The 288,358-nt window shown below is 44.5% G+C and overlaps 3 protein-coding genes across 4 annotated transcripts; all 3 read left to right on the forward strand.

Annotated features, from left to right (window-relative positions):
• Positions 1–57,022: 57,022 nt before the first annotated feature.
• Positions 57,023–112,102, forward strand: DPY19L4 (dpy-19 like 4). The gene is made up of 20 exons (XM_066578346.1): positions 57,023–57,102; positions 59,345–59,531; positions 61,221–61,325; positions 63,848–63,972; positions 66,654–66,744; positions 69,267–69,388; positions 78,259–78,404; positions 82,322–82,445; positions 85,610–85,744; positions 87,443–87,574; positions 91,245–91,343; positions 92,102–92,175; positions 92,269–92,427; positions 93,636–93,755; positions 95,921–96,041; positions 98,544–98,600; positions 102,116–102,198; positions 103,555–103,687; positions 106,009–106,167; positions 109,848–112,102. Exons 2-20 carry the CDS (start codon positions 59,519–59,521, stop codon positions 110,010–110,012), a joined length of 2,163 nt encoding a protein of 720 aa, XP_066434443.1. The 5' UTR covers positions 57,023–57,102; positions 59,345–59,518; the 3' UTR covers positions 110,013–112,102.
• A 7,969-nt stretch (positions 112,103–120,071) lies between these two features.
• On the forward strand, positions 120,072–234,199 carry LOC136578689 (neural-cadherin-like). The gene is made up of 35 exons (XM_066578876.1): positions 120,072–120,141; positions 121,772–122,623; positions 144,335–144,529; positions 144,833–145,058; positions 147,541–147,745; positions 153,278–153,389; positions 153,609–153,858; positions 160,298–160,440; positions 160,539–160,711; positions 163,228–163,396; positions 167,039–167,209; positions 167,303–167,475; positions 167,766–167,933; positions 168,537–168,786; positions 170,588–170,715; positions 171,335–171,521; positions 179,507–179,650; positions 182,576–182,859; positions 182,970–184,587; positions 190,933–191,023; positions 192,479–192,663; positions 193,693–193,928; positions 194,071–194,348; positions 196,011–196,225; positions 210,140–210,267; positions 213,093–213,217; positions 215,314–215,437; positions 217,443–217,623; positions 217,707–217,873; positions 219,721–219,985; positions 222,861–223,041; positions 224,472–224,725; positions 228,723–228,868; positions 230,635–230,694; positions 233,753–234,199. The coding sequence occupies exons 1-35, from the start codon at positions 120,072–120,074 to the stop codon at positions 234,167–234,169; spliced, it is 8,571 nt and encodes a 2,856-aa protein (XP_066434973.1). The 3' UTR covers positions 234,170–234,199.
• A 24,157-nt stretch (positions 234,200–258,356) lies between these two features.
• Positions 258,357–286,215, forward strand: TP53INP1 (tumor protein p53 inducible nuclear protein 1). 2 transcript variants are annotated; one of them, XM_066578349.1, is made up of 4 exons: positions 258,357–258,567; positions 273,414–273,674; positions 277,109–277,454; positions 285,112–286,215. In XM_066578349.1, exons 2-4 carry the CDS (start codon positions 273,563–273,565, stop codon positions 285,362–285,364), a joined length of 711 nt encoding a protein of 236 aa, XP_066434446.1. In that variant the 5' UTR covers positions 258,357–258,567; positions 273,414–273,562; the 3' UTR covers positions 285,365–286,215. The 2 variants fall into 2 exon arrangements, with proteins under 2 accessions (XP_066434446.1, XP_066434445.1); XM_066578348.1 differs by having other exon boundaries at positions 258,357–258,520.
• Positions 286,216–288,358: the final 2,143 nt, after the last annotated feature.

Consider the following 288,358-nt stretch of genomic DNA (forward strand, 5'->3'; position numbering starts at 1 on the left):
AGAGTGATTTAGACAAGCTGCTTTTAAAAAGCCAAATGGAAAGAAGTCAATTTCATCAAAGCTAACAAAGAATTCTAAAGATTTCCCTGCAGCTCAAATCCAAACATTTATCGGTCTCCTGTGTCAGGGCCTTATGCTATAAAGGTTATTTCAGGCAGCATAACAAAATAGAAGCTGCGAGGGTGCAGCTGTAGCACCATCTTGGCAGACTGCGGTCAGGCATGTGAATTATGAGATACAGGTCGTGCCACTTATGTTGAAATTCAACCCAGCATAGCGAAGCCAGTACATAGAGCAACTCTCTCAGATAAAGTTGAGCGCAGACTAATCACCACATCACCATCTATTATGCTTACAAATATGAGTAATGTGCAAGTTAAGTTGAAGGGCTCTAAGGTTTTAACGTTTAGCTTATCATTATATATATATTTATATTGAACGTGACAGCTTGGGATCAGTAACACGGTACCAAGTGTTGACCACATCATGATCTGTTCTCAGATAATGTGCTTACCTCTCCTCTGCACAGGAGAGAGCAACATTTGGGAGCCATGGGTAAACTTGGTGCTTTGAATGACTTTGACTGCACGCAGATTGTTGATACACAGTTGCACTTGTTGGCTGTTCCCAAACCATGGTATCAAGGGTTTACCAAGACTTGTTGAACTATGGACAGACATCTGACAGAAGATCATACAGTAGCAGGCCACGTATGCTCGATCTTGGAGGTGAGCTTCAAGTAGTAAGTATGGCATCTCAGCAACGATGAGTCACAGTGGACCAACTAACCCAGCAGTACAATAGAGAGGAAATTAGATAAATTTCCACAATGATCATGCGGTGTACCTTGCGTTGACTGGGATTCAATAACTGAAGACCAACAAGGGTGCTCCTGATGACCCCATGTGTTATCGCCAACAACTCGCATGGGCCCAGGAAAGACATCAATGGACCTTTGACATATGGCAGAAGGTTGGATGGTGTGATGAGTCCCATTTCTGGCTGAACTATATGAATGGACAGGTCCATGTGTGGTGTAAACAGCAGGAAGCCATAGCTCATGGGTGCACTATTGGGGGTCAACAGGCTGGTATCTTGCTCAAGGGAGTGTTTTCCTAGCGTTGCCTAAGACCATTGGTCATCATACTACAATCCTTGAATAAGGAATGCTCAGGTACTTGTTAGCTGACCATCTGCATCCATATATTCAGGCAGTCTTCCTCAACCATGTGGTGCCATCTTTCAACAGGGCAACGCTCTATGTCTTCAAGCTTGGATCACTAGGAAGTGGTTGGAGGAACACAATAATGAATAATTCATTATTTTCCACACTACCTTGGCCTCCAAACTCACCAGACTTTAATCTTACTAAACATGTTTGGCATATGCTGGAAAGGGCTGTGAGATCTGCTCCCATTTATCTGTAAAATATGCATCAACTGACGGAGCTGCTTCAACAGGCATGGGGCGAGCTGAGTATGGAGAATGTTCCCCACCTTGTGGAACTTGTTTTCAGATGTCTGAAAGCCATGATCTACCGAAAAGATAGACCAACCTGTTATTGAGTAGATGTTCCTAGTGCACTAATCATTCAATGTATGTATGCTTCCTGAAACAGATTTAGAAAACTGGCTTTATGTGGGCATCATTTGTCACCTGAGACTTTTTATAGAAAATCAGCCAAGGTCCTAAAACTCTGGTCCAGATTAGGCAATCAAATCTGACCTTATTGGGACTGCCATGCCTATAATACCTTAAGGCAATGGTACCTGCTTGGCTTGTGTGTACAACAGCTAGGGTGTGCTATTCAAGGTTGCCAACTGTCCAGGAATCTGGAGATCATCTATAAAAATAGGTGACTTTTCTCAGTGTCCATGAAAAATCTTAGATACATCTGAATTTTTTGAAGTTGGTGTTAATTGACCAAGTTATTATGACTATAATTATCATCAATTTACAGCTCACAGTGAATGCTGGTAATGAGTTCATATTAGTATCTGACCTATAGACATGTATGACTTATCATATGTGCCATTCAGTCTGTTTTTCCGATATGTCCATAAAAAAGTTGGATGTCTGTAATCTTTGGATAAGTTATCTAAAAAAACTGAAAAATTCAGGTTGACAACCCTGGTGCTGGTGTCCATACCTCTGCAGCCTAGTCTTGCCTAGAGTTTAGACAACTTGACATATCCCTGTATACATTATTATGTGGGATATGGGGCAAATCTGTCTGGGGTCCTGAAACATAGTGCTATACTATGTGGTGCTTGAGTTCGGCTATCTCTAGCAGTCCCATTTGCAGTATAGGGCATAATTTTCAAACATGCCACAACCCCTTTAAACACTGAACTATAGGTTCTTTATCTCTTCCAAACATGGTTTTAGCAAGCATTTCCTTTAGACTGGTGTAGGTACAGGTATGACAGGAATACCTGCCAGTAATGAATATCTGGCAGGTACATATGTTGTGACTGCTAATACTCTAAACAGGAGTTGTTGGCAGAAAATCCTGTGCGACCACTTACTAACCTGATGATAAAATTTAAGTAACAAGAATAGCAATTCTTGAAACCTTGTGTACACATAAACATGTATAATTAGACAACAAATACCTCAATATGAGTAAGGGCTCATTTACATGCCCGTATGCGTAAAACGCTGCTAGGGTCACGCAGCATTTTACCAGTCTGTGTGAGCGAGCGGAGATCCAGCAATCGCCGTGTATAGCAGTGAGAGCACTGTGCATGACCATGTATCTCACACACGCAGTGAATGTGCGCAATGTAACATAGTATGTAGGGCTGAATGAAGACAATGTCCATCTAGTTCAGCCTGTTTATCCTCCTATATTGTTGATCCAGAGGAAGGCAAAAAACCCCAAGAGGCAGAAGCCAATTAGCCCATTTGGGGGAAAATTCCTTCCTGACTCCCTAATGTGACGTTTGCCTTTTTTTTTTAAATTTGCGTTCGGAGTTGCGTATGTATCATTGCCCATACAAAATATATGGCATATGGACAGTGTTGCATACGCTACCCAAAGAAAAGTATAGGGCTTTCGTTGCATGATACAATCTTTTTCACTGCGTATCACACGGCCGTGCATCGCATGCATAATACACAGTGAATGAGATCTTAGAGTCCTCTTACATGGCAAGGTTTGACCTTGAGTGTCGATCATGGAGATTGGTACTTGTCTTCTTGGCTTTCACACAGACCAACTCAGTCTTCTTTCACACGAGCGCATTCACGGCCGGCCAATATATGCTACAATGGGGGGCGAAAAACCTGATAAACGGGCGCACAAATCAAGCGGGAATTCCCCTTTCCTGTTCCTCAGATCCCCGGCGAAGGTGTAAAAGTACCGTTAGAAAGCCTGTAAGGAAAATTAAACCCTATTGTTTGTCATTCTTCTGTGAAAAATACCTAGAACTCATGCAAAAACAGGAAAAGTAAAAAATCACTTTGCTGAACCGTTGTGTGACCTGACCCGCCTTGTTATGTAAGAGCGTTAAGTTATAATATTGACCTGCAGTCACAGATCAGTATATGGAATACTTAGCAAGCTTCATGCTTCCTGGAAAGTCATTTCCATCTACTGAATAAACCTTCCATGAAAGTAAAGTCAGCAAACCCTTATCAGAAATTTCCATGTAAACAAGTAACGTTTGTGTCCCCGGCGTTACACCTCTCACGTGGAATCTACTGCTTATCACTCGCCGCACGATTCCTCTAGGACTTTACTCCATTCTGTAATAGTTGCATACAAAGCAAGCTGTTATGTAGAGGGACTAATCACAGGGAGGTTGTGTGTTTCGTCTCATTCAGATGGGCTCGTTTTCCCAGAAGACTGGGCACATGACTTCTCTGTTTGTCAGATACTAACATGTTTTTCTACTTTTCAGGTTTGATAAATCTTAGTTTTATACAACTTTTTTACATTACATAACTCGTAATAAATTCCTTGAGAGAAATTTGGGACAGCAACATTACGAATTTCAAAAATATGTTGTATTACTACATTCCTGACCGTGTCAGTGGCAGAAGGGTATGAGCTGCGGTGGCACTTCCTACGTATGCCTGGAGGGTGGTGTGTCAGCTCATCTAGAGCTTTGGGTTCACCATGATGACGGGATGCCACAACTCTTCTCAATTAATGATGCACACCTTCAACTCTTTGTGACATCATCTCCCAAGTCATTAAGAGGTCGTTATAGCGAGAATACACCAATTTTCTCTCTATGAGGACTTTCCAGGCAATTTCCCTATTTGCATTTTCTGTGATTACTGTGTTTGGCCTCGCTCATCAGCTTTTGCGTCATCTGACTGTTCATGTAATGACTCCTTGCCTAATCTTATGACCCTGCCTGTTGATATGGATGTTGGGTGTTATATGGACTGTTGCCAAACGAGAGCTGCTCTAACCCGTCTTTAGCCCAGTCCACCTTCAGATTTTTGACCATCTATTAGATTGATGGAGGATCCCACTGATCGGCTGATTAAGTACCTTTACCGCGGGTCAATGACTGCTTGAATAATCCTTTGTTGGAACATTTGTTACCAATCGTTGTCCAGTACAAATATGTCCAGCTATCGAACGACATATGATGAAACCCAAATGCCGGGCAGCTGAGCAGAAATTGAACAAACCCTATTATAGTCAATGGGTTCTGTTCGGTCCCGTCATAAGCCTGATCTATTTGGCCAGGGTATTCCTCTAACGGAACAGGAAAACGGAATATCCGCCGCAGATGTGAAGCCACCCTTAATGAGCTTTGATCAGCTTGCGCTGCAATTTTCCAGGATCACTGAACACTGCAATGCTAAATAAATAATGTATGCTCTCAATTTGTAATCCTATGTCCAAAAATGGAGTAACTTGTTGGTTCCTATAGCAGATATCCATCCCTTACAACATGATATCAGCGTCTGTCCCTTTCTGGATGATTGGTATTATGACTTTATTTTGTAAATTTATATTGGAGATTGTACTTGTCTATTGCACGGTGGTAATGAATAGCTATGAGGCTATATGCTAAAAGATAACATTTCTCACTTCCTAGTTACTGTAACGGAACCGATGTCCCTGTATTGGTAGTAGAGCAGGAAGAAGCAATGATATCTCACAGGAGATGATGTAACTCCAGGCCCCAGCTGTATGTTCCCCAGAGGAGCAGAGATAATGGCAGTGTTGTCTGCCCAGTCATTCATAAGTAAATACATGTAATCCATGGAGATCCTGAGCTGAACATGCACTACAATATGCAAATTCAGCTACATTGTAAGAGAAGCAGTATTCATGGTCAGTATGGAAACCAAGACTAAGGGCTCTTTCACACGAGCGCATAAATGTTGTCATTTTTACGCCCAGTCGATATATGCGACCATGTGAGCCATTGGTTTCCAATGCATCCGTTTGCATGGGCAAATATACAATGCATAAAAACGTCGAACCATGAAAAATGGAACATATGTGACCAAAATACGTGCCGACACATATACGCTGGGCAAAAAGATAGTTCTGGAACATCGGCGGCTCCCATAGACTCCTATGGGAGCTGGATACAGAAAGGGAGGAGGATGCATTTTAGCAGCGCCCAACACTGCGAAAAGCTTACAGGTGCCTCTTTATAGGCATTGGAAGGCATCCTGAGGATTTTTGCAGAGTGAGAGTTTTCCGGGGTTCAACATATTTTTTCAGCTAAAAACGACATTCACAATCGTGTGAATGGGCGAGAAAACACTGGCTTTGTTCATGGAAAATCGTCCACCCATGCCAATAAACAGCGTAGCCGTGAAAACGTAAAAACACCTAGACTTGTGTGAAAGAGCCCTAAAGTTGTGTTTAGACGGACAATCATCATTCAAAAAATTGTTCAAAGTAAAGAAAGTGAACGATATCGTTCAATTTAAACGCACCACAACGACCAAACAACAAACGCTAATCGTTTGCTTCTCGTTTGTTGTTCAGTTTCTGCAGGACTAAAAATCATTGTTTACTTGTCATTCCGTATGAATGTAAAACACTGAATGAGAAGTGAATGATTCTCAGCGATGAATCTGCCGGTGTAAACAGGCTGCACGAGCGTGAACGAGCTAGTGATGACGTCACCAGCTCATTTAGTCATGCAAATGAGAATCATGCAGTTCTCCTTCAGTGTAAGGCCTCTTCCACATGGGCGATGCCCCTTTATGTTGGCTGCATCACTGCTGAAAATCGCATAAACGGGAAAAAGCCGCGATTGAGCCGCAGCTTAAATTAACGTTTTCTCATTCATTAGGTAAAAAATAAAAATAATACTGGTATTAGCCAGTAGAGCAAAATGTGATTGTTCTCAGCAAGAGAAACAAAGTAATCTTGTAGATATGATAGCTTTTAAAGGCTTACAAAAATACACAATGTTATAGCGAGCTTTCCAACCTACTCGAGGATCTTCCTCAGGCATAGGAAAAACTGCTCTGGGGTCCCTCCTGATTGGTTAGCAGCATTCTGGCATATCAGTGGCTCAGCGGTAGCAGTATATGTCAGGGGTGAGAAGAGCTGGAGCAGCGTCCCTCCTTTTGTCGCAGTATTTATTAATGGGGTTTTGTCGCTCGTTAAGTATGGACAGATTGGTCGATGAGATGATAATTTCATTGTTTTTAATAGGCTTGGGTCTTCCAACTCACGGGTCCCCAACTCCAGTCCTCAGGGACCACTAACAGGTCATGTTTGCAGGATATCCTATAGTAAGAACACCTGTGGCAATGTCTGAGGCACTGAAAATAATTATATCACCTGTGTAATACTGAGGAAATCCTGAAAACATGACCTGTTGGCGGTCCCTGAGGACTGGAGTTGAGGAACACTGTTCTAACTGAACCGTCATATGATCAATTTTACAAGTATATATGTGGTGAATCTTAACAAATATCGCATAGTGTTGCGTCGCGTTTAGAGATAAGCGGGCGTACTCGCTAAGGCAAATTACTCGAGCGAGTATTGCCATTTTCGAGTACATGCCCACTCGTGCCAAAAGATTCGGAGGCGGGCGGGGGTGAGCAGTGAGTTGCGGGAGTGAGCATGGGGGAGCAGGGTGGGGGGAGACAGAGAGATCTCCCCCCCTCCCCGTTCCTCCCTGCTCTCCCCCGAGCGGGCATGTACTCGAAAATGGCAATACTCACTCGAGTAATTTGCCTTAGCGAGTACGCTCACTCATCTCTAGTCGCGTTGCGTGGCGGCTTTAACATTAGAAAGTCCCATTGACAATTGGGAAAAAAAATGCAGCGAATTCGCAGCTGAAAAAATCCACTAGTGGGTAGTCACCCTTATTCAGGAAATATTTCACTTATATAAAAACACCCTAAGGACGTCTTTACATGCACTGTATTCACTGTGGGGATTCTGCAATGCAAAACCCATAGCAATCACACTGGAAACCCTGGTGGCCAAATCCGCACCTAAATAGTGGGGATTTGGCCACAGTTTTTGAAACAGATCTGCTGCGGGATTTAATCCTTGAGTCGCAAGGCTTGAATTCCGCAGCATAAATAGACGTGCCGTGGATTTTAAATCCACAGTGTTTTTCAAAAACTTTTCGGATTCGTTATGGAAATTTTCCGCACCATGTGAAAGATTTTTTTAAATCCTCTCCACATGGCTTGTACTGTAAATCCTGCAATTCAGTAATTCTACCAGCGTACATTCAGCAGCATTTCCGCCACGTGTGAAGGTACGGTGGCTCCAGCGTCCTCCAGGTATCACTTCAACACAGCCTTTTTCAGGCTCCTCAGCATTGGCCTCTGGTCAAGGTTTCCAAAAACAGCTCTCAGTCACTGTGCTCTTTCGAGGGTCTCTCCACTCTACTTTCTAATCTGATCTCCAACATGGGGATACAGATGCACACACAACCCACACAGCACTCGGACTCTCACACAGTCACTTTCACTGCTTTTCTTGCAGAGGTCTCCACCACTTGCAATGCTTGCTGCTGCATCACTGGCTGCTGTCTCTGTGATGCTGCTCCAGCTGCATCATCACACAGCTCAGCTCATGATGCAGCTTCTAAACCCTTTATAGTGTGCTGGAGGCACTTTCGGAGGCAGGGTTTAGCTTCTTCTTTACTTCCCTGCATGGGGGACGGAGCCTTGTCTACATGGGGCTTCCAACGCCTCTCTTCTTGCAGTGCTATAAGCACTGTGCCACTCCCCAGGACCCAGGGGGAACAAGACGTCCATGTGCTGCTCACAGCGCCTCTGTCTTCAGCACTGTAAACACTCGTAACTCCTTCCCATCTCGGCCATGGCACTGGACAGTGGTGGGATCTCTTATGCAGCGCTAAAAGCGCTCCCAATTCTTCCCTCCCTCCTAGCGATATCTCAGATCAGAGTGGATGGGGTTTAGCGCAGCACTCAGGGCCGCTATAGTAAGAGGACTGCAAATGCCCTGCTTATCCCTCTTATAAGTCCAGTGCCGTGATGCAAGTAGAGCGGCATCAACCATACTAGTGAGCACTATAGTTGGCACCCCAGTATAGAAATATATAGTATTTCCCATTTTATAAGCAAGATGCATCATTCATACGTGGAAAACATTTGAATACGCCCCTAACCCCAATCTTCTAATAAAGCTTTGTCACGAGATAAAAGGTTTATTGCTACTGGTAGCGGGTTATATTTAGGAGGCTCTGTCTCTTTGTAATCCCTTTTAAATGAAATGCAATTACTGTAATGTAAATAAAGCTTTCATTAAAGCCATTAGTTTCTACAGAGTCACTAACAAGCCAATTTATTCATTACATTAAGAAACACATGCAAATGTCTCAGCATGAATGAAAAGGGAAGCTGACACAACCAGCAGGAACCGGGACAGCGGCATCCTGTGACGACTCAAGAACTAGTAAACAGCTCTCGGGTTTCCTCTTGGAGATTACTCACTATCACAACCGCCACCTGGGAGGAAGGTTTGTTTTTGTACAAATGTTGCTGCAGGTTTTCCATGCTGAGAATAACAACATCCCTCTTCGATCATTATGACATGATGTAATACACAGAGGGTGATATACAGTACAATGCGAAGCAAGGGCCAACCAACAAATCCACAAGTGGTGGGAAAAATGGAAGTAGAGATGTTGGAAAATCATCTACATGTCTTGGCTTGGAAACCCCTATCACTTGAATTTTCTGAGACGCAACATAAGATTATGTGGTGTATCATCTCTGGGAAATATCAATATTGGTGCGGGCTTCACATCTGCTTTGTGACATTCGGCCCAAGGTTCTGTCAGAGATTTGGCTAAAAATACCGAAGCACTTCATGCAGCATTTTATGTTCTGTCTAAAATCTCGGTACTTGAGCGGAAACTCCATTAGAGTCAATGGAGTCCATTCGACTCTGTTCTGTTCTGTTCTAAAACGGAGCCATTTAGACACAGGGATTCCCCTTTACTGCTCCTTGAACAGAGCACCGCAGATCCGCAAAATATAGCGCCCATAGCATGCTATGAGCAATCAGTTCTTCCTGCACACTTGCGTAAATCAGTTGAGGTTTCCGCAAGCATAGGAAAAATCATAGCATGCTCCATTTTTTCGCAGAAGTCAAAGGAAGCCGTCCGATCTGCGGCATTCCCACGGATTCAGCGTCATCGCTAGGCTATGACATAGGAAAAGCAGTAGTTTAAAAAAAAAAATCTGTACTGCGCATGTCGAACGACGAGCTGAGCGGACCATCCGCAGTACAGAAGAAAAATAAATGAACCAGGTACGCGCAGGTGCCGCTGCTGGCAAAGCCGGATTCCGCATACTCTTATATTTCCAGGAGGAATAGCACAATGCAGTATGTCATGGGAAATATAAGTATTTATGAAAACAAACATGTCAGGGGAGCTTACAGATCCTTTTTAAGGAGCTACTAGGTCCTTGATGAATTTCTTCTACAACACGCCAACAAACACTGCTGTCACTACATTCCATAGCTGGTGGGTTTCCAGGAGTTAACCCCCCACTGATCGCACATTAATAGGCCATCAAGCAAATTTCTGAAAAGCTCCTTCAAGATCTCTTTGAAGCCCTTTTGTTCTGAAAGTCAGCAGTGGTTCAAGATCACAGACCTTACTAATGGGATCTTCTCCTGTGTGTACAAGGTATTGTATCAGAAGATCATTTTCACTGGCTTTCCCCATTCATTTTACTTTCTCCTCTTTATCCGCAGCCGACATATTCTCCATCGCTCTTCACCGAGCTTGATTGTTTCTTGAACATGGTTCCTTCCCAGGTATTTCCTATAAATATGTTGAATAATTTTGCTTTTTATGACTAACAAATACCTTGCTGAATATTTGATCATATGCCAGTGCTTTGTGCAAACGCCATCCCTGTGTGCTTCCTTTTATTGTTCGTACCTTACGCTTCACATGGCACGGTTTCTTAGAAAGTGTTTGCATATCTCATTTCCATCACATATCCGCAAATTGAATGAACTAAGCTACGTCTAGACAGACAGATTTATCCAAAGATACATTATAATTTATTAGCACTCAAAGCCACCCTCTGATCCCAAGGTCAAAAATTGAGGGTATAATATTGTCTGTCATTCTTTGTTTGTGTGGGTGTACCCAGGGCCCCTCGGTCTTCCAAAATGGCTATGGTGCTGCTCTCACTGCTGATGCACACTGATATGCTTCACACTGCTTTTAGATTGGCCAGTGCTGCTCAATCAGAGCAGTATGTAGTGTCTCAAACTAGCATTGCCCTACCAATACCCGGTGTGCATCAGTTAATCAGAGAAGTGTGGCCATCTTGGAAGACCAAAGTAAGCCCCAGGAATCCACAGATGTGTGGCACAATGGCATAAACCGAAAACTGTAATGTAATATTAGTCCCCCTTTCGGTCTCATTGCAAATTTTGTCCTGCAAAAGGTGGATCACTTTAGCTTTCCATAAAATCCAATCACAGAAATTATTTCGTTAAACTCTAGATAATTATTAGAAAATGTCCCTAAAAATTAAATGCTGAATTTGGCTTTACTCTTCATCACGCTAAAGGTGGAAAGAGACCTAGACAGCAGAGGTCCTCTGTGTAGAACTGTATGCAGGCTCAATGACTTTCACCACACTTCTGGCTCACTTGCAAAACCCTCACCAATTTCAGAAGCCGAGGGCGCACAAGTAAGGGCCCATTTACACACAAAAATGATCACTCAGAAGATGGCTTTTGAGTGATCATTTTGCATAAACTACTAATTGGTACTAATGCCAATTAGTAGCTTATTAATGCATGTGAGCAGAGGAGTAACTTGAAGCTCCTGGGCCCCAATGCAAAACCTGTAACGGGGCCCCCAACTATAATGCTTTACTCATAGTACTGGGCTCCCTATATGGAGAAGAGAGGCCTTATGGGCCCCCTAAGGCTCCTGGGCCCGGTTGCAACCGCATCCCCTGTATCCTCTATAGTTACGACCCTGCATGTGAGCACTATACAGGAGCTATATTCAGAGAACAGCGGGTGGTCTGTTCTTTAAATACATTCCCTTTGTTCTGTCACTGGGCTGAGAGCTGAGACAATGTTATCAGCGCTCCCCGCGGAGAACACAGCCTTAAGTCCCTGCTATCAGCTCTTCTGACAAACAATGGATTTTATGCCGAACATAAACTCATCGTTTGGCAGAAAAGTGAAAGATGGGCACATTTACATGCAACGATTATCGCTCAATTATGAGCTAATTTTGAGCAAATCGTTGTGTGTAAAAGAGCCTTAGCCCCTTAGTGACCAGCCCATTGCCTTTTTACACCCTCGCCTGCTGGGTTTAATTCCCAGAGGACGTAAAAACATACATCCTCTGGGAATGACAGCTCTGCACGCTCTGGACGTGACAGCTCCATGCTGCCGGTTACCGGAGGTAGCCGACAGCATGGAGCTGTCATCCCGGGCCGCAGGACCCCACTCCGGGTAAAGTCAATGAAGAGTTTAAATTTACTAACTCCCTAGTATGAGTAGCCGAGAGCAGGGACCTGGCACCAGGAGCTGCTGTATGCAGTTCCCGGTTACATGATCGCTGCTATCCAATGGATAACAGCGATCTTGTAAAAGTTTTAAAAAGTTTAAAAAGTGTAAAAAAAAAAAAGAAAAAAGTTTGTTTCATCTCCCCTCATGAATCATATCCATGAGGGTAGATGAAACTAGGTACCTAAGGCCCCAGATTTATCCGCAGACTTTACCCTGGCTTCTGTGCACGCGTTTGTTGCCAAAATGGCAGACGCAGGCGCAAAAGCCACAGATTGGCGGGGTAATTTAAAATCTCCCTGCACCTGGTTACTAAATGTAGCCAAGAGCCTGGAGATTTCACGGATTGCCACGGTACGCAGTTCCCAGTCATGTGATCGCCGTTATCTAATGGATAGCGGCGATCACATAAAAGTTAAAAAAAAGCTAAAGTTTCACCTCCCGTCACGGATCTGATCTATGAGGGGAGGCGAAATTACTTAACCAAGGCCACCGGCAATGTTCCCTGATGGGATCCTTATCCATGGACCTTCCCCAGCTTTAGGGAAAGCTTTCCAATGGATAATGGCGATCACATAAAAGTTAAAAGACAGTTAAAGTTTGATGCTCCGTTCAGTTTGGGCCCTGTTGTGCATCCAGACAGAAGATTAGGGCTACAATAGGTATGTTTCTGAAAACGGGACAAACGGGGGGATTCGTTTGCGGTGAAAGTTTTCATTCATGTGTGTGCTGTACAAAAAAAACTATTTTTAAAATGAAACGATAACGATTGCCAAAAAAAACACAAAATCATAATTTTTTCCTTCTGCTTTGCTTCGATTCATTCAAAAACGGTGGGGTCAAAATACGCAGTATACTGCTAGATGTATTTGCTAAGGGGTCAAGTTTTTAAAATGAGGTCATTTGTGGGAGTTCCCTGTCGTTTTGGCTGCGCAAGGGCTCTACAAGTGGGCAATGGGGCCTAAATCACCTTCAAGCAAAATATCTGTTCTGAAAACCACCCGCTGCTCCTTTCGGTTTGAGCCCCTTTGTGCATACGGACAGAAGATTAGGGCCACAACGGGTATGTTTCTGAACACAGGACAAACAGGGGAATCCATTTTGGGATGAAATTCTTCATTCATATGTGTGCTGTACAAAAAAAAACTATTTTTAAAATGACATAATTGCTAAAAAAATAAAAATTGTAATTTTTTACTTCTGCTTTGCTTAGATTCGTTCAAAAACTGTGGGGTCCAAATACACCATACCCCTCTAGATCAATTCGTTAAGAGGTCTAGTTTCCAAAATGACGTCATTTGTGGGGTCCTCTGTCGTTTTGGCCGCTCAAGGGCTCTACAATTGGGCAATGGGGCCTAATACGCCTTCAAGCAAAATGTCTGTTCTGAAAGCCACTGGCTCCTCTTTTCGGTTTGGGCCCCGTTGTACATACGGACAGAAAATTAGGGCCACAATGGGCATATTTCTGAACACAGGACAAATAGGGGTTTCCATTTTGAAGTGCAAATCCTCATTTTCATGTGCACTATAGAAAAAAATCCTGTGTTTAAAATGATGTATTTGAAAAAATAGGACATTTTATTTTTTTCTTGTCTAAATTGCATTAATTCTTGAAAAGAAACTGTGGGGTCAAAATACTCCTGACCCCCCTCAGTGAATATATTAAGGGGTGTCATTTTTAAAATGGTGTCATTTGTGGGGGTATCTATTTATTCTGACACCCATGAGCCTTTGCAATCTTGGCTTGGTGCAGGAAAATAAAGTGTTCCTCAAAATATTAATAAGTAGAGATGAGCGAATGTACTCGGTAAGGGCGATTTCGCAATCGAGCACCGCGATTTTCGAGTACTTCACTACTCGGGTGAAAAGTACTCGGGTGCGCTGTGGGTGAGCGGGGGGTTGCAGCGGGGAGTGGGGGGGGGAGAGGGAGAGAGAGAGGGCTCCCCCCTGTTCCCCGCTGCTACCCCCCACTCCCCTCTGCAACCCCCCGCCCCACAGCGCACCCGAGTACTTTTCACCCGAGTAGTGAAGTACTTGAAAATCGCGGTGCTCGATTGCGAAATCGCCCTTACCGAGTACGTTCGCTCATCTCTATTAATAAGTAATGTTAAATTTGTACGTCTCCTAAATGGTTAAAAAAAACAAAACCTTTTTCCAATGTGCGCCGAGAATCAAGTAAACAGATGGAAATATATATGCTATCAAAATATTCTACACTATGTTTGCACATATTTGAGATATTGCAGTTGGAAATGTGAAAAAAATGACAATTTGTTTTCAAAATATTCCCAATTTTGGCTCTTTTAATAAATATACGCATTCTATTGCTCTATTTTTTCCACCTAAAAGAAGTACAACATGTGGCAAAAAAACAAGGTCAGAATCACTTGGATATGCAAAACCTTTACGGAGTTATTCTATGTAAAAGTGACAAATGTCAGATATCCAAAATTTGGCCTGATCAAACAGGCTTGGTCACTAAGGGGTTAAGTAAGTTTCAAATGAAAGACAGTATGCAGAAATCTTTAAAACCATAAAGAATCTATACAGAAGGTATGTTTCAAAATTGTAAAACGTTTCATTATACAATATATTTAACCATTATTTGCTGAAGGTAAAACACCCTATTAACACAATCCTATATTTTAGTTTCAAAAGTTTTTTTTATTAAGACAGCAAAATCTGGTACAACTTACTTTCAAGCAGATATTTTCCCCACGCAGGGGGCAAAATAATCATAGTAAAAATCAGATGTCAACATTGCTACCTTTACATTTTCCAACCTATTCTGCATTAGCAACCGATTTTGTCGAGAGTCATGGAACAGGTATCTTTTACTTTAAAATATAAGCTAAAACAGTAAAAACACAACAAAACACAACAAAACCAAAACAGGTACAATCCTAGTAATCCATAGTTACTGCCTGGTGTTCAGCATGTTGCCCAGAGTACAAATCCTCCTGGAACACCTTATATGTCATACAGCATTCTGTAAACTAGAGTAGTATTATGGATTTGCTACTTTGTATGTTTCTGAAATAAGGAAACAAGAAGTCCCAAGCAGTGATGTGGATGCACATATTGTGTGCGTGGTGCTTCACTTAGTAACATGAATAATGAATAATAACTAATAAACATTGAGAGAAGATTCTTATACATAATAGATGGAAAAACATCTGAATGATTCTGAAACAATGGTTAGAGAAGGGAAAATAAGCAGAGAACAATACTGTTTAAGCTGAGGCAGCAAACAATAGACATTACCATATCAAGGGCTTCTCATGCCACAGATAATCCCTCTTATATAAAAAGCCATGATAGCTACTAGCCTACCTATTAGAACCCCTGGCAAACAGTTAAAGGGGTTTTTCATTGAAATACTATTGATGACCTTTCATAAGGATTGGATCCATTTATTTGAATGGATGTACAGAGTACTACATTTACCTTCTAGTGGTTGCTGCTTGGGAAATAAGTAGCTGGCAAAAACTTCCATAGGCAAAATTAAAGAGGGTTTCCTGTGAAATACTATTGATAACTAGAGATGAGCGAACATACTCGTCCGAGCTTGATACTCGTTCGAGTATTAGCGTGTTCGAGATGCTCGTTACTCGAGACGAGTACCACGCGATGTTCGAGTTACTTTCACTTTCATCTCTGAGACATTAGCGCGCTTTTCTGGCCAATAGAAAGACAGGGAAGGCATTACAACTTCCTCCTGTGATGTTCCAGCCCTATACCACCCCCCTGCAGTGAGTGGCTGGGGAGATCAGGTGTCACCCGAGTATTTAAATCTGCCCTGCCCGCGGCTCGCCACAGATGCATTCTGACAGAGATCAGGGAAAGTGCTGCTGATGCTGCTGCTGCTATAGGGAGAGCGTTAGGAGTTATTTTAGGCTTGAAGAACCCCAACGTTCCTTCTTAGGGCCACATCTGACCGTGTGCCATACTGTTAAGGCTGCTGTGAGCAGTGTTGCACATTTTCTTTTTTTTTGTATATCGGGCGTGCAGAGCATTGCGTCCTCAGTCTGCAGTAATTTTACATAGTATAGGGCCAGTACTGGTGAGGCAGGGACAGTGGGAAAGGTGAAAGAGATATACTGACTATATAGGCAGTGGGCTTTTTAAAACAAATTTGGGAAAAATACTATCTTTCGGCTGCCTGTGACCGTCTTGAGTGTACTGCGTCTCTGCTGGGGGTAGTAGTCCTAATTAATACGCAGCTAAGTGTTACAGCAGGCTTGCGCAAAATTCTTTCCTGGCTCTGCGTTGCCCGTTACATCACCGCCGTCATCCCGTCCAGAGGGAAACAGTATACATATATACGCTGCCTACAGTATCTGTCTGCTGTCTCAGCTCAGCCTTTAAAAAAATAGAAGCAAAATACTTAAGGCCTACTAGTGGCCTTTGGACACTTGACTGCTTCTGCACTGTGAATTCCACTAGCTCAGTCATACACACCTACGTCTCACTACAGGCTTGCGCAAAATTCTTTCCTGGCTCTGCTGTGCGTTCCGTAAGCGAAGTCAGCCTCCAACCACAGGCCAATAAGCGGCACATTTAATTACAGCGTTCTGTTTCTGCACTACTAGTAATACACCATGCTGAGGGGTAGGGGTACGGCCTAGAGGACGTGGACGCGGACGAGGACGCGGAGACCTAAGTCAGGGTGTGGGCACAGGCCGAGCTCCTGATCCAGGTGTATCGCAGCCGACTGCTGTGGGATTAGGAGAGAGGCACGTTTCTGGCGTCCCCAGATTAATCTAACAATTAATGGGTCCACGAGGTAAACCTTTATTAGAAAATGAGCAGTGTGAGCAGGTACTGTCGTGGATGGCAGAAAGTGCATCCAGCAATCTATCGACCACCCAGAGTTCTACACCGTCCACTGCTGCAACTCTGAATCCTCTGGCTGCTGCTCCTCCTTTCTCCCAGCCTCCTCACTCCATTACAATGACACATTCTGAGGAGCAGGCAGACTCCCAGGAACTGTTCTCGGGTCCCTGCCCAGAATGGGCAGCAATGGTTCCTATCCCACCGGAGGAGTTTGTCGTGACCGATGCCCAACCATTGGAAAGTTCCCAGGGTCCGGGGGATGAGGCTGAGGACTTCCGGCAACTGTCTCAAGAGCTTTCAGTGGGTGAGGAGGACGACGACGATGAGACACAGTTGTCTATCACTCAGGTAGTAGTAATTGCAGTAAGTCCGAGGGAGGAGCGCACAGAGGATTCGGAGGAAGAGCAGCAGGACGATGAGGTGACTGACCCCACCTGCTTTGCTAAGCCTACTGAGGACAAGTCTTCAGAGGGGGAGGCAAGTGCAGCAGCAGGGCAGGTTGGAAGAGGCAGTGCGGTGGCCAGGGGTAGAGGCAGGGCCAGACCGAATAATCCACCAACTGTTTCCCAAAGCGCCCCCTCGCGCCATGCCACCCTACAGAGGCCGAGGTGCTCAAAGGTCTGGCAGTTTTTCACTGAGAGTGCAGACGACCGACGAACAGTGGTGTGCAACCATTGTCGCGCCAAGATCAGCCGGGGAGCCACCACCACCAGCCTCACCACCACCAGCATGCGCAGGCATATGATGGCCAAGCATCCCACAAGGTGGGACGAATGCCGTTCACCGCCTCCGGTTTGCACCACTGCCTCTCCCCCTGTGCCCCAACCTGCCACTGAGATCCAACCCCCCTCTCAGGACACAGACATGACCGTCTCCCGGCCTGCACCCCCACCCTCACCTCCGCTGTCCTCGGCCCCATCCACCAATGTCTCTCAGCTCACCGTCCAGCCGTCGCTAGCGCAAGTGTTTGAGCGCAAGCGCAAGTTCGCTGCTACGCACCCGCACGCTCAAGCGTTAAACGTGCACATAGCCAAATTGATCAGCCTGGAGATGCTGCCATATAGGCTTGTGGAAACGGAGGCTTTCAAAAACATGATGGCGGCGGCGGCCCCGCGCTATTTGGTTCCCAGTCGCCACTACTTTTCCCGATGTGCCGTCCCAGCCCTGCACGACCATGTCTCCCACAACATTGTACGCGCCCTCACCAACGCGGTTACTGCCAAGGTCCACTTAACGGACACGTGGACAAGCACAGGCGGGCAGGGCCACCATATCTCCCTGACGGCACATTGGGTGAATTTAGTGGAGGCTGGGACCGAGTCAGAGCCTGGGACCGCTCACGTCCTACCCACCCCCAGAATTGCGGGCCCCAGCTCGGTGGTGGTATCTGCGGCGGTGTATGCTTCCTCCACTAAACCACCCTCCTCCTCCTCCTCCTCCTCCTACGCAACCTCTGTCTCGCAATCAAGATGTGTCAGCAGCAGCACGTCGCCAGCAGTCGGTGTCGCGCGGCGTGGCAGCACAGCGTGGCCAAGCGTCAGCAGGCCGTGCTGAAACTACTCAGCTTAGGAGAGAAGAGGCACACGGCCCACGAACTGCTGCAGGGTCTGACAGAGCAGACCGACCGCTGGCTTGCGCCACTGAGCCTCCAACCGGGCATGGTCGTGTGTGACAACGGCCGTAACCTGGTGGCGGCTCTGCAGCTCGGCAGCCTCACGCACGTGCCATGCCTGGCCCACGTCTTTAATTTGGTGGTTTAGCGCTTTCTGAAAAGCTACCCACGCTTGTCAGACCTGCTCGGAAAGGTGCGCCGGCTCTGCGCACATTTCCGCAAGTCCAACATGGATGCTGCCACCCTGCGCACCCTGCAACATCGGTTTAATCTGCCAGTGCACGGACTGCTGTGTGACATACCCACATGGTGGAACTCTACGCTCCACATGTTGGCCAGGCTCTATGAGCAGCGTAGAGCTATAGTGGAATACCAACTCCAACATGGGCGGCGTAGTGGGAGCCAGCCTCCTCAATTCTTTACAGAAGAGTGGGCCTGGTTGGCAAACATCTGCCAGGTCCTTGGAAACTTTGAGGAGTCTACCCAGATGGTGAGCGGCGATGCTGCAATCATTAGCGTCACCATTCCTCTGCTATGCCTCTTGAGAAGTTCCCTGCAAAGCATAAAGGCAGACGCTTTGCGCTCGGAAACGGAGGCGGTGAAGACAGTATGTCGCTGGATAGTCAGAGCACCCTCCTGTCTATATCTCAGCGTGTTGAGGAGGAGGGGGAGGGGGAGGAGCATGAGGAGGAGGGGGAAGAGACAGCTTGGCCCACTGCTGAGGGTGTCCATGCTGCTTGCCTGTCATCCTTTCAGCGTGTATGGCCTGAGGAGGAGGAGGAGGAGGATCCTGAAAGTAATCTTCCTAGTGAGGACAGCCATGTGTTGCGTACAGGTACCCTGGCACACATGGCTGACTTCATGTTAGGATGCCTTTCTCGTGACCCTCGCGTTACACGCATTCTGGACACTACGGATTACTGGGTGTACACATTGCTCGACCCACGGTATAAGGAGAACCTTTCCACTCTCATACCCGAAGAGGAAAGGGGTTCGAGAGTGATGCTATACCACAGGACCCTGGCGGACAAACTGATGGTAAAATTCCCATCCGATAGCGCTAGTGGCAGAAGGCACAGTTCCGAGGGCCAGGTAGCAGGGGAGGCGCGGAGATCAGGCAGCATGTACAGCACAGGCAGGGGAACACTCTCCAAGGCCTTTGACAGCTTTATGGCTCCCCAGCAAAACTGTGTCACTGCTCCCCAGTCAAGGCTGAGTTGGCAGGAGCACTGTAAAAGGATGGTGAGGGAGTACGTAGCCGATCGCACAACCGTCCTCCGTGACGCCTCTGCCCCCTACAACTACTGGGTGTCGAAGCTGGACACGTGGCCTGAACTCGCACTGTATGCCCTGGAGGTGCTTGCTTGTCCTGCGGCTAGCGTCTTGTCAGAGAGGGTGTTTAGTGCGGCTGGGGGAATCATCACGGATAAGCGTACCCGCCTGTCAACCGACAGTGCCGACAGGCTTACACTCATCAAGATGAACAAAGCCTGGATTTCCCCAGACTTCTCTTCTCCACCAGCGGACAGCAGCGATGCCTAAGCAATACGTAGGCTGCACCCGCGGATGGAAGCATCGTTCTCTATCACCATCAAAAACGTGGACCTTTTAGCTTCATCAATCTGTGTATTATATTCATCCTCCTCCTCCTGCTCCTCCTCCTGAAACCTCACGTAATCAAGCCGAACAGGCAATTTTTCTTAGGCCCACAAGGCTCAGTCATATAACTTTTGTAAACAATGTTTATACGTTTCAATTCTCAATTCAATAAAGCGTGAAAACTTTCACCTGAACCAATTTTTATTTTAACTGGGCCGCCTACAGGCCTAGTTACAAATTAAGCCACATTAACCAAAGCGATTAATGGGTTTCACCTGCCCTCTTGGTTGGGCATGGGCAATTTTTCTGAAGTACATTAGTACTGTTGGTACACCAATTTTTTGGGGCCCTCGCCTACATTGTAATCCTAGTAATTTTTAGCCCACCTGCATTAAAGCTGACATTACCTCAGCTGTGATGGGCACTGCAATGGGATATATTTATGTACCGCCGGTGGGTTCCAGGGAGCTACCCATGCTGTCGGTCTACACGGAGTTGTAACTGCATGTGTCCACTTCTAAAGAACCCCAGTCTGACTGGGGCATGCAGTGTGGGCCGAAGCCCACCTGCATTAAACCTGACGTTAGCTCTGCTGTGATGGGCAATGCAATGGGATTTATTTATGTACAGCCGGTAGGTTCCAGGGAGCCACCCATGCTGTGGGTGCACACGGAATTCTCATTGCGGAGTTGTACCTGCCTGTGACTATTTATAAAAAACCCGGTCTGACTGGGGCATGCAGACACCTTGACAGAATGAATAGTGTGTGGCACATAGGTTCCCCATTGCTATGCCCACGTGTGCAGCTCCTGATGGAGGTGGCACAGGATTGGATTTCTCATTGCTTCTGTACAGCATTATGGGCTGTCGCCCCGCCCCTTTAAAGAGGGTCGCTGCCTGGCCATGCCAACCCTCTGCAGTGTGTGCCTGCGGTTCCTCCTCATGGCAGACGCGCTTATAAATAGACATGAGGGTGGTGTGGCATGAGGGCAGCTGAAGGCTGCGCAGGGACAGTTTGGTGTGTGCTGTGGACACTGGGTCGTGCGGGGGGGTTGGGCAGCATGTAACCCAGGAGAAGTGGCAGCGGAGTGTCATGCAGGCAGTGATTGTGCTTTGTTGGAGGTAGTGTGGTGCTTAGCTAAGGTATGCATTGCTAATGAGGGTTTTTCAGAAGTAAAAATTGTTGGGAGGGGGGCGTCCCACTCTTGCCTCTATTGTGGCTTAATAGTGGGACCTGGGAACTTGAGATGCAGCCCAACATGTCGCCCCTCGCCTGCCCTATCCGTTGCTGTATCGTTCCCATCACTTTCTTGAATTGCCCAGATTTTCACAAATGGAAACCTTAGCGAGCATCGGGGATATACAAAAATGCTCAAGTCGCCCATTGACTTCAATGGGGTTCGCTACTCGAAACGAACCCTCGAGCATCGCGAAAATTTCTTCTCGAGTAACGAGCACCCGAGCATTTTGGTGCTCACTCATCTCTATTGATAACCTATCGTCAAGATAATAGTAATCTTTATTTATATAGCGCCAACATATGCCACAGCGCTTACAAAGACAGGCGAATACAGCAAGACAAGAGTACAAACATACAAAAACTACAGTTACATGTAGTAATCAGTTGATGGAAACAGTAGGGGTGAGGGTCCTGCTCCAACGAGCTTACATACTACAGATAATGTGGTGATACAGAAGGTAAAGGGGTTGGAGATGTGCACGGTATGGCGGGGTGGAGGGTGTTGGATGGTATACACATAGACAATAATCAGAAATTAAGCCCTGTGATGGCTGAATCGGTGTGACTGCAGGGGGCAGTTGATAGCGGCTAGCAGGGATTGCAGTAGGTAGGACAGGGAGAATGTTATCAGGCGGAGTACAGAGGGTTTGGTTTAGGAGATGTGGTATGCCTCGCTGAAGAGGTGCATTTTTAGGGCACGCCTGAAGTTTTGTGTGTTGTGGATTGCCCAGATGTTTTGAGTAGCACATTCCAAAGGACTGGTGCTGCTCTGGAGAAGTCTTGGAGGCGGGAATGAGAGGTTTGAATTAAAGGGGCACTTAATGTGATTTTGTTAGCGGAGCAGAGGGCCCGAGCTGGGTGGCGGATTGAGATGAGGGAGGCAATGTAGGGTGGCGTGGTGCTGTGGTGGGCTTTATGGATGAAGGTGGTGAGTTTAAATTGAATTCGGTATTTAATGGGCAGCCAGTGCAGTGACTGGCCCAGGGCAGAGACGTCCATGTAGCGGCTGGACAGGAAGATGATAGGTCATCAATAGTTGATTGGCTGGGGTCTGTCTCTCGGGACCCTGACCGATCAGCTGCATTTACAGGCGCCAGCCACGACATAGGAGGTCAGTGCGGAGACTTCTTCTCCAAAAACACAGAGGTCAGAGCAGAAGCCTGTGCGCCGACCTCCTTATAGTGGCTGACACTTGTAACTGCAGGCTTGGCTCCAATTCATTTCAATGAGAGCCGTGCCTGCAGTTACAAGCACCGGCCACTACACAGAGGTCAGTGCAGAGACCTCCGCTTCGACCTCTGTGTTATTGTAGCACTGACAGCATGCGCCCACTCAGCTGATCTGTCAGGGTCCCAAGCGTCGGACCCCAGCCGATCAACTATTGATGACCTATCCTGATGATAGGTCATCAATAGTATTTCACTGGAAAGCCCCTTTAACTTTGCCTATGGAAGTTTCTGCCAGGTACTTATTTCTCAAGCATCGACTGCTACAAGTAGAAGTACTCTGTGCATCCATTCAAATAAATGGGTATCTGCCAGAGCTAGAGGACTCATACAGGGGGGTCTGAAGTGCAGGACACTTATGGACCTTTTACACGGGACAATTATCGCTACACCTCCATTCTGACAGAGCGGTGAACGATGCTGATGATACGCACTGCTGTGTAACAGCACAGAAGCAAGCATCACTGGGACAAGTGGCGAGCATTGTTTGCCCAACAGCTCATTCTGTCTAAAAGGATCACTATTATACTAATAACATAGAATGTGTGTCATCTTTACATGTCCATACAATATACTAAGGGTGTCATCTTAACTACCAAATAGTTTCTCTCTAGGGATCAACTATACCTGCAGATAAAAGGCACCACCATGGGGTCCAATGTGCCCCCTCATATGCAAATATCTATATAGCAGTTCTTATGGATGATTACATATATCCTAATGCCTTCTTTCAACATGTCCTTGTCTGAAATAGATATATTTACGATATTTTCTGCATATGGTGGCCCCTCTGTGACCCGGTAACAGTTTTATGAGCCTTTTAATGCCATTTACCCAGAATTTCAATTCACCATTCAGCAAGATATGCAGAAAAATACATTTCTTTAACACTCCGACCCTCAAAGATTCCAGAGGGAATTTTACTGTAGAACTGTGTTCTTAATTAACCAATATAAATAGCTTAATCTATTACAGCCATGACTAAAATCAAATAAATGTTACATGTCTTAATGATTTACATGCAACTACTTCTTATATAAGTACTCCAAAATACCAATGTGCATACATATGTATACAGCTGTGTATATAATCATATCAACCCCAAAAAGATAGTCTCAATATACAGATTAGGAATATCTAAAAAAAATATCTTTATTTACCAATCATATTAAAATATTTCTATTTAAAATGTACAAGTTTTACAAGAGAGTGCAGCCCTCACACAAAAACAGTACATCCTCCGTCAAATATGTATTAGTATAATGGTTGATATCCCATATGTGTGTTACAATGTATAACCAACATCATATCACAATACATTAATAGCAGTCACATGTTACAACACAGAATAAATGAACATACGTATACCATATATAGCACCGACCTAGATGCGCAGCCTAACACAGTGTTTCGCCCAAAAGATGGCTTCTTCAGGGGGATAGTTTCAGGTATGCCAGGTTGCTCTCTTAATGTGTGTTAAGAATGTAATTATCATTAGCAGGTATTGTTTTGTCCCAGTCGTGCATTTTCATAGTCTTTCATAGTTTTACTAGGTCTAACCTTGACCTCATATTCCCCTCAAAAGGAGAGAAAGAAGAACCGAAAAAGAGCAACAGACATACCTGTTAGATTTCCTGTAACAGGAACCCTGTGTGGAAGTTAATTGTTTAATTGATTTGCTTCGACTGTGAAATTTCTTTTTTGCACCCCCTGCAAGGGGATGTTTCTAGCTGATCTGCATGTAATAATTTGCTTATTTTTCTCAATAAAATCAGTGGAAAATAAAAACCATGTTCATCATACATTCAGGATAACCGGAGACACTACTCTCTGTACAGAAACTAACCTGAATCCTATCCCCTCTGGCTATGAGAGTACAATGTGTCTAAGGACCATAGGGAAAGAGTTGGGTTGTGTTCTATGTAGGTCGCATTGTCTGGCTATCCTGTGTGTTTGATGAACATGCTTTTTACTGCGGCTGGTTTGAATAGTGGAGCAGGCAATGGTGGTGGGGTGGGGTTGGCAATATTAGAAAGTGGAGCATGGGGCCACAAAAGCGAAACGTTAAAAAATGGGGCAACAGAGGGGACAGTCTAAGTAAGTGGGGCCACAAAGGGGACACTAGTACTATGAGAGGCACTGAGAGCTTTATTAGGCCTAGCAGCACCTAGTACATACGTGAGTTGTGGCTGGAAGAAGTCTTCATGGAGGTCTGGGCCATAGGAGAAGAAAAATAAAAAACGGATGTTACCAAACAGAGAAAATGTCATCCTTGATCACTGGATGTAACTGCACTGTAATGACTATCACTGTATAGAACTAGTATTTATTATGTTGTGACTGCATTATTTAGAGGTATACTAGAGTAGAACCAGTGTATCTGAGCCTGCCATGTTATAAAAGTTGTAGGACAGGATGGGGAGCTGGCCCCCAATTATCTTGAATGGAGCTGTGTTGCACGTTCTTGTTCAGTAAAGATAGGACCTTAGCTCCTTTGTTTTCAAAATCAGCAGGAATCCCAGAAGTCCCATCGATCAAAATCTGATACCATATCATAGTGATATACCATGACATTATTAGATGGGAATACTCCATTAACAAATGTTCCGACACAATTAAAAAATGTCATGTCATTGTACCACTTACATGCCTAAGTGAGCCAAGCCTCTTCATTCTTTAGGAGCTCTTAACTGTGTAAGAACCTGAGATGATTAAATAGAGCATTAATTTATTAAAGCAGGTGTGAAAATATTTTGCTTTATCATCTATTATTTGCAAGAGAGGACAATCATTCAGGAAGAGAAACGAATGTGAATCATATGGAATTAATGACATCAGCATGACCTCAGTAAAAAAAAAAAAACACGAAAATACTGCATAATAGTAATTATTACCCTGAACCTATATGAGAATACTGTTAATAACATTCAAAAAGTCTCTTTACTGATGAACAAAATGACAAGATGTAAAATACATTTTTGCTGAAAGAATACCTTCAGCTTAAAGAAATAAAGGCAATGGACACCTTTGTGCATGAAAAATCAATGCATACATATCTTACTAAGGCCGCCTGCAGACGGCCTGGTCGGATCCCGCTGCAAGAATTCTCGCAGTGGGATGCGCTCCCATACCACTGTAGAGGCAGTGCGGCTCATGTGCTCATGGTGTCTTCTCTCTGTGCTGTGTGCCGGCTGCCAGCCAGTCGGCGCATGCACAGAGAGGAGCCAGCCCGTCATCAGTGACATTTCTGTGCGAGCCTCAGCGAGACCCGCACAGAAATAGAACATGCCGCGATTTGTTTTCTGCGTGTGATTTCACACGGACAAATCGCGGCCGTCTGCCTAGGATTGCATTTTCTAATGCAATCCTATGGCAGCGGCCACGGGCGGAACTTCTGCGGGAAATCCTGAATTTTCACCCGTGTGCAGGGGGCCTAAGTCACTGCAGAAAAATTATACACTCTTCTGTTGTTCGCATTGAGTTTTTCTTCTTATGCATTTAGAAAACATTATACTTGGTTTACAGACATACATACACATATATATATCCCAGAATGTACAAAATTACAATTTAACTGATATTAACCTATTAACCCCTTAATGCCACAGGATGTACGTTTACGTCCTGGACGCATGGTACTTAACGCAACAGTACGTAAACTTACGTCCTGAAGATAGCACGGGCTCAAAACTGAGCTTGCACCATCCCATTGTTAATCCATTACATGCCACGATCAATGTAGATTGCAGCATGAAAAGGGCTCACAGAGCGAAAGCGCTACGTAACCACAGAGAGACAATGGGTTGCAATGGCAATCGAACACCAGACAATGGCATCCGGGCCTGCCATGGCCGGTGATCACTATTGTAAGCAATAATGCATGGCAGTATAATGCATTATCATGGCGATAGGGCCATAAAGAATGTAAAAAGAATTACAAGAAAACAAAGAAAAAATAATAACAGAAAACCCCTTTTTTTCGCGCTTTTATTTGTATAAAAAAATTAAAGAAAATGCACATATTTGGTATCATATCCATAATGACCTGTATAATACATTGAACACACAATTTATTTTGGACAGCAAAAGCTGTAAAAAAAGAATAAAAAATAAATAAAATACAGAGTAAAAATGCTTATCTGGTTCATTTCACCTCCTAAGGGTGCGTTCACACGAACGTATATCGGATCGGTTTTCACGCCGAGCCGATATACGTTGTCCTCATGTGCAGGGGGGGGGGGGGGAGGCTGGAAGAGCCCAGGAGCAGGAACTGAGGCTCCCGCCCCCTCTCTGCCTCCTCTCCACCCCTCTGCACTATTTGCAATGGGGAGAGGCGGAACGGGGGTGGGGCTAATTCCCGGAACTGAGCTCCCGCCCCCTCTCTGCCTCCTCTCCGCCCCTCTGCACTATTTGCAATGAGAGGAGGCTGAACGGGGGCGGGGCTAAGTTTCGGGAATTAGCCCCACCCCCGTTCCGCCTCTCCCCATTGCAAGTAGTGCAGAGGGGTGGAGAGGAGGCAGAGAGGGGGCGGGAGCTGAGTTTCTGCTCCTGGGCTCTTCCAGCCTTCCCCCCTGCACATGAGGACAACGTATATCGGCTCGGCGTGAAAACCGAGCCGATATACGTTCGTGTGAACGCACCCTAAAACAAAGACAATAAAAGTAAACAAAAAAACGTATGTACTCCAATATGGTACCAATAAAAATTACAGCTTGTCATGCAAAAAACAAGCCCTCACAGAGTTCCACTGATGGGAAATAAAAGTTATGGGACTGAATCATCTCCATGATTGACACCATATACAGGAAACTCACTTGTTGCCACTTGGAATCCTCGTTGACTTATTAGTAGAGATGAGCGAGTGTACTCGCTAAGGCAAATTACTCGAGCGAGTATTGCCATTTTCGAGTTCATGACTGCTTGTCCAGAAAGATGCGGGGAAGAGCGGGGAGGAACGGGAAGGGGGGGGGGGGGGGGGGGGAGAGATATCTCTCTCTCTCTCTTCCCCCCGCTCCCCCATGCTCACTCCCGCAGCTCCTCACTGCTCACCACCGCCGGCCCCCGAATCATTTGGGACGAGCGGGCATGTACTCGAAAATGGCGATACTCGCTCGAGTAATTTGCCTCAGCGAGTACGCTCGCTCATCTCTACTCACTAGTCCTCAGGACAGAGCTAAACATTTCTTGAGGAAGTTAATAGGCAGATAATCTGTTTTATGGGGACAACCAATTGTTAGTCTCTATACGGCTGTCATTGGTCAGCTGCCCATATTCCATTTTACATATGATCAGCAATAAATTAGTGTTTTCTCATTGGTCAGGTCATTGTTCATCCTTTTACATGGCCCAGTTGTTAGATGAATGAGCATTCCTAGGACAACTCAGCAGCAGTGGGGCTTCCCTTCATCTTTCTCTCTCCAGTGAAGGGAAGCCCCACAGAGATGAAGGGGGTTCCCTGGGGACTCCACCCCACCCCCCTCTTTCTCTCCAGCAGCACGATTTCTGCAATTTTCTTGTGCTGCTAGCTTCTGCATGCTCTTGGCACCCATGTTAATGAGCCATTAGGGCGGTTTCAGATGACCATAGACGCAACTATGCCTGCCGCTATGGAGCGTAGTTGCGCATGAACATGTATTTATTCTTTCTCCTTCTCGGGCCGTTCAAAACTCCCCACCAGAGCACAGGACTTTGAGAAAACTGCGGGAAGATATGTCCTGCCCTAACTTTCCTGCGCATAGTATTCACTAGGTGCGAGGAGAATAGGACAAGTCCTATCTTTTCTCGGCCATACTATTGACAGGCAAGAATCCTGACAGTTAAAACGGAAACACTGAAATGCTATTGAAATCAGTGGTTTCGTTTTGTCCCGTTATATGGCCGTGATTATCACGGCCGCATAGGGGGGGGCATGCTTGTTGATCTGAAGCTGCCACACTCACACAGGCATATTTGTGCGTGTATTTGGTCACACAAAATATGCATACGCAACACGCTAAGAATAGAACCCATTGATTTCAATGGGGTTGTTTACATGTGCATTTTGGTTGGGCAAAAAAAATACATGGCATGCTCTTTTTCCTGCGCAAATATGCATATGCTTGTGTGAAACTGGCCCTAAGCCTGTGTCAATGAGCTTATGCGTAATTTCGTGCACATTTACTCTGTGTTTTTGCGTATTGGACATTGCATACTTGCGTGCGCCACAGCGGTTTCTTACTTTTTGCAAGTGCGCAGGAAAATAGAGCAAGCTGCGTTTTTCTTTGTGCGTTGCAATTGCGCACGCAAAATCTCCCGCTTGTGAATGAACCCATTTCAATGGGTTCTATTTTTGGCGTATTGCGCGCGCCAAATGTTGTGTGACACAGGCTTTAGTAACAGTATTGTAATGCTACACTAACACAGGAAAGACAGGCAGATAGTACTGATGCAGTGAATCAACTCTCTTGGTAGCTATGAATACTGTATCGGTGCTATATAAATAAAGCGTAATATAATTACATGTAATGTGACTTACGTGTGCATGCACTGTGACTCACGTAACACTGGAAGACGACAATATCTGTAACAGGATGACACGGTGCACATGCCATTGTGACTAATATTAGTACTGACATTCATATAAAGGCCAGACATCCAACCAACGGTGGACGAGCGGCTGTGACCTAGATACTGTCTTCAGCTAGGAACAATATATCATGAGTCAGGTAATATCTGATCTCGGAAAGAACAGAAGCTACCGGTCAGGAACATTGGCAGCCAGGCAGTGCGCTCAACATGTTTGCAAACAGTAGGAATAAAGACAAGAGCAAGCATGTTAATCCAGGATTATGACACCACTAGCTATTTGGATTAACTCATACAGCTTCAGAACAGCACAATAATGTATACAGAACCAATCGTATGGTTTTCAGGAGTCAGTGCCGGGTCTCAGCAGACATAATTTTTTTCCCCGGTAGGCCGCCTTCACACGACCAAGAAGCTCACGTGAGATTTGTGCATTGCGAGATGAACAAATCTCACGCATATATGAACCCCATGCTTTTGAATGGAATCATATACATGCCACATGTCCTATCTTTTCATGTTCCTTGGAATGCATCTCCCATTGATTTCAATGGGACCTTTAATGCAACGCATGGCTGCGATGCAAGGTTTCCCATTGAAAACAATCACAGAAAATGGCCGTTACTTACTGAGCGAGGAGTACATATAGATGCATCCTCCTCTCACCATGCAGGTAGCAGACTACCAAATGGAGAACCAATAACACCTGTGCAAGACACTGATAAAACAGCCACTCACACTGCCTCTTGATAATGAGGGGGGTGGATGCTTGGCGTATACTCCCACACATAGTGGATACAGGGTGCCAGACCATTCTGATATATGTAGTTCACCATGCAGACCAGCAACCTATTAATGATGCCATGATAATTTGGCGGGTTGCCCTGCACTTCTATCAGTGAACCACATTGGTACTGCCACCCTGGGCTCCCCCTGGAGTCTTAATGCCACACTGCATGTGAATGATAGATAATAATGCAAGGCATTGGTTGGATGTTGGCCAAGATACATGAGCCCACTAACCACTTCACGGTTCCTTGCGTTGTAGTGGGTCCCTACACTAATATAAATGCTTCACAGAAGGGGAAATCAAGAATTAAAAACAATCACAGAAAATGGCCGTTACTTACTGAGTGAGGAGTGCATATAGATGCATCCTCCTCTCACCATGCAAGTAGCTGACTGCCAAATGGAGGAGCCAATAACACCTGTGCAAGACACCGATAGGACAACCACTCACACTGCCTCCTGATAATGAGGGGGGTGAATGCTTGGTGTACACTCCCACACATATCATGGCGTCATTAATAGGTTGCTAGTCTGCATGGTGAACTACATATATCAAAATGGTCTGGCACCCTGTATCCTCTATGTGTGGGAGTGTACACCAAGCAGCCACCCCCCTCATTATCAGGAGGCAGTGTGAGTGGGTGTTTTATCGGTGCCCTCACAGGTGTTATTGGCTCCTCCATTTGGTAGTCAGCTACCTGCATGGTGAGAGGAGGATGCATCTATATGCACTCCTCAGTCAGTAAGTAACGGCCATTTTCTGTGATTGTTTTTAATTCTTGATTTCCCCTTCTGTGATGTAAGGTTTCCCATTGAAATCAATGGGAAACACTTCCGATCCTCTATTATGCATGAAACTGATGTGAGAGGATCGGAATTTAACAGATGTGATGCAAGGAATTTTTTGCCTGGAAATCACCTCGCATTTGCGGGTAAATTGCACTTTCACAAGCACGATATTGGTTGGAGTTTCTTGGCCCAATGTCATGCTCGCCCGTGTGTAGGTAACTGTAGGGTGTAAAGGTGCCCTCAAAGAAAGACTCCATACACACTAGATTTGTCTGACATCTAAATAAATCTAGTGTGTATGGGGGTCATCTGTTTCTTCTGCAGCATCCTGTAGGGTAACTCCGGACACGGCCTACATTGAGGAGCTGGGAGGGTAGAGTGGGCACTGGTCACTTACCTCCCGGAGGAACACACACAGCCTCGGGCAGAGCAGTGCTGGGCCTCTTTCCGACACCCCTAGGAGAGGGATGGCCAATAAACATGGAAACAGGATTTAAGGTTGTCACGGGTGATGCCACCATTCCGTTACCCAACGGAATGACCCTCAACAGTAAATAAATAAAGGAGCCGCAAACAGTATTAAAGTACCTCAGGTCCCTGGGAATGGTCAGGGCCTGGCAAAACTTTACTTGTAGAAAACTAGGTACAAGGCACAAATTGCAAAAGACGGCTGTGCAGGCAAAACAGCAGATTTGAGGTCGGGGAAGAAACACAAGATGATACCGGTCCTGCAGTCTCAGTTATCTGATGGGAACCAATCCTGGCAGGGGAACTCTGCAGAGGAGAATAGGGGTAGGGTCAATCCACAGACACTTACGTAGGTCAGTACCTCTGCACAGTGATCTCGGCCTTTTCTGGGCACGCTCACTCTCAATCTCTCTCTCTCTTACTTCTCTTGCTCTCTCTCCTCCATGGTTCCTGGCATTGGAACCTTTAGGAACTGCTCCTCTTCTTCCATTCTTCACCACATGAGGGTTGAAGGTACCCCCATGTGGCTGGAACTCTCACTCAGGAACCCAGAAGATAATGGAGTCTGCAGATGACTCTGAGATGGAACTCTAACCCACTACCACACCCAAATCACTCATATTTATAGACAACATAGATAATGTGACTAGACAAATATCGATACATTTGCAATGAAAAAGTTAGCACAATTGAGGAGCTGATTGTGTATGGACATGAAGGAACAGGAAAAAAAATAGCTACTGGTTGAACAAGCATTCAGCAAAAGTGACAGGACAAAACTGTGTCCTAGGACCAAAGGGGGTATGTTACCTAGAGTTGTTCTTTTCTGCCATCCCCCCATTCCACCAGTTCTGGGTCCTGTTTTTGTCCATCCAAGATGACCGACATAATCTTCAAACAACCTAATCCCCACAGTACATTAGAAGTGTTACACTACTAATCTATAATACCTGCTCTCTGATTGGACAGAGCTGCTTATGTGATCAGCACTAGCCAATCAGAGAACTGCGCACAATGTCCATTACGTAATTAGATCATTGCTAATTTGGGATGGCCAAAAACAGGACCCGATATCATAGATCCAAGGAGTGGCAGAGAAGAATGACTGCAGGTAATTTACCCCTCTGCCCTTACTGTTCTGGGACAGAATTGTCCCCCAAAATCGGAGGGTTACTTACTTGTGGGTGGTACTGGTGTATCTTGTCTCCACCACAAGTATGGGTGGAGACCTAGTGCTGGGCTGTACCCACCTAGTGTACGCCCAGAAGTTAGTGATTGGCTGCCTGGGACAGAGGTTTGCCTTGTTTGGAGGGTTAGAGTTACTTTAAGTGTTAGGCTTATATTATTAGCTGTTGACACCTAATGATGTAAGCCTAACACTGAAACTAACCCTAACCCTCCATACAAGGCAAACCTCTGTCCCAGGCAGCCTACCATCATGTTGGGTGACAGCTGTTGTCCATGGCTGTGCGGCAGGGAGAAGAGTGTGGAGTATACTCACAGCAGTCCCCACTGCAGGGGGACCAGTACCGGAGAGGACAGTCCAGCGGCGAGAGGAGCAGGGACCCCAGTGACAGTGCTCGCGGCTGCAGCGTGAGCCAGGGGAATGGTAGCACACATTGGCAGTGCGGTGTGGAGAGGAGGCTGCAGAACATTATTAGCGGTCCCCGCCGGCAGCAGCCAACTGGGGGATGGGAGTGGGGGTGCCAGTCCACCAAGTAGAGCAGCCAGGAGCTCAGTCACAGTGGTCCCGGCTTCAGCAGCGGCAGTGGTGAGCTAAATGACAGCGGTCCCGGCTTCAACAGCAGCCGCAGGCTGCACGGAAACAGTGTCCTCCCTGCCACAGTACTACCCAATTGGAAGCTACTGTGTGACAGGGGCGTTCCCTCCTGCTAAGCGCTGTCACACCCCTAGCTTCTGGTGTCGACAAGATACAACAGTACCCTTGTGGGCTTTGCATAATGCTATAGAAAGGGAAAACCAATCTATTTTGGTACAGAACGTTGTGATTGACTATTAGGTCCTCTGTGCTTCAAGTGTTTATATATACATGCATTTGTTTTATTGACCCTCCATTGACCCCACCCCAACCTTGATCCTAACCTTTATCCTTTCCATCATTAAGGATGTTGCTGGGGCTACTAGAGCCAGGTTGGTTATCGGGATTGCCCTTTTTAGGACAGGTTCTCTATCTAGGTAGATCAATAATAGGGTCATTATTACCCTATAGATATATTATTTTTATCAATACAATATTTTGCTCTAAACTTTGACAAGGATCAAAAGACTGCTATCCCATCAGCCCACTTTTATATAGTCTAAGTCTTTTTGATAAGGGAGTCAAACCATCATTCAATAGAATGTTAGTTTTTATTTTCTCCAGAAACAGCACCACTCTTGACCATAGGCTATACCTTGAATTGCACTTTAGGTCCATTCAAGTGAAGAAGGCTTAGCTGCCACGAAAGACAACCCATGAAAAAGTTTGTACATTAAGGTAAACTCTTGCCCAGTTCTATTAACCCTTCCCAATCCAATTTCTCTGCCACCTGCACACTCCCAAGCTTTCATTTATTTTCTGTGGGAAAGCGCATTGTGGATTCCTTGGAATTACTCAACAGAAACACATAAAAACGATATCATGATAATTTTAACAATTTATTTTAAAATGACCCCTTTCCAATCCAGTGTCAGGCCTCTCCCAACATTAAGATTTTTCCTCCATAGTTCCGATGGCAGACAAGGGCCAACACATGTTTCTTATAGTATACAGGACAAGGACAGCGCTCCAATGTCGAAAACTGTTCTGCATACGTTTACAGTACACAGGACAGCTCTCTTATGTCAGAGGATGCTCTGTATTTGTATGTTACAATATGCAGGACAGCAGTCCAACATCGAAGCGCTGTCTTACAAACTGATAGAAACACGTGTCAGCCCTCATCCGACATCAGAGTTCTGCAGGGAAATCTTAATGTTGAAAGAAGACTGACACTGGATTGGAAAGGGTTAAAATGAATATTATTTTTACGCCCATTTCAGCAATGCTGGAACAATAAATACTACTGAATTGAGCTGTACTGTGCGCATAATACCTATCAGACAGACCCTAAAATGCGTTTGTGTTATTTAATTGTGTAATATAATCTAAACATAATTTCTTTTAGTTATTCGCATTGAAAGTATAGTGGCCTAAGTATAGGGGAACAAAGATTGTAGTTGCCCCATGACACCTTCTGCTGCCCCTGAGGTGAGTCGTGCTATAAGTAGCACATGGTCAGGAGGCGGTGGTGTTGGCAAAGTTTTCCATCAGGGGCTTTCAGCTACGTCTCTGTAGTGAAGGAAATGAAATATTTAGTGCAGTTCCCTCTCTTACCTAAGGTGAGGCATAAGGTTGCTTGCATTATCATTGAGGAATGGGGTTTGATTAGCAAACAAATGTAGAAATCTCTGGTCCAGGAAGGTCAACAGGAAACCTGACTTCCTTGTCTTTTTTACAGTCATGAATGAACTGCATTGTCATTGCCAAATAAAACTGTATATAAACAAAGCACACGAGATGAGAGGCGATTATTTCCCGTAGCCTTACGCAAGCTCTGGGTGTGTAAGGGCAGCTCAGGAAAATTTCGGTACATTTTTTGACATCATGAAAGATGAGATTGAGGTGAGGCAATATTTGTTTATACAGCAAAGCCTGGCAATTATGGAGTCATGGGAAACGCACACAAACCTGAATACTGTATATACACATACACTTCATGGCACACATCGTGGGGCCAAACAGCTCAAGAGCTGAATTCATCCCACTCCAGGTCCCTGGCAGCAGCTTAATATTTGTACGGATTACTTTAATGGAATTTTAGTGTATTTGCGCACGCAGTACTCCGAAAATAGAACCCATTGATTTCAATGAGTTTGTTCCCATGCACGTATTTGGCATGCGCAATTCAGCCGTGCAAAAAAATACGCCGCACACTCTATTTGCTTGCTCATTTTGAACTCATGACACTATTGGCAATTTTAATGGCTCACAGCATTGGTGGGTGCTTTTTTGCGCAGGCAATTGCACACAACTTGCGCGCGTAAAAAGTATGGCAAAATATGTTGGTGAACACACAAATACGCAATGCACATTAAAAAAACAGCGCAAATACGCTTACACTTCTGTGAATCCAGCCTCAGTGCTCCTTCACACAAGCGTAGGCGTAATCACTTCAATGGTAGCCATCTGTGCGGGACCAACAGGAAAATGGAGCATGCAGCAATTTTTCATCTACAAGCGGAAACCGGAATTTGTTTCCGCTCGTGTGCATGAAGAATCATTTTTTTATATAATGCTATGGAGGGTTATTGCTATGGAACCCGGAGGCAGACGCCAGCCCCAGATTCCAAAAATCTGCCCGTGTGCATGAAGCCTAATAGTGTTTGCCAGTCACAGTCACCTCATGAATGCCCAAGCCTCACATGCCTTCATAGATGCCTATTTCTCATTTGCCCTCCACAATGCCTAGCTGTCAGTTCTCTGCGGTGAGCCTATCTGACAGATAGGCTGACCACAGGGAATCGCAGCAAGTCGCGGCATGCCACGATATGAATCCTGCGAGCGGAGAATTACTATGATTCTCCGTTTGTGGATGTCGGAGCTGCGCTTTCCATAGCAACACTATTTAAAGCGTTCACTGCATTACCCGCGGGTGGATTATCGCCACCAGTAAAGCAATGATCTATTGCCCGTCGATAGGCAGCTTAAGGTTTTGCTCACACGGCGCGGAAATCCCGCAGAATACCCGCAGCAGGACTGCACAGAAATTCTGCAGCAGAAAGGCAGCTTCAAAACCCGGGTTTTGAAGCGGCTTGTCCGCCTGCATTCTGCTGCGGTCATCTCTCCCCATAGAGAGGTGAGAGCCCGCAGCGGAAGCGGCGATGAAATTGACTAGCCCCAGCTTTGAATTCCGCGCGCCATGTCAGTTTCATCGCGGCTTGGCTGCAACAGACTGTCCGCAGCGTGTGGGCAAGATTTTTGCAAATTCTGTCCATACTTTGCTGCTTAGGCTCGAGTTTAGGATTGCTGGTGGAATTTCCATGCTGAAAGTCCGCATGAAAATTCCGTGGCAATTCTGCCCCTGTGTGAACCCAGCCTTAGAAGTCAGTGCAGTTCTACCATTTGCACTATTGATCAATTGGCCCTTCTTCCAGTGAACAGTTCCTAATAGTGGGAGCAAGGAAAGCCAGGAGAGAACAGAAAAGGAAATATAAATGTCAAATACAAGTACGAACAAGCCATATTGTTGGACATTGGACCAGATGACCCTGGAGGTCCCTTGCAATTCGACCATTCTATGATATTGCCTATAGACCACGTTACGTTCTTCTCTCTCTGTTTGGGCTCCTCTTCTGCCAAGACCTCTAATGTACTTTTTGTAGACAAGGTTGAATTTTTCCAAATGCTACAGCTAATCTGTTGTTAAAGGTGTCCGATAGCCATTCATCCGAAACCTAGATATCAAATCGAATGTGTATTTTAATGCAGGGTGAAAAGTGTTTAATGATATAACATGTCTAGGCACTTGGTAATTTTTGGGACTGCTACAGTGATGTGGGGAAATTTGTCATTAGGGCAGACCATCAACACCTTACCAAACTGGGCCGATACCAGCTGCCCGTGGCAGGGCCTATAGTGATACGGATGAAAGTGTGCTATGTTTGTCAAGACAAGGATGGAGTTAGCGGAATTGTTGTCCAAGAGCTCAGATACACCTGTAGTAGGCCCTGGGGAGTATGGGTTCGGGTAAATGGAGTCCTACTCTGTGCATACCTACAATTCATATATATTCTTAGGACTTTCTTAGCAAAAGAAGCTAAATACAAATTCGATCCAAATGATCATACTTAAAGGGGTTGTCTGGTTACTAAATGGAATTTTAATGATAGGTACACATGGCTTAAAATAACAAATCCAGCAGTACGTACCCATCAATCAGAAGCCATAGCATCACCACCTGTTCTTCTGCCATCAGCACTCACATCCTGGGTGTCTTGATGCCAGGAGTATGGACCGGTGAGGCTTTGACCTCCAATTGGCTCCAGTGGTCACATGGTTTCTGTTTGATAACAAAAAAGAAGCGGGAGGACCACGGGGCTGCAGCTCTGGATCGCCGGGGCTCAATAGGGTAAGTACTGTTGGATTTGTTATTTTAACCCATTTGCACCTGTCATTCCATTTTCATACAGTTAGGTGACAATCCCATTAATATACACAGTGTTTATGGCTGCATTTAGCCCCCGGTGACTCCTGAATGTCAGTGTATAACGTAACATGTAACCTCTTCCCTCATCTGATGCAATGTCTACATATAATCACTGAGGATCGTCAATCCATATTTCTTGGCAACCTTCAGAAACGGAATGTGCTGACAGCTTGTAATCAAATATGGGGGATTTGGTCTTATCCCACATTGGCTAATATGTTTATACAACAATCAAGTTGCTGGATGGAGAGTTGGCTGCTTAGTAAATCTACACTAAATACGTGTCATTATACTTGTATCATTACAGGGGCCTTCCAGCAGAAGACATTGATTGTAAAGGATCGGGAAATCCAAAAACTCTTTAGGTGAAGCAAACAAGGAAATTTAGGTTGTTGACTCAGGATTTGGGCAACCATTCCTTTTTAATGCACGCATATTAGCTGCACCCTGAATACTATCAGGTCTTTGCTTGCAGCAACACACCCTGATTTTTATTAATTTGCATCACAGTATAGTGTGCAGGAACATTGAGTTACTAGGTCACCGTGAGCAATAGGACTGCAATTCATTCACATCGGGAATATTTTTGCTTTCATAGAGATAGTTTAACATTAATGTTTTTTTTCTCAAGTAACGTCCTCCTTAAGTGCAAAGCGATTGTCTGAAATCTAGCAATAGCGTTATGCAAGTATCATAACTCTCTAGTCTGTGGCAGGGTTTAAAGGGCTGCTCCCATCTTGCAAATTTTATGGCATTCAGCAGTGGGGTGTGACCCCTACCGATCCTGGGAACAAGGAAAGTTGGGTTGTTACACTGATCGTACCTGCTTTTTTCCCAGTTTACTATCACTAAAAGAGAGTGCATAGTGGTGATAGATATGAAAAGTACTTCTAACCATATAATGAAGGGGTGTTAAACTCATTTTCACTGTGCATTTGCACAGCATTTCAGTGAGCCTGCCTGCGTTCTTTTTTGTGTATGTAACTACACAGTGTATTTGTGCACATGAAAACATGTGGATGTGGCTGAAAAATATGGGTGTATGCGATTTTTGGTCGAGCATGAATGAACACTAATAGTGACCCCTATAGTGGCCCGAATAGTCATAATGACCCCCTTAGTAGCTGTAGTAGTAATAGCAACCCTTCATAGTGGTCCCAGATAGTAATAGTGCCCCCATAGTGGCCCTAGTAAGAATAGTACCCCCTATATTAGCTTCAATAGTTATAGTGACCCCTATAGTAGTCTCAGTAGAAATAGCGACCCCCTCCCCCCCCCCCCTATTCGCCTCTGGCCGGGCAGCATCCCTACAGGCTTTCACACAGTCCGGGTGTGGCGGCAGCTGCTGTCGAATCTGTAGCCACTGACTTCCCACCTCGGCGTCTGCACTGGTGCACACAGACACCGGGGAGGCGCGGACACAGACTCTACACTGTCGCTGGACTGGAGTTATAGACAGGGCGAGTAGAATTCATGTTAGACTTGATGCACATGCAGCGAGCCACATAAAATGAGTCAGCAGGCCGGATTCATACAGCAAACGTCATTAAGAAATATCTTTAGAGTAAAGAACAGGGGAAGTGATGATATGACCCCCACGGAGCTCTGATCTCGAGTCTGTCTGGGCTTACATGCACTTTTAGCCTCTGTCAGAGGTAGGGTCTAATAGGCTGGGTTACGTAGCTGACATTGAAGCCTTTACCAGGTTTCCGGCTGCCATGGGAACCCATTGGTACCTTGCAACCGTACTGCAGGGGGCCAATGGCTTACAGAAGGATCCTTCTCCCCTTGTTATCTTCCTTCATACTGCTGCTGCTACTGATTGTGGCATGCAAGTGGTTAAACTGCCAGGATTTGAGGTTTCTCCTCTACTGGCGGTTAGAGCAGGAGCCTGGCTGTCAGTAGTCAGCCAAGCCACCGCCTTAAAAAGATGTATATGCAGGTTTAAAGCAATCGTGCAAGCGATCATTTGTCCCCCATAGAGAATCATCCCTGGCAGCAGCACATCTCCTGTCCACAAGAGGGATGTGCTGCTGGTAACAAGCATGTTTTTGGTATGTAAGTCCGGCTTCACAAAGGCATATTTGCGCATGCAATACGCAGAGAATAGAACCAATTGATTTCAAAAGTTTGTTCACATTTACTAAAGGCCCCCATTGAAGTCAATAGGGATGCGCTAATGCACGCACAGTACGCAGAGAATAGAACCCATTTATTTCAATGGGCTTGTTTACATTTTCATGTTTTGAGTTTGCATTTCAGTCACACACAAAAAAAAAAAAAAAAATTTAGAACATGCCTTATTTTTCTGCTTATTTATGCACCAAGGGTCCACATAGAAGTCAATGGGGATGTGCAAATGCGTGTAATACGCAGAGAATAGAACCCATTGACTTCAATGGCTTTGTTCACATTTCTGTATTTTGTGCGCACATATCAGTTACGCAAAAAAACCCCAAACTTAGAACAGGCTCTATTTTTCTGCGAATTTGCACACCAAAGCTATCCATAGAAGTCAATGGCAGGTGCGCAAATGCAATACACTAGGAGATACGTGAAAAACTGCGTAATTCTGCAGGGAAAAAAGCACATCAGGAACTCATCTCAATTGGTGCGTCTTTGCTTTCCGCACCCAAATGAACATGTCTTGCGGGCACAAAAAGTCCAGTAACATACACCGATGCGGGCACAAAAAAAGCATAGCTCATTCTGCAAAAATGCAGCGTTCAGGGGCTCGCAAATGCACGTATGCCCGTGTGAAGCCAGCCTAAGGCCAGTCTTACACATGCCTTTTGGCAAAATGCCGTAATTTCGATCACAGGGTTTTTAGCGGCTTTTAGAGCACCTCATCATTGTGATGAGTGATGAGGTATGCTAAAATAGAGCACATGGTGCTCAAAAAATGTGGCGCCAGAAAGCTCCACATTAAACCACATGTCTGCGAGGTCCGTTTGAAATGAATAGGAGCATTATAACGCAATTACCACGGCGTTCAAAATGCTGCGTTTATTTCAGGGAAAAACGGATGTGTGTGAGTGGCCTTAGAGTGACATGTCAGAAGAATTGATGAGCGTCAGTCCGGGTGCTGAGACCTCTACTGACTGCTGAAATGTAGGAGCAGAAGCGCTCAGCTAGGTGCTGTACCCTATGGGCCGTCATCATTCCTTGTCATCTCTTATCGCCAGCTGAAGACTGACACATAGACTTCTATAGACTTCTACACATCTGCCCCACGATCACATGACTGCTGCTGCCCCTCCGTCCAGCACTGGGTCCTCACTGATCAGAACTTCTGACAAGTCCCTGAGATGCCAAAAGTTTTGTTATAAAGTGCAGCTACTCGCTGTACAAGCAGTTTACATGCTGGGAGCGGCTGGGTGAGATAACACCTGCAGGTATGTAGATTTATGAGGGCACAGCCATTGATTATATGGATTTCTCTGAAATGCTGGGACAGGATGGCGGTAATAAAACTGGCTCAGATATCAAAAACAAGAGTTGGAGAAACAATTCTGAAATGTTTTCTCCATACACAACATACAAGGCGTTCCAGGAGATAGTGCTAACTAGTACTATGTGTGTAGTAAATATTCTTATCAAGGATATGTGCTGTGTACAGTATGTGCTGAGCATGCTGCCCCTCCTTACACTACGGACAATTACTGGCACACATACTATATTTTATAGTATCAATAAAAAAGTTTTGTTTTACGGGAAATATGGTCTGTAGTGCCATAATCTTGAAAACTCTTCCAAAACAGAACAGGATTGTTCACAGCACACGTCCTGTGTGGCGGTGCATGTGCCGGACACTGAAGAAACAGAAGAAAGCCCCGCAGCCTCTAGCAGAGGAGCTGGTATATATGAGCAGCAGACCGGTGGTGATTGGCGGGCTGGAGAAATCCAGACCCAGCCAGCTCAATTATCCCACCTGTGGGGCTGCACTGCTGGAAATCCAGGAAGAACAACAGATCCCAGCAGTACGCCCTAACAGTACCTCCCCCTTAAAGAGGGGCCTCCGGAGACACAGGCACCCAACACACAGGGGTCTGGTGCAGAGACAAGGCAGATCAGCGTGACATGTCCAAACCGGACCCGCTAATACCGAACCAGAAATAAAGCGCACCCAAAACATCAAATGAAAGGACAAAGTCTCATATGCAGACATACACAACAGACTAACAAAATAATGTACAGGACTTATCCATATGGGCCTACCACAGATATACACATAGGAACATGACACTGTTCACACTGAGCACACTGAACCAACATAGGAAAGCCCAGCAGCCGCTAGCTGGTATATATGGTATATACGAGTAATTATTAGGCAATTATAGTACCAGTGTTTCTGGTGGCGCTATGCGCCACATAGCTTTGGTACATGCACGTCACACACACAGCTGTGGTACATGAGCGTGCGACAGACACACACAGCTCTGCTACATGGCATGCCTGTCACAGACACAGCTCTGCTACATGCCATGCGCCTGACAGACACAGCTCTGCTACATGCCATGCACCTGACAGACACAGCTCTGCTACATGCCATGTGCGGCACAGACACAGCTCTGCTACATGACATGCGCCTGACAGACATGACATGTGCATGGTACAATCACAGCTCTGCTACATTATATTCACGTGACAGAAACAGCTGTGCCACAGTACATGCATATGTTGCAAACTCAGCTCTGCTACATGACATGCGCCTCACAGACACAGCTGTGCCACATGACATACATCCATGTTGACTATACAAATTACACGTATAGCACATTAGACAAACAGCCACTTGCAGCTCTACTAAATTTATACTGACTGCACACATGACACACACAGCTCTTGAATACAGCGATGAGCCACTGGTCATGTGATCCCTGACTCCACTCACACAGGTGATCACATGACTGTGATATCATTACAGGTCCTAGTAGTTTCTGTTGACATATCCAGTATACAGTACTACCAAACTCCAGAATGGCTCCTCCCACAGCAGTGACATCACCACAGGTCCTTCAGCCCGCCAGATCTCTGGGGTGACGGTAGGTCGGTGTCTCCTGTCAGGACCGCTGAGTTGTGTCTGACATAATAATGGCTTAGCTGTATTCTCACTGTGTTAGGACCTGCCATAACGGCGTCAGGGGGCAGAGCTATGATGTTGCAAGGGGGCGGAGCTATGATTGTGCAAGGGGCGGATCTATGACATCACCAGGGCAGAGCAATGACGGCACCAGGGGCAAAGCATGAGAATCACTCATATACATACATACTAACGGACAAGTGGTCATTAGTAGTTTGATGAGTATCAGACCGGTGGTGATTGGCTCACTGAAGAAATCCATACTCAGCCTGCTCAATGGGGGGGGGCTGTGCTGCACTGGAACCTAACACATTGCTACTAGTAGGACCCCTTTGTGGCCTTGGAACTGTGTCTGCTGGTAGAGCCTTATAGGATCTCCATTACATACCATACACACAGTGGACCGACTTCCCACACTGCATGCTCTAGAAGGCAGCCGAGAGGAGGAGGAGCGAACAGCATCAGAAATCAGTCCCCTGTGAGTTTGTATGCAATGGAGATCCTGTGAGGCTCTACCAGCAGCCACGGTTGTAAAACCAGGGGCAAAGCAGCCCTAAACATCTGCTGAGGGCCCAGCCCAGGGGTGCCATACCTCCCTGCCCGGCCCAACACTAAACAACTGATTGCTCTTCAGTGCTTCCGACCTGTACTCAACCAGCCAAACACCTTCGCTAATGAAGTAAAAACAACTGATTACTGCTGAGAAAGGCGCTATGTGTCAGAGTCAGCGGCTACAAGAAGAGCTCTAAAGAGCAACCAGTTGTTCAGTGCGGCTATGTCTGTATGTGCAGTCGGTGCGCTCCTGCATTCCCTCCCAATTGCGCTTGGGGCAGATGCCCCACCTGCCACCCCTAACTACTCCCTTGAATACATGGCGCACTGGAAAGTGCAGATGCAGTGGAGGAGTCTGGTGGTGTTCCATACATTTTGTAGTGGAATGGTACTACAGCTTCTTCCATTCACTTAAAGGGGTTGTACCCACATTTACAAGTTATCCTCTATCATGTGGATATTACCACTGAGACCACCACAAATCTCGAGAACAGGACTCTCGTGTCACACTTTGCATGGCTACTCCCCCCATAGTGACGTTACCATGAATGGAGCGCTGGCTGAACATGCGCGGTCGGTGCACCTTTAATTTTAATGGGGCCGATGGAAATAGGCTACTGTAAATAAGGGATAACTTGTAATTGTGGCTAAGCCAGACACCAAGCACCCTACATGTGAGCACTCTACAGTTATGTCATTTAGATCACAGAGGTGCTGAGATTCTGCGCTGCAGTCTTCCAGGGAAGGTACTTATAGGTATAGTTGATATAGAAGGTTAAGTTGGTGCCAAGGCAGTCAGTCCGGCGCATGCCCTGCCTTGTATGCCACCCCTTTTGTGGCATCTGGTGGGACTCAGTTTTGTGACATAGCTGGAGTGAAGGGCTACAGGGGTCACACCGAGCAGCAGCGATGAAAGGCTTGAGCATGATTCTCTAGAGCAGTGTTTCCCAACTCCAGTCCTCAAGGCACCCCAACAGGTCATGTTTTTTGGATATCCTATAGTATGAACAAGATGGGAAGTGGCGGCATGCAGCAAGTGTGCATGTCATTGCGTACTTGCTGTGTGTCGGCGCGTAAGAGATTTGTGCACAGTATGCCGACATTCACAGTCATGTGAGCCCAGCCAAGAAGGATAGCCGCTCCTGCTAGCTGTATGTGTCAAGTGCTGAGCTGGACAGAGGAGATATTGAATTAAATAGGAGCTGTGCCTGCACTACCAAACCATGCCACTGCAATACAGATAGCACTACATACTGACAACGGTGCCAGGAATCAACTGCTTGGTGGAAATTCTGACTGGCAGTGCTCGCTGATGACTTATCCTGAGGAGAGGTCATCAACAGTAAAAGTCCTGAAGAACCACTTGAAGGTGCACCATGTGACCCAGGAGTGTGAGCACCTTGCTATGGATACTCTTGTCGACCAACCTAGGAGTAAGCTCTGTGCAGACTGCCTGGCAAGGTGCGTTGCAGTGCAGACCGGAGTGGATGCATATCCTTCTTCAGATGTAAAGTATCTTAAGTGGACTGAGGGTTGAAGCAGCATTAAAAAAGACTGGTGGGGTCCTTGTAGCAGCGCCCCCCACAGTCAGTTACTACTACAATGAAAACCTAAAATAAAAAGCCCCTTCCTGCTCATATACTGAGAGCTGCAAAGCTACTTGGGAAGTATGGCAAAACTAAAGTGATGCCTGCCTATGGATATCTAATTCAGAGCATGAGCAAGATTGTGCTTTAAAACAATGCTGCCACCTAGTGGACAACATCTGGTAACAGATTATATTCAAGCTCCAATATAATCTCAAACATTGTATAGTTCCCGGAATCCTATATGAGACGGAAATGTTTTCTGATTGTAGCCATCCGATCCTGAGGCAAAGACTGGAGCTACACAGTAACATGTCACATGTGATGTCCCTTCTAAGGTTCATCAATGGGGTTGTGTTGTGATCTGTGACCTTACGCAACTAGTTACAAAACAATCTAACTTGGTTGGATTTTGGTCGCAAGTCGCATGCCCCTGTTTTCACCATGGGCGTTAATGTAAGCTGCACAGGACTGCGACTTTCCTGTCATTTAGCTGTTTTTCTATCAGCCAAATCACAACTCTGGAACAGTTGCACAATTTGTACGCAACACGTGTCGCTGTGTAGTCCCGGCCTTAAATTGAACTTGCAACCTTCAGGTCATGAGCGAGAGCTTAAGGCCGCCTGCAGACGAGCAGCGCATTGCTCCCGCGGCCCCAGATCTTTCATGTGCTGGCTAGCAGGCGCATGCGCAGACCGGAGCCGGCGGCCGGGGCTGACATTTCTGTGCGGGGCTCTGCGAGACCCGCACAGAAATAGAGCTTGCCGCGACTTGTTTTCTGCGCGGGATTTTGCCAGAGTGAAGGTGCCCTAAGGCCACTTTCACACGGCTGAGAAAATCATGCGGGACTTGTGCATTGCGAGACGCACAAATCTCACATGAATGTGAACCCCATTTGTGTTATATCCTATCTTTGGGCATTCCCTGAGAACACCTCACCCATATGTTTTTCAATGGGGTCAAAAGCACATCGCAAGGCGTGCGCGGTGCAGCAAGTGTGACGCGCGGTTTCCCTTTGAAAACAACGGGAAACACTTGCCGATCCTTTCAGCCGCATCGGCATCCACAGTGACATCGCACGTGCACCAGCATGATATCGGGCTGAGTTTCACTCTCCCCTGTGTGAAATTAGTGTAAGGATGTGTTCACACGAGGCCAATTTGGGGACCTTTCCCACAGGGCGGAATATTCTGCAACAGTGCTGTAGAATACGCTGTCCTTGAACCCTGCACTAAAATCTGCACTGCTAACCTTGATCTGGAGTTGCCGGCAGGATTCTGCTATTTTCAATTTCCCACGAAAATCCGCATGTTAGCAGCGCCAATTTTAGTGATGAATGTTCCGCAGGAGGGCATATTCTACAATGCTGTTGCGGAACATTCCGTCCTGTGGGAAGAGTCCATTGCTGTGGATTTGTTGCATATCTCCAGATTCTCCACCAACACCCATACCAAAATCTACAGTAAATCAGCTGGGTGTGAACGCACCCCTAATGTGTCATTAACAAGAACACCACAGAAATGCCATCCAAGTGCCGCCTGGGCATGAGTCCCATTAACGCTAGTATATGGGCTTGGGACTTTGGTACATACAGTGTCCTCTCATATATTATGTATAAAATGTTCGCTTACAATATTTCCAGTTCTTGTAATAAATAAATAAAAGCACCTTCTTGTCTAACGACCTTGCACTCACCGTTCTGGCAGTTACAGCCTAGGGGCTAACGGTCTGGTCTGCAGAAATGTATCTGCAAGCTGAGACTGACTTTGGATTTACTGCCTTCAGTATCTGCTCCATGCTTTGTGTACATTAGTTGTATTCTGTATCTGGACGATTTTAGGCCTCTTCTGATTGGTCAATCTTGTTTAACTACATGAAAACAATGGGTGATGCGTTCCGAGGAACACAAAAAGATAGGACATCACTCATGCTTGTAACTCCATGCAAAAGAATGGGGTTCATATTTGAGCGAGATTTGTGGGTGTCACAACGCACAAATCTCATGCGATTTTCTTGGCCATGCGGAATCCGGCTCTGGCAGCGGCATTTGCGCATACCTGCTCTGTCGCCGTCTTTTTTTTTTTCTAATTTTTTCCCCCCGTGTCCGGAATCCACAACCTGTCTGTAATACTCATTGTGGGTGGGCCACGGGTCGGACGGCTTCCATTGACTTCAATGGAAGTTGTGCGTGCGGAGCCTGCATGAAAATGGCGCATGCTGAGATTTTTTTTCCACGAGTGGAAATTGCTTTTAATTTCCGCTCGTGTGTAGGAAGAAGCTGATCACCATAGAAAGTAACAGGGGGTAAGTGCTGCGGATCCGTGATGTGGACGCCGAATCCGTGGGGAATCCCGTATGGAATCCGGCCGTGACTGGTGACCCCTTGTACCTGCATTTTTCTTCATTCTCTGTACTGCAGGTGAGCCAGCCGTCGTGCCAGCGCACATGCGCAGTGCAGCTTTCCCCTTGTCGTTACTAGATGATGATGCGGGTTCTGTGAAGGTTTCCGGAATTGACATTCAATGGAAGCCACCCGCACGGAAAACTCACCAAAATAGAGCATGCTGTGAATTTCCCTCCGCGAGTGGAAATCGCAAGTGATTTCCGCTCGTGTGCATGGTTGAATCACTTTTACATTGCATGCTATGGACAGACATTGCTGCATTCAGCCTTACACACAACTCTTCGCTATGAAGGAACAGGTAATAAGCATAAACAGTGATAAATTATATATAAACATCCAAAAGAGTAGAGAGAACAAAACATTCTGGTAGTCAATGTAAGCGGAACTCCTAGTGTTAGAAATAAGTAAGTGCAGGTTAACGCTTACTCTGCTCTCAGGGGACATCTAGTGTTAAAATGTGTAACTACAGGCTGGAGCAATAAGTACATAAGATATAGAAAAATGTTGTGGCTCTTGGAGCAACACAAAAACAAATTATTTTACTTTAAGGCCGGGCGTATTACGCATGTAATACACTGTACTAATATCCCATAGACTGTCATTGCACCGCTCACACGCTGCGCGCAAAATACATGTGCAAAAACAAAATCGCCACATATCCTATCTTGGTGCGTATTACGCCTGCAGAAACGCCAACATAGTGTATAGGGATTGGCATCACGCAGCAAGTTCGCATGTCATTGTGTACTTGCTGCATGTTCACGAGTGAAAGATACGAGCGCAGCCCGCAGGTAAACACGCTCATGTGAGCCCGTCCTAAGGTGTTTTTATTCTGCATATGTTACAAAACAAAATAAATAAGTTTGGTATTGCTGCAATCGTACAGACCTGCAAAATAACATTATTATATGTTCTTTTTTATTTAAATCTGATTGGTGTTTAACCCCTTGCGGATACAGACATTTTATGTTTTTCTCTTCCCCACTTTCAAAAGTATATAAGGGCTTGATTTTTACAAAACTAGTTGAATTTTTCAATGTTGGTATTTAACCCCTTTAGGACTAAGCATGGTAAATATACAACACTTTATTCCCATCCGATAGCAAAAGTATGGCACAGGGTTAAAGCCTCTGCTCCTGCAATCAAGCAGGAGTAAGTTGGGTCCTCAGCTATCAGACACAGCCGAGGATCCAAAGGAGAAGAGAGATGTGGTTTTTAACAGTTTCTGCTTTTTCCTTTCTAAGCTACATAGCGCTCGATGAGCACTATGTAGTATAGTGGTGATGGCGAACCTTTTAGAGCTTTTTTTGAACGCTGCAATATCGCTGCTTTTTTTAACGCGATTGTCAATGGGACTTTCTAATGTTAATAAAAACGCATTGCAAGTTTGTGCTTTGCAATTTTTGTGTGATGCGATTTTAGCATTGGAAAATCCCATTGACAATCACATGAAAAAAACGCAGCGATATAGTGTCCCTCACAGCGGCCCCAGTAGTAATGGTGACCCGCACAGCAGCCCCAGTAGTAGTGGTGTCCCCCACAGCGGCCCCAGCAGTAGTAGTGTCCCCCACAGCGGCCCCAGCAGTAGTAGTGTCCCCCACAGCGGCCCCAGCAGTAGTAGTGTCCCCCACAGCGGCCCCAGCAGTAGTAGTGTCCCCCACAGCGGCCCCAGCAGTAGTAGTGTCCCCCACAGCGGCCCCAGCAGTAGTAGTGTCCCCCACAGCGGCCCCAGCAGTAGTAGTGTCCCCCACAGCGGCCCCAGCAGTAGTAGTGTCCCCCACAGCGGCCCCAGCAGTAGTAGTGTCCCCCACAGCGGCCCCAGCAGTAGTAGTGTCCCCCACAGCGGCCCCAGCAGTAGTAGTGTCCCCCACAGCGGCCCCAGCAGTAATAGTGTCCCCCACAGCGGCCCCAGCAGTAATAGTGTCCCCCACAGCGGCCCCAGCAGTAATAGTGTCCCCCACAGCGGCCCCAGCAGTAATAGTGTCCCCCACAGCGGCCCCAGCAGTAATAGTGTCCCCCACAGCGGCCCCAGCAGTAATAGTGTCCCCCACAGCGGCCCCAGCAGTAAAAGTGTCCCCCACAGCGGCCCCAGCAGTAATATTGTCCCCCACTATGTACCATAGCAGTGAGGGCGAACCTTTTAGAGCTCACACCCACTTGCGTTTTTTTTAACGCTGCGATATCGCTCCGTTTTTTTTAACGCAATTGTCAATAGGACATACTAATGTTAAACACGCATCGCAAGTTTGTGCTTTGCAATTTTTGTGTGATGCGTTTTTAACTTTAGAAAATCCCATTGACAATCGCATGGAAAAAAAAACACAGCAATATAGTGTTCCCCACAGTGGTCTCTGTAGTAATAGTGGCCCCCACAGTGGTCTCTGTAGTAATAGTGACCCCCCACAGTGGTCTCTGTAGTAATAGTGACCCCCCACAGTGGTCTCCGTAGTAATAGTGACCCCCCACAGTGGTCTCCGTAGTAATAGTGACCCACGTATTAGCCTCAGTAGTAATAGTGACCCCCACAGTAGCCCCAGCAGTAATAGTGACCCCCACAATAGCCCTAGTAGTAATGCTATTACTACTGGGGCAGATATAGGGGACACTATTACTAATAGTATCCCCTATATCAGCCCCAGTAGTAATAGTGCCCCCCTGAGACCAATATACTTACCTCCTTTTCCTCGTCGAAGTGACGCTGCTCCTCTGCTCAGGACTGCTGTGGAACCAAGGAGGAGACATTAGGGGAGGAGGATCCCGAGTGAACACTGGTGTCACAGTGTGTGACTGGGATTAGTGCCGCTAAATGAATACCGTGGTGAATAGCTGCCGGCATGCTTGCCAACAAAGAGGGCTCTGTATGCCATCTCTGGCACACGTGCCATAGGTTAATCACCACTGTACTAGAGAGTGAAAATGAAAGTATTACTTGTGCTATGCAACCTGGCGCTCATGTGACCGATGAGAGATCCCTATTACAGCAAAGCTGCAAGGTCCTTGCAGACCCTGATCAGCTCTGTTAGTGACTATATCACTACAGGGGGATGTTGTCCCCAGTAACTGGGGCTCCTATGGATGCGGCTCCTATGGCTGCCCCAGCTACAGTGGAAAAGTGTGAAATAAAAAAAAAAACAATGTGAATGGCCCCCAGAGGTCTTATATGCATAATAGGGGATATAGATAGTAAAAAAATAAGTAAAAAAAAAAATACAGAATAAAATAAAAATACTGTATTTTTCGCTTTATAAGACGCACCTAGGTTTTAGAGGAGGAAAATAGGAAAAAATATTTTGAACTCACCATGGACCCAGGTGACAGTGTAGGGGATAGTACAGGGCGATGGAGGACCCCTATAACTGCTTTCCTTTCTCTTCCACAGCAGAAGTAGCAGAGCTCTGGTACAGCGGGAGGAAGCTGATTAGAGGAGGCGGGGAGCAGCAGCAGTGGTGGTGGTGAGCGCCGCCAGGAGAGGAGAAAGAGAACTTCCTCCCCTGCTATGGAACAGGGTTGGCTACCTTGAATTTCTGCACGTTCGCTTTATAGGATACACTGACTCCCCCCCCACTGTGGGAAAAAAAATGTGCTTCTTATAAAGCAAAAAATACAGTATATACATTAAATAGAAAATAGACCCATTATATATCAAAACGTCCTAAACAAAATGAGGAACCAATTCCTATACTTTATTTTGATGTAAATATACTAATTTCAAAAATAATCAACTATAATAAAATAAAACTAAGGGATTATTCACACGAGTGTATATTGGCCGGCGTTTTCACGGCCCGCCAATATACGCTACCTTCTGATACACAGGCTTGGCGTGTATGCCGTTGAGCGAGGTAGCGTCAACCAGCTTAGCTCTGCTAAGCTGTCTCCCCCTTCCCTCCCCCTCATCAGCTTAACTCCTCTCCCCTCCCCTCCGGCTGTTTGCAATAAGAGGGGCGGGATGGGGCGGAGCTAAGCTCTCAACCCCTCACCTTGTCTGCAGCCAGTAATCAGAGGGGGTGGAGCTTAGCTTACTCCATCCCACCCCCTCCAATTGCAAACAGCCGATATACGCTCGCGTGAACAAACCCTAAAAAACAGGGCAGAGAAAAACAGTGAAAAAAGATAAATAAAAAAATTACCCCTCTATGTCACAGGGAAAAAAATGCTGCACCAAACATTTTGGTAGCTGAAGGAAAAAAAAAATAGGGCTGTAAAACCACCAGATGGGTAAAATCCCTAAAAAGTGTCTGGTCCTTAAGGAGTTAATATACCATAAACTGCACTGGAAAACCTTTAGGCTGCCTGTTCACGGGCGTTGCGGTATCCCACGGCGGATCAATCTAGCAGATAGGCTGACCACGGAGAATCGTGGTAAAAACACAGCATGCTGCGATCTGCCACCCGCGGGTGGAAAAATCGCAATGATTCTCCACTCTTGGACAGGGGGAAAGCGCTTTCCATAGCAATGCTATGGAAAGCTTTCACTGCGTTCCCCGCTGACTGATTATCGCCGCAGAGATGAAAATATGCCCGTGGACAGGCAGCCTTAGACATTTGTAAGCAGGGTAATATGGGAAAAATGGAATTGCAACATTTTTGGGTGTGGAGGGGGCTTCACGGGTACATTGTGCCGCAAAAATGACACTTGATCCTGTGGGACAGTATGATTATAGCAATGCATGCGCTCGATCGCTGCATTTTCCAACGCTGTGATTTTTAAGCGCTGTATGCTGTATTTTACTGCGTTTAGCGCAACTCATCACCCATCACAATGCTGGGGTGCGCTAAAACCCGCTGTCAGAGGCAGGAACCTGCGTCCAAAAACAAAAGTAAAATCGCGGACAGCATGTGTGAGAGTGGCCTTAGCTACAACGTGCGCTTCCTTATTTCCAGCACTAGGTGTCCTGCTTACCTCGAGGATGTTTTGCTCACTCTCCTGTTTTGGAACCCACTACCTTTAGGTCTCCGTGAATCAGAAACACCTGAGATCATTCGATTAGGTGATTGCAGCATATGATTACTATTTCCTTTGAGCTGGCGATCTTTAGGGCTTATTCACACGAGCGTGTATCGGCCGGCGTTTTATGTTTTATCAAATTGTTTCATTTGAAAAACCAGTTTATTTTATTACAACACTGTTAGGCTAGTTCCACACGGGCGATCACGATTTTGCCGCAATTTTCTTGCGATTTTCTCCCTCTTTAACATAATCTTGCTGCAGTCTGCAATAAAATCACACAATTTTTTATGGCGAAAGTCAATAGGACTTTCTAATGTTAAAATTGCATCACATTGCACCGCAAGTTTGCGCAATGCGATAAAACGGAGGCTCCATAGAGAAACATGGGAGATTAAAAAATCGCACATTACAGAAAGATAGAGCATGCTGCAATTTTTTTTGTTGTCAAGTGAAAAAATTGCTAATGGCAAGGAAACCATTGTAAATCAATTGTTTCATAAATCAGCATTTTCACTCTGTCTCGTATCGCGAAAAATTAGTGCAATTTTATCGCCTGTGTGAAACCACGCTTAGATGTTTTATGTCATTTATTAGCACTGTTTGTTACTTCCTGTGATACTTGTCAACTGTTTGGATGGTCATAGAGGGTTCATTGTGTGGCAGATCAATTGTTCCATCCATATCTATACGACGTGCGTATATCGGCCAGGTTTTCACGCCTGGCCAATATACGTTGTCCCTCTCTGCAGGGGGAGGAGGCAGGCCGGGCTGGGAGCAGTGCACTGAGCTCTCGCCCCCTCTCTGCCCCTGGCCACTGATTGCAAAGGGAGGGGCGGAACAGGGGAGGAACTAAGTGCAGCTATTAACCCTTTAAATTCTGATGAGATTGCAGGGTGCTGTTTGGTTGCCATGGCAGCCGGGAGCCTTCTGAAAAATTGTGGCATGATATTATGGTATTACATCATACTGCAAGAGCGATCAAACCATCGCAAGTTCTTGTCCCCTATGGAGACAAAAAAAAAAGTAAAAATCAGTTTTAAATGTTTTATTAATTATTAAAAAAACAAAAACATTTTCCCATATTTATAATCTAAAAAAAAAAGTATATAAAAAAATCTCAAAACATATTTAGTATTGCCCGATCTTTTATTTATCCTGCACGGCGAATCCTGTCTGAAAAAAAAAAATACATGCCAGAATTGCAGTTTTTTTCGGTCACTGTCTCCAAGAAAAAGTGTACTAATAAAGTGATATGTACAAAAAGTCATATGTACTCCAAACAGAAACCAATAAAAACTACAGGACGTCCCGCAAAAAATGGGCCCTCTGTTGATGGAAAAATAAAAAAGTTATGTCTGTCAGAAGATGGAGGTGGAAAATAATTTTATTTTTTTCCAAAGATATTACTTTTTTTAAAAGTAGTTCATTTGCTCCACTTAAGGCTGCATTCACACGACCGTATATCGGCTGGGATTTCACGCCCAGCCGATATACAGCGTCTCGCTCTGCAGGGGGGGAGGCTGGAAGAGCCGGGAGCAGTGCTCTGAGCTCCCGCCCCCCTCTCTGCCTCCTCTCCGCCCCTCTGCACTATTTGCAATGGGAAGAGGCGGGACAGGGGCAGGGCTAATTCGCGGAACTTAGCCCCGCCCCATCCCACCTCCTTTCATTGCAAATAGTGCAGAGGGGCGGAGAGGAGGCAGAGAGGGGGCAGGAGCTCAGTTCCTGCTCCTGGCTCTTCCATCCTCTCCCCCCTGTAGATGAGGACACCGTATATCGGCTCGGCATGAAAACCGAGCCGAAATACAGTCGTCTGAATCCACCCTAAAATTGTGTTTTTCAGTACTTTAGTATTTGGTACATTAAATAGTACCATTGAAAAAGACAAACCCTCAAACAGCGGCGGTGATGGATAAGTAAAAGAGTTGCGATATTTTAAAAGATGGGAGGAAAAACTACAAAAGAAAGGGCCACACCCTTAGGCCGCTTTCACATGGGCGATAAAACTGCGCAATTTTCTCGCGATGTCACATCGCTTCAAATCGCATGTATGTGCCGCCCATGCATTCCAATGGTTTCCTTCACATTAGCGATGTTTTGTAGGCTGCTACATTGCGAGGGAAAAAATCGTGGGTTGCTGAATATTGCTGTGGTTTGTGAAGTTTTGTAGCGCATGTTTCCCTGTGGAGCCTTCCTTTGTGTGGCATCACATCGCACGAAAACGTGCAATGCAACTTTTGCAGTAGGAAATCCTGTTTCCTCTAAAATAAGCCCTAGCTACATGAATAAAAAATAAAACTCAATACATCACCTAACCTAATGCAACCAGGGCTTATTTTTGGGGTACGGCTTACATTTCAAGCCCCCTCCCCGCGACTTTGTAGTGACACAAAATTATGATACTGCAGTGATATCGTACAAAACACAGATGCGATATCGCTGCGATTTTTCTCGCTGTGATATCGCTGTCGCCCGTGTGAAAGAGGCCTTAAGGGGTTAAACGATCATATAACTATTCTAGCTCTTACTATATCAGTCCTATCCCTACACTCACTGTTCTACCCTATCCCGATCTTTGAGGGTCCTGGTCATCCTATATCAGCACTCTGTACCCCATCTGATCCTGGCCTCATGACTAACCTCTCTGTCCCATCTGATCAGTCAGATCGGCAGTCCGTACTGCAGTAGTGAGTAGGGGGTCACTCACTATCCCCCCTCATCGTGCTCTCAAGGTCTTCTCTGACTACTTGATGCATACTACACATGGGTAATGAATCAGTAGTTTGAGGACTTTTTCACATGGGCTTGGTTTTAGCACAGTTTAGGGTATGAAAACATTGCGGCTAAACTGCACTAAGAATCGCATGAACGATTTTTCACGCAAACCTGAACTTCATGCGCATGAAAATCGTTTATTCACTGGAGCAGCGTGCTGCTTAAAAAAAGCACAGCTACTCCAGGAGGAGAGAGAGATCCCCATAGCCCCGTTCTCTCGCTCCCTGCTATGGGGAAATCCTGAAGCCCTGCGGGATCCCCGGGGAATATTCCCATAGCGCAGAGAGAGAGGGGGCGTGGCTAGAGGGCTTCTCCCAGGGATTCCCCCCATAGCAAGTTGAAAGGGGTGGGGCTAACAAGTGGATCCTCTAGCCCTGCCCTGCTGTCAGGGAAGCCATCTAACTCTGCCCACCTCTCTCTCCCTGCTATGGGAAAATCCCTTGGGGAACCCAATACTGAGATGAGAGGTGGAGGGAGTCCCCTACTGCCTCCCACTGCTGGGGAATTGCGCAGTAGCAGGGCTGGAGGAATTCCTCGCTGCTTACAGCGGGACATTTAAAACTTGGTGCCCAGGAGCACATTTTAAATGTTGCCCTGTAAACTCCTGTTAGTCCCTGCGGGGATTAAGGGAACCGCCGGGGAAATGAACTGAACTCTCAGGGCTTCCCCTCATCCCTGCGGGGACTAACAGGAGTTTACAGCGGGACATTTAAAATGTGCTTCTGGGTTTAGCGGCGCCGCTGCTGATTGGAATTCCCTCGGTCGGCAGAAATCCTCCTAATCACTTGTAATCTTCTTTTCGGAGCTCCAGACACAGATAAACACCAGCTCCCATAGAAATCTATGGAGACTCCTGCGCATCACACACCAAAGATAGGTCAGGTCCTATCTTTTCTCGCACCTCAGACCACCTTAGATGTGGGCATTGTAGCCACGCGTGTCCTATCTTTTTAAGGGGCGAGTTTTTTTCGCATTTAAAATTCCTTCATCTGAGCGTCCCCATAGGAAACCACTGGTTCTAATAGACGGGATTTTTTCACGTGCCTATTCTGCGCTAAAACCCCGCCCCCGCAAACGAGGCCTAAGTGATTATTCAAAGGGTATTTGTCCCATGTAAAGTCACTTTAACCCTTTAATGCTATATGATGCAAATTTACATCATGGCAGCGCGGTACTTAAAGGAGATGTCCCGAGGCAGCAAGTGGGGTTATACACTTCTGTATGGCCATAATAATGCACTTTGTAATGTACATTGTGCATTAATTATGAGCCATACAGAAGTTATAAAAAGTTTTATACTTACCTGCTCCGTTGCTGGCGTCCTCGTCTCCATGGTGCCGACTAATTTTCGCCCTCCGATGGCCAAATTAGCCGCGCTTGCGCAGTCCGGGTCTTCTCCTCTTCTCTATGGGGCTCCGTGTAGCTCCGTGTAGCTCCGCCCCGTCACGTGCCGATTCCAGCCAATCAGGAGGCTGGAATCGGCAATGGACCGCACAGAAGCCCTGCGGTCCATGAAGATAGAGGATCCCGGCGGCCATCTTCAGCAGGTGAGTATGAAGACGCCGGACCGCCGGGATTCAGGTAAGCGCTGTGCGGGTGGTTTTTTTAACCCCTGCATCGGGGTTGTCTCGCGCCGAACGGGGGGGGGGTTTAAAAAAAAAAAAACCCGTTTCGGCGCGGGACATCTCCTTTAATGCACCCTGGATGTAAACTTACATCATATGGATGGCGTGGCCTCCCGCTGCAACACCCAAGATCAATGAGAGGATTGATCGTCGCTTTTAACTCCCTACATGCTGTGATCTATGTAGATCATGGCATGTAAAGACTCCCTCTGTGACTTCATCGGACCCCCTCCATGTAATTGCGGAGGGATGATGGGTTGCCATGGCAACAGGAAGCCAGATACTGGTGTCCCGCTTGCCATTGCCTAACATGGTACCAATAAAAACTGCAGCTCATCACGCAAAAAACAAGGGGAAAATAAAAAACTTATAGGACTTTAAATGCAGCGATATAGAAAAAAATAATAATAATTTCAAAAAAAGGTTTTTATTGTGGAAAAACCTAATAAAAATTTTTGAAAAGTGGACTGAAAATCCCCCAAAATTGTTGTGTCCTCATGCCCAAAATAGGTCGTGTCCTTAAGGGGTTAATCTACTACACGCTGCTCAAGTAACTGTAGCTGCGACATACAGACACAACCTTCCATCTAGAAGGAGAAGCCGGGCAGCCCTACTAGCCGATCGCCGCGCTCCAGGCCGAGTCTCTTCAGAATGAACATCCTAATCCTTGGATAGGTGTGCGATTGAGGCTGCCTACTTCCTCCTTTCGCTGGCTGTGAATGAGGGCAGCAGCCCTGCAGAGTGCGGAGTGCAGCAGGAGGATCGGGACCTGCAGCTGGTAATGGGGGGACCTCAGACTGGGGGGACACTGCAGGACTGGAGGCTTAACCCCTTAGCTCCCAGTGCACTGACTTTCTCCTGCAGTTCCTGTGTTTGGGTGACATTGCAGCCTGTGTCTTGTCACCAGGGGTTGGGATCTCCCTTTTCTCTGTGAAGTTGCGTCTTCTGCGCTAATTCTGGAACATCTCGCCGTCGAGGAGCTTTAATTACTTTTCCACATTTTAGGTTTTCATACTTTGCACTTTTGTTTCCGCAATCACAAAGATCATCTTTGGAGTTTAACTTCAGTTTGGATACTTTTGAGTTGCAGCTATTTGGGGGATGGGGGAGTAATGAGGTCCGATTTCTGTTCAGGAGTCTCGGAAAGCTGGGTGTAAGACCTTTAGGGTATCCGCACGCGGATGATATTTCCATTTCGACTTTTGGTCAGAATACGCACTTTTAGGCCGGACTTACACGAGCATATGCATATTTGCGTGTACAATTGCGCCACATTTTCTGCTTTTTTTTTTGTGCGCGACTAAATTGTGCCAAATACCCGCATGTGAACGAATCACTTGAAATCAATGGGTTCTATTTTATTGCATTTCGTGCATGCAAATTTTTTGTGCGCAAATACGTCCGTGTGCATCCGATCTCAGGATGTGCCTGCAATGCGAGAACAGAATTGCGCAGCAATGTTCAGCATAAAGTAAGTAAATCTGTTTTTTTTAAAACAATCACAGCAGAAAACATCTGCAGCGGAAGAAAGTTACACTGACTCTCAAATCCGCAGCACGCGTTATTTGTGGCAGAAATGGCGTGGATTTCCAACGCAAATTTTTTTCATTGCAATGAGTCCATCTTTACATAGAAACCCGCTGGTGGATTTTCTTGCTGGTTTCCTCAGTGAAGTGTGATTATATCCGCAGGCTGTTTTCACACGGCCGTGAAAATCGTGTGAGATTTGCGCAATGCGAGACGCACAAACATAAACCCTATTCAATTGGGTCATATACATCGGCGGTTTTTCTCGCCCATGTTTCCCTATGGGGCCTCCAGAATATCGCATCCGTCCGTCACACGATACTTCCGCTGTAAGCACAACAAAAGTATTGCGTGATTACGCGTCACCGCCAACGCGTCATGCGCTTCACTGCACTGCACATGCGTGCCGGCTCGCTGGACAGGACTCGGGTGGCGGATCTGGAGAGGTGAGTATGGGGTCTTTGGGGGGCGCTGTGTCGGAACCCGCTGCGATATTCTGCTGGCGGAGTCCGACACGGCCGTGGGCAGGTGGCCATCAAGTTGAAAATCTGCAGCATTCGCTCAAACGCCCAGCGGAAAAATCCATTATATGCGAATTTATAACCCCATTGAGATACTTTGTAGTAAATGTTTGGAATCTGCAACCAAAATCAGCAACAATTCTGCCGGTCTGAACTTCAGTTTTAAAAATGCAAAACAAAAATTAGCGTTTGATGCTTTTTTTTGTATATTAGAAGATAAGATTTTCAGCAATTCCATAACGTACATCTTTAGCAAACGTTAACTTGACATTAACTACAATGTACTAGGGGGCTGTAATTTCAGTTATCATAATTTGGCAGTCAAGTTAAGGTGCTTTTAGACGGAATGATATCGTTCAAATGAATGAAAGTGAATGAAAATTGTTCAGTCTAAACACGAGCCAACGACTGAACAAGAATCGTGCGCTTCTCGTTCGTCACCCTGTATCTGCAGGACTAAGGCCGAATGCACACGGCCGCGTCGGATTCCGTCTGCGAGATCTCGCAGCAGAATCGGACCCTGTTTTCCCCCGGCGGTGACCCCTGCATACCTGTGTGATGCCTTCTTCTATGTGCCGGCAGGCGTGCCCAGTATAGAGAATGACTACTGGCAATGACGTAGGTCCGTGGCAATTTTGACATTGACATTTTAAAATCGCCACGGGACTGACAGCTTCTATTGACTGTAATGCGAGGCCCGCACTAGAATAGGGGATGTTGCAATTTTCCCCCTGCGAGTAGAAAATCGCAGTTGATTTTCGCTCATGGGCATGGAAAAGCGTTTTGCATAGCAGGTCTATGGGCAGTATTTGCTGCGGGATCCGGAGGCGAATGGCATTGAGAGATCAGCCACGGCAAATTTAATTTTCAATTGTTTGGCCTCCCACATGTAGTAGAAGCTGTTGGGGCATTGCTTGTATATGTGTTGTATATGCTTGTATGTAATATATGTATCATTTCCCATTATTTCAGGTCTGCAAGGGCTGATCGTGGCACATTTACTGTTGTACCTTCCAATCGGGGTCCCTATATGTTGTAAGCACATTGTTAGCTAATGCCGTGCTCCATAGGCAGAAGGTCTACCTAGCAAGATTTTCAGGGCACTCACTGTCTGGGCTGCTGAAGGACCTCTCAAAGTGTACTACAATGGAGGATGAAGGTGAGTGCAGGCAGGTATATAAATATTCATTAGCCTTTGCAGCCTAGGCCCTGCAGTATGACGGCAGACTTCCATATATTTGGTTGGATGACATCAGTTCCTTTTTCAATAGCAGCAGACTTGTGTTCACAGAGTCTGTCCGGCTGACAGCGGCATTTAAATGTCCCAACAGAGAAGAGGGAGCTTCCTCTTGTCTCCTGATCGACCCTCCCCGAAATCAGATAGTGGGGCACCTTGTGAATGCCCCCAGGGCTACTATGTATTTCTTCCTATTGAGCCATGCCTGTGGTATGTCTTCATAGAATATCTGTAGAAATACAATATACTGCAATACTGCAGTATATTGTATAAGCGATCACATGATCGCTAGTTCAAATCACCAATGGGGAGTACAAAAGAAAAGGTGTTCACGTTTTTTTTCTAAATTATGTTTAATAATTGAATCTATTTTTAATTATTTTAAAAATAAAAACTATTACATTTAAAAAACCCTTTTCCCATATTTCTAATTTAAAAAACAATCTAAATGAAAAGCATATCTGGTTTTGTCGGTTCTGTAAAAGTCAGATCTAATAAAATACCCTCACCTTATGTACCAGGAACAGTGAATGCCCTAAAAATGCACAGTGTCAAAATTACGCTTTTCTAGTCACCCTGTCTCCAAGATAGAATATAATAAAAAGCGGTCAGAAAGTCGCATGTACCCCAGAATGGTACCAATAGAAACTTACAGGTCGTCCAGCAAAACACGAGTCCTCACTAGAGATGAGCAGGCATACTCGCGAAGGCAAACTATTCGAGCGAGTAGTGCCCTATTCGAGTACCTGCCCGCTCATCTCTAAAGATTCGGCTTCCGGCAGGGGAGAGCGGGGAGGAACGGAGGGGAGATCTCTCTCCCCCCTCCCCCTCCCCCCTGCTAACCGCCACAACTCGCCTCTCACCCGCGCCGGCAGCCGAATCTTTAGTCACGAGCGGGCAGGTACACGAATAAGGCACTACTCGCTCGAGTGGTTTGCCTTAGCGAGTACACTCGCTCATCTCTAGTCCTCACACAACTGTATCGATACAAAAATGAAATAGTTAAGTGGTGAGAAAGTGATTTTTATTCATTTTTTTTTTTAAAGATAATTTATTTCTTAGAAGTAGTACAACACAAAAAACTATAAATTTGGTACGACCATAATTATACTGACCAACAGAATGAAGCTAATGTGTCAATTTTGCTGCATTTTCCGTAAAAACAAAACGCCCCAAAAAGACTTTTGTTTTTTGTTTTTTTTTTCATCTCACCCCACTTACATATTTTTAAAAGTTTTTCAGTGCATTATACGATTCCTCAAATGGTACCATTAAAAAATGCAATTTGTATTGCAAATAATGAGTCCTGGGATGGCTGTCAGCGGGAAAATAAAGATCTTATTTATTCTTTGAGAGTAAGGAGCATAAAACAAAAAGGAAAATATGAAAAACAGCCGTTTCTTTAAGGGGTTAAAGAAAGGCATCTATAATATGCTGAGAACGAAATATTCCGGTATGCGGTCTTCATTGTCCTAAGAGAACCCGCAGGTAACGTTTGCTTGGGAATGCCTTGTCAGTCACCCTCGTACTGGTAGAGTTACCTGTCGGTCAGATGCTGATCAATACATCCTTTGTCTAAATGATGAAAGTGCCGATTCTTTTGCTTTTCAGGCTCCCCAGAAGAGCTGCGGCAGAGAAGAAAGGCTTCTTCATCAGAGCCTCACAACGCCAAACACAGTGAAAAAGACATCAGAAATGTAGGGAAATCTGCAAGATGTAAGTTGATGTCTTTATATATAGTATTATATACACCGCTTCTGTAATACGATATATAGTCATGTTTTTATGCCAACTTCCGCTTTTTAAATAGCTCTACTACTTCTTGTAGCATATGTCATTTTAGAAGGTGAAGTGAGGGTCTCTCATGTTACGTGGACCTCCCTCCACAGATACAGATCACCTATTGTGTATATAATGCATTGAACCCGTCTGAGCAGTGGATATCTGACTTTTTGTGCTTCAACTGTTTCTATGAAGCTAGTGCTGTAAAGCGACTCAGTCATGGAGAAAGACCTCTTTATGTTCGGACATCTATTTAATGTCTTACAAAGCTAACCAGGAGTTTGGGGGCTTTTATACATGTGGGATACAATCAGTTTGAAACAAATTGAGTGAGGGTTATAAAGGAGGTAAAAGGGGGTGGGGAGGTGGGGGGCGGGGGGAAGAGGCACGAGGGAACACAAGCAGTACGAGAACTACATGTGGAAATCTGTTATTAGGAAGCAAACGGGGTGGGGGCGGTAAGGAGGTGCAGGGGTAGAGGTTGTATACAATAGGCAGGGTGGAAATGTGGGGAGCCATAGGGAGGGGCAGATTGACTAGGTCAGGAGATTTGGTATACCTCCTTGAAGAGGGGCGTCTTTAAGGAGCATCTTAAATTCTGTGATTAAGATTGTCCAGATGCCTTGGGGTAGAGTGTTCCAGAGGGTTGGTGCTGCTCTGGTTAAGTCCTGGAGGCGAGCATGGGAGGTTCGTATTAGAGGGGTGTTTAGTCCGAGTGTGTTAGTGGATCGGAATGTGCGGGCTGGGTGATGTACGGACAGGAGGGAGGTGATGTATGGTGGCGCGGCGCCACGGAGAGCTTTGTGGGTAAGGGTGATGAGTTTAAATTTTGTTCTGAAGTGGATGGGCAGCCAATGGAATGACTGGCATAGGGCAGAGGCATCTGAGTAACTGGTGGATAGAAAAATGAGCCTAGCTGCCCCGTTTTATGTAGATTAGAGGGGGAGAGTCTGATGCAGGGAAGGCCAATGAACAGCCAGTTGCAGTAGTCGAGTCGGGAGTGGATGAGATCAAATTTTCAAGCACCTAGCTCAAATCTGTGGCATGTGGTATAAAAGCGAGATCAAAAGCAAGTTTTTTTTCAGCCACATGAAACTTCAAAACTTGGATAAAGTCTTGTGATATGATTATACCATGCCTCCTGTTCGTTGACGTGTTATCTCCACTTGTTGCAAACTGAGAGGGATAGAATCCTTGAATGGAGAGAACTTGGTTTATTACTCTGGCAGATCGCTATGTACGTAGGCCAAGCTGTCAGCACTGCCCAACATTGCCTGTCTCAGTGGTTGAGAGAACAAAGACGAACTCGAATGACAGCAAGAGGTGCACAGAGGCGAACTTTTTGCCTGAAGCACAGTGTAATTAGAGTATTTCCAAAACCTTCATCGGTGGTTAATGTTCAGATCCCTCTTTCCCCATCCCCCACATCTTTCTTTGTATATGCTCACAATGAAACTATCCAGGGTAGTGCTGTTGTATAATATACCTGGCCCAACCGGTATTACTCAGTCCTAGAGGTCAGTTAGCGCAGACGAGGTGCTGCATTCCTTCTTCTAGTATCATCAGCTCTAGTGCAATAAGTTGGAAAGTACCAACTAGTTATGAGATAATGGCTAGGAGAAGTGACACTTTACATGTCATTGAGTTTGTGATTGCTGGAAACTAGCATTCAAATTGTAATTAAAGAAATGAACAGCACTCCATAGTACAGAGGGGCCTGTCAGCAATAAGGGGATTCTTCAATGAAAGGATAAGGAATACCTTGATTTGTTGTGCTGATGGCATAACAAAAGGTAAGGCTTGTCACAGTAGCTGCTGCCTGCCCCAACAGACCAGCGGTAGCCTCTGTAGAGAAATGATAAGATGTTGTAGAAAGGAGAAGACTGAAGGAACCCAGAGTCATTGGTATAGAAAGTTCCTTTATTAGCAACATGTTTCAGTGCCAAATTGGCACCATCCTCAGGATATTAACTGTGGTCCAAGGAAGGTGCCGATCCGGCACTGAAACAAGATGCCAATAAAGGATCTTTCCATAACGCTGACTTTAGGTCCCTTCAACTGGCAGCGTCAACATACTCCTTTTCTTTCCTGCATATGACCACCATATTCAAATTGACAGCTGTCTTTGACTGTGTTAGAGGGGTATTCCCGCCACGGAAAGCGATGGCCACCCGCTGTGCAGAGAACCTCAGTAGAATCACATTGACTTTATTCTTAGAACTGTCGGTGGTCCCAGAGGTAGGACCTCACCAATCATAAAGTTATAGTACATCCAAGCAATATGACCTATTAGAAGATGGGACTATCCCTTTTATAAGCTTTACAGCATATCTGCATTTCTGTAGTCTCGCCTTGCATTTTTATTGCTCTAATTATGTACACCCTATAATCAGAAGGCTTCTGTCTGAAATGACATGTTATACAGTATGTGTCATGCATTTTTTTTTTTCCCCTAGATGTTGCATTGCAGCGATTTGCAAAACTCTTTGTTGGTTGCCTTGTAACGATTACGAGTGGCATGATGTATGCAGTCTACCTGTCCACCTACCATGAGCGCAAGTTCTGGTTTTCCAGCCGCAGGGTAAGAAGTCTGCTATAGACTTTCGTTGGGCTCTGGGCCCATTGGTATCGTAGTTCTGCTCCTGTTTCCCTTGATGCGCCTAATAGTTTTATCTACTGCTCTGTTCTACCCAGTGAAGGAAAATTATGACGTACTGTCAGATCCATTATAACTCAAAGGGATGCGCTACAAAACAGATCCGTTATATATATCATGGGTCCTGTAAAAAGATGCATGATGCAAATATATGCAGGGAGTTTACACATCCTAAAGCCATCTTATTTTTAGAAACATTAATGATCAATCAAATAGAATCAACTCATTTCTATGGTACAAGATGCATTATGATCTTTTGTGTTTAGAAAACTGAAGCAGCCTCCCAGGACAAAATGTTCTTTTTGTCCTGGGAGGCTGCCCACTTTGGACTGTTGCTTTTTATTAAAAAGGTTCTCCGACTAGAAGCTAATCATAGGGTGCCCCTCTGCTGGGATCCGACAGCAATGAGCTATAATTGCTGGGTCATCCTAAGCATTCAGTTTTCTCTGCAGCACCTCCACAGGGGAAAGGAAGTATTGCATGTTTGTAATGGAAATCGATGGGCTGTCTAGCTAATGGATGTACATGTTGGCTCCTCTAGAGATACTGTTTGTAGCGGCTAATAGGTGAGGGTCCTCAATAATAATCTTTATTGATGTAGCACCAACATATTACGCAACACTTCAGAAATATAATAATTCTCTAATAGAGTATATGAAAATGTGTCTCCTATACAAGACGTCCTCCCTAAAAAAGACTTCTCATATTGGACAATTTATTGCCTATCCACAGGATACAAGATAAATGTCTAATCACTGGAGCCCCACTGATCACTGGAATGGAATCCTGAGCCCTCTTATCATCTTCATTGTGCAGCCTTAAGGAGGAGTTTAACCCTTTAAGGACCAAGTACTGTAAATTGCTGGCACTTGGTCCTGGGCTTTAATCCCAGCTGATAGCAAAAATACAGCACAGGATTAAAGCTTCTGCAATCAATTAGGAGCAGGTCGGGTCCTCGGCTGTTAGTCACAGCCGAGGACTTAAAAGAGTATGTAGTGCAGAGAGAGAAAGCACATGACCACCAGGTGCCCCAGATCACAGCACGGCTGCAAGGTGTTAGCTGACCCCCATCAGCTCTCTTAGTCACTACTGCCACTACAGGGGGATGTTTCCCCCCCTTAACTGGGGCTCTAATGGATGCCCGAGTTACAGCGGAAAAGTGTGAAATAAAAAAAAAATGGCAATGTGAATGACGTCATGGGGGACATAGATGTTAAAAATAATAAGTAAAAAAATTACAGAATTAAATAAAACTATATACATATAAAAGAAAATGACCCAAAGCCGACGCCAACCAAATAAACAACTATAAATTTTAAAAAATTGTTATTTTCTAGCTTTTTACCCCCTATAAAACTAAAAAACTGAACAAAAAAGGTCAGTGAAAATTTTTTTTTTCAAAACATAGCCCTATATGTCACGGAAAGCAAAATGCAAAAAAAATAATTTTGGTAGCTGAAGAAAAAAAACACACTAATGTCCATTAACACTTTATCATCTTCATTTGCATGTAAATGGGCTCTGTTTGCAGAGTGTGACTAATTACACACCCTGCTGTGCAAACAGCTTCTTTGTTTTCATCCAGGCTGCTAACAGAATACAAAGTAATCTCTCAAGGAGAACACAGCATGCGGTCTATCAATTGATACTTTATCTCTCTGTGGCGAGATGAAAAGTGCACAATGACCATGTTTAGATGTAAGGATTATCACTCATTTTCGGTCATTTAAACGAATTTTGAGCAATAATCGTTACATGTAAATGGGCCTTTAAATTAGTTGCGTGGCAAAAAGACACACAGCAACAAAAAAAAGTTCAATGGAGAACCCAATCTAACACAGTTTATAATGCTGGTGTGTTGTACAGGGGGTCATGTGCTCCCAGGATGTGGCTGTGTATCTGTAATGCAGGAAGTGGTCACTCCGGGCGTTTAACGGTCTGACCACAGTGAGATTTAAAAAGAGGGGAAAAACCTGATGGCTTCACCAGATTGTCTGATAATAAATGGAAAATACAGACCTGCAACAATGTTGAAATAGGTTACATACAGTTACATGTATGGAAGAAATGCCTACAATGGTTGCTTTGCTCTTCCTACTTAAAAAAGCAGAAACCAAGTGTATCGCACATTTCTGTGCATGTGTTAGTAAATATACCAGTCCAGTTCATGAATTGGATGCAGCATGTTCACAGAGAAGTTCATCATCCCTTAACGACCGCCGATACGCCCTTTGACGGCCTGCGGCGTCGTGGTATGTATAAAGAGAGATTGCGGGCGATGTTCCTCTATACATCGCGGCTGGTGGCTGTTTCTTACAGCTGTCACCTGGCGGCAACAGCTCCGATGAGCCCGCATGGCTCATTGGAGCTGTTAACCCTTTAAATGCCCAGAAAGATCTTCAGGGGTCCCGTACGGTCCCCCGCAATAAGATCGCAGGGAGCCATTCGGGTGTCATGGCAGCCGGGGGCCTTCTGAAAGGCCCCAGGGCTGTCGTGGGAGAAGGCCTATCAAGCCAGGCCCGTGGGGTGTAATAATTGTGTGCCGAGGATTTAAGCATAAATTACTAATACTTCTACTTTTTTTCTCGTTATTTTCTTTCCTCTAGGATCTTGAGCGGGAAATCACGTTCCAAGGGGGCGGGGCTGTTTACTACTCCTTTTATAAGGACATGCTGCGGGCACCGTCGTTTGAAAGAGGTACAAGGATCTATTGACATTTCGAGGGCTAGGCCTCCACGTTGTCACCTGCAATTTGTGGGTTTATCAAGGCTGCAATACAACCTAAATATTTCTCGAGGCATTGTTCGTTGACTTGTATAGAGACCACATGTAACAAGTATAAACTGATGGAATCCTGTGATGGCAAGGACTGAAATAGTGTAATAAATGCACCTAATCTGAAAATGAAGGCAAGCGGCTCGGTGGGTGACTTTGTGTGGGGAGGGGCTGGGGAAGGGCGGTCTTAACTCCTGGAAAGTTAGTTTTAGGATGCTTTTACATGGGCTGATAGTTGTTTGAGTAATCATTCGAAAGCCTGTTTAAGGGTGACTCTCCTATGCAAACACGGGACCCAACAGGCGAGTGAGCCAGAATCACACACTCGTTGGAGTTGCTTGATTTTTAGCTAACCTAAAAACCAAGCGACTGTCGATCTATTTAAGCATTTCATCAATGCTCCAGTATGAAAACACAGTAAGTGATAACTAATGGGATGGCTGTGAGGCGCTTACAGGGTTGTCCCACTTCTTCTATCTATTTGCAGACAGCTACGTATATTGTGCAGTGGTCTAAGTTGGTACTGCAGGCTGAATCCTATTGAAGGGAATGGTACTCAGCCTTAGTACCAACTTTGGCCACTGCGCTATGTACAGAGCTGTCTGAAAACAGTTATAAGTGGTACAACCCAACCAAGCGCTCGGCAGTAGACTTGTGTATGTGTATGCCTATTTGAAATTATCATTAGACCTTCAGATTACAAACAGGATTCAGACCCTCCCACAATAGGCCATCATTGTTTTACTCTTAGAAAACTCCCTTGAACCCCTTCCGACCACATAACATAAATACATGTCATGTGGTTGCGAAGGGTACAAGGGCAGGTCACAGCTGATAGCCGCAATCGAAGTTGGTGCCAATCGCAGCTGTTAATGTTTTAGATACCACGATCAATGCTGATCGCAGGATCTAAGCAGTAGACGGTGAGAATGGGTTGGAATGCAAGCCCCTTAGGCTGTTGAAGGCTGTCATGCTCAGATGCCCATTAACCCTTTGCAATGCAATTTTAAATTCAGGGTTTCCTAGGGGGTTTTCTCTTTCTGCCATTATACAACAGTACCATCTGCTGGCTAGAGCCAGTACTGCGGTATGGGGCATGCTGGAGAGGCCCCCTACAACAGAGCGGCCAGTAATGTACAGTAAGAATACCCTGCCGGACGTCTTCCGACATCGGAGCTGTACAGCCTTCAATCAGAATGTCTTTAGACGTCAGACAGTGGATTGGAAAGGGTTAAGCCCTTCCTATGGCAGAGTATAATAGGCAATATCAATCACTTGACTAATAAAGAGGGATAAAAGTTTTTAAAAAAAGTTAAATATATAAAAAGCGCTGACTCTGATTGGTTCATCGAGCGCTGCTGTAATTGGCTGAGTCGCGGCGCTTGAGAACCAATCACCGCCAGATAACGCTTTTTGGGCTTTTTTTAACGCATATAGGCCATATTTTCGGAATAGGGCTTTTATTTCAAGCCCCTCTCGCCGTGAAAATCCAGGCAAAAGAGCGCAACAAAGTCATGCGACTTTGTAGTGCCATAAAATCGCTTTGCGAAAACGCAGCGATGTCGCACAGAGCACAGCTGCAATATCGCTGCGACTTTATCGTGGCTATATCGCCATCACCCACGTGAAAGAGGCCTTAAAGAAATGTATATAAATTTAGTATTGTTGATATTATACTGGCCTGCAGAATGAAATGAATGTACCATTTTATCGCACCATGATGACTGTATGATGCTGCATGACCAAAAAAACGCAGTTCTGGGGTTGTGTATTAATTTTAAATAAGTTATTTTGATAGATGGGTTTTTTATGACCACGGCAATATGAAATTGTTGAAATTTTTTTTTATTGTTTAGATTTTTTTTTTTTTTTATTTTAAAAATGGGAAAAGGATTTCTTTGCTTTTTTTTTTTCTTTAAGTCCCCAAAGTGAATTGAGCTTTTGATCATTTGATCACTCATACAGTCTACTGCAATACCGTAGTGTTGCATTATACTATATCCTGACAGGCAGTCTAGGATAGGCACGCTGCTGCACATGTGCAGTAGAGGTTTTTTTTCCCCACATAATTTGCAGCCCATTCACAATTCAATTGCGGACGGGCTGCGGATTGAATGACTTCAATTGACTTCATTGGAAGCCATCCGTGTGGGATCCGCAGTAAAATGGAGCATGCTGCGATATTTTTTTTTTTTTTGTTCCGGACCAAAAGGTTATCAAATCTCAAAGCTTTATTTCACTTGCGGATGCCCATGTATCCATAGGAAGGCTTGATTTGTGGATCTTCAGTTCAGGTGACCCACGTGGATTCCGCAAATCAGATCTGCTGGTGGACATTGGGCCTGAGGGTTTAAACAGTGTGTAGAAAATGCTTTTAAAAAGTTTTTACATTTTTGCTATGTGCTGTTTCGTGTTATCGCGTACATTTCCATTGTTCGTTCCAGGTGTATTTGAGCTGGCCTACAACAACAGGACTGTACCGATGAAAACTATTAATGCTGTGCAGCAGATGACTCTGTACCCGGAACTTCTTGCCAGTGCCCTGTACCAGATGTCTGGAAGTCAGGTAAACCATATCCATAATCATTCCTACAAGTGTTCTACTCTAGGATACATAAAGGTTCTGTAAGCACACACATTTATAGGGTCACCACTGTCCACATTTACCTCCAACATGAATAATCCAGTGCTACAATGACAAGTCCCAAATATATGTCTGTTAGTGTTAATGAGTGGTACTGTATATCTTCACCTGATTATCTTGTGTCCATCTCTGGTGCTCTTATAGTTTGGCCATAGTAATTCCCTGGTGGTCTTGTAGTTTTATATTAAAGGGGTCGTCCGGGAGTTTTTTGTTTTTTCCTATTGAGGCCAAATCATCAGTAAATTATCAGCAGGGGTCAGCTACTTGGATCAGCTGATTACCGACGCTGTCACTATGGAAAGCACAGGACGTACGTCGTACTGACCATAACACAGCAGCCTGGGTTACTATTTTAGGCGCAGGTCCCATTGAATTTAGAAAAATAGAAGAAATTGAAAGAGTCCTGGACAACCCTTTTTATCATCTCTGATGATCTAGTTGCTCAGTATTAATATCCCTGGTGATCCAGTGTGTGACATGATGGTAGGAGTTGTAGTGGATGGGAGATAGATTTCTCCCAGACTCCTATCATTCTGTGAAGCAGCTGGCTCACCCGCTAGCTAATTAATTAGCTCTAATAGGTGGATGTAAAAGGCTGGGAGATGTACAGTTCAGGCTCTCTCTGCCTGGGGATTCAGACACCCAATGTCGTGGGAGCTGACATGTTGTGAAACCTGTCTGTGAGTACAAAACTTGCAATTTACACTTGTGTCATCTATATGGTGAGGCTGGAGGGAGTAGCCCTTCAGTCGGCAATTAGATCTAGTTTCTTGTAAAGTTAGAGCCAGACAGGTAGGTGTTATATTTTTGTATAAGAGCCGTCTGTAACGCTGCAATGCCACAATGGACTTTCCAATGCCAAAAGTCCGTGCCCTTGCTGCTTGCGCTACAGGTGCGACTGCTTTGGATCCCCAGAGTTCCCCCGCTAATTCCTTCACAAGTGGTTTTATAACCTCATTGATGGTCAAGTGTTTTAATAAATAATATCACGTATACCTAGTAATAGATAATATCTCTGAAATGTAATAGTCTAATAAATAATGTCCCCGGCTGGGTAGGGGCCAGTACATAATATCCCTGGTATCTAGTGGCTCGGTAGGTGTTCAGGTTCCAGCACTGCAAGAGAAAGCCTAATGTAATCAGCCAGAGACTCATGCTAAATGCTTGCTTGCTCATGCCTGGTGCCCAGGTATACCTGCTCTCCTAGTTCCCCAAATAAAATCCTGCCCGTAAGTTGTAAAATAATTAAATATACCCATAAGGCCTCATGTCCACGGGCCCACACGGTTTACACATACAGAATACTGCAGCGGATTCCACCCGGCCCGTAGACATAAGGACCAGAAAATACATTACACTCACCTGTCAGGACGCTGCAGGGCTCTCTTCGTGGTGACCAGATCTTCTTTCTTCTGTACGGCAGATGCGCTCGGAACGCCAGTGGTGTGCCAGGCGCATGCGCCGTGTCGTATTTTTTTCGGAAACTCCTGCTTTCTCGTCCGTATCATTAGGGGCCACAGCCTAGACCATGGGATATAGCCACTGCCACTAGGAGGCGACACTAAGCAGAAAGTGTTAGCTCCTCCCCCTGGCTATATCCCCCCTGCAGGCACCCAGCTAATCAGTCTTTAGCTTAGTGTCTGCAGGAGGCAGACGTGGCTATACGCGCATCATGCTCCCGGGCTTCGCAGGACACGGCCCAAACAGCGGGCGAGAGTAGTGGATCAGAAGATGACGAACGGTCGGCAGTCTCGTCTCTTTCTGATCTGGATGACGAACAGGTGTCGCGATTGGCGAACCTAATGGACAGTCTAGTAATAGCTGTAAAAGAGACCCTCCAAGTGACGGAAGAGCCAGCAGAGGTGATCCCGTCCACGGTGTCATTTAGACGCCAGAAGAGACCACGGCAGGTCTTTCCGGACCATCAGGACTTCGCGGATGTCATTAACAAGGAATGGCAGAATCCTGATAAAAAATTTAGGCAACCCGGAAAAACCTGGGAGGTCACATAACCATTCCCAGGGAATCTGAAAAAGGGATGGTCAGCCCCCCCCCAGTGGTCGACCCACCGGTGTCGCGGCTATCCAGAGGCACGGCGTTACCAACAGCCGAGGTGGCAACTTTAACAAATCCTCAGGACAGAAAACTTGATACGTTAGCTAAATCAGTTTTTCAGTCCACAGGCACCGCCCTGCAGCTGATCTTCGCGGCCGCATGGGTAAGTAAAGCCTCGGTAGCCTGGGCCAAACAGCTGCGGAAGGACATCTTGGCGGGCGCCCCACCTAGTGAACTACTGGAAGCGACAGACAACATTATACAGGCGAACAAATTCGTGTGAGCGGCAGAACTGGATGCAGCTAAGTTCGTGGCTCGAGCATCCGCCGTGTCTGTCGCAGCGAGACGAACCCTTTGGCTAAAAAGCTGGTCGGCCGATTCAGCATCGAAAATGGTCCTAACAAAATTACCCTTCAAGGGTAATAGGCTCTTTGGGTCCAAGTTAGATGACTTGATAAAGGACGCCACAGGCGGTAAAAGTACGTCCTTACCACAAATACGACCGAGAAAGGAAAAGGCCCCATTAAAGAAAAAAACGTTCTTTCTGTCCTTTCGCCGTTTCACTGCCCACTCAGGCACAGGGCAGTGGCCCCAATCTAGGAGGACCCCGACGGACCCAGGGAAAGGTCCGACCTTCAAGTCAAGACAGGCATGGCGATCCCGACCAGAAACATCAAAGGCGTCGGGATTAAAAAATGCAGCATGAGTTCCCGCCCCCACCCAGTGTCACCCGGGTGGGGGGCAGACTCTCCCAATTTCGGGAGACATGGTGGAGTCGTGTGAACGACGTATGGGTGCGGGAGATCGTGGCCTCCGGGTACGCAATCGAGTTCGCGACTCTACCGCGAGATTCGTTTTGCAAGTCCAGGGTACCAGCCACCCCGGAAGGAATAGCAAATCTACAATTAGCAGTGGAGAACCTTCTGGCACAGGGGGTGGTGAAACCAGTGACAAGTGCGCAAGAGAAGCAAGGTTTCTATTCAAATCTCTTCCTAGTACCCAAGAAAAATGGCAGGGTCAGACCGGTACTGGATTTAAGGCGATTGAATCAGTTCGTCAAAACAAGGCATTTCCGGATGGAGTCGATCAAATCCGTGATAGCCTCCATGGAGCCGGGGGAATTTTTGTCCTCAGTAGACATCAAGGACGGATACCTCCATATTCCCATTCGGGAAGCACACCGAAGTTCCTTCGCTTCGAGACGCAAGGAAGACATTTCCAATTCACTGCACTACCGTTCGGCCTTTCAACTTCATCAAGGGTATTTACAAAAGTCCTGGCGGCAGTGATGGCACTCCTCCACTCAAGGGGTATAGCGGCCATACCATATCTGGACGATGTTTTAGTAAAAGCACCATCACGGGACAGCAATATCAGGAATCTACGCATCACGATGGAAACATTGGAAAAATTCGGCTGTATAATAAACCACGACAAATCATGCCTAGTACCAACACAACACCTAGAGTTTCTAGGCATGATATTTGACACCAGTCAACACCGCATTCTGCTACCTCAAACAAAGGTAGACAAACTACTACACGGTGTCCGGTCTCTGATGCAGAAGAGACCATTGACCATCAGGCACTGCATGAGTATTCTGGGCCAGATGGTAGCAGCCTTCGAGGCGGTACCCTTTGCCCAGTTCCGATCAAGGGTTTTTCAACACCTGATATTGGCCCGCTGGAACAGGTCCGTACTGACCCTGGAGCAACGAATCCGGGTAACTCCTCAGGTTCAGGACGCGCTGAAGTGGTGGCTGAAGCCCGGGAGGCTTCAGGTGGGACGGTCATTGGACCCAAAACGGTGGGTAGTAATGACTACAGACGCCAGACGCTCGGTCTGGGGTGGAACACTGGAGGGCCAGTCCATTCAGAGATTATGGTCTCAGAGAGAGACGGTCTTGCATATCAACATTCTGGAATTACGAGCCATATACGTGACTCTTCGGCACTTCGGGTCCAGCCTCAAAAGGAAGGATGTGCGTATTCAGATGGACAACACCACAGCCGTAGCCTACATCAATCACCAAGGGGGCACATGGAGCACGGCAGTAATGAACGAGGTAGCTCGTATACTGACGTGGGCAGAGAGTCACCTAAACTCGATATCAGCAGTCTACATCCCAGGCATAGACAATTGGGTGGCAGATTATCTAAGCCAGGAGACCGTGGATCCCGGCGAATGGGGATTACACCCAGAAGTATTCAGGATGATATGTCAGAAATGGGGCACTCCAGATGTGGACCTCATGGCGTCCAGAATGAATTACAAGATCCTTCCGTTTGTCGCCCGAGCACGGGATCCGCAGGCAGCAGCAACAGACGCTCTGACCATCCCGTGGGGGGGGATACAAGCTTCTGTACATATTTCCTCCGATTCCTCTCATACCAAGAATACTAGGAAAGATCAAACAGAAAGGACGACCAGCAATATTAATAGCGCCAGATTGGCCAAGAAGAAGCTGGTACACGAGCGTCATGGAAATGCTGATCGACACAGTGGCAACTGCCGGATCGAAGAGACCTGCCATCCCAAGGGCCTTTGCTACACCCGGATTCCAGGTCTCTACATTTAATGGCCTGGCCGTTGAGACCGAGGTGTTAAGGAGAATAGGCTTTTCTGAGACGGTGATTCGAACAATGATACAGGCCAGGAAACCGGCCTCATCGGTTATTTGTTACAGGGTCTGGAAACGTTTCTTTGGCTGGTGTGAAGAACGACACGTCCAGCCGATGCAATTTTCGTTGGCAAGATTCCTAGCATTCCTACAGTCGGGCCTCGAAGCAGGATTAAGGATAGGCTCGCTAAGGGGGCAGGTATCAGGACTGACGGTGCTATTTCAGAGACCAATCGCAAGCAGAATGGCTGTGCGAACGCTCCTACAGGGAGTCGCCCATACGACACCCCCGTTAAAACCACCGGTCCAAGCATGGGACCTTAACCTTGTATTGGAGGCTATGATGGACCAGCCGTTTGAACCGATGAGAGATTCCTATGCGGCTACTGACCTGGAAGGTAATATTCCTGGTCGCTATTACCTCTATTCGTAGGGTCTCGGAACTGGCAGCCCTGTCTATTCAGACCCCCTATATGACTTTCCATCAGGATAAAGTGGTGCTGAGGCCATCGCCAGAATTCCTGCCGAAAGTAGTCTCGGATTTCCACATCAATGAAGATATCGTCTTGCCTTCCTTTTGCCCGACACCAGTACACACGAAGGAAAAGACACTGCACCGCCTGGACTTGGTGAGAGCGTTGAAAATTTATGTAAAGAGATCCGTAAACCAGACGCACTTTGTAATTCTGGAGGGGGCCCAGAGGGGCTCGACAGCCTCAAAGGTGACCATATCTAAGTGGATAAGGTCCTTGATAACAGAGGCATATCACACCTCAGGACGCTCTCCACCATTTCGGGTTACGGCCCATTCCACACGGGCAGTAGGGGCCTCCTGGGTGGTCCGTCACGGGGCCTCGGCGCTTCAAGTATGTAAGGCAGCCACCTGGACCTCCTTACACACTTTTTTAAAGTTCTATAAGGTCCACATATCTGCATCATCGGACGCCGCCCTCGGCCAGAAGATTTTACAGGCGGCGGTCCATTGACCACACGATCAAACTTGTAAATAGCCCACCCAATGTGTTTTTTTCGGGACTGCTTGTGGAGGTCCCATGGTCTAGGCTGTGGCCCCCAATGATACGGATGAGAAACAGATATTTTTGGTATAACTTACCGTAAAATCTCTTTCTCGTCACGTTCATTGGGGGACACAACACCCACCCCTTATTTTTTTAAGAGCGGTTGCTGGAACTTTTTGTTCTTCGGTCATTTTTTGGCAGAAAATTATGCCAAAGCATTGTATTTTGGTATGTATAAAATATATTGTGTATAATCATACTCCCGCTGGCTGTTCCTACTGCTTGCAGACAGACTGATTAGCTGGGTGCCTGCAGGGGGAATATAGCCAGGGGGAGGAGCTAACACTTTCTGCTTAGTGTCACCTCCTAGTGGCAGTGGCTATATCCCATGGTCTAGGCTGTGTCCCCCAATGAACGTGACGAGAAAGAGATTTTTCTGACAGCTGCGCCTGTGCCACGGATCCAGACGGCTCCCATTGGCTTCAATGGGAGCTACCTGTGCGGGAAAACCGCATGGAACATGCTGCGGTTGTTTTTCTGCGCGTGCGATCCTTTGGGCGCGGGTCGCACGTGTGGGAGACCCGCAGGGATTTTGTAAATCCATGGACATGAGGCCTAAAGGAGTTTTCCAGATGTTTGTAAATATGACTTGATCCATGTATAAAGAAAGCATATACAACTTTCCAATATATTTTGTTTCAATTACTCAACAATTAAAGGATCTGTTTGCTGTCAGTGAATGGAAACAGTATTATTCGATGACCACACATGTGCGGTGCCACCCACTTCATTGTCAGTGGGACTGCCGGAGAACAAGTCTTCAGCTATTTCTGTCAGCACCACTGAAATGATTGGAGCATCAACTGTGTATGTGCGGCCATTGCTCAATTCAGTACAGCATCACTGTTGGTGGGAGAAGCATCCCTGCATTGACGACAAGAGGGGGACACTGGTCCCTCGTTTTTGGGATTGGTACAATCCCTTTCATGGGCTTCTTTAAGTGGTATACCCATCTGAGACTTTCAAGGCATATCCACAGGATGTTCTATGAAAGTCTTGAGAGGTGCAGATCCTAGGGTTCTGGCCTCCACTGCCTGGTTGAATGCAATAGTCAAGAATAGTCAGGATCTGTGGAAACAGAATAGTGACGCCCATATGACTTTATCTGTAAACCTCAACTACTTTTGACCACCGCATTCAGCCAGACCGGGGGTCAGGGCCATCTCTGGGACCTGCACTTATCATGCTTACAGGATGGGCCATGAAAGTCTGAGATGGGAATACCTCTTTAACCCCTTAATGACATGGCCTATTTTGGCGTTGAGGACCAAGCAATTTTTTTTTTTTTTTTTTTTTGGTATTTTTCCATCTCCATTTTTCAAAAGCCATAACTTTTTTATTTTTCCGTGGACGCGGCCGTATAAGGGCTTGTTTTTTGCGTGGCGATCTGTAGTTTTTATCGGTGCCACTTTTGGGTACATGGACTATATCGTAAAACTTTTATTATTTTTTTTATGATAACAGGGAGAGAAAACGCATCAATTCTGACATAGATTATTTTTTTCTTTTTCTTACAGCGTTAATCATGCAGCATAAATGACACACTAAATTTTTCTGCCGGTCGGTACGGTTACAACGATACCAAAATTAACATTTTTTTTTTTTACATTTTTCTTTTTTTTTACGTTTTTCTTTTCTTTTTTTACACTATTCGAGTCCCTCTGGGGGACTTGCAGCACTGCCCTCATGATCGCTGTCATAAGGCATGGCAGAGCTACTGCTCTGCCATGCCTTATCACTTATACAGCGATCATAGGCATAGGCAATACAGGACGCCAGTGTCTGGCGTCCTGTTGCCATGGTGACAGGCCGGGCTCTCGCGATGACATCGCGAGAGCCTGCCGGAGACACAAAGGGAGCGCGATCCCTCTGTGAACTCTTTCCCTGCCGCGATCTACTTAGATCGCAGCAGGGAAGGGGTTAACAGCGGGGGGCGCATCTCCGATGCCCCTCCGCTGTTGCAGCGGGACGCCGGCTGTGACTGACAGCCGGCTCCCGCTGCGGGATAGCGCAGGATCATATGTGATCTCGCGCTATCCCCAGGACGTACCGGTACGTCCTGTTGCGGGAAGTACCAGGCTCCCAGGACGTACCGGTACGTCCTGGAGCGGGAAGGGGTTAAAGGGGTTCTCTAACAAAAGAAAGCGAAAAAAATAGTAAAAACAAAAAAAGTTTGTACGCCAGATATTGCTGGACAAATGTTAGAATAGCGCCACCTGCTGTTTTTATTCTGGGCCCATCTCAGTGACTTTTCCACTTGCTCAGTCTTGCTTCTCTCTCTCTCTCCTCTGCTGGGTTTGTGGAGGGATCCCTGGTGTGGGGGTGGCTGCTTTTGAAGTTGCTGTGTCTTCTCTTTGCGAGTAAGATAGCGTTACTACAGGAAAACGAGACTGAGGAGGTGAGACCACCTTGGAACATTTACTGAAACTGACCAGATATAGAAAGGCTCTTCAACAGAAACAGCAGGTGGCATTATTATAACATTAGTCCTGAAATATCTAGGAATAAAAACAGCAGGTGGCGCTTTTCTAACATTAGTGCTGAAGTATCCAGAAATATAAACAACAGGTGGCGCTATTCTAACATTGTATTTTTTGGATACTCCAGCACTAATGTTAGAATAACGCCACCTGCTGTTTGTATTTCCGGATACTCCAGGACTAATGTTAGAATAGCGCCACCTGCTGTTTGTATTTCTAGATACTCCAGGACATAACAGCAGGTGGCGCTATTCTAACATTAGCCCTGGAATAAATTTTTAAACCTTTTTTAATAAGTAAATACAGAAAATATTTACAATAGTGCACTAGATTTAACTAGAAACAGTATTTTTCAAGGGACAGCCCTTTTAAAAAAAATGCCCCTTGTGTGTATGTGCATTTGTAATGGGGACGTTAGATAATAGTTTTTCCCTTGGACTAATGTGAATGCTTACAATCTCTGCAGATTATGTTGGTGCTATATAAGTAGCAGGTCATGCATATATATTGGTTTATTCTTTGAAGTGTGACCCATACCTGTTATCTTTCCATTTGTAGGGTGTTGTGGATCCTGTTTATTTCTATATCGGAATCATATTTGGCCTGCAAGGAATTTACATAAGTGCCTTGTTTGTGACCAGCTGGATAATGAGCGGTACCTGGCTGGCTGGGATGCTGACCGCTGCCTGGTTTATTATTAACAGGTGAGATCAATAATTAACATCTGCTTCCGTATATTACCATTATCTTCAAAGTTAGCAGCATTTACATGTTCTATCCATTTACTTCTCTAAAGGCTCCTTCACACTGGCTAAAAAATTGTGAGAATTTGTGCGTTGCGAGGCGCACAAATATGAAACCCATTCTTTTCAGTGGGTTCACTCACATTTCCGATGTTTTCCTGCATAGCCCTGCGTGATAGTATGCAGAAATCGCAGTATGTTCTTTCTTTTAGCGATATCGCCCATTGTCTTCAATGGGGCCGGTGGCAGCAGTGCCGGCCCCATTGAAGTCAATAGGAGAAGATCGCAAAACAGCCTGCGGGCCTGAAGGAATACCCCATAGCGAGGGGAGAGAGAGAGAGGTGCAGAGCTACAGGGGATCTCCTAGAGATCTTCCCATATTTGGAGAGATTGGGGGTGGGGTTTGAGCGCTTCCCCGATAGAGGGAGCGGAGCTAGAGGGGGTTCGCATAGTGATTTCTCTCTAGCCAAGAGAAGGGGCAGGGCTTGAGGGATCCACCCTCCCGCCACCGCTCGCGGGGAGCCCTCTAGCTCCGCCCCCCCATCTCTCGAAATATGGGAAGATCTCTAGGAGATCCCTTGTACCTCCGCCTCCCTCTCTCTCCTAGATATGGGTGATTCCTTCAGCCCTGCAGTGATGCGAGGCTGTTTCCATGTGAAAATGCCTCGCATCCAGGGGTTTTCAGAAGGATTGCGAGTGTAATTGCCAGTGTGCAGGTCCCCTAAGGGTCCTTTTAGATGAGCCGATTCTTTTTTCAACAAGCGAATGTCGTCATTGTTAGCTCGTTCGCTCTCATGCTGCCTGCTTAGACAGACAGATACATCTTTTGCTCGTTCAAATGAGAATCGTTCAGTCTTTCACATTCGCTGTATAAGTGGTGAGAGGGACTAAATGATTGCTATTTAAACCCAACGATAAGCAAACGAGCCCACAATCATTTTTATGCTTGTATACAATGAACGACAAATCAAAAGTAAAGATCGTCGTTCATCACTCAGTCATTGGCGCTTGTTTAGACCAAACTATTAGCGTTCACTTTCTCTCGTTTGAACTATATCGTTCCATCTAAAAGCACCCTAAGGGAACATTCCAAGGTGTTTTTCACTACACTATGGGATTCCTTCAGGGGTTCCATCACAGATGCCAAAAACAGCCTTGTGATTGAACCATCAAACGGGATCATTCCCCCTCAGTAGTGAAGCGGACACCACTTTGGTGTTTGTTTGACAAGAGTTCCATTTGTCTCTGTTTATATTTGGAGTATAGACTAGGCTACTGCATTATTGTATACTCCAAATATAATGGGAACAAACGGAACTCTTGTCAAATAGACACCAAGGGCATAAAAGTTTTAAAAGACTATAGGTGTTTCCTGGTATGATAGAATTGTGCCTGTAGGCGTAGCTTGCAGCTACTGGGCCTCAATGTAAAATATATACCAGGGACTCGCACACAAGGTTCCGTGCACAATACTAGTAACTTGCTATGTGGCAGACAAACTAAAGGCCCATTTACACGCAACAATTATTGCTCAAAAACCATAGTTTGATCGATAATCGTTGTGTGTAAATGCTCCCATCTTTCACTCTTCAGCTAAAGGATGATTTTTAGTGAGCTTAAAATTCATAGTTCAGCCAGAGAGAAGATAACACAGACAGCATGCTGTGTTTGCTGTCCATGGTGCTGTATTCTCCATGGGAGCTGCTGGTTACATTGTATTCAGCTTGCAGCCCCACAGCATAACAAAGGAGCTGAATGCAGAGAACAGACCACCTGCTGCATACAGGTCCTGGAACCTCATTTACATGCAAATGAAGGTGGTAAGCTGCTAATGGACATTGGTGTCCATTTAGCAGTTTATGCAAAACAATCACTTAAAACCTATCTTTTGTACGATTTATCTTTGCATGTAAATGGGCCTTAAGCTGTTGTTTTATAAGGCAATTATAATACCTTTACTGCTCTATGCATCTCCAACGTAATGGTGATATCCGGCGTTTGGACGTTTTCCACATGAAGTGTCTTCGGGCCAACCTTCATGTGAGCTGGGAGGATCGTGTGCCGAACGCTGAGATATTGCGTCAAACCGAGTTGGCTGGCTTGGAATGCATGCTTGTGCAGGGACAACTTGGATGGTGTGGACATGTGGTGCTGATGGACTCTTTAAGACTGCCTAAAGCTGTGTTGTATACGGGACTTTCCTGTGGAAAAAGGAGGTGAATACCTTAGATATAAGGATGACTTGAAGTGGCACCTTAAGTGCTGCGGCTTTTCACACACGGAGCTTGCTCAACGAAGGCCAGAATGGGGAAATGCTGTCAAAACGGCCACTAATGTCTTTGAACGTTCCCGCCTTAAGAACTTGATGCCAAACGCCAAATTCTAAAAACTTGCTCAAAGCCCTCCTATAATTACCCCCTACAATTCTATTGGACCACTATACTGTGCCACCTGTGACCGGATCTTTAAGACCAAGTTCGGTTCTGCATCACACATGCAAATGCAAGCCAGAAGCTAGGGTGACCCTGTCGACGGACACGTCATGAAGGACATCATCATCATTTCATCACGTTCTACGCCCTCCCCCAGCACCACTCCTTTCCCTTGAAGTCTGCACTGTCAATGATAACATAGTCTCTTAGCAGGCTGCGAATGTCATGTTGCAGTCACGTACCCTCCCACTTCATGACCAGGCATTTCCTGGAAAGTCATAGAACATACTTCACATACAGATGGTCCCCGACTTGCGAACAGGTTCCGTTCCAGGAACCTGTTCGGAAGTCGATTTGTTCGCAAGTCGAACAAATGCTTGTATGGAGCGGGATCGCGGGTGGATCCCGCTCCATACAACGTCGGGTGCAGGCTGTTCTTACAGCGGGCACCCGGCGGCAGCAGTTCCGACGAGCCGCGCCGCTCGTCGGAACTGTTAACACTTTAAATACCGCTCTGACAGCGGTATTTAAAGTGTTAACAGTTCTGACGAGCGGTGCGGCTCGTCGGAACTGCTGCCGCCGGGTGCCCGCTGTAAGAAACAGCCTGCACCCGATGTTCAGGGGGCCCGTACAGCGTCCCACGATGAGATCACGGGACGCTGTGTGGTTGGTAGGCAGCCGGGGACCTCCTGAAAGGCCCCAGGGCTGCCTATGCTGAGTGCCGATCAAGCGCACGGCTTGATAGGCGCTCTGCATAGACAGCCCTAGGGCCTTTCAGAAGGCCCCCGGCTGCCTAGCAGCCGCGATCTGACCGGACAGGCTTCTATCAGGCTTGATAGAAGCCTCTCCGGCCCCTGCACAGTATGATGTAATGCCATAGCATTACATCATACTGTGCTGTACAGATAGTTCGTATCTTGCGAAATTCGTAACTCGAATGTTCGCAAGTCGGGGACTATCTGTAGTTCATAAGGTGCCGCTTCCTGGATAGCCTCAACTGTATGGATCCCAGAAAAAGGTCATAGGCTGCTCCTGCGACCAGCTCATCTTTCAGAGCGCCCAACAGTGACTACCAGAAGAGGCGCAGCTGTCTTTCTAGAAGGGGAAAAGTTAGGCTGCTGTCACACGGGCATATTTGTGTGGGTTAAATTTACTCATGCATTATGCAGGGAAACAGAACCCATTGATTTCACTGGGTTCGTTCACATTTCCGTATTTTAGTCGCGCAAAAAAAAACCGCAGCAAGCTCTGCTTCTCTGCCCACCAAAGATCCCCATAGAAGTCCATGGGGGTGCGCAAATGCATGTGCAATACGCAAGGAAATGCTTCATTCCATTTTCCTTATGCAAAAAAAGCCCCGTTTAGTGCACAAAAAAGTTTCACAAATGCGCAGACGCTCGTGTGATGCCGGGCCTTAATGATACATATGCTGTGTCTTTATTACAGGACAGATACCACGCGGATGGAAGACTCCATTCCCCTAAGGGAGAACTGGGCTCTCCCCTACTTTGCTTGTCAAGTCGCGGCACTCACTGGGTTTTTAAGGAACAACCGTAATCTGTCTGCAGAGGTAAGTGGGCTAGATTTCTAGACATCACAATAAATGCTTGAGTCGCTGAGAGTTTCTGGAAAATTAGACGTCCCTCACATAGGGGTTTGCAGAAAACGCCTGTGTGAAAAAAAAATCAATACTCCTCTCACAGTTGCTGTTAGAGTCCCCGGCGCTGCTCTCTGGACCTTCGTGCAGGTTGCCGGGCACTTGTCAAGCCGGCAGAGGAACTTTTGCTAGTGATGGGGATTGGAAATCCTTACCTCCACAAAGAGATTGCTCTGATTGGCTGAGCGACAGCCCGCTCAGCCAATCGCAGCCAGTGATTGGCTGAGTGGGCTGTCACTCAGCCAATAAGAGCAATCTCTTGCTGGAGACGGGGATTTCCAATGACAAGTGTCTGGCAGTCTGCACAGAGGTCCAGAGAGAGGCTCCAGGGACCCCGACGGCACCTGCAAGAGGAGTATTGATTTTTTTCCCCTCATGTAGTGTAGCTAGGGCGTTTAGCGCTGTCAAAAACGCGGTACCAAGTTCTGCGTTTTTGGCAGCGGTGAAACCGCTGCCCATTCATTTCAATGGGCGACGCAGGGCTAAAAACGGGCAAAGATAGAACATGCATCGCTGTCAAAGCGCAGCGTTGAAGATTCTGCGTTTGACGCTTGTGTGAACAGCCCCATTGAAATGAATGGGAGCCTTGTACAGCGTTTAGCACAACGCTGAAAAAGCAACGCTAAACACTCTACAAATATGCCTGTGTGAGTGAGGCCTTACTCATCTTGTTTGTCCCCCATCTTTGCTGTCTGGTTTTGCAGCAATACCTTCCCTGCTGTCAAATCCCTGCGTATCTTTGTCACTTAACTTTTCTAAACACTTGAACTGCTAAATGACCTATTGTCTCTGAACTATCGTTACACCAACTTAAAGTGACCCTCTGGGCCTGGAGAAGCAAAAATGGCTGCACTGCCTCTTGGACTATCTGCAAGCATGCTGTGTAATTGTATGCATCAGTAGTCTAAAGCAGCGGTCCCCAACTCCAGTCCTCAGGGACCACCAACAGGTCATGTTTTCAGGATATCCTATGGCAAGAACAGCTGTGGCAATGTCTGAGGCTCCGGCAATAATTACATCACCTGTGCAACACTGAGGAAATCCTGAAAACATGACCTGTTGGCGGTCCCTGAGGACTGGAGTTGGGGAACACTGGTCTAAAGGTCCATTTACATGCAAAGATAATCTTTCAATTCGTTTTGAGCGATTGTTTTGCATAAACTGCTAATGGACACTAATGTCCTTTAGCAGCTTATCACCTTCATTTGCATGTAAATGTGCCTCTGAGAGCTACATGTAGAGAACAGCAGGTGGTCTGTTCTTTGCATTGAGCTCCTTTGTTCTGCCATTGGCTGTCGGCTAAATAACATGGACAGAAAACACAGCATGCTGTCTGGGTTATCTTCTCTCCAGCTGAACGATGGATTTTATGCTCACCTAAAAATTATCCTTCAGCTGAAGAGTGACAGATGGGAGCATTTACACACAACAATTATCACTCATACGATGGCTTTTGAGCGATAATCGTTGGGTGTAAATGGGCCTTAAGACGCAACATGCTGGTCTCACCGGCCAGCACTGCTCGTGTGAACTGCACTGGTTAATTACAGTAGGTGCAGTGTTATAGAATAATGATTTATACTGATACAGTGTACATCAGTCTTCATTCACACAAGCGTAGGCGTTTTTACGTTTGCTCGTACCCGAAGCGATCAAGTCCAGAGCTTACTTAGCATTTTCTTGTCCATTCACATGTGCGGGTGCGACTTACTAGCGAAAAAATACGTCACAGCCCGAAAAACCCTCGCTTGGCATAAATCCTCGAAATGCCTGAAAAGAGGCACCTGTAAGCTTTTCCCTGCATTGGACGCTGCTAAACTGCCGCCTCCTCCCTATTTTGTAGCTCCCATAGGAGTGTATGGGAGCCGCCAGCGTATATGGGTTGAAAGATAGAACCAAAACTATCTATTCCAGCCGGGTGTAAAAGTGCCTGCTGATTTCAGTCGCGTATGCGCTATTTTTTCTGGTGCAACGTTTTTACGTGCTGCAAATTCGCCCATGTGAACAAATACATTGGAATCCAATGCCTCAGTCACATTTTTCGGCCAGGCGTGAAAACGCGGCTACATAGCCACATAAAACCGTTTGTGTGAATAAAGTCCCAAGTAGTCAGAGAAGCTGATGTGGCCATCTTTGTTTCTCCAGATCGACAGGGTCGCTTTAATGCCTCCATACACATTAGTGTGTAGTTGTCTGAAATCCGCCAATAATGGCGGAGCAGTACGACTCTCTAATGTGTATGAAGGCGGCTCAACTGTCCCTTAGCAGTATATGTTCCTGATTTCTCTTTTTTTCTGGACATTAACCCTTTCCAATCCAATTTTGGATTCTAGTTTTCCTAAAAGGCTTTCTCTTTTTGCTGTTATACAACAGTGCTATCTGCTGGCTAAAGCCAGTGTGTGTGTGTGCTCCAGAGAGGCTCCGACAGCGGAGTGGCTGGCAATAGACGGTAAGAATACCATGCCGGACGTCTTCTGACATTGGAGCTGTACAAGCTTCAATCGGAATGTAGGAAGACATCAGGCAGTAGATTGGAAAGGGTTAAATTTCAATGTCCAATCTTTTTGGTCCCCTGAAGATAAGCTGCTGTCTTAAGGCCCTTTTACACGGGACGACTTATCGCACATAGATCATCCCAGTGATAATTGTTTTTGTGCTTTTACTAGGAACAATTATCGCTAGTGAATGTAAGCGGGTGGGGCCGGGATTCGTTCTGGACCACCTGCCTCCATTCACAGTAAGCAGGCAGTCATTCATAAGTGAAAAGTGTCTGTTTTACATGGGCTGATCCGCCATTCAGTTTTCTGCATGCTGAAACTGAACAATGAAAAAGAAGTGAATGAATTTTCATTCGTCGTTCAGTCGGGGCGTGCCTTTACACTGACTGATCGTTTAGATTCTCACTGGATGCAGCAATCTAAACGATTTATCGGCCGTTGATAAAGGGCTCTTATCCCCCTAAACACAAGTATCTTCAAAGGATTGAAATAGTTGGTTGAAATTGTCCATTTTGATCGACTTTAGACTGTGTACGGGGACCTTAAAGTCATTAAGTGATCTGTGTCTTGTCTTTTCAGAGGATCTGCTACCTGTTCATGTGTGCATCCACCTATACCTTCATCATGATGTGGGAGTACAGCCATTACCTGCTTTTTATACAGGCCTTATCCTTATGTCTGCTTGATGGGCTCTCTCTCGTCAAGAAGGAAAAGGTAATTTCTATTATATGTACATTTGTGACTAAAGGCCCGTTTACACGCAACGATTATCGCTCAAAATTCGTTCAAACGAACGAATTTCACCAATAATCATTACAGGAAACGCTCGGCCATCGTGCACTATTCGTTCACTTATCGATGAGTTTCAGCCTGCATAAAAATAGTCGTTAGTTTGTTCACTTGTCGTTAGGTTTAAATGGCATTCAAACGACTTAAGGGGAGGGGTGATTGTCCAGCTAAACATGATAACTAACTCATGCGGCAGTAGACAATGACTTTTTTTCTTCACACGAATTAAAAACTTTCCAGCCAGAGATTCTTCGCATAAACACACGTCCACCTGAGCAAGCAACATATACAGTGTTTACTTAGATAATGATGGAAATGGCGAAGATTTCAAACTATTATCTTTACGTGTAAACGCTCAGCATTTGAAAGCAAAAAGTCATTATTTCATTCATTCAAATGACAATCGTTGCATCAAAATGGGGCTTAAGTGTTGTTAAACAGCTAAAATAATACTGACTTAAGTACACATAATTGAGGGCCCATCCACACTTACCTTTGCAGCATCCATTTAACGTACAGACATCTGTGTGTCCGGGCTTGAATGAAAGTCTTCAGACCTGAAGTCTGAACATCATGAATAAATTTCATGTCCAGAGACCCACAGTCAGGCCAGGACACACTTTATGTTAAATGGAAGCTGCAGAAGTAAGTGTGGACGGGCCTTAAGTCTTCATTAAAGAGATTCTGTCAGAGACTCGTCTCATATTAGGGGCTGTGGCAAATCCAAACAGCTGCTGTATGCGATATCCCAAACTCCAATTCAGGGAACAGAATGAGCTACTGTTGACACAAATGGCTGGGCTGTTTCCCGGACTTTGACCATAAGATTCCTAGCAGTATATCAACTTATAAGGGCGGCACCACATGCATGTAATACAGTACATACCCTGCTCTTGAGCCGCCTGAGAGGACGGGGCACTCGCAAACACTGACTTGTCTTTATAAGAGTTGCATTGGGGTCTGTCACCACGATTTTATTTATTTTTTTGAAAAAAAAGGCATGAACTAAATGCTTAAAGGGGTTGTCCCGCGTCGAAACGGGTTTTTTTTTTTTTCCAATAGCCCCCCCGTTCGGCGCGAGACAAACCCGATGCAGGGGTTTAAAAAAAAAACCGGATAGTACTTACCCGAATCCCCGCGCTCCGGTGACTTCTTACTTACCTTGCGAAGATGGCCGCCGGGATCTTCACCCACGGTGGACCGCAGGTCTTCTCTCATGGTGCACCGTGGGCTCTGTGCGTTCCATTGCCGATTCCAGCCTCCTGATTGGCTGGAATCGGCACATGTGATGGGGCGGAGCTACGAGGAGCAACTCTCCAGCACGAGCGGCCCCATTCAGAAGGGAGAAGACCGGACTGCGCAAGCGCGTCTAATCGGGAGATTAGACGCTGAAATTAGACGGCACCATGGAGACGGGGACGCTAGCAACGGAACAGGTAAGTTAATAACTTCTGTATGGCTCATATTTAATGCACAATGTACATTACAAAGTGCATTAATATGGCCATACAGAAGTGTATACCCCCACTTGCTTTCGCGGGACAACCCCTTTAATGTTTCCTTAATGTAATGTAATCTGATAAGTTTGTGGCAGAATTTTTAGTTTTGTTCTTTGCTTTGCAGGTGCACGAAGTGCAAAAAATGTACTTATTCTCTGTGTTTTTGGGATATTTACTTCAGTTTGAAAATTCAGCATTGCTGACATCTCCTCTGTTAAGCCTTGTAATAGGTTCTATGATTGCCAAAAGCCTCCAGGTAAACTAATAACAATTTCTACACTCTTATCTACACTATATCTTTTAAAATCCATCATCGCCTGTTAGGCTTCCTTATCTGAGGGCATGACTTGGTAGTGACAGTCACGCTGATTACAGTGACATGTCTGCTGTGTGGATCTGTGCAGTAGTTTTTGAGAAACTTGCATTTTTTCAGTGGTGGCACATGCAGAGAGGACTACTGAAAGTAGTCCTCAATATTCATGAGCTGCAGGCTTACACCTACCCTGCCTTCCAGACAATGATTGACAGCTGTCTGACTATTACTGTGCATAGAGAGACAGCTGCCAATCATTGGCTGGAGGGAGGGGTGGTTGTGGCTGGCTGCAGCTCATGAATATATAGCACTAGTTCTGTATCTGGCTGTTACTAATAAAATACAAGTTTCTCCAAAACTACTGCACAGATCCATACAGCAGACATATCCTTGCAATCAGTGTGACAGGCGCTACCGTATGGTGCTCTCAGTGAGGGCTACAAAAAAAATGGTCTCTAAAAGGCTATTTTCACACACTCCCCATTGGTCATGCGCAGTACAGTTTTGTTTTTTTCATTGTTTGTATTTCCCACGCCGTCACTAAGCAATGACCCGTGTACCTGCACCCCATACTCTATGTTAATGGAGGAGGTCGTCCGCGCGGAGTCCACAGCAAAATAGAGCATGCTGCGATTTTTCTTCTACTAGCGGAATGCGCAATTCATATTTGTGAGTGTAAAGGAAAAAGCGAAAATTCAGGTCTTTTAATGACTGCATTTCGCCGCAAATCCTCCACGCAGGCGGCGATCGCGGATTTCACAATTAGAAGCCATTCGAGTAAGATCCTCCTCACTGTGTTCGCTCTTATGAGCCCATGAGTTTAGTTTTTGTGCTCATTGGAAAGGACACGTTCCCATTAAATGGAGCAGAGGCACAGTCCATGGATGAGAGTGATGTTTTTTTGGAGACCTTTTTACTAAATGTACGGCATAATAATGTATATTGTATCATAGTAATAATGCTTGATATCATATCTTCCGCATCAGCCATTGATGTTAACTACGTAGGCAGTATCTCTATTACACACTTTACAATATAAAATGATGGTTGCGGCTGCCTGCTTTGTACTTTTAGTGTACTGGCACAACAAGACGCAGGAATGCAGATGGCAACCATTCGGGTGCACTGCGGCGGCGCTGCTCGGGTGCTTCACTCTATGGCGCCTACAAAAATAAAGGCCCCGTCTTACTGGCTGCGGCGGCTTTTTTTCGGGTTCCTACGGACACCGGGAAGCCCAAGGACATAGTGAGCAGTGGAGCTGCCCATGGTGGCTCATCCGGTGCTCGCTGCCGACCGATCCAGACACCCTGGGTCCCAGCTTTTCGGGCCTACCAGCGGAGGCGGAGCGATGCTTTCTTGAGTGTCTGCGGCTGCCGTGGAGTCTCGTGGGCTGATGGCAGCGCTGATCAGGCCGGCTCTCCTGGCCGGACGAGCTGCAACTTTAGGCCTCGATTTCGGGCCAAGCTAGGCTGCGCCCACGTGACGGGAGCACAGGAACTTTGAGAGGAGGGCCATTCACATCTCGCATTGACTTCACCAGCCTAAGGATCTTGGGCCCCTCTCCCCCTTCTTGCTCACATCGCCATCTAGCTCCACACGGCTGTGTGTTCCAGAGCGGTTTGCTACTGCTGCATGGGAGAAGTTTTCTGCATCAGGGATCCAGAATCTCCAGCTGTGATCTGTCTGCCATGTAGGACTGGGTAAGCTCTGCCTGAGGCAAACTGCGCTGTACTCCCCTGCAGTGACCTGTGCAGCATACAATTCAGTGATACTTTTACACAGTACTTTTTTGGCGCCATGTCCGACCCTAGACAGGAAGGTTCCGGACAGTCTGCAGCCAGAGCCACTTTTTACGTCTGTGATCACTGTAACACTAAATTCACATGAGACCAGTCTGAACCCCGCTGTGCGGACTGCCTCCCATTACGGCAGGTGCCCATAGTACCCACTGTGGATTTCCCTCCTGTTTTCGTTGGACAGTTAGTCACTGCCTTGCCACTGCGGTCTCTGACCTGGCTAGAATCTCAACAGCCATTTTACACCGTCTGGATTGCAATCACAACCACCTGCCTTCTTATGGTTCGGATGGAAATGATTTGATCTTACGGGAGGCCACGCAAGAGGGGTAGATCTTCTCAGTCCCAGGAGTTGTCTCATGGCAAACCATGCAGGAGAATTAGATATTGTCATTCCCCTCGTTTGTCCGTCTCTCAGCCTTCTACCTCCCAGACAAATAGGCCATCAGCCCCGGCGTCTGGGGGCAGCAGTCAGTCGGTGGCGGAACTCTCTCACTTTTCCTTAGATATAGATGAGGACCAAGCTTCAAAGTTATCTACCCTAGTGAACAGTTTGGTTGTAGCAGTGGAGGATACCTTTCACGTTACAGAACAGCCTTCGGCGGGTCCCGCTGCAGCCGTGTCTTTTAGACGCCACAGGCAGCGTCCTGAGTTATTCCGGCCTCATGCGCAATTTGAGGGCATCCTGGCGAAGGAGTGGAAGATTCGTTGCAAGCGTTTCAAGGGGCCCGGCAAGGCCTGGAACATTCTGTACCCTTTTCCGGAAGACTTGGTAAAAAATTGGTCTTCAGCTGTGGTAGATCCCCCCCCCCCCGGTGTTTCGCTTGGCCAAGCACACCACCCTACCCATGGCTGATACTGCATTGCTTTCTGACCCACAAGACAGGAAGATAGACTCTCTGCCTAGGACTACCTTTGAGGCAGCAGGAGCTGCTCTGCTCACCCTTTTTGCCTCTACCTAGGTCAGTAAGCCCACTGTGGCGTGGGCCAAACTGTTATTCCAGGGGATCCTCTCGGACGCCCTGCCTGAGACAACATCGTTCAAGCAGGGAAGTTCATATGCGAAGCTTCCCTAGATTCAATAAAATGTCTGGCTCGGGCATCGGCAGCATTTGTGGCTTCTCGCCATGCGCTCTAGCTTAAGACCTGAGACACGGATGCGGCTTCTAAGAATATGCCAGGCTATGTCACAGCAAGGCATTTTCGCCTTGAGTTTCTGAGATCGGTCATCGCATCCATGGAGCCAGGGGAGTTCCTTTCCTTGATCGATATAAAGGACGCTTATCTCCACATTCCCATACATGGGACACATCAGAGGTTCTTCCGCTTCGAGGTACAGAGGAACCATTATCAGTTTGCATCTCTGCCTTTTGAGTTGGTCATGGCACCCCGTGTGTTTACAAAGGTCCGTTCAACAGTGATGGCTCTCCTTCCTGCCAGAGGCATTGTCGCCATCCCGTACCTGGACAATATACTCATAAAAGGCCCGTCTCGGGCAGGCAAACTGGAGAGCCTTCAGCAGGCGCTACAAACTTTGACGAGGTTTGGTTGGATCATCAACCACTCAGTCATGCCTGACTCCAGTGCAGAGACTGGAATTCGATTCTTTTTTTTTTTTTCCCCTCTCCCAAATCACAATGAACTCGCAGTGAACATCGTAATTTTAAAGGCGCAATATTGGTCTGATATTCTTGGATAGATATTGCTCTCATCCGTGTAAATGCACCCTTACTGAACCTTCCTCTGCACAATTACAAGTGGAAACAAAAAAGCCGCCTTCTTTATGAAGATTTAATTTGCTTTCTTCTTTTCCCCAGATCAGCGTGAAGAAGGGAACATTCAGAGCAAAAGTGATGAAGATAATGTACTTCTATTTGGCGTTTACAATTGCGGTATCATTGCATCTTTTAATAAGAGTAAGTGGAATTAAAGGGGTTGTCTAGGAAAAGGGGCCGGCTTTCTGAACACAAGCCGTGCCACGCCTGTCCATAAGCCGTGGCTGGAATAGCAGTTCTGTCCCATTCCCTTGAATGCGGATGAACTGCATCATTAGCCGCAGCCCCTGGATGGGTGTGGTGGCGGTACTGGAGAAAAATGGTGTTTTTGGATGAAGTACAAGCCTCGGGTAGTCTGGATGGCTTGCAATGAACTTTACAGAGAGACTTCCAGTGTTGTGTGGTATCTTAAGCATCCAGACAGCCTACTTTCTTGACCATTGTCACTTTTAGGCTTCTGACCGTAAATGGCGCCTGCAATATTATTAAAGGTACTTTTTAAAGTTATGCTTTTATGGTCACCAATGGCCAAAAAGAGTGCAGTGTTTGTCCGCCACTAAGCAGAGCTACACTCGTCACATAGTATTTTAATGGATTGCGTATGTGTGTGTATGTAATATATACACCGTGTTTTCCCGAAAATAAGACCCTGTCCTATATTAAATTTTGCCCCAAAAGAGGTGCAGGGTCTTATTTTCAGGGGATGCCTTATCATACTTACCCAGCAGGCGTCGTCTGGGGCCTTCCCGTTGGTCTCCGGTGCTCTTATATTAGTCCTCAGCTGCCGACAGAAGATAGCTTCCTGGTAATGGGGTTTGTAAACCCCGCCTCCAGGAAGTGATCGATCTATCTATCTATCGCCCTCTGTAATCCTATACAAATCCACCCTTACTTTTCAGACCTTGGTTCCTCACAAAGAAAACTATCAAATCCTTAAGTCTCTTGAAGTAAAATTTGGACTGAATATTACCAAGTAAGTTGGCTGTAATGGACCTGTTCTTGCATTGCATTTGTTTTAGTTTATGCGTGTTTTTTATTGTTTTACCCATCTGCTTTTCCAATGCAGGAACTTCACGGTGAACTGGCTGCTGTGCCAGGAATCGTTCCAGCCACCATCTCAGGACTACCTTATACGGCTCACACAGTCTTCACTTCTGCCTTTTTATATCCTGGTGTTAATCATTTGCCTATTCTCCATATCCCAGGGAATATTTAAAAGGTTTTGGTATGTAGTTTATCTTTTATAATACAGCCCCACAATATTAAAGGGGTTGACTAGCCCTGACAACCCCTGTCCATATTCTTAATGGGACTTCATGGAGGGTGGGTCTCCTGTTCAAGTTCCTCCCATCTATAAACCAGAACGTAGAGCCAGTCTGTACAATTTCACCACAGCTTACAGTGATGTTGCCTAAGGCTGGGTTGGGAGACGTTGGGCAGATTTAACCACCAAGACCCATGGTTGGGCTTGACACTGCTCTCGGGGCACATGCAACGTAATTTGCACTACACATTAAACTTCTTTCCTCTACAGTCGATGAGATATGAACTTGAAAAACATATGTGCCCGCAGATCTGTAAAGCCTGGTTTAGACACAACGATTATTACTCAAAAGACATCGCTTGTTTTTTTGTATCCAGCTGTACTCTGCTCGGAGTGCCCAGCTGTTATACAGCTGAGCGCTCCAAGCTGGGGAGCAGAAGACAAGTGGGGCCGCTTGTCTTCTGCATCCCACTGTTCTCTGCTCGGAGCTCCCGGCTGTTATATAGCTGAGCGCTCCGAGCAGAGTATGCCGAAGACAAGCGGGGCCGCTGTGTTCTTCATAACCCGCCTGTGTTCAGGGAGCGGGATACAGCTGAAACAATAGTATCAGATGTATCCCGCTGTGAATTCCTGATAAGGCTGATCGTTCTCTTTCAGCAGGATGAAAGAAAACCATCAGCAATTCCGTAATGAAAACTGCACAATGTCAGTGCAGTTAGACCCAACGAATATCGCTCAAAGACTGCTTTGAGCGATTTTTGAGCGAAAATCGTGGTGTCTAAATCGGCCCTTAGTGCCCAAGCACTGCAAGTCTTTGGTAGGCATATTTTGCCTCATAGATTCTTTTCAATGCTATATTCACATTCTCTGTTTTTGTTGCGGTTTGACGTAGTTTTGTGGGAAAACCTACATTGTATTGCCATGGATTTGCGAAAATCGTGACAAAAAATGCACAGTGAATAAAGTCGTAATAAAACATAGACTTCAGTTTGCCCTTTATTCATAAACTTAGGGTAAATTTCTTTCCCCATTAATTACGGCTTTCTACACCACCTTTACCAGAATGCCCCGGTCAGAATGTGAAAATGTTTTTTGGGTTTCTTTTTGGTATTTCATGCTTTTATTTCTTGACACAAATAATAATGTTTGTTTTTTTTCCTTTTATATAGGGGTCAGCCGGTCCATTGTAATGCTACTCCTGAGGAAGGACAAGTTGGAGAAAAACCAGAGGTCATCTATCATGTCATCCAAAGTCTTCTGCTTGGTTTCCTGGCCATGAGCTTTGAGGGGTGAGAACTCTCTTTTGGTTACTTAATAAAACTGACTTTTAAAAAGTCCTGAAGCAAAACAAAAATATTCCTCTGTCTGTATACGGCCTTTGTTTGTTAAGGGGGTTGTCAGAAACGAAACTTCTTTCTAAAAAAGGGTCCCTTATGTGAAAACCATAATAAAGAGTTTATACTCGCTTCTCCTGGCTCCCTGTAAATAAGGGAGATGGAATAATACCTCCACAGCGCCACCTATTGGAAGGCAGCATTCCAAAGTCAGACTCTTAAAGGGGTTGACCCGCGCCGAAACGGGGTTTTTTTTTTTCAACAGCCCCCCCGTTCGGCGCGAGACAACCCCGATGCAGGGGTTAAACAAGAACACCGGAAAGCGCTTACCTGAATCCCCGCGCTCCGGTGACTTCTTACTTACCTGCTGAAGATGGCCGCCGGGATCTTCTCCCTCGGTGGACCGCAGGGCTTCTGTGCGGTCCATTGCCGATTCCAGCCTCCTGATTGGCTGGAATCGGCACGTGACGGGGCGGAGCTACACGGAGCCCCATTGAGAAAAGAAGAAGACCCGGACTGCGCAAGCGCGTCTAATTTGGCGATTAGACGCTGAAAATTAGACGGCTGCATGGAAACGAGGACGCTAGCAACGGAACAGGTAAGTGAAAAATTTCTGATAACTTCTGTATGGCTCATAATTAATGCACAATGTACATTACAAAGTGCATTAATATGGCCATACAGAAGTGTATAGACCCACTTTGTTTCGCGGGACAACCCCTTTAATACAAGCCGTGTAACAATGACTGGGAATCAAAAGCAAAGCCAGACTCCATGTGCAGACAGCTGTTTCAGGGTATTTGCACTTCATCAGTGTGCAGTAGGAGTCTGGCCTTGCCATGTGCAGACAGCTGTTTCAGGGTATTTGCACTTCATCAGTGTGCAGTAGGAGTCTGGCTTTGCTAGTAAGAGGCCTGGGAAGCGGGTCAGAAACGCTATCTTTTCTCCTTAGGGAGAGCAGTCAGAGGGTGAGTGAGGAAACTCAAAAGGCCATTCATGCTCTTCTGGGTAATATGCAAATAAGGGAGATGACATAATACCCCCACAGTGCCACCTATTGGAAGGCAGCATTCCTTTAAGCCAAAGTTAGCCGTACCTTTTCTAATTTTTCGGTGGACATGACCATAAAAGGGCTTGTTTTTTCCGTGGTGAACCGTAATTTTTATTGGTACATAAAATGTATTGTAAAACTTTTATTACTTTTTTTGTGGAGGGCAGGGAGAAAAAAAGCATCAATTCTGCCAATTTTTTTTTCATTGTTAATCATGCAGCATAAATGACATGACAAATTTTTTTTCTACGGGTCAATACGATTATGACAATATCCAATTTTTTTTAATTATAGTTTTTATTGGTATCATTTTGGGGTATTAACAGCTTTATGATCTCTTTTCTTCTTTTTTTTTCTGGCAGTTTTTTTTAGGGTTTTTTAAGGTTTTTGTCGTGCAGGATAAATAGTGTTTGATTTATTGAATGAGTTGTTATGGATACGATGATACTAAATAAGTGGGATCTACCGTATTTTTTTAATGTGTTATATTTTTTTACATTTTTCTGTTTCTGTGGGGGACTTGAACAAGTAAAGCCCTAATCGCTACTCCTGTACTGCAATGCATTATTCCTCACAATAGCAATCACAGGCCATGGCAGGCCCGCACACTAATGTCTGGCTTTTGGGTACCATGGCAAACTAGCGGCCCTCCCCAATTGTATAGCGGAGGGCCAATTACGGTGTTAACCCCTTGCATGCTGCAGTCAATCTACATTGATCGCGGCATGTAAGGGGTTAACAGCGGGGATCGATGCCCTCGCCGGCTCCTACTGCAGGATAGCACTGGCTCACTTCTGAGCCTGTGCCATCCGTAGGACGTACGTTTACATCCTGTTGCGTGAATTACCCCCCCCCTGCCAGCTCGTAAACGTACGTCCTGTGGCATTAAGGGGTTAAGAAGCATATTCCCCAAATATCACTGAATTGCTCGTCTAAGTCCTTGAATTTTTCATTGCTGTATCTGCTAGGAAAGCCAAAGAATATCCAAAAACTCCAGAATGGCAATACTGCTCCGATATCAACTAAATGTTCCAACAAATGGGATTGACCTGTTGTCCATCTGTTTCAGAATGAAGTACCTGTGGACGCCTTACGTCTGCGTTCTCGCTGCCTTCGGTGTTTGTTCTCCGGAACTTTGGTTAACACTTTTCAAGTGGATTCGTCTGAAAACTGTACATCCAGTTGTGCTGGTAAGTATGCAGCGTTACCCATAGCATGTAGAGGTATTGCCAGAGGCACCATGGTATTTAGCTGGTTCCCAAAGTGAACATATTCTGTGTAGTGTCCCACGCAATGTAATCCATTCAGGCCTGATCACATCGGGATCAGATATACTGAAGCAAAAATTCATACTACCGCTTTTCACCGATAATAAGCCCTACTCAGGTTTTCGGGGAAGGCTTGAAATATAAGCACTCCCCCAAAAATAAGCCCTAGCTAACCTACATGGAAAAAAACACGTCAATACTCACCTGGTCCGCGGCGTGAATGACATCACTGAATGGCTGTGATGGGCTCATCTATCGCCATCTGTTATTGGCTGGCGCTCGATCCAATCACAGCACTCACTTTGCTGGAGCCCTGTTTACCAGAAAGAAACTGATATGTCAACACGGAGGAACTGCAACTTGCCGCAGAGTCAACGAAAACCAGCCGCGGACCAGGTGAGTATCAACCCCCACCCTGAAAATAAGACACTCTGCCTCTTTAGGGGCAAAAATTAATATGACAGTGTCTTATTTTCAGGGAAACACGGTAGCTGTTAATTACCCCCTAAAAGTCACATTAAAATATGAAACACACACCTGAAAATGTCACAGGGATGACTTTTAGTTCTTATAGGAACCAATTTCAGCTACATGTAAAGTATTCAGTAACTTTTAATAATTTTTTTGCTGTTCGAAAATGGGAAAAAAGCATTTTCAGCATTGTTTTTTGGGATTTACCATGTGGTATAAATATTATGTTAACTTTATTTTGCAGGTCATTACAATTCTGACAACACCAAATGTGCATAGTTTTTATGTTTTGCCATTTTTACTGCAGTGTAACTAGTTCTTGTTTTTACACGTGGCGCCACATTTCAGGAACGCAGCATTTTTATTTTTACAGTGACAGCTGTAGGCGGGCTTTTTTTGCAGGATGACTTTTATTGGTACCATATTGAGGCTTATGTGTTTCTTTGATTACTCTTTATTCCTGTTTTGGGGAAGTGAGCTAACCAGAAAAAGGGTATTTTAAAAAATCTGAATCTAGATAAATAATGTAATATTGTAGTATATAGCATGGGTTGTGACAATACTTAATTGTAGTTTTTTTTTTGGGGGGGGGGGGTTTCAAATATTTTTCTTCTGAAAAATGTTTAGATGTCGCAGTTAGCATAGTTAAATAGTCTAGAGGAGTGATTAAATAAGCAATTACTCATCTTCTCACTCACTTTTCTAGGAAAAAGACCCCGTATGTGACAATCGGAGAGCAAATATATTCTCTGATTTATAAGGCGGGTGATTACAGAGAGGAGAATCGCAGATCTTCTCTGTTGCCTGTTTATTTGCTCTCCATCCCCCTTCCTGTTCCCCGCTCTGAAATGACAGCTGTAAATTCAGTATTCCCATTCCCACTTCAAACGGCTGTAGCTCTACTTCTACCAGTGCCATTGACAAGCTTCTGGGCTTTAAAATAACACTTAATACACACCTGTAGTTCTCATAGTCTAATAGAAGCAGAGCTACAACTTGTACAAGCTCTGTTCGTCCAAAACCGTAATGTCCTTTACCTGTAGAACAAACAGAGCTCATCCTAAACTGTAGAGCGGTTAAAGCGACCCTTGAATCCCAGAGAAACGAGGATGACTATACCGCGCTTCAGTCTATCTCATGTAAAATATGCATTGGTAGTCTAAAACACTACATGCTGCTGTGATTGGCTAGTACTGGCCAATCTCGGCAGCATGTAGTGTTTTCAGCTAACGATGTATAAGCCAATGCACAGTGTGCATCAGGTAGTCAGAGAAGCGTTGTGACTATCTTGGTTTGTTCAGGACCAAAGGGTCTCTTTAATGAGACATTGTATAGAGGAAATGTGGGAAAAAATGACCCCACTTTCCTGTATGCCAGGCCATTCCTCAACATATCTCCCCTCCATCCCTGCCCAGCCACCCTGCGTCCAGGGCCGCTAATTTCTCAGCTATCATTTATGCCAGAACACTTGTTTTACCGATCTCTGCATTCAAATTTGACATTTGTAATAGAGCTAATTCTGTCATTCTTCCCACACCTAATCTTGGCTCTGATGACTAGAAAATAAGGCCAAATATTCCACCACGAATCCAGTGGAAATTCCTTTGGAAGACCCTCATGCAGTAGGTGCAGATTCACTAGGACTTTCACTCCTATACGTTGATGGGGTGGAAGTCGTGGTTGAAAATCTACCGTAATTCCACAACTAATTAGTATTTGAAAATCCTCCACATGCAAATTTCCCATAAAAGTATATGGTGTTTGCAATACTCATCAGCCTGTATTGTACTATTATTTGCTACGGATTCGCACCACGTCTGAACTCATTCAAAATCTTTCAAAATCTAGCATTGTATTCAGAATACTGTATATGCCATAATGTCTGGAGACTGCAGATCTTCCTATGTTCCTGCTTCTACTATAACGTTCTTTTAATTTTCCTTTCTTGCACAGGCTTTTGTGTTAAGTGCCGCAGTCCCCACAGTGATTGGCTTCAGTCTATGGAGAGAGGTAAGAGAAACGATTCCCAATCATTGTTTTAAACACTTGTTTAACCCATTGAGTGGCATGGTCAGAAATTTTCTGGGACGAGCTCCACTGCCCGTAGCGATATAGCCTGGAAAATTTCCGGGCTACGTTTCACTATGGGAGCTGCAGAGCACACTGCCATAAGCTGTGGCATGGTGCTCTGCCTGCACAGACCCACACAGAGCAGTGCAGGACTTTGCAAAACAGAAGCAGGAAGATATTGCCGATCTGCTGGCAATCTCCCGCTTCTATTTTCAAATTCCTGCACTGCTTTGTTTAGAGGTTGCCATAGAGACCATCGGCTTGTCAGAACCAGCGGATGGTCTCAGTGGCAGGGAGAGCTGGTGTTTGGCTGTCAGAGGATAGCCAGTCACCAGCTCTACACAGCAGAGAATGGAGAAAACCTCCGATCTCTGTTGTGTTAACCCTTTACATGCCATGGTCTATACGATCACAGCATGTAAAGGGTTGACAGAGGGAGGGGGCTCCCTCTGTCAGAGGATAGTCGGGCACCAGCTCTTACGCAGCAGAGAATGGAGAAAACCTCCGATCTCTGCTGTGTTAACCCTTTATATGCCGTGGTCTATGCGACTGCAGCATGTAAAGGGCTGTTACCATCGGACCCTTGGAATGTGATCTAGGTGTCCTGATGGGTTTCTGTGGAAGTCCCCTAAAGGCACGACAAAATAAAAGTTAAAGAAAAAAAAAAAGTTAAAAAATTATTAAACAAATAAAAACACTTGTCTCCCTTTACTTTGTAAAAAATGAAACAAAATTACACATGTGGTATCCCTGCGTCGTAATGACCCAGAGGAGGAAGTTAGTACATTATTTCACTCCTTAATGACACGGCCCCTTTTTTTTCTTTTTTTTCCCCTTTTCTTCTTTTCCTCCCCCCTCTCCCCACCCATTTAATAAATCATAACTCCTTTATTTATCCATCGATGTCGCTGTATGAGGGCTTGTTTTTTGCGGGACGAATTGTAGTTTTTAATGGTGCTATTTAATGTACCATATAATGTACTGAAAAACTTTTACAAGATTCTAAGTGGAGTAAAAGGAAAAGAAAAACATTCCGCCATCTTTCAGTGCGTTTTGTTTCTACGGCACACAAACTGCAACAAAAATGACGTGATAACTTTATTCTATGGGTCAGTACGATTACTACGATACCAAACTTGTATAGGTTTGTTTTTGCTGTAGTACTTGTATTTTTTTCAGACATTTAAATTTTTAAAATTATTTTCTGCTGCATCTTCTGCGCGCAATAACGTTTTTATTTTTCCGTCGACGTGGTTGAACGAGGGCTCATTTTTTGCAGGATGTCCTGTAGTTTACTTTAGTACTAATTCAGAATACATACGACTTTTTTATAATTGCATTTTTTCTGGGAGACAGGGTAACTGAAAAAGTGAATTTGTGGCGTTCTTTATTTTTTTTTTGAGACTACGTTCACCGTGCGGGGTAAATAATGCACTACTTTAATAGATCGGACTTTTATGGACGCGGCGATACCAAATATGTTTGTTGTTTTTTTTATTATAGATATGGCAAAAAGAGGGTGATTTAAATTTTTATTACTTTTTTTTTTTTAAACTGTGAAAAAGTTGTGAAAAAGAAAAAAAACTATTACAATTTGGTATTGGCATAATCGTACCGGCCTGTAGAATTACTTTAATGCATTATTTATACTGCTCAGAGAATGCAGTGAAAAATAAAATTAAAAAACATGCCAGAATTACAGATTTTGTTAATCTTGCCACTAGAACAAAAATTGAATAAAAAGCGATCAAAATTTTACATATTCCTAAAAATTTGATAAATGAAGACTAGAGTTCATCCCACAAAAAACAAGGCCTTCTAGAGCTCTGGCAATGGAAAAAAAACTAATACGGCTCTTGGAATGTGGCGACTCAAAAGCAAACCTTTAGGAAAAAAAAATGTTTTAAATGTACAAAAAAAGCCAAACATAAAAAAACTGTATAAACTTGGTGTCGCCGGAATCGTCCTGACTCAGAGAATAATGTTATCACATTATTTATTCTGCACACTGAAAGCCGTAAAAGTGAAATCCAAAAAACAAATGGCAGAATTTCTTTTTTTTTTTTCTTTTTTTTCACCAATCTCCCTACATTTTCTTTTACAAAAGTTATGCAATACATTATATATACCCCAAAATGAAAAAGTTATGGCTCTTGGAACGCGACTGGAAAATTAGTTGAAATTAAATGATTAGATCAGTTAAAAAAACCTGCCCTGGTGGGCACGACAGGGTGGTAAGAAACCCGCCACTCAAGTGGTTAAAGAATGCTGCCATCCAATAGGTGGCGCTGCGGAGGTATTGTACCATCTTCCTTATTTGCATATATTTCCCGGAGGAGCATGCATGGCTTTATAAGTCTCCACACACATTCTAGGTGCTCTCCTTAAGGAGAGACAATACCCCTCCCGAGAAACCTCACAGAAATCTCAGTGCAGTCCGGTAAGGACTGTTCATCCTGCTTTATCATATACAGATATAAAGTATGGACTAGCATTATCAGATCACTAAGAAATGCCATCCGTGTACTACCAGTCACCAGGAAGAAGTGACAATGGTGCTGCGGAAGCATTTTGCCACTCTCCTGTCGGATCCTCTCTGCTTTGTTGGATGTCCTATTTAAAAAAGGGCATGGGCAGCAAAAGTGGCATGTCATGTCATAGTGATCTACAGGGATTAGTGGTTGATGGCATATCTTAGCAGTATCTTTAGAGAGAGAAACCTTTTAAATGCCTTTTATTGCTCCTTGGTTTTTGTAGTTGTACGGGGCAATAATGTGCTTTTACTTGAATGAGTCCTTCACATAACTTTTTTTTCATACTTGATTAAAGGGAATCTGTCACCATCTTCTTGCAGTCCTCACTGAGAGCACCATACTGCTTACAGTGATATGCCTGCTGTATGTTTCTGTGCAGTAGTTTGGGAGAAACTTGCACTTTATTAGTAGGAAGTAGTCCTCAATATTCATGAATTCAGCTAGCCATGCCCCCCCCACCCTCCAGCTACTGATTGACAGCTGTCTGCCTATTACTGGGTGATAGCTTTTAGTCATTGGCAGATGTGTGGGATGGGTGTTGCTTGTATGCAGCTCATGAATATTGAGGGCTACTTCCCGTAATCCTATGCGTGGCTGCTACTAATAAAATGCAAGTTTCCCCCAAACTACTGCACAGATACACAGAACAGGCATATCATCATAATCAGTGTGATTGTCGCTACCTTGTGCTGCTCTCAGAGGGGACTACAAAAAGAGGGTGACAGATTCCCTTTTAAATATTCATGATGTGTCAAGCTTGGGATATGCCCATAGAAGCGATCACGTAGGTAAGTCGCACCACTAGAGCCATGATGTGCCATTGACAAGATCTTACAAATACTGTAAATGTTCACCTCTGACTCTGCTTCTTTGCCATCACAACGTCTTCATACAACTTCTAGCTTTTTGTATGTTGTACAGTTCTTACCCAAGATAGTTAGTGAATTGTCCGAATTGGAGGAACACTATGAGTCTGACACAGTGGAGCTCATGAACTGGATAAAGTAAGTACTGCCAATACGCTGTATATATTCTACTACTCATCACCGTTTTATACCACTTTAAAGGGAAACTCTCTACTTTTCAACACCATTTTGAAGGGAAAATCTATATAAACTGTTGACTAACTTTCTAAATGCTTTTCTTTACATATCTTGTACTAATTGTCAGCTATTTGTCATTTTCTTCTTGGAATCTGAATGTCTTCTGGGATCCCACAATCCACTGCTCTAAGATAACAAGAAAGTGGCAGTTTGTTTTATGCCTTCCTATTATTCCAGGACTGATACTCAGAGACCAGTTGCAATTATGCTTGTATAGATGCATTTGCAGGCTTGTTTTGATAATGAGATCAACCCGATGTTCACTACGCGAACATAAAATGTTTGCAAAAATGGTTGTAAATATTTTAACCCTTTCCAATCCAATATTGGGCTCAGGGTTTCCTAAAAGGCTTTCTCTTTTTGCTGTTATACAACGGTGCCATCTGCTGGCCAGAGGCTCTGACAGCGGAGTGGCTGGCAATAGACGGTAAGAATACCCTGCCGGACGTCTTCTGACATTGGAGCTGTACGAGCTTCAATCAGAATGTAGGAAGACGTCAGACAGTAGATTGAAAAGTGTTAAGAACTGTTGAGTCAAGAATTCAGCTTGAACTGTTCACCGTCCACGGCTTGGTCTTCCATGTTTTGGGGACGTGGCAGCACTGGTAAGCGCTTGATATGATCATTGCTCAGCAACACTTGACTCCCCCTAGCGACGCTATTGCCTGAACCACAACAGCACCGCTAAACTTAAAGGGGTTCTGTCATTAGAAAAAGATAAATAATTATTCTTATCTATTCCTTCCCCTGGCTCCTGGCTCCTCCAATCCCTCGGGTCACCTCACCTCCAGCCAGCCGATTCTTCTTCTTCCTGTGACATAATATACATTCTCAGCAGTCTTCTTCTAGCAGGTCAATGTTCGTTATGTCACTAGTGACGTAGCGCTCACTGCCTAGCAGAAAACGCCGAATCCTATGCCGTGCATTGCCGACTCTGCGTATGCAGGGTGTCTCGCAGCAATAGTATATGAGCATTCACAGTGAGACAAGGAGAATCCCCGCAGCTGAACTGCTCTGTCCCAGGATAGAACTGAACCGCGATAAAAGGACCCCATTGACTCTAATGGAGTCCATTCGATTTCTGCTCAGCTCTCCGGCTTTTAGGAGCTTGTTCTTGCGATATTTTAAGCCAGATTGGAGGCACCAACGCAGATGTAACACCGCTGCAGATGCATAAATGGCAGAATTTGCTCTTGTATCTTCGTCCTTAAAGTAATCTTAGACTATGTGTAACAATGACACTTCTTTTATCTGCAGAAGTCAGGCTCCCCTTACTGCAGTGTTTGCTGGAAGCCCTCAGCTGATGGGTGCTATAAAACTATGCACTGGATGGATGGTGACTAGCTTACCGGTTTACAATGATGAAGACCTGATGAGGAGAAATGAAAATGTAATTCCTGGGATTCATTTGCAAATTTAAATCTTTGTCTTAAGCTTTAACTCTGAGCTACAAGTGGAAAATGGAGTCTTAGTTTGCACCAGTCTACTGTAACATAAGGTTTACTCACTTGCATGCAGTTACTGGAGAGATCCCCCTGATGTGCTTCAGTAAGCTGCAGATGACATTACAGCACGGTCTGCCCGAGCGTGCCAGTGCTTGTTAGCCGCTCTCAGACAGGGGGGTACGGAGCTGGAAACCGTGCTCTGTGATGTCCATATGCTGTAAGGGAGCATCTGCTGCTATATTGTAGCAAACCCATTTAGGGATAGCAAACCGATATCTTAAAAACTGTAAAAACGATTAAACTTCAATTATATTAGAAAGTTGCCGAATATTTCACTTTTTAATAATTAATCTGTTTTCATATGACTTAATGTTTTCCTCCCTTTGTCCACTAGAGGGTGCTAGTTCACTTTGTAGTTCAGCAGTGTTAATATATTAAAAGGGTTGTCAGGACTTTTCTGTTGATGACCTACCCTCAAGACAGGTCATAGATAGTTGATCATCAGGAGTCCGCCGATCCACCTATCCCTGGGCCTGCTGTCGATGCGACAGTGTTGCAAGCAGATAGCACTGTCCGTATTGCAGTGGCCCAGTTTGGTATTATAGACACAGCTCCCATTGATTTCACCCATGGATCAGCTGCTCTACAGGGATCCCAAGTAGCGGACCCTTCGTCGATCAACTATCCTGGGGGTAGGTCATCAATAGTCAAAGTCCTGGACAATTCCTTTAAGCAGTGCCTAAAGTGTTTAGCAGCCACTCACTATAGCAGTCAGGACAGTCGACCGAATTTCCATTATGGAATCCGCGGCCGGCGACCACATGAAGGATCCGTTACAAATGGGATGCATTGACAAGTATGTACTTTCGCTTTTTCCTTCCCACACACGGAAATGAATTGCGATTTCTGTGAGCGGAGGAAAAATTGCAGCATGCTCTACTTTAATGCAAACTACGTGCGGACGGCCTCCATTAACCCTTTCCAATCCATTTATTTTTTCTCACCCATTCTCCCCAGCTCCAATTTAATACATTTTCTCTGCACCCTCCTGAACTGACAGAGTTCAGGAGGGTGCAGGGAGGTACCTGCTTACCTGTCTTCCGCATTTTCCTTCTGCCTCCCGGCTCGGCGATCATGTGACCGCTGGGGTCAGGTGGCACCTGGCGGTCACATGATCGCCGGGCCGGGAGACAGAAGGAGAATGCGGAAGACGCCGGACAGGTAAACAGGTCTCCCCACGGTGCAGGCTCCCGGCTCGGCGTTCATGTGACCGCCGGGGGTCAGGTAACACCGGCGGTCACATGATCGCCGGCCGGCATCTCTGTGCATTGCATAGCTCTAATTGAGCGCTATGTAATGTGTAAAGGAGAAGGCAGAAAGGGTTAAAAACCCTTTCTGCCTTCTCCTCGGGGGTCCTCGATGAGGACCAGTGCAGGAGTGCATCTGCACCCGATGTGTCTGACGATCGGGTGCAGATCCACTCCTGCACTGCAGTGTCGGGCCTGCCCCGACATCGGAGCTGTGGAGGGAAATTATGATGTCGGGGCAGGCCCGACATTGGACTGGAAAGGGTTAAAGTCAATGTAGGCCATCCGACCCACAGCCCACCTGCAATATACATTATGGATAGGCCGTGGGTACCCGCGTCATCGCCTAGCAACCATGCAGGAAATACATGTATTTAAATAAAAATCTCTACTGCACATGACCGACGGCGAGCATCCACGGTCATCCGCAGTAAAGAAATTACAGGTACATGGGATCGCCGGCCACGGTCAGAGCCGTATTCTGCTGCAGGCTCCCGCATGCAGATTCTGACCAGTCCGTGTGAGACCGGTCTTGGGGTGCTTTCACACCTACACCAGGGATTCCACTTTCCTGCTCCGTTTGGAGAGCAGGAAAGGGGGAATCCCCACGGCAGAACTGTTCCGTCTGTGGACGAAGCCGCACAGCATCAGGTGGACCCCATTGACTATAATGGGGTCCTCCTGCTTTCCGTCCAGCTGCCCAGCTTTGTGACAGTAGAAAAAGCACTGCTTGCAGCACTTTTTCTTCCAGTATTTGCAGCCGGATCTGCGACGGAACCTCCGACCGAAGGTTCTGACAAAGATATGAAACTGGCCTTAATACATAGAGGATGGAGCCAGTGTGGTTTTGCAAATAGTGATGTGAAACCAGCCTCACGTGTGAACGTCAGTGTTATAATTAGTAAATACTGAGATTAATAGTGTAATAAATAAAGCTTCAATCATGTTTTTTCTTGCAGATGTATCAGATCTATAGTATGAGGTCAGCGGAGGACATCTATAAGATACTCACCTCCTATAAAGCCAACTATGTGGTGATTGAAGACTCCATCTGCAATGAGGTGGCTGGAAAGAATGGCTGCAGAGTGAAAGATTTGCTTGATATTTCAAACGACCACGTAAGTCCCTTCTACTAAAGGGTTAATGCTAAATATTAAAGGGCTTTTCCAAGTAAATCTTTTTTTCAATTTATTTAAATCTTGCTGGCCATAGCCAAGAATAATAAAGTAACTTTTATTCACCCTTCCTCTCAGCAACAGCGACGCACCTCCATTCACCCCATCGGCGTTCTGCTTGCTTCCAGCAGTCAGTCTGCAAGCGGGATGTGACAGGCTGCTGCAGCCAATCACTGACTGCTGAGGTCTGTAATGTCATGGTCTCGCACTGACTGCTGAGGTCTGTGATGTCATGGTCTCGCACTGACTGCAGGAAGTAAAGTAAAACGCCATTGGTGGGGAGAACGGAGATGCAGAAGGCGGGGATGGGGGATTAAAGGCTTTTTTTATTTTTAGCCATGGACAGCAAGATTTAAAAGAAAAATAATTACTTGGTAAGGGCCTTTTAAATTGTGACTTCCTAATACTCAGACTTTTTCCCCTTAGCGAATGGCAATGTTTAGCTTCAGGAAGTGCATATTAACAAGAGTAATAGTAGAACTTGCACTGATATTTCCCTCCATTCATCCTGTAAACACCTGGGTAGTTCTTTCAAAGAAGATGCATCAACCAGTCAACAATGGAGTGTCGCCACTAGACAGTTGAGCAATGGAAGAACGTTGTATGGAGTGATGAATCAAATCAGATGGCCATACCTGGGTGTTGAGGATGATGGGGAACGCATTTTGCCTGAGCAGTTAAGTATGGTGGAGGTTCCGTTATGTGTTAGGGGTGTATTATGAGGCATGGTCTCTGTCTGTTGGTTGTAGTGACAAGAACCACGAACATGGAGCTGTACCTTGATATTCTAGACCAGGGGTGTCAAACTCATTTTCACCAAGGGCCACATCAGGCTTATGGTGACCTTCAAAGGGCCGATTGTCAGACAGTACAGTAAGGGTCTGTTCACACAAGCGTATTTGCACACATAATATGCAGTGAATAGAAGCCATTGATTTCAATAAGTTCATTCGCATGATGTATATTGTCACACAGCATGACCTATTTTGTTGCGTACTATGCACCACGATAGGCCATTGAAGTAAATGGGCCGCGCAAATACGCGGCAAATGCGTAGGAAACCTATGTATTCACTGCATATTTGAGCACCATTTCAGTGGGCCCATATGCGTTCTTTGTTGCGTGCCCAAATATGCAGGCATAAGCGATTTTCGATTGCGCAAATATGCAGCATATTTTGTGCGACCGAAATATGATTACACCCGTATGAACGAGCCCTAATAGTGACCCCTATAGGGGTTGTAATAGTGTCCCCTATAGTGGTCGTAGTAGTAATAGTGACCGCTATAGTGGTCGTAGTAGTAATAGTGAATCTCATAGTGGCCCCAGTAAAAATATTGAACCCCACAGTGGGCGAATTAGTAACAGGGTACCCCACAGTGGCCCCAGTAGTAACAGGGTACCCCACAGTGGCCCCAGTAGTAACAGGGTACCCCACAGTAGCCCCAGTAGTAAGAGCGACCCCCACAGTAGTAATAACCCCACAGCAATAATGTTATATTAATAATGCAATATTAACCCACTTCCACCACCATCACCAGCAGCAATATTAACCCCCCACCCCCTCTATCAGCAGCAATACTAACCCCACCTCCCCCAACAGCAGCAATATTAACCCCCCCCAGCAGCAATAATGTTAACCCCAAAGCAGCCACCATTAACCCTCCTTCCTTCCCCAACCCATATACTTACCTTCTCCCTGCTTTCAGCGCCGCTCCTCCTCTGCTCGCGCTGATTCCCGGGTGCACACTGACGTCAGTGTGTAGCCCGGAACGCTTCCTCCTCGAGTCCTCTCCTGTGGAACTGAAGAGCAGGGGACTCAGGGGAGGAGGATCCCGGCTGCACACTGACGTCAGTGTGCGCGTCGGGATCAGCTGTAACAGCGCGATTTCCAATGGGGAGCTGCGGCACCCCAGCTGGTAATCGCTAGAGGGGGGAGCGGCCGTCAGCACGCCGCGGGCCACAGAAAATGAGGCAGCGGGACGGATTTGGCCCGCCTTGTGTTTGACACGTGTTCTAGACAATAATGTGCTGCCGACAATGTGGCAGTACTCTGGGAATGGTCAGCAATACTTCCAACCAGACAACGCGCCTTGTCAGAAATCCATCTTTGGGACAAACTGGAACATCCGGTCAGGAAATATAAGTAGCAGCCATTTTCTTTGAGAGAAGCCGCCAGACATTTTCAGGATGAATGTAGGGAGATGTCAGTTAAAGTGTTTTGGACGTTAATAGAAAATATGTCATGGAGAGTATCTGATGTCATTAGGGCCAAAGGAGACCTCAATAAGTATTAACATATGGAAATAAACGTGACTTTTGATTTTTGCTCAGTTACTTTTGGAAGGATAGTGTATTCCAGGCGTACACAATGAAAAAGCTCCTGACGCCTACACCAAATGTATTTATTGGCTTCCCCCCTCACCATAATGTGCCAAAATTCTGCCCTCCAATGAACTAGAATGTGTTGAGATATATATGTTTTTTTTTTCTTCTTTTAACTGTATAGGAAAGCCCATCAGAGTGCACTTTTCTCTGCAGGGGGCTGCCATAAAAACCTATACCATGGGGTGTATTTTTAATGGTTCTTATATCTATTAAAAATATTAAATCATTGGGAGGAATACATCCGGGAATGTTCCCAAAAATTACATCTAATGAAAGTCTCTGACAAGTTGTGAACAAAGCCTTTTATAGAGGTTTTCCCACTGATGACCATTATCACTTATCCCCAGGATAGGGAATAAAAGTCTCTTTGCTGATAGTCTGACCACCAGAACCTCCAACGATCCTGACCTATGGTCACCCTGAATGCCCCATGTGAATGGAGTGGTGGTATGCGTTTATGACCCCCACTTTTTTCACTACAGTGAGATTGACAAGTCCACCAATTTACCTCTATCCCAGGTAAGTGATTGGAGCAGTGTTGGCGCATGTCCAATGAGATGGGGCATTTATGGGGCACAGATCTGAAATCCACTGGGGGTCTCAGACGTTGGACCTCCAGTGATTAGATATTTATTCCATATCCAAAAGCCGAACCTCTGCTCTACACATAACATGATGGGTCATTTCAGGCAACTTCTATCCACTCTTGATTTGAACAGCAAAGTAGTTTGCATATAACTTCATAGCACATGTTAAAGGACATGTACTTTGCAAATCGTCTTGATTAGAGATGAGCGAACGTGCTCGGCCACGCCCCTTTTTCGCCCGAATACCGCGAATTCCGAGTACTTCCATACTCGGGCGAAAAAATTCGGGGGCCGCCGTGGCGGCACGGGGGGTAGCAGTGGGGAGTGGGGGGGAGAGGGAGAGAGAGAGGGCTCCCCCCTGTTCCCCGCTGCTACCCCCCGCACCGCCACGCCTCTCCCCGCCCCCCGGCGCCCCCCGAATATTTGCGCGCGAGTACTGAAGTACTCGAAAATGGCGGTACTCGGGTGCGTAAGTACTCGTAACGAGTACGTTCGCTCATCTCTAGTCTTGATTTGATAAATCCTGCCTTTGTGTATACAGCTCCTATGCAGAACAATGTCTCTCTCCATGGCTATAAACTTCAACAGATCCTGTATACTTGTATCCTGCAGTCATTTACATCACATATCTCTTCTCTACACTGACAGGTAGTGACTCAAGATGGGGACGTCTATGCCTACTCAAAATATGGCCGATTCTGCCATGAAATTAAAATGAACTATTCTCCATACGTGAACTATTTCACCCGGGTCTTTTGGAATAGATCATATTTTGTATACAAAATCAACACAATCATATCTTTCCAGTACTGATAAGCACACTGAGAACTTCGGAGGACTTCTGTGTGGTTTCTGCACTAATCTTCCTCTTCCTGCAAGACAATGAGATGGTTGATGTAATTCTAATGTAGCCGTTGGATATATGAACAGCCTGTGTGGGCTACTGAGGAGCACAGGGTCCGGAAAGGTCATAAACTTAAAGAGGCCAAAGGCGGCCCTGATCTAATTCATTTTACTTCACTTCAGCTTTAAATTATGCAAAGAACTTTTTTACAATTTTTTTTTCTTCTCAAGTTTCCTTTTTTTACTATTTTTGTTCTTTTACGGTGATAAAATGTTTTATTTTGTATTTATGGCACTATGAAAGTGCAAACAGCAGTGTTTTCTGTTCCTTGTCCAGTGAAAAGTTATAAAACGAAGTGTATCTCCTAAGCGGTTTACTCAGAAACATTGGTGATCTTTTACCTGCGAGCTACATGAAATCGATATGGTATTTAAGCTGCATGGAATCACAATTCTAGAGCATCTTTTCCTAGATTTTTGCATTCTGTTCCTCTGGTATCCATCTTGGTAATGATTGACCTTGATGGCGCCATTAATTTCAGGGTGATGGATATATGAAAAGTGTTTTGATAGTAAACAAAGAGGAAAAAAAATAAATAAAAGTGTGGCTGAATAAGGTGACAGACGGGAGAAGGACTTACAAACTATAGGGGACAGGTAGAAGAAGACAGTAGGTGAGGGCGGAAGTTGCTCATATGGTGGTGCACTGACAGTGGCGTAATTGTAGGCCTTTTTGAAAAAGTGGGTTTTCAAGTTGGTTTGTAGGTTTCAAGGGTGGGGAAGTGGATTTGCCTATCAGACGGGTCAGTGGTCATACGGACACCGCACGGGAGGCGCACAAAGTTGGATTTACAGTGAATGAAAGCGCTTAGAAGTCTGAAAAAAGTAGAGTTGGATTCACCTGCTGTTGGCACGTCATATGTAATAATAACTAGATACACTAAATGGGCCTAACAGACTTCCTTTAAAGCCACCCTCCGATCCTGGACAAAGAAAGATGGCTACGCCGCTAGTATGCATCGGTAGTCTAAGACAGTACATGCTGCTCTGATTGGCTAGTGATCTCTAATGGACAGCACTAGTCAATCAAAGCAGCATGCAGTGTTTTAGACTACTGAAGCATACTAGTATGCAACAGGTAGTCAGAAGCGGCGTGGCCATCTTTGTTTGTCCAGAAGCTCTTTGTTTGTCTCTTTAATAAACCCTTCCCTTCTAGCTGTAGGCTTTCTGTGCTTACCACTGCCCTGGCAGACACCATGATCATTACTGTAATTGCCTAAACCGGAAGATCCGGCATTGGTAGGCAATCACTTTTGAATGGAGATGTCGCTTTTTAATGGGATTGTCCAGAGTTAGAAAAACATGGCTACTTTCTTCCTAACACAGCGCCACCTTTTGTTCCTGGGTTGTGTATGGTATTGCAACTCAGTTCCCATTTAGTTTAATAGTCAGCTGCTATACCACGCACAACCTTATGGTGGACAAGGGTGGCACTGTGTTTAGAAGACAGCCATGTTTTTCTAACCTTAGAAACCCCTTTAAATGGGAACTTTATACACACATTATTTTAGGCTATACATGAAACATGCCAGGAGAAAGTTAAAAATTGTGTCGCGATTCTTTTTAGTATTTTCAGTGCTTTATTTTCCTTCCGCAGCCCCATTGCTCTAGAGTCCATATGACAACACCTCCATAATGCCAGATCACACCTGTAGTTTTCCAACATTATCCTAAACAAAAAAGTTGGGGAACAGAGTTTCACAAAGTGCAACCCTGACACTTCACCAACATTTCTAATATGGTCACATGTTTCAGAAAAATTGCTGAGTAGGCTTTATAAATATGTACATTAATAAACCTGCCCCGGTGCCTTCATGACAACCAGACTAGTGTGGTGGTGGGGTGACAGGGAGTGTTGTCATGAGAAGGAATGTGCATGGAAAATTAAAGGTATGCTCGTGGCAGTGGAAAGTATTTTAAAGAGATTTTCATATAGACTGAACTGCCTGTTAGATTACACTTAGAGCTCCTCTCACGGTCTTTTTGTGGCCTTTTTTTTTATTCGAAAAGTGCCATAATGTCATGCGTGGTTTTTTTTTTCTTTTACTAACGCATGTGTATTTTAGGCAATTTTTTCCTATAGAGAAGCCTACAAACAACTGTAGAAACAAATACCACACCAAAAGAACGTTGCGATTTTCAGAAGATGTAATGGACCGAAAAAGCGCACCAAAAGTTAGCAAAATACCATAGAAAAAGCGCCCTGCTTGTAGTTCACCGTTGGGTTCACCACTTTTTTAAAAAGGGAAGTATCGCCTATATTTTTTATTAATTAAAACCAGATAGTGAAACATTTTCCACTTTTCTAATCTGTTTTTATTCTTCTGATTTTTAGATCTTTTTTTTTTTTTTTATTCTTTTGTCTGTACATGAACTTGGAGGCGGCCATCTTGCCTTAGATGCAATTAGCATTTATAGAGATGCTTTATAGTAGAACTCATAGACACAATGGATAGGAGAGGACTCATTGACCTCTAGGGGAACCTGTTTTGGGCATTCTCTGTAGCTTGTGCAGGAAGGGGGAGGAGGTAAGCTGTGACCATCACCTATTGTGAATGGTGGATTTTGCGTTCTCTCTACACAGGTGTCAACTTTCATTGTAATCCTGCTTGTGATAATGAGATGACTGCTGAAAAAGTTTTCTGTTCAGAACAGAAAATGTCAACAACACTCTTCTATAGAAGTCAATGGGGAAACGGACATTGCATACACCAGTTTTTAACAAAGTGCACTGGAAAAGAGTGCGCCAAATTTGCCTCTTAATAATTGTGGCAATTCTTTCACTGTCCTTGTGCAACAAATTAAATTCTAAGAGCAGAAGCAGATTTGTGCTATAGTTTGCACCGATTTCTATGTAAATGGTAGTACCTCTGTTTGTCCCCAAGACCCTTGCTCCGTCTTGCTGAACCTCGAACACTTTTCCTCATCATTTTTGGTAGGCGGCAGGAGGTGTGACGTCATGAATTATAGTATAAATGTCACACGCCATAATTTGCACCACAAATGTCACATAAAGACTTTGCTAAATCCCCTTATAAGTCATCACCAGACTACAGCTCTCCATGGTGTATGTGGCTGCTGTAACGCAAATCTCTAAATGCTCTTAGCACCAGCTTGGGAAAGATGGCCGACCCCATAGTCATGTGCAATAAAATAGTTTAAAAAAAATCAACAATTAGAAGTTGAAAACAAATTAGGAAAAATAAGTACCAATATCTGGTTATATTGAAAAAATATGCGCAATACATTTCCCTTTAAGGATGCTTGTGGCCACCTTCACTGTTTTCGCATTTTAATGCAAAAGAAGCCTCTACTTAAACTTTCATGGTAGCATCTTTTTACAAAGAAAGCCGTGACGCTGTTCCGGATCAGACGACGAATCTGATTGTCACCTGACGGACCCCATTGATTTGTAAAGGAGTCCTGTAGGGTGCTGTAAAGGTTGCAGTCGTTCTGAAGGGAATAATGGTCCGGCATGTTGTGTTAGGCTTGCCATCAAAAGTGACAAAAACCACGGTAGAGAATGTAAATCCAGATGTGAATATAGTTTTTTTTTGTTTGTTTTCTTTTATATATTTGGCGCAGGTGTCAAGTTCTGTCTGAATGCAGCGAACAATCTGATGTTAATATTCTGTATGTACAGGTATGTCCTACTTTCTGTGATTGAATGGTCCTCTTAGGTGACATTTGTTTCACATGGTGAACTGCTCACTCGGGATGTATACAATATTTCATGTACATTTTTTAGTGTTACGTACCATCTTTTTTTTTTTTTTTTAACTCTCTTTTTATGCCTGGATTAATTGAGATTTTTGCTGTGAAATGGTCGCAGAAAATATCCCTCGCCCGTAGCAACTGCAGTTTAATTTTTAAACCTCCTCCTCGTTGATTTTAATGGGAGCTGCTTCTGCAATTGCCAGCGCCGGCCTCTAGACGGGTTGGAGCAATCTGCTTCTGTTCTGTACCCTGTACTATGGCACTGGGCACCCGATCAGCTCATTGGCCAGGGTCACGAGCGGCGGACCCCAGCCAATGAACTATCCTGAGATAGGTCATCAATAGAAATTGCCCGGAAAACTCCTTTAAAGATGATGTCCCGCGCCGAAACGTTTTGTTTTTTTTATTCAATAGGCGGGGGGTTCGGCGCGAGACAAACCCAAGGGATGGGTTAAAAAAAAAAAAGAGGTTTAGTACTTACCCGAATCCCCGCGCTGCGGCGACTTCTTGCTTACCTTACCAAGATGGCCGCCGGGATCTTCACCCACGATGCACCGCGGGTCTTCTCCCATGGTGCACCGTGGGCTCTGTGCGGTCCATTGCCGATCCCAGCCTCCTGATTGGCTGGAATCGGCACACGTGATGGGGCGGAGCTACGAGGACCAGCTCTCCGGGACGAGCGGCCCCATTCACCAGGGAGAAGACTGGACTGCGCAAGCGCGTCTAATTGGGCGATTAGACGCTGAAATTAGACGGCACCATGGCGACGGGGACGCTAGCAACGGAACAGGTAAGTGAATAACTTCTGTATGGCTCATATTTAATGCACAATGTACATTACAAAGTGCATTAATATGGCCATACAGAAGTGTATAGACCCACTTGCTTTCGCGGGACAACCCCTTTAATTCTTGACATGGTTTCCATATCAGGTGGCTGCACATGCATTTACACCATTGAATGGAGCTAAATCCGCATGTGGATGCACCTGCAACTCTGCATCAGAACTCCAAGGCTCACAGATTATTGTGGCAGATCCATGTCAGAAAAATCGGGCATAGATCTGCCATAATAAGCTCGATGCGAATGTGCCCTAAGGATACACAACTGACTTCATTTGAAGAAAAAGTTAAAATTAGAGATGAGGGAGCACGCTCGGACAAAGCAGTTACTCGAGCGAGCATCGCTCTTCTCGAGTAACTGCTTACTGGTCCGACCAGGCTCTGGGGGGAGAGATCTCTCTCACTCTCCCCTCCCCCCCCCCCCCCCCCCGAGCCTGCTCAGACCAGTGAGCAGTTACTCGAGAAGAGCGATGCTCGCCCGAGTAACTGCTTTATCCGAGCATGCTCGCTCATCTCGAGTTAAAATTTAAAAAACTGCATGGTACGAATATGGTCTAAAAGGGTCAATGGAAACTGATATGCTGCGCTTTGTGTTTGAGCCCCATGGAAAGTAACAAGATCTGTCAGAATTCTATTAAATGATCAAAAATAATTTAAACTACCCCACAAGTGTGAAGTCTACATTCTTCTAGAGTTTGTTTTACGGTCTACCTTTCATGTGTCCGTCACAAAGTATCATTGGTTTGTTATGTAGCGTTTATTACATTCGTTTCTCTTCGGGGGACAAGTGGACTTCTGCTGTATTTGGTTTTGAACCAAAGTTTTCTGCCAAAGCGAAGTCAGCACAATGTATGTAAGAGACATGGAGGCCTCCGAGAGCAAGACGCACTGCGATGCTGCCTTTGCTCGTTACTTGTAACGCTCATGGACTGGTTGTTAATAAACAAGTATGTTTTATTTTCCCGTGAGTTTTGTTGGTTTGTGCGCCCATCCTAAGAGGTTTGCCCAACTTGACTGTAATGGGGTCAGTCTGGTTTCCGCTCAGCGGCCCAACTTTTCGCCGGATGAAAAAGCGTTGTCGAATCTGCGACCGCACCTCCAACCGGAGGCTCCAACACAGATGTGAAAGCACCCTTAGGCCTTTCATGCACAATGCATTTTAGAGCGTTTACCACTGTGCTAACGCTGTAAAACACCTCCATTGATTTCAATGGGGCTTCTCAGTCTACAATTCGAAATCAGCGTTTCTAACGCCGCATTTTTCGAGCGCTAACTGTTCTATTTTCTATTTTTAAACAGGATGCACCCTCCATTGAAATCAAGGGGGAGCGTTTTTAACACTGTAAAAAAATGTGGTAGAGCGCTTTTAGGCCAAAGGTACACAAGCGTATTTTCAGTCCCTGTGCTGTCCAAATCTACAAATGACTTGACCGCACACAATCCCATCCGTTTTTTTCCATACAGATCACATGAAAAAAAAAACATGGCATGCACTATTTTGACCCACTTTCTGGATCAGACCCGCCTATTCAAGTTAATGGGGATGTAAAAAAAAATGGACAGCACTCAAATGTCACCCATGTGCTGGCTGTACGTCGTGAATCCATGCAGAAAAAAAGAACTGGCCCCGTTTTTAGTATTTTTTTTTGAGTTGTCATGTAAAATAGATGACACACTGAAGTAAAAAAAAAAAAACAGATACATGGATAACATACAGAACTGAGCACATATGAAATAGATATACGTGTTTTCAGGTTTTTTTTGCTATCTTTATATGCACATCTAGTCAAGCTAATAAAATCAAGAAGCCACTGTGAGAACACAGTGGGCAATGATGGCGAGCCTTTAAGAGACCGAGTGCCCAAATTGCTAACCCAAAACCCACTTATTTACCACAAAGTGCCAACACGTTAGGGGGCGGGGCTTATCACAACGTATGATTTTACCCCCCTGAAATACTACAGAATGTTCTCAGCAGAAAATACTGTGGAAAATTCTGCAGCATTTCTGCATCCAAAAAGCAGTCAAAATCTGCACCCTGTCTATTTTGAAACAGCCCTGCCCATTTCTGCCACATACACTAGCGATAATAGCGACCCTCCCCACAGTGATAAGTGACACCCCCCCCCCCCCCAGCAATAATAGTGACATCCCACAGCGGTCCCCAGTATAATAGTGACCCCCCCCCCCACCAGGGGTAATAGTGACACCCCACAGAGCGCCCCCCCCCCAGCAGTAATATTAGTGACACCCCGCAGAGCGGCCCACCAGCAGTAATAGTAGTGACATCCCCTAGCGGCCCCCACAGCAGTAATAATGCCCCCTTCGCTACAGCGGTTCTCCCAACAGTAATAATGCCCCCCTCCAGTGGTCCCCCCAGCAGTAATAATGCCCCCCCAGGGGTCCCACAGCAGTAATTCCCCCCCCCCCCCAGCGGTTCCCCCAGCAGTAATAATGCCCCCCAGGGGTCTCACAGCAGTAATAATGCCCCCCTCCGCCCCAGTGGTTCCCCAGCAATAATAATGCCCCCCCCTCCCAGCAGTAATAATGCCACCCCTCCCCACCGGTTCCCCCAGCAGTAATAATGCCCCCCCTCCCCCAGGGGTCCCACAGCAGTAATAATGCCCCCCCCCTCCTCAGCCCCACATACTTACCCCTCTTCCTCGTGGAAGCGCCGCTTCTCTTCTGCCTGATCATTGGTGCACACTGACGTCAGTGTGCTGTCTGATGCCTCCTCCCCCTGCTCTCGCGGAACCATGTAGGAGATGTCAGGGGACAGGGGAGGAGGATCCCGGCTGGACACTGACATCACAGTGTGCGCCGGGATCAGTGCAGATAGCAGCGCTGACTAAATGCCTGCAGGGGAGCCACGGCCCCTGCAGGCATTCACTAATGTGGTGAGCGGCTGATGGTAACGCGTGCCAGCAGGGTGGGTGCTGCGTGCCGCCTCTGTGTGCCATAGGTTCGCCACCACTGCAGTATGGGAACACAGATTGGTTTGGGATCGGCGAAGGCGTTCGACAGGGCTGCATCCTCTCATCCTTCTTGTTTAACCTATATGCGGAAGTGATCATGTGGAAAATTGACCTAGACAAATTGGAAATCGGGGTGAAAATAGGTGGAAGAGACATCAACAATCTCTGTTAAGTGGATGACACAACTCTGCAAAGACACCTTCCTGGAAGGTCTGCTGGAAGAAGCGGTGTGCGTTGCTGTGAGCACTGTGGTGGACAACAGTGTGCAGTTGCATATGATATGCTGCACTGTTTGTAAACTGAATACCTATGCTGAAATGAAAGGAACCAGCATTTGGACTTTACCCTGTTTCTGGACATCATTGCGGTGCTGCCACCCCTGGGCAGGGGAAAAGGAGCAGGAGATCCCGGGCAAGTAACCCCACCTTGCCACACCATGTATGGATGTGAACGCTGCTGCATATACCCTGGACAGCGAGAGTAACAAACAGAGAAGTCCTGAATCGTATAAGACCTGATATATCACTGGATGGCAAGATGACCGGGCTCAGACTCATGGATTTTGGCCATGTAGTGCCAGCAGAGTCGCCTGGAATATAAACCCTAACCTGAAAATAAGCCCTAGCTACATTTAAAAAAAAACAACAATACATTACCTAACAGGCGCTGTCCGCTCCATTCAATGCAATATCTGTGATTGGTTCATTGAGCATTGCAGTGATTGGCTGAGCTGCGGTGCTCAAAAACCAATCAGAGCCAGCGATTCCTGGAGGTGGGATTTTTTAACCCCCTGACCAGGAAGCGGTGGCTGAAGACTGCAAACTAGTGCCGTAGAAATGCGCCTGTTAGGTAATGTATTGTTGTGGTTTTTTTATTGCAGCCAGGGCTTATTTTAGGAACAAACTGTAGGACTTCCTACTGTAAATGTTGCATCACACCGCACCACAACTGCAATTTCATGCAATGCAACACAAAGGAAAGCTCCATAGGGAAACATGGACTTCAAAATATCGCAAATCACGGCTGTATAGAGTACGCCACGATTTTTTCTTTTCTTGCAATGTAGCAGCGTACAAGGAACAATGTGAAGGAACCCATTGGAAAGCACGGGCTTCACACACATGCGCAATATCAAAGACAAAGTAAAAATGTTAAGATCTTGACAAAAGAAGTCAATTCAGATTTGTGACGGAGTTTCTCGTCTCATGTTAGGGTGTGTTCCCATTATATTAGTGATATACAGTGTGAAAACTTCTGGCACATACGCTAACTGTCTCCATAGGGCTCCACTGACCCGGCATATACCTCCAATGAGTGACTCGGGCGCGGAGCCACGGATGGATGTGCAGCTTACATAGACCTATGGACAAGTCTGCACTATGGCCTAAACAGCGGCTCCTGGAATCCGGAGAACTCTATCATTCTGCTTGTTCTACGAAGTGTAAATTTCTATGGCCAGGGGTGTATGCCGGCACTAGCATGCCACTCCTCAGGTAAGGCTTCCCTGCCCTTTTATCTCCATTTCCCCACTAATGTGTCCTGCTGTCATCATCGTTGCCATTCTGGCATCCATAATCCTGTTTGCCGGACATGATCCGCCTGAATTCCTCTGTACGTTGGATATAATAAGCTTATTTTGGTAACTTGAGAATTTAATTTCCTCTTAATATCCTATATCAAATTCCCTGTAATGGACGTAGATTGTGGAAGCGGTAATTATGTATATTATACCAGTTCTTACAACAATATGATTATAATATTAGTAGCTCCTTTATTTGAGGACAAAGTGAATTTCACAAAATCTGCGAGCTCTCTGTTGGGTCCATTACGATTCACATTGGGCCTCATTTATCAAAACTGTCTAAAAGAAAATCTGTCTTTGTTGCCCATAGCAACCAACAACCCATCACAGCGCAGCTTTCAGTTTACCACAGGAGTTTCAGAAATGAAAGACGCGCTATGATTGGTTGCCATGGGCAACGACGACAGTCTTCCTGGTAGACACCCTTGATAAACGTAGAAGTGTACGGTATGGATGGAGACTTCAGTTAACCCTTTCAGGACCAAGGCCTTTTAGCTGTCTGAATATCCATAGCAAAATTTCCCCTTTTTGTTGGGTATTTTTTTTCATATACTTTCAGATGAATATATATATATTTTTTTTTGTCAAATGTTTTCTGAAAGCGCAGTTATCCTTTACGGCTCTTCTTTTCCGGAGAGAAATTCCCCTGGATGATAATCAGATCTGTGTCATTGGCCCCATTTTAGAGCATTTGGCACGAATGCAGCAGAAAATCCCGGATAAAGTGGCGCAGCATGCTGAATTATTTCATCCAGGAAAATGGGCTACAGTATAGTGAATGGCATCAGTCAGGTGCCGTTGTGTCTGGCATGTACTGGCTCCTGCGGTTCCACTATTTTTGTTGTTGGCGCCTATGACGGAGCTGAATGATGTAAATAAAAGCACTCTTGTGAAAGAGTGGCCTTCGCAGTTGGAACTTGTTCGTAACATTTTAAAGTTACTGTGCCTCCTAGTGATGGATGGAAGGACAGGGAAATGCAAGGAGAAAACACTGCTCAGTGTAGATGGCGCAAGAAAAAGCAGATATGGCAAATATATAGGCGCGTGTCAGGTGGAGCCAAGGTGGGGACACTGAGAGGAGAGACAAGCTAGCAGAAGGGCATATTAAGACAAGTTGTGCTCTATGAAGCCTGCAGCTACAAAGTTATCCTCAAGATAGGATAGTGTCTGCCTTCGGTGGAGTAATCGGAGGGTATATCGACCAACATGGTAGTACACCTGATCAAAAAAAAGTCTTCCTTGCATTTCCCTGCCTGAAACTCGGCAGCCAGAAGGGTCCAAATACTGAGTATGCCAGTTGCATTAAGTAACTGTTTCCAGTTTTACTTGAGAGAAGTTAAGTTGATTGTTGGAGCAAGTCCGATGTCTTCTTCCACCCTGCAATACCTGAAACAGGGGTGTAACTATAGGGGATGCAATCCCCCCGGGCCCAGAAGCCTTAGGGGGCTCATAAGGCCATCCTTCTCCATATAGGGAAGTACTATGAATAAAGCATTATAGGTGGGGATCCTATTACAGATTTTGCATTGGGGCCGGAAACTTCAACTTACGCCCATGCTGAAGACCTAAAGCGCCCTGCAAGACCTGCAATAGGGCCTTGGCACAGGGAATAGCTGTGCTTGTGATGCCACTACCAGCCATTCTGCTGCAGAGCCCCATGGTCTTCCCTGCGGTAAGTTGGTCATCAAACCTGGCCAAGGTTCCTTTCGCCATGGGGAGGCTCTACGACGTTTAACATTACTAAAACTTTAAATATACAGTATAGAAGTATAATAACTAGAGATGAGCGAGCATAATCGGTAAGGCAAACTACTCGAGCGAGTAGTGCCTTATTCGATTACCTGCCTGCTCGTCTCTAAAGATTCGGGTGGCGGCAGGGGGCAGGGGGCGGGGGAGAGCTGGGAGGAACGGAGGGGAGATCTCTCTCGCCCTCTCTCCCACCCGCTCCCCCCTGCTCACCGCCGCAACTCACCTCTTACCCACGCCCGCAGCCGAATCTTTAGAGACGAGCGGGCAGGTACTCGAATAAGGCACTACTCGCTCGAGTAGTTTGCCTTATCGAGTATGCTCGCTCATCTCTAATAATAACTATTGAAACTGAAACGTTATATAACATCCATTCAGATGAGTTCATAAAAAGTTCTATTCTTCCATCTTGACCGTGATTCAGAAGATATACGGTACCGTTACATTGTTATTTGAAGCAATATAAAGGCAATGCATGTACAATACGTTTCTATTTTCTGCCCATTGTCAATCCTATTAGAAAGAAAATTCTCTTCGTGAATGAGACCAGATGCTGCAGCCGGCGGGCACTTTCCCATACTTTTGGGAATTCTACACTGGGTGATTTGCGATGAAATTCAATTACTGGCATCAGTGGAATGCGATGCCACGTAATAGGGGTAAAGCTGCCTGTCTGCAGTGTCCCTGGTCACTGCCTGCTGGGGGAGTGTCCTGACTCTATCTATGGAGCAGCCGGACAGGGGCTCACACATTGCATCTGTCGGAGGCTGGAGCTCACCCTGAAATTCTACAAACTTCACTCCTTAGATTTCTCCTGTGGAGTTCATGCTCTGGACTTGTGGGATCTAATGATGCTTCTGTGCCCCGGATCTGTGAGCTGCAGCAGAAGACCTCCAGGCATTCATACCTTCTTGATGCTTCTCCTCATTGAATGCCAGGCTAGAAACTCTCAACTACCAAAATCCTTGAAGCAAGATCCTGGCGGAGTAGCTGCATTTCATCCAGATGTCCTGATCTGCCCCTTGAAAGAAATAGAAGACAAGAGGATTCAAGGGCAGGTTTTGAAGATAGGTGGTAACTTTACAAAAAATGGAATGCATGTGGATGGTAGAAGAGGGGTGCCCCTAAATACCAGGAGGGGCTGCAAGCAGAGCAATCCAGACGTGCAAAGCATCTCCACTAATGTACCAAAATCTGCCTTAAAGCCGCCTGTTCTTGCGCTAAACTCTCATGCATCTTATAGGCCAGGGACTACTAGACATCTTTCTGTTCTGGAGATGCCACTAAAGATGCCAGCTCTGCTTCCAACTATTTCCACTGCTCACCCCACATCTTTTCTGCCAAAAAGAAATAATATTTTCTCCAAACTTCCAGTTACTCCTATGCTGCCTGCTGTCACCTCAAAATATCGATCTGTTCGTTCCATTTACCCCCAAACCATATCTTCATCCTACACCGTACGAGTTCCTGCAGGGGGAGCCCTTGGGGAGACCATCTTTACTATCCCAGATAGGAGGTATCGGGGTAAATGGTTTGAAATCAGTTGGCCCTCCAACCCTCCGGTAAAGATAGAAAGTGGATCTGGACGGTTGTACTTAACCCATAAATTGCAAGGTGGAGAGACGGAGATACAAGTGAAAGTGCATAATCTGGAGCAAGGTAAGGAGTGGACATTGTCACCATTATCACGAGTGAGGTTACCAATTTTAGCCTTCTTTCACATCGGCATGGGAATTTGGTTTTCCTGCTCCGTAATGAAGCAGGAAAGGGGAATCCCCTGGCTGGACAGGTCTGTCTTATGAGGGAACCGAACAGCGGCGAACATACCCCATTGACTATAATGGGGTCTTTTCGGTTTCCGCTCAGCTGCCGCGGCATTCAGCACTGTTTCTTCCGTCATTGTGCCGGATCTGCGATGCAACTTCCGAGATGAGGTTCTGGTACAGACGTGGACGTGGCCTTATGCAAGCAAAGCTTAATCACTGTATAATAGAGAATGCTACAACTTTCTAATATATTCTGTTTTTCAATTCCTCATTATCAATGTGAAAGGAGACCTTTTCTTTTAACATCTAGTCTGAACACTGATCTATACCCGTCTTATAGCTAAGGCCACTCTCACACAGGCGGGTTTTTTTTCACAGCGTTTAGCGCAGCATTTCCAACGACACGCTAAATGCTATAAAACGTCTCCATTGATTTTAATAGGGCTCCTCAGATGAGCGTTCCAACGCTGTGATTTTTGAACACGGCTTCCTCTATTTTAGCGCATTTTAGCTATTATTAACGCATCACGTCAACCATTGTAATAATGGGGTGCATTGAAAAATGCTGTTGAACGCGTTTGAAAGGCCATCTTTTAAACGGGGCTTTTTAACAGATACTTCTGTGAGAGCAGCCTAAGGCTGGGTTCACAAAGGGCGGATTTGCCGCAGAATTTCCCTTCGAAATTTCCCTGTGAAATTTCGTTGCGGCAAATCCGCCTGTGGCCGCTAATTCTGGGGTTAGCCGGCTATGTGGACGAGATTTGTCAAAAATCTCATCCACACAAGCAGACAATCTGTCACGGCATTAGCCAGCGCGGATTCCCGGGATGCAGCGTGTCTATTCTTTTTTTTTTTTCCGTTGCAGCCTTGCTCCTCTCCACAGGAAAGCCGGCTGCAATGGAAAAGCATGCGGTGAAGCCACTCCAAAACCTTCGGCTAAGTGCCACTTGTCTTGGAGCTGCGCTTATCCTGCGGAAATCTCAAGTTTTTTTGCTGCATTGCCTAGATTTGATCCAACTGTAGGAGTTTTAGGTCTCCTTCACATGAGCATGTGGTGACAGTGTATTGTGCGTGCGGGTTTTGTGCATGTAATACGCTGTACCAATCTGCCATAGACTCCCATGTTTGCACTCGCATATTGCGCATAAGACAGATCGCAGCATGTTCTATCTTGGCGCATACTACGCGCACATAGACACCAAGATAATGGGTGCCACGCGCATGGCTTCCGTGGGCGGCATACAGCGAATTACGCTCATGTAAGCCCAGCCTTGGTCTACGTTACTAGCTGTGGCAACAATAAAATGGAATGCCATCCGGAAATAGTTTACTCGCATGATGGAAATGAACGGCACCTGACATACCCAACTGGCTATAATGGGGTCAGTCAGGCTTCTGTCTTGTTGCCTGCCATTTTCCTGCACAAAATAGCACAGCATGGTCCTCCCGTCCACTGAGAGACCGCAATTGTGATTCGTCACAACTGCGGTCTATCAGTGCGCTACCGTCCGTGTGATTGGTCCGGTCGGAAGTGGCTGATAGGGGAGGAGAGTGGACCATGCAATCTAACCAAGTATGTATATACTTATATGTGTATAACTGGTGTAAATTGTACTATATAACTCATACCAGTTGTACATATGTAATTATATACAGAAGATACCCAGGTTATACCAGCATGCTCCATCTCCCTGTATATTGTGATTTGGAGCATGCTGGTGTAACCAGGGTATCTACTGTATATAATTATATATGTACAGCTGGTATAAGCTATACATCCTGTATATAGTGATATGGAGCATGCTGGTATAACCTGGGAATCTCCTGTATATAATTATATATATAGCTGGTATAAGTTATAAATCTTCTGTATACAGTGATATGCACCATACTGGTATAACCTGGGAATCTCCTGTATATAATTATATATGTACAGCTGGTATAAGCTATACATCCTGTATATAGTGATATGGAGCATGCTGGTATACCCTGGGTATCTCCTGTATATAATTATATAGGTACAGCTGGTATAAGCTATACATCCTGTATATAGTGATATGGAGCATGCTGGTATACCCTGGGTATCTTCTGTATATAATTATATAGGTACAGCTGGTATAAGCTATACATCTTGTATATAGTGATATGGAGCATGCTGGTATACCTTGGATATCTTCTGTATATAATTATATATGTACAGCTGGTATAAGCTATACATCCTGTATATAGTGATATGGAGCATGCTGGTATAACCTGGGAATCTCCTGTATATAATTATATATATATATAGCTGGTATAAGTTATAAATCTTCTGTATACAGTGATATGCACCATACTGGTATAACCTGGGAATCTCCTGTATATAATTATATATGTACAGCTGGTATAAGTTATACATTTCCTGTAGTGATATGGAGCATGGTGGTTATCTCCTGTATATGATTATATACGTACTACTGGTATAAGTTATACATCTCCCTGTATATAGTGATATAGAGCATACTGGTATAAGCTGGGTATCTCCTATATATAATTATATGTGTACAGCTGGTATAAGTTATTCATCCTGTATATAGTGATATGGAGCATGCCAGTATGACCTGGATATCTTCTCTATATAATTATATATGTACAGCTGGTATACGTTATAAATCTCCCTATATATGTTGGAATGAACCATGCTGGTATAACTTGAGTATCTCCTGTATATAATAATATATGTATAGCTGGTATACGTTATACATTGCCCTGTATATAGTGACTAGCTGATATACCCGGCTTCGCCCGAGTTAATTTGGTACTGGTGTTTATCTGGTGTTCACACGGAAAATCTTATGAAGTCGTGCTTACTTTAGAGATACCGGAAAAACCTATGTTCACCATTTTGCATAATTCTCTGCGTTACCTAGGAAACACCATGTGGAGGTAACCATGCGACGTTTACTTTATATAAAATGACATCAGGAAGTTAGAGAATTAGATTACGTACATAAAATTTGGACACTAATTCTTTTGCGCATAGAATTGAATAATCAAGTTGAGACCCATTAACTTTCCCAATTTATGACATAATCAATGCTCGTGCCAAATTTCCCATTTCTATGACACCGGAAAGTGAAAAAATTACATTCCGCACGTAAAATTTTGATGCCAATTCTTTTGCGCTAGAATTAAATAATCGAGTTGGGACACATTAACTTTTCCTATTTATGACATAATCAATGCCCGTGCCAAATTTCGTGTTTCTATTACATTGGGAAGTGAGAGATTTAGATTATGTACGTAAAATTTGGATGCTAATTCTTTTGCGCATAGAATTGAATAATGGAGTTGGGACCCATTAGCATTTCCTATTTATGACATAATCAATGCTCCTGCCAAATTTCCCGTTCCTATGACACCGGAAAGTGAAAAAATTACATTCCGCACGTAAAATTTTGACGCCAATTCTTTTGCGCTAGAATTGAATAATGGAGTTGGGACCCATTAGCTTTTCCTCTTTATGACAAAATCAATGCTCCTGCCAAATTTCACATTTCTATGACACCGGAAAGTGAGAAAATTAGATTCTGTACATAAAATTTCGACGCCAATTCTTTTGCGCTTAGAATTGAATAATCGAGTTGGGACCCATTAGCTTTTCCTACTTATGACATAATCAATGCTCGTGCCAAATTTCCTGTTTCTATGACACCGGACAGTGAAGAAATTACATTCCGTACGTAAAATTTGGACGCTAATTCTTTTGCGCATAGAATTGAATAATGGAGTTGGGACCCATTAGCGTTTCCTATTTATGATATAATCAATGCTCGTGCCAAACTTCCCGTTTCTATGACACCGGAAAGTGAAAAAATTACATTCTGCACGTAAAATTTCGATGCCAATTCTTTTGCGCTAGAATTAAATAATCGAGTTGGGACCCATTAGCTTTTCCTATTTATGACATAATCAATGCTCGTGCCAAATTTCGAGTTTCTATAACACCGGGAAGTGAGAGAATTAGATTCCGTACGTAAAATTTGGACGCTAATTCTTTTGCGCATAGAATTGAATAATTGTGTTGGGACCCATTAACTTTTCCCATTTATGACATAATCAATGCTCGGGCCAAATTTTAAGCTTCTATGACATTGGAAAGTGACAGATTTAGATTACGTATGTAAAATTTCGACGCCAATTCTTTTGCGCTAGAATTGAATAATCGAGTTGGGACCCAATTACTTTTCCTATTTTGGAGATAATCTATGTGTGTGCCAAATTTCATGTTTCTACGACATCGGGAAGTTGGAGAACTTTTGGCGAGTCAGTCAGTCAGTGAGTCAGTGAGGGCTTTCAGCTTTATATATATAGACTAGCTGATATACCCGGCTTCGCCCGAGTAAAAGGGGTTGTCCCGCGAAAGCAAGTGGGGTTCAGCACTTCTGTATGGCCATATTAATGCACTGTGTAATGTACATCGTGCATTAATTATGAGCCATACAGAAGTTATTCACTTACCTGCTCCGTTGCTAGCGTCCCCGCCACCATGGTGCCGTCTAATTTCAGCGTCTAATCGCCCGATTAGACGCGCTTGCGCAGTCCGGTCTTCTCCCTGGTGAATGGGGCCGCTCGTGCCGGAGAGCTGGTCCTCGTAGCTCCGCCCCGTCACGTGTGCCGATTCCAGCCAATCAGGAGGCTGGAATCGGCAATGGACCGCACAGAGCCCACGGTGCACCATGGGAGAAGACCCGCGGTGCATCGTGGGTGAAGATCCCGGCGGCCATCTTAGTAAGGTAAGGAAGAAGTCGCCGCAGCGCGGGGATTCGGGTAAGTACTAAACGTTTTTTTTTTTAACACATGCATTGGGTTTGTCTCGCGCCGAACGGGGGGCCTATTGAAAAAAAAAAACCCGTTTCGGCGCGGGACAACCTCTTTAATTTGGTACTGGTGTTTATCTGGTGTTCACACGGAAAATGTTATGAAGTCGTGGTTGCTTTAGAGATACTGAGGAAAAACATATGTTCACCATTTTGCATAGTTCTCTGCGTTACCCAGGAAACACCACGTGGAGGCAACCATGCGACGGTTCTTTATATAAAATGACATCAGGAAGTGAGAGAATTAGATTACGTACATAAAATTTGGACACTAATTCTTTTGTGCTTAGAATGGAATAATCAAGTTGGGACTCATTAACTTTTCATATTTATGACACAATCAATGCTTGTGCCAAATTTCCCGTTTCTATGACACCGGGAAGTGAGAGATTTAGATTATGTACGTAAAATTTGGACGCTAATTCTTTTGCGCATAGAATTGAATAATGGAATTGGGACCCATTAGCTTTTCATATTTATGACATAATCAATGCTCGTGCCAAATTTCCCGTTTCTATGACACCGGAAAGTGAGAAAATTACATTCTGCACGTAAAATTTGGATGCTAATTCTTTTGCGCATAGAATTGAATAATGGAGTTGGGACACATTAGCTTTTCCTATTTATGACATAATCAATGCTCGTGCCAAATTTCCCATTTCTATGACACCAGAAAGTGAAAAAATTACATTCCACACATAAAATTTGGACGCCAATTCTTTTGCGCATAGAATTGAATAATCGAGTTGGGACCCATTAGCTTTTCCTATTTATGACATAATCAATGCTCGTGCCAAATTTCCCGTTTCTATGACACCGGAAAGTGAGAAAATTACATTCCGCACGTAAAATTTGGACGCCAATTCTTTTGCGCATAGAATTGAATAATCGAGTTGGGACCCATTAGCTTTTCCTATTTATGACATAATCAATGCTCGTGCCAAATTTCCCGTTTCTATGACACCGGAAAGTGAGAAAATTACATTCCGCACGTAAAATTTGGACGCTAATTCTTTTGCGCATAGAATTGAATAATGGAGTTGGGACCCATTAGCTTTTCCTATATATGACATAATCAATGCCCGTGCCAAATTTCCTGTTTATATGACACAGGAAATTGAGAAAATTAGATTCCGTACGTAAAATTTGGACGCTAATTCTTTTGCGCATAGAATTGAATAATCGAATTGGGACCCATTAGCTTTTCCTATTTATGACACAATCAATGCCCGTGCCAAATTTCATGTTTCTATGACACCGGAAAGGGAAGAAATTACATTCCGCACGTAAAATTTTGACGCCAATTCTTTTGCGCATAGAATTGAATAATCGAGTTGGGACCTATGAACTTTTCCTATTTATGATATATTCAATGCCCGTGCCAAATTTTAAGTTTCTAAGGCATTGGGAAGTGACAGATTTAGATTATGTACGTTAAATTTCGACACCAATTCTTTTGCGCTAGAATTGAATAATCGAGTTGGGACCCAATTACTTTTCCTATTTTGGAGATAATCTATGCTCGTGCCAAAATTCATGTTTCTACGATATCGGGAAGTTGGAGAACTTTTAGTGAGTCAGTGAGTGAGTCAGTGAGTGAGTCAGTGAGTCAGTGAGTCAGTGAGTCAGTCAGTCAGTCAGTCAGTGAGTCAGTGAGTCAGTCAGTCAGTCAGTCAGTCAGTGAGTCAGTCAGTCAGTCAGTCAGTCAGTGAGGGCTTTCAGCTTTATATATATAGATAGATATGGACCATGCTGGTATAACTTGGGTATTTCCTGTATATAATTGCACACTTTACACATTAATTAAATGCATCAAAAACCTGCATGCGGTTTTAAAAAAACACATATTGTTTAAATCCACATGCAGTTTTTAATAGTGTGTGCAGTTTTTTTTAAAAACGCACGCAATTTTTTTATTTGTATTTTAATTGTAGTTCAAAAATGCAACAAAAAACATGAACACCCCCTAAGGGGCTCCAAACACATTTTCACGTAGTCCAGGAAATGAGTCATTGATGAAAAGCTTATGCCAAGGGCCTAGATCATGTATGTAGCCCTTGTCACAGTTATAGACTAAAATGTATATACTTTAATGGAAATTTAACTTAAAAACATGAATGGGCTCACACACATGCGTATCGCCATCAGAGCCACAGGCTTTACCCTTTTATTTATTTGTTTTTCTATTCTTGGGTGCTTTTAGGGATACTTTGGCGAATTAGATATCTGACATCTATTTGCAGGCTCTATTAGATAGCTCCTCTAATACGCTTACTGGGTTTTATGATAGAACTATTTGCTGTTCATGAGCTGCTGACTCTTGAAATTGGCTGCACCATCTGCAGCTAATACACCAAATAAGGGTCAAAAAAATCTCTAGGGCTTATTAGCCTTTTTGGGGCTGTTGCATTTACCTCTGCAACAACTATTTGCTGTTCATGAGCTGCTGACTCCTGAAATTGGCTGCACCATCTGCAGCTAATACACCAAATAAGGGTCAAAAAATCTCTAGGGCTTATTAGCCTTTTTGGGGCTGTTGCATTTATCTCTGCAACAGCTTCTTTTGCCTGCGGCAATCAATACCTAGTTCTGGGCAAGATCTACTTGTGGGCTTTTTGTGGTGAATCGCAGTCAGCCCTAGCTGTACTGTTATTTTTCACTATAGCTATCCATTGTGTGGATTTCCCAAGAACTTGGCTATAGAGACACGCCATGGCGATTTAGTGCTCGAAATTGTCCTGAATAAATCAGATGCTGTGATCCAGTCTATATATGATCGAGCACATAAATTGCGCTTTCCCAAGCCACCCTCTTCTAATATTTTAAAATATCTATTTATCACGGAAAAACAACAAAAAGCAGAATCAGTTATCATCCTGATTTATTATTCTTTCTTCAAAATATTTGTGCTCCTGATGAACCACATACGTGTGGGGAAACGCGTTGAGCCGAGCATACTGCAATTGAATAACCCTGGTCTGCGCCGTAATTCTTGCGCATAAGGGTCTAGTTCTCTTGGAGTTTCTCCTATTTGAACCATCTCGTCATGCGCTAAGCGCTATACTGTAATCACAGAGGGGCGAATTTTTGTTAGGAAGAGGTTCTCTACCTAAAATACTCTGTGGGGGGCATTATACTCACAGGCGCCCTACAGCAGATAGAGCCTACCTCCTATGTGATATAAATAAAAAATAGAGGACATAACATTCGGAGTCCTTTATCAATACTGATTTTTCTAGCCTCCATAAGTTTCCTGAGATAAGGAAGAGGCGACCTTTGTGTTTTTGTGTGGTTGTTTTGTTCGTCCATGCGATACGCATGTGTGTGAGCCCATTCATGTTTTTAAGTTAAATTTCCATTAAAGTATATACATTTTAGTCTATAACTGTGACAAGGGCCAAATAATTTAGTCTATAGACTTTTTCCGTCTCTGTGACAAGTAGATCATGTATGTATACTCGTTTTGCAGCTGTATGCAGCATGGTTTATGGGTACGGGTACAGATACAGATGTGGGGTGGACCCTGAACTGTACTTTTGCACCCGGGCTGCTGAACCTTTAGTTACATACCCAGTATAAATGGCTGAGTGCGTACATCAATTGGTTGGTTTGGGATACACTGGTTCCTAACTACTACAGAAGTGAATGGGAGTTACGCTGTTTGTTTATGTCAGCAGCTGCAGAACTAGGATAGCTCACTGTGCTACATGGTTTCTGTAACTTACATTGACTTCTTTGAAAATTATGGAAACCGCATGGCTCAGCACACTCTATTTCTGTAATTTCCAGTCAACGCCTACAGCTGGTCTGAGGGTAGTCGGGGCCACGACTCAAGATATGGCATGTCCTATGTAAATGGCATAAAAGTTGAGGGTGGATACCTCTATAAGCTTTAACTGTCCTATGTACCCTGGTACTTGCAATTTTAAAAATTGAATTCCAATCTTGTGTCCCATAATATAAGAAATTTCTAATAACCATCACTCAACAAATTATACAACTTATCATATTTGTTCGTTATATTGAAAAACATACATTTTTAAGATTTTTTGAGAAACATTAGGATTTGAATGGGCAGGTCTGAAAATTTTATTGGATAGGAAAAGGTTAATCTTTTTTGCAGTGGAGTTAGATACACCTAATATATTCACTTTTTTCCTGCCGAATAACAATCCACCTCACAATCCAAAGCAAGGCAGCGACTGTATGAATCCCCTGTTCCAAGTTTGGAATGTTGGCAGATGAAAGGTTAAGAGACACCAACCTCTTAACCCATTAAGGACCAGGCACTGTAAATTTACGGCGCCTGGTCCTGGGCTTAAAGCACTGCCGATAGTAAAATTACGGCAGTGCTTTAAGCCTCCTGCCTCCTCTGCAAACAATTAGGCAGGACGGGTTATCAGCTGTTAGTGACAGCTAATAACCCGGAGGAGAAGGCAGGAGAGGGGTTTTTAAGTCTTCCTGCCTTTTCGTTCCCCAAGTACACAGCGCTTCATGAGCCCTGTGTACTAGAAAGTGAAAGTATAGTGTAACTTTCACTATGGGAGCCCGAGGGGTCATGTGACCCTCGAGGTCCCCGATACAGCAGAGCTGGAGGGTCATACTGGACCCTGGCCAGCTCTGCCAGTGACTAATGTCACTACAGGGGTTGCTTTCGTATTTAACCCCATGGATGCCCCAGCTACAGTGGGAAAGTGTCAAAGAAAATAAATATATCCCAGAGGTCTTCTATGACGTCATCGGGGGTCATAGATAGTAACAAAACATAATTCCATACATAAAGTAGAACAATATTACAGAATTAAACAATATATACATAAGAAAGAAAACACAAAGCCGACGCCAACCAAAACAGTCGCTGTATGCGCCCTGTAAACCAAAACCATACATACTATATATCAAAACATCCATAACAAAAAAAACATTCCCATACTTTATTTTAGCATAAACATACTAAATAAAAAAAATTTCTATGAATGTTTTAAAAAAAACACCTTTTTTTTAGCATTCTCCCCCCCAATAAAACTAAAAAACTGGAAAAAAGTCAGTGAAATAGATATTTTAAAAATCACCCTGTATCTCACGGGGGAAAAAAGCAGTAAAAATAATTTTGGAAACAAAATTGTGTAAATCCCTAAAAAGTGGCTTGGTCCGTAAGGGGTTAATAAAGTAGGCACATCTCTGTTTTTTGTGAGCCAGATTGGCAAATCAAATAAATTTGGCGCATTTTGACAGGACATTTGTTATAGATAGATTGCCAGGGATCCAGACTCTGTATCTTGGTTTGGAGGAAGCATGGCAAATGTTAGGCCAGCTCACTGGTCTTTAGCTTCTGATGGCTATATGCAGCACTGATGGGCTAGGGACAGACGGAAATCAAGCCTACTACTTCAGGGACTAATTGGACCACACTTTGGGCAGGCAGATTTAGGTTTTTAAAAAAGTCTTCCCAAAGGATCAGGAATGGTATAATTAGTCCCTCCCCCTTTGCACCCATTGTGCCTTCCCATGGCAACTAATCAGATTGTTTTTGTCTATTTCTGTTGCCACAATAAGTTAATCATGGCCTCTAGTGATCAGCTGTAATCGGTGGTCTAACTCCGTAGAAAGTATTAATTGTCTCTGCAGCGCCATCACAGGGCAATTTAAGCATTACATGGTCCTAATGAACATTAAAGGGGTTGTCCCGAGGCAGCAAGTGGGTCTATACACTTCTGCATGGCCATAATAATGCACTTCGTAATGTACATTGTGCATTAATTATGAGCCATACAGAAGTTATAAAAAGTTTTATACTTACCTGCTCCGTTGCTAGCGTCCTCGTCTCCATGGTGCCGACTAATTTTTGGCCTCCGATGGCCAAATTAGCCGCGCTTGCGCAGTCCGGGTCTTCAGCAGTCTTCTATGGAGCCGCTCGTGCCAGAGAGCGGCTCCGTGTAGCTCCGCCCCGTCACGTGCCGATTCCAGCCAATCAGGAGGCTGGAATCGGCAGTGGACCGCACAGAAGAGCTGCGGTCCACGAAGGTAGAAGATCCCGGCGGCCATCTTCAGCAGGTGAGTATGAAGACGCCGGACCGCCGGGATTCAGGTAAGCGCTGTGCGGGTGGTTTTTTTAACCCCTGCATCGGGGTTGTCTCGCGCCGAACGGGGGGGGGGTTAAAAAAAAAAAAAAAACGTTTCGGCGCGGGACATCTCCTTTAATAGGTTGTCCTAGTAATGTACAAATGTGCTGAATCCTCCAAAGTGAGATACGCTTTGTAACTTCTCTCCACTCTGGCTATAACATAACAGTCCTAAAAGGGTGACCCCCCTCCCCCCATCTATTAACTCGGAATCTAATAAAAGGTATTTGAAATGGGATTTCTAGACTGTATAATCCCTTTTAAAAAGAGAAACCTGTTTTGCTATCTTTGCCTTTTGTTGATTGCATGAAGTAATTGTATTTCATTCATGAACCATTATAATTTATGCTTTTCGAAGACACCTTAAAAATATGCCTCCTTTTCCCTAAAATGGTCCATATATTTTTGCATGAGTTATTTTTCACTTGACTTGACTTTTTAACAATTTTCACTGCGGCATTCGATGCTATAACAGGTCTCCTAAGTGGATCCGGAACTCTGATGACAATGTATTGATGGTGGATTTGCCTGTAGGGAAAGTCTGACAATGAACAATGTAGTTCAAGGTTATTTGATTTGTGTAACCATTGATGAAGCAGTTTGCGAGCAGTAACCACCACAGGGCACTGGTATTGGTTTATGTCATGACATGAATGAGAAATAAAGCTTAACTCCTTCACACAAGAGGGGGCAACAAGCTGACCGTGCTTCATACCCAGCGGCTGACAGCTGTCTAAAACAGCTGGCATTGGTTACAACTGGGACTGGTGCCAATTCCAGCCATTTAACCCCTCATTTGCCTCAATCGAAGCTGGTAGATAGAGAGTGGCAACCCCCTCCATTGCCCTATCAACCTTCCTCCCCACCTAGGTGATAAAAGGGAGCTGATGGTTGCTATAACAGCCTATAGCCTAGCAAAGGCTCCCCAGGCTGCCATTGAAACAAGTCTATTAAGCCCTGTCTGTGGCAAGACTTAATAGACAATCATTAAGAGTACAGAACAATATACTGCAATAAACGTACTAAAACTATATAAATTTGGTATTGCTGTAATCATACTGAACCGCAGAATAACTTTAGCAAGACATTTTTACTGCACCATTAATGTTGTAAAAATTAAACACACAGAACTGTGGCACGATTACATTTTTTTCTCCATTTCACACAACTTAAAATGTCTCCCCCCCCACCCCACCCTCCCCCCCAAAAAAATTTAAAATTATAGCTCTTTGAAGGTTGGAGCATTAAAAGCGGAAAATAGCTTCGGGGTGAAAGGGTTAATGTGCATTCAATCAGAGGTATCAATCTATATTGTTGCACAAATTATAAACTGTGCTATAATCAGTGTGAATTGTGGTGTGATTAAATGAACAATCTTGCCACTTAAGGGCCTAAAATTGGTTCCCCCTTGCCCTATAAAAAGGTTCTCAGAGGCTCCTTGTGTGTAGTGACTTATTTTTCCGCTTGTGTAGAGCTTGTTGGCCACTAGACGCCTCTACAATGTAATTGAAGAGATTTTGCCTAATTAACAGAGTTTGAGAGGAGCGCATTATTAAAATGTGAGAAGCTGGGTTGTTGTATTGACGAATTGCCCACCAACTGGTCCATTCTGACCAGACTATTAGGAGGTGTTGGGACCAGTAGATGCGCGAAGGCTCACACACATGGTGACCGAGTTCAGAACACCCTTAACAGACAACCTGTATAGAGGATCATCTGATTGTCCGACGAGCATGAACAGCTCCAACTGTTTCATTGTTCGCCATCCAGAGACTGGGGGCGCCATCGTTACACCCCTGTGTCTGTCGAATCCGTTTCCAGGCACTTGGCTGAAGGACATTTGGTCTCATAGTGCCCATTACATATAGTGCCTTTGACAGCCACCATTTCCTCCATTTGCAGTAGTGTCATGAATGACGAAACTGGACTGCTACGGATTGGGACCAGGTTGTCTTCATAGACAAATCCAGGTTTAGTTTGGGCACTGACGACTGCCGTGTTCGTGTCTGCAGACCCAGGGGTGAGCACCTCATTCCTATCTTTGCCATAGAGCTGCACACCGCCCCCCACTGCTGGTGTGATGATCTGGGGGTCATTGTATATGACAGTCGGTCACCCCTAGTAGTGGTACGAGGGACAATGACAGCTCAGCGATATGTTCAGGACATCCTGCAGCCACATGTGTTCGTCTTAGGGCAGCTTACAAGAGGCATTTTTCCAGCAGAAAAATGCTCAGCCGCACACACAATGGGGTCACAGGAATGCCTCCACAACATGGTCACACTGCCATGGCTGCCCGGTCACCAGATTTATTGCCAATAGAACATGTATGGGAACATCTGGAATGCCAACTTCGACAGCCAAACACATAGGCTGTCAACGTTGCCATCCCAAAATGGTCCCATACTTGCTTACTATAGGCATTAAATGTGGCGACCGGGCAGGCCACAGAACTATGGCAATATTGTGAGGCCTTTCCTGTGGCCCCCTCATGTGTGCGGCTGAGCATTATCCTGCTGAAAAGTGCCTCTTAGAAGCCGCCATGAGAGACAAGACATCTGGCTGCAGGATGTCCTGAAAATATCACTGAGCTACATAGTATGCTAACTTGAACTTTGTATATTAAAAAAGACAAAACAGGCTCACCATTCTCCTAGGCTTTAGGAAACCACTGCTCCTTGAGATCTCTGCGTAGAGTCTTGGCCAGCTGCACATCTCAGCAGCAATAGACAATGAATCCAATGTATGATAAGGTTCCCAGTAGAGATAAGCGAGCACGCTCGGATAACCCAGTTACTCATGCAAGCCTCGCTCTTCTTGAGTAACTGCATTCTTGTCCGAGCGTGCTCAGGGGGGCGGCGGGGGACGGAGTAAGAGAGATATCTCTCTCTCATAAAATTCCTTCCTGACTCCATAATGGCAGCCAGAGTAATCCCTGGATCAACATTTCAGATCACCAACCCACTGGTCACCTAATGTCTATGTCCTGTGATATCATAGCGCTCTAGAAAGACATCTAGCCCCCTCTTACACTCCTCTATGGATGTTGCCATCACCACATCCTCAGGCACAGAGTTACACAGTCTCACTGCTCTTACAGTAAACAACCCCCTTTTATGTGGGTGATGAAACCTGCTTTCTTCTAGACATAGAAGATGCTCTCTTGTTACCGTCGCAGTCCTGGGTATAAACAGATCATGGGAGAGATCCCTGTATTGTCCCCTCATGTATTCATACATAGTTATTTGATCGCCCCTTAACCATCTTTTTTCCAGGGTAAATAATCCTAATTTTGATAGCCTCTCTGGGTATTCCAGTCCCTTACTTCCATGTATTAGTTTAGTTGCCCTTCTTTGAACCCCCTCAAGCACTGCAACATCTTTCCTGAGCACCGGTATCCAGAACTGTACACAGTCTTCCATGTAGGACCTGACAAGTGCCTTATATAGTAGAAGAATAATGTTCTCATCCTTCACCCCTATGCCTCTTTTAATGCACCCCAAGACTTTATTTGCCTTTGCAGCAGCTGATTTGCATTGATTGCACCACTTAAGTCTACAGTCCACTAGTACCCCCAGGTCTTTTTCCATATCACTTTTCCCTTGCCGTACCCCATTTAGTGTATATTGGTGACATCTGTTTCTCCTACCCATGTGCATAACCTTACATTTATCAATATGGAATCACATTTGCCATTTTTCTGCCCAAGCCCCGAGCTTATCTAGGTCCTTTTGTAGCCGTACCTTGTCCTCCTTTGTATTAATTATCTTGTATAATTTTGTATCATCTGCAAATATTGACATTTTACTGTGCAGCCCCTCTATCAGGTCATTCATAAATATATTGAACAGAATTGGGCCATATTGAACAGAGCTGTCATTGTCCCTCATTCCACTACTAGGGGTGACCGACTATCACATGTGATGGCGCCCCAGACCACCACACCAGCAGTGGAGCAACAAAGGCAGGATTGAGGTGCTCACCCCAAGGCCTCCAGGCAGTTATTGATGGTTCCCAAACTAAACGTGGATTAATTGCTGAAGACAACCCTGTTCCACTCCATTGAAGTCCAGTTTTGTCGTTCATAGCACCAGTGCAAATGGAGGCGGCGGTGGGTGGGTGTCAAATGCAGTACATGTAATGGGGGCTGTGAGACAAAATGTCCTTCAACCAAGTGCCTGGAAATGGTTCTGACATACACGGGCGTAAAACAATGGTACCACTTGTCTCAGGATGGCGGACAATGAAACAGTTGGAGCTGTTGATGCTTGTTAAACACTCAAATAATCCTCTCTACTGGTGGTCTGTAAAAGGCATCCTGAGCCTGGTCGCCTTGTGTGCCCTCACACATCCACTGATCCCAACACCTCCTAACAGTGTGGTCAGAACGGCCCAGGTGGCGGGCAATTCGTCGATATATGACCATCCAGCTTATTGCATTCTAATAATGCCCCTTCTTACACTCTGGTAATTGGGCAAAATATCTTTGATTGCATCGTAGATGCATCTAGTGGTCAACAAGTTCTTCACAAGCAAAAAAAAAAAGTCCACTACACACAAGAAACTCTGAGAGCCTTTATATAGGCCAAGGGTGGAACCTTTTTTAGGGCCTCAAGTGGCAAGACTGATCATTCCTACTGAGGCCGGCTTCACACGAACAAGATTTGTGCGTTGCGAGACACATAAATCTCACACGAACACTCCATTGTTTTGAATAGGGCCATACACATGATCTTTCTTTTCCACATCGCACTGCAGTGCGAGATAGGAAAAAAATTGCAGCATGCCCTCGCATCGCCCATTGTCTTCAATGGGGCCAGCAAAAGCATTGCACCGCGTGTTAGGTGCATGCAATTGCGATGTGAGGTTTCCCCAACAAACAATGGGAGACACTTTGTGATCCTGTGCCACGGCTGACAGGTATGCCAGAGGATCGCTACTTCCCCAAAGTGATGCAAGGCGGTTTTGATATAAATACGCCTTGCATCTACAGGGAATTTGCATGTTGGCGAACGCGATATCGATGTTGGAAGGTGATGAAAGAAAATGTGAGTAGTGTACTAGAGACTGTTGCAGTAATGTACTTGGAAAATCAAAGTTGGAAATATCCAGTAAAAACAGTGTGCCTCCGTTTTTAAAGCTACACTTTGACTGTGGACTCTTAATTTGGTTTTCTTAACTTGTTACTGGAAAAGGGGCACTGGTGTCACGTGAACAGTTAAGCCATCATTACTCTACTGGCATAGTCACAAGCTTTTACACTTGCATGCTGCCAGGACAGACCATGTTTTGGGATTTGACTAGAGAAGACTGTAGAGCCATCGTGACCCACCATTTTGTTCCCTGCTGTCTCCCTCACCAAAAGGTTTGACCCTGGCCGCTGCACTGACAAAGAGTGTATATACAGTATAACAAACTCGCCTTGAGTGGCCATGACCTAATGTGTTTTTTTTATGGCTTTGTGATGTTCTAGTACTGTTTTCCTAATGCATGCTGTATTTTAGGTGGTGACTGCTTATCCTATGATAAAGTGTAATGAATGTTCCAGCAGCTACAGGGGCAAAGGCTTTACACTTTGCAAAACCCCCATTCACCTTGTCGGGGGTCCTTTCAAAAGAGACCAGATGCTAATGTTGCCTAGGTCCAAATTAGTATAAGCAATTAACGAGGGCTCGGAGAAGACACGCTGACAACACAGAGTGTGATCAAAATGGCTTCTAGTTTATTGAAACAAAAACATTGGATTATATAGACCATAGACCACTGCCCAGGCAGTAAGGACTTTATCTTGTGGTCAGCAAATAATTGCAAGGATACATTCCTTCTTAATGAGCTATTGTAAAGCAAAAAGGAGACTTAGAGACAGTACATCTTGTTAGTTTAGAACACAGGATGTTCTTGTTTACTAGATAAGAGAGACCTTGAACAGCTTCAGAGAAGTCCATTCTCAACCACCTGTTTCCCTAACCAGAACACATTTTGTATTTAAACTATTTATTCGTATTTTGATAGCCTAGCAACTAAATTAACCCCCTACAACCTGCTCAGGGATAGGCTAGGGGAGGAGCAAAAGTTTAAAAAGGCACTTACAACTTCAGTACAGTGGAGTAAAGCAATATAGCTTACATACGAAACAGCACCTGTATTCCTCCATGCTAAGAGGGTACAGGATTATGGAGGGCCACTAACCAGAATGGTAGAGAGGCAACAGGTTCCATGACTGGGAGTGCAGGAGAAGCTGAGGCTAGAACACAGAGGCTACTCCAGAAAGGACTATGTAAGGACAGAGAGGAAAGAAATCCCTAAGGCTGGGCTCACACAGGGCGGATTTGCCACAGAAATTCCGTCCAGAATTTCGCCGCAGCAAATTCGCCTGCGGCCGCTAATCCCGGCTTTAGCCAGTCATGTGGACGAGATTTCTCAGAAATCTCGTCCACACAGGACGGCGAATCCACTGCGGCAAAGCCGGCGCTGCGGAGTGGTTTCAGCGGCCGCATCATGTTCATTTTTTTCTTCTTCTGCTGCGGCCGCGCTCTCCTCTATGGGAGCGCCGACCGCAGCAGAAGAGCGAGCAGCCAGGCTGCTTCAAAACCCGCCGCTAAGTGCGGCGGGTTTTGACGCAGCGCTTTTCCCAGCGGAAACCTCGCAGTTTTTCGCTGGGGTCAAACCGCAAGATTTCTGCTGGAAACCGGCATATGAGGACCCAGCCTAAGCCCAAGGAAAATGCATACTGGTGGAGAAGCAGGTAAGTATTCTGCAGTGTGAGCCAGAAGAAAGAGAGGAACAGCGCACACACAAAGAGGTACAGTCTGCACAGCTATCTTAAAGAAAAAGGAAAGTAAGGCCAGTTTCACATCTATGCTGGAACCCCCGGACAGAGGTCCCATCACAGATCTGGCTCAAAATACCGAAATAAAAAGACGCACTGCATGCAACACTTTTTCTTCCGTCCAAAAGCCAGGCAGCTGAGAAAAAAGCGGACGGACCCCATTATAGTCAATATAGTCCAGAGACGGAACGGTTCGGCAGCAGGGATTCCCCTTTCCTGCTTCCCAAACGGAGCAGGAAAGCGGAATCCCCAACGCAGATGTGAAGCCACCCTTGCAGCCACACAGTAGACTCTAAACTAAAAGAGAACACAAACAGCCACCACCAGCACAGAAACTGTAAAGTGAATTGTGCCTCCATGTCAGGAATGAAGGTAACTATTGTGCTTATTCTTCAATGAACCATAAGTTATATTTCCAAACAAGTGTTCAATTTTCCTGTAGTTCCTGCACAGGAGAAATGAAGTATTAATTACACAGCTCCCATTGAAATCGATGGACTGTACTCGTAGTGAGTGGATATACCAAGTCCTCCAGAGGGAGAGAACCTATCTACAGCTGCTTTAGCTTAATAGATGAAGAACCATGAAAGGAGGACGGCCCCTATCTTTTCATAATAGAGTATTTAAAAATGTTTCTTTAAAAAAAACAAAAAACGTCCACCCATTCCAGCATGCAGTCTGAAAACAAACTTAATCATGTAAATTAGTTACAGGAATTTCAATAAAGAACATAAATAGGTGCAGTAATGTAAATCTTTTAGTCCTGACAATTGACAGAGCTGATAAATTCTATATGCGTGAATGAACATCAGAATGTGACTTTGTCCACATTCACGATCTCAGGCTTACTTTTAATTATGCTTTCAGTAAATCCCATTGGCAGGAGACCCAGCCAGTTGAGTGCAGACAGGCTTGGTGGTCACAATAAAGGAAAAATCATCCATGCTCAGGAGATTAAACACTCCTTGAATATGGCTCATATGAAATTCACTAATCCTGGAACCTTCCAGGCTGCAATGTTGTCATTATCTGATATAAAGAAAGAACTGGCCTTTCCCGAATGAATAGGGGGCTTTACTCTGATTCATTTTAGACATTATAGGATTAGACAAGATTTTGCCTGTCCAGTTGCTTTTGTTGGTCACTTTTCACATACAGATCTCCGTATGTTATGAGCGATACAACCAATTATATGGCTTAATGAAAAATCTAGATGGTCTTTCTCTGATCTAAAGCAAAAATGTTATTCTCCAAGAGATGTTTGGCAGCTGTGGAAATGTATAGTCCTGAGGATATAAGTGTAAGTGCAAAATAGTTGTGGGGGTTTTACTTCTCTACCTTCATAAATAGTGTTTCCCCAAATTATTTCCTTGAAAGGGAACGACTCCGATAAGGGAGGCAAGCACTTCGAAAAGATGACCAGTAATGTTTATTGGAGTCTTCTTTCCAGTAGCCAATATTGCTATAACCCGAAGCACTGGGGAGAGAGATCTTGTTTAATTGAGAAAGTTTGGATAGTATTTGCAGAATTAACATGAATTTTCAGATGGAAAGGTGAGATGCAGGTGATATGTAGTAATTTCATGCTAAGAACAAGGGCCTGCAACCAGCAGACTGAGGGCTCTTTCATACGAGCATAGGCAATGTTATAGAAAGGGAGCGCTCACTATTCAGATGACCATGATTGATGAGTTGTGGCAAGACGAGCAAATCCTGAGGTCCCAGTTCATGCAGGCAGATGAAGGCTGCAGAGCGACTTGAGATGACCCCCAAACAATTAATTGATGGGGGAAAGTATGCAGTAAAAGAAAAAGAAAAGAATCTCAGCGCTCAAGAATAGGGTACCAATTAACTGTGAGGTTAAACGTGGAAATCGACTTACTTCACGGAGGCGTCCGTGAATAGACGCCTCCGATCCCAGAAAGCATATAACAGAATCCTGCGGCAAGGAGCGATCCGTTTCACTGGTTTATTAACTTACAATGATGGTAGACGCGTTTCAGCAAGTACTTGATGAAGGCCAGACCCTTGACTGGCCGAAACGCGTCTACCATCATTGTAAGTTAATAAACCAGTGAAACGGATCGCTCCTTGCCGCAGGATTCTGTTATATGCTTTCTGGGATCGGAGGCGTCTATTCACGGACGCCTCCGTGAAGTAAGTCGATTTCCACATTTAACCTCACAGTTAATTGGTACCCTATTCTTGAGCGCTGAGATTCTTTTCTTTTTCTTTTACTACGAGCATAGGCGATTTTCGTTTGGCCGTGTCACTGTCACAGTGTGACCGAAAATTGCGTGAACAAGAGGCAGCCATGAATAAGTGGCAGCCACGACAATGTCCAGGTACAGCGAGTATATTCCGAGCCCGGGATACCATCGGGCAGGGGGAGACAGTTTAGCTCTGGCAAAGGGAGAGGGCAGGACTGGGCAGGAGTCAGTGTGCTATGCTCCCGCCCCCTGTCGGCTGCCAGCAATGGGAGGGGATGAGGCGGGAGCTTAGCAACTAGCTCCCGCTCCCTCCCACTGCAAATAGCCGGCAAGGGGCGGAGAGGAGGAGGGAAGGAGGGGAGAGTTTAGCAGACACGCGGCTAAACTTTCTCCCACCTTCCTTCTCCAGAATCTCCCAGAAGGTCCCATAGGAGTCTATGGGAACCGTCACCATATTCCGGCCGAAAGATAGTTCCTGAACTATCTTTTCTGGCCAGCGTAAAAACACCTGACCGGAATTCGCACTGTATGTGCTATCTTTGCCGGCTGGACATTTTTATGCCACGGAAATATGCCCATCTGAACTGATGCATTGTCAACCAATACATCAGATGGGCAGAATATATCGGACGGCCAATATACGCGCATATGAAAGAGCCCTGAATGTGCCAAGAAAAAGTATCTTGCAGCATGCATGCTGAGTGAACTTTTGAAAAGTTTAGTTTGGCCAGTTCGCTGAATATTGGCACAAAGTTCAGTTTGGTCATAATTAGTTGGAATTCCACTGATACCCCTAAAAAACTGGTGTATAACACACTCTAAGAGCCAGGAAAGCTCTGTATAACACTTTTAGGTCATCTAGGAGTGTATCTAATCACTTTTGAGATGTTTTTAGGACAAAGTTGAAGAAGAAAACGAAGAAAAAAAGAAGGAAATAGAATGAAAAAGTAAGAATTTTTTTCTCATTTTTTCCTTTCTTCTTCTTTTTCCTTCTTTTTCTTTTTCCTTCACTTTCTTCTTCCTTCTTCTTTTAGTGGGTTCGACTAAAAAAAAAACGCCCAAGGTTCAGGTTCTTGCTGAGCGACAGCTTTAGCAAAGTTCGACTCATAATAGGGTTCTACTGTTTTAGATTGCTCAACACTAATGCTGGGTCTAGAGCTTCATGCAATTTCTGTCATATACTCAGCTTGCTATAATTCCAGCTGACATTTAGCTCCACGTCCCTACTGTATGATGCTGTTGGAATGTAGCTATAGGGTGGTACAGTAGCTGCCCCATAAGAAGAATTCAGTATCCTTCAAGGCTCTTCAGTTTTCCCTGACCTTGGTCATTATCCATGACCTTTTGGCCATAGCCTTGGCTTCTTATGTTTTGGGTTCCTGCGGCAATCGTGCTCTGTGTTCTACATACTATGTATACCTTCACCTGTGATTCCATAGGTTAGTGAGAAACCATTATAAGTATTAGATTCTTACAAATAACCCAGTAATACAAGATATGTATTGCTTTACAATTCAAGCACCATTTCTTAACACAATATAACATTTGTTCTTGAAATTCACTTGTCGATTTTTCTGCTTCCAGGTGGTGACTGGTATTTGTGTCACATAACCATTGTTGTTCCAAGAGAGGAGAGCCTGGAGTGGACCATGTACCCCTTCCCTTACCTGGCTTGTGTGGACCCTGAAGCACCAAAAGGCACTTTTGTATACCAGCTGTTAGCTCATTACTACAATGACGAGAGCTCTGGAGGTGGCATATCTTACCATCTTATGGAAGGTAGCGTCGAGCTGTCTAGTAAAGGAGAACTGTACAAAATGTTTCCACTTCGATATACTGCTTGTTTTTTTTTTACTTTCAATCATATCATATCTGCATCATACTGGTACCTCTAAGAGTTATGTCCACTTTTGCAAGTATTCTTCCTTATTGCACTAATGTATCTAAAATACAAAAATAGAAGCAACTTATCAAATACTCTTGATTTGTGTTGACAGCAACAACAAAAAATCACTAGTTCTATTCTGTTGGGTTAGTAAAAAATGTATTTCACTTTTTTCTGACTTTTTAAATTGTTTGAAGGTGCTGACCTACGCTTTGAGGTGGATAAAGATACTGGCATTATCAGCACAACTGGTTTACCATTAATGTGGAATAAGGAATATGCCCTCACAGTTCAAGCCACTGATAAACACGGCAAAAAGAGTCCTTATGCATCTATCTCCATCCTAGTTGGATTGCGGCCACCACAGTTTACCAATATGTCGTACAGTCTCTTTGTCCCAGAAAATACAGCCATTGGGGAAAAGTAAGTAGAAACCTCAATTATGTGAAAACCTATATGGACTCTGCTAATACCAGGTGCTCATAAAGGGATGTAAACCCAGATTCACATCATCGGATAAAAGACGATATCCACTATCTTTATTGAAATAATAGTGTAACATAGAAATGTCATAGAAAATTTGCTTGACGTACAGCAAGTATTCTTAGACGTTGGGGTTACTCTGATCCTTACTAATAGCTGGTTTTGATAGAACAGCATCTAGCCTTATCATCCAGTTGAGTAAAAACTAGGAACATAGACTATATAAACATATAGAATAAAGTGAAACATACATAAGTGGTTAAATAACAGCAAAAACATAATAAACCATAAATTAAGAACGTTCAATCTTGTCTGAAGTTCAGTCTGTTTGGTATTCTTCAGTACAGTGTGAAGACCGAAAAAGCTTTTCCATTAAAGAGTGACACTAGAGTTGAGCGAACGTACTCTGTCGAGCTTGATGCTCGTTCGAGTATTAGCATACTCAATGGTGCTCGTTACTCAAACGAGCATCAAATTGTGTTCGACCCCGCCCCAGCTTTTGGCTCCTCCCCGCTATGACGTGCCTGTTTTGGCCCCTCCCTGCCGCAGCATGTCATTTGAAAAATTTTTGTCTGGCAGGAAGGGGAAGGCGGGGTGGGGAGTGGGTGGGAAGGGGAAGGCGAGGAGGGGAAGGGGAGAGCGGGGAGGGGAAGGGGAGGGAGGGGAAGGGGAGGGCGGGGAGGGGAAGGGGAAGGCGGGCAGAGGAAGGCGAAGGCGGAGAGAGAAAGAAAAAGCAAAAAGCTCGGGACCCAGCGTCCCACATACAAAAATGCTTGAGTCTCCCATTGTAGTCAATGGGGTTCGTTACTCGAGTAGAGCTCTCGAAGTTAACAAGAAGGTCGACTCGAATAACGCTGACCCGAGCATTTGGGTGCTCGCTCATCTCTAAGTGACACAGAACTGAACATGTAAAGTTAGTTTTTCTCTGGGGCAGATATAGTCCAGAACTAAAATACCCTTCACAGACTGGACTAACTAAAATAATCTTTATTAATTTATATACTAAAAACACAGATAGGGTAAGTAGGAAAAACACCTAAACACATTTTCCAATATTTTGGATATATCTCAAAGCATAATGATCGAGAGATAACCGTTGTGCAATCAGTATGCCTAGGAGCCTATAATCTCTGTGTAGGTAGAGTGACTATCCTTGATTGGTTACATAGAGACCTTACTAATAGTTTCTCTATGCTTAGAGACTACATTCTCCTCAGTATAGCACCCTCTCAGAGATTTCAATAATGAACACATTAATTGAGAGCCATATATCCAACATGGCTCCCAATTCCAGTAAGCCGAGGGACTCACAATCAGGGTGGTTCTCAGCTCTTGATGAATATCCGATGAGAATAGGAGTGTTATTGATTCTTCATTTTAAAAAAATGTCAAGCAGTCCATGTTGGATATATGGCTCTCAATTAATGTGACTACGATTAGTAAGGTCTCTATGTAATCAATCAAGGATAATCACTTTACCTACACAGAGATTATAGGCTTCTAGGCATACTGATTGCACAGCGGTTATCTCTCGATCATTATTTTTTTTAGATCTATCCAAATTATTGGAAAATATATTTAGGTGTTTGTCCTAGTTACCATAACTGTGTTTTTAATATATAAATGAATAAAGAACATGTAAAGTTACCCTTACGAGGCAGTGACTGAAGACTCCTACTCCTGAATAGAGAAGGATTTTGCATCTTCATGCTGGATTAAAGGATAGCGAATAAACTGAGCTGCAGACAAAATCTGATTTACCATTATTAATGTAGGGTTTTTTTTGCCATATTTAATTTTTCATTTCATATATCATGTACTTTGTACGTTTTCTTTTATGTTACGGAGTTTTTTATGTTCTAATCATTATAAGCTTAATTGTTACACCTGTTCTGGCAAGCAGCAGACCATATGGAGGTAACATAAAATGTAGTAGGATATAAAAGGCCATGGTGGCCTGCACCGATGCAGGTGATAACACTTGAAGGTTATGTATTCGCAAAGGAATATCATTGTGTCAAGTAACTGACATACAATAGATCAAAGGTTCTTGTAACCTGACATCTAAAAGGATTGAACAACTACGGTATGATTGATGGGTGACTAATGAGTGAAATAGGTTACCACGGGAGGTGGTGAGTTCTCCTTCAATGGAAGTGTTTAAAAAAAAAAGGCTGGACTAATATCTGTCTGGGATGATTTAGTGAATCCTGCACTGAGCAGGGGGTTGGACCCGATGAATCTGGAGGTCCCTTCCAACTCTATGAACTAGATTTGGAACTCTCTCTACAAAGGCTCCATAGCAGGCACATGGTCACGCTATGGTACTTCTACTCTTGATTGTATCGATTGATTTAAATGTTGCCAAGTAGTGAAGAACTAGACATGAAAATGAATTAATCATTGCAACTTTTTCCTATAGAATGGCAGTTGTGGAAGCCGTGTCCTTTCAAGGCAAATCTATCACCTACACCTTACTGATGAATCCGAGTGGCCTGTTCTCCATTAACCAGGACAGCGGGGAACTGAGCCTGACACATGCTGTGGATTATGAGAGTGAACATCACCTTTATCACTTGTTGGTGAAAGCTCTGGAGGCAGAAAGTGTTCTCAGCAGTGTCACTGAGGTACTAGGCTGACCGAGTCAAATTGTTGGGTCAACTTAAGAGGAATCTGCTCCAAGCCTCTAAGTGGCCTATGATCATTGAATGTAGAGGTAATGTTAAAGAATACATAGAATACAGGTGGCCCCATAACAAATATTAATAAATCCGCCATAATGATGCCTGGTTTTCCCACCCAGGATAGAAGGACACAATCTTTGTTACCATCTCTATGCCCTAACCATAACCCTTTGGCCAAATTCCCACTCCTTATTGTTAACAATGCTGTATCAGGAGAGTTTTGCTCTAGTTCTTTTTACGCAGTAGCAGAAAGGATGGGCCAACCAGGGCAGGGACCCTAGCTCTGAGGGTACCATAGCTGTTTCATGGTCTGCTCTATGGTATGTATGAGGGAGGTGCTAGGGTCTGCAGCACAGTTTGCAGCCTGCAATGCACCTTGGTCTCATGCACGTTTTTCTTGAATTGCTCTACAATATAACGGTTAGGGGTATCATAAGAGAGGTAAGCGCTAAAGAACGTTTTACAAACAACAGACCTCTATGCACCCATCTTCAGCTGCCGAGAGAAGCTAACAGGCAGTGAAGACAGCCAAAGGGGCACAGCACTTGGGTGAGTGCTACAGCTATGTCGTTTCAGAGATCAGCAGGTGTCTCAGCAGTGGGACCCCCACTGATGAAAACTTTTGAAATGTCGTTCTGACATGTCAAAAGTTTGTAAAAAGTGCAGTTTATTAATATAAAAACCTTCTTTTGTTTTTTCTTTTCCAGCCATTTGCACTTATTGATTACACAGTTGTGCCTGTCAAAGCGAATTAGCCTATAACTTGTGCCTGCTCTAACCAATCAGAGCCTTTAATTCAGTGCAGTGGAAGTGCCTGGGACTTTTACTTCCTGCTCTGCCTATTATCTGCTCCGCTCCCTGCAGAGATGTTAGATATGGAGCTGGTGCAGTACAAGTTTATCCTGCTGATAATCTGATCTGGAATTGCTTAGTGACTCCAAAGGAATACAAACTTTAATCACTGATATTCTCCTGATACCCTCTGAGGATATCTTATAAGGCCGGCTTTACACGGCCGGACCATATTCCGCATGTGGAAGGCCTACAGCGGATTCTGGCTGCGAGCCTGACTCGCGACCCTGCGTACCTTTCTTGGCTGTATTGTGGATGACTGCAGCGGGTCTCCGTCGATCATGCGCAGTAGAGTTTTTAAAAAATATTTGTATATCCTGTGTCGTTGCTTAACAATGACATTGTTACCTGTGGCCCATACACAATGTTAATGTTATAGGCTGCGGGTTGAAAATCCTCCATTAACTTCAATGGATGGCTGTCTGCGCAGAGTCCACAGCAAGATAGAGCATGCTGCGATTTTTCCTCTGCTTGCGGAATACACAATTCGCATCCGTGAGTGTGAGCAAATTTACATGCCTTTCAATGCATGCGTTTTGCTGCGGATCTTCCATGCGGTGAAGCTGACCTAAAGCTGGTCAAACACATTAGTTAACAGTTAACCAAATGCACTGATTTCATCAGTCAGGATCAGCCATCCATTTAACACCTCTCAACTGTCCATTTACAGCAGATGTCAAAACACTTTACAATAACTTGTTCTTCGACTGTGGTTGTGCATAGCTAAGCAACGAGACAGCACTATTATTAATTTAAAGAGGGTTTCAACACTAAACTATTGATGATCAATCCTTAGGACAGGTCATCAATAGTTGATCAATGAGGATCTACTACTGATAAGCTGATTGCCGAGGTCACTGTCAGTGCAGAAAGCACTGAAAGCAGATAGCGCTGTCTGTATTGCAATGGCTCATTTCGGTTCTGCAGGCATCAAACTGTTTGCAGTACCAAACTGGGCCACTGCAAAGTTAACAGCACTATCTGCTTCTAGTGCTGTCCACACCAACAGTGAGCCTGGCAATCAGCTGATTGGCAGGGATCCTGAGCAGCGAGCCCTGATAATCACCTATTCATAACTTATCCTGAAGATAGATCTTCAATAGTAAAAGTCCCTGACAACCACTCTAATATGTTTGCAACTAGTACCTTCTGCAATTAGTGCCAAGTCCCCAATAAATGCATGTTCAAAACATATCACAAGGATATAGCGGGAATTACATAAGGGAGGAAGGAGTATAAAATAAGCTTATTCGCTGATGATATTTTCCTCCCAATAACAAGACCCCTCACTACTCTCCCAAACTTAAAGAACGAGATGAACAAATTCAAGCCAGTTTTCAGCCTAATAGTAAACCTAGATAAACAGAAGCTATGTATATCCATACTCCTCCGAATATGCAAAAGCTAATTAAGCTGAACTTTGGTTTTCATTGCCCCCCCCCCCCCACTCTATATTACTTACTTAGGTATTAACCCTTTCCAATCCACTGTCTGACGTCTAAAGAAATTATACATGTACAGCTCAGATTTGCAAGACGTCCGTCAGGGTTCTCTTACTGTGTATTGCCATTCTCTCTGCTGTCGGAGCCTATCCAACGTGTCACCTCATGCAGTACTGGCTTTAGCCAGCATATAGCGCCGTTGTATAACAATAGAAAAAGAGTAAGCCCGTAGGAAAACCAGAATACAAATTGGATTGGAAAGGGATAAAATCACCCCCCACCCTGAACTCCCTCTACAAATGGAACTACACGCCTTTGTTTAGCACCCTTAAACTAGAAATGAAAAAATGGAATCACTGCTCCCTCTCTTGGGTAGGATGCATAAACTCCATTAAGATGAATGTTCTCCCACGACTTCTCTACCTATCTAGATGCCTTCCATTTAGCATCCCTCTACTGGAAATGAAAGCTATGCTGCAGGCCACCTTGCAGTTTATATAGAACAACAAGACCTCAGATTAAACAAAAAGTTATGTTTTACAACAGAAGAATAGGGGGGCTATCCGTACCTAATTTGTAAAAATACTACTCAGCAGCACAGATGGCCCAGACCCCTGCACCCCCCCCCCCCTTGTAGGTCTTGGAACTCCCCATTGGGCAGACATTGAGGCTTCCCTGGTGTCCCCGGTGGACCTGAGGGCTATCTTTTGGGATAAAAAAGCTAACTCTGTAGTACAGCACCTCTCACTTTTCACCTCCTTATAATATGGAAACTATAATATATAATATAATATGGCCATATTAATGCACTTTGTAATATACATCGTGCATTAATTATGAGCCATACAGAAGTTATTCACTTACCTGCTCCGTTGCTAGCGTCCCCGTCGCCATGGATCTGTCTAAATTCGCTGTCTTCTGGCGTTTTTAGACGCGCTTGCGCAGTCCGGTCTTCTCCCTGGTGAATGGGGCCGCTCGTGCCGGAGAGCTGGTCCTTGTAGCTCCGCCCCTTCACATGTGCCGATTCCAGCCAATCAGGAGGCTGGAATCGGCAATGGACCGCACAGAGCCCACGGTGCACCATGGGAGAAGACCCGCGGTGCATCGTGGGTGAAGATCCCGGCGGCCATCTTGGTAAAGGAAGAAAGAAGTCGCCGCAGCGCGGGGATTCGGGTAAGTAATAAACTTTTTTTTTTTTAACCCATCCCTTGGGTTTGTCTCGCGCCGAACAGGGGGCCTATTGAATAAAAAAAAAACCCGTTTCGGCGTGAGACAACCCCTTTAAGCTCAGGTCACACTCTACTGTACCCTGTCATCCCCAACCAAGCTCCCCCCCCCCCCCCCCCCCAGCAGGCTAACAGATAGTTTTATTTGGTGGCGCAGTAGGGGACTGGTTTTGCTACATCACTTTGTCACCTTGAATAAAATTATGACTACACAGCAAATTACAGAAAAATACTCTGTCCCAGGCCACCCGTGGCTGGAGGCCCGCGAGATACATAGCTTCCTGCAATCCATGAGCTCCCGACCACACTCCCAAATATCCAATAGGCAATTTGAAAGACTGTGTGTCAGGTCACCCCTTCAGTCAGGGACTATTTTTCTCCTCTATAATATTCCAAAACTATCCTCTCATGATGATAAACTCCCGTTCATAAGCCGCTGGGAGGAAGACCTGAACATATCACTTTCAACTGCGAGATGGCACCATTGCTGTGCATTCACTGCCAAGGGAAGCCACCAGGTGACTTTGACCAAAACATCTTATAAGATATTGCACAGGGCTCACTACATCCCCACAACGATTCACAGGTTTTCTCCCACAACCTCCCCCAACTGCTTTCAAGGTTGGGTTCCGTTTTCCTGATGGACATGCCCATCGGCGAGAGCTTTATGGAGACGAGTAGTCAGCCTGCTATCGAGAGTCCTGGGCAAGACATTCCCTCTCACCCCCTTGGTTTGCCTGCTGGCAGATAACTTGACCGGGTTTAACAATCAGCGACACACTCTCCCAATTTATCTGTATGGTGGACAGGATTTATATAGCATTCTAATGGTTGAAGCCCTCCTTTGATCTAAACCCCATCATAGCTAGAATTTCCAAACATGGTCTGATTATTTAAACATCCAAAATATGCCACAACTTCTTACATCATAGGAAAAATATCCTGGAGACACATGAGGCGATGGTAATATTAACACCTGTAATAGACACAAGATCTATTCCATTACAACTATAATAATAAGTGGAAAACCTTTTGTTCTGTTATGTTTCATGTTTATTTGTTCACAGGATTGTTTGACAAAAGCTATCAGCTGTATGACCGTTATCTCTAAAGATCCCCCCCCCCCCCCCCCCCCCCCCGTGAGGTGTAGTATTTAGCCTTTAATTGTATAAAGCTATATAAAATTCAAATAAAAGTTTTTGAAACTAAAACATATCACAAATGGGTTGTTATGACTTTTTTGCCACTTTTCCATGAGTAATGGTAGTTTCACACCTGCGTTGGGGATTCCACATTCCTGCTCTGTTCAGGGAGCAGGAATGGGGAACCCCCAAGACAAACAACTTCATCTCTGGAAGGATCAAAAGATCAACAGCACTAAACATCAGAACAGAAGTCACTATGGTAGTAAATCCAACTGTGCACGCCTACCCAGAAACTGGACTTCAGCAATCTTCAATAGTGCAACTGAATAGAGAGGTAAGGCAGCACAAGGGAATCCAACTTCTTACCAAGAGGGTTTCCTAAAAAAAGCCAAATCTTTATTGTAGTCCAAACATTAAAATGCGATGTTTCGACCAACAGTGCTTGACAAAGACCATAGACTGTTGGTCGAAACGTCTCGTTTTAATGTTTGGACTACAATAAAGATTTGGCTTTTTTTTATGAAACACGCTTGGTAAGAATTTGGATTCCCTTGTGCTGCCTTACCTCTCTATTCAGTTCCATCTCTGGATGGAACTGAGAAGCTGTGGACGGACCCCATTGACTATAATGGGGTCCGTCCGATTTCCGCGCACCTGCATGTCTTTTTCTGCCGGTATTTTGAGCAAAAACTGTGGCAGAACATCCGGCAGATATAAAACCACCCTGATTTGAACAATTTACTCTCTACAATGATTTAGAGTCTCATTGCTCTATTAGGATTGTCGTATACTTTTTGTCTTGTACCTCAGGTCTTGATTCACATCACCGATGATAACGACTGCTCTCCTGAGTTCCATAAGTCAATTTACAGCCAGGACAACATTTTAGAAAACATTCCCGTGGGCACATCTATCTTACAAGGTGCAGTGTTTTTCTCTTTGTTCACAAGCCATGGCTTTGTCTTTGTACACCTGCTCTGTACAACGATTCCTACTAACCCATAAAACATCCTATTTCTTTGGAATAATCTTTGCTGAATAATTTCTACTTTTATGTTGAAACGTGATTGATTGCAATGGTTTGTTATGCGTTTGTATGTACTGCTAGTCCGTAATGCCTATTGTGGTATTTGTATATTAGTTACAGCACAAGATTGCGACTCCGGGAGCAATGCTGAAATTTCTTACTTCGCCCAGAGCTCAGAATTCTCCATCACATCAGAAGGTGTCATCCTGTCCAGCCAGAGACTAGACTACGAGCAAGCCAACCACATGTATGAGTTTGTAGTGATAGCTATAGACGAAGGAGACCCTCCTCGCACAGGAACAGCTTCTGTACGTCTACGGATGTCCAATATCAATGATGAAGCCCCTGTTTTCTCCCAAAATGTGTAAGAATGTTATACCATGAATTTATGATAAATCAGTGTAGTTCAAAGACTGGCAAATTTTAGTGCCACCTGCAAAGAAACTACTTATCTTTCTTTTTGGCATCAATCCATTATGGAATGCTGCGGTCTCTACAAGTTCAGTGAAAATAAAATTCCGGTACAGATGCAGCAAATTTTAGCTTGATTGTGATGGCATGGTGCAGAAAGTTATCTTAACCCATTAAAAAGCTATTGTTCTCTTATCCTAACTCAACAAACCCAATTGTAAAGCAATTGAAAGTGTAAATCAACCACCCTGATAGCACGGCACACCATGATATCATTTCGCATTAACAGTCAAGCTAAAGAAAAATACATCTTTAATGTCATACATAGATGTCAGATGATCACATTGGTAAAGTCTGTGATTTCTGGACCACTGCTGATTTCCAGAATGAAAAGGTTCTATAGAGTGTTAAAACTCCTTTGTCATTATGCAGTAATTTTCATTGCTGTCAGACTGACACCGCTTTCTAAATGGACATCTATTTCAATCAATATGGACTGGCTTTAGTGCTGATTCACAACAGCATAGGTGCAGTAAGTAAAGACTGTGCATGTGTTATTGTGATGGCCACTTGCTATGGCCAATGATCCATCTCCCCTCCCCTTCATGTGTGTCACAGCCATAGGCATTTTCGGTGTCCGCAATGTAGCAGACGCCACAACATTTTTTTTCCCTGTCAGTGCTGCCTGTAGGGTTCATGCACATACATGGATCTTCCCATGTTTAGCCAAATTGGATGTTTCCCTGGCTATTTAAGGCATCCTCTCTCACTAGAGGGTGCCTGAGCAATAAGTTCCATTTGCTTTGCAAATGCAGTAAGCCAGACCGAGCTCAGACCAACGATAAAGGTAACGCAGCAAGGAATAAGATGGTTCTAAACGGTGTCTCTGTTGTCCCTCTCCAATGTGAGGAATCGTGATCTGCACCGGTAGGCCACATACAAGAGTGGTAGAAATAATAGAATAAAATAATAAATTAGGCAGTTGTTGTAGCCTGCTACCCACTGAGTCGGATAGGGTTAGATGTTCATTTGTAGTGATGCCAGTCCATATATGGGTAGGGACTCATTCTGGACAAAAACTGAAAATATGGAATGGAGAACTAAACAAAAATGGGAGTAATAGTCCTGGCTCTCCAGTAGTGTCGTGTGGTATCTCAGTGCAGTTGTTGTAGGTGGTGGGAAGCACTTCAGGAAGGAGATTTTAGATTAAATAAATTCCAGACTTTATTAGATTTCTTCAGCTCAAGAGCAGTTACACAATTCCCAGTATGGGGCATTATTGAGATCACCAAGTCCACGAGCATCATTCATTATGGATTCCGTTACTTGATGTGTACTGTCAAGTGTTAACTGATGACTTTCCTTTCCTTCCCTCCTTTATATGCACTCTCTCTCTCTCTCACTCTCACTCTCACTCTCACTCTCCTCTCTAAACAGTTCTTTGGTGTTCGTGTACTCACACTTAGATGTTCTGGCTTCCCACCGCACTGGCTGTCAGTCAAGATGGACTCTTTATTCCTCCCCGGTCTCTATCTCCCTCTCTCTCTTCTCTGCTGACTCCAGGACTAGACTACTCAACCCGGCCCACTCTCTACCTTTTATAGCTTTTCTGTCTACCAATTGTGAGCTAGGGAAAAGCTAACTGCCCAATCCCCAGGCCATCTAGAGATGATTGACAGGTGTGAGAGTAGGTTAGGGTGTACACTTTTGAATCATACAGTGTTAGATGGTAGATACATAAACAATTAACACCTCATTGACCATATTCACACATTTCAACATAATTAAATATATATACACATTTTCCACACTTTCACTTATATATTCACATTTGACATGATCTAGTGATAGAGATGCTGTGGGACTCCAACTCTGGGGTACTACACAAAGGTGCTACAGTATTGTGGCTAATTTCATGCTAGATTCACCCAGCTTTCCTGTCTTCTCCAGTTCTGATTTTGGCTTGCACTTTGACAATGATTTATCTGTTTACTGCCTGGTTTGACCCTTTGCCTATCTCTTCATTACACAAGAACCTATCCTGACCATAGCCTGTATATCAACATCTCTGCCTATCCCTCCGGGTACTACACTATGGTGCTTCTCACCTGTCCATGTCAGCTGTCACAGCACCAAGACTTTTCTTGGTGTCTCTACATCTGAGACCAGATATAGGATGAAAACCAGAGAACCCCTAGGTGCTGCCCACAAGAGTACCCTAAAGTCAAATCAATCAATGGCACAGTAGGTCCACACCTCACACCTACTGTATGACAAAATGTCACATGACCCATGTATTTGATGTACAGCACATACATGATTTAGGAAAGCCTTTATACAGTGTGATTCACTGCATCAGGTAACACATGGAAGTGACGTACATTGTGGCCTATGATCAGGAAAGTGCCTGTGCCAAGGAGGTATATTGGAAAGGACTACGGAGATGCACTGCGAGTGGATGAAAAATGCTCAGAGCTGTAGTGGGGGGATTCAGAGAAAAGCTAGATTGCAAGCACATTGCAATCTTGCAATTGGCGTAGAGGGCTGACTGGAGAAGTACTAACATTCCCCTAGCTGGAAATGTCCAAGAACAGGAAACAGTGCGTGCTGGAAGCACTGAGATTCCGAAGAAAGCACAAAGTACACATAAAAGGCATTAAATTTATTTATGCATGAAAGATATAGAATTTAAAATTTCACTTTTATTTAGAATTAATATATAAAAAGGGTCAGGGCCTACTAACAAAACAAAACATAGAACATATAACACAAGACAGACAGATCCACGCCAGTGGAGTCCCGGGGAATATAGGGGAAGGAGAGAGGATCTCAACAACTCCCGTATATTCTTTCCCAGAGAAGCACCAAGAGTCTTTATTTAAAAGACTTTTATGTGTAAGAAGTTTAGATGAATGTCTTTTGGTGTATTACACTTTATTAAATGGTGCGTTTCTTGTACTTTTTTTCACCATTTCTCACATGAAAACTCTCCAAGACAATAAAGTGAGAGTTTTATTGGTATAGCTCATGTACAAGAAATTTCTGTTATTACGTAGATATAGTTGTTGCTCGAAGGATGAGAGCTTTTTATTTTATTGCTCATATAGAGAACTTCTGCTTTTGCTCAACAATAAGAGCTTTTTTAGAGTTTGTTTTTGCTCGTATAGAAAGCTTCTGCTTTTGCTCGACGCGTTTCTGTATCGGAAATGACCGATAGTTCATCAGGAGCTGGGCAAAAAAATATGCCCTTGAGTGAGCAGAGAGGAGTTTACTAACTGAGAAGGTATAACAGAAGAATAACTCAAATGTGTCTGTCAATATTTCATAAAGGGAGATGCTCCCAATTGCCTTATTATAATATATTGCTTGACCCTAACAATATTCGGGTTCACCAGCATACTCTACCCATCTATAGATCAATACACCTGGATCTAAGTTAGCTCGCAATTAGAAGCTGAAGGTAGACATGGGGGGTGTGTCACTCTGGAGTGAGAAATCTTAAATATGCACTATGTGCATCGTGTGAGGATAATGCACACGATCCGTATAAGTGCTACCTGCATCTGTACGGAATAACCAGGTTTTACTTTGGTATTTAGCATAAAACCATGAACCATACGCTAGGGCTGGTTAAATTATCCCTTTAACCGGCTGGGCCAATAGGTATTTAACCTGGTGGCTGTTCATTTAGTAGCCACCAGCCCTAGCGTATGGTTCATGGTTTTATGCTAAATACCAAAGTAAAACCTGGTTATTCCGTACAGATGCAGGTAGCACTTATACGGATCGTGTGCATTATCCTCACACGATGCACATAGTGCATATTTAAGATTTCTCACTCCAGAGTGACACCCCCCCATGTCTACCTTCAGCTTCTAATTGCGAGCTAACTTAGATCCAGGTGTATTGATCTATAGATGGGTAGAGTATGCTGGTGAACCCGAATATTGTTAGGGTCAAGCAATATATTATAATAAGGCAATTGGGAGCATCTCCCTTTATGAAATATTGACAGACACATTTGAGTTATTCTTCTGTTATACCTTCTCAGTTAGTAAACTCCTCTCTGCTCACTCAAGGGCATATTTTTTTGCCCAGCTCCTGATGAACTATCGGTCATTTCCGATACAGAAACGCGTCGAGCAAAAGCAGAAGCTTTCTATACGAGCAAAAACAAACTCTAAAAAAGCTCTTATTGTTGAGCAAAAGCAGAAGTTCTCTATATGAGCAATAAAATAAAAAGCTCTCATCCTTCGAGCAACAACTATATCTACGTAATAACAGAAATTTCTTGTACATGAGCTATACCAATAAAACTCTCACTTTATTGTCTTGGAGAGTTTTCATGTGAGAAATGGTGAAAAAAAGTACAAGAAACGCACCATTTAATAAAGTGTAATACACCAAAAGACATTCATCTAAACTTCTTACACATAAAAGTCTTTTAAATAAAGACTCTTGGTGCTTCTCTGGGAAAGAATATACGGGAGTTGTTGAGATCCTCTCTCCTTCCCCTATATTCCCCGGGACTCCACTGGCGTGGATCTGTCTGTCTTGTGTTATATGTTCTATGTTTTGTTTTGTTAGTAGGCCCTGACCCTTTTTATATATTAATTCTAAATAAAAGTGAAATTTTAAATTCTATATCTGTGATGGCCTCAACTTTGGACTAATATAGATATTACATACCACTGTGACTTCGTATTTATGCATGAAACAAGTATTTCCAGCGATTTTAGGATTTTTTGTACTTCTAGAATCAGAATGGTAGAGTTGGAAGGGATCTCCAGGGTCATCAGGTTCAACCCCTTGCTCAGTGCAGGATCACCAACTCATCCCAGACAGATGTCTGTCCTGTCTGTTTGAACACTTCCATTCAAGGAGAACTCACCACCTCCCGTGCTAACCTGTTCCACTCATTGATCACCCTCACTGTCAGAAAGTTTTTTCTAATATCTAATTTGTGTCTTCTCCCTTTCAGTTTTATCCCATTGCTTCTAGTCTTCCCTTGTGCAGATGAGAATAGGGCTGATCCCTCTGCACTGTGACAGCCCTTCAGATATTTGTAGACAGCTATTACGTCTCCTCCCAGCTTTCTTTTTTGCAAGCTAAACATTACCAAATCCTTTAACCATTCCTCATAGGACATGATTTGCAGACCGCTCACCATCTTGGTAACTCTTCTCTGAACTTGCTCCAGTTTGTCTATGTCTTTTTCAAATAGGAGTGCCCAGAACTGGACACACTATTCCAGATGAGGTCAGACTAAGAAGAGTAGAGGGAGATAATTACCACACATGATCTAGACTCTATTCTTCTCTTAATACATCCCAGAATTGTGTTTGCCTTTTTGGCTGCTGCATCACATTGTTGACTCATGCTCAGTCTATGATCTATTAGTATACCCAAGTCTTTCCCATGTGCTGCTGCTTAGCCTAATTCCTCCCATTCTGTATGTGCTTTTTTCATTTTTCTTGCCAAGGTGTAGGACTTTGTATTTCTCCTTGTTAAATACCATTCTGTTAGTTGCCACCCACTGTTCAAGCTTGTCTAGCTCTTTTTGAATCCTCTCTCTCTTCCCTAATGTTAGCTATCCCTCCTAGCTTTGTGTTGTTGGCAAATTTGATCATTTTCCCATCAATTCCCTCCTCCAGATCTTTTATAAAAATGTTGACCAACACTGGGCCTAGGACGGAGCCTTGTGGTACCCCACTTGACACATTCTTCCACTTGGATGTGCAGCCATTTATGACCACTCTTTGAGTATGATCATTCAGCCAGTTGTGAATCCACCTAACAGTTGCCTTGTCAATCCCATATTCGGTAATTTTTTTCAATAAGTATGGTATGAGATACTTTGTCAAATACCTTACTAAAGTCAAGATATACTATATCCACCACATTTCCCTGATCAACCCAGTCCAAAATTCTGTCATAGAAGGCAATTAGAATAGTTTGGCATGACCTGTTTGTTACAAACCCATGCTGGCTTTGTTTAATTACTCCATTCTCATCCAAGTACTTGCATACATAGATGACTCCTTTAACTTAGCATGCTGTGTCAGATTATTAGTTAAAGAAAATAAAGGGTCTATAGAGCCGTTTTGTTGAGGAGGTCAGTTGTAGTATGAAATCATGGACTTCAGTCTTTCCAAACTTTTCCCTGTGATGTGTTACATATGTATAGTATGTCATGTGTGGGAGATGTTCAATGACTGTAACCACCAATATGGATTCAAATATGTATGGCTGCATCGGCAAAATAAAACTCACCAGATGATCATTCATTAAACGGTCGTTCAACCATCATCCTAGTTATATGTAATGTACATAGCCAATGAAACTGTCCAGAATAAGGTGATAGTGATCAGTATCTATTTTCTCATTTCTAGATATAACACTTTTCTGTCAGAAGATGCTGGACCAAACACCTTAGTTGCCACAGTTCATGCAAAAGATCCTGATGGAGACAATGTTTTATACTTCATTGTTGAAGGAAATGAAGAGGGAAATTTTGATTTGGACAGCCAGAAAGGTAGAAAACTAGACCATTTCCAAGCAAATACATACAAAAGCATACTGCTTTACTGTAAGAAATAATCCTCATGACCCATTATTCATTGTGTCCTGAAGGTATCTTAAGACTTCGTCGAACCCCACTGCCAAGGTTGCTGAGAACTCAGTACATATTGAACATTTCCGCAGTTGATGATAACTCATCGGGTGGACCTTCAACTTTGAGCAGCTTCACTCAAGTAATTGTAGGGATAAATGATGTTAATAACAACAAGCCAACCTTCAGAGAAGTGAGTCAAACATGTTAGATGTGTAGTCTCTTTAAAAAAACCTGTTTAAGATGGTTGGCCAATGCTACTAAAATCAATAATTTCAGTCACCTTTTATCTACACTGGATGGCCACTTTATTTGAGAAGCCATGTAATATGCCTCCTCTCACCTTCAGAACACAGTAGTTTATTATGGAGGTATATTAGATGGGCTTCTCAAATAAAGTGACGATAGATTGTAGGGATAAATGATGTTAATAACAACAAGCCAACCTTCAGGTATTAGAAGACTTGGGGTATGTCAAGAAAACATTCCCTACACTATAACTCTACCTCCATCAGCTTGAACTGTTGACACCTGATAGGAAGGGTTCATCAATTCATGATGTGTGCACCAAATTCTGACCCTTCCATCAGCATGGTGCTACAGAATTAAAGGGGTTGTCCCGCGGCAAAATCAAAAATTTTTTTTCTACCTACCCCCACATTGTGCCCCGTTAAAAACAATCCCTTTGTTATTTTTAAAAAAAAATCGCTTACCTGCATCCCCGTTCGGGCAGTTTCTTCTTTTCTTCTTTTAAAGATGGCCGCCGGTCCTTTCCCAATGATGCACCGCAGTTTTCTCCCATGGTGCACCGCGGGTCTTCTCCCATGGTGCACCGTGGATGTCTTGCGTTCCACTGCCGATTACAGCCACGTAATTGGCTGATCGGCACCACGTGATGGGGCGGAGCTACGTTGACGCGGAGAAGACCAGCTCTCCGGCGCGAGCACGAGCAGAAGACCGGACAGCGCAAGCGCGTCTAAAGAAGCCAGAAGACACAGAAATTAGACGGCACCATGGTGACGGGGACGCCAGCAACGGAGTGGGTAAGTGAATAACTTCTGTATGGCTCATATTTAATGCACGATGTATATTACAAAGTGCATTAATATGGCCATACAGAAGTGTATAACCCCACTTGATTTCACGGGACAACCCCTTTAATGTGACCAGGTGATGTTTTTCTACTTCTCAATTATCTCTTTTTGCGTGTTTTTGCCCACTGGAGTCTTGCCTTTATGTTAATCTTAAACAGTAATGACTCAAACTGGTCATCTGCTGTTATAGTCCGTCTATGCTAATATAAATAATGGTTGTGCATTTAGACATGTTAGTTGGAGCACCAGTGTTGTATCTGGCTGCAGTTTGCATGATTCTGCACCGCTTGTTCCTCAAAATGATTCTTGACATCCTCCTATGACCTCTTTTGTCAAAGAGTTGCTAAATCCACAAGATTCCCTTTTGTTGAATGTATTTTACGTGATCGCACCATTCTCTGTATACACTTAACATTGTTGCATGAGAAAACCCTGTAAGGTTGACAGTTTTTGAAATCTTGGCCTTGACTAGTCTATTACTGATGACCAGGGCTCTTTGGAAGTTGCTCAAATCACTCAAATTTTCCTAGTCTCATGTGGATTCATACTGAAACTGATCCATGGAAAACTTGCTCACTTGATCTTATGCTGCACTCCGGGGTCACATGTTACTATTAAATCTTAGGTTAAAGGGGTTGTCCCGCGCCGAAACGGGTTTTTTTTTTTTTCAACCCCCCCCCCGTTCGGCGCGAGACAACCCCGATGCAGGGACGTACAGAAAGCTTACCGGAGCGCTTACCTTAATCCCCGCGCTCCGGTGACTTCTATACTTACCTGTGAAGATGGCCGCCGGAATCCTCTTCTTCCGTGGACCGCAGCTCTTCTGTGCGGTCCATTGCCGATTCCAGCCTCCTGATTGGCTGGAATCGGCACGTGACGGGGCGGAGCTACACGGAGCCGGCATCCTGCACGAAAGGCTCCATAGAAGAAAGCAGAAGACCCGGACTGCGCAAGCGCGGCTAATTTGGCCATCGGAGGGCGAAAATTAGTCGGCACCATGGAGACGAGGACGCTAGCAACGGAGCAGGTAAGTAAAAAACTTTTTATAACTTCTGTATGGCTCATAATTAATGCACAATGTATATTACAAAGTGCATTAATATGGCCATACAGAAGTGTATAGACCCACTTGCTGCCGCGGGACAACCCCTTTAATTGTTAATCTGGGTATACAGGCAGGTAGGAACTATTAGGGGTTGATCCAGGGAGCAGTCCGCTTGCCATTAGGGAGTCGGGAAGGAATTTTTTCCCCAAAAGGGCTAATTGGCTTCTGCCCTGGGGGTTTTTTGCCTTCCTCTGGATCAACAACACAGGAGGCTAACAGGCTGGACTAGATGGACATTGTCTTCATTCGGCCTTACGAACTATGTTACTATGTCTAATTTCCATACAGGGAAGCAGTAATTGTGAAATGGTGGGTGCTAATAAAGGCCATTCAGTGTACAGTGTATGGCCAACCAAAGACTAAAGTTCCAAGTTATTATCTAAATTACTTTCTATCATGGTCTTCAATCCTATATATGTTCTTTTGTCCTCCTTTCTTATAGATTTAAAAGTTCTGAATTTCATAGACCTTCTTTATTCTGACTTTTTTTTCTAACATTTTTATACATAGTGTTTTCAATATAGTGAGAATTCATGGGTTTTGGAGAACCAACCTCCTGGTACCTTTGTGCTACAAGTAGAAGCTCATGATGCAGATACCGGTTTGAATGGAGAAGTGAAGTATGGATTAATGCATAGAGAAGGTGCAATCCCAGCATTTGCTATTGATGCTTATACAGGTGAAATAACCTCAAAGTTATTATAGCTTCTAAATGACATGCAGAAAAAAATTAACAAGGAAGATAGAAGTATTCCAGCCTCAAGTTATTCTGTCCCTAGGCTATAATTAACTTATATTTCAATTTAAATATTTAATGATCCACTTTGCTGGTTAGTGTCATAATTTCAAGCCTCAGAAATGAAGGTCCTTCGGTGCAGTGGCCAGCCCCTGAGTCACTTGGCTAACTGAAAAATCCCGGCTTCATAAAAAAGGATTCTTCTTTAATTCACAAATTTAAAATCACATAGTAAAAGATACCATGCAAGGCTAGATCCACGCTAAGACGCATTTCCAAAATCTGGTATTTTTCTGTTGTATACTGAACTTACAGGATAGTTCAAAAGTCAGGGCCACCCAGAATATCTTCTGAATGAAAATAGATAAAAGTAGGAAACTTTGTAGAACACTTAGATTGGTGGGTAAAAACTTTTGTGGCACTATGTTGATGCCTGTCAACCTCCTTCGTAGGAGCCATCTTGCATTCAGGCCATGAAACCTCAATGAAAAAGGGGTCATGGGATACATGATTTAAGGGTAGAATTTTACCAGAAACTGATGGTTGCAGTCATTTTTTCAATATCTAGAACCATTTTCAAGTTATGAATGATGGCATGTTGCATATTATTAAAGGTTTTTTGAATTATGTGAAATGGAAAAAAAACTAATCAATTCTGTCCTGAATTGTTAACAGCATCTTCTGTTAACTGAAAAGACTTGCAATAAGTGTTTTACTGCTGTTTTTCTCCTCTCCTGCCCCAACCTGGCTGCCGCTCACTACAACACTGCTCTCGAACGTGCCCTGGATGAAGCGGCGCCCCCCAGGACCCGAGCCATTCAATGTAGAACGCGGCAACCCTAGCTCACGCCTCAAACGCGCTTCATCCGGCGGTGCTCTAGAAGTGCTGAACGGCTGTGGAGGAAATCGCAAACGTCCGCAGACTTCCTCCACTACAAATTCATGCGCAGATCTTACAACCTCGCCCTCCACCATGCCAAACAAGTCTATTTCACCTCTCTAGTCTCCTCACTATCGCACAATCCTAAACGGCTCTTTGATACTTTTCACTCCCTTTTCAGCCCAAAACCGCAGTCCCCTGTGATGGATCTCAGTGCTGAAGAGTTGGCTGCTTACTTCAGAAAGAAAATTGATGACATCCGTCAGGAAATAGCTTCCCAATCCCAGACTAGCCCTGACCCTAGTCTCACCAATACCTCATCTAGCTCCTGCTCACTGTCTGTACTCAGACCAGCGACAGAGGAAGAAGTCTCCAAATTGCTCTTCTCTGCTCGCCCCACCACCTGCGCTAGCGACCCTCTCCCCTCACACCTCCTCCGTTCCTTCTCCCCAGTGGTCATCTCCCATCTCACCACTATATTCAACCTCTCTCTGACCTCTGGCATCTTTCCCTCTTCCTTCAAACACGCCATCATATCCCCACTGCTAAAGAAGCCGACTCTGGACGCGACTGATGCTGCCAACTACCGACCCATCTCAAACCTCCCCTTCATCTCCAAACTACTAGAATGCCTGGTTTACTGCTGCCTTGTAAGCCATCTATCAGAGCACTCTCTCCTAGACCCCCTACAGTCTGGCTTCCGACCTCAACACTCGACAGAAACTGCCCTTACAAGGGTATCTAATGACCTACTGACAGCCAAATCGAGGGGCAATTACTCCCTACTGATCCTCCTCGACCTTTCCGCAGAATTTGACACTGTTAACCACAAACTTTTCCTCAGTATGCTTCGCTCCATTGGCCTAAAGGACACTGCTCTCTCCTGGTTCTCCTCCTACCTATCTGACCGCTCTTTCAGTGTCTCCTTTGCTGGCTCTACCTCCCCTCCTCTTCCCCTTGCTGTTGGGGTACCCCAGGGCTTGGTCCTTGGCCCCCTTCTTTTCTCTATCTACACAGCCCCTATTGGATAAACCATCAGGAGATTTGGCCTCCAATACCACCTGTATGCTGATGACACCAAGCTATACACCTCTTCCCGTGACATCTCAGCATCTTTCCTGCAAAACATCACCGACTGTCTGTCCGCTGTCTCTAACACTATGTCCTCTCTCTACCTAAAACTAAACCTCTCTAAAACTGACTTACTGGTATTTCCACCTTCCACTAACCGACCTCATCCTGACATCTCCATCTCAGTGTGTGGCACCACCATAACTCCTAGACAACATGCCCACTGCCTTGGGGTCATATTCGACTCCGATCTCTCATTTACCCCATACATCCAATCTGTGGCCCGAACATGTCAGCTGCACCTCAAGAACATCGCAAGAATCCGCTCTTTTCTCACTGTGGACACGTTAAAAATGCTTACTGTTGCCCTCATCTACTCCCGGCTCAATTATTGCAACTCGTTCCTGATCGGCCTCCTCTGCACCAGACTCTACCCTCTCCAATCCATCCTGAATACGGCAGCCAGGCTCGTCTTCCTGTCCTGCCGCTACTCGGACGCCTCTGCCCTGTGCCGGTCACTGCACTGGCTGCCCGTTAAATACAAAATTCAATTTAAACTCACTACCTTCATCCACAAAGCCCTCCACAGCGCAGCGCCGCCATACATTGCTTCCCTCATCTCAATCCATCCCCCAGCCTGGGCTCTCAGCTCTGCTAACGAAACCAGACTGAGTGCCCCTTTAATTTGAACTTCTCATTCCCGCCTCCAAGTCTTCTCCAGAGCAGCACCGGTCCTCTGGAACGCACTACCAGAGGCTACCCGAGCAATCCAGGACTCGCAGAACTTCAGGCGTGCTCTAAAAACGCACCTCTTCAGGGAGGCATACCGCATTCTCTAAACAAACCCCTCTGTACTCTGCCTGATAACATGCTCCCTGACCTACTGACTGCAATCCCTGCTTGCCATCATAAACCGCTCCTGCAGTCATACCGATTCTGCCGTCACACGGCTAAATGTCTGACCATTGTCTGTGTATAGAATCCCTCACTCTCCACCTCCCCATACCGTGCACATCTCCAGCCCTTTACCTTCGGTATACCCCCATTACTTGTAGTATGTAACCTCTTTGGAGCAGGACCTATTGTTTCGATCAACTGATTACTATGTAACCGTGGTTCTGTAATTTTTGTACTTTTGTCTTTCTGTATTCTCCCTGTCTATGTAAGCGCTGCGGAATATGTTGGCGCTATACAAATAAAGTTTATTATTATTATTTTACACAACACCTAATTCAACATAACTCTGTTAATACTCAAATGACATCACTCATAACTCAGAAATGATTGTAGGTATTGAAACAAATGACTGCACCTATGAATTTCTGATGAAATTCTACCCTTAAATGATGTATCCCATGACCCCTTTTCCATTGACGTTTCTTGGACTGAATCTAAAATGGCCAACAGGCAACACTACAGTGCCAAAACATTTTCCTCCACCCATTTAACTGTTATACAGAGTGTTCTACTTGTATTTCTTTATGTTCAGAGAACATTCGAGTGGACCTGACTGACTTTTGACTCACACTGTAGATGATGAAAAAAAAAAGCAAAGAAGAAAATGTATAGATTTTATACAATGTATGCAATGTCTGTGGTGAAATTATCTTAATAACTGGTACATTTTTAAGTAGGTGTGATAACTACCACTCAGAGCTTTGATCGAGAGAAGCAAAGGGAGTATACCATCTCTGTGACCGCCACAGACCAAGCTGAAGAGCCCTTGATTGGTGTTTGCCAAATTGCTATTTTTGTGGTGGATCTCAATGATAATGACCCCAAATTTGAGAACAGTCATTACCAATGTGAGTGGACTCTACACTTCAACAATGACTTGATGGCATAGGTCTTATGAGTCAGATCTCATCCACACTGTGTATTAAATTTTTCATTTCTAGATTTCCTGCGCGAGGACACACCCATTGGTACAAGTTTCCTTCGTGTTGCTGCCATAGATGATGATCAGGGAGTCAATGCTGCTATTACATACACTATATTAGCTCAACAGCCAGAGTATTTCCAGATCAACCCCAGTACTGGGTGGGTTTATGTCAACTATCCAATATCTCAGGTAACAACGACATTAAAGGAGTGTATATACGAGCATGCATTTTCACTCCAAAACTTCACCAGTCTAGTCTATGGGCTATGCCTGGTATTGAAGCTCCTGCTTGGAATTCTTCTGCTAATTTGTCTATGCCGAATGGTTTTTGTCTTCATCTTGGTCAACTTGGGTTCACAAAGTATTAAAAAGTTGAACTTGATAGACTTCTGTCTTTTTGCAGCCCATTAACTTTGCACACAATATATATGCTTTAAACAAAACATACACAATGTTTACCATCTTATGATTTTTACTAGATTTCTCGTATCACTCGACAAATCATAGCTACAGACGGAGGTAACCGAAGCTCTAGTGTAGAGCTTTCAGTGACCATCACTAATGTTCTCAACCAGCCACCTCAGTGGGAACAGGCAAGATATTGGGTCTCCATCCCTGAAAATATTACTCGCGATTCAAAGATTGTGGTACGTAGTGATCCAACTGATGTTTGCTTATGTATTAATGTTACAGATTTTTGTCAATGTGAAAAATAGGAACACCTAAAATATACCATTCATTTAGAAAAATGTAGTAAGATGCTCTAATGACCAAGATTCACCTACACACACCACAATTCCGTCTTTGCTAATAAGGTCTTTCAAAAATAATCTGATTACTGGGTTTCCAGTTGTTTGAACCCACATTGGTCTACTGTAATCTCCTACATTGCACCACAGGGGCAATGAAGCATCACACAATACCAAGGATAACACTAATGGACTGTCTGTGTAATACTTGAACAGGTTGGGTCCTCCAGAAACTGATATTCTCTGTACTCTGGCTAATTGATGTGAGTCCTGGATAGAAGACTCCTCTGTAAACTTAGAATACCCTAATTGGGAATTTGAAGATAATGTTTTTGTTGTTTTTTTTAAATAGACAATTCTTTCGATATGCACACACATTTATATAAACATTTTTAAAATATCAAATGACCCGTGTTGTCTTTGCAATGTTACTGGATTCAGATGAACTTCATAGACTGGTACTGCATCCTGTTCAAGTAATCTCCTCTGCATTTATTGTAGACTGTGAAAGCTGCATCTCTTTTTGATGATCCTCGAGTCACATACAACATGGAGGAAGGTCTCGTACCAGAAACAAATAATCCCATCCGCTTCTACCTGAAGCCTAACAGAGCCGATGGTTCAACTTCCATACTTGTTTCTGAACCACTGGATTATGAAGGGACCAAATTCTTTACCTTGAGGATAAGAGCTCAGAACGTTGCTACTGTTCCTTTAGCTTCTTTCACAACTGTTTACATCAATGTGACTGGTGAGTGATTATCACGTGTAATGGTGCATCCAGTCCACTTTTTGTGGAATTTGGGAGTACAAATCAGGGCTGGACTGGTCTACAGATAGGATGCTCCAATGGCCTAGGCTCTAAAACAATGAGGCCTAACCATAAAAGGGCCCATAGGGTACTACATAGTAGCCTCGAATGCAAATGTGGATTTTTCTAGCATTTTGTTAGTGTATTTTACTATTAGTCTTTCATGGTGATATGACCTGTGTGTGCAGTGGAAACAGTACTATTTGTCAAGGAGAGAGAGGGGGAAACCCGATCGATGCCACCTCTATCAGTAATTTGTCACAGATCGGCTAATCCGAGCGCTCTCTCCACTATGGCCAATAGTCACGGCAGAGCCTTGACCGATCACTGTAGCAGGATTGCAAGAGTGGGGGCGTTAGAATACAAGTGGATTTGTACCCAGCTTTCCCGGACTTCTGCACGCACGTAGAACAAAAGCTCAAATCACTCCCTGATCAGGTCCTGCCACCACCAGCTTCTGTTTCCCAGGTAAGCTAAAACCCAGACTAGGAATTATTAGCACAATTTTTGGAGTTATGGTTCGTTTTAAAAAAGGACAAGGTTTATCTAATAAATTGCAGATTTATTCTAAAAAATGACTAGCGGTGCTAAATATTCATATATCTACAAAAATATACAGAAAAAGATGTTACAGTGGAGATAAGGTTTACAGACATACGCAACAGACAGTACTTAAAATAAAACAATGAGGAAATAAAGCAATGGGATGTTTGGCCCAAGGTTCTAAATGTGCGGAGTCACTGGAAACAAATGGGAAAGTCCATATGCTGTAGCACACCTCCGAAAGTCTAACACTGGGTCCCTCTGCCCCCTAGATTTGAAAGTTTTCCCAGAACACAGCTCCCCCTGCCCACTCCAAGGTCATTTAGAGAAGGGTGGAGTAAATGCTTATGTACCTGTGAAAAAAAACATAAGGTTCCATTTCGGCTATATCTCCGCAGGAGATCCTCCGATTGGTAATATATGCCTGGCATATTTCCGGTCATGATTTCATCTATTCTGCTATATCAAATAAAACACAAAAATTATAACCAAGTAAGCAGACATTCCATTTGGGGGTGTTCTGGGGCTTGCACCTCAATGAGTTTAGATGTATTTTATTCAGCTGTCCTGTCCCATTATGAAAATATAATTAATATCGGGCTAGGACCTTCACACGACCAATAACCCTTTACCCTAATCTCAAAGCTTGAGCCATAGCATCGGTGAGAACCCAACTTTTAGTTGGATAATTTCCTTTAGACGTCATTAACAAGTAAATAATCACACAATGTAGTTTCCTCATGTTAATTTTAAACAAAATGGACAAGTGGAGCCAGGAGGGCAAGAAAAATGGAAGGGGCTCATTCACTCTTGCCCAGAGTAAAGTCAGACAACCTTTCTAAATGTGAATATTCAAAAGGCAGGAAATGGGTAGAGGGTCGAGAACTGAATAACTACTAACATTCTAATTACTCGAGGCCTGAATGGGATATTACAGTGGTTACAAATGGATGACACATGCAGCAAAATGGCTGACGCCCTGTCAGTCTCTCTATCATACCATTTATGAAACAATAGACTTGTTCTGTATAGGTAATAAGTGGTGGGGGCAAAGTATCCCAGAAGTGAAACTAATGAAGTAATAGTGAGGGGTCAGCTTTCACCCTGTTGCTTTCTCTTCTGCTTACTTACCTGATGTCTACATGATCAACTGTACAACTTGCTATTGACACTTGTTCCTTTCCTCTGTCTTTAACAGATGTCAACGACAATGTCCCTTTCTTTACTTCCTCTACTTATGAGGTGACTTTACCAGAGGCAGCAGAGATTGGTTCTTCGATCATAGAAGTTAGAGCTACAGATCAAGACTCTGGACTTCATGGAAAGGTCCATAACTGAACCTACAGTGAACAATAGTGTCCAGTATTTAAATATTGTGTAAAGAGTTCTTATTTTTAAAAAGCACTTTTTAACATGTCAAAAATTATAATTGGTGGGGGACTGGATGCTAAAATGAAGGGGCAGAAGTACTCAGTTGAGGGCTGTGCCCATTGGTATCTGGTCAGCTCTACTTGGCTACCCTAGGAGAGCCAAGCAAATAGTGTACAGACTCGTATATATTCTTTCCATGGATTCACTGGCTCTACACTTTGAATAAATCAAAGATGAAGGGGCACAGTGCTCAGCTTTTGTTTGGTATTGGCATGAAGATCACTACCAATCAAAACTTCATCAAGACACATCTTTTGCATGTGGCACCCCCTTCTTTGAGCCAGAGTGAAGAGCCATGAGGTAAGACCAGCTCCCACTCTAGTGGTCCCGGCAGATCCATGTATTACTGTTTTGGCCATAAGTGACTTTAACTATTTAAAGTTCCACTGGACCATACTAAGGTGTCTATACTCTCCCTTGTCCATTTGTTTACTGAGAAGAAGACATCTGAAGGCATCCAAAGGTTAATGTTTTGTTTCCACTGATTCCTTAAATTATCTCTTGTTATGCACAGGTTCGATATGTACTACTGAAAGATGTCAATGAAGACTACCAGTGTTTCACAATTAACCCTGAGACGGGAGTTATATACACAGCAACATTGTTTGACCGAGAGAAACAAGCATCTTATCTCATTGAAATTCAGTCTGAGGACTCCACAGAGTCAGCTCGCCCAGGAATGCAAGGACACCCCAACACAGGTCAGGACAGCTGCTCTTTTTGACATAATTGTCATTTCTGATAAGGAAGGAATACTGTACTCATATTTCTAAAAAAACAACAAAAAGTGTTTTCCCCTTTCTATTTATCCTATATCATTGCATGTTTGTAAAACTGAAGGTCTTTAACCCCTTAATGACACGGCCTATTTTGGCGTTGAGGACCAAGCGATTTTTTGGTATTTTTCCATCTCCATTTTTCAAAAGCCATAACTTTTTTATTTTTCCGTGGACGCGGCCGTATAAGGGCTTGTTTTTTGCGTGGTGATCTGTAGTTTTTATCGGTGCCACTTTTGGGTACATAGACAATATCGTAAATTTTATTATTTTTTTTTAATGATAACAGGGAGAGAAAACGCATCAATTCGGCCATAGATTTCTTTTTCTTTTTTTTACAGTGTTAATCATGCAGCATAAATGACACACAAAATTTTTTCTGCGGGTCGGTACGGTAACAACGATACCAAAATTGTTATATTTTTTTTTAGGTTTTTACACTTTTTTGCAATAAAACCCCCTTTTTTTTGGAAATCTTTTTTTTTCTCTATAGCTGCATTCAAAGTCCTGTAACTTTTTTATTTTTCTATGTACGGCGCTCTCTGAGGGCTTATTTTTTGCAAGACCAGCTGTAGTTTTTATTGGTACCATTTTGGGAAATGTACGGCTTTTTTGATCACTTTTATTGCATTTTTTGTGAGGCAAAATGCTACAAATTAGCATTTTGCCTCTGTTTTTTAGCGTTTTTTTTTACGCTTTTTGTCGTACAAAATAAAAAGCATGTTCAACTTTTTGTACACGTCGTTATGGACGCGTCAATACCAAATATGTGGGGTTTTAATTTTTTTTCCCTTTTTTTTTTTTACTTAGATCGCGGCAGGGAAGGGGTTAACAGCGGGAGGCACATCTCCGATGTCCCCCCGCTGTTGCAGCGGGACGCCGGCTGTGACTGACAGCTGGCTCCCGCTGCGGGATAGCGCAGGATCTTATGTGATCCCGCGCTATCTCCAGGACGTACCGGTACGTCTTCTTGCGGGAAGTACCAGGCTCCCAAGACGTACCGGTACGTCCTGGAGCGGGAAGGGGTTAAAGTATAACTATACTTTTTAAATACTTCTGACATATAGTGACATGTCAGTAGGTTTTTTTTTAACATAAAAGTTTCATTGAAAAGAGTAGGCAGATAAAGTAAAGCCCCATTTACACACAAGGATGATCGCTCAAAATGTGTTCAAAAGATAGGATGATTGACAGCTTAAACAATCATTTTGCATAAGCTGCTAATGGGCACTAATGCCCATTAGTAGCTTATTACCTTCATTTGCATGTAAAGGAGCCTCCCTGAGCTGTATGCAGAGAACAGCAGGTGATCTGTTATCTGCATACAGCCCTTTTGTTCTGCTGTGGGACTGCAGCTGAATACAATGTTATCAGCTCTCCCGTGGAGAATCACAGTGTCTGGTTCCTGCTATCAGCTCTCCGGCTGAATACAATGTTATCAGCTCTCCCGTGGAGAATCACAGTGTCTGGTTCCTGCTATCAGCTCTCCAGCCGAAGGATAGATTTTAAACTCAACTAAAAATCATCGTTCGGACGAAAAGCAAACAATGGTAGCATTTACACGCAACGATTACTACTCAAAAGACATTGTTTGAGCGATTTTTGAGCTATAATCATGGCGTATTAATGGGGCTCTAGTACTCTGGAGCCAAGCCGCCCAACTCCTTCTAAATTTCTCGTTTCTATTGAGGGCGCTTGTGTTCATACATTCAAACCAGCAATTATTATTTACTAATCTAATAATTTCAAATGTGGAAGGCATGGAATCACTATTCCAATGAAGAGCTAGAGTTTTTCTGGCTGCAATAAGAATGATGAAGCAATGGGGCATGTAGAGAACTTGGAAAATGGTCAGAATCAATATTTAAGAAGGCCTAATCTGCGATTTTCAATAGTGACCCAGGATTTAGATAGACCCCTTAGTGACGGCCCCATTGCATTTTTACGTCCTAGCTTAGTGGTCTTTAATCCTAAAGGACGTAAAAGCATGCATCCTCTTTGGATTAATGCCCACTTAGCTGAGGACGTGACAGCTCCATGCTGTCAGTGCCCGCAGGTAGCCGACAGCATTGAGCTGTCATCCTGGGCTGCGGGCCGTCCCCCCCGGCAATGCGATCGGTGCTATCCAATGAACATATGACGTCACGCACATGCGCAGAAGGCCGAGAGCCATGGCAAATTTAAAATCTGGCTCCTGAAGGTAGGCGGGAACCAGGAGAAGTCATCGCCGTCCCTGGGCTCGTGATCGCCGATAGCGGCGATCGTGAAAAAGTTTTAAAAAGTTCCAGTTTCACCTCCCCTCATGGATCCAATCCATGAGGGGAGGTGAAAATACTCATCTCGGGTCCTCCACGATGTCCTGGTCTTCCGGGACCTGAAGTCCCCTTCTGCGCATTCGCCCCTGATGTCAATCATCGGACGCGTGCGCAGAGGGGCTCGAGCCCTGGAAAGAGAGGTCATCAGGGAAGTGATCACTGTTATCCAAAGGATAACAGTGATTATTTAAAGTAAAAAAAAAAAAAAGTGAAAAAAAAGTAAAAAAAAAAAAAAGGTTTAAAAAGTAAGAAAAAAAAGTTTCAAAAGCTTACGTTTCATCTCCCCCCATGGATGAGGAAGGATGAAATGACGTACCTAAGGCCCCCGGATTTATCCGCGGACCTTACCCCAGCTTCTGCGCCTATCGCCAAAATGGCAGAAGCATGCGCAAAAGCCGTGGATTGCCAGGGTCATTTAAAAACTCCCTGCTCCTGGCTACAAAACTTAGCCGAGAGCCTGGAGATTTCACGGGGGGCCACGGTGAGCTGTTCCTGGTCACGTGTTCGCCGTTATCCAATGGATAATGGCGATAACGTTAGAGTTATAAAAAAAAAGGAGAAGCTTCATCTCCCCTTACCGATGCGATCGGTGAAAGGAGATGAAACTTTTACCGGAGACCTCCGTATTTGAACCCCAACGTGATCCTCCTCCGTGAACTTTCCTGGATTCTGCACATGCGACCTCCGGCAAAACACCGGACACATGCGCAGGAGTCGGGGAGCCCAGGAAATTTAAAATCTTCTTGCTCCCGGCGATCAACAGTCGCCGAGAGCCTGGAGCAGTGACGGGTGGCCTCGCTGAGCGGTCCTCGGTCACGTGATAAAAAGGTAGCGATCTACCTTTGGCCGGTCTTACATGACCGGATAGGAATTACAGATTCCACATGCGTCTGATCTGCGGTAATACGCGGATCAATCGCATTGGATTACAGAATTCCACTCACATTAGTGGGTCGGAATTGCGTAATCCACTCGCGGAAAACAGAACGCAGCAGGTTCTATTTTACCGCGGATATCTGTGACATAGAGCCCATTATGCTCCATGGTCGTGGATATACCCGCTGCCCATACGCAACTGCATTGTGTACGGGCTGCGGGTACCCGTGTCATCGCTAAGTGACGGTGCCGGAAATACAAACAAAAAAAGGTGTACTGCGCATGACCGCCCGTGTAAGTACGCAGTTATGCGCAGTACATTACATGGCCATACAGAGCGCCACGGCCGGGCTCACAGTTGGCATTCGCTGCGTGCCTTTCCAAGTGGATTCCACGTATGGCCTTGTGAGCCCAGCGTTATTCAGACCGCGACTTGTAATACGTAATTTACAAGAAGCCTCGGGAACGCTCGCCTTCCTGCAGTTCCAGGAGCAGTTTGTTGAGCACCTTCTGTGTGAGACCGCCACACCTCAGCAAGCTTATGAAGCCTCACAGAGCGCCACCTTTTACACCCCCATTCCTGCCGATCACAAAAAGCATGAGAGGAGGGGGGATACCCGGTTTTATTGCCCCATGTGCCCATCCCAACCGGGCCTCCGTAATTACCCCTGTCTTCGGAAATACCACACAGTTCACATTATTACTTTTATCTAAGATTTAGGGAACGCCAAAAATCTTGGTGGGGGAGGGGGAGGTGGGGAGAAATTTTTTTAAGGTGTCCATTTTTATTCTGTACAAGTCAGCAATGAGGCCTGCAATTTATTCAGTTGTACCCTGCAACCCAACGGATGTTCCCTGCATTATAGGCCTAGCCATGTGTCCTATAAAGTAGATTAGGGCCACAATGGGAATGTTTCTGAACACAGGACAATCAGGGGCATCCATTTTGGGGTGAACGTCATCATTCCTATGTACGCTGTACAAAAAAACAGTTTTTAAATTGACAAAATTGCCAAAAAAATGAAAATCGTAATTTTTTCCTTCTGCTTTGCTTAGATTCATCCAAATACTGTGGGTTCAAAATATGCCATACACCCCTACAGGCATTCGATAAGGGGTCTAGTTTTCAAAATGAGATCATTTGTGGGGGTTCTTTATCGTTTTGGCCGCTCAATGGCTCTACAAGTGGGCCTGGAATTTATTCAGTTGTACCCTGAAATCCACGGGTGCTCCTTCCATTATAGGCCTATCCATGTGTCCTTTAAGTAGATTAGGGCCACAATGGGTATGTTTCTGAACACGGGACAAATAGGGGTATCAATTTTGGGGTGAAAGTCTTCATTCATTTGTGTACTGTACAAAAACAACAGTTTTTAAATTGATACAACAGCCAAAAAAATGAAAATTGTAATTTTTTCCCACTGCTTTGCTTAGATTTATTCAAAAATTGTAGAGTAAAAATACCCATTACACCCCTAGATGAATTCGTTAAGGGGTCTAGTTTTCAAAATGGGGTCACTTGTGGTGGTTCTCTATGGTTTTGGACGCTCAGGAGCTCTACAAGAGTGCTATGGGGCATAAAAGGCCTTCAAGTAAACTTTCTGTTCTGAAAACCACCGACTACTCCTTTCATTTTGGGCCCCGTTGTGCATCCAGACATAAGATTAGGGCCACAATGGGTATGTTTCTGAAAACAGGACAAACAGTGGTATCCATTTGGGGGTGCAAGTCTTCATTCATGTGTGTGCTGTACAAAAAAAGCTGTTTTAAAAATGACAGAATTGCCAAAAAGATGAAAATCACATTCCTTTTGCTTTGCTTGAATTCATTCAAAAACTGTGGGGTCAAAATATGCAGTACACCCCTAGATAAATTTGTTAAGGGGTCTAGTTTTCAAAATGGGGTTATTTGTGGTGGTTCTCTATGGTTTTGGCTGCTCAAGAGCTCTACAAGAGTGCTATGTGGCCTAAAACGCCTTAAGGCAAAATTTCTGTTCCGAAAGACTTTGACTACTCCTTTCATTTTGGACCCCATTGTGCATCCAGACATAAAATTAGGGCCACAATGGGTATATTTCTGAACACGGGAGAAACAGGGGTATCCATTTTGGGGGGTCAATCCTTATTTTCACTATAGGAAAAAAATATGTCTTTAAAATGACATATTTGCAAAAATATGAAATTGTATTTTTTCTCCTCTAAATTGAATTAATTCCTGAAAAAAAACGTGGGGTCAAAATACTCATGACCCCCTTCAGTAAATACATTAAGGGGTGTAGTTTTTAAAATGTGGTCATTTGTGGGGGTATCTATCATTCTGACACCCATGAGCCTTTGCAAACTTGGCTTGGTGCAGGAAAACAAAGTGTTCCTCAAAATGCTGAAAAATAATGTTACATTTGTGCATCATCTAAATCATTAAAAAAAACACAAACGTTTTTCAAATGTGTGTCCAGAATAAAGTAAACAGATGGAACTATATATATCCTATCAAAAAATTGTATAGTATGTTTGCACATATTTGAGATATTACAGTTGAAAATGCGAAAAAATGACAATTTTTTCAAAATTCTTCCAATATTGGTACTTTTAATAAATATACACAAATTCTATTGGTCTATTTTTACAACCCAAATGAAGTACAACATGTGGCGAAAAAACAATGTCAGAATCACTTGGATATGTAAAGCCTTTACGGAGTTATGCTATGTTGAGTGACACATGTCAGATTTCCAAAATTTGGCTGCGTCACTAAGGCGCAAACAGGCTTCGTCAGTAAGGGGTTAACCATTGTGGTCTAATTAAATCTAAAATAGTCCTGTAATATTTGGATGATTTAGGGGGAAACCAATCCCCCATTTTTTCCATGCAGATAAGGTTTATCGCATTTAACTCTGGGCTTTCTTTCCCCATCCCCTATATAGAAGACTAGAAGAGAGATTGGATGTCTCCTAGGTAGGAAATTGGAAGCAAAAGGAGAACATTTTGAAAAAAAGTATAATATTTTGGGAAGAATTATCATTTTAACTGCCGAAATTACCTAGACAAGGGATTCCATAAAGTCTTCAATTTGTTGAATTCTGTTTCGATGGATGAGAGAAGGGGTTTAAAGTTTGTATCGAATAATTTAGAGGGTGAAGATGTCCAAATAAGGAAGAGCATCATGAAATTTATTTTTTTAATTCCTAGATTAGGAATTTGTGATTTTGACACATCAACTTTGTAGTAAGAAACTTCAGCAAACATATTAATTATGTTAACCCTTTAGTGACCAGACTTTTTTGCTTTTTTCCATTTTAGTTCCCCCCCCCCCCCCCTTTTAAAAAATCATAACTCCTTTATTTATCCATCTACGTCGCTGTATGAGGGCTTGTTTTATGCAGGACGAGTTGTATTTTTCAATGGTGCTGTTTAAAGTACCGTATAATGTACTGGAAAGCTTTAAAAAAAACGACATTCTGCCATCTTTCAGTGCGTCTTGTTTCTACGGCACACAAACTGCAACACAAATGACCCGATAACTTTATTCCATGTGTCGGTACGATTACTACGATACCAAACTTGTATAGTTTTTTTTTCGTTGTACTAATATATAAGATATTTAATTTTTAAAAATTATTTTCTGTCTCCATCTTCTGCGCACAATAACTTTTTTACTTTTCCATCAATATAGTTGTATAAGGGCTCATTTTGTGCGGTACGTCCTGCAGTTTCCGTTGCTACCATTTTGACACATAGGACTTTTTGATCACTTTTTATTAGAGTTTTTTCTTGGCAACAGTGTGACCAAAAAAGCGCATTTCTGGCGGATTTTATTTTATTTTTTTTCGGACAGCGTTCACCGCATGCAGTAAATAATGCATTACTTTCATAGATCAGACTTTTATGAATGCAGCGATACTAAATATGTATTTTTGTTTTATCATTTAGATTTTTTTATTGTAAATATGGCAAAAGGGTTTTTTTGAACTTTTATTACTTTAAAAAAAAAAATCAATAAAACTTTATTGTTCTCATTTTCACTTTTTCTTTCAGTCCTCCTGGGGTAGTAGATATATTCTGGTTGTAAACTGCAGAAAAAACTCAAGATGAGCACAACGCTTCTAAAGTTCTTGACTACTTCAAAGTACAGCGAGAGTCATTACCTGCAACTTCTGGGGAATGGCTGAACTACCAGTGTCACTCAAAACTAAAACCTAGCAAAAATTAGTTCAATCACAAAATAGCCACAAAGAGCATGCAAAGAACAAAAGGCCTCTCAAAGCTAAATAACCTCTACAATAGGCCGTAGTCACATGACTGAGAGAAATTTGAGCCTTGGCTGCAACTCGCATCACAAAGCACGCAGATACTCTTTGTCCTATGCGGGACACCGCGCGCTGTATGTCCTGTTCTTGTGCAAGAATCGCATGAAAATAGGACATGCAGCAATTTGTCAAGCTCAGACCATAAGTACAAGTAAAAAATCGGTCATATAAATGAACCCATTCAAATGAATGAGTTTATTTTCTTTGCGAGTTCTGTCCGTCTTGGACAAAAACAGAACTCGCGCCAGAATATCGGTCATATGATACGGCCTAAGAGACCTATACATTAGCCCATGTGCATCATTTCGACCTGTATTATTGTTCTTTTGTTATGTTTTTGCACAAGGAACGGCATGCTCAGGTACGTCCCAGCGAGATGGACACCTAAATATGAAAATCTGTCTTCTCCTTAGATACGGCCTATGTGAGAATATTTGTAAGTGATGTCAATGACAATGCTCCAATGTTCCCACAGCAGAAATATGAGACCAGTGTGGAAGAAGATAAGGATGTGGGTTATGTTGTAATGACTGTAAGCGCTATTGATGAAGATGAAGGTAACGCCTTTGTTATTTTTACCAGCTGTGATTTTGTGTTCTTGCTTTTCAGCCATGGTATGAAGTGATTCTCATACACTTTTTTCTATTTTAAAATTGGCCATGTGACCAAAAAAAGACTCCTTCAAAGATCAGATATACTGTATTTATACATATATAAAAAAAGTTGTATCACATATCCCTGGGAAAGCTGATAAATGTTTGATAGCTGGGGTCCAACCACTTAAACTCCCCTGCGATCATCAGAAAAGTGTACCCTGAGTCTGCTGATGATTTTTGATAAAAGATTTTTGTGGAACTCCCCCTTAAGACTAAATTGTTTTCTGAGGCTTTAAGTACACATGTAGTAAAACCTATTCAATAAGGAGGTTATCGGGGGACAAAAACATTTTGCAAAGCTGCTCAGCCTGATTTAAGAAAAAAATTTAAAAAAAGCCACACTCCTTTCACCCTGAACCTCCCAATGTTCCATCCTGCTGGTCTTCACTTCTGGCTGCAGTTGGCCAACCATGATGTCACTGCCACCATGGACATATGACTGCTACAGCCAATTACGGACTCAATTCAGCTGCTGCAGGCAGAAGGACCAGTAGGTTACCAGGCACTGGGAGAACGTGAACAGAGAGGGATGGTGTGAGATCAGTGTTTGTTTAGTTTTTTTTACAGAAGGCTGAGTAGCTTTGATAATTTTTTTGTTCCTAGATAACCCCTTTAATGTTGACCTTCCAGCAGCCTGTTTTCTTTGTTCTTTTCCTGCATGTAGGCTTTCTGTATATGTTTAGAAACACATTTTTTCACCCAAAATACCCCTTGACATAGGTGATGAGTAGGAAATTGCAGTAGTGAGACTTTGAGCTATGAGAAGGGGTACTAGTGTAGCATGTCTCCACTGAAAGTATGGGTTGGCCGGCCTCAGCTACAGATAACACGCCCAAAGCTTCAAAAAGCTCTCGATTGGCTCCCGCACACAGCTTCACAGATTCCTGAGTCCCAAGCTGCACTCTAGAGCGATCAGCCCAGAGGCTACAGGCGCGGCCACCTCCGAGCTCCCGACTGGCTAGCATATGTTTTCTTTGGTGCCGAAAGTAGGCATTTTTAAGGTTGTTCTTTATCATGATGATGTTGCTAATGAAGTTGAGAGCAGAAAGCAGTAGACCAGCTTGTTCTGCAAAATTAGTAGCAGCTGCTTCACTGGAAGTTAAAAGGCAAAATTTGTGCATATTGGGATCAGAAACCATCACTTGCTGGCGCTCGGGAAGTGGCCATGTAGTTGTTGTGGAGGTGGCCGCTCAGAAGCTTGGGTCGGGAGCTCAGAGGTTGGCGCGGCTATAGCTTTGGAGCTGATCTCTCAGCAGCTCAACTCGGAGCTCAGGAATCTGTGAAGGTGGAGGTAGGCGTGGTGGCCGTTTGGGAGCTCAGGTCGGGAGCTTGGAGGTTGGCATGGCTGTACAGCTTGGAACTCAGGAATCTGTGAAGGTGTGTGTGCGGGAGCCAATCGGGAGCTTTTGACAGCTTTGGGCATGACCTTGATGTTACCTGTAGCTGAGCCCGGCAAACCCATGCATCCGGTGCAGACATACTACACTAGTACCGTGAGAGGGAAGGAGGTGGTGATCATCTCTCTGTCGCAGATTCTGCATATAACAGCACAAGGTGGAGAGGGGACACAGCAGATGGAGACATCTCATTGACTCAGGGCACACAGCACAGCTCTGATTTCATATCATGAAGACCCACTCAACACCGGCTACATTCACATGGGCAAGCGCAATATTGGACTGAGACTCTCATCCCTATTTTGCAGTTGCCACATGCGATTTTCACAGCAATGTGAAGAGTTTTTCATTAAAATTCACTTCTGTGAAATTAAATTCCTTACGCTCGTGAAAGGATCGGAAATATATATTCCATAGACTTTAATGCACATGCACATCACACGGCATGCAAGTGCCATGTAATGTCTTTGAAGGTCCCATTGAAAACAATGGGCGAGGCATTCCAAGGGAACGCCCAAAGATAGAATGTGCTGCGATTTTTTTTTTTCCCTTGTATCACATGAATCCATTCAAAAGACTGTATTTCATATTTGAGTGACTTTTGTGCGAATCGCAGTGCACAAAACTCGCATGAGAATATCTTTCATGTGAATAAACCCTTTTCACCTCCTTTTCACTGGCGATAGTGATATCGCTGCGAGAAAATCGCATCGCAACGCTGCAAAATCGCAAGCTTTTGCGTTGCGATGCGAGAAACTGTTTTGCCATTGCACTGTATGGGCGACAGAAAAATGTAAAACGCTGAAGCAATCCTCCTGCTGCGATTTGTAATCCTCGCATCGCAGCTTGCCCTTAAACATTGCTAGTGGAAAGGTTTGCATAGAACAACATGTGTGGGACTTTCTTGCGAGAGCTCGCACTCTCGCATCGCACTGAAAACGTGCGATTACCTCGCCAGTGGAAAGGAGCCCTTATAGTGAGAAAAACATTTGCTAAAGGAAAGGGAAAAAAAACAATATACATACGCAGGTTAGAGGGAATGTATCACCTACTTTTTTAGTGATTAAAACCAGATAGTGAAACATATTACATTTTTATAATTTGTTTTTCTTTATGGATTGTAGATTTTTTTTTTATTCTATTGTCTGTCCATGACTATGGGGGTGGCCATCTTGCCTGAACTGCAGTTAACAGACAATGCTTTACAGCAGCCTTAAGGGCTATTAACACAGCAGACAGGAGCTGACCCATTGAGTAATATGAGAAAGTGTTGTGGGCAATTTCTTTGACCTGTGCAGGGAGGGGGGTTAAGGTGAGCTGTGACCATCACCTACTGTGAATGGCGGTTCCTGTGTTATCTATATATAGGTGTTACCTTTCAGTGTAATCCTGTCTATGATGATTATGAGATGACTGCTGTTCATTGCAGGTGCCAATGCCAAACTTAGATACCAAATCACCAGTGGAAATGCCAAAGGAATATTTGATGTGGAACCAGAGATTGGAAGAATATTTATTACCCAGAGACTGAACTATGAGCAGGATACACAATTTGAACTCAAGCTGGTGGCATCAGATGGAAAATGGGAGAATCATACCTCTGTTATTATCAATGTCATCAACCTAAATGACGAGCCTCCTGTCTTTACACAAAGTGAATATCATGATAGTATTCTGGAGGAACTGACCGATCTCCCGATGCTTGTGCTGCAGGTAAGTATAAAGTTGTACATATTTAGGGATGAAACAAAGTCATTGTACTCTTTGCACCAGAACTTTGTTGGTCAACTGTATACATATACCTTCTTGTCAATTCTGTGCAGGTTTCAGCTACCGATCCTGACCAAGAAGCAGATCAAAGTGCTCTTCGATATACTCTACATGGACAGGGTGCCAACAGTGAGTTTGTCATTGACCAATTCAGTGGGAAAATATACGTGCACAAGAAGCTGGACCGAGAGCAACGCTCTACTTGGCGCTTCCTTGTTCTTGCCACAGATGAGAATGGTGAAGGATTAACCGGTTTTGCTGACGTGATTATTGATATTAAAGATATAAATGACAACCCACCAGTGTTCCTTTGCACATGTGATGGCTGCTTTGTAGGATACATCCCAGAAAACTCCCCGGCAGATACCACAATCATGGAAATGACAGCATTTGACTTGGATGATCCAAAATCTGGAAAGAATGCCATTTTGACCTACAGAATAGTCCAAAATGTCAAGAATGAAATAAATCTTAATTTGTTTGCAATTCATCCATCTACTGGCTCCATTTATAATGTACTGGGTTCTTTGGATAGAGAGAAGGAAGACAGATACCTGATTGTGATAGAAGCAAAAGATGGAGGAGGACTAACCGGGACAGGAACTGCCACCATTTTAGTATCAGACGTGAATGACCATGCCCCAGTATTTGCACAGAAGATTTACACAGCCTTTGTCCCTGAAAGTTCTGGGATAAACAGTGAAGTGACTGTTCTACAAGCCTGGGACAATGATGAAGGAGAGAATGCAATGATGGTATTCAGTATCATTGGAGGAGATGATGACCGCAAATTTTTTATAGAGACAGATAAAATCCATAAACGTGGTATAATTCGACTGAGGAAGCGAATGGACTTTGAAAAACCCCATGAGAGATCCTTTAATCTGACAATAAAAGTAGAAGACATGGACTTCTTTAATATTGCCTACTGTATCATTCACGTTGAAGACTCAAATGACCATGCACCTTTGTTCTATCCACATTTTTATAACATTGCACCACTGCCAGAAAATGTTCCCGTTGGCACAACAGTGGTTCGGATATCGGCCATGGATTTAGATTCAGGACTGAATGGCATATTTTCCTACCACATTTTGAATTCCTCAGATCCCAACGGTCAGTTCTCACTTGTTGGTGATGGTTATGTGATGGTTTCTAAGCCATTAGATAGAGAAATATCTCCTTATTACCGGCTGGTAGTATTGGCTACGGACATGGGCGAGCCAGCCCTTACCGGAAGTACAACCATTTTCTTTAACCTTGAAGATATCAATGACAATGCTCCTGGATTTGAATCCCAATATAGTCCCATGATTTGGGAAAATACAGATTATCCACATGTCGTGCAAATAAACAAGACATCAACACTCTTATATGCTGTAGACAATGACACAACAGAAAACGGTCCTCCCTTTTCCTTCTATTTATTGACTGATCCTCAAAGCACCAATGACTTTAGTCTAAAAGACTTCCACAATGGAAGCGCCATGATCACTGCTCTGCGTAGTTTTGATAGAGAGTTGCAAAAAGTTTTTTATTTACCAATCTTAATAACTGATAGTGGAAATCCTCCACTGACGTCAACAAATACCTTAACGATCTTAATTGGAGACAGAAACGATCATCCTCATTCTTCTGGACACATGGATTGTACTGTCTTCTTGTATAAGGGTAATGTAACATGATGCAACCCATAAAAAGTGCTAGTTAGCCAAAGTTCAACTTAGTGTTACGCAAAGTAATACTGCCATTTTTCTGCTTTGATGTGGTGGCCATTTTTACAAAAGTGCCAATACGAAGTGCAGCCACTTGGGCTACCATCTTTCAATTCGCTTCTGACCAGAACTAGATTATGGGTAGGGCACATGCACTGGGGCTTCCACCTCTTGGAGGACCAAGACCGCCTGCACCATCAACCCTCCCAAGATGTGTGTTTGGTAATCATATCCAGCTCTCTATATAACTCCAATAGATTTTGGGGAACAGGACATACAAATGTGCCTCTGCCTCTTCTAGATGTGACTGCAATAGGAGGTGGGGTTTAAGTACCACAATTGTTTTTGCTTTGTGACCAACATTATTGCTTCTGCAGTCTACCAGTACTACTGCATGTATTGTCTAATCCCTTTTATATGAGTCAGGAAGGGTATAATTTCTCCTTGTGGAGAGCATCTAGCAGGTGTAAGGAGATTTTATAAGGCCATGCATGCTCCTCTGGAAAATTTAGAATGCAAATGAGAGATGAAACAATGCCTCTAAGAAGCCACCTATTAGAAGGTAGCAAGTTAATGTCTTACCTTTTAACAAGCCTAGTAACATTACTGGGAATATAAGCCACAGTCTTCTCCACAAGGAAAATATAACCATGTGCAGACAGCTGTTTCAAGGTTTTTGTCCGTCATAAGTGTACAGTAGGTTGTTGGTTGGGTGAGAGGCGGTATAGTTTCTCCTTGTGGAGAGCACTTAGTAGGTGTGAAAAGACTTTTATAAGGCCATGCATGCTCCTCTGGGAAATTTAATATGCAAATGAGACATGGTACAGTGCCTCTAAAGCATCACCTACTAGAAGGTAGCATTCCTGCAAGTCTATGTCTGACCTTTTAATTGGCTAGGAATACACTAATGAGGGGCAGAAACTCCAAAATAATCTGTCCGTCCATGGTTATCTTTTCCTTCCAGAGTAGACTCTGGTTTTGATTATATTCCAAGTCAAGTTATGAGGCCTATTTAACCCCTTCACGACCAATGACGTACCGGTACGTCATGGAGCGTCGGGGTATGTATGAAGAGAGGTTGCGTGGCAACTTCTCTTCATACAGTGTGGGCGTCAGCTGTTCATAACAGCTGACACCCGCTGGCAATAGCCACGAGCGGCCGATTGCGGCTATTAACCATTTAAATGCCCCGAACGATATTCGGGGGTCCCTCACGGTCCCCCCGCGGTGTGCTCGGGGGAGCCGTGCAGGTGTCATGGCAGCCGGGGGCCTAATGAAAGGCCCCAGGGCTGCCTCGACAGACTGCCTATCAAGCCATCCCCGTGGGGTGGCTTGATAGACTGCCTGTCAAAAATCAGTATGACGTAATGCTATAGCATTACGTCATACTGCAGGAGCGATCAAAGCATCGCATGTTTAAGTCCCCCAGGGGGACTTCAAAGTAATGTAAAAAAAGAAAATCAATAAAGTTTTTTTTAATTGAAAAAAAAAAAGTTGTAAAAGTTTAAATCACCCCCCTTTTGCCATATCTATTATTAAAAAATCTAAATAATAAATTAAAAATATGTATTTGGTATCGCCGCGTCCGTAAAAGTCCGATCTATCAAAGTAGCGCATTATTTTTCCCGCACGGTGAATATCGTCAGAAAAAAAAATAAAGAACGCCAGAAATGCACTTTTTTTAGTTACCCTGTCTCCCAGAAAAAATGCAATAAAAAGCGATCCAAAAGTCGTATGTATTCCAAATTGGTACTATCAGAAACTACAGAACATCCCGCAAAAAATGAGCCTTTGCTAAACTATGTCGACGGAAAAATAAAAAAGTTATTGCGCGCACAAAATGACGGCAGAAAGTAATTGAAAAAAATTAAATGTCTTTGAAAAAAAAAAAAGAGGAGTATAGTAAAAAAAAAACTATACAAGTTTGGTATCGTAGTAATCGTACCGACCCATAGAATAAAGTTATCATGTCATTTTTGTTGCCATTTGTGCGCCGTAGAAACAAGACGCACTAAAAGATGGCGAAATGTCGGTGTTTTTTTCATTTTACATAGTAACATAGTTCGTAAGGCTGAATGAAGACAATGTCCATCTAGTCCAGCCTGCCTAACCTCCTGTTTTGTTGATCCAGAGGAAGGCAAAAAAAAACCCAAGAGCAGAAGCCAATAGCCCTTTTGGGGAAAAAAATTCCTTCCCGACTCCCTAATGGCAATCAGACTGTTCCCTGGATCAACCCCTAATAGTTCCTACCTGCCTGTATACCCGGATTAACAAATAACCTTAGATTTATAGCCTATAATATCCTTCCTCTCCAGAAAGACATCAAGTCCCCTTTTTAAACTCCTCTAAGGATTTTGCCATCACTACGTCCTCAGGCAGAGAGTTCCAGTCTAACTGCTCTAACAGTAAAGAACCCCTTTCTATGTTGGTGCTGAAACCTGCTTTCCTCTAAATGTAGCGGATGTCCTCTTGTTACCGTTGCAGTCCTGGATGTAAACAGATCCTGGGAGAGATCCTTGTATTGTCCCCTCATGTACTTATACATGGTTATTTGGTCGCCTCTTAACCTTCTTTTTTCTAGAGTAAATAATCCCAGTTTGGATAGCCTCTCTAGGTATTCCAGTCCCATCATTCCATGTATTAGTTTAGTTGCCCTTCTTTGAACCCCCTCCGGTACTGTAACATCTTTCCTGAGCACCGGTGACCAGAACTGTGTGCAGTATTCCATGTGGGGCCTGACAAGTGCCTTATATAATGGAAGGATAATGTTCTCGTCCTTCGCCCCTATACCTCTTGTAATGCATCCCAAAACTTTATTTGCCTTTGCAGCAGCTGACTGGCATTGGTTGCTTCAGTTTAGTCTACAATCCACTAGTACCCCCAGGTCTTTTTCCATTTCACTTTTCCCTAGCGGTACCCCATTAAGTGAATATTGGTAACATCCATTCTTGCTGCCCATGTGCATAACCTTACATTTATCAACATTGAACTTCATTTGCCATTTTTCTGCCCAAGCCCCCAGCTTATCTAGGTCAGTTTGTAGCCGCACATTGTCCTGCATTGCATTAATTATATTGTATAATTTTGTGTCATCTGCAAATATTGATATTTTACTGTGCAGCCCCTCTATCAGGTCGTTGATAAATATATTGAACAGAATAGGGCCCAATACTGAACCCTGTGGCACCCCACTAGTGACTGTGGTCCAATCAGAATATGAACCATTTATTACCACTCTTTGCTTTCTATCATTGAGCCAATTTTTAACCCAATTACACACATTTTCACCCAATCCGAGCTGTCTCATTTTGTATATTAGCCCATTATGTGGCACGGTGTCAAACGCTTTAGAGAAGTCCAGATATACGAGATCAATAGATTCTCCCTGGTCCAGCTTAGAGCTTACTTCATCGTAGAAACTGATCAGATTTGTGTGACATGAGCGACCCTTCATGAATCAATGCTGGTGAGGAGTTATTCCCTGGTTCTCCTTGAGGTGCTCATCGATGGCGTCTCTCAGAATCCCCTCGAAAATTTTTCCCGTTACTGAGGTGAGACTTACCGGCCTGTAGTTACCAGGCTCACTTTTGGTCCTCTTTTTATAAATTGGAACCATGTTTGCAATGCGCCAATCCAATGGTACAACACCGGTCTTGATAGTGTCTAGAAATATTAGGTATAGTGGCCTAGATATTTCATCACTTAGTTCCCTTAGTATCCTTGGGTGTATTCCATCTGGGCCAGGCGATTTATCGATTTTAATCTTCTTTAACCTGTTCCGCACTTCCTCCTGCGTTAGGTATGACATATTTTGTGAGGGGTTTATTTTATTCCCCTGTATCTCGTGTGGCATTTCCTTTTCGCTTGTGAATACGCTTGAAAAGAAACTAGTTAATAGATTTGCCTTCCCTCCATCATCTTCGATGATTCCTCCTGCATTATTTGTTAAAGGGCCAGTGCTCTCCCTGCAAATTCTTTTGCTGTTAATATAGTTGAAAAATAGTCTTGGGTTGTTTTTGCTCTCTTTGGCGATCAGTCTTTCCACCTACTCCTTAGCAATTTTGATCGTATCTTTGCAAATTTTGTTTTTTTCCCTGTACAATTTTAGCGCTTCTTCGCTGCCTTGTTGCTTTAGTAGTTTGAATGCTTTCTTTTTATCGTTTATTGCCCCTCTTACCGTCTTGTCGAGCCACATTGGTTTCCTTTTAGTTGAGATTCTTTTATTTTTAAAGGGAATAAACTGCTCACATGAGGTGATTAGGATCCTTTTGAACTTTTCCCATTTGTCCTCCGTACTGGCATTTTTGAGGATGTTGTCCCAATTAATGTTACCGATAGTAGCTCTAAGCTGATCAAATTTTGCTTTACTAAAGTTTAGTTTCTTTGTCACTCCCTGATAAGGCTGCTTATTGAATTACAGCTGGAAGTTGATTATATTGTGGTCACTATTCCCCAAGTGCCCCTCAACCTGTACCCCCTTTATTCGGTCTGGTTTGTTAGTTAGTACTAGGTCCAGAATGGCTCTCCCTCTTGTTGGTTCCTGCACCAATTGGTTCAGGTAATTATCTTTAATTACTCTCAAGAACTTATCACCCTTGTGAGATTTGCAGGTCTCATTTTCCCATATTATATCTGGATAATTAAAGTCCCCCATTATAATTACTTCGTTGCGCTTTGACACTTCTTCTATCTGCCTTAATAGTAAGTTTTCAGTTTCTTCTGTTTCTTTTGGTGGTCTATAGAAAACCCCTATCAGGATTTTGTTATTTTTTCTTCCCTGTATTTCTACCCATAGAGATTCCACCTGTTCCTCTCCTACCCCTATGTCCTCCAGTAGTCTCGGATTTAAGTTCGATTTGACGTACAGACATACTCCTCCCCCTTTCTGGTTCCTTCGGTCTCTTCTGAAGAGATTGTACCCCTGTAAATTCGCCGCCCAATCGCACTTATCATCAAGCCATGTTTCCGTTATTCCAACTATATCATAACTCTCATCAGTCATTCTTGCTTCAAGCTCACCCACTTTACCAATCAGACTTCGTGCATTTGTGGTCATACAATTGATATCGTTATTTTTGTTTTTTAAATTTGTTTTGTTGCTATTCGTACTATTGGCTGACCTCACATTTCTAACTGTACTAACCCCCCCCCCCCCCCCCCTGCTCGACCCCCATTCCCATTTCTTTGGTCCAGGTCGCTAGCTACACTGGCTACCCCACTATTAATCATTTTGCCCTCCCCCCCAGTCCCTAGTTTAAACACTCCTCCAGCCTTCTAGCCATCTTTTCCCCCAGCACAGCTGCACCCTCCCCATTAAGATGCAGCCCATCCCTAGGGTAGAGCCTGTGGCCGACAGCAAAGTCAGCCCAGTTCTCCAGGAACCCAAATCCCTCCTTCTTCCACCAACTCCGGAGCCACTTGTTTACCTCCCTAAGATCCTGTTGCCTTTCTAGTGTGGCTTTAGGTAAAGACAGTATTTCCGAGAAAACCACCCTGGAGGTCCGCGCCCTAAGCTTGGACCCTAGGTCCCTGAAATCATTTTTGAGGGCCCTCCAGTGACCTCTAATTTGTTCATTGGTGCCAACGTGCACCATGACCACTGGATCCTCAACAGCCCCTCCCAGTAATCTGTCAATCCGATCCGCGATGTGTCGAACTCGAGCGCCAGGAAGACAACACACCGTTCGACGATCACGGTCTTTATGGCAGATTGCCCTATCTGTCCCCCTAATAATTGAGTTCCCCACTACTAGGACCTGTCTAGCCTGCCCTACGCTCCCCGTCCCCGTCTCACTGGAGCAGTCATTCCCCTGGCGTTCAGAGGGTGTGTCGTGCTGCAGTGGTGCTAGCTCTGTAATTCACTTAGAATTTTTTAAAGTTTTTCAGTACATTATATGGTACTTTAAATAGCACCATTGAAAAATACAACTCTCCCCGCAAAAAACAAGCCCTCATACAGCGACGTCGATGGATAAATAAAGGAGTTACGATTTTTTTAAAGGGGGGAGGAAAAAAGGAAAATGGAAAAAGAAAAAGGGCCGCATCATTAAGGGGTTAAAGGTCAGACAGTGACTTGCAGGAATTCTATCTCCCAATAGGTGGCGCCTTAAAGGCACTGTACTATTTCCTATTTGCATATCACTTTTACAAAAATGGCCATCACAACTGGATGTTGATTGCATGTTTGAGAATATGAAGCTGGATTGAACTGGAAATGTGAATTTAACCTTTTCATTGTATGAACATATATAAACTCTAGTCATAGTATCTAAAATAGATCATATGTTGTCTTTTATGACAGGCATACTTCCAACAGTCATCCTTGGAAAGGTTCCTTCACTGGACCTAGATGACTGGGAGCACAAAATGTATTATTTGGAAAGTAAATCAAGGTAATTGCAAGGTGCAAATCTATGCTTAACTGCCACTATAACATGTATACACTACATATTGTACAGTTGTCAGAGACAGAGGTGATACTCAAACCATTCTGTGATGTTCGTGCATGGAGGAGTAAGAGATTGGAATATATGCCACAGATCTTCCAGTGTATTTTATCATCTCTGATGTGTGAAGCCGGCAGTACTCCATTCATCCCTCATACGGTAATGACATTTTTTAATAAACTGTATTTTTATTAGAAAACAAATTTTCCAAAACGTACAAGGAAGAAAAACACAATAGGAACTAGCAGTACATCGTCCAATAAACAGCATAAAACAATAAAACAGCAGCAAGGCAGAATATTAACCTATTAACCAAGGGAAGGGAAGAAAGAAAACGAGAGAGAGAACAGACAAGACATGATGAACACAAAGGGGTAAAAAAGTAGCAGACAATGATACAATAATGACATTTTTACTAATAGTGCAATTAGACGTAACCACTATCGTTCAATCGAACAAAAGCGAACGATGATTGTTCAGTTTTAATGCAAGCCAACGACCGAAAGACGGATGAGAATCGTTCACTTTTCGTTCGTTGTTCAGTTTTTAGCCGGCATAAAAATCACTGTCGGCTCATTCACTTATCGTTGCGTTTAAACACTTCCCACTCAGTATTATACAAGCGGTGCGTTAAACTTGATGAATGTGCCTACATCAGTACAACCAAGAAAAGAGGCATATGGGATGCAGCAGGATGGAGTACAAAAAGGCAATACAGCAAAGTTAATAAATATATGAAAAAAGTAGCAATAAAAGTAAAAAAACAACAATGTATCAATGTAAAAAACTCACACAGCAGCAGGTGGAGAACAGGAGCAGAAGGCAATAACCAGCAGTACAGAGAAAGCACAAGTGTGAGCTGCAGCCACTTCGGCCGGTAGCGGCTACATGCACAGACACTACGGGCTGAGGGTGACGTCAGCTAGCCTCCCTATGGAAGATTTAAAAAAGCCCCCAAAAAACTCCAACACGTATCGAGACCTGAACGATAGTCTCTTCTTCCCCACTCAGTGTTTCACATAGAAGTGAACAATTCTCAATGATGATCTGCCTGTCTAAACAGGCTGTTTGAGTGCGAACGGGTTAGTGGTGACGTCATTTAAACAAGAATCCGTTCATCTAAAAGGGGCCATTAGTTGTCAGATTCGCTCTGCTGGACTTGCATTACATGGGCAGCCTCTCATTTGAATGCTCAGCATGTATTAATACTTTTCCTCTTTATTGGCTTCTGCTGAGAAAATGTCAAAAAAGAAAATGTGCCGCTAAATCTGCTGCCAGAGGGTTCAGAAGCCAGACTCCTCACGCACACCATCAGGCATTGCTTTCAGTATATTCTCATATTTTCTATGGTTCAAAATGAATGTTCTCTTAATGTTGAAGTTTTCACTATTAACCTGACAGGATCTTTTCTGTCCATGATTCATCTGGTTTGCTGACCATACGAGAAGGGGCCATGCCTGGTGTTTATAAAGTCAGGGTAAGAGTGGCAGATGGAGTGTGGCCGGATGTGGTCTCCACTGTCAAGGTTGTACTGATTGACGTAACCGAAGAAGATGTCAATAACGCTATTGCCATAAGATTAAAAGGTAATTGTAATCCTATAATATTAAGGGGGAACGCAACAGTTTTGATTATCATAAGGGTGACTGCCAGCAAGTTTTCTCCTACATGTTAGAAGGATGTATACTTTATATTAAGATCTACTTGTCACAGTACACAGCCGAACGCATAAAACTGTCCATATATGTAAGATTGGGCAATTTAAGTGTACCTTAAATAGGTATTCTGGGCTTTTTCAACTGATGATCTATCCACTGAATAGGTTATCAGTAGTTGATCAACGGGGATCTGCCTCTTGGGATGCCCGTACATCAGCTGATCATCCGGTCACTATTAGTACAGCGGGACGGACATTGTTGTCAGCAGTCAGGGCAGAAAGTGGGAGTGCCACGCTTCTATTACACTTCCTGTTACTCTTTATGGTCACAACTGGACGTCCTGTCCTAACCATAAGGAGGAGTAGGAAGTGTAATAGAAGTGCAGCGCTCCCGATGATTTCAACGGGTGTGAAGCTGGCGAGCCTATTTCTTGCTCTGACCACTGGTGATGAAGCCCGGCCCGCTGTACTGACAGCAACCAGATGATCAGCTGATGGACAGGGATCCTGAGCGGCAGATGCCTGTCAATCAACTACTGATGGCCTATCCAGAAAATTGATCATCAGTTGAAAAAGCCCAGAATACCTTTTTAACCCTTTCCAATTCCCTGTCTGACGTCTTAAGACATTATGATTTAAGGCTGTAGAGCTCCGGTGTTGGGGGACGTCTGTCAGGGTTCGCTTACTGTATATTGCCAGCCTCTCTGCTGTCAGAGCCTATCCAACGTGTCACCTCATGCAGTACTGGCTTTACCCAGCATATAGCGCCGTTGTATAATGGCAGAAAAAGAGTAAGCCCCCCTAGGAAAATCAGGATACAAATTGGATTGGAAAGGGTTAATACAGAAAGAGCCTTTGCAAACAAGCAGGAGTAGTCAATATTTAAACCAGATAATTGAGAATCAAGTGTTTTCAATAACCTATTTTTAAAAAAACTGATTCTTTCCTGTTGATCCAGGTCTCAATGCAGAACAGTTTATAGCCCAGACTCAAGGGATGACAGTCAGTAAATACGAGCAGATGAAGAACCTTCTATCTGAAATCATTTCTTGTGCCAAAGATAATGTCCAGATCTTCAGTGTACTGAACATTCCTAACCTGCCCAACTCTACAGACGTTTGGATTTCCATTTCCAGACCGCCCTATCACCTACCTGAAAATCTGAATGGCATTGTGGCTTTGCATCGGGACAAGGTCTCATGTAAACTTTGTATTTAAGTCCTTGACTCTCAATGTTATGGGATTGTGTTATATTAGGTTGCAATGTTCCTACTACATCTCATGTATATGGATTGGTGTATCAACTTTACTAACACAGAGTCCATATTCTCCACAGTTAGAATCTGCAATGGGTGTCCAGGTGACTCAGGTTGGAGAAGAAGAGTGCAGAAATGTACAGTGCAGCCACAAGACTGGATGTGTCATTAAAAACATATTTAAACATACCCCAACAATGGTCAGAACTGACAGTGTCTCCGTGGGGTCCGTGACCATTGCGACCTATGTCCACTGTTCCTGTGCTTCTCGAGAACATAAGCACTTTCTCTGCTCCTCCTATGCAGTCAATCCTTGTTTTAATGGAGGCACCTGCATAGATACAGAGCTTGGATATAGGTAATGTATGATGAAGAAAGGAAATAGATGCACATCAGGAAAAGCTGACTATTTGCATTTAATTTTATTATAGTCCTCTCCTTTTTCTACTTGTGTGATTAGATTGCTGTTCATGAACATAAGTGCTGCAGGAGGCAAGGCTATTCATTCCAAACATCTAACTGTGATGGCTATGAGCTCTGTGGAGTGGAAGGGGTCCGCTGTGGTATCTCAATGGACGGTGGGAGCTTCTGCAAGAGTTGCCCCTCCACAAATATTATATTGCTTGTAAACAAAGGAGAGAGGACCTAACCATAAATTAATTCCATCTTTCTTTCCTATAAGTGATGAGTAGAGTAGAAGGGACAACGGCCTTCCTATCCTGGTTTGGATGTTTATGGTGGTGTGAACATTGGTCATTTAGATGGTTGCTGTGGCCCCCATCCACATCCCTGTTTTTTGCCTACCCTTGAGCAAAAATGCGAATAGATCTGGTGGTTGGCTTGTTGATCAAATGAACATAACAGTTGATTAACTTAAGAAACTTAAATTAAATGTGCTATCAGCAAATATCCTTAAAGTTTTTTTTTTTGTTTTTTTTTCAATTTTGCATCTCACTATATAAATGAAAAAAAAAAGAATCCTGATATCTTGTAGTTTTCACTCTGGCCACTAAGCCTAACACTTCATTTGTTTTGTGAGGTTTCGTCGACCATAGACTCAATAGTCAGGAGGAGACTCATTGACATGTATTTGAGAGTGTTGTGTTGTGTGACCTGTGCAGAGGTCATTATGCAGGGAGGGGGGGAGCTTTGATCATAACACATTGGTAATTTTCCGATGACACATTGACTGTAAGAAAATACATTTGTAGCAATGCATGCCTGAAATGTTTGCAAAGAAGAAACATATTGACACATGGAAGATCATTGCTATTACTGTAAGTATATTTTTCAATATATGAACTTTTTAAAGGAATTCTGTCTTCTCCCACCCAGAGCATGTAGACTGACAGCTCTCTGACTATACACAAGCAGCGTGTTTCCCTGTCCTGGGTTCATGCTGCCCATGGTTCGAGCAGGATGAACCTGATGACAGAATCTCTTTAATGACCAGTGTCCTGGTGGATGGGGCAGGGGTCTTCTCATTTTTGGCCCATTAATGTAAATCACAGCATATTATGACTAAATGAATAGTGTCTTACTTCCATTTCTCTGTGTATGCAAGTGCCTCTTGGTCAGCGATGGGTGACTGGAATATAAAGCGCTGTCAATTTACAGAATTCCCTTGTGCAATGTGGTCTTCAAAATTAAGATATACTTCTTTATACATTTTTTTCTGCTTAGGATTGACTCTTGGCCTTGGCTGTAGAATCTCTTTTAAAATGGCTCTGTGTGAACAAGACAGATACTACCGGAAAAGCCTATCTACTGTACCTTGTAACATTAAAGGGGTTGTCCAGGCTTAGAAAAACATGGCTGCTTTCTTCCAAACACAGCACTATCTTCATCCGTGGGCTCTGAGTTGAACTGAGCTGCAATACCACACACAACTCTATGGACAAGGGTGGCACTGTGTTTAGAAGAAAGCAGCCATGTTTTTTCTAACCATGGGCAACCGCTTTATTGTTCTATGCTATCCTCAATGGGTCAAAGATAACAACCAGTGTTATTTGTTTGTCAGGTGTGAATGTTCCCCTGCTTATTATGGACCTGAATGTCAGCAAACAAAACGCTCATTTACTGGACAAGGCTTTGCCTGGTTCCCTCCAATGTTCCTCTGCTTTGAAAGTCAAATTTCCCTGGATTTCATCACTGAAGAAACTGATGGACTTCTGCTCTACAATGGTCCTATGGCATCCAAAAACCATGGGGAGTCCGAAGATTTCATTGCTGTAGGTGAGACTGTCAATGTATAATTATCAGCACTGTTCATGAACGATCTTTGTCACTTGTTCATTGAATTCCATTACTTGTCTGCTATAGGGGCAACAGGATCAGATGAGTTGGATGTTAACATTTTTTATTTTGCCCCACTTGGTAGAATTGATAACTTACCTATTCATTTGTTGCTTGAATTCTTCTGGATTTCTGTGCTGCACTAGAATTAATTAGTTGACACGCTGCTCCTTTCAGAGTACAGGGCTTCTGGCGAGGACTTGGAATGCTGCGTGATAGATCGAAGTGGGGATGGTGGTGGTCCGGATATTCTATGTAGTTTTCCCCTCGTCATCCTGACAGCATACACATGGAGGTTGTCTGCTGAACACCTGTTGGGACAGGAAGCGAAAATACAAAAAGGCAACTCCCACCACCGGCTCACCAGTGTCTTCCTGTCCCTACAGGACAGTCCAAGCGGGCCTCCAGGTGTATGCTGGAGGTGAATGAAGAAAGAAGACTCCCATGCAGCCTGTCCGCCCATGGGGGGACGACCCTCTGTTCGGGCTGGCAGGGCTTGCGCGGGTGAGACCCTACAAGGGGACCTTCACCCGCAGGATCTACCCAGCACTGTTCCCCCAGTGGGAAAATCCTCCCCTGGTACGCTGCCCAGTGGGGTTGTCGTACCGGTAGGAAGCAGCCCCGGTACCTGCAGGCTCGGACGCCGGTGTCTCCAGGGATCCACGTCTAAAGAGGTATGCCAGCAGCGCTCAGGGCGGTCCGTTCGGCGCGAGCGCGGCGCCATGTGTGTCTCCTAGGCGGCGGGTCCGGTCGGCGGTGTGCTGGTCGGCGTGCATCCCCACGGGTGTGCTGGTCGGCGGCGTATCCCCCGGGTCCGGCGCGGCGGCGTGACGTCAGCGCGACCGCGTCACGAGGGGCGGGGCCTCACTTAAAGGGGGCGTGTCGGCGCCAAATTTGAAAATTTAAAAGGACTGGATTCCTCTGCATCTCTCCTGTCTGCACCTTACTGAAGATGTCAGCCAGAGAGGACACTGAAAGCAGCCTGCTGGTGAGTAGACTGCTTTGGGAGTACCGGGGAGGGAGGATTGAGACATCAGGATCTGGTGCTGGAAGTCCTTTTTGCTGTCTCCGTCTCTTAGGACAGAGATGCACAAAAGGTTAGAGAGGCCAAAAAGCGAGTGCGCAAATGTCCAGTTGCTTGCGGCGGCTAGAAGAGGGCCACACCAAGCCACTATGCGTGGACTGTACGGAGAAGGTGATCCGCGAAGAGGGCTCCTCGGACATGTCGGACATCCGATCCATGATCCGCGAGGAGATTGAAGCCTCGCTCTCATCTCTTTCTCTGCCGCCCCCCACGAAAAGGGTAAGGCGGGCACAAATGGAAGAGTCAGACTCTGAGGAGGTCCTAGAAGATTCTCCTTCAGAATCCATGCCGCCCATGGAGGATGCAAGGAAGTATTTCTTTTCATCGGCGGACTTGGGTCAGCTGTTGACTGCAGTCCGGCGCACCATGCAGGTGGAGGAAGAGGTGCCGCAGCAGCCATCCTTTCAGGATAGCCTGTTCCGGGGACTCCTACCACAGCCAAAACAGTCATTCCCAGTTAATGACATTTTAAAACAGCTGATCCTGACAGAGTGGAAACAGGCAGATCAGAAATTCTTTCTGTCCAAGGAATTCAAGGATCGGATGGTCTTCACACCAGAAGATAACGAGTTCCTAGAAACCGTCCCTAAGGTGCATCTGGCGGTCGCCAGGGTCTCAAAAAAAGCAGCCCTCCCCTTTGAGGACATTTCCCAACTGCGGGATCCACTAGATACCAGAGTGGATTCTGCGATGGAAAAGGCCTGGGAGACCGCGGCCCTGACCGTCAAAGCCAACATCACGGCCACATCTGTGGCGAGATCTATGTCGGTCTGGTTAGACCAACTCCAGACGCTGATTTCTCAGAGGGGCTCTAGGGAGGACATCTCCAGCAGCCTTCCCCTCTTCCAGCAGGCAACCGGCTTCCTGGCAGACGCCTCTATGGAGTCAGTGAGGTTCGGGGCCCGTTCAGCAGCCCTCTCGAACACAGCCAGGAGGGCTGCCTGGGTTAAGGCCTGGACAGGAGATAACGCCTCCAAGAATAGACTCTGTTCCCTGCCCTTCCAAGGACACAGAATCTTCGGGCCTTCCTTGGATACTCTCCTAGAGAAGGCATCGGATAAGAGCCAGGGACTACCATCGGAGAAATCATTTAAGCGGCCTTCCTCCTCCTACCCTCCTCCCTTTGTTCCCTCTAGAGCATACAAGGGGAAAGGAAAAACCGGACGCTGGTCCTATCCCAAAGGCGGAAAGGGTGAGAATCCGCCTTCCCGGATCCTACAAGTAGGGGGTAGACTGAAGGGGTTCGCCCTTAGAGGGAACGAGGTGACCTCCAATCCCTGGGCCTTACGCCTAGTCTCGGATGGCTACAAAATTGAATTTTCCTCCCCTCCTTCCCGGAGGTTCGTGGTCACCCCCTGCCAGTCACCTGCATCTGCTAAGGCCCTCCAGTTGGGGGTGCAAGAGCTGTTGTCCCTAGGGGCCATCACTCGGGTTCCCGCAGAAGAACTATTCAAGGGGTGCTACTCCCCCTTGTTCCTAATCAAAAAACCCAACGGATCCTATAGAACTATAATTAATCTGAAATTCCTGAATAAATCTATCGCGTATCAAAGATTTAAAATGGAATCGGTGCGGTCAGCAATCCCCTTAATTGCGCCGGATAGTGTCATGGCCACCGTGGACTTAAAGGACGCATATTGCCATGTCCCTATACACATAGATTCCCAGCGGTTTCTGCGGTTTGCCCTGGTGATAGATGGCTGTCTCTCACTTTCAATTTACGTGCCTGCCGTTCGGGAATTCCTCCGCACCCCGGGTGTTCTCCAAACTGGTGTTAGAGATGGTGGCGGCACTAAGGACTGACAAGGTGTTGATTGTCCCATACCTCGACGATCTCCTGATTATAGCAGGATCGGCTTCAGAACTCCAGTTCCAGGTCAACCTCACACTCCGTCTGTTCGAGTCGTTAGACTAGATGATCAACCCCTCTAAATCCAGTCTTCTGCCTGAGCAGAGAGAAAAAAAAAAAATTTCTGGGAGTGATTCTGGACTCACACCATCAGTGCTCATCCCTTCCCCTAGAAAGGCAAAAAAACGATCCAGGATGAGTGTCGGGCACTTTCTCTAACCACTGAAGTCTCCCTTAGGAGAGGCATAAGGGTCCTCGGCCTCATGACATCTTGCATCGGGGTAGTCCCTTAGGCCCAGTTACATTGTAGAGCCCTCCAAGACTTTATCCTAAACAACTGGGATAAATCCCCTGCCTCCCTGGATCGGAAAGTCGTCCTTACCTACAAGATAAAATCCTCCTTGGAATGGTGGATGTCTATCTCCAACCTCGCCAGAGCCACGGCTTGGTACCCCACATCCCCAGTATCCATCGTTACTGACGCAAGTGCAACTGGTTGGGGGGCCCACTTAGGCCGTCATTACGTCCAAAGGGGCTGGAACCGGGAGGAAGCTGCTCAATCCTCCAACTACAAAGAACTTTGCGCTGTCTTGAAGGTCATTCGGGGCCTCGAGACAGAGATCAGGGGTAGACACATTAAGATCCTTTCGGATAACATAACAACTGTGTCCCTCATCTGCCACCAGGGATCCACGCGGAACCGCCGACTCCAAGACCTGGCGGCGAAAGTTCTCGGGTGGATAGAGCAGCGGACGCCTTCCGTCACAGCGTACCACGTAAGGGGCCCAGGGAACTCCATGGCGGACCATCTCAGCCACAGGAAGTGTTCTGGATTACGGTTTTCTCCAGCAGGCTTCAGGGTATTTTGTCGCTTCCGAATTGTATCGTGTGCACACATCGTCGCGCAGAATCAGACACAAATGCTGGTCTAAAACTGGGAGAGTCTCTACAATGTGTAGAGGCTCAAGCCTTTTATTATAACACATGACAACCGCCCTTCAATGGGCGTGCAACAGATTACATCAGTAACATATAAGATTCTCATTTGTCGGATCATATAGAATCTCCCACCTCTCTGCCCACCCTCTACTAGCCAGGATGTAGTTTAGACTTTGTCCTGTATGCAGACAACCTTAAGCAGTTTCTGTGTATGTGGCAAGTCTTATCAACATGTGCTCAGGCTGAAGGAATTCCTTTGTTGTAGAAGTTTCAGCGTGGGGGATGGGGAGGACTGGGAAAACACTCAAGATGAACACATAAGCAGTAACATAACACTGTGATTTAACTCTTTCCTTATGCAGCAGAGTTCCACATTAGGCTGAAGTCACAAAACACACATAATACGTCTAGTGCAAATCGATAGACATTTTATACTAATTAATTATCATGTCTATCACAATCCCCCCTTAAAATGTCTATCCTCTAATTCTCTATCTAATTTTCACAGTTCTCTGCGCATGAGCCTATAACTGGAGCGCGTTGAAGGTTCGTTTTAGGGTCTTCAAGGGGGTGTAGGACTTGTCCACTCCTTCTGGGGATGCATCCAGCAAACTCATGATGGGAGCGGCTTTTCCAGCATCAGTTTCACAGGTCTCTCTGACACAGGGGATAACACAGCAGACTAGAACAGAAAAGATAACCATCAGTTCACATACAACAGCGACGCCCGTCTGTGCCAGGATCCTTTACCACCCGCTCATCCATGGCGAGTGCTGGTCCCAAAAGTTAGCTCTTTTTAGTTAGTGCGGTCAGCTTCTTAATGACAACTGCGTCTTTACCCGCGGGTCACGTGTCGTCTAGGATGTAGGTACAACAAGTCTCCCCTATCATCTTACAGACACTCCCCTTTTTAGCTAAAGTCATATCTAAGGCCATTCTATTCTGAAAAGTCATAGTCGAGGTAGGTCCTATTGGTCGACTAGTCCCTATAAGGCGTCTCTAGTATAATTTATAAACCACTGCTAATTATAATAAACATAATTAATCCAGTCAACGTTTATTTACCATAATGACCAGGAAAATGGACTCGATTCTGGTTTTAACTTGTTCTCTAATTTTTAAAACTTGTCAGGTACCCCCCTTGGCTATCCTATGATGTCAATGTATACGTGTAGATCAAAACTACCACCAGGGGTCTCTCTTCTCGCTCTAGTATAATGTTACAATACTAGTAGCGTGCACAGGTACGCACGGCGTGGGACTCCCTAATCTTCACCCACACCAATGTCCCTCCTGGAGATAGTCCTAATGGTGAACACGTCCAGGTCGCCTCACCCTGACCCTACACTACCTAGTGACAAGACTGGAAGGAACCGCCGTACCTATGCGGAAAACAAGGATAGACCAGCATGACAGGATAACCACAAAACACAGACTGAGTTGGATCGAGATAAATTAACTATTGGGGGTAACCTCATTATCCTCAATGCTGTCTGACAGGATGTGGAGGAGCATAAGGGCTTTACTAAGGCACACTCCCCTGTCCAATTACCCTCCAGGCGGGTCCTCTACCTCATGTCTCCACAAAGCCAGTAAACGTCTCCTAAGGACTGGACCTGATTCTGTGTCCATTCCCCTCCTATCGTACCGTAGGAGGAGCAATACCCGTTGGTGAGTTCCCCAAAAATCTCCCTCCACCCTGCCTATTTGCCCGGCAGGTGTAGTTTCCAGGGTAGTCAGTAACACTCTCTCCGGTGCAAAACACTTAAGTAGTTATAGAGTATTCCTTCTTCCATTTCTCACGGACAGTGTAATTAGCGGAAATGTTCGTGAAGAGACTAATAAACCACTCTTCAGCATCTACAGGGAGATTTAGGGGGACCATCCCCGAGTGTGGTCGGGCACTACCGCACACGCAACAGTTAGACTTGTTGCTCCTGTTAGCATTGTACCTCATCAACTCCAACCAGAGATTCTGGTCAGAGTAGCCAGTCGCTACTGTCAAGGTGTCCTCAAAGGTAGGGTCGGCTATGATCATCATGTTCGTCAAGGTCTTTATCTTACGGCGGAGGGGGTTAATTATGTGCACGGGACTAAGTGAAGGCTTCCATTCGGCTGCATCTACCATACCCCTTATTTTAAACTTCCCTAAGGGATCTGTCCTCCCGTACCGGTATGTCCCCAGACTATAAGTCTCCCCGTCCCCCGGGCTTGGATCTCCCATGGTTAATGTAAAAACCGCATTAAAACCAAGCAACATACTAAGTTCAGCCTTCCAATACCTGCTGTCCTTATTATTCTCAAGGAGGGTTATACGACTAATTAGGGATTTCCCGCTCCTATCTTTCTTACTTAAGGCACTTCGCGGTTTATAGGACCAGTCTATTCCTGTGTTACATCCCACTAATCCCCAATAACGGCAGTCTTCTCCCCAGACGTTATCAGTGGCGCAAACATATTGTATTCCCCGGGTATATAAGTCATATAACCAGCTGGACTGAGTTAAATCTGGCCTGCGGTGGGATCTTGCGCCTAGACACGGGACTACAGTACAATAGTCGAAGGAATATGCGGCTACTTGAGCATTGGACGAGTTATACTAGAAGGTAACCATACCCTCATATTCTTCCGACTAAGGATTCCAGTTGCTACCCTCCTCACTCACTAGCCCTAACCAGAGTAATGTCTTTGGCACAACTAAGACTGGTCTCCCGGATCTGAAGCTTTCTTACAGTATGAAGCATGGATCCATGTAAGTCTTTCGGCTAGTTTCACAGCTGTGGCAGTAGTCAGAAGCACCTGGTAGGGGCCATCAAATCGGGGCTCAAGAGGGTGCTTCCTGGGGAACTTCTTGACGCACACCCAATCCCCAGGCTGCAAGATATGTGTCCCAGTGTCTGCCTCTGAGTCTGGAAGAGAACACCTGTGCATAGGCTTTGGTTAGTTCTTTAACAATGGAAATCACATACTCAGTCAACACATCAGATTGTAATTGTAACTACTGAGGATAGTAACGACCTATCCTTGGGGCTAGCCCAAACAATCTCGTAGGGAGATAATGTATGATCCCCCCTGGGTTCATATCTAACACTGTATAAGGCTATTGGATGACAGCCTTTCCAAAGTGGCGTCATTTTTAAGTATCTTACTTTTTAGCGTGCCACTACGTCTCTCCACCTTTCCACTACACTAAAGGTGGTACAGTATGTAAAAGGCCTGGGATACACCCAGAGCAGACATGACATGTTACATTCACCTGCGAGGTTTATACCTCTGTCTGACTCTGAATCACTTCTGGTACCCCATATTCACAGTTTACCTCGTTCATGAGCTTCTTTGCGGTTACCTACTTGTTTGCCTTGGTAACAGGGTCAGCCTCCAACCTGCAAAGACATCAACAACAACAAGCACGTATTCATACTTCCCAACAAGTGGGAGCTGAACGTAGTCAATTTGCAATCCCTGAAATGGGTAGAGTGGTCCCGGCAAGTGTGATGTGGCAAATTTACTTCTGCCCTGACTCGCCTATGGCATAGATCATGCTAAACCGGACAAATGATGCAGCAGCTACAGAGAACCCAGAAGTCGCCCATCGTCTTTCAAGCGTCGTCGTTATTGCTGGTTTACTAGGTGGGTCTTTCCGTCCATCAGCTGGGCCATCATGGGATACAGGAACTGTGGTGGGCAAGTGCTGTTGACCGTTCACCACACGCTGTCCTGTTTCTGCTGCTCCCATATTAGTCCATTTATTCTTTTCTTCCTTGCTGGCTTGTAACTGTAAAAGTCTTTAGCATATCAAAGTCCAAATTTTTATCAATGTCCAAAGTTTTTTACCACTGACTCATGCCGTCAGTATTTTTTTCTTCTTTCTTCCACGGCTTGAGGGCCGCTGCCTTTGCTGCGCTGTCAGCAAGGGTGTCGTCTCTCGCCTCTCCAGTGTAGGAATTGGTGCGAACTCTCAACTTTGTCAGGTAGAAGTAGGGCCTCCATGCGACTCTGTACCGCTGCACCATTCTCAATTGGTTGTCCTGCTAAGGTAAAAAAAACTGTCTGGCCTTCCATATTGGGCCGTAATCATGAGCTATGCCAAATGCATACCAGGAGTCAGTGTAAAGGGTTGCCGTCTTACCTCTCGCCACTCTACACGCCTTAGTGATGGCCTTCAATTCCGCTTCTTGTACTGAGACATGCGGAGGCAGAACTTCTGCTTCTAGGACATCTTGTTGTGTGACCACTGCATATCCGATGTGGAGTCGTCAATCCTCACCCTGATACCATCTGCAAAAAGCTCAACATATGCATTATCAACAGAGGTTCTGATAACTGTTTGCATACCTGCAGTTTCTTACTGTATTAGTACTAAATAATCGTGCTGATGTTCTATTTCACATGGCTCGGAATCTTGTTATCTTATTCCATTTATTTATTTTTTTTAAAGGCCCAATAGCTGATCTACAACACCTAGATCATCTATGGCCCAGATCACCTCTGCCTCCCCCCTTTTGGACCGGAATACTCAATGGAAAAAAAAGAGTAATTGCGTTCAAACTAGTAAACCAAGAGGCACAAAAACAAGCACTTTGTAGGTCAAGGTGACATTGTATGCAGCGAAGTCTGAGCGAAAATCTCCTTAAAAAAAATTTTTTTATTTCAGGTCGCAGTTAGTATTTTTTAACACAAGGGGGCGCAACACAAGTAAAATTTTACGTCACCCAGTGTAATAGTATTTCAGGGGAAGTCCAGCGTTTAGCTTTTACTCTCCTGTCGGAATATAATTATAGCTTCAGTGTAGACTGACACTAGAATATACAAAAGACTTAAAGAAAAACTAAAGAATACGGATGAATTAACATCCTACTCTGGGCAATTCAGTCCCTCTTTCTTCATATAAAAAGTAAAATTACTTCACCAAATTGCATGAAAAAGTTTGCTGGGTGACTATAGGGAAATTATTCCATCTGTAGGAGCCTTCCATAACATCATCGGTCTGAGTATCCATTGGAGAAGCGGGCAGTGGAAAACAGAGCCCCTGGGAACATGAGAGAGCGTCCCCTGTCATGTATTCCTGGTCTCTGCCCCCCATGCATCAACTCCAATCTTCCATGCACTATAAACCAGCTTAGTCATCTACTATGTCCCAAGCTGCATCTTCACAAAGGTTTGTTTCCCTGAACTTATCACACATCCAAAGTGGCCACATCTTGGAGCGTAACAAAGTCTGGTCAAACAAAACCTTACTTCAGACAATCATGATGTTAACATTGGATACAGTGGCATTGGGGAATATAGGCCTCCCAAATGCAGCAAAATGGCCGCCAGAGGCAGAAAGGGGCGGGGCTACAAATCACCCAGGTGAGGCAAAATGGCTGCCGGAAGAAGGGGCGGGGCCAGGGGCAGCAGCACTTCCAGGTGAGGCAAAAGGGGCGGGGCCATGTCCTGTCCCGGATGGGGAGGGACCGGAAGTAACATCACACACCCTGAAAGTGAGCACATGGGGGGGAAGTAACTTCAGGGTGGGGGCAGGCCTCACTACATTTACTGCAGAGTCACACTATGTTGGATTGTAAACATTGCAAGCGCGGCCGCCATTACAGGGAGGGGCTGTAGTCAACACAAAGGCATTACATTGTTCATAAGCAATACACATACCCCCCCTACATGCTTTCCCCTCTTCAATCTCTTAACTACATTATACCTCCTCCTAGCAATCTAAAAACACCTTTCTTTCTGCTAGGCTTCCTGCTCATCTTCTGAAAACTTTCTACAGCCTATCTTATCTGTCCATGACCTGACATTTCTTTCTGCAACTTTTCCTGGTCCTTTCCCATTGTTCAGTAAACTCTGCTGCCTTCCCTTCAGCAACCAGATCACAAGCTCTATGACCTTTGCCCTTGCTCACTTTGCTCCCCATTCTCTAAACAACCTGCGTCTATGCCTAACCTTCTCAATCTGCTCAACTCTATTCTATTCGAAGTTTCTATTCATTCTATTTGAAGACACAGTAGTGTTTCTCTTGTAAAATCTGCTTTCTTCAAATCCTTCCAATATAACCTCTCTTTCCCACTCAGATTACAATGCACATTAATTCTACAAAACACAGGGAAAGACAAAGTAAACAGAAAGGGTTAATTGGAAAAAGCTTTCAGTTCACTGTTATCAGCAGCCCTCCCCCCAATAATAAACACTGCACATTCTTTCTATAATACCAGACAGACGGGATTACTGGAGAATACCCACAACGGCTCAAGGTATATATCTCATCTACCTTTATAACAACCAACCTCTACTAGTAATCCGTCTGGACAGGACATTTTAGCTATACACAGAGACTGACGATTATTTTAAATGACCAAAACCTCAACAATATTCTGGAGACATCAGCCGTCACACCACGGCTATATTCCCGCGTATATACCTTTTCACATATGAGAACATAACCCGCTCAATCATAAAGGTAAGTATACGTATCATAAATCTTCCTAACCTCACACTAGTTTACCTAGGAGAAAGTCTCAGTGGCGTGTTCCCTCAGACCTAAACAGCCGAGTCCGCCCTTCCGACACATTAACCCTCACAGAATTTATCTCTTGGTCTTGTATCCACAGTGTTTAACCGTCTCAGACACAACAGCATACAAAAAAACCCTAGACAGGTAACATGGTGATTTTTCGAGTGGACAGACCTGTCTTTCAGTGAAGGTCCAGTCTGGATCAGATACAGGCAGATTTAGCAGTCAGAACCCCAGATCACATCGGTAGATTTACATAAAGCAATCTTACCGTGTTCTGTAGATTTTCGGGCCCCTAAGTTCTGCGTGCCATCTGCCGATCTCTGTACGTTCCAGGCTGTGACCTCACAGATCCACTCGCCCACCCAGGGACTCCACTGTTCTGGATTACGGTTTTCTCCAGCAGGCTTCAGGGTATTTTGTCGCTTCCGAATTGTATCGTGTGCACACATCGTCGCGCAGAATCAGACACAAATGCTGGTCTAAAACTGGGAGAGTCTCTACAATGTGTAGAGGCTCAAGCCTTTTATTATAACACATGACAACCGCCCTTCAATGGGCGTGCAACAGATTACATCAGTAACATATAAGATTCTCATTTGTCGGATCATATAGAATCTCCCACCTCTCTGCCCACCCTCTACTAGCCAGGATGTAGTTTAGACTTTGTCCTCTATGCAGACAACCTTAAGCAGTTTCTGTGTATGTGGCAAGTCTTATCAACATGTGCTCAGGCTGAAGGAATTCCTTTGTTGTAGAAGTTTCAGCGTGGGGGATGGGGAGGACTGGGAAAACACTCAAGATGAACACATAAGCAGTAACATAACACTGTGATTTAACTCTTTCCTTATGCAGCAGAGTTCCACATTAGGCTGAAGTCACAAAACACACATAATACGTCTAGTGCAAATCGATAGACATTTTATACTAATTAATTATCATGTCTATCACAGAAGATAGACCCCGGGGAGTGGACTCTACATGCACACGCATTCCAGCTAATTTTAGAGAGATGGGGGACACCCAAGGTGGACTTGTTCGCCTCTCGGGAGAATACAAAGTGTCCCCGGATTTTCTCCAGGGGAGCAGACGGGGGCTCCCTGGGAATAGATGCACTATCCCAGGCCTGGTATTGGGACCTTGCATACGCCTCCCCGCCTACCCCCCGGGTCCTAAGGAAAATTCAGGAGTCCCCAGGCTCCGTTATCCTGGTGGCCCTATTCTGGCCCAAGAGACCCTGGTTCCCGCTCCTGGCCGCTCTCTCGACACAGGAGCCTCTACATCTGCCGCAGAGAGACGACCTCCTTCAACAGGGTCCCCTGATAGGCCCAAAGGTCCGACAGTTCAGACTGGCGGCCTGGAAGTTGAGCGGGTAAAAGACCTGAGCCAGGGCCTATCAGGGAGGGTGACCACTATGTTATGTGAGAGCCTCAAAAAATCCACCAGAAAAATATACTCCAGGGTGTGGGATACCTTCTCTAGGTGGTTGGGGCATAGTATACATGACCTCCAACAGCCCGACATTAACAAAATATTGGAGGTTAGGACATGGGGCTAAGACCTGGTACCCTTAAGGTCCAGGTGGCCGCCCTTGGGGCCTTCTTCGACTTTCCCTTAGGCGACCATAGGCTAATTAAGAAATATCTGGAAGGGGCAGTCAGACTCCATCCCTTTATAAGAGAAAACATGCCCCCATGGGTCCTGAACCTTGTTTTGCAGGCCCTCTGCGCACACCCCTTTGAGCTACTGGAAGATCTATCAGTAAAGATCCTCTCCTACAAGTTGCCTTTTTAGTGGCCATCACATCCGCCAGACGGATCGGGGAGATCCAATCCCTCTCGATTAGGACCCCATACATGACCACCTTCCCAGATAAAATCGAGTTCAGGCCTGACCCCTTCTTTCAACCAAACGTTCTCACAGACTTTCACAGAGAACAGCGTATAGTACTTCCCTCCTTCTGCCAGGAACCCCGTAATACTCCGGAACAGAGGTTCCATAATCTAGATGTTAGACGAGCAGTCCTGAAGTATTTGGAGGTCACACATTCCTTCAGGAAGTCTAACAACCTCTTCATTCAAATTCAGGGTCCACGCAGAGGAGGGGCCGCTACTAAGGACTCCTTAGCGCGTTGGGTCAGGAGGGCCATAGAAGAGGCGTACAGATCTCAGGGGATCCCCCTCCCGGGCGACGTTAGAGCCCATTCCACTAGGGCGGTCGCCTGTTCCTGGGCGGAGAGAGCCCAGGCGACAACCGACCAGATCGGCAGAGCCGCCACGTGGTCGAGCACACATACTTTCGTTAAACACGATCACCTGGATTTGGGGGCCAACCGTGATATGGCCTTTGGGCGAAGGTGCTACAGACAGTGGTCCCTCCCTAAAGCCCTTGGTCGTTGGCTTTCCTCCATGTGTATGCTGTCAGGATGACGAGGGGAAGACAGGAATTAGGTCCTACCTGTTAATTCCTTTTCTTGAAGTCATCCTGACAGCATAGGGGCTTTTCCCTCCCCTTGAGTTATTTTTACGTGAAGTAACGTATTGTACTATGATTTCTATATTAGAAATGATTGGTTAAGCAAAGCCGGGTCACTGTAGTTATTTGATACACACTGGTGAGCCGGTGGTGGGAGTTGCCTTTTTGTATTTCCGCTTCCTGTCCCAACAGGTGTTCAGCAGACAACCTCCATGTGTGTATGCTGTCAGGATGACTTCAAGAAAAGGAATTAATAGGTAGGACCTAATTCCTGTCTTTCTCAATGACTGGTGCATGTGCAGATATTCGTATTTGTGCTACTGCACATGCAAAGGGGACCTTAGGGTGTTCTGGGCGCCACAGGCAGCGCTTCAATTGGGGGTCTCGGGGACAGTCCATGTAGCTGTTGGATGATAGGGGGTGCTGGGCGTAATGGACTTAGTCACAGGGGTTGCTCCTATTCATTCACCATCCTGGATGGCAGAGATCAGCAGAGGCCATCACAAAGATGATGCTTTAACACAACTTTATTAACAAGTTGGACTCTCGCAGTAGGAGGCTACTGGGAGAGGAGGATAGCAGACGTTGTGAGAGCTGCTCAGGCACTAAACACTAGCAGCATTTCTCTCGACAGAAATGGTTGCATTGGATGGTAACATAATAGCGTCATGATGCACTACGGGCAGTTCTAATACTCATTGACAGTCTAGTACCTGTCTGGTGAATCTGGCCTAACACATTATGTCCCACAAGATCCAGATCGGTTTCTTGTGGTTATTTTGCGCTGTGCTCCATCATGGCATTGCTGCATTACCTTTCTGAAGTCTGAGGTTGAATTTCAACCAGAGGCGTCAATGAGCCATCAAGGAGTTGTTATTATGAGGATGATGTTAAATGGTGCAATTTCTCATACAGTTCTAAATGATCCAGTCCTGGGTTATAAACAATGTACAGTCCAAATATACTGCCTCTATATATGCATCTGTTTATCTCATACAGAGCTTCAGAATGGATCTCCTTCCCTGGTTATCAATCATGGCTCTGGGTCTCTTCTCCTGAAGTTTACAAAGAAGCGAAATGTGTCAGATCGGAGGTGGCATAACTTAAAGATCCTGAGCAATGGAAAGGTAAAAGCCCTGATATATCCTACTGCTATACTCAAAGCTTATCTTATGTCTCAAAGTACACAAAATACTACTGACAGTGGACTAATATGGAGTTGATGATGAAGATTTTAAGATTTGGTTGATTTGGACTTGAGAGTTCCTTTGCCAAATTCAAGGACATTTGCTCAGATTACTCATCTCTTGGCCAGAGGGAAGAGTGGTTACAAAGAGCATATCTCAAGCTGGAAGACATGTCCTATCCTGCATTGCGTACAACTTATTGAATGGACACTGTGTAATGCTTGATTTCTCCTGCGGGGGTTCTGCAAAAAAACTGAACACTTGCTGCCAGGGTTTCCCATGGATTACAGCTGATCACTGTGGGTCCCAAAAGGATCACCTTATTGTCAAGGGGTGCTTCTAACAAGTAGGGATTGTCCAAAGTAGAGAACCACTTGTGCCAGATAATAATGTGATTGTTCCCAGCAAGAGAAACCAAGAAATCTTGTAGATATGATACCTTTTAATGGCTAACAAAAATACATGATGTTAATGCAAGCTTCCGAACCAATGCAGGGTCCTTTTCAGGCTTAAATGAAATAGATCCGAAGAGGTATGCATATTTATACACACTTATGACACACATATGTAGGACAAGGCACAGACATGGATGTGATTGGTTTGCACTTAAAGGAATACTGCAAACATTTTTTAACTAGACACTGATAAGGGAGTGAAAGTTTTATGGTCCCTGAATTACTGTTGGGTGGGTGGTGGTGGTGGTGGTGGGGTCACGAGGCCTGCAGTGTTATCTGTGTTATAGATGTCTCATACCTCCCATTCACCCATAAATCCTCCGTGAATAATTTAATCCTCCATTGAGAGTGTCAAAAGTTGTTATAAATTTGTATTCCCAAATTCTTCTATGGCTTTGTGACTTGAAACCACCCTTCAGTATCATAACTCCCATATCTTCAAAGTCGTGTCCTTGACTAGAAAAGTGCTTGGCCACAGCTAATTATGTCTTTCTCTGTTTAATTGAGTGGCAATGAGATCTAATCCTCGCTTTCAGTTTTTGTCCTGTTTCTCCAACATAAAGGCCCCCAACAGGACATTTACTGCACCAGATCAGGTACACAACATCAGACGTGGAACATGTGAATGTCCCCGGGATCTTATAGTTCACAGACCATTAGTTCGGAAGCCTGCTATAACATCATGTATTTTTGTTAGTCATTAAAAGGTATCATATCTACAAGATTACGTGGTTTCTCTTGCTGGGAACAATCACACTTTGCTCTACTGTCTAACACTGTACCAAAGTTTTGTTTTCATTATGCCAGATAATGAGCACAAGCATCTGATTGTACAGGTAACTGCCATTAGGCTTTTAGACTTCAGCATGTAAAATGTAAATTTCTAATCTAGAAATAGGGCAAAACTAGTGTAGTACCGTGTTAGGGCCCTTTTACACGGCCCAGTCATCGTACAAATTCTTATTGGATTGCGGGAATCTGAACAATAATTGTTCAGTATAAATGCCTGCTGCAACTGAACAATGAGCGATAATTCATTTGTTCAGTTTCTGCAGGCGTAAGGATCAAACAACGATTGGCCTGTTTAAACAATCCATCGTTCATCTGTGAACGATAGCTTGTTTACTGTAAATGAAAGCACTGGCATAACTATAGAGGATGCAGGGGATGCGGTTGCACCCGGGCCCAGGAGCCTTAGGGGGCCCAAAGGCCTCTCTTCTCCATATAGGGAGCCCAGTACTATGAATAAAGCATTATAGTTGGGGGCCCTATTACAGGTTTTGTATTGGGGCCTAGAAGCTTCAAGTTACGCCTCTGGGAGGCGGGTAAGCCAGAGAGCGTTCCAGCCAGCTCCACCTCCCTTCATGGAGCAATCTTCGCCCCTGTGTGAATGCATGCGTTTTCCCAATTGTACTCGTTTACAGAGCTAAGAGGGAGTAATGTACTACATGCTGTTTATAGCATGCAGGGCATTGAAAGGGTTATCCAGGCAGCACCCACCAGGATCGAAACCGTAAACACTGCTCCGACCCGGTGTAGTGGCCATCGCTCATAATTGCAGGTGCAGCTGTCCTTGAAATCAATGGCGTCCCAGCCTGCAATCTCAAGTACAGCTTCCATTCATTCCATTACATTTAAAACGTTTCTACCACGTGCTAATAATGCCGGGCTCACACTTGTGAAGGAAACTTTGTATAAATCAGCACCAATCGACAATAAAGCGAGTTTTAATGATCAAAAGCAGTGCATTTATATGTAGCAATAATCATACTTTGTTTTGTAACTTCATTCGCTTTTGAGATCACTTGTCTTTTCTTCCTGTTTTCTCTATTAATGACTAACCGATGCCTGGTTATACAAGGGGTTATAAAGCCGACAGGCCATAATGTTTAGGTGATCATAAAAGATGCAGTCCACGACAAACAAGCAAATTCTCGCTAATTGGACAACCGCTGCACATGTTTGCACTGGACAATAATTGGGAACATTTGCTCAATGTAATGACTTTTACACAATAATTGCCTCTGTAAAAGGCACCTTGTTAGTGATTTCGGAAGGAGATGTCGGCATCGGAGACCGCTCAGCTTTTGAAGGAGTTATGAATGTGAAGATTTAAGAGCAATGTGAATTTTTTTTTTAGTTAATCGTTTATACTTTTAATTATTATAGATGAAGAAATTGCATATATATGAATAGTAAAATGGATTATAAACATCTGTTCTATGAGTCCTCAAACTATAGTTAAGAATATAGCTGACGGTTTCCTTTTTTACATGATGAGTTAATCACCAGCTCTGTATTACTTGCTAGAAAGTGAAGCTGATCCTCGATCATTGTTCAAAAGAAGCATTGGTAGATGGAGCTACTTCCTTCTATGGAATACCTGAAGATCGCTCATGGTGTGAAGTTTCTGGAGAGACGCCCGGAAAAAAAAGGTGGTTATAAAGAACCAAAAAGAGTGTTTTAAGACAGATGCTTTATTCCCATTTGCTCTTTAGGCTTTGTCTAGAGTGTGTGTCGTAAATGCTGCATACATCACTATTCTTCCTATCAGTAGGAGGCCCTTTTACACGCAAATGAAGATGATAAAGTGTTAATGGACATTAGTGTTCATTAACACTTTATGGAAAATAATAGCTAAAACTTTCAATCATTTGAAAGATTGTCTTTGCACGTAAATGGGCCTTTAACGTTCTGTAGTCATACAATAGTAGTGCCCTGAGAACTCTGAATGGCATTCCACAGAGTGGGTGTCTCAGCACCAGACAAACTTGGCCAAGTAACCGGAACCCACCGGGTTTGGGGGTCAATAGTGATTTGGGTAACTAGATGGCAAGATAGACAAGGACACTATCGCTAGCAGGGTGCCACAGGTTTCAGTATTAGGCCCCATTCTGTTCAATATATTTATCAATGACCTGATAGAGGGGCTGCACAGTAAAATATCAATATTTGCAAATGATACAAAATTATACAATATAACCAATGCAACAGAGGACAATGTACGGCTACAAACGGACATAGATAAGCTGGGGGCTTGGGCAGAAAAATGGCAAATGAAGTTCAATGTTGATAAATGTAAGGTTATGCACATGGGCAGGAGAAACGGATGTCACCAATATACACTAAATGGGGTACAGCTAGGGAAAAGTGATATTGAAAAAGACCTGGGGGTACTAGTGAACTGTAGACTAAACTGGAGTAACCAATGCCAGTCAGCTGCTGCAAAAGCTAATAAAGTCTTGGGGTGCATTAAAAGAGGTATAGGGGCGAGGAACGAGAACATTATTCTTCCACTATATAAGGCACTTGTCAGGCCTCACATGGAATACTGCGCACAGTTCTGGTCACCGGTGCTCAGGAAAGATGTTACAGTGCTGGAGGGGGTTAAAAAAAGAGCAACTAAACTAATACATGGAATGAAGGGACTGGAATACCCAGAGAGGTTATCAAAATTGGGATTATTTACCCTGGAAAAAAGACGGCTAAGGGGCGACCAAATAACTATGTATAAATACATGAGGGGACGATACAAGGATCTCTCCACTGATCTGTTTATACCCAGGACTGCGACTGTAACAAGAGGGCATCCGCTACGTCTAGAGGAAAGAAGGTTTCATCACCAACATAGAAGGGGGTTCTTTACTGTAAGAGCAGTGAGACTGTGGAACTCTCTACCTGAGGATGTGGTGATGGCAAAAATCCATAGAGGAGTTTAAAAGGGGACTTGATGTCTTTCTAGAGCGGAAGGATATTACAGGATATAAATCTTAGGTTAATTGTTAATCCGGGTATACAGGCAGGTAGGAACTATTAGGGGTTGATCCAGGGATTAGTCTGATTGCCATTAGGGAGTCGGGAAGGAATTTTCCCCCAAAAGGGCCAATTGGCTCCTGCCTCTTGAGGTTTTTTGCCTTCCTCTGGATCAACAACACAGGAGGATAAACAGGCTGGACTAGATGGACATTGTCTTCATTCGGCCTTACAAACTATGTTACTGTGACAAGGGCCCACATATACTTGGAAGTGGCCCAAGGTTATTCAACAAGTTAGCATGCTATGTTTTGTTTTGCTTGGCAATTTGTACTCAACTCTAATCCATGTTCTAAGAATTCTGCACAGGGCTAAGAATAATACTATGGGGTATATAAAATTAATAAGGTTATGTTTGCGCTTGCGTTCAGGGATTACGCTTTCCTTCTGCATTATGGGAACAGGAAAGGGAAATCCTTTGGCAAAATGGACCCGTTTTGTGATGGAACCAAATTGACCCCACTGACTATAATGGAGTCCATTTGGTTTCTGTTTGATCATCTGGCATTTTATCGGATAAAACAGTTTTTCATGTAGGACTTTTTGGACCATCATTTCATGCCAGATCTGCAGTGGAACCTCCAAATGAAGGCTCCAAGCACAAATGTGAACATAGCCTAACAGACATGCATCATAATAGTACATTATATGATATTCTACATCTTCTATGAACTAGTATATATCATTGAATGCTTTTTTTTGTCTCTTGGCCTACTAGGTTTCTTAATGTTTATCAGCCGCTACAACTTGGTGGAGTAAAGATCTTTCCAGCTGGTATTCAGCCTTCCATACGTTTCAAAAGCTTCACTGGCTGTATCAGGAATTTGCAGGTTGATAGCAAGGTAAATAGAAGTAGTCCATTTCAAAATCGACGTCCCTACCTTGTTTTTGCATTGAAGCCTTCAGTTCTTGGCATATTTGTATATTACACGCTAATTATTAACCCCTTCCTGTTTTGTTATTTTCCTTTACATTTTTCCATCCCTGCATTTAAAAGAAAGCCATAACTTTTATTCAGCCAGCATACCTACATAACGGTTTGGTCTTTTTGCGGGACAAGTTTTCAGGGCCACCCTTTAATTTACCATGTAATGTATAGGAAATGTTTAAAGATTTCTAAATGGATTGAAATGAAAAATAGCACAATTTCTGCATTTTTTCTTTGGGAGGGTGGGGTGTTTTTGAGGCATTAATCACATACAGCCAGACCAGTGTCAGTCAAGATCCTAACTGACCTATGTCAAAAGATCTGGAGCTTCAAATTGTGGCCCAAAGACTGGACAAGATCTGTCTTCATCACACTTCCAAAAAAAAAGTGATGTTCAAGAATGTTCCAATTCACCATCGCCCTCATACCTCACGTGAGCAAAATTCTTTTAAAGATCATGCAAAAACGCATTGTGACAATTGTTGAATGGGAACTGCCGGACATTCAAGCTGGCTTCCACAAAGAACATGGCACCAGAGACCAAATCGTGAACTTGCGCTGGATCATGGAGAAGACCCGGGGGTATTAAAAGGACGTGTACATGTGTTTCATCAACCACAGCAAGGCATTTGATTGTGTCTAACATGACAAGCTTTGGAAGTGTCTGAAGCAGATGGGCGTCCCAGAACATATTGAACAGCTTATAAGATCGCTTTACAACAACCAAGTAGCAACAGTCAGGACTTATGGAAACACGGATTGGTTTGGAATTGAGAAAGGCGTATGGCAAGGCTGTATTCTATCACCAGTCCTTCTCAATCTGTACACAGAAACGATCACCAGGGGGATGCAATCTACACGAATCAGAAATCCGAGTCAAAATCGGTGGCAGAAATGTCAACAACCTCCGATATGCAGATGACACCACCCTGCTTGCGGAAAGTGAAAGGGACCTGGAATACCTTATCCAACGAGTGCAAAAGGAAAGCGAACGCATGGGACTGTACCTCAACAGCAAGAAAACCAAAGTCATGACCGCGGTGGGCAACAGTACAGTGAACATAAAAATGAATAACGAAGAAGTCGAGACGGTCCAAGATTTAATCTTCCTTGGATCCAAAATTAATTACAACGGGCAATCTGGACCTGAGATCTTGAGACAGATTACACTTGGTAGGAATGCAATGTAAGGAATGGAAAAGATCTGGAAAAGCAAAGATATTTGCATTGCAACAAAAACCAGACTGGTCGATGCAATCGTCTTGCCCATAACGGCGTATAGTTGCGAAAGTTAGGTGCTCAGGAAAACAGATAGAAGGAGAATTGATGCGTTTGAATTCTGGTGCTGGAGGAGAATGCTACGGATAGCTTGGTATAATAAATACATAAATACCTTGCTACGGATGAGCTTCATTTTAGCGCTGTATTTATGTATTGAGCTTAGTCCTGGTACAGTATTTATTCCCTGAGCCATTCTGGTGTGGGTATTGTGTTATTTTGCTGCTTTCTGCACAAGCAAAATACAGGCAGTCTGCCTATCAGTGCAGTATGTATCTTCGGTTTTTTTCTTAGAATCTGGGGGAGCTCCAAAAGGAATTCTGCACAGGGTACCATCTCACCTAATGCCAGCAAATCCGGCCGGGCCATAGGTTTAAGGACCAGAGCATAAGGCATTATAGAACTCTATGATGCTGTTAATTCAGATTATTATTAAACCCATCGTCAGGCCTGGACTTGCATCCCAAATACAGATACAAAAATGCTGTTATAATACCTTTGTGTGAAACTAACCCTTAGCAAAGGAAGACTTAACTGAAGAGATTCTGTGTACATTTTATGAGGCAAGATGAAATTTGGGACAATATTCTCTTATCTACAGATTTTAGGAAAAATTCGATTTTCTCTACCTATTTTCTAAGGTTTATGACTTGCAGCAGCCTCTGGACTCAGTAGACAGTGCTGCAGGCTGCTCTACAATAGATGATCAGTGCAGGGAGACTGGATCGCCCCCTTGTGGAGGTCATGGATTCTGCATAAGTGATTGGAGCTCTGCTAGATGTGATTGCCATCCAGGATTTTTCGGAGAACACTGTGACTCGGGTAAGAAAATTATAGACATTAATTCAATAATATGTCATAATACACAATATTTATGATTTATACGTCTTTCCTACATATGTCAGCTCTGCAGGAATGGAACTTTGAAAGAGGAAGTTGGGCTCATTTTGTGATACATCATCCTCTTAGCGTCCACACTACCTACATACAACTTCTGGTTCGTACACGAGTGTCCTCTTCTACTATTCTCCATCTAGTGTCAAAAGACAGATCTTCTTTCCTGCGGTTGGAAGTGAGTGCCGTGGTCCTCTATAAACCAACTATTATTTCCAGGTAGCCATGTACCCTGAGTAATAAGGTATAATACTGGATAGTCATCTACTCAGGTCTGTGATATGTATCATTTAGAAACATATGTAACCATATGCCCATATCTACCAATCACGGCGCAGCTTTCATTTCACTTCAGCAGTATAAGAAATGAAAGCTGTACTGTAATTAGTTGCTATGGGCAACAAAGACAGATTTTCTTTTAGAGAACTTTTCATAAAAGTGTGGTTCTGGGCTTCTTTTCTGTGGCACACCCTGTATGTAATAAACATAGAGTGCCAACGTAGTGGCAGATCAAAGGCCACTGCAAAATCAGGTGCCAAGTTTGTGTGATCAATGCCTCACAGTACACAATCTACAAGTACAGCTTAATGCAGCAAGAAATAAACCAGTTTCTATCTGCTGGTTTGACAGGTAGAGAATCAGTAAGAAAGCCACTGCTAAGATTGCAAAATAAAAAAAAAAATTGTCTGGGCCAAGCAGCACCTCCAGTGGACTACTGAGGAGTGGAAGGTCTTATGGACTAATTAATCAAAATGTGACATCACACAAGGTTTTTGTATGCTGTCAAGTAGGTGAAAGTATAGTCCATGAGTGTGTGACACCAACTGTCAAACATGGAGGAGGAAGCATGATGGTCTGGTGTTCTTTTGCTGGTTCTAGAATTAGCAACTTGCACAGGGTGACTGGCACACTGGACAAAAAGGGCTACCACAGTATTTTGATACGCCATTCAATATCCTCTGGTATACGCCTAGTTGGTCAGGGGTCCATACTACAGCAAGACAATGATCCAAAACATACTTCTAGGTTATGTCAAAATGATTTAAGAAGGTAAGAAGAAGCCAATAGGCTTCAAAGAATGGAATGGCCTGCACAGCCTCCAGACATAAACCCCATTGAGCTTGTTTAGGATAAACTGGGTTGAAGGATGAAAGCAAAGCTGCATACAAGTGCAGCACATTTGTGGGAACTTCTGTAACAACGATGGAAAGAAATTTCTGAATAATATCTGAATCCAATTGTAGAAAGAATCCTTCAACTGTGTAAAGCTGTTATATCAGCCAATAGTAGCTACTCTGAAGAGTCATAAATCTAGATTTTAGAGGGTTTGACCAGTTGAAAATTATTGATGGCCTATCCTCAGGACAGGTCATCAATAATAGATCAGCAGGGTCCATCACTGCACGTATGCACTGGGATGAATTCTGCAGGAAACAGACAGCTCCGCTCTTACTATAGTGGGCGGGCTTGGTATTGCAGGCCGAGTTTCCATTAATTTTAATGCCTGGCCACTACAGTAAGAACGGAGCTGTCTGCTTCCTGCAGAAATCCGCTAAATGTCCACTCTTGCTGTCTTTAGATGATCAGCAGGGAGCCTGGGCAGGAAACTCCTCCATGGATACCATTATTTCTTGAGATCCTGGAGAGTACCCCATTTCATATATACCTGTTTCTAGTAATTCTTCCAATATTGTATCCCTTTTCTCAGTACTCAATGGGCCCACATAAGCTTTCCATTTTTCCTTTAAAGCTTGGTGCACACTAGCGTGCTTTGGATTCGTGTGCTATCTCTGTACTTCAATGAAAAGTACACAGCCCTACTTCTAGCCTATGAGGCTACGTACATAAATGTTTTTTCCACGCAGACTGATAGTTTGCATAAGAGAATCATGGCATGTCTTATTCCTGTCCATTTCTTCGGTGAGAAGTAGGACATGCCAATACATGTGTTGTGCCCATATATGTTAGAGCAAACTGACCGTCAAGATCAACTCTTAGAAAAACCAAGTTTCCTATGCCCTGCAGGTGGTTGAGGGACATTTTGCCGTTCGCATTAACTTTGGAGAACGAAACTTCATCATCAGATTGCCTGACATTCAGATAGCTCATGGGCAGTGGACACTTGTGAGTCTGGAGCGTTATGACAACACGTTCACCTTACGGATTGAAAGAGGTGGCGGTATCCGAGAAGGGACATCAACTGTCGGGAAAAACAAGCTGTTTGATGTGGATCCATCAAATGTTTTGTTAGGAAACAGCTTACCACAGCAAACGGAGAATGATTTTCAAGGTGAGTGTGCAGCATTGTGTAATGGATCTATGCTTTTTGTTACAAGGCACAGCTTTGATAGTTGTACTGCAGTCAGCTATGCGCCTGTGTATCCATCATATGACCAGTACAGATTATTATACCATAGGAGAAAAAAATGAAGGTTCTTTTTAAATGACCGCAAGCAGAGATATTGAAAATGCGATCAACTGATACAGAAAGCCTACTGTAAAATTGTATAACTTATTTATATTAAGAATCACCATTATTAATCATAATACCCCTTTATTGTTCAGTACACAGACATGTTTTGTTATCCTTTACAGTATATTAAGTATATAGTATACTAACATATCACAAAGGATCCAAATTATGCACAAAGTGGGTGTGTATATATGTGTATGTATATGTTTGTTTGTGTGTGTGTATGTGTATATATATATATGTATGTGTATGTGTATATATATAGTTCTCTCCCAGCATGGCCAGTCAGTTAGTTTATGTCAATATAGTGAGTTCTATTCTTAGACCTAGTTATAGCAGGCCTTTATATGGGGGTAAATTACTTTTTCAGGTGAACTTAAAAATATACATAAAAAATTATAATGTGAAATGTTGTATGCACTTTATATAGTGTAGGATAACTCAATAAAGTATAGCATCTTACATTAGTACAGTAAGTGGTCTTATTTTCTGATGCTGCATCCTCATGGGTTGAAGTGAACCTGTTGTTATCTTCAAGCACCATAAACTAATTTATGGGCTTTTAGGACAGGGTCTTAAGAGTCCAGGGATGCACCTTTTATACTTGCCTGGCTTCCCCCTTCCTTGGCTGTTAACTCTTTGCAATCCAATTTTGGATTTAGGATTTCCTAGGGGGTTTTCTCTTTCTGCCATTATACAACAACACCATCTGCTGTCTAGAGCCAGTACTGCAGTACGGGGCATGCTGAAGAGGCCCCTGAAAACAGAGCGGCTAGTAATATACAGTAAGAATATCCTGCCAGACGTATTCCAACATCGGAGCTGTACAGCCTTCAATCAGAATGTCTTTAGACGTCAGACAGTGGATTGGAAAGGGTTAAACCCTGGAACCAGAGCTTGATATGTGCAACGGACTCATCTCTGCAGTGTATGTGCATGCGCAATGGCTGCAGAGATGAGTCCGATGCACAGACAGAGTGAAAGTTTTCAGGGCTGACAGCGAGGGAACTGGTAGCTAGGTAAGTATAAAAAGTACATCCCCAGACTACTCCACCCCTGTCCTATAAGTCCATAAACTGTGATTCTTATAAGTGATGACAGGTTTCCTTTGAGGCCCACATATGCATTAAAGAAAACGTAGCCAAACCCAGTATTTTCAGTAAGATGTGGGTATTAGTGTATCTTGACGCCACCTGAAGTAGAGGTGGTGTCGAGATACAGGGGGTTGGGCATTGCGGCCACGCCCCCTTTTTCTGATTGGCTGCATGCCATTCTGCCTTTGTTTGGCCTCACAGGTCCTGCTTCTGGCCCCACTGTCACTGTAGGGGGCGTGCCAACAGTGCTCAAGGTGTCCTGAGGTAGATGCCCTCCGCTGTCTTGGGGCCGCTGTCACTCTCCCTGGTGGCCCTTGCTAATGCTTACAGCCGCTGTCTGCTAGCATTGCTTGTAGGACCGCCGCTGGTACTAGCCGGAGCTTCCTCCTCCATTACAGCTCCTGCCGGTGGCCTGCCTGCTCCTGCCGCCGATGTCCACTCCGCTTCCTAGTAGAGGGTGGGCTGCTGTCGGTCTCCCTGCCGGCCCTCCCTCCTGCTTACAGCTGCAGCTGCTATCCGTGCTGCTGAGACCTCCTGCTCATGGCCGCAGTGTAACAGTAGATGCACTGATGTGTGCGCTGTTGAGACCTCGTACCCGTGGCCCCGCTGTAACATTAGGCGCTCTGCTGATGACAACCTCCTGCTCCTGGCCCCGCTGTAAGGGTAGGCACCGGCGCCCTCCCAGCAGCACTGAAGTTCAGCGCCTACACTCACAGCGGCACAAGAAGCAGGACCTGTCTGAACGAGAACAGCATTAACCTTTTCCAATCCACTGTCTGACCTCTGAAGACATTATGATTTAAGGCTGTACAGCTCCAATGTTTGAAGACGTCCGTTGGTGTTCTATTACTGTATATTGCCAGCCTGTCTGCTGACGGAGGCTGTCCAATGTGTTACCTCATGCAGTACTGGCTTTAGCCAGCATATAGCGCCATTGTATAACGGCAAAAAGAGTAAGCCCCCTGGGAAAACCAGGATACAAATTGGATTGGAAAGGGTTAATGCCGTGCAGCCAATCACAATATAGGGGGCGTGACCACAATGCCCAACCCCCTGTATCTTGACACCACCTCTACTTCAGGTGGCGTCAAGATACACTAATACCCAAGATGTGTATGGGGGCCTCCTACTGTCCCCCATGAGTCAAGGGAAAGAAGGCTCAGGCATGTTAGATTTTAATGTGATCCCTTTGTTCTCCTTGGAGATGAGCATCCAACAGAGGTATCTAGCAGCAGCTTTCTCCACTCTTTCCAGTGACGATATACACACATAGTCAACTGAGCTGGGCATGTATATAGAGACGTCAAGAGGAATAGCTGTCAAACAAACCATAATTCTTCAGCCAACAGCTATCGAAGGTGTATAGGCACCTTTGGAGGATAGTAGGTTGAGTACATTGGGAGCTAACCTAACTGTAGACTGCAGGCTATGAGTCTAATCCTAGATACAAATTATCATCTTCTTCTAATTCTGATTCTAGAATTTTACTACCGACCGGTAATATAATGTTTCAGGGATGGAGACTAGAGTAACAACAGTGATGTCTATATAATTGTTGATGGGGAACAAATCTGTTTCATTCTCACATTTGACTACAGGATGTCTGCGCGATGTGCGAATTAATGGGAACTTGCTGGCAATAGGCGGAGAGGGGAATGAGCAGAGTACAGCTGTCAGTTCCGAGGGAATAAACAATGGGTGTCACTCGGAGATTTGTCGGAACCAACCTTGTCAATCTCCTTTCAACTGCATAGACTTATGGAGAAAGTATGAATGCAGGTACGTGGTCTCCAGAGGGTTCTAACTATAATGGCAAAAGCCTTTCAATACAACTGGCAAAGCAGAGTTAGTGATTTAGCGTCCAAGATCTTTAAGTTACATATTAGTAAAATTTCTTAAAAGTGATTTTAAGTAGTATTCCTGTGGACCGTAAAAAAGGGTTGTCCAGTGCTAAATTATTTATGGCCTATCCTCAGGTTAGGCCATCAATATTAGATTGATGTGGATCCATTGCCCAGGACCCACGCCATTCAGCTGCTCACTGTGCACGGAGCTGATTTCTGCAGTAAAGCAGACGGCTCCATTCTTTCTGCAGTGATGAGGCTTGGTATTACATTTCGATGGGAACTTGGCCTGCAATACCAAGCCCGACCACAACAGTAAATACGGAGCTGTCTGCTTTCTGCAGAAATCAGCGGCAGTATAGTGCTGAGCAGCTGGTAGGCATGGGCCCTGAACAGTAGACTGACGTCAATCTACTATTGATGACCTATCCTGAGGATGGGCCATAAATAATTTACAACTGAACAACTCCTTTAATTTCCTTGTATTTCTTTTGGGATATTTCACTAAAAGATCATATAATAGCATGCTTACCCTCAGCCCCTTTTTTCTAAAACTGCAATGTCAGCAAATATGGGATATCTGTGCAGGAGCATGATGATTGTTGGGAAGGGATGGTACCAACCTGAGCTATGGCCCACTCTCCAAAGACCACATAACAGTAGCAGGAGGTATCTTTATTTTGTGGGAATTCAATGTGTGCATTAAAACCTTGTACAAGAGGAAGAAAACTTTTTAAAAGTTTCTTTAAAAACATTTAGATGCTGCAACCATCAATGACTGCAGCAGCTTCAGGGTTAAATGGTGTAGAGGAGTGATTAGATGAGCAAGTGTTCATCTTTGCACTCCCACTAATTTTCTGGGAAAAGACCTGTATACGTGACCATGAGAGAACAAATATGCTCTCTGATTGATGGGTGGTGAGAACATGAAGAAAAGACCATGACATCCGTCCTTTAAGACAAGGGGAAAGACAGGAGAATCGCAGAGCTTCTCTACTGCCTGCTCTTCTCCCTCCACTTCCCTCTCTGCTCTGTACACACACTGAAAATTGACAGCTGTAAATTCATTACTCCCAACCCTACTTCAAATGGTTCTATCAGTGCCAAGAATCTTGGCTTTAAAATGACGCCAAAAGCATGTTGGTGGTACTGATAGAACTGGAGCTGCTGTCATTTGAATTTAAATGAGCTCTCTTCATCCAAAACTGTCCTTTTCCTGCAGAAAGAACAGAGCTCGTCTAAACTATGGAGGGGTTAACACTAAATTTATTATGGGTCCCAAATCCACCTTGTATATGTTCTTTACATGCGCTCCTAAAACCATTTTATGTAATCTGATTTGATGGTTGATGATTTGTTGTACAGATGCCCACCAGATCAGGTTGAATTGCTGAACAATGTGACAGGACAGAAGCAATGTCACATATCACCGTGCACAAGATGGAGCTGCCGAAATGGCGGTACTTGTGTAGTGCAGTCCCAATATAAGTATATTTGTCAATGCAATTACCGCTACAAGGGAAAGAACTGTGAGACCATCTTGGCCAGGACAGGGAGAGCCATTGGTCTGAACTCCGGATCCATCCTTGCCATCAGTATGTTTCTTCTGATCTTCATTGGTGAGATGTCCGTCATTTTCCTTTTTTTTACTAGATGGTTTAATTAAAGTGACTGTTCATTTTCCAGACAAGATTTATATCCCAAGAGAAGGGGGAAGGAGAGGGTATCTTACCTGCAGTCGATCTTCTCTGAACCCCCCCTTCCGCACCCCAATCCACTGGTTCAAGCCCTGATTTTGGCTGTCCAAGATGGCCGCAGTCATTTACTAACTACTTAATACACACTGTGTACTGTTCTCTGATTAGCTGATCAAGTGAGCAGCTCTGGCCAATCAGAGCAGGTATAGTAGTCTTACAATACCAATGTACTGTAGGGATTAGGTACTCTGAAGGTTGTGTCGGACATCTTGGACAGCTGAACATAAGACCAAGAACTGGTAGATCAGAGGGATGACTGGGAAGAATAATTGGATGTAATGTAACCCCCTCTAGTCCTAGTACATACTTTTGTTCCAAAAACCGGAGGATTGCTTTAAAGGGGTTGCCCAGCACTGAAAGATTGGTGACCTATCCAGTGCCATCTTAACAGCATTATGGGCTCCCGGGACAAAGCAGTGTACTGGGGCCCTTAAGACGACTACTCGCAGGAATAAATTGGACAAGTGAGTTAGTAATCGGCGACCTAGACCGGAGAACCAGAAGGCTAAGCCTCTAGGGTACATTTTCCTCTTGCACTGTAGATGTCTCTTCGTTCATAGCACCAGGATACTTTATACTAGAAAGTAACAAGACGATGTACTATGGATGATCCACACATCCATTTGGTAGGAAATCTCTTTTTACTATAGAAATTATGCATCATTTACAATAGGAATTATTTGTAATTTACAAAAGGAATTATGGGTAATTTGAAAGTGACAACATTAAAGTCTTCACACATGGCATAGACAGATTGGAGCCAAGTTCATATCCTGCCACACAACATTATCATATATAATACAAGGTGCATTGAAATGTTACCATACATAGATGAGTATGGGGCCCCCATGCTTGTGGGCCCCTGGACAAGTGCCCATCAGGCCCATGCATTAAGATGGCACTGGACCTATCCTCCTAATAGGTCATCAATAGCTGATTGGCGGGGATCCGCTGTCCAGGACCATGGCCAATCAACTATTCTGCTGCTTTAGTGTTGGAAGCAGGCAGCTTTGTACACTTTGTAGTAGGCAATAATGGCGTAGCAGATACATCTTCCATTCACTTTGGGAGCTGTGCATTCAATACCATACCGAACCACTGCAAAGCATACTGAGCTGTGTGCTTCTTGCTCCGCTCACTAAAACGGAAGTCTAGCGAAGAACTGATCAGCTAGGATCGTGGGAAGATTGAAGCCCTGCCAATCAGGTCATCAAATCTTTCAGAGCTGGTCAACCTCCTTTAGGCCGGCTGCACACGGCCGTGACGGGCTCCGCCGCGAAATTCCGTGGCGGAGCCCGTCACGGCGCCCCCCAGGAGACCTCATACTGACCTGCGGATCCGGCGTCCTCGCTCCCGCATAACGCTTCCCCGCCCACCTCCGCCGCGTCGTGTGACACGCCCACTGCGTCACATGACGCGGTGGCGGTGGGCGGGGAAGCGGTTTCACGCTATCTTCCGCTGTGCTACAGCGGAAAATAGCGTGAACGGACGGCTTCCATTGACTGCAATGGAAGCCGTCCGCGCGTACACCGGCGGCAAATAGAGCATGCCGCGGGTGAGAACAGGTGAATTCACGGTGCGGAATTCCGCGGTGGAATCCCGCACTGTGAGCACTGAGCTATAAGGTTCAATAGAACCTAATAGCTGCGGGCAACGCAGCAGATTTCAGCCGCAAATTACGTGGCGGAAATCCGTTCGTGGGAAGGAGGCCTTAAACAGATTTTCTGCTTAAACTTATTTTCATTTATTTAACCTTAAATTCTGTTTATTTACCAATTTTTGGAAAGTACAACATCATGGCTTGAGCTTAAAGTGACCCTCCAGTCCTGCTTTTCCTTTGTGCCGTTGTCCAACAGATCCCATTTTTGATCTTCCAATATGGCCACTGCAATTTTTAGACTACCTGATGCACACTCTACATTGGTAGTGTTTTAAACTACCAATGTACTACACCTGTTCTCTGATTGACCAGCGCTGCTCATGTGAGCAGCAGTGGCCAATCAGAAAGAGTGAAGTGCCTAAGACTTTTGATGAAGTGTGCACCTGGTAGTGAGAAGAGAGGTGCCACCATCTTGGAAGAACAAAGAGGGTCCAGGAAACAGCAGATCTGAGGGAGAAGGGCACAAAGGACATACGGTTGGTAATGGTACTCTTTCCCTCCAGTCTCAGAACAAATTTTGGTAAAATTCTTTTCCCCTAGAATTCACAATGTGGTTTCAACCAGGTGCTTAGAGATTCTGCTTCCTGTTGATATAGTGGCATCATACAGTTGCTGCAACCAATACTGCAAAGCTCCTGTTCCACCATATGCCATTGCGCTGGGATCCGGTCCTATACAAGCTGTTGGCATACCTGGAACTTTCTGTCATGTTCATACACCAGCCTGAGATGATGATGATATGTTTGTGACATGTTACATTATGCTGGTAGAAGTCGTCATGAAAAAATGGGTAGACTGTGAAAGGTAGTCTGCAATAATACTCATATAGGCTTATGTACTACTATGTTTTCTCAAAAATAAGATCCTGTCTCATATTAATTTGGCCCCAAAAGAGGCACTAGGTCTTATTTTGGGGGGCTGGTGTCTTATACTTACCTACCACAGGCTCAGCTAGGTCCCTCCCGCTGGTGTCCGGAGCACCGGGCAGTGCTGCACTCCTCGGCCGCTCATACAACATCACTTCCTGGTTACGGGATTCATAAATCCCTGCCTCCAGGAAGCGATGACTGTGATTGGTTGAGCAGCAGTCGAAGAACCAATCAATGCAACGCTCGATGAACCATTGTAATATCTGTGATTGGTTCATCGAGCACTGCATTGATTGGTTCTTTGACCGATGCTCAGCCAATCAATGCAGCACTCGATGAGCCAATCACAGCCATCTCAATGGTTTATGGAGCGCTGCATTGATTGGTTCTTTGACAGCTGCTGAGCCAATTAAAAACAGCCATCGAGTTCTGGAGGCAGGATTTATGAATTGGCTAAGCGTCATTCATCTCAGCGGAGTCTATGCATCTCTGGCGGCGATAGTGAGGCCTGCTTTGGAGTTGATTGGTTCTTCGACTGCTGCTCAGCCAATCAACTCCAAAGCAGGCCTCACTATCGCCGCCAGAGATGCATAGACTCCGCTGAGATGAATGACGCTTAGCCAATTCATAAATCCCGCCTCCAGAACTCGATGGCTGTTAATTGGTTCAGCAGCTGTCAAAGAACCAATCAATGCAGCGCTCCATGAACTATTGAGATGGCTGTGATTGGCTCATCGAGTGCTGCGTTGATTGGCTGAGCATCGGTCAAAGAACCAATCACAGCCATCGCTTCCAGGAGGCGGGATTTATGAATCCCATAACCAGGAAGTGATGTATGAGCAGACAAGGAGTGCAAGACTGCTCCGAAGACAGCGGGAGGGACCTGGACGAGCCTGCTAGGTAAGAATTCCTTTTTATTTTAATGTAGTATAACTAGGGTTTATTCCAGGGTTGGGCCTATATTTCAAGCCTCCCCGAAAATCAGTCTAGGGCTTATTTTTGGGGTAGGTCTTATTTTTGTGAAAACACTGTATTAACAGGTCTAATATCTGTCAGTAAAAAGATTCTGCATGCCCGAACTCTCTGGATAAATCCAACACAGGTTTAGGGTTCATGCCAAGATTCATTCAGTCGTAGATTAACTGCAGAAGAATCAACCATAAGTGGATTTAACATTTAATTTCTCTATATTAAACAGATTATGATGAAATAAAAGGTACACTTTATTTATTATCTTGGGTTCTAAAAAGTACATAATATGATTTCATGTTCCAGTTCTCCCAGCAAATCAAAATGTTATGTTCTCAAAAAAGTTACCTTCTTGTTACAGCCTTGTTGGTGTCCTATACAGTATGGAGTCAGTGGGGACGGTCAAAGTTTCGGAAAGGAGGAGTTTACCATATACCTGCTGATCATGAGAGCTGGGAGAACATGCGAAGAACTGCCTTAAATTCTAATGATGGAAAACATGACCAGGTAACAGGCCATAATACAGCTATACAGTCTAATCTCAGCAGCAATACAGTCTCTGTAGAACATATCCTAATATTGAGCCCCCCCCCCCCCAGGGAGTTGGGTGATAATAGGGTTTGGCATCTGCAGGGAACTCCTATTACCCACAACGTTCCTGCAGCCCATCATCAGAAAGGGGCTGTTTTACAAAAGCTTGTGCATTATGCAGAATACAGGATGCAATAAATGGCAGTCTGTGTTCCGCTAGTAGATTCACAGGGCGAAGGAGGGGAATTTGAGCTTCTTACTTCTATCAGTGATTATGTGGTTTAAGTGTAATAGTAAATTGCCGTGAATGCAATTCTATACTATATTTACTATAGGTGAAACTATAAGTTTCGGGACAAAATTGTGTCCCAGGGCCGGAGAGGGAGGGGTATATTGCCTGCAGTTGTTATTCTCTTCCATCCCTTCAATCCACCGCTTCTGGATTCTGCTTTCAGCCATCCAAGATAGTTGATGCAACCTTCAGACTACCTAATCCCCACAGTGCATTGGGGGTGGTAGACTACCATTGCACTTTATTTGCTCTCTGATTGCCCAGAGCTTATCACATGATCAGTATTGGCCAATCAGAGAACAGTGCACAGTGTCCATAAGGTAGTTAGAAAATTTCTGCAGCCCTCTTGGAATGAATTGAGGCCCTAACCAATTGATCGAGGGGCTAAAGAGAAGAACAACTGCAGTTAATATATCCTCCTCCCTTTCCACTCCTGGAACAGAATTATATCCCAAAATCAGGGTCACTTTATTGTTTAGTGTCTGTAAAATCCTGAATCCTAAGGCTTATACGTAGAAGTGTTTTATGGTATGTATGACTTATGAGTTGTGTGAAGCCATAATACAGTTCCCCTGGACTTGCATGGGGTCGTACTGCGCCTCCCATATCCCTATAATTTCATACAGAGACCTTTTTAATCGGTTCCCAAGTTATTTCAGCAGAAAAAATTATGCTTGCTACGTTCCATTGGATGCCGAATTGCGAAGCAATGCTTTTTGCGATGAATCTCTCTGTAGTGTTATCACCATATTGAAGCTCCATACAATGTAACGCAAAGTTCCTAGAACTCCATTATACAGAGCTATGAGGACTTTGTATTTCTTAATTTAGGCTTCCAGTAAAATGCCTGGGAGCTGAGCGGAAACTGAACGAACCCTATTATGGTCAGTGGGGTCCAGGGGCGTAGCTATAGGGGGTGCAAGGGTAGCAGTTGCTACCAGGTCCTGGAGCATTAGGGGGCCTAAAGGCCCCTCCATCACATAAGGAGACACCAGTATTATAAACAGTACATAGTAGGTAGGGGGCCTTGTTACAGATTTTGCATAGGGGCCCAAGAGCTTCTAGACACCTCTGGTGGGGTCCATTCAGTGCTGTTTGATATCGTGATAAAACCAACCTGTTCGTCCAGAGGACTCCTTTTTCCCACTCTGTTTGGAATTTTCGCCGCAGATGTAAAAGCAGCTTAAAATATATATATATATATATGTATGTATGTAATTTTGCACATCTATACCAATAAACTTGGCTCCTTGTAGGCGGGTTACTCAACATTTTAGCTTCATTTTAGCTTAACATTTTCAGTGCATCTGATTGCCCAAGAGGGCTAAATTATCAGCTTGCTTGCATATTGTTTGGTCTAGTGTCAGGGACGCTGTAGATATTGTTACATGAAGAAATATGTCTTTTAAACCAAGATGTCAAAACTCATTAATTCCACTGTTATTTGCAGCGCTGGAAGAAATCGGACAGGCTTGGCGGAGCAGTCAATAACAAAAACACCAAGGTCATTGTAAGTAGAGTTTCTTTTTTTCTCCATTCTACTAGACATCTACATTATTCCACTTCAAAATGGCTTTATTTTATATTTCAGAGGAAATTTTCCAAAATACCTGCAGAAAATTCCAGCTTGCCGGTCTCTGCAGGCAGCCATTTTTCATGCTTTTGCTGTGACTCCGTCCCTGGACAGTGAGCCAGTCCTGAGTTGCATGATCTAAGTGAGCAGGTGAGCACACAGCAATTCTGACTATAAGAGCGCATGCAGGTGTGTGTGGCGCTGCGTAACTCAGGGGACATGATAAATACCTGCTAGCAGAGACTGGTAATAGGCTCCTTACATTGCATGACAACAGTGCTTGGTCTTGTGATGACATCGACTCATGTTGCCATGGAATGATTTTACCAAGGCATATGGAGAAAATAAGTCCATCCTCCTTTATATGCTGTCAGGCAACAAAAGTGCAAAGTTCTGCTTAAAGTATATTTACTTTGCAATCTCCCTAATCTTGATTAATATTAGGTCATATAGGCCACATGTCATAGGGATGGAGGTCTCTGCTCCGGACTTCCCTCTATGAACCAGGGCAGAGAACTGATCATGCAGCAGTGGATCTTGGTGCATCCTAATCTAAAGGTCCATTTAAATGCAACAATTATCGCTCAAAATTCGTTTAAACTATAGCATATGAGCGATAATTGTTGCACGTAAACGCTACCATCGTTCACTCTTCAGCTGAACGATGATTTTAAGGTGAGCTTAAAATCCATCATTCAGCCGGAGAGAGATAACAGGGACCGCACGCTGTGTTCTGCACGGGTGTCAGAGATTACTTTGTATTCTGCCAACAGCCCATGCAAGATCAATGGAGCTGTGTGCAGAGCTCAGACCACATGCTGTGCTCAGCAAACAGCTCCCCTTTACACGCAAATAAAGTTGATAAAGTGCTAATGGACATTAATGTCTATTAACACTTTATGCAAAATAATTGCTAAAACTGTCAATTTTCAATCTTTTGAAAGGTTGTCTTTGCATGTAAATGGGCCTTAACATGTACAGCGATTTATTTGAAAGGCTGGAATACAATACTACATTTTCCCTGCAGAGACCAATGTGGAAAAAGTACATGAACAGCTGGATATATAAGAGCTGATTGCCAGAGGCTCCTGAGACCAGAACCAGTAGCCCAGTAAGCTAGCTTCAGTATAAAAATGGGTTGTTATGACCTCTTTAAGTCAAACCCGATAGCAGCCTATATTTAGCAAAGTATGGTTTGCGGAGGGCTGTTGTGTTGCCGGTCCACACGTCATAACATGAATGCCATTTAAAGATTGAGGATGATAACTTCAAGGCTGCAGAAGAGATTTAAAGGGATTCCGCCATCAGGTTAATGCTACCCGATCAATGGGGAGAATGAACCTAAGACATGGAAGACAGTTGCCCCGTGAGGGTTTTATTCAGAAACGCTGCGGTGTTGCAGAATTAATGCACTTTGAAGTTAGACTTGGAGCTGAACTCTGAGGCCTGGAGGTGGGTCGCACTGGCGTCTCCCCGCCTGCTGAATTCAAAGTGACAGCTCTCTTCCTTTTTGTGTATGGGAGGAGAACTGTCACTCTGCATGCAGCGAGAAAAGACCACCTGTTTGGGAAGACCAATGCCTTAGTCAGACCAGATTTCCTTTGACAGATTTTCAGAACCACCATGTAATATACACTTTTCAATGCAGTTTTGGGTGCTTGCCTCAAAAAAGTTTCACTTTAAGTCCTCAGAAATACCCTTAACAGCTTCGGGCTCATTCACACCAGCGTTTGGCCTACGTTTCAAGCTTTCCTTCTCTCTGTTCCCTTTTTGCAGCAGAGAGACTGAATTATACGGTTCTGTCTTCTTCCTTATTGATTTCATTGAGTTTTTTCTAAAAACAGAAAGCTTTCCGTTTGCTTCTACTATTTCTACATTGGTGCCTCGTGAAAATATGACCATTCCCAGCATGCAAAACACCAGTGTAAACTCTGTGCAGTCAACCAGGCAGAAGGAATGTTGGAAGAATACAGTTCTGAAGTCTGCAGAATTATGAATGCAGCTCTGAATTACAATACAGGGTATAGATCAGGATTGGTAGAAGACAAGTAATGCAATGCAGTTACATAGTTTCTCAACTGTATGGTTCTCCATGTAAACGTTGTGTTCAAAGGTAATAGTTAATATGGCTCCAAGCTTTAAAGGTATATTTACATACTGCTGATTTTCTGCAGTGGCAAATTTGCCACACCAAATAGTGCGGCTTTGCTACGGATTTCACCCCTTCATTTGAAGGAGTGAAATCCAGAATGAAAATGTATAACCTATATTGACATGCTAGAAATTGTTTTAAAAATCTGCAGCCCAGGTTGATCTACACTGTGGCTTTTCTCTGCAGCGCTTGGATGGGATCTAGAAAATCCCATCCACTATGTTTGCACTGTAAATACTTTGTATTTTCTGCAGCTGATTGCGGTACACAAAATTTGCAGCATTTCCAAGTTGTGTGAAAATACCCTAAAACTCCCTCTGCCATATTTTTGATCAATCGTCGGATATAGCCTGGAAACGAACGCCATCAAAAATGCTGAATTTTGTTATGCAGCAAGTGATGTACACTTGATATTGGGTTTTGTCCACATCTATATTTGAAGTGTGGGAGGAAACCCATACAAACTCCATGCAGATAAAAAAAAATCCTGTTATTTGTATAGTGCCAAGGTATTCCACAGCGCTTTGAGGTAATTTATTCATTCCCCCCTTCCACCAAGCTAAGTACTCATTTAACAACCTCAGAAGAATGGAAGGCATCCTTGAGCCAGCTACCTGAACCTTGCGGGGATTGAACTTGCAACCTTCAGGTCACAAGTGAGCGCTTAGGACTGCATTTCTGCTGCCTTAGCACTTTGTGCCACATTTTCCTTAGTATGATTTGAACCTAGGACCCATCATTGCTAACCACTGAGCCACTGTGCTGCCAATATGAAACCCACTGAATGTACATATTCATTTCCAAACAACATCTGTGATATAACTCAGCATTATCTCTTTTCAGAATGGATATGACCTCCAGAAACTAAGACAGCCAACACAAGCAAATACCCATCGGCTGTGTTCTACCTCAAGTGAACCAAGATCAATGCTTTATCATACGCCAGACCATCTGCTCAATGATGACAGATGGAGTGAACCCTTCCAGTCTGAAGAGTCAACTAATACGGAGAGCAGTGTCTCCAACTTCCAGGAGTATGTGGCTCATATTGTCTCGGCAGCAGATAATGATGGGACATGCCAACCAGCTGATACTCTCCATATTTACTCTGCAGAAGGCAATAACTCAATATGTGGCAGTTTGAGTTCACTCTATTCTTCAAGCACAGATGAAGACTTGAGTTTTGGTTACCTCACCGAAGGTGGGCCAAAGTTTGACAGACTCAGAGCTCTCTACCATCCATCACAGACTCAAGTTTAGATAGATGTAGACACATTTGGTAGAGCCTCAAGCCTCATTAATTTATATAACATAGGGATTTTTTTTATATGGAACATACAATAAAGATGGTAGAGGAATTAAGTAAGACACGGGCCGGCTTGTATCTTTATTTCAAATGTGTTCATAGGTAAGTGGAAATCCTCAAAAAGTATTTAAAGAGGACCTGTCATGTTCTCATGTCAGCGGGTCGGCTGCATAGCTTTGAAGCCACCAATCCCGCAAACTCTAATGATGTCTTTCATTTGTTCATGTACCACCCCTCAGAGTCAGACTTGATGGAAAGTGCGTGATGGGGACCACCCTCTTGACACATTCACGGGAACGGGAGCCAAATCTAGGAAAACTCTGTATGGGGGAACAGGTATAAACAAGAAAAAGACACCGTTGTAGTCAGCAAGGCCACAGCTACAAAACTATGCAGCCTATCCTGCTGACAGAAGGACATGTAAGGTCCACTTTAAAGAGGTTCTGCATCTTGGACAATTCCTATTTGTTAGAGTCCTGTACCAATAAGCGGATCACAAAGTGCCCCCCTGCTGTGACCCCCCCCCCCCAACAATCAGCGGTAAACTGTGGAAACCAGAGAGTACAGTAAATGTATATTTTTCCTGCAGCATGATCAAAAAGGAAGCCTAGTATTACACAATGCCCATTCAGATCAATAGTTTTCTTTGTAATAATAATAAAAAAAATCTTTATATAGCGCCAATATATTCTGCAACACTTGGCAAGTTAGAGGAAACAGACAAAATTAAATATTACATACTATATTAACCCCTTCCCGCTCCAGGACGTACATTTACGTCCTGGAGCGTCGGAGTATATATGAAGAGAGGTCGCAGGGCGACCTCTCTTCATACAGCGCGGGCATCAGCTGTTTATTACAGCTGACACCCGTGGGCAATAGCCGCGATTGGCTGAAGCCCTTTAAATGCCCCGAACGATGTTCAGGGGCATGGCAGCCGGGGGCCTTCTGAAAGGCCCCTGGGCTGCCTTGAGAGACTGCCTATCAAGCCATCCCCATTACGTCATACTGCAGGAGCGATCAAAGCATTGCATATTGTAGTGCCCCAGGGGGACCTAAATGTAAAGTACAAAAAAAGATCAATAAAGTTTTTTTAGTTGTAAAAATAAAAAGTAACAAAAGTTTAAATCGCTCCTCTTTTGCCATATCTATAATTAAAAAATCTAAATAATAAAATAAAAATATATATTTGGTATCGCCACATCCGTAAAAGTCTGATCTATCAAAGAAGCGCATTATTTACCCCGCACGGTGAACTTTGTCCCAAAAAAAAAAATAAAGAATGCCAGAAATGCACTTTTTTAGTCACCCTGTCTCCCAGAAAAAGCACAATAAAAAGCGATCAAAAAGTCATATGTATTCTGAATTGGTACTAACAGTAACTACAGGACATCCCGTAAAAAATGAGCCCTTGCTCAACTACGTTGATGGGAAAAATAAAAAAGTTATTGTGCGCACAAGAGGACAGCAGAAAATAATTGAAAATAATTAAATCTTTGAAAAAAAAAATAGTAGTATAGTAAAAAAAAACTATACAAGTTTGGTATCGTAGCAATCGTAATGACCCATAGAATAAAGTTATCATGTCGTTTTTGTTGCAGTTTGTGCGCCGTAGAAACAAGACGCACTGAAAGATGGCAGAATGCCTGTTTTTTTTTCATTTTACTCCACTTGGAATTTTTTTTTAAGTTTTTTAGTACGTTGTATGGTACTTTAAATAGCACCATTGAAAACTAGAACTCATCCCGCAAAAAACAAGCCCTCATACAGCGACGTCGATGGATAAATAAAGGAGTTACTATTTTTTTAAAGAGGGTAGAAAAAACGAAAATGGAAAAAAAAAGGGGGGGGCCCGCGTCACGAAGGGGTTAAACTAATAAAACAATCCGAACAACAGGAGTGAGGGCCCTGCTCATAAGAGCTTACAATCTATGAGGAGATATGGGTGTCAAGCAGCAGTGCTTGTTCTGTGTAATAGTCCAGCCAGCTTTTTTTAGAGTAGTATATATAAAGCTGCATGAGCCGGTCAGCCGCCTCTATCTGCGTGTGTGAAGTGCATTATAGTGTTTGGGGTGTTTGGGAATAGTGTGACATGAAGGGATTAGGTTCTGAGGGGAATGTAGAAGAGTTAGATTAGAAAGAGTAGGGAGAGCTGCATAAGAGAATAGGGTACGTCTTCCAGACAGAGACAACCCATGTAAATCCTCCCCACTTTGGCCAAGAGATGAGGATCCTAAATTACATTCCCTCTATTAACTCAGAATTTCCTAATAGGCTATATGAAGATGTTATGTTTTTTTTTAAAACTAGATAACAAACTTAAAAGGATTGTCCGGTTATAAACTATTGATGGCATATCCTCAGGATGGGTCATCAATAGTAGATCACCCACGATCTATGCTAATCAGCTGTTTGCTGGGTCAGTGCCCTTGTGCACTGAGCTATGTGTCCCCCCTGCAGTGGCCCAGCTTTATATAACAAAGTTGTTTATTGTGCCTGCAATACCAAGTTTGGCCACTGCAATGAGAATGGAGCTGTTTGTTCCTGCAGAAATCAACTCGAGTGCATAGGTCCAGAGAAAAGTTGATCAGCAGGGGTCCTTAACAATGGACCTCTGCCAATCCACTATTGATGACTTATGCTGCAGATAGGCCATCAATAGCTTACAACTGCGTAACCCCCCTTACGTACAGGGTTATTCAAAAGACAAGCAGATTTGGGGATTTAATATCAAACTACAAAAGAGAGGTACACAATCCACATCACTGAAAAGAGGAAGGTTTACATTTTTTTATGACATACCAGTAAGTTCCATTTTTCTGCCACTTTGCAGCACGTTTTCATGAGATGTGCGTAGGAGACCAGTGCTTTTCTGTTGGCATATGCAACAAAGTTCAGCATGGTTTCTGTGCCGCTCATAAATTTGCTTGTGAGGGTGCCTACCCACCACCGTTACGTTTTCACTGCGAAATTCGCTGAGTTGTTTTTTCTCCAGGGGTCTGTAGGACTTGTTAATGTTAAAATCTCAATGCAGCGAAATCGCAATTTTGCCGCGTTGCGATTTTAATATTAACAAGTCCCATAGACACCTGGAGAAAAAACAACACAGCGAATTTCGCAGTGAAAAAGAACTGTAGTGGGTAGGCACCCTGACGAGGTGGATGTTTTTGGAATCGACAATCGAATTCACGTTGCACTTGAATAATGGATTCACACTTAGAAAACTCAAGTGCACAAAACTATTTCTCCTGCAGTGTCGCCATTTTCCTATAAACAACAAGAAACAGCGCTGCAGTTTGGCAGAGGATGGAACTTTTTGGTATGTCATAAAAAACTTTGAACCTTCTTCTTTTCGTTGATGTGTGGATTGTGCACCCCTCTTTTGTAGTTTGAAATTAAATCCCCAAATCCATTCCTTCTTTTTGAACAATCCCATATATGTTTAAAAGAAATAACCAAACAAACCCATGAAGATAAATTTCAATAGCACTCCACAACGGTGAAAGGTCAGTCTTTATTCAGCCATATTTGGCCAGGCATGTATGAATAAAGATAGAATGATCGGATGGTAGAGTTGGAAGGGACCTCCAGGGTCATCGGGTCCAACCCCCTGCTCAATGCAGGATCACTAAATCATCCCAGACAGATGTCTGTCCACAATCTGTTTAAAGACTTCCAGTGAAGGAGAACTCACCACCTCCCGTGCTAACCTGTTCCACTCATTGATCACCCTCACTGTCAGAAAGTTTTTTTTCTAATATCTAATCTGTGTCTCCTCCCTTTCAGTTTTATCCCATTGCTTCTAGTCTTTCCTTGTGCAGATGAGAATAGGGCTGATCCCTCTGCACTCTGACAGCCCTTCAGATATTTGTAGACGGCTATTAAGTCTCCTCTCAGCCTCCTCTTCTGCAAGCTAAACATTCCCAGACCCTTTAACCGTTCCTCATAGGACATGATTTGCAGACCGCTCCTATCTTGGTGACTCTTCTCTGAACTTGCTCACATTGTTGACTCATGTTCAGTCTATGATCTATTAATATACCCAAGTCTCTTTCACATGTGCTGCTGCTTAGCCCAATTCCTGCCATTCTGTATGTGTTTTTTTAAATTTTTCTTGCCCAGATGTAGGACTTTGCATTTCTCCTCGTTAAATACCATTCTGTTAGTCGCTGCCCACTGTGCAAGCTTTTCTAGATCTTTTTGAATACTCTCTCTATCTTCCCTAGTGTTAGCTTCTAGCTTTGTGTCGTTGGCAAATTTGATCAGTTTCCCATCAATTCCCTTCTCCAGATCATTTATAACAATGTTGAAGAACACTGGGCCGAGGACAGAGCCTTGTGGTCCCCACTTGATACATTCTTCCACTTGGATGTGCAGCCATTTATGACCACTCTTTGAGTACAATCACTCAGCCAGTTGTGAATCCACCTAAGGCCTCATGCACATGAGCGGATTTTTGCTGCGGAATCCGGTGTTGGCATCCGCCTCTGGGTTCTGCAGCAATAACAGTCCATAGAATGCTATGGCAAAGTGATTTTTCATGACCACCAGCGGAAATCAATTGAAAAATCGCAGCATGCTCCATTTTCCTGCGGTTCCAGCATGGACAGCTTCTATTGACATCAATGGAAACTGTCCGACACGCGGCCCGTCCGCAATTGTAATTCCGGATGAGCTGCGGAAAAAGCAGGTGTTGAAAAAAAATCTGCACTGCGCATGTCTGATGTCGATTCATGCGGACTATTTGCAGTACAGAGAAGCTGGAAGAAGACAGAGGCGAGCGGACGCCGGCAAGGAAGCCTGCCTGCACACACAGGTACGCTGGGTCACCCGCCGCGGTTAGGGCCAGATTCCGTGCGGGATTCCGAAGGCGGAATCCAGACCTGCCTTGTGCAAGAGGCCTAACAGTTGCCTTGTCAATCCCATATTTGGTCATTTTTTCAATAAGTATGGCATGAGATACTTTATCAAATGCTTTACTAAAGTCAATATATACTATATCCACCGCATTTCCCTGATCAACCCAGTCCGTGATTCTGTCATAGAAGGGAATTAGATTCGTCTGGCATGACTTGTATGTTACACACCCATGCTAGCTCTAGTTCATTACTGCCTCTGGATCCATCTTAAATCAGAGTATAGCCAGGCCCTTCTCTTCATATTCATAAAGGTAGTTTGGATCCAGTCCTATGAGGGATGCACCTAACTTGCATTATCTATACTGTTGGTAGCCAACTCACCACATTATAGAAGCCTAAGATGCAGCCATTGAATCTAGCCAAGGGCCAAACATTACATTTAATGTCCATTTTTTGAAGTGGAGAGGTTGAAACGCGTGCTATCACTCTCCATTAAGATACATAAAGATATGGAAACAAATACATGCAAACTTCAATGGGGCAATGTTTTTCGTCCTGCTTTTCAAAGTACTTTTGACGCCCTCTAAAAATGCTAGATACAAAATGCAGGCTGAGTTGGGTCCTGTGTCATAACAGCTATGCCTGTGTGCAATGCTCTTGGGTAGGTTCCGTCTTAGACCCGTTGCATATTATACATGATAGTAATAGGCCCACCATTCAAAACTATTTCCTATGTGAAGAATATTTCCTTACACAGTTGGCCATGTGTGAACCACTCTTCTTCTACATGAAAGTAACTATGGAATTGATGAAACTAAACGCCTTTTCTTAAGCTCCAAAAGTATGAGATGCCCAATAATAACATACAAAATGTCATAATTTTTTAGCGCACATAACTATTTTGCTGCATTTATTAAGATGAACACCAGAGGGCAACATATGTTGAAGCATCAATTATTCCAATAGACTAAAGCAAGAGAACATAATTACAGTAGATTTATTTTTTGTACAATTTTTTGTTTATTATTTCTTTCTAATTAAGTAATTTTGATTAAAATTGGAATTTTTTTTTTTTTTTAACAATTCCCATGTTATGAAGACAACATATAAAAGTTCTTGTGCCGCCTAAGAGAACATCAGTATTATAAATGGCGCACAGAAGACAGAGAGCCCTTTTACAGATTTTGCATTCAAGCACAGGAGTTCCAAGTTATGTTTCCGGGATTTGGTACTAATATAAAACGCCACTCCAGAAGTGGAGACTGGGATGGAGTAAAACTTTGGTTACCTAAGGGCTCGTGCATACTACTGTATTATAGTCTCCGTTTTGTATGAAGCTGTAATACCATACCTAGAAAAGACTATGATGTCATGCCTTACCTCTGAAATTAGCTTTTTTTGTGTCTGATTCATATAAATCTGGCAGAAAAAATAATTGTGCAGTTTCATCAGACAACATATTAGAAGCAGACGCCATATGGTGACCCACGGAATCCAGGAACTCCATGTGCTCTATACACGAGCCATCTGCATGAGGCCTAACGGATACAGAATGTTCCATTACGTTGCATCCCAACCTTCTGCTCTATTGAATACGAAAGCAACTTTGTTACAGCATTGGCACTTCCATACTTACTACTGGAAAAGGCCGGGAGAGGGATCATCTAAAATGGCATTTGTTGCACAGTTCCCGGCTGGAGCAGCTGACCACACGGCTGTAAAGATGTGCATGGTTCCATGGGTTAATTCACGCAAGCGACTCTTCTCTTGGACCGCTAGTGTGAGTTTGAAAAATTGCTGCATGTCCTATTTTTATGCGTAATAAATTTTTATTAAAAAAGGTTTTGTTTAACAAAACCAGACAATTTTCCAGACAAACAATATTTCCAATATCTAGTATTTAACATATTGCCTATTACGTCAGAACCCAGTCTATTGATTAGATACCAGGTGATAAATTCCTCATTAGGCTGCTAAATCTCAATGAATTTCAACCTTCATTGAATGAACCAAGAATTGTGCTTCTCTAAACCCAACTCTGAGCTTTCCTCTATATCCTAGCTCCTAGTACGACTACCCAAATTAAAATATCCTAATAGGGAGAGGAAAAAAAAAACAAAAAACCCATCCACACAACTTACACAGGTCAGTGGGATAGGAGGGATACTTAATATAAGGATAGATAAACGGGGAGATATTAGTCCATGACCATGCCGAGTTATCCCTTCTCAATCTTCAATGTAACAATCCTTAAAGGGGTTGTCCTGCGAAACAAAGTTGGGGTATACACTTCTGTATGGCCATATTAATGCACTTTGTAATGTACATTGTGCATTAATTATGAGCCATACAGAAGTTATTCACTTACCTGTTCCGTTGCTAGCGTCCCCGTCGCCATGGTGCCGTCTAATTTTCAGCGTCTAATCGCCCAATTAGACGCGCTTGCGCAGTCCGGTCTTCTCCGTGTTGAATGGGGCCGCTCGTGCTGGAGAGCTGCTCCTCGTAGCTCCGCCCCGTCACGTGTGCCGATTCCAGCCAATCAGGAGGCTGGAATCGGCAATGGACCGCACAGAAGCCCTGCGGTCCACCGAGGGTGAAGATCCCGGCGGTCATCTTCGCAAGGTAAGTAAGAAGTCACTGGAGCGCGGGGATTCGGGTAAGTACTATCCGTTTTTTTTTTTCAACACATGCATCGGGTTTGTCTCGCGGTGAACGGGGGGGCTATTGAAGAAAAAAAAAACACATTTCGGCGCGGGACAACCCCTTTAACAACTGCCTGCGAGTTTCCAATCAATTTCTGACATTCAGGGGATCTCTGGAAATGTATCCAGGGACTCCAAATGTGTATAAACTTCTCCTGACGGTCCCTCTCCTCCGCCACCAACTCCTCCATAGTCATCAACTCAATAACCTCCTGCATCCATTCGACCATTGTCGGGATCGTTTGTGTTTTCCAATATCTAGGTTCGAACCAGTGTGCGGCTGTTAGAAAGAAACACAGCAGATCTTTTTTGATGGTAGACACTGAGCCAGATAGCATAGACAAGAGCGCTATCTGCGGAGATGGAGTAATAGAGCGTTTCGTATTCTCCTTGTAAGTGGAGAACATGTCCTATTTTTATGTCGTTCTTGTTCAAGAATCGACAATTATTTTCTATGGGAGCGTAAAAAAAAAACTCATGTCCTAAGATGTTCTATATGTTTACTAACTTTGAGAACTCCTTTAAACATTGAGTGCTGTTTGAAAACTAAAGCAATAGTAGCGTATGACCCTATTGTCGCAGGCTCTTGGCTTGTAGCCTGGCCACGCACTAGAGTAACTTCACTTCGCTCTGCATTGTCGTACAAGAGTGACTCCAGTTTAACTTCTCTAAGACTGTATTCACAGCCGCGATTTTCCAGCATGAGTTCTGCCTGATTCCATGATGAACCTAACTTGCATAAAAAAAGAAGCCATTTATTTGAAGGGACTATTTCACTCAAGTGATCTTTCCTCCTTAGGCCTCATGTCCACGGGCAAAAGAAGAATTAAAATCCGCAGCGGATTTTAACTCTTCTCCTGCCCGCGGATCTGCATCCCATAGGGATGCATTGACCACCTGCGGGTAGATAAATACCCGCGGATGGTCAATAAAAGGGATTTTAAATAAAATGGAGCATGAAAAAATCTGGACCATGCTCCATTTTCGCGCGGGTCTCCCGCGGGGACGGCTCCCGCGGGCTTCTATTGAAGCCTATGGAAGCCGCCCGGATCCGCGGGAGACCAAAATAGGAATTTACTCACCCGCTCCGGTTCTTCCCTTCGCCGCGGCTCCATCTTCTCTCCGTCGCGGCCGGATCTTTTTTCTTCGGGCCAGCGCATGCGCAGGGCACGTCACCGACGTGCCCTGCGCATCCGCCAGGCCGAAGAAAGAAGATAAGGCCACGACGCAGAGAAGATGACGCCGCGGCGAAGGGAAGATCCGGAGCGGGCGAGAGGTGAGTTAATTCTTATTTTTATGCCTCATGTCCGCGGGGCAGGAGGGACCCGCTACGGATTCTCTATGGAGAATCCGTAGCGGGCCTGATTTTCCCCGTGGACATGAGGCCTTAGGGAGAGCACCTAGCAGGTGAGTGAGTGTGGAGACTTAAGGCCATTTACACGCAACGATTATCGCTTAAAATTCGGTCAAATGAGCGATAGTCGCTGCGTGTAAATGCGGCCATTGTGCACTTTTTGGCTGAAAGATGATTTTAAGGTGAGTTGAGAGATAACACAGACCGCTTGCTGTGTTCTCTATGGCTGTCAGGATCTTACATTGTATTCTGCTGACAGTCCATGTGAGAACAATGCAGCTGTGTGCAGAGCCCAGCCAAAAAAACTGGGCTCTGCCAACAGCTCCCAGAGGCCCCTATAAATGCAAATGAAGATAATAAAGTGTTATGGACATTAGTGTCCATTAACACTTTATGCAAAGTGATTGCTTAAACTTTCAATCGTTTGTGTATAAATGGGCCTTTATAAGACCATTCATGCTCCTCTGGGTAATATGCAAATAAGGGAGATGGACCAATACGTCTGCAGTGCCACTTATCAGAAGGCAGCATTCCTGCAAGTCAATGTTAGACTTTTTATACAAGCTTTGTAACAAGCGTGAAAAAATGCGTAGCAATCACATGACATGACTTGCATGTGTGTGCGATGTGTTTTTAAAGCATTTTACAATTGGAATCGCGTGCAATTTTTAATATTTGTGTGAAAAATGGTTGCAAATTGTGTGTGTTTACCACAAAAATGCATTGTACATGCATGAAAATCACAGTGAAATCACAAGTAAAACTGTCAGTTTCTCACTGACCTACATACATCACACTCAGCCATGTGAATGCACCCTAACAATATAGCATTTAGTCAACTTGTTCTACTCAGGGCTGGTTTTAGTGTGGCCCTGGGTAGTAATATTCTTTATTTATTTATATAGCACCAACATATTCCGCAGCGCTTACAAAACAGAGGAGAACAGATACAAAAACCACGGTTACATCTAGTAATTGATTGATGGAAACAGTAGGGGTGAGGGTCCTGCTCCAACGAGTTTACATACTACAGATGATGGGGTGATACAGAAGGTAAAGGGGCTGGAGATGTGCACGGTATGGCGAGGTGGAGAGTGAGAGATGCTATACACATTGACAATGGTCAGACATAAGCCGTATAATGGCTGAATCGGTATGACTGCAGGGGGCAGTTGGTTGCGACTAGTAGGGATTACAGTCAGCAGGACAGGGAGCATGCTATCAGGTGGAGTACAGAGGGGTTTGCTTTAGGAGATATAGTACACCTCCCCGAAGAGGTGTGTTTTTAGAGCCAGCCTGAAGTTTTGTGAGTCAAGGATTGCCTGGATAGTTTTGGGTAGTGCGTTCCAGAGGACTGGTGCTGCTCCGGAGAAGTCTTGGGGACAGGAGAGAGAAGTTCGTATTAAAGGGGCACTTAATTTGATTTCGTTAGAGGAACAGAAGGCGCGGACTGGGTGGTGGATTGAGATGAGGGAAGCAATGTAGGTAGCGAAATGCTATGGAGAGCTTTATGGATGAAGGTAGTGAGTTTGAATTGAATTCTATATTTGATGGGCAGCCAGTGTAGTGACCGGCACAGGGCAGAGGCGTCCGAGTAGCGTCTGGATAGGAAGACGAGCCTGGCTGTCGCACTCAGGATGGATTGGAGAGGGTAGAGTCTGGCGCGGGGATGCCCATCAGCAATGAGTTGCAATAATCGAGCCGAGAGTGGCTGAGGGCAGCAGTGAGCATTTTTAGCGTGTCAACGGTAAGAAAGGGGCAGATTGTTGCGATGCTTTTGAGATGCAGCTGACATGTTTGGGCCAGAGATTGGATAAAGGGGATAAAGGAGATATTGGAATAGAATATGACCCCAAGGCAGCGGGCGTGCTGTCTGGGAGTTATGGTAGTGCCACACACACTGAGATGGAGATGTCAGGATGAGGTCGGTTAGCAGAGGGCAGAAACACCAGTAGGTCAGTTTTTGAGAGGCTTAGTTTTAGGTAGAGAGAGGACATGAGTCCCATGTCCACAGGCGGGTCGGATTTTGCTCACGTCAGCCAGCAGCAGGATCCGACCCGGCCATGGGCATTTTCTTACCTGTCTGGATCCTGTACGGGTCTTCTCCATCCCAGCCAGATCTTCTTTCTTCTGCATGGCGGATACGTACGGGCGCGCCATGAATTCGCATCGCGGCCCTGGTGATTGAGGGAGTCTAAACGCCCCTGTACCACATAAGTATCAGTATCGTAAATGGAAATTGGTAGGAGGCGGACACTTTTACAGATTAGGGTCTAGAAGCTTTTAAGTATGCCTCTGGGATATAACCTTTGGTGATTTCTCAAAATGTGTTCTATTTACACTAATGGAAAGCAGCATCGGTCTGGAAGGTATACATGGTACCCCAAAGCCATGTGTCTGTTGCAGGCTAGCTATTATAGGGGCAGTCTTGACTGGTCATATAGACCATGTGACCGAAACTGTTTCTCAACACTACACTAAATGTGTAAGTCCTTCTGTTCTCACTCCAAGGTTTAAGCAATATGCACTTACTCCACTCCACGATGAGACTAAGCCATATATACTGAGATGAAACTCAGTCCCTACCAACCCAGATATCAAATATTTATCAAGGCAGTCTGTAAGCAGTGTTGGAGGGGTTTAACAGAGGACCTCTCTTTACACAACAGTGGAACACCACGTTTGATAGTTACAGTTCACATAAAAGGCACAATAATATTAGCTGTTACAGTTCACTCTAGGTGGTGCTATTATGCTTGGCATGTACTGGTCACTCTTGGTGGTGCAGAAGACTTGAAAATTCTAGAACACAACTTTAACAGTCCTGTATGGAACACTCTTACACCAAGAATATCAAACGTTTCTCACATGACCTCAGGTTCATGTTATCTTCTCACAGATTTTCCTGACCTATCATAGCCAAATGCCAATGCTAAATTCAGTGTGCTCAGCAAGGCAATTGCCATTACCTAAAAGGAGGAGAGTAATGCTCTCACCTATTTTTGAGAGCACTTCTTGAGCCAACCCCTCCTACAACCCCATTTCAGTCCACTGCACTACAGGCCCGCACCATCCAGGCCTGGGCAGGGCAGCCAACCTTCCTCTACATACTGGCCATCAATCCTCCCCAGGATGTCTTACATAGTCCGTCCTAGACCCAGATATAGTCCCTCATAACCCAAACCACCCTGGCTCCACTCTGGGATGGCATCTCTCACATCCCCCAACACCCCACATAGACGTCCCAGTGCTAACACCGTCGAAGACTGATGATACTCTCAGCCCACAAAAGCTTTGCAAACTGTCCTCTTCCGCAACTGTAGGTACCTTCAGGCCACTGCTCTAAAGAGAAAATGGTTCCCTCTATCATTTCAAGATCTGCTTCTGATGACAAGCTCCAGTACTTGTTAGGCAATGCTACAATGACACCTTTTGCCTATGGACCCCAAAGTACTCTAAGAATTCAGGTTCCTTTTCACTTTTGCCAGCCTTCAGACCATCATCATTTTTATGATGGACAAGCCCTGACCTAACTGTCTCATAGGTCAACTACAGGTTCTCCAGGGACCGCAAGCAGACCAACCACACTCTATCCCTTAGCTCCAAACCCCTACCTTATGTCTTGTGCTCCGAGCTTCTCTTTTGAGCTTTGTGGCGTGATACTTTAGTATCAAGCTACACGCAGCTAAATTGGCTTCAGACTTTTTCTGGCCCAACACTGACAATGGTACCTTCTCCTGTTAGTTGACAGCTACATAACCATCATTTCTACTCTCAACTAACGTGATAAGACATGTTAGTGCCATTGCAAACCACGGCCCACCAGTCAATGCAGCCCTGAACCTTATAGTGCACAGTTAATGTAGGGCATGCCATCCCTAATCACAGCATGATAATCCCACACCATCCCTAATTACAGTGGGCAAATGTGAGAAGAGTAAACTATATGCTCTTCATTTAAGTAGGCCATGGACTACAGTTGTATCCTTTACTGTTAGTTACCGGTTCCTTTAAATAGAATGACTTGTTAAACGATAACTGCTCAACAGTTTTTGTTTGCCTATTATATATACATATATAGTTGTATATATGTTGTTTTTATACCTTTGCTTCCTGAGTCACAATTCCCTCCAGGGTTGGCATGACAAGCTGCAGTGGGTGGCTATGAGAATGGTGGTCTTCTTGACTTTTAGCCACCAAAAGGTGCTGGTATGAATAGTGAGTAGGCCCATAGAGAACCTAGTCTTAATGGAGATGATGTGTCTGGTCATGCCAATGCACTGCACCATCATGCTGTAACAGGTAGGTGCTGGGAGGAGCAATGAGGCATGGATAAAACGGGAGGTTTGGCGCCAATAGAACAGTGCACATGGCCTGCATGTGGTGCCTACTGGAGCTACTGTTGCACTGTGTAATCAATAGGCCTAGAGCCTATTTCACCTGAGAACAGTGTGGTTTGAGTCTGGATAGGTCTGAACATCAGGAGTTGAGGTGGAAAGACATGAGCTGGGTCTATGAAATCTGGTGTATTGAGGTGAGCGGTTTTGCTCTTCCACTGGATAAGGTAGAATTGTCACAAGAACAGAGCTAACATAATAACTGCTTGTGAGACTGGGGTCACGTAGGCTAGCCGTTTAGAAGGGTGGTTTGCAAGAGTAACATGCAGGTTACCATCCGAGGGAGGATATAGCTGGGTCCAGTCAGGGCTGTGATATGTGCCAACTATTTGGGGTCAAGAGAGTGGCTATAGTAGAGGCCTGCTTGTCTGTGGGCTTGAAGTGCTGACTATTGGGTTCAGTTACAAGAACTGAACAGTTTTGAGAAGGGTATGGTAGGACTGGAGCCCATAAGAGTCAAGGCTTAGTGGGAAGAGAATAGGAACCCTTGATGGTTAGGGACCAAACAGGGCTCTAAACTACAGGGCTAGTACTGTGTGTGGCAACCACTTGACACTCAGTTGAAAACAATTTTACATTTGGAGCCTATAGGAAGTAGCATGGTCATTGGTTGGGACTCGCATGAGAAGGAGTCAGGGATCAGAGGTTTTAACACTGTTGTTATATTCAGATCAGTCAGATTCCATAACATTTAAGCAATAGCACCACCATAGTGAATGAGTGTATCCGCCTTGTTAACGGCCCCAAGCGCCTGATTGGTTAGGGTGGTGGTTTGCCATGGCTGGAGGACTGAGGTTTGCCGTGGCTGGAGGGTTAGGGTTATTGTTAGGATTAAGCTTACAGGAGTAGCAGCGGCGGGACTGATGGAGCCGGCTTCAGGAGCTGGCTGAGGAGCGGCATGAACAGCCGCAGCGGGACAGAGGGAGGCGGTTGCTGCAGTTGCCCCACCTGTAGCCGAGACTCACAGCGCGGTATCCGGGAGAAGACAAGGGAGAGCGGCGCAGGAGGAGGACCAAGGGATACACATTCCAGCGCTGATGGGATGGCAGCGAGGAGACTGAGAGCGCAGTAGCTTGGAGGGGACAAGAGACAGTGGCAGGGTGAGTGACAAAAGGCGGGAGGGGAACCCAGCGGGGAGCACACACAGAGCACAGGACATTGCAGGCCGGCAGGGGGAAGTCACAGCGGTGACCAGAAGCACACAGCGGTTTCGGGAGTGGACATTGCAGGGTGAGAGGGGATGACTCACAGTGGTGGCCGGATGCGCAGATTAACGGAGATGCCAGGGCAGCGACGAGCACAATTGCCAGAAGGCCGAGTATCAGACAATCCACATCACCTGGCCCTCCCCTAGAACTCAACCAGGGCAACCCATGTCTCCACCTATTCTTCTGGTGGAGACTAGATGCACCAGTACCCACCTTGTGTATAGCCAATATGATTTTCTTCAAAACACAAGATTTCTTCCAGCACTCATAAAGTTAAAGACAAAACTTTTATTATGGCATCCTAAAAAAATCCTCATAGAAGCATATGATAAAAAAAGGGGAACGATTTATATGTTTCAAACAGGGCTCTTCCTCATAATGTCATTTTCAACCTCATGGCTTCTGCACATATGGCAAATAATCAATCAGTCACATTAAGAATGCACATGACCTCAAATCAAGTCTGGTATACTAGAACACGCTAACACGATTTTGTGCGACTTAAAACAACTATAACCAGAAATGAGCGGGCATACTCATTAAGGACAAATACTCGAGCGAGCATCGTCCTTTTCGAGAATCTGCCTGCTCATCCGCAAAGATTCGGGTGCCGGCGGGGGTGAGCGGTGGGTTGCGGGAGTGAGCATGGGGGAGCCGGGGGGGGGGGGGGGGGAGAGATAGAGAGATCTCGTCCACCCCGCTCTCCCTGGCTTCCCCCCACTGGCACCCGAATCTTTGTGGACGAGCAGGCATATACTCGAAAAGGACGATACTCGCTCGAGTATTTGTCCTTAAAGGGGTTGTCCCGCGAAAGCAAGTGGGTCTATACACTTCTGTATGGCCATATTAATGCACTTTGTAATGTACATTGTGCATTAATTATGAGCCATACAGAAGTTATAAAAAGTTTTTCACTTACCTGCTCCGTTGCTAGCGTCCTCGTTTCCATGGAGCCGTCTAATTTTCAGCGTCTAATCGCCGGATTAGACGCGCTTGCGCAGTCCGGTCTTCTTGTTTTCTGAATGGGGCCGCTCGTGCCGGAGACCGGCTCCTGGTAGCTCCGCCCCGTCACGTGCCGATTCCAGCCAATCAGGAGGCTGGAATCGGCAATGGACCGCACAGAAGCCCTGCGGTCCACCAAGGGAGAAGATCCCGGCGGCCATCTTCAGCAGGTAAGTAAGAAGTCACCGGAGCGCGGGGATTCAGGTAAGCGCTGTGCGGTGTTCTTTTTTAACCCCTGCATCGGGTTTGTCTCGCGCCGAACGGGGGGGCTGTTGAAAAAAAAAAAAAACGTTTTGGCGCGGGACAACCCCTTTAACGAGTATGCTCGCTCATCTCTAACTATATCCATGCACCTTTCCATCTGCAGCCATCTTTAGTAAAGTTGAATTCTTTGTACTTAATCTAGTTTTTGACGGCCTTTTTTTAAAGTAGAACCACTCAAGTAACACCATCGTACACCTATATGCGTTAGGTTTGCAGTATATGTACAGGTCGATTTTAGCCCTAACAGGGCGGCCTATTTTTCCATTGACAAATTAGGCTAAGTGGTGGTTTTGCAGTTTTTAAAGCTAGTCCATTAAAACTTAGGGTGCACTTACTTTGGAGAGTGGGCTTTCTCAGAGTAATAGCATTTTTTCCCAAGACCCTTTAAAATTTTGTAAAAACACCTAAACGCAGGCCTCAAATTTCAACTGTGGGTAGCCAGCAACCCTCAAAATTTTACATTTCTAGCACTAAAGAGGCCCAAACTGTGCAGGACCTAGCTCTTTTGGGCCCCAAGTTTAAGCATTTCTCTAAACATTTTTGGGGGTCGGTTTCGGGAAAACCGCTATAACTTAGATATCAAAACACTAGAGTTTAGCTTTTTTGGGGGGGAGGGAGGACAAAGTAAGTGCACCTGAAATTTCAAGTGGTTAGCTTCAAAAACTGCAAAACCACCACTTGGTTATTTGACGGGCGGTACAACATACGGCTCACAACCGATACTTCAGTCAAACTGGAAGAAAAAGATAGCGCTGCAGAAAAAACTAAAAAGGGAACTGTATTACATATTGTTTCCAATAGTTAGCTCTGTAGACAAAAATCTGAAGCAATGTATCTGCAGCGTTTGCCACATCAGGAAAACCTACCGAACTAAAAAGAGATCCAAACTGGAAAAGGGAATAATGCCTCCACAACAGCGTTTACTGGAAACAATATGTCATACGGTTGGCTTCTGACTATTTTCTGCAGCGCCATCTATTGGAAACAATATGTTATACAGTTCGGGGAAGGTCTTTTGAAAATCGATCTTAGTTTTTTTTACTTGGCAAAAGCTCACACTCCAAAGTATGCGTAACCAAAGTTTCAAGTGGCTAGCTTCAAAAACCACAGATCTGCAAGGCGCACCACCTAAGCCCTCGTCCCACTTAGGGTCTGAATTGCCCCATGCAAAGGATAGGCACACGAGCACCAATCTTTGCTCATTTAAATGCCTAGATCGACCAGTGTAAAAGGACCCTTGGCTACAAGATTGACTGCTCAGTAGGCTGCTTTCATATGGGTGACAAAATTGTGCGATTTTTCTCGCGATGTGACACTGCTACAAATCGCATCTATGTGAAGCCCATGCTTTTTGGGTTCATTCACATTATTACAATATTTTGTAGGCTGCTACATTGCAAGAAAACAAATCGCAGCATGCTCTATACATGTTTCTCTATGGAGCCTTCCTTTATGTTGCATTGCACTAAAATGCATTTTTTGTGCAGTACGATGCAACTTTTACAGCAGGAAGTTCTACTGTTTGAGCCCTAAAATAAACCCTAGCTGCAATAAAAAGAAAACCAATAAATTACCTAACAGGAGCTGTCGGTCTGCCGCACTTCTCCGAAGTTTCGGCACTTGTTTGTAGTCTTCAGCCAGTGCTTCCTGGTCTGGGGTTTCAAAAACCCCGCCTCCACTAAGTGCTGGCTCTGATTGGATAAGCCGCCAGGCTTGAGAACTAATCACTATAGTGCTCGATGACCCAATCACAGCCATCGGATTGAATGCGATCAAGTGCCTCCGAAAATCTCAGCAAAAGAGCGCCACAAAGTCACGCGACTCTGTAGCACCACAAAATCATGATATCACCGAGAGAAAACACAGCGATATCGCACAGAACACAGCTGCAATTTTCTCACAGTTGCCCGTGTAAAAGAGGCCTACTGTCACTTTGGGCCATTCTGCTATATACCCTGTTTCCCTGAAAATAAGACATACCCAGAAAATAAGACAGCATGATTTTCCAGAATTTTTGAGGATGCAAAATGATTTTTCAGGCTTTTTGAGGATGCTTGAAATATAAGCCCTACTCCAAAATTAAGCCCTGCTAACAGGTAATTAAAAAAGTCAATTTAAATAGTGTCGAGGCAGCTATACATGTAAAAAAGTTAAACCTTTTTGAACAAAAATTAATATAAGACACTGTCTTATTTTCGGGGAAACACGGTAGTAATTGTCAAGTTACAAGTGAACAAATTGTGTCTTTACTTTTGCCTGTGAATGCCACCAGAACTGTGGATGTCACGGGGAAATAAAGTTTGCCTTAAGACTTGTATCTCCTCTTCTGTGGGCCTCCTGGGGAACGATCCAACATCACAGCTGCCACTGGGCTCAAAAGACACGGCAAACGAAAAAAGGAGGGGCATGTGCACACAAAGACCATATGTATTCTCAGTTTCACTCATAAATTAGCACCTGCTATTGTTTGGCTTCTGCTGCAAGTACACAACCGACTGCAGAAGAGTCACATATTGACCCTCAACTGGGATATTAAATCAGGTTGTCTCCTCTCCTGCATGTTAACCCCTTGCAATACTACACCTTCCCGGACAGACGTTAAAGGGGTTTTCCAGGGAAATACTATTGATGACCCATCATCAGGACAGGGACATAACTAATAGAATGGGTGCAGAGGGCGTGTATCAGGGCCCTGAACCGAAAGGGGCCCATATGTTCTCTTTTCCTCACATGAGGAGATCAGTGCTAATAATGAAGCATTAAGCTGTGGAAATGTATGAAGAAAATGGGCATTCCAAAGCATTTGGAAGAATTGATCACTTTGTGAGAACCCAGAAGCCGCACTACGGACAGCTTTCGGTAAAACTGGCTAGTTTGAGATTAAGGCCGCCTGCAGACGGGCGGGTCGGATCCGGCGGCGAGAATTCTCGCCGCGGGACCTGGCCCCAGCGCCTGCAGGGAGGAGCGCGTACTCACCCGCGCCTGGCGGCCCCGGCTCTTTCATGTGCCGGCTGCCGGCGCATGTGCAGAACGGAGCCGGCGTCCGGGTGAGTGACATTTCTGTGCGAGGCTCTCCGAGCCCCGCACAGAAATAGGACATGCCGCGGTTTGTTTGCTGCGCGACATTTCGTGCGGCCAAACTGCGGCCGTCTGCATAGGAGTGCGTATTGTAATGCACTCCTATGCAGGCTTTCAGTGGCGGAAATCCCGCGGATAATCCTGCCGCGGGATTTCCGCCCGTGTGCAGGCGGCCTTAGAAAGGCGTCCGACAAGGCTGTATTAATGCACCTAGGACGTAAATTTACATCCTGTGGCATTAAGCGGTTAAAGGGATTTTCCCATAAACATAAATGCCCTTCGAATCATCTCTAATCTAAAAAAATAAACAAATTTCTCATTCAGTTTGAAATATTGCAGTGTTCTTGAGATTCTTAGGCCTCTTTCACAAGGGCGACAGCGATATCGCCGCTAAAAAATGGTGGCGATCTCACAGCTTTGTAACATCATCGATCGCAAGTATGTGCTGTGTGATGTGATAAACAAGGCGGCTTCATAGGGGAACATGGGCTAAAAAACAAATCACATTGCGGCAAGATAGAGTATGTTGCGATTTTTTTTCCTCGCAACATAGTATCAGTAAAAGCATCGCTAATGTGAAGGAACCCATTGGAAAGCATGGGTTTCACAAACATGCATTTTGTAGCATTGTCGCATCGCTGGAAAATCACACGATTTTGTACCCCGTGTGAAAGCGGCCTTAGCACTCCATGTGTCCAAACCAGGAAGAGCCCAGCTTGTGCGGTCTTCATCTTGGTGCTCTTCTTGATTGAGTCTGTGCAGGCCTCCCTCTTTTCCTCACCTGAGCTGCGCTCTCCCAACCTTGGTGCGTGCTCGGAGACTGCAAAAACGGGTCTCTTAGAGTGCAGGTAGTTGTGGATCTCAAGAACGCTGCAATCTTTGTAAAAGAAGTGAATTAAGAAGGGTATTTTCTAGATTTGAGATTTTTTGTTGGTGTTTATGGGAAAACCCCTTTGAGTCTATGGGTGTGTAACACGCTGTGTAAACACACAGTGAACATGCATTAGCATCCGTGTTCATTGTGGGGGTGTTCATAGTTTTCTGTAGGTTGTGACAAAACTGATATCCCATAGTGTAGTGACGCAGCACATCATCCTCGCCCCCTCCATAAATGTCATACATGTATGTCTTATGTTGATGCACTGTGCAAAGCTGTCTTGATATTTCCAGTATGCGTGTTGCACAGCTGCAGCGCTTGAGAGGTTAATCTAATAAAATCCAAAACCTGCATGTAAATGTATCAAGTCTGTCATGTCATGCGTATGAGAGGAGGTTATAAAAGTGAGTGATTGAGAGCTGGAAAGGAGTCCATGTCTTCAGGAGGTCCAGGTACATAGGGGCACCTTCAGCTCTCATGTGCTGAAGCATGGAGGAGGAGGAGAGATTTCCTGTACCAAATGTGATTGAATGCTAAACAGAGTGAGCCCTGGAGAGAGAGAGCATCTGTGAGTTCTAATCTGTGTTTATTCAAGGCCAGTGCAGAGGTACTATCTCTTCTGGGTTTTGTTTTCCTACGCGGCCGTCTGAAGTCTGGATCACCACGTAGAGGTACACCCTTTATCTGTCACACCCATGTGTCTCCAAGGCTGGGTGGAGGTACTGCAAGTCTACAATTGTTGTTCACACACAAGCGTCATTAAGTCTGGAAGAGCCGTGTGGAAGTACTAAGCTCCGGAGTCTATTCATTTGCCTGCACTGTGAAGTTATAACTGAACTGCCTTGCATTGTTTATTCTTCATTCAAGTAAAGTTTATGCCGGGCTCTGATCGTTCCCAGAGACCCGTGGTACTTAAAGGGGTTGTCCCGCGCCGAAACGGGTTTTTTTTTTTTTCAACCCCCCCCCCCCCCCGTTCGGCGCGAGACAACCCCGATGCAGGGACGTACAGAAAGCTCACCGGAGCGCTTACCTTAATCCCCGCGCTCCGGTGACTTCTATACTTACCTGTGAAGATGGCCGCGGGGATCCTCTGCCTCCGTGGACCGCAGCTCTTCTGTGCGGTCCATTGCCGATTCCAGCCTCCTGATTGGCTGGAATCGGCACGTGACGGGGCGGAGCTACATGGAGCCCCATAGAGAACAGGAGAAGACCTGGACTGCGCAAGCGCGGCTAATTTGGCCATCGGAGGGCGAAAATTAGTCGGCACCATGGAGACGAGGACGCCAGCAACGGAGCAGGTAAGTATAAAACTTTTTATAACTTCTGTATGGCTCATAATTAATGCACAATGTACATTACAAAGTGCATTAATATGGCCATACAGAAGTGTATAGACCCACTTGCTGCCGCGGGACAACCCCTTTAAGGTCTGTGGCTGTATTTCGTATCCGCCAAGGGTCATACCAGTGTGTGTAGGAAAGATGGCGTCACGCGTGACAATTTCTTCCCTGTTATCCAGTATACTGGGCATTCCCTACCCTAGGGGTGCCCGAGGTAGACTGTAGTGCTACTCTGGTCTTGGCTGCGTGTGTCCCTCTGGGAAGGAGCAGGGTAGGTGCCGCCGTGACAGGCCAGCACTATACCCTCCCAGCTCCCCACGTATGTCAGGTGTCCAAGGTCTCCCTATGGGACGCTGCAATAGGTCTTGAAAAAACAAAATGTAACATACGCATACAGACGCAGAGGAGTATGCTTTTTTTAAGAATAGAGGACAACTTGCTGATCGGTGGGGGTCTCACTGCTGGGCCCTCTCACTGATCTCAAGAGCAGGAGACTGAATGAAGCGTTGGTCGGAAGCGCACAAGTGCTCTCCACTTACTATGGACCTGGTGTCCACAGGTCCGTACCGCTAGGAGTCACAATTGTAACCTGGCCCCTTAGTGAACAGGGGCCTGTGCGCCCTAGCAATATGCCGTTCCACCGCCGCAGCCCAGCTGTGGGTAGTACTCAGGGAGGGGAGAGCTGTTACCCGGAGAGCCAGCAGCCAATTACATGCTGCCGACTCCCCTAGCGCACTCCTCCCTTCTACTAGGAGACTGCAGTTCTGATTGGTCACAACTGCAGTCTGCCAGTGCACTTCCAGCCGCGTAATTGGTTTGGCCGGCGGTGCAATGACAGTGTTGGTGAGCGGAGTCAGTGGACCGTGCAGTGCAATGAGGTATGTACGGCATGTAATTTTGTACATATAGCTGGTATAACATACCAGCTGCACATATAATCATATACAGGAGATCCCCAGGTTATACCATTGTAATTATATATGTTCAGCTGGTATAAGTTATACATCTCCTATCCATAGCGATAGGGTCCATACTGGTATAACCTGGGTATCTCCTGTATATAATTATATATGTACAGCTTGTATCAGTTATAAATCTTCTGTATACAGTGATATGGACCATGCTGGTATAACCTGGGTATCTCCTGTATATAATTATATATGTACAGCTGGTATAAGCTAGACATCTCCTGTCTATAGTGATATGGAGCATGCTGTGATGACCTGGGTAGCTCCTATATATATATATATATATATATATATATATATATATATATATATATATATGTACAGCTGGTACATGTCCTACATCCCCCTGTATATAGTGATATGGCTCATGCTGGTATAACCTGGGTATCTCCTGTATATAATTATATATGTACAGCTGGTATAAGCTATACATCTCCTGTCTATAGTGATAGGGTCCATACTGGTATAACCTGGGTATCTCCTGTATTTAATTATATATGTACAGCTGGTATCAGTTATAAATCTTCTGTATATAGTGATACGGCCCATGCTGGTATAACCTGGGTATCTCCTGTATATAATTATATATGTACAGCTGGTATAAGCTAGACATCTCCTGTCTATAGTGATATGGAGCATGCTGTGATGACCTGGGTATCTCCTATATCTATATATATGTACAGCTGGTACATGTCCTACATCCCCCTGTATATAGTGATATGGCCCATGCTGGTATAACCTGGGTGTCTCCTGTATATAATTATATATGTACAGCTGGTATAAGCTATACATCTCCTGTCTATAGTGATAGGGTCCATACTGGTATAACCTGGGTATCTCCTGTATATAATTATATATGTACAGCTGGTATAAGCTAGACATCTCCTGTCTATAGTGATATGGAGCAAGCTGTGATGACCTGGGTATCTCCTATATATATATATGTACAGCTGGTACATGTCCTACACCCCCCTGTATATAGTGATACGGCCCATGCTGGTATAACCTGGGTATCTCCTGTATATAATTATATATGTACAGCTGGTATAAGCTATACATCTCCTGTCTATAGTGATATGGAGCAAGCTGTGATGACCTGGGTATCTCCTATATATATATATGTACAGCTGGTACATGTCCTACATCCCCCTGTATATAGTGATATGGCCCATGCTGGTATAACCTGGGTGTCTCCTGTATATAATTATATATGTACAGCTGGTATAAGCTATACATCTCCTGTCTATAGTTATAGGGTCCATACTGGTATAAGCTGGGTATCTCCTGTATATAATTATATATGTACAGCTGGTATAAGCTAGACATCTCCTGTCTATAGTGATATGGAGCAAGCTGTGATGACCTGGGTATCTCCTATATATATATATGTACAGCTGGTACATGTCCTACACCCCCCTGTATATAGTGATACGGCCCATGCTGGTATAACCTGGGTATCTCCTGTATATAATTATATATGTACAGCTGGTATAAGCTAGACATCTCCTATCTATAGCGATAGGGTCCATACTGGTATAACCTGGGTATCTCCTGTATATAATTATATACAGTAGGTACAGTTGGTATGTTATAAATCTTCTGTATACAGTGATATGGACCATGCTGGTATCTCCTGTATATAATTATATATGTACAGCTGGTATAAGCTATACATCTCCTGTTTATAGTGATAGGGTTCATGGTGGTATAACCTGGGTATCTCCTGTATATACAGCTGGTAAGAGGCCCCCTGGGCTCACAGGCTGCTCTGTCAGCTCTGGCTGGTACCTGACATGATTTGTTGACAACACACGTTTTTACTCCGTTATTGTCCCCCCCTATTCAGCCATCCCCTCTAGACCTCAGAGAACGTAGCTTTACGTCCACACGATACTATAAAGCCCGTGTCCTGCCCTCCTGACCCCGTACTCCGACCGTCCTCTGCCCGGACTTGCCCTCTCAGTCCCACAATGATTGACAGCTCTGCTTGTGTATAAGCCTCGAAGCACGAGTCACGTGCGTTAACGACAGCCCGCCCCCGGCGTCCTATTGGCCAGCGGTCCCGGCCGACGTCACGACCCGATCAGCTGTTTGCAAACTGAGTTGTACAACAACAAAAGCTTCAGTTGGAAGGCGAGAAGCAAACGGGAAAGAGTCGTAGAACGCCGCGTCTTGTCCTCGCACACCTGGAGCCGCTGCGGAGCGCTGACCAGTGCCTAGAACTACCTCAGTAACGACGCGGGAAGCAGCGGACGAGTGAGTAGGACGGCGGTCACCACACTTGTCCCGTTGGGAGCGGCTGTGTGAGTGGAAACTTTTCCCTCGGCTGTTGGACTGTGGGGACAGAATGTTGGCCGCGCAGCGTTATGGAACGTTAGCGTTTGGAACGTCCGTGCAGCAGAGACCGTTGCGGCTCCGGCGCTGCGCTGTTGTTTTCCACTAGTAGCTGCCCCTTTCCTTTGTGTGACACTCATGACGTTGTGGTATTGAGTGGTTTATAAACGGACTCCGCCCACACTACTACTCCCTGCCTATGGTGCGCCCTCCAACGGGTGATGTCATGTGTTCTCAGCAGTGACGTCTACGCCTAAGCCCCGCCTACCACAATGGAACCCACCTGTGTGCTATCACCAGGTTCAAGGCTCCCGCTTGCTTTTTATAACCCTTTTTGCACCTGATTTTGCTGGGGGAATGCAATAAAGTGGTAGAAGCTAGATAGGCGCCGGGATGACGGCTTCCTTACGCCAGGCGAAAAACGGTCCAGGAATCCATGTTTATTCAGCGTAAATGCTTGTAGTGACTGAACAAGGAAGGTCGGGCTCACACAACCCTGTGCGCATCTCATGTGTACTTGCTGCGTGCGCCAATCTGAATACACTGTCTTGGCGTGTATGAGTGCCAAAATAGCGCATGCTGTTTTTTGGGTTTTTTTTGTTTTTTTTTAAAGGGGTTTTCCATGAAAATATTATTGATGACCTGTCATCGATAGTTGATCGGTCTGGGATCCATCGCTCGGGACCCCTACCGATCAGCTGTGTGGGTACAAGCTGTCAGCGCCGCAATAACACAGAGGTCGGAGTGGAAGCCTTCGCACCGACCTCCGTGTAGTGGCCGGCGCTGGTAACTGCAGGCATGGCTCCCATTGATTTCAATAAGCCGACCCGGCCACTACATGGGCGGTCGGCGCGGAGGCTTCCGGTTTGACCTGTGTGTTGTTGCAGCGCTGACAGTTTGCGCCCGTACAGCTTATCGGTTGGGGGCCTGAGCAACGGACCCTAGCCCATCAACTATTGATGACCTATCCCGAGGATGGGTCATCTGTAATATTCCACTGGAAAACTGCTTTAATACAAATTTTTTTTTTTTTTTTCACGAACAAAAAAAAAACATGGATTGGTGGTCTATTCCAAATCAATGGGTTATTGGCATCGAGTGTCTCATGCTGGAAAATTGCGCGTGCAATGACAATACGCCTGTATGAGCCTGGCCTAACAATAATTTACTTATCGTTTTGGCATTCGGTTTCTGCAGGGGTGTAAACTGAATGACAGCCGGTCTGTGTAAGGGGGGGGGTCCACACACGGCGGTATTGCAATGGATTTTCTGTGCAGAAATTCTGCAGCATTTAGGCTGGGTTCACACAAGGAGGATTTGCCGCAAAAATTCCGCCCGGAATTTCGCCGCGGCTAATCCCGGATTAGCCAGCCATGTGGGCGAGACTTCCACAAACTGCAGAAATAATCTGCACAGAACCCGTGCAGAAATTTGACTTGCGGTGTGAATTCGTTTACATTGCATGTCAATTTCATGGCGGTCTCTGCTGAGGAATCCACTCGCTCTCAATAAGGTGGGTGAATTCCGCATGGGAGATCGTGATAAAAACCGCTTCAAAGCCAGCTTGGAGGCTGTTATTCCACGACTGATCTGCGATAGGATGTCCGTGTGGGCCCAAGCTAAACAGGCAGTCATTCATCCACAAATGGCTGCCTTTTTACTGTGAATGGAGGCAGGTGGAGCGATCTCCGTCACACTCCGCCTTCATTCGCTGAGCGATAAACGCTCTTGTATGAAAGCACAGGAGCGATTGACTGTCGGGCACCCCTGTGCCTGACAACTGTCCCGTGTAAAAGGGCCCTTGGGCTTTGTTTCTGGCAGAAGCACTGAACTAAACCGTAAGTTAGGGCCGGTTCACATCTGCAGTAGGGCTTTCAGTGTCTCTGCTTTTGGAGCAGAAGAAACAGGATTGTGCTGAGTTCACAATAACAGTTTTTCGATGGACCCTGTTTTGAAAAAACGTAATTGTTAGGCCAGACTCTCACAACCGTACTTGTGCGCAATATGCAGTGGATAGAACCTATTCATTTCAAAGGCTTTGTTCACAAGTGCGTATATTGTGTGCATAATTCTGGCATGCAACAAAAACTAGAACACGCTGCGTGTTTTCCTGCATATTTGTGCAGGGAAATAGAATATGTGAAGCTAATTAGCCATTTCAATGTATGGGACATTGAAATACACATTAGGCCGCTCTCATACAGGCATTATTTACACTATTTAGCCCTGAAACGCCCGTTAAAAACGCTGTGAAACGCTCTATTGATTTCAATGGGGCATTTCAGATGAGCGGGACGTTTGTAGCACTGTGGTGTTTTGAACGCTGTTTGCTCTATCTTTTTCTTCTTATCACATCACCCATTCCAATGATGAGGCGCATTAAAAACAGTGTTTTTACTAACTCCTGTGTAGAAGCAGCCTTGGAGCTGCCCCCCTCACCCATCCTGGATGTCTGTGGTGCATGCAGGACGCAGATGTGTGGGGGTAGGGGGCAGAGGTCAGGGGTTAAAGCTCTAATTTCAGCGGTGGACAGTCACTGGGAGCTGGAGCGCCAAGGTGATGGAAATCCTTGCTGCTGCCTGCTAGAGGGTCAGGATAGGGAGGGCACAAATAGGGGGCCCAATTAGTGTCAGGGTCACTACAAGGGGCACACTTACTATTAGGGCCAGAAATGCTAAAAAAAAAAAAAGCAGAATAGAGATGGAAATTTGAGAAAAGAATTGAAACTGAAAGTCTTTAGTTTCAGTGCATTTCTACAGGCAGGAAAACATACATTTTCTTCCTGTTTTGCTGCTCCCACAACAGAACAGCTAGACAGAAGGCAAAGACCCTGTAAGATGGCCCTACTATATAGGGAGGAAACCCATGCAAACATACGAACTCCATGTGCATGATGATTTTTGTCAGACTTGAACCGATGACCCCAGTGCTGCAAGGCAACAGTTCTAACCAGTTGCAATTTCTTTTTTTTTTTTGCCACTCACAAAGGGAAAATTGCAGCATGTTCTATTGCAGCACGGCTTCCGCGCAAACTGCTTTCATTGAAGTCAATGGAAGCCGTCTGATCCATGGTCCTGACACTGCAGACGGCCCGTGGAATCCATGTCATCACCTAGCAACGGCGTGGCATAATCTGTACTGTGCATGTGCACTGGCTAGCACATCCACGGTACAGATAAGACAGTAGACAGGTATGCAGGGGTCACCGCCAGGCATGGAGTCGGAGTCTGATTTCGCTGCAGGATCCGACCCGGTCGTGTGCAGCCAGCCCTACTGCAGGTTTTTGGTTTTTTTTTTTTGCTAAAAATCGGATCATCCCTTTTAGTAAAAAATTTATTAAATAAACTGATACTTATCGCTCGGCCTATCACGATGAGCAATACTGCCAGCCACCATTCCATTCATTTCAGCAGGGCTGATAGAAATGGCCAAGCGCGTTGTACTCGGCCATCTCTGACAATCCTATTGAAAATGAACGAAGCCTGACTGCTGCTCCATGCAATCTCCTCCTCACTGCGGGGGGCTGCAGGGAGGAGAACGGGGCTTATCCAATTACCGATGGATGGGTGAGAACTTGAAAAACCTGCAGTAACTGGAATACCCCATTAATAGATTCAAGCAAGTAGACCATAAGTTACCTAAAATAGTCGTGGGTCAAAATTCCAAGACCTGTTTATAGATATTGGGAATAAAAGTGATATTTTACCTCGTTCTTCTATTGTGATTGTAATTTTTTTTTTTTATCTTTCATATTACGTGTAACACTTGCTGGTTGTCCACTTCACTGCACGCACTTAGAGCGGGACACGAACAGCGTCTTCTTGGCGACAGCAGACAAATTAAGCAGGTTGTTATTGTCGCTGACAAATGTTTGTATTCTGTCTGACGTAGATTCCTCGTCTACAGGCTGCTCTTCTTCCTGTAACCTGTTAAGGACACGGCCATTTTTTTTGTTTTACTTTTTTCATCCTCAACATCCTTCTGTGTTATTTTTATTTTATTTTATTTTTCTTGCCATTGATGGGAGCCACTCCTGCAATATCAACCCTGGCCACTGCACCACAGACGAAGCTGTCTCTGCAATGACAGCGGGTCCATACAGCTGAGTAGCAGACCCCACTAACCAACTACTGATGACTGATCGTGAGGATGGGTCCTCAATGGCCAGGATAACAATTGAACCTTTATAGTTGGGTTCTCCAATATCCTGCCATCCAACCCCTTTTTTTTTTTTTTTTAAACTGCTCCAGTGTTTTGTAATGAAACTCTGGAGGGTAACCGATACTAGAACTGATTCCATAGTAATTCAAGGCATCTGGCACATGCACACAACATTTCTCTGGTTGGTTATGGATGCCAGACTAGAGCCTAAAGTACATTAAAGTGACATCAGTTGAGTCTGGCTTTCGCATGAAAACATCGTCTGTACACAACTGGTGTCTGTGAGGCCAAATTGAAAAATATAGCATTTTGTTGCCATATTCTGATACACATACCTTTTTTTTTTTTTGTTAATGTATCCGGTCAACAGCTGTGTTGTAACTTTTACTGGTGCTGCTGATTGACAGGTCTCTCTGTATACACAGTAATCTGCAGGAGCGCAGCTACAGACTTGCAGGCACAGATGTGGTCCATATGGAACTCTCCACTGGATCTCCTAAAAAGGTTCATGTTATCCACAGCGGATTCCATCGGTGAGCCCTGCCGGTAACCCTCCATATGGCTGTGTAATGTACGGAGTACACCGCGTATGCACACAGGCGGTCATACGCACTACAGATTTTTTTTTGTGTGCTTTTATTTCCCGCACCATTGCGTAGCAATGACGCGGTTACCCGCAGCCCATGCGCAATATTATTATGTATAAGCTGTGGGTATATCCGTGACCATAGAGCTCAATGGGATCTGTTGCTGATATCCATGGTAAAATAGAACATGCTGCGTTCTACTTTCCGCGAGCAGATTACGCAAACCCAGCCTGCTAATGTGAGCAGAACTGCATAAGGCTTAGGTTTCTGGCTTTAGGGGTGTTTCCATTACTGTTTGCCTGGCCTCTCTCACCAAAGCAGACATGCTCAGCTCCCCTTCCCTGTTTCTGAGGTGGTGTAGCATAACCACGCCCACTCTATACTACACGGCTATCTATCCTTTTCTCATCCTCTGAATAGCTGCTGGTCCCCTTTTCCCACCCACCCCCACCCTCATTTCTGCTTTGAGCACCTAATTTCCTCCCCTACTCCCTGGCACTGTCATAAGCCCTCTGTAATAGTAGTTTTGTCTGCTCTGCTGTCTGTTCTCCTGATCTAATGGGGAAGGAGCTGTCAATTTACTCTGACACCATTTTCTAAGACTTCAGTGTTCCAGTCTGCAGTGCCTTGAAAAACAATGCAAACCTAGAAATCAATCATAAATTTTTAATGAAAACCAATTACAAATAGTTTTCTTTATTTCCAAAAACGTCTAGATTTAAAAGCCAGTGTAAAGGTGTACTTGGCCTTTAGGAAAGTCACAAAGTGTGCATTTGCTCAACCGTAAATTGTGCCAGTGTCCGAATAACCGTATTAAAACCAGTGTTGCAGATAAATGTCATATATTGTGGTGTGTCAATAGTGCTGTTCACTGAGCTTATTCTAGTGGCACATAAGATGTCAAATAGGTGTATATTTAATACTAGCGGGTGAGAAGCGGAATCCGCAATACAAATCCGCCTGTGTGAGCCCGGCCTTAGGCTGGCTGCATATGGGCAGATGTGCATTGCAGAATCCGCGGCCAGCATCCGCACAGAGGATCCGCAGCAAATGGCATGTGTTGAAGGTATGCAAAAAACGCTTCTTTCTTCACATGCGTGGAAACGAATAGCAATTTCCGTGAGCGGAGGAAAAATTGCAGCATGCTGTATTTCGCTGCAGACTCCGCGCGGACGGCCTCCATTGAAGTGTGAGCCCGGCCTAAGGCCTTATGTCCACTTGCACGCATAGATTCCACAGTGGTATCCGTGTGTGCCCGCGGACACAGAGAGGAAAAGACTGGGTCTCATCTCTCCGGTCCAGCGCAGATCTCCTCTGAGTCAGTCGGATCTTCTTTCTTCAGCACGGCGTATGCGTCCGGGAGCGCTGGCTGATGTGCATGCGCAGTGCTCATCTTTTTGTTTTTGAATCCCCTGCATTTCTGCGGATCCGTTGCACCTCCACAGTGACAGCGGCGGGTGTACCGCGGCAGGGGCGGCTTCCATTGACTTCAATGGAGGCCATCCCTGTGGGATCTGCAGGAAAATAGCGCATGTCGCGATTTTTATTTTTTCTTCTTCCTGTGTGTGCGGCTTGCATGCAGGGGAAAAAAAAGATCCGATCCGCATGCATTAAGTTGCCCTACGGATGCTAATGCATCCCTATGGGCAGCTAGAGCTTATTGCCCCCGCACGGGTCTTAGACTTTTCCAACTTCTCTGATTGCGATGGTTTTTTTTCTATCACTGTTTCTCTTCCTGTATTATGTTTTTGTTGGTGGTCTTTTTTTAAACCTTGTGGCTGGTTATTTTTAACCTGTTTATAAGATGCTATTTATACCCGCCTGCAGCCACAATCCTAATATAACTCAATAGGAGTGTTTTATGGCATGGTTTCAGCGAATAAATGCCCACCTCCCGGGTGGCGCTGTCCTTGCTCGCCCCTGTAGACACGGGGTTTAGCGGGAATGTCTTAAACATCATCTGAGTTGGGGCTCATTCACATCAGTCTGATTTCTGCTAGTAAATGGCCGGATGTGCTGCTTCATTCTGTAAATCTCCAGCAAAATGCCAGACTGCTATCTGGAATCTGAACAAATCCCATTATAGTCAATGGGGATCCATTTGGCACCGTTTTGGTTCTGTCATAAGATAGAACCGTTTGGCCAGTAGTTGCCGTCTTTGTGTTCAATGAACAGAGCAGGAATACGGAACTCCCCAATGCTGATGTGAATTGGCCCTTTCTTCTAGCGCTCGTTCACACAGACATAAGCGCATTTCGATTGGGCAAATATGCCATGTAGTTGCACCACCAAAAAATCTTATGCTCACGTTTTTCGTCCGCACTGGTGTGTTTTTTTTTGTTTTTTTTTTTTGTTCCTGTGCTCTAATGCACCACATTTGCGCATACAAAAGAATACGTTGATTTTTGTGCACATAAATGCAGTAAATACGCAAGTTTGTGTATTTACGAACGCCCATTGATAAATACACACAAAGATCGGGCCATCGTGTATCATGAGCAGACTTTTGCACCTGTGAATTATCCCCTTGAAATCAATAAGTTGTATTAAACATGCAAAAAATACGACTCTCAAGAGGCACACAAAGGCGAAACGCTGCACGGACGGATTGTCCGATTAGAAGGATGGCGCATAGTGAACTGTTCTGTACAGTGTCTACACAAACCACCAGAAGGTACTTCTACAACATTGGGTTGAGGGAGACGTCTGACAGGTGTTCCATTGACCTCATGCCGCCGCTCTCCACCATGGTGCCGAGCAGGATGGCAATGGAGGCTCGAGCGGAGGTCTGTCCTCCAGCGATGAGTCTCACTTTTGTCGTAGTCATAGCCAAAGATTGGTTTGGAGACCATATAGGCAACACCACACTGGTACTATTCCATGGATATTGGTGTTTGGGGGAGGAGGCACATCTGGGACATCATTAGTCAGCAATTGTGTAGAGAGCTTCCAGCCGAACATTCCTCAGACTACCATTGGTGATGGCATGCCAGGGTGTGGAAGTGCTTGAATTTCTGCGCGTGGCGATACTTGATATGGAATTTTTCTAGTGGCCGTTCTACAGGGTTGTCCCGTTCACTTCAAGCTGAGTGTCCTTAGAATTCCATTGTACGGGGTCCTGCACCCTTAAAGGGGTTGTCCCGCGGCAGCAAGTGGGTCTATACACTTCTGTATGGCCATATTAATGCACTTTGTAATGTACATTGTGCATTAATTATGAGCCATACAGAAGTTATCAGAAGTTTTTCACTTACCTGCTCCGTTGCTAGCGTCCTCGTTTCCATGGAGCCGACTAATTTTCGGCGTCTAATGGCCAAATTAGCCGCGCTTGCGCAGTCCGGGTCTTCTTCTTTTCTCAATGGGGCCGCTCGTGCAGGATGCCGGCTCCGTGTAGCTCCGCCCCGTCACGTGCCGATTCCAGCCAATCAGGAGGCTGGAATCGGCAATGGACCGCACAGAAGCCCTGCGGTCCACCGAGGGAGAAGATCCTGGCGGCCATCTTCACCGAAGTGCGGGGATTCAGGTAAGCGCTGTGCGGGTTTTTTTTTTTTAAGTCCCTGCATCGGGGTTGTCTTGCGCCGAACGGGGGGGGGGGGGGGGGGGTTGAAAAAACAAACAAACCCCGTTTTGGCGCGGGACAACCCCTTTAAGGCAATGTAGCACCCATAGTTCTTAATAATTAGACCCGGATCACACTTTGCTTGATAAAAGCAGTTTCAGACTGTTCTGTTAGCGGATGGAGGTGATCAGGGGAGGGGCGATCTCCACGACTAATTTAATCCTTCCACTGAGTAATTGTTTAACTGCAGGTTTTAACTTTCTGTTTTTGTAGTGGAGGGAACACGGTGTTCTTAAAGGTGCAGGCCTTCTCTTGTGAGGACAACCATTGAACAAGTGCTGTGTTCTCTCCTCTCCCACAGACGTTCTCTTGTGTATATCCTCAGGCCGCACTTCCACGGGCAACAGAGATATCAGTCTAAGAAACTCGGGCCAATATAGCGCTTGCAAACCTGTGATTATTTTATTTTTTTTAAAGCCTGTGGCCGGGCTGCACGCAAACGATCCGGAGTCCACGTGTGGAATCTTGCGAAACCCCCACCCCCATACCTGCTCTGTACTGCGTAAGCTCGCTGTCAGTCATGCGCAGTATTGATTTTTTTTTTTTCCCCTAAATATTCATATTTCCTGCACCGTCACTAGGCAATGGGATGGGCTACTGGTCGGACAGCCTCCGTGGACTTCAATGGAGGCTGTGCACAGCAGAGTAGCGCATGCTCCGATTTTTATTTATTTATTTTTCCTTAAACGCATCAAAACTGCAGATTTCCAAGCCCGCGGTGGGTCTGCGTTTCTTGGGCCAATATAGCGCTCCCCTATGTGAATACACCCTCAGTGTGATGATCTGTCATGCATAACAACTACTGGCTGTAGACCGTTATTATCGCTGCCTCCGGCTACTGGCTCCCCCTTTAAACTTGTTTTTGTGCTTGATCCACACGTTTTGGGTCACTTGAGGACTTTGGCGGTCTCTAATCCGTTTAGATGTAGTGTATTTTGTACCATTGTCTTTCGGAACTGCCCTATTTTACTCCAGATTCTGCTTCGGAATAGACTGGCTTTATGTAAATGCAGCTTAATTGTTGTAAAATTAGTTCTGCCTTTTAATGTACCCAAATCCTCACCAAGGTCTTCTTACTGTTGGTGAATGGAGATGTTTTTGGAACAACCCAGAGCGAAGGCTCTGCTCGCATCATATTTAACCCTTTCCAATCCACTGTCTGAAGGCTGTACACAGCTTCAATGTCGGAAGACGTCTGGCAGGGTATTCTTACTGTATGTTACCGTCCGCTCTGTTGTTGGGGGGTGGGGGCCTCTCCAGTTTGTCCCATACTGCAGTACTGGCTCTAGCCAGCAGATTGTGTCATTGTATAATGGCAGAAAGAGAGAGACCCCTAGGAAACCCTGAATCCAAAACTGGATTGCAAAGGGTTAAACTTTAGACGAATGTAGACGTCATAAGAATCTCCCTTACTGTATATTACCGTCCGCTCTGTTGTTGGGGGGTGGGGGCCTCTCCAGTTTGTCCCATACTGCAGTACTGGCTCTAGCCAGCAGATGGCGCCATTGTATAATGGCAGAAAGAGAGAGCCCCCTAGGAAACCCTGAATCCAAAACTGGATTGCAAAGGGTTAAACTTTAGGCGAATGTAGACGTCATAAGAATCTCCCAACAGAATGTTTCTCCTACAATGCGTTCCTATAGGTCAAGCATACTGCATGGATTAGCATAGCCGAATATTATCCAAAAATGATAATTTGTTTTGTGCAATGAGGCCCTATGGCTGGTCTAAGCATATATCCCACACCAAGTGCAATAACTATATGTGAACACCCCCAATTACTTCTTACACATGAGGAAATGCTAGCCGGTCCTTTGTAAGTTCAATAGTCTGTACTTGGCTTCCCCTTGGCGTTCTTTGGATGACTGTAGCCGCAGTGCGCATGTTCCATACAGGAAGACACGGCAGCTTCTTTTTAGTGATCCGTGAAGGTTCCAGCAGATGGATACTCACTAATCCCTTCTCTCTAAGGCCGGGCTCACAAGAGCAGGCTAGATTATGCATTCAGGAGACCCGCAGCGGATTCCATCTGTGAGCCCGGCCAGTGCCCCTGTGTACGACACTTTACTGTATTGTGGATGATCACGGAGGTTCGCAGGCGGTCCTACGCAGTTCCGGGGGTGTTTTTTTTTTTTTTGCGCTGTCATCTAGCGATAACGCGAGTGCCCGCAGCCCATACGCAATGTTAATTGCATATGGGCTGTGGCTGGCACGCTTCTATTGACATCAATGGAGGCTGTCCGCATGGATTCCGCAGTAAAATAGAGCATGCTGCGTTTTGTTTTGTTTTTTTGTTTTTTTTCCCCCCGCTCGTGGAATCTGCTATTCGTATCCAGCCATGTGAGACCGGCCTTATACTTTATGCAGGGAGTAAGTTTAACTCATGGGACAACCCATTTAACTGCTAGTTTGTTATAAAGTATCTAGCAGCATACTATTGTAGCAAACCCTCTACTGTGAGAAGCATGGCTAGCTTTAGCTATATGCAACCTATGAGGTGGCACAGGGTGCCGGAAACCAATTTCTAAGGGGGGTGGTAGGGTGAGGGGCAGTAAGCAGATGTAGGCTGGGGGCAACTCCACCCTCTTAGGTTCGTCAGGCCAGACTATCTTCGTCTACCATGTGGTAGCATCTTCCGGAGCCAAATGAATCCTCCTCCTACGTTGCAAGGCACCGTGTCAGCCCATTGTTGTCTCTGCAACACAGTTGCTTGGTTCTGGTGCTGTATTTATGGTAAAAGCCTGGTTCTGCTACTGTATCTATATTAAGCTGCTTTCACATTGTGGGGGAGGGGGGGTTACATTTTTCTTCCAGTATTTTGAGCCGGATCTGCGACAGAAGCTCAGAATGTAGATTACACCACACATGTGAAGGAAGCCTAAGGCCGCTCACATGAGCTTTTAACAGTCTTTGAAACGACCATTAAAAACGCTGTAAAAAAAACCTCTCGCTTCAGATGCAGTTTGTTCTATTTTGTTTCAGCAATTTTTAACGCACCTCATCACTTGTTGTAATGATGGGGTGCGTTAAAAACTGTTGAACACATGGTAAAGCACCATGTTTTAGAAACGCTTGTGTGGGTGGGCCTTCGGAGTGGGTTTGTGCCTTATTTGTCATGGGTTTGGTTCTGGTACTGTATTGATGTGCTGAGCTTGATAGATATATATTAGCCTGGCACTGGTGAGGAGTGGAGGGTTCGACCTCTGACTGTAAACAAGACTGTGTTCAATTACTGCCAACAATAGGAGATCTGGGAAGGGGTGAGAACCTGAAACCATAAATATATTGGAATGTTGTTTTCTTTTACATGATGGTGTTTAAACCCGAAGAATTTGTGTGTGTGTCTGGTCGGGATTGTAAAAAAACAGATGATTGTAGTGAGAGGGGGTTTAAGAAATTACATTCACATAATGAGGCTGAAAACAAGGTTTTCAGTCCATGCTGCAACATGCCACTTGTGGCTTTGATGCTTTAATTGCAGTTTCTCTATATTCATAATAGCAATTCAAGAAATATTCCTGCAACTCTTAGAAGGCCGCCTGCACACGGGCGGAAATCCCACCGCGGGATTTCCCGCGGGATTTCCGCCACTGAAAGTTTGCATAGGAGTGCATTACAATACGCACTCCTATGCAGACGGCCGCGCGAAATCTCACGCGGCAAACAAACCGCGGCATGTCCTATGAAAGAGCTGGGGCCGCCAGGCGCGGGTGAGTACGCGCTCGTCCCTGCAGGCTCTCGGGTCGGTTCCCGCGGCGAGAATTCTCGCTGCCGGATCCGACCCGCTCGTCTGCAGGCGGCCTTAAAAACGTTACAAAACATGTTGATTATTTCTTCTTTATGATTATCCACATAGAAAAAACAACTTGAAATATTGCAGTTTTCACTCTGGCCACTAGAGCAGATCCAATAAACTGATATTTTCTGTAATTTTGCTTTATGTGTAGACACAGATTGAGGAGTATCGGGTCGTTGTGGTTAGGGTGGGGGGAGGGGTTGAGTTTGGGCAGGTAAATCGTTCAGGTCCTCACAATCCAGCAAGAGTCTGAACCATTATAGGTTGGTCTAAATGTGCGCAACAACTGAACGGCAAACAAGAATTTGTTAGTTTAGTTACTGCAAGCATGAAAACTGAATGTATCGATCGGTGTAAGTGGTCTGTTTACTGTGGGTGGGCTGGAATGATTCCTGGTCCTCTCTGCGTCCGTTCACAGAGCGATGATCATACCTGTGTAAAAGCACAAGAACGACTATCTCTGACACGACCTGTCGGGCATCTATACCTGATAGGTCATCCCGTGTAAAGGGACCCTTCATGGCGGCTCTAAAGTCCTGCTTGAAGCCTAGATGAGTTAGCATAGCATCACTGTATACATCCTCTCACTTATTTAAAGGGGTTGTCCCGCGGCAGCAAGTGGGTCTATACACTTCTGTATGGCCATATTAATGCACTTTGTAATGTACATTGTGCATTAATTATGAGCCATACAGAAGTTATCAAAAGTTTTTCACTTACCTGCTCCGTTGCTGGCGTCCTCGTCTCCATGGTTGCCGTCTAATTTTCGCCGTCTAATGGCCAAATTAGACGCGCTTGCGCAGTCCGGGTCTTCTGCTGTCTTCAATGGGGCCGCTCGTGCAGAATGCCGGCTCCGTGTAGCTCCGCCCCGTCACGTGCCGATTCCAGCCAATCAGGAGGCTGGAATCGGCAATGGACCGCACAGAAGCCCTGCGGTCCACAGAGAGAGAGGATCCCGGCGGCCATCTTCAGCAGGTGAGTATGAAGACGCCGGACCGCCGGGATTCGGGTAAGTACTACCCGGTGTGTTTTTTTTAACCCCTGCATCGGGGTTGTCTCGCGCCGAACGGGGGGGGGGGGGGGGGGGGTAAAAAAAAAAACCCGTTTCGGCGCGGGACAACCCCTTTAAGGCCGGGCTCACACGACCGGATTTGGATTGCAGAATCCGTGATCCTCACCCGTGGTATTCCGCATTCCATTAACAAAAATAGAACATTCGCATGTCCGCTCACGCGATCAGACAGCTATTGCAGTTTCCACTTGCAGAAAAAAAATCGCAGCATTTTCTATTTTTACGCGGATTCTGTGTGGACTGCTTCCATTGAAGTCAATGGAAGCTGGCAGACCCGCGACCCTTCCGCAATTAAAAGCTCGCAGATTTCACATCGTTGCCTACTGACGGTGCAAGAGGGGGAGAGGAAATTAAAAATAAAATCTATACTGGGCATGTCCGCGGGTGAGCAGTCTGGTCCATCTGCATACAGAATGCGGAAGTCCAACCTGTTTGTGTGAGGCGGGCGTTGGTGGTTAGGTAGGCAATTATCAACGTGTGTGTGTGTGAATTTATATTTTAAAAAAAGGACCTAAGCGACCCCCTCCACACGAGTGCGTGATTTATTTTAAAAATACATTTTGCGCCTGCAAGGCATGTTCGTTTGCGCAGAAAAAACCGCACTTTAAAAAAAAAAAAAAAAAATTCCCCCACCCCCCCCTTAAATGGTTAATTATTCTGAGTTTAAGGTGTTCTTTTTCCAGCAGAATTATGCGGCGCTCACGCATTTCCTTCTGCATTGCGCGTGCATTTGCGCACCCCCCTCCGCCATTGACTTCTATGGGGAAAATTGAGCATGTGACCAAACCCACTGAAATCAATGGGTTGTATTCGCTGCGTGCCGTGTACGCAAATACGTCTGTGAACGCTGCACACCGAACGCTGGTTTTGCAAGTCCCTATTGTAGCATGTCCGTAATACGGCTGGGAGGATCTTGTTTCTGCCTTTCAAGCACTCTTCATAGACTATAATTAATTGCTGTATTTTTCACTGAAAATGCACAAAAGTGGCATATTCTGCAAACGCAACTGTGAATAATCCACCCATGTGAATCCAGTAGATTCATAGATTTACATTAGCACCGTGTTAGTCTACAAGCTACTGTAATACCGATTAAAAAAAAAAATACACTTACGTGAAAGCGAATAAATTAGGGAAAGAGTGTCACCAATATGGCCGCACCCATGGAAGGGTAAATAAACATTATTTATCTACACACATAACTAATTTGTGACAGTAATACAGGTTGGACTACGGGCATTTACCCTGGCACCACACTCTCATGAAAGCAGTCTTAAAGGAAATCTGCCTTAGTTGCCATAGCAACCAGTCACAACACAGCAATCATTTTACTTTAGCAGTATAAGAAACGAAAGCTGTGCTGTGATTGGTTGCTATGGGCAACAAAGGCAGATTTTGTGAATGTGTGGTGCTGCGCTACTTTTCCATGGCCGCCCTGTATTAATGTATGTCACGTTCTCCTTTGTCTGGACATAAAGCTGCCATGGATGGTGAATAGTGATTGTGGGGACGATTTGTAGTGAATTTACGCTGTTTTGAAGATTCCGTCATCTTAAGCTTTTGTCCTTTTTCTCTTCCAGCTGTTCAACTTTGAGAAGTTTCCTGTGTACCTTTTGGGCTGGGACCATATATATGCACTTTATCACTGCCTGTGCCACCTTGCTAACCCTGAGCCATCGCTGTGCCCTGTGAAGGACTGGCAGGACAACCGCCTGCGATTTTTCTTGCAATGTTCCGTAAGCTCAACAGCATGTTTGTAGGAGACGTCAGCAGTGTCCTAACTGAAGATCCGGAACTCGGTGAGAAAGAGGATGACGAATGGATCGTGGTGGACTTTATAGGTAAGAATGGCAGTGTTGTGTAATGGGAGATCGTGCGGCGTCACGAACACACAGGTAAGTGATCCTGTTGTCCTGCTACATCATAACTTGTGTTTTATGAATGCCCTATATCTGCTGATGGCCTCTATAGTGTTCATTTATGATTAAATCAGTCTTTCCCAAACTCCGATCCTCACAACCCACCCCTGACAGGTCGTGCTTTCAGGATATCCTATAGAGGGAACGCTTGTGGCAGTTTCTGAGGTACCAACAATATCGACACAACCTGTGCAATACAAAGGAGATAGTGGGGACTAAAGGTTGGGAAATGCTGTATTTGGCCTTTGCCGCCCCGTGAATTGCTCGTCATGGGAAGGAAGTGGTTCGCGTGAAATGCCATACATGTAAGGCATTTAATCTATCTTTTTAATGGCTAACAAAAATGCATGATGTTGTTGCGAGCTTTCAAACCTTCTTAGTGTTCTTCTTAAGTAGGTTTGAAAGCTCGCATTAACATCATGTATTTTTGTTAGCCATTAAAAGGTATCATATCTATAAGATTACCTGGTTTTTCTTTCTGGGAACAATCACACTTTGCTCTACTGGCTGACACCGTACCAAACTATTCTTGTAAGGCATTTTTCAGGTTTAGTACGTGGTGTTTTTATTTCTTTATTTTTCATTGAAAAACTCCTCATTTCTATGAAATTGCAATCCTTGGGCGAGTTTCATGAGCATTAGAGGATTGTAAGTGTTTTCCATTGATTTCAATGGGAAACATCACATCGCACCTGTATGCGCATCGTATGCCTTCGGCAAAGTGCCAATTGAAAACTGGGCAATGCGTTGCAAGGGAACGTCAAAAGATAGGACCTGCTGCGTTTTTTTTTTGTTTGTTTGTTTTTTTTTAAAACCTCGCTGCATCGCTTTGGAGTTTGCATTTGTGCGTCTCACAAAGCACAAAACTCGAGCGAGTTTGTAGCTCGTGTGCATGTAAATTTAGTGTTATGGTAATAAGCTCACAGCGCAAACCATTATCTCTTCTCACACTTTTTATGCTGTTGAAGGGATTGAAGACGTGCTCTCCTGAATAAATCTTGATTTACCCTGTTGGATCACAAAACATAGTAATTTTTCACTTTTAGAGCCTTAACATTTTGCTACTATATGTAGATTTTGCTGGTATATTCAGATAGTCGCCCTACTTGCGAACATTCGACTTAAGAATTTCGCAAGATACGAACTATCTGTCCTGCACAGTATGATGTAATGCTATGGCATTACATCATACTGTGCAGGGACCGGGCAGGCTTCTATCAAGCCTGATAGAAGCCTGTCCAGTCAGATCACGGTTGCTAGGTAGCCGGGGGCCTTCTGAAAGGCCCTAGGGCTGTCTATGCAGAGCGCCTATCAAGCCGTACGCTTGATGGGCACTCTGCATAGGCAGCCCTGGGGCCTTTCAGGAGGTCCCCGGCTGCCTAGCAACCACACAGCGTCCCGCGATCTCATCGTGGGACGCTGTACGGGCCCCCTGAACGTCGGGTGCTGGCTGTTTCTTACAGCGGGCACCCGGCGGCAGCAGTTCTGACGAGCCGTGCCGCTCCTCAGAACTGTTAACACTTTAAATACCGCTGTCAGAGCGGTATTTAAAGTGTTAATAGTTCTGACAAGCGGCGCGGCTCGTCGGAACTGCTGCCGCCGGGTGCCCGCTGTAAGAACAGCCGGCACCCGACGTTGTATGCAGCGGGATCCACCCGCGATCCTGCTCCATACTACCATTTGTTCGACTTGCGAACAAAATGGACTTGCGAACAGGTTCCTGTAACGGAACCTGTTCGCAAGTCGGGGACCACCTGTACTCAGAATGGCGCCCCTTAGTGTTCTTTTGGTTCCTTCTCTGTACATCCATCTGTGTCCAGTTGCAGTGGTCACAAATGCTTGCATCACAGAAGGGGAAATTAAAAATTAAAAACAATCACAGAAAAATGGCCGTTACTTACTAACTGAGGAGTGCATATAGATGCATCCTCCTCTCACCATGCAGGTAGCTGACTACCAAATGGAGGAGCGAATAACACCTGTAGAGGACACTGATAAGACAGCCACTCACACTGCCTCTTGATAATGAGGGAGGTGGCTGCTTAGTCTCCTCACCCAGACCCCCTTGTACACTAGAAATAGCCTGACCTGACCAGCAGTGAATGTGTAACATTCCGAGGGAGAATCACAAGAAAACCACCAGGGGGCGCTGTGGCAAATATGTAGCAGCAATGGATAAACAGAAAAATTTATATTTGCAAACTTTCAGAGCGTAGAGGCCCCTTCATCAGACCGATAACAAATGAAGAACTGAGAGGAAAAGTACAAGATAAAAACTTGCACCAAGATATTGTACATGGGGCAAAACGTCATTGGGCGCTGTCCAGGCTGCATTATTCTGCATTAGCATTTCAAAGCCAAAACCAAGAAGGAACCTACGGAGCAAAAGTGTAATGGAGAGACTTACATTTCTTCTGTATTTTGAGCTCTCTCTCCTAGTTTTGGCTTGCTTATATATATAATGCTGACAAAATAGTGCCGTCTTAAGATGAGCCAGAGCTATAATACTGACTATGTATGAAAGAGGTAAAAGGTGGTGACTTGGGCTGCTCTCACATAATTACACAATTTTCTCGTGATGTGACAGTGCTACAAATCGCATCTATGTGAAGCCCATGGGTTCCTTCACATTAGCGATTGTTTTCAGCATGCTCTATACAGCCGCGATTTGCGATGTTTTGTAGCCCATGTTTCCATATGGAGCTATCTTTTCTGTTGCATCGCACGAAAACATGTTTTTTGTGCGATGCATCTTTTACAGTGGGAAGTCCTGCTGTTTGTCCCTAAAATAAGGCCTGGCTACATTAAAAAAAAAAATTGCCTAACAGGCGCTGTCTGCTCTGCCACACTTCTCCTCCCAAAGTGCTGGTGAAAACTTGTCTAATAATAAACTTTATTTGTATAGCGCCAACATATTCCGCAGCGCTATAGCCTTTAGCCAGTGCATCCTGGTTAAGGGGCTCAAAATCCCACCTCCAGGAAGTGCTGGCTCTGATTGGCTGAGTGGTGGCGCTCGAGAACCAATCGGAGCCAGCACTTCCTGGAGGTGGGATTTTTGAACCCCTTCACCAGTAAGTGCTGGCTGAAGACTACAGACAAGTTTTTACTGGAGCTTTGGGAGGAGAAGTGCAGGGAGCGGACAGCACCTGTTAGGTAATGTACTGTGTGTTTGTTTAATGCAGCCATGGCTTATTTTCGCCCTTATGAAAGAGGCCTTTAGAGTTCAGAGATCTGAAGCCACTGATGCTGGTGTAAAGACTCCATGTAGTAGGTCATAAATCAATGTGTTCGATTTGAGTCCTTGTGTGTGTTTTTATTTCTTTTTCTCTTTTTGTCTTGTTTCTCTTCCACTCTAGTTAATAACTGCACTAGAACACCAGAAGAAGCCTCTACCTTTGAAAAAATTGATTTTGCAAATGAAGATCCTGTCTTGAACTATGCACCAGGTGCCTTTGAACAGTTAGAAGACACAATTGACTCTTACTATGTCCATTTTGATCCGTGTCCTCTGGAGGAGAGTTGGTTTGTTACTCCACCGCCTTGTTTTACTGCTGGAGAATTGGCCAGTATTGAGGTGGAGACCAGCCCGATGGAGAACCTTCTCATTGAACACCCCAGTATGTCTGTCTATGCTGTGCACAATCTTTGCAGTAAGCCAACAAGGACTTGTGACTCAGAAAACCACAACTCAAGTTCTTTAAGGTGAGTCTTCTGTGTGTCCATAAACTCCTGTTTTGGTGATGGTGATTTCTTGTTTTTAATTTTTCTTAAATTTCAATAGTTATGGGGGGCGTGGCTTAGATGCAGACCCGAGCAGCCGTGGTTTCTTGAGCTCTGCTCGCACCCGGTAATTAAGCTACCAAATAAGCATATTCCAGCACAGAAAACTCTGTTTAACTCAACACTGAGGAGCCCTGCAGTAAAAAGTGTTACCTGCAAATCGTGTAGTGAAGCCGAGAGAGACAAAGACCTTCTTCACCCAGCGCTTCCCGGAGAGGTGAGAACGCCCGGAACGGCAACGGAGGGCTCTGCCGACCCTAGGAACACTCTCCGTAGGAAAAAGAAGAAACGGGGCTCCACTGCAACCTCCGCTGAATCGGCTGGTGAGTACTGCAAGAAGCCTGCTGAAGCGCGGGAACGGGCGCCATCTTAACCCTCAGCAGCCGCAGCTCAGCACGGCATGCAGAGAGAAGGTGAAGGAGACAGCTCCAGGACGCATACTGGCTCCTCGATCCCCCTGATACAGGATAGCTCACAGCAGCTGCCTATTCACCCTGGGCGGCTGGGCACAGAATAGCTCGCCGCTCAGAGCAAGCAGCGGGCTGATAACAGAGACAACAGCTCTGCAAAACCTGAGAGCCAGCGTTAGGGCTCCTGAGAGCTGTGACTCCTCTTCATCAGAGCTTGTGAACTCAGCCTCTCAAACATAGTGTGAGCTGAAAACCGGCCGTATTCTGAGACAATCACTGTTTTACACCCACAATAATAGAGTTTAACAGAAAGCTCCCTTAGAGGAGGCGTGGCCTGTACACAGACGGAGAAAACCACATAATACCAAGCACTAACTGCTTCCAGCCTATATAGTGCTTAAAAGTGATTCTAACCTCTCCAAAAGCATTCAAAAGCAGTTTGGAGGTTCACTGTGGGAAAATGCCTAAGAGAAGGGGTACTAAAACGCCGCTAAACAAAGTCTCAGACTTTTTCACCACTCGCGGCCCAGAGAGACAAAGACCGTTAAATAAAGGGGGTTCCCCCTCATCTGCAAGCTCCAAAGAGGGAACAGAGATTTCTCCCTCTAGATCACCCGATATAAGAATCCAAAACACTGACCAAGAGCTGCAAAAAGAGGCGACACTAAAGACCACATCCAGATATGAGATGAGTGTCCCCATTGGAGAGAATGTTAATGCCACTCCACATGGCCATAAAATGGCGCCGACGGGCTCGCATCCATCGTCTGCCCTCTCCACTCCTTCATCAAGCCCTGAAAAGCAGCGCCCCCGACTCTCCCCTCATACCAACCAACAACAGGGAGATGCCACACTTGAGCCTGACCCCATTACAAGTGTCCCATCATCTAATATACCTGCTATGGAAGATTTTATAAAACAAATGATCCTAGCCTTAAGGGGATCCTTGCAAAAGGACATTATGTCTCTGTCAAATTCCCTAAACTCCTCTGTACAAGATTTAGAAGAGAGGACTGATCATATTGAAACCAAAATGGGAGAAGTAACTGCATCCCACAACAAATTAATAGATGCACACTACTCCCTGGAGGAGGAAGTAGAAGACATGAAAAAAAAACACAGATCTGGAGGATAGGAGCAGGAGATGTGACATCAAGTTCAGAGGCATCCCAGAGAGTGTCCCACAACATGAGCTAAAAAGCTTTATTACCAAGTTAATCAAAAGCATCCTCCCAGACGCCTCAGAACTGGATTGCACTATTGATAGAGTGCACAGATTGCTAAAGCCGAACTTTTTACCAGACTCTGTTCCAAGGGATGTAATCGCCAAATTCCATTTTTTTTCATATAAAAGAAGCCTTGATGACAGCTTCAAGAAAACAGGGCAACCTACCATCTCCATTTGCAAACATAAGCCTCTTCACTGATTTGTCACAGAATACAATCCAAGCGAGGAAAGCCTTTTCCTTAATCACCTCATCTCTGAGAGCTGCAAAAATACCCTACAAATGGGGCTTTCCGGCTAAAATAATAGTTCATAAAGACAATGTAATGCATGCCCTTAACTCTCCAGAGGATGGTGCCCGCGTTCTTTCAAAATGGAATATCCCACTTCCAGAGGAACCGCAATCAAGTAAACCTCAGAGGCCTCCGATACCCTCTCGTCGTCGCGCGCTGCCTACTACTCCTCCGTGAAAACAACGCAAGCTAATCGCAGGTTCTCCTTCATTTGATGCTGGATATACTTCTCGCTGACCTTCAATACCGGGCTGATGGTCGGCAAGCCGAACTTTTCCCCCCACAACAGGATTCAGGTTTTTATACCTGCTCTTTTCCAAAGTTTTATCTGTTTAGTTTTACAAGTTTACTGCCTTTTCCTTGGAGGGCTCACCTTGATGCTTTCTAGCAATAAGATAGATTATCCTAATTTTGCCCTCCTGAGCAATATGAATAGCGCAACTAGTATAACTTTTAATGTTAACACGCCTATTACTGTTTCTGCCTGTACTTTTACTTTAAGTCTGTATGTTTGCTATGTTGCTAATGTGTTACAAATAGATATGCTCATAACTTACCTCTATAATGCATATAAAATTATGTTCCCAGAACGTTAGGGGATTAAACTCCCCATTCAAACGCTCAATGGTCTGGAAAGATGCTAAAACGTCTAACATTGACATTTTATGCTTGCAAGAGACGCACTTTGCCCAACAGTCTTGCCCTAAATTTTCAAATAAACAATACCCACACGTGTTCTTTTCCAATGCCCCCAAAAAACATGCTGGAGTACTGGTTGCCATGAGAAATAGTCTTCATTTTTCTCTTAATAAACAAATCTCAGATGATAAGGGCAGATATCTGATTTTGCAAGCCACCATGAATAACTCACCAATTACTCTGGTAAACATTTATGCACCTAATAAATCTCAAATCTCCTTCCTGAATAAAATAATAAAGAAGATTTAAAAAGTTCTCACGGGCAAATTAATAATATGTGGAGACTTCAATATCATAGTGGACAAAGAGATAGACTCCACAGCAGCTACTAGGAGCATGTCGGTCCTTCACCCTTGGCTACATAAAGAGGGTTTATATGACCCGTTCAGATGTCTCAACTCCTCTTCAAGGGAATTCACCTTTTTTCTCTCCAAGGCACAAAACATATTCGAGGATAGATATGTTCTTGGTGGATAGAAAGACCCTCACTTCAATCACTGATTCCACGATTGGAGTGTCCACATGGTCGGACCATACGCCGATATATATGGATTTGAATGTGGGCGCCCCATGTACTCTATCAAAAATTTGGCGCAACGACACTAACTTGTACAATATCCCTGAGAATCAAAAAGCTATCAACAAAGCCTTGGAGGAATACTTTTCCTTTAACGCCACCGCTGACATAAGAAATGCCACATTATGGAACGCTCACAAAGCAGTTATAAGAGGTGTATTAATAAAACTCAAAATACAACAAAATAAAAGCAAACGAGAAAAGATAGACCTCCTATTAGATAAAATAAAGAAGCTGGAGTCGCTCCACCAAAAATCTGCACAAAACAATCTTCTAATGGAGCTATCCTCCTTGAGAAGAGAATTGAAAAGAACACTACTAGAAAATTACAATAGGGGGTTGATGTACTCCAAGGCAAACTTCTATTCCTACATGGACAAGCCTTCAAAATTGATGGCTAATCTTGTCAAAAAAAAGCAAATCAAAGCCAAAATTCCATTCATCATTAATAACAGCGCCCCCCGGGTAAAAATTTCCCACCCCCAGCAGATAGCCGAGCAATTTAAGGACTATTACAAAAACCTCTACAACCTTAAAGATAGTCCTGACATTTTTCAGCCAACTCCAGAATTAATAAAAAATTTCCTGGATGGATTGGCTCTCCCCACGCTGAACACTCAGTGACATTAAATAAACCAATTTCCAACGCGGAAGTCCACAAGGCCATACAAGATTTAAAAAACCACAAATCCCCTGGACCTGACGGTCTTTCAAACGAGTATTATAAAAAATTTGCTCAACTGTTATCCCCCCACCTAAATTTGTTATTTAATGATGTGATGAACCAGGGCTCCATACATGAGGAAATACTCCAGGCCACTATTGTCACTATCCCTAAGCCAGGCAAGCCCCCTACAACACCAGCAAATTTCAGGCCTATTTCCCTCCTGAACTCTGACTTAAAAATATATGCAAAAATATTGGCCTGTAGGCTTCTGAAGGTTCTGCCCATGGTCATACACAATGACCAAGTGGGCTTTACGAAAGGAAGAAGTGCCACGGATGGCACACGCAAAATACAAAATCTGCTGGAGCGGATTGCCTCGAATCGGGCGCCTTCTCTCCTCCTTTCCCTGGACGCGGAGAAGGCGTTCGATAGAGTGCACTGGGGCTTCGCATTTGAGGTGCTCCAGAGGTTTGGGGTGGGTGAGGGCTTCCTACGTGCGGTTCAAGCTCTCTATACAAAACCTTCAGCAAAGGTTCTGGTTGACGGAGTGCTGTCCTCCTCCTTTTACATATCGAACGGTACCCGACAGGGATGTCCTTTATCCCCATTGTTATTTGTCATGACAATAGAGCCCCTCGCAAAATTGATTAGAACATCTCCAGAGATTAGAGGCGTATCAATGGGCTTAAGACGACATAAAATTGGTCTTTTCGCCGATGACATTATTGTCACCATGACAGACCCTCTGAACTCCCTAAGGGGTGCAAACAAATGTATCACCCAATTCAGTAACGCCTCTTTGTATAAACTAAACTCTGACAAATCCCAGATACTGGGAATCAATATTGAGCCTGACTTAAAATCAGATATACAGAGGGAGTTCCCCTTCCAGTGGAGAACAGAGATACCATACTTGGGTACCAAAACCTACCTGAAACAATTTCAGACCACTACTGCTACGAAAAGATATACGCAAATTTCAACAACTGTTTATCTAAATTTAATACCACCTGGAACAGTTGGCAGCAATTCGAACTGAAAAATACTTTGTATAAACTAAACTCTGACAAATCCCAGATACTGGGAATCAATATTGAGCCTGACTTAAAATCAGATATACAGAGGGAGTTCCCCTTCCAGTGGAGAACAGAGATACCATACTTGGGTACCAAAACCTACCTGAAACAATTTCCGCAAATTTTGATCCCCTATATACTTCCCTTCAGTTGGAGATGGAGGAGCTGGGTAAAAAAGAACCATCTTGGTTCGGTAGAATGGCACTCTATAAAATGTTACTACTCCCGAAAATCCTTTATCTTTTTCGCACACTATCATATCCAATTCCTCCGTCCGTGATCCAAAAATTCCAGAAACTACTTTAGCTTTATTTGGTGTGATAAGAAACCGAGATTAGCGGCATCAATACTATACCAACATAAACAGGGGGGTCTCGGCGTGCCCAACCTCCAGACCTACTACAAAGCCTGTCTATTAAGCCAATCTGGAGCCTGGCTAAAACCCCAGCCATCCTCACCTTGGTGCTATATTGAGAAGAACAGAAATGGGGACAGACATCTAGGCTCCCTAATCAAGGCCTCCATCATTGGAGCCCTGACTCCAAAGATCTCCCCATTGTTTCATTTTCAAGATATCTCCTTACTGATGGTAAACACTCTCCACTATTGGAATCAACTAGCACTGGGATTCGGGGCTGACTCCAGAGGTCCTCCAGCTGATCTTCCATTTGAAGTCCTCTCCTATTTTATTCGAGACCTAAATCTAAACAGGTGGTTGAAGAGAGGAGTAAAACTTATCTCTGACATATTGAATAAAGGTGGACCCCTCCCTTTTCAGACAATCCAAAACAAATTTAGTATACCTGATTCAGAAGCTTTTTCTTATATAAAAATTCTCTCCTTTCTCAAACACGCTGATCTTTATAATTTTTCCTTTCCAAAAGGATTGGAAGACAGTCACTAGATGTAAAAACTCCCAAGCCTCCCAGATCAAAGTTTTTTTTTTATAGCACACTCATCCAAAATACCAATAAGTCAAAGAAGATTCACCTACTGAATTGGGAGCACACAATAAAAAAAAAGCTTTTCACTCCCGTTGCGGCTGAAAGCCTTTGAATGGGCCAATAAAGCTACTCTATCGGCCAACATTCTCCAAACCCATTACAAAGTTTTAACCAATTGGTATTACACACCTTCAAAATTGGCAACTTTTTTCCCAGCTCATTCTAACTTATGCTGGAGAGATTGCAGCCAAGTGGGCACTATATATCACTTGTTTTGGGAATGTCCCCAAATCCACAACTATTGGAGGGAGGTATTCAACACCATCCAATCCATAACTGGCATACGTCTGGAGTGTTCACCCCAACTAGCACTTCTTCTCATTGACTGCCAAATAATTCCAAAAAAGAGAGGATGGATATGTCACTTCTAACCGCAAAAAATATTATAGCAAAAAAATGGAGGCGGACTCACCCGCCCTCAATTGGAGACCTCTTGGACGCAGTTTCAGACCACTACTGCTACGAAAAGATATACGCAAATTTCAACAACTGTTTATCTAAATTTAATACCACCTGGAACAGTTGGCAGCAATTCGAACTGAAAAATAAGTTCTGAGATGTTGAAAACTGTTTTGTTGATCCTTTTTTCCTATCGCTTAATTTCAAAGAGCAGTTACCGCATTTAAAACATACATTGCTACATGAAATACTAAGCTTGAAATCATTATTGTCACATTATGAAAATTCTGTAGTGATGTTAATGAAAATTCTGTAATGATGTTAACTACTACCTGCATATGTAATGATGTGTATATGCTCTTGCTTCACAAAACCAAATAAAAATTATTGATTAAAAAAAAAAATAAAAAAATTCAATAGTTATGGGTTTATTTGAACTACAACTATTGAGCTGTCCTCAGGATGGCTCATCAATAGCCGATCAAAAGGACTTCACTGGTCAGGTGTTGTGTAAGAGCTACGGGCCAGTCAGAAGGCTCAAAACGAGTCTGTTCTGCAGTCTCCTTCTATGGTAGTGCAGCTTTCTCTTAGTCACTTCACTGGAAGACGACTGTACTACCATTACAGGCCACTGAAAAATGGACAATAGTTTTGAGCCTTCTAGCCAGCAGTCCAAGTGGTGGATCCCTTATAATCTGCTATTGACGAGCTATCCTATGCTAGGTCATTAATAGTTGTGGGGCAGAAACCCTTCTACCCCTTGCCACTCCATGGCACGTATCTACGTCCTAGGTGCGTGGGGATAATATGGAGGAGGTTCGGAAGCTGAGACTGCTCCATACACGGCCAATATCGACTAAATTGGGCATATGAACTGAACCATGGAGTAATGGAAGAATGTAGTCTGGCTGCACTCTTGAGAAACATGAGCATTTAAGTTGTTGATTTGGCCTTCAAATTCCCCAGATCTCAGTCCTATTGAGCAACTGTGGGTTACACTGGAAAAAAAAAGTCTGACCCTTGGAGGCTGCATCTCACATCTTACAAGACTTAATGGATCCTACTTGTATCTCTTTGTTCTGAAGATATTCTATGTTGCCCTGACTTTTTTAAATCGCCCTATATAATGGTGTCTAATTGTATTGATGTTAGAACTTATTTGAAGTTTTTGGTTGGTTCTTGCCATAACTTTACACTTTATTTGGTTGCTTTCTTCCAATGTTTTTCAGGTTGGATCCAGGTCACACCAGTGTAGCTCAGCATATACATTGTTATATTGCAACTCTTGCTACTCGCACAACCCTTCCAAACCTGACAAAGATAATACCATTCTCAAAGTTGTCAAAGCAGAAAGTGGAAAAAACTCTTCTTAACCGGAAAAGCCTTAGACGCCAAAATCGCATTCGAGGATGCCATTCACACCAGGTCAAGCACAGCAGGGTCATTGTTCACCAGCCTTGCCAGCGTCGGTACAATAATTGAATGTCTGACCACTTCCTTTCTTTCTTATTCCCTTCCACCCCACAAATGATTTCATTTTTTTTTTTTTTTTGAGGCCCATCTTCAGTAGTGTGGGGAGCGCAGATCTCGGCGCAACGGCTTGTGTAGATAGTTCTGTATCTGTTGGTCTTTCAAGAATGTCTTGCATTTCAAATGATTACGGTGTCATTAAGATAGATACGTTCATTCTGATGGATTTGGTTACAAATTACTCATCGGGTTCATAGTGGTTTCTAGCATCTTCTGGTGTTCTGTGGCTTTGGCAGTTGGCACCATCGCATTGGCGCGGTTAGCCCGTGTAAACCTTTCTATAGTGTATGGTATCCTGCTATGTAATGCAGCTTGTAAGCTCATATTCTTGGAGCTGTACTTGTATCTGAATGTCACACTGCCAAAACTGCCACTCCGCAAACTTGAACTACTAGAAGACTATATAACCAAGTCCATAGTGAGAGATTTTTGAGCCACTACCGTCCTCTTGGCTGGAAACCAAAAATATGCATTTTTATACATAGGGGGAGGGAATTTAATACTTATTTATACTGTGTTCTCTCTTGAAAATGAAGAGGTCTGTGTTACACCTCCTGTTGTTGAGATATAACTATTTGAATACCAGCAAAGAATTTTTTAAATATTTTTTTTTTCAATCTTCCATTGATGACCAAACTGTTAATTGAGGTTACATCGTCTTGAAGCCACCATGGCATTTTTTCTACTGTTTTTTTAATTTAGAATTTTCACCTGTTGGGCATTGCATGGGAATCCATATCTAGCAATTGTGTGTATGTATATGGTATTCTAAAATAAAATACTAGTTTATATTTTTTCTTCCATCTTTTGTAAGAACCCTTTTGTTTTTGTTTTTTTGTTTTTTTTAAATCACTAACTTTATCACTTATTTTCTAACTACATGTTTTATGCTTGCCATCCAGGTCATCTACAAAATTTCAATATTACAATAATGTAGCAGGCTCAGAAACATTCAGTGTACATACCATGAGCTGGACTTTGATGGCATAACGGAGCAGGGTATAGAAATAAATTGACACAACTGCTGACTAGTAGTGTGTTTTGTTTTTTTTTTGTGTTTTGTTTTTCTTGTCTTTTTGCATAACTTTGCCCCACTGGGTTAAAGGTATATCCTGGGACTTTTTTGCTATTGCCCTATCCTCAGGATAGGGCATCAATAGTTGACTGCCAGTGGTCCACCCCTCATGATCCCACTGACTGCTGTCAGCGGCTGGCCAGATGTAGTCATTGGTGGTCGGGGCCAGAAATGTAAAAATTGACTTCACTCCCATTGAAATCAATGGTAACTCTGCTTCCATTACACTTCCGGTTCTGTCTGCAGCGACAAGCTGGTTGTATAATAGGAGGCAGCCCTCCCATTGATTTCAATGGGAGTGAAGCCAAATATTATACTTCCAGCCCATTAATCATCCACTATCCTGAGGATAAGTCATTGGTGGTAAAAATCTTGGAATACCCCTTTTAAAGGATTTGTACCAGAATTGCAGGGTATCCTCTATCCAAACTTGCTGATCGCTGGGGGTCTCACTGTTGAGACCACTGCTGATTTCAAGTACGGGGGTCTTGTTTCCCTGGTCTCGCTGTGGGACCACGAGAGTTCCCCACCAATCTTGAGAAAGGGTCTTGGCAGTACATAGGGATAGGTGATAACTTGAAATTTGGGCACAACCCCTTTAACACTTGGGTGTCTTGTGCATGCCCCCTTTTTTAAAGTGCACAAGTCTTACGGTGGGTAGAAGTAAAGCAGTGCCATTGTTGAAGTGTTAATAGGAGCTCTGTAAATACTTTAAAGAGATTATAACCTTTTCTTATGTAGTAGCTTGTATAGGCTCGGTATAGTTGTATATTATCCTTAAAGGTATACTAAGAGAAAAAAAAATTGCATGGCTACTTGTGGAGTATAATGCCCAGCGCAAGGGGGCATCACGCTCCAGTAGGAGCGTTTCGTGGGTTTTACTCAGACTTTCTTTGGGGCACAATTGATTTTGCTATTTAGACTGATATGCAAGTTTTTGTCAGCCGTAGCATTGCCATCACAGCGGGTCACACTCCACGTGTAATCCAGCAAAAGCCTTGTAAGGTCTCACTATGGCTGCCCGGAGTGATCAGGTTTTAGTTTTTTTTGTTTTTTTTCCTTTACCAACTGCCTTTTATTATCTGTATGCAGCTAATGGTTTCTGTGGCACAAATGTTTGTTTTCACTGCAGTATGGTAACACAATATTGTAATATTTTAGGTCACTTGGGGCAACCTGTATCCTGCCCCCACTGTGTGAACCTCCAATAATATTATGAAATTCTTGATACATTTTGTAATTCCTCTCAAGATGTTTAAAGTAATGATGGATACATTGATTACAAAATGAAACCTTTTGCCTCCCTGTTTGCTACATGCATGTGAGACTGGCGGTAATGGAGTTTATTAAGGGAGACTTTCCACAAATGGCATGTATGGGTCTATATGAGCCATTAAAGTTGTTGTCCCACTTCTAGTTGTCTTACCGCAGGAAGCAGATGGCACCGTAAATTGTATATTTGCTTCGGTTGGTCTTCCATTCACTTCAGTAGGACTTGGCCTGCAGTACCAACCTTGGCCACTGCGCAATGTACAGAGCTGTCTGCTTCCTGCAGCCAAAAAAAAAGTGGGACAGGCCTTTTTCAAGGCTGATACATGGCAATTGATTGACAATCCTTAATTCAAACTAGTCAAGTTTTTTTTTTTTTGTTTTTTTTTGTTTTTTTTTTCTTTACACTTTGCATGTGACTGTCACAATAGTCTTGAAAAATCCAAATCTGGGGAATGTTGAGTCACATATTGCAAGAAACTTCTCTAGTGCAACTTGTAACATATTAGCAATTTTTTTTTCTCATTTTGTGTGTGGTGGGTGTTGCAAATCCTAAATAGTGTGCGACTTGCAGTCAAATCTCACCCCAAAATACTGTAGTT

The sequence above is a fragment of the Eleutherodactylus coqui genome, chromosome 9, assembly GCF_035609145.1.
Source record: "Eleutherodactylus coqui strain aEleCoq1 chromosome 9, aEleCoq1.hap1, whole genome shotgun sequence".
Taxonomy (NCBI): Eukaryota; Metazoa; Chordata; class Amphibia; order Anura; family Eleutherodactylidae; genus Eleutherodactylus; species Eleutherodactylus coqui.

What these genes read in the sequence shown, in the direction of transcription:
- DPY19L4 (XM_066578346.1), top strand. An exon ending in ACCGTAATCTGTCTGCAGAG is followed by an intron (nt 82,446 to 85,609) that starts GTAAGTGGGCTA and finishes TTGTCTTTTCAG; the next exon opens with AGGATCTGCTACCTGTTCAT. An exon ending in CTCTCGTCAAGAAGGAAAAG is followed by an intron (nt 85,745 to 87,442) that starts GTAATTTCTATT and finishes TTTGCTTTGCAG; the next exon opens with GTGCACGAAGTGCAAAAAAT.
- LOC136578689 (XM_066578876.1), top strand. Translation starts at nt 120,072, where the DNA reads ATGACGGAGCTGAATGATGTAAATAAAAGCACTCTTGTGAAAGAGTGG. An exon ending in ACTCTGGACTTCATGGAAAG is followed by an intron (nt 170,716 to 171,334) that starts GTCCATAACTGA and finishes TGTTATGCACAG; the next exon opens with GTTCGATATGTACTACTGAA. An exon ending in TGGAGAAAGTATGAATGCAG is followed by an intron (nt 223,042 to 224,471) that starts GTACGTGGTCTC and finishes TTTGTTGTACAG; the next exon opens with ATGCCCACCAGATCAGGTTG.
- TP53INP1 (XM_066578349.1), top strand. Translation starts at nt 273,563, where the DNA reads ATGTTCCGTAAGCTCAACAGCATGTTTGTAGGAGACGTCAGCAGTGTC. An exon ending in GATCGTGGTGGACTTTATAG is followed by an intron (nt 273,675 to 277,108) that starts GTAAGAATGGCA and finishes CTTCCACTCTAG; the next exon opens with TTAATAACTGCACTAGAACA. An exon ending in CACAACTCAAGTTCTTTAAG is followed by an intron (nt 277,455 to 285,111) that starts GTGAGTCTTCTG and finishes AATGTTTTTCAG; the next exon opens with GTTGGATCCAGGTCACACCA.